Genomic DNA, 251160 nt, shown 5'->3' with positions numbered 1-251160 from the left:
GGTTTAAAGGGCAGAGCTGGGTGTCGGCGCGGGCGGGACAGACGGACGGGAATGCACAGACACCCGGGGCTGGGCCGGGCCGGGCCGGTGCGCTCCCCCCTGCGGGGCTGAGCGGGCCGGGCCGGCCGTGCGCGCCTCGGTGTCCCGCACACGGCAGGGAGCGGCTTGGGAACGGGGGAATGGCGGAGCCGGCGGGCGGGGGCGTTCCACCGACTGCGGAGATCCCACGGCATGCGGGGTCCTGAAAGGTGGGGAAAACCTCGTCTGGAACTGTGGGAGGTGCTAGGGAACCTGGGGTGACAGGCACTGAGCGTGGCGTGCAGTGAGGGATTGTGTCACTATATATGTGTGCGTGTGTGTGTGTCTGTGTGTGTATGTGAGAGCTGTGCTGGGAGCTCCTCCGTTTGTGTGTGCCCCGTGAGTCTGACCCCGGAGTTTCTAGGAAGCGGGAGACAGAGATGACACCAGAGACATGGAGACGGTGCTGTGCGTGCTGTGTGTGCCGCGGGGCAGGCAGGGGGCACAGGGGCTGCGGCAGGCTGGGGCTGAGCCTGGGCTGGGGCTGGGGCAGGCACTGGGGGTCCTGCGGACTCTCCCTGCCCCCAGAGCTGCCCGTGCCTCCCTGCCCCCTTCCTGAGTCCTCCGGCGCTGCCCAGGACAGTGAACCTCCTCCTCCTCCTCCTCCTCCTCCTCCCCAGCTGGGGCAGCCCTGGCCTCGCTCACCGCTTGCCCGCCCTGCAGCAGCGGCCCCTCCTGCCCTGCCCTGCTCCTGCTCCTGGGAATGCCCCACTGTGGGCCTGCTCGTCTGTGCTCGTGTTGCCCGCCCGCCCTCCTGCTCCTGTGCTGGGCAAGCTGGGCTTCTGTTCACACCCTGCCTGAGCACCTGGAGTGTCTCAGGAAAGAGCCCGCTGTGTCCCACAAACTGTCCTTCCGTCCCTAAAAATCAAAGGGAAGCGTTCCATGGAGTTGTGATTTCTGTGTGGGGCAGCATTTACTCGGGCAAGAGAGAAGCCCCGCAGGTGGAGCCCTTTTGTGTGTGTGGGGTCTGCTGGGGCTCCCGGGGCAGCTGGAGGAGGGTCCCTCATCCCGCAGGGAAAAGCAGAGTTTGGGTAACACCCGTGGCAGGAGGCACACGGGTTCTCAGTGGCCCACGGTGGCTCTGTCTGGGGCACAGGGCTGTGCTGCAGGCCGAGGGTGCAGGGCTGGTGTGTCGGCAGAGCTGTGTGTGCGTGAGGCTCCTGCAGCGCCGTGCAGAGAGCCGGGGACGCCCCGTCAGGGGAAGCGGGAATTCGGGAATCTCTGCGGGGGGCTCGGGAGCAGGGCTGGCAGCAGGGATGGCCCCGTGGCAGTGGCGCCAGGGCAGTGCTGCCGGAGCCCTGCTGAGCTGCGGCTGCCGAGCTGTGCCCGCTGGCCTGGGCGGGCGGGGCAGCCCTCGGGAACCGGGGGCTCTGGCTGGGGTGTCACGGGCCGGGGAGCGCTCCGTGCCCTGGGCCGCCCGCTGACCCGCTGTGTTCCCCGCACAGGCTGCAAGATCAAGGCGCTGCGGGCCAAGACCAACACGTACATCAAGACGCCGGTGCGCGGCGAGGAGCCGGTGTTCGTGGTGACGGGGCGCAGGGAGGACGTGGCCGCGGCCAAGCGCGAGATCCTGTTGGCGGCCGAGCACTTCTCGCTGATCCGGGCGTTGCGCGGCAGGGCCGCGGGCGCGCGGGGGCCCGTGCTGCGCGCCCGCGCTGCCGGGGCAGACCACGGTGCAGGTGCGGGTGCCGTACCGCGTGGTGGGGCTGGTGGTGGGCCCCAAGGGCGCCACCATCAAGCGCATCCAGCAGCAGACGCACACGTACATCGTGACGCCCAGCCGCGACGAGGAGCCCGTGTTCGAGGTGACGGGCATGCCCGAGAACGTGGACCGGGCGCGCGAGGAGATCGAGATGCACATCGCCCTGCGCACCGGCGCCTTCCTGCAGCTCGGCCACGACAGCGACTTCTGCGCCAATGGCACCGACGTCGGCTTCGAGGGCGGCCCCGCCTGGCCGGGCCCCCGCGCCCGCCCCAGGATGGTCTCCAGCTACCGCAACGACAGCTCCAGCTCCCTGGGCAGCGGCTCCACCGACTCCTACTTTGGCGGCAGCCGCCTGGCCGACTTCAGCCCCACCAGCCCCTTCGGCGCCGGTGGCTTCTGGATCGGGGAGGCGCTGCCGGCCGTGGGCGCCGAGGAGCCGGCGCTGGACTCCCCCGCCTACGAGCCCCTGCCTGCACCCTCCCCGACCATTTGGGCGCCCCTCGAGCCCGCGGCCGCCCGCCGGGCCTGGGCAGCGAAGCCCGCGGGCGGCACCAGGGCCCCGCGCCGCGTCAGCCGGCCCCCACGCCCGCCTGTCGCCCACCTTCCCCGAGGGGCTGGAGCACCCGCGGGCCAGGGGGGCCCGCAGCGACCGCCCGGGCCCCCAGCCCGGGCTGCCCGTCTGCATCCCCGCCTTCTCCAACGGTACCAACAGCTACTCCTCGTCCAACGGCGGCTCCACGTCCAGCTCGCCCCCCGAGTGCCGCCGCAGGCACGACTGCGTCATCTGCTTCGACGGCGAGGCCAGCGCCGCCCTCGTGCCCTGCGGCCACAGCCTGTTCTGCCCGCAGTGCGCCAGCTGGATCTGCGCCAGGGACGCGCCCACCTGCCCCGTGTGCCAGGCCGCCGTCAGCCAGGCCGTGCAGATGCACTCCTGAGCCCGCTGTGCCAGGCCGGGCTCTGTGCCCCGTGTGCCAGGCTGCCGTCAGCCAGGCCGTGCAGATGCACTCCTGAGCCCGCTGTGCCAGGCCGGGCTCTGCCCCGTGTGCCAGGCCGCCGTCAGCCAGGCCGTGCAGATGCACTCCTGAGCCCGCTGTGCCAGGCTGGGCTCTGCCCCGTGTGCCAGGCTGCCGTCAGCCAGGCCGTGCAGATGCACTCCTGAGCCCGCTGTGCCAGGCCGGGCTCTGCCCCGTGCGGGCAGCGGGGCTCAGCGGGCACAGAGGGGTCGGGGCTGCTGTGTCGCGTGAGGGGAGCTCTCATCCATTACTCAGAGCTGAAAACACACAAGTTTGGGCGGTGCGAAGGGCCCTGTCGTGGGCAGGCCTCTGTGCTGGCAGCCGGGGCCTCGCTGCCCCACGGAGGGGCCGCCTGCCCTGGGGGCCGTGGCCCGCCAGCTACCCACACTTCAGTGCTGCCTTCTGTACACTGCCAGTGCTCAGAGCAGGTCTGGGAAACGCCTTCTGTCCCGCTCTCTGCCGCCGCCCACGCCTCACCCTCCAGCCCTGCAAACACCTGCCCTGGCCCTGGGGGCACCGGCGGAGCCACCGGCATGGACAGGCACAGGGACAGCAGCAGCCCGGAAAGGGCTCGAGGGGTTTGTGATTCCCATGGGAGCAGCCAGGCTGCGCTGGGCAGCGTGCCCCAGGAGCTGCCCCAGGATCGTGTCCCAGGATCCTGTCCCAGGATCGTGTCCCAGGAGCTGCCCCAGGATCGTGTCCCAGGATCCTGTCCCAGGATCCTGTCCCAGGAGCTGCCCCAGGATCGTGTCCCAGGATCCTGTCCCAGGATCGTGTCCCAGGAGCTGCCCCAGGATCCTGTCCCAGGATCCTGTCCCAGGATCGTGTCCCAGGAGCTGCCCCAGGATCCTGTCCCAGGATCGTGTCCCAGGAGCTGCCCCAGGATCGTGTCCCAGGATCGTGTCCCAGGATCGTGTCCCAGGAGCTGCCCCAGGATCGTGTCCCAGGATCGTGTCCCAGGAGCTGCCCCAGGATCGTGTCCCAGGATCGTGTCCCAGGATCGTGTCCCAGGAGCTGCCCCAGGATCGTGTCCCAGGATCGTGTCCCAGGAGCTGCCCCAGGATCCTGTCCCAGGGTTGTGTCCCAGGATCGTGTCCCAGGAGCTGCCCCAGGATCGTGTCCCAGGATCCTGTCCCAGGATCCTGCCCCAGGAGCTGCCCCAGGATCGTGTCCCAGGATCCTGCCCCAGGAGCTGCCCCAGGATCGTGTCCCAGGATCCTGCCCCAGGATCGTGTCCCAGGGTTGTGTCCCAGGATCGTGTCCCAGGATCCTGTCCCAGGATCGTGTCCCAGGAGCTGCCCCAGGATCCTGTCCCAGGATCGTGTCCCAGGATTCTGCCCCAGGGTTGTGTCCCAGGATCGTGTCCCAGGTCCGTGATGCCCCGGGTGAGGGTGCTGACATTCCGTTTGTCCGATCAAGCTGTTCCCACATCACCTCCTAGCGAGCCTGCAGATCAAGATGTGAAGCCTCACCATGTGCAGTCCTCGTCTTGCACACGCTGTAGATGTACGGTTTGTTTTCACTCAGGAAGAGGAAAACTGGGGAGTTGTGTGCGTGCCCCGCTCCTCAGCCACCGTGGCCCTGCATCAGTTTGCTCCATTTCAAAAATGTCTTTCCAATCACGAGTTTAAAGAAGAAAAAGGAAAAGAGAGTCTCTTGGACACTCTTCCTGCATTTCAGCCTGTGGATGTTCCAGCTCCTCCATCCTCAGCATGTTCCCAAATCTGCGCTGGCATAAGTCAAAACAAAAACAAGCAAACAGAACAATATGGAAAACCAAAACAAAAAAAGGAAGAAAGAAAGGAAAAAAAATAATACAAAATGGAGTTCTGGTGGATTTTTTCTATTTTTGTTTTGGAAGCATAATTTTCCCAAGACAAAGCTTTTTTCTCAGTATAACAGAAAAAAAAAAGGACAAAATGAAATTACACCTATGTTGAACTAGTAAATACGCAGAAAACTTTATTTTTTATTTCCACTTGAAGAGTCACATTTCGTATTACAAGTTTACAGATAACGGTTTTTATTTGGTGATTCCGAGTCTGGGAGCTGCCCTGAGGGCACGGCCGGTGTCCGAGCGGGGCAGTGTCCGAGCACAGGCAGTGTCCGAGCGGGGCAGTGTCCGAAGCGGGGCAGTGTCCGAGCACAGGCAGTGTCCGAGCGGGGCAGTGTCCGAGCGGGGCAGTGTCCGAGCACAGGCAGTGTCCGAGCACAGGCAGTGTCCGAGCGAGGGCAGTGTCCGAGCACAGGCAGTGTCCGAGCGGGGCAGTGTCCGAAGGGCAGTGTCCGCGGGGCAGTGTCCGAGCGGGGCAGTGTCCGAGCACAGGCAGTGTCCGAGCACAGGCAGTGTCCGAGCACAGGCAGTGTCCGAGCACAGGCAGTGTCCGAGCGGGGCAGTGTCCGAGCACAGGCAGTGTCCGAGCACAGGCAGTGTCCGAGCGGGGCAGTGTCCGAGCGGGGCAGTGTCCGAGCACAGGCAGTGTCCGAACGGGGCAGTGTCCGAGCACAGGCAGTGTCCGAACGGGCAGTGTCCGAGCACAGGCAGTGTCAGCGGGGGCAGTGTCCGCAGGGGCAGTGTCCGAGCACAGGCAGTGTCCGAAGGGGCAGTGTCCGAGCGGGGCAGTGTCCGAGCACAGGCAGTGTCCGAGCGGGGCAGTGTCCGAGCGGGGCAGTGTCCGAGCACAGGCAGTGTCCGGCGGGGCAGTGTCCGCGGGGCAGTGTCCGAGCACAGGCAGTGTCCGGAAGGGCAGTGTCCGAGCGGGGCAGTGTCCGAGCACAGGCAGTGTCCGAGCGGGGCAGTGTCCGAGCGGGGCAGTGTCCGAGCGGGGCAGTGTCCGAGCGGGGCAGTGTCCGAGCACAGGCAGTGTCCGAGCGGGGCAGTGTCCGGAAGGGCAGTGTCCGAGCACAGGCAGTGTCCGAGCACAGGCAGTGTCCGAAGCGGGGCAGTGTCCGAAGGGGCAGTGTCCGAGCACAGGCAGTGTCCGCAAGGGCAGTGTCCGCAGGGCAGTGTCCGAGCGGGGCAGTGTCCGAGCACAGGCAGTGTCCGCAGGGCAGTGTCCGAAGGGGCAGTGTCCGAGCACAGGCAGTGTCCGCGGGGCAGTGTCCGCGAAGGGCAGTGTCCGCGAGGGCAGTGTCCGCAGGGGCAGTGTCCGAGCACAGGCAGTGTCCGAGCGGGGCAGTGTCCGAGCGGGGCAGTGTCCGAGCGGGGCAGTGTCCGAGCACAGGCAGTGTCCGAGCACAGGCAGTGTCCGAGCGGGGCAGTGTCCGAACGGGGCAGTGTCCGGGGCTGGTTTAGCATTTGCTGATTTTGCTATATTTTTGTTATGTATCTGTAGGGATCACAGACCCGATTTGAGTACAGTTCAAAGATTCCATATATTTTCTGATAAAGGGCCTTTAACTGATGACGGCCAAAGCACTGATATTATATATTTGCTGTAAAGAGAATTATGAGAGGTTTATTTTTCTGATATTAAAAGTTGCATAATGAAGTGTTGTCTGCATTGATTGGACGTTTGTGTGTGTGTGAGGGATTTGGGTCTGGGGCCCTGGGTCACTGGCAGGATTTGGGTCTGGGGCCCTGGGGAGGGCCGCGCCTTTCCCACACGCTCGGGTCGCTGTCCCGGCTGTTCCACGCTCAGGGGCTCCGGTGCCAGCCCAGCCCGGCCAGGCGAGGGAAGCGCCCGGACCAGGCAGCGGCTTCGGGCAGCGGCTCTGTGCCCAGCAGCGGCTCTGTGCCCCGGCTCTGTGCCCCGGCTCTGTGCCCCGGCTCTGTGCCCCAGCAGCGGCTCTGTGCCCCGGCTCTGTGCCCCGGCTCTGTGCCCCAGCAGCGGCTCTGTGCCCCGGCTCTGTGCCCCGGCTCTGTGCCCCAGCAGCGGCTCTGTGCCCCGGCTCTGTGCCCCGGCTCTGTGCCCCGGCTCTGTGCCCCGGCTCTGTGCCCCAGCAGCGGCCCTCGCCGCTCTGCTGGACAGCGACATTAATGGGGTTTTTGTTACGGAAGCATTAACAATCTCAGCATTAATAAACTCAGACGTTTCCTCAGCTGCTGGAGCGCTGCGCTGCCGCCGCGGCCGGGCCCCGGCTGTCCCGGGCTGTCCCGGGCTCTGCCCAGGCCTCTCCGGACCCTCCCTCGGGAAGGCGCCCCCAGTCCCGCTCTCCTGCGGCAGCACCGGGCCGGTCCCGAGCGCTCCCTGCGCGGGGATGGGGGAGCCGGGCCGGTCCCGAGCGCTCCCTGCGCGGCGCCTCGCCGGGCTCGGGGAGCAGGGCCGGGAATCCCGGCAGGGACAGCGCATCCCGTGCCGGGCCGGGACCGCTGCCCGCTGCCCGAGCGCCAGGGCCGCAGCTCCGCCCGCTCCCGCCCGTGATGGCGGCCGGGGCTGCCCGCAGAGCGCTCGGGAGCGGAGCTCGGCCCCCGCGGGGTTTCTGCCGTTCAGCCCCGGCGGGCAGCCGGGCTCGGCGCTCCCCCTCGCGTCCGCCCGCAGAGGCGGGGGCCGTGCTGCCCTCGGCGGCGTGAGAGCGAGCCCAGCCCCAGGCGGGACCGAGCTGGCTCGGGGCTGGCACGGGGAGTTTGGGGAGCGCCCGCTCGGGAGAGCCTCGGGCTGATGTCCGGGGCAGCTCCCGATCCCCGTCCCGCAGCATTTCTGCTCTCGGGGCCGCCGACACGCCGGGAGCCGGGCCGGGCGCGGGCCGGCGCTCCCGCGCTGCCCGGGACTGCGGCGGGGCCGGGCTGGGGGAGCCCCGAGCCGCCATCGGGGGCCCTTCCCGTGCCACGGCTCTGGAAGGAGCAGAAAAAAAATAAGCAGCTTTTGTTGGCTTCTTTTTTTTACCCCCAAAATAAACCTGGCCCGATTTTTTATGAAATTGCAGAGCATTTCCAAAACCTGCTTGACCAAAGTTTGAAGTAAATGCATCCAAAAGAGCGGGGGGTGCAGGCTGTGAAGGAAAAACTGGATTTTGGACAGAGGAGGAGCTGCCCTGGGGGCTGTAGGAGATCCCACACCCCGATGGGTCTGTGCGGGCTGGGCAGGGCTGGGAGAAGGCCGGGCTTGGGGAAGGCCAGGATGGGCTTAGGCTGGGCTCAGGGATGGCCAGGCCGGGCTCAGGCCGGGCTCAGAGATGGCCCCAGGGGCTCCTCCAGCCAGGGTGGGTGAGCTCGGCACGGGGTGGAGCAGGACAAAGCCGCTGAGGGAGGGCTGCACTTCGGGCTGCACTTCGGGCTGCGCTGGCTGCACTTCTCTCCCTGACCCCGAGCACGGCGGGGGCGGCTGGGGCTGGGGCTGGGCTGGGGCTGGGCTGGGGCTGGGGCTGGGGCTGGGCTGGGGCTGGGCTGGGGCTGGGGCTGGGGCTGGGCTGGGCTGGGGCTGGGCTGGGGCTGGGGCTGGGGCTGGGGATGGGGCTGGGGCTGGGCTGGGGCTGGAGCTGGGGCTGGGGATGGGGATGGGGCTGGGGATGGGGCTGGGGCTGGGCTGGGGCTGGGGCTGGGGCTGGGGCTGGGGCTGGGGCTGGGGGCTGGGCTGGGGGCTGGGCTGGGGCTGGGGATGGGGCTGGGCTGGGGATGGGGATGGGGCTGGGGCTGGGCTGGGGATGGAGCTGGGGCTGGGGCTGGGCTGGGGCTGGGGCTGGGGCTGGGGCTGGGGCTGGGGCTGGGGCTGGGGCTGGGGCTGGGGCTGGGGCTGGGGCTGGGGCTGGGGCTGGGGCTGGGGCTGGGGCTGGGGATGGGGCTGGGCTGGGGATGGGGCTGGGGCTGGGGCTGGGGGCTGGGCTGGGGCTGGGGCTGGGGCTGGGGCTGGGGCTGGGCTGGGGGCTGGGGCTGGGGCTGGGGGCTGGGGCTGGGGCTGGGGCTGGGGCTGGGGCTGGGGATGGGGATGGGGCTGGGGCTGGGGCTGGGGCTGGGGGCTGGGCTGGGGATGGGGCTGGGGATGGGGCTGGGGATGGGGCTGGGGCTGGGGATGGGGCTGGGGCTGGGGCTGGGGCTGGGGCTGGGGCTGGGGATGGGGCTGGGGCTGGGCTGGGGATGGGGCTGGGGCTGGGGCTGGGGCTGGGGCTGGGGCTGGGGCTGGGGCTGGGGCTGGGGATGGGGATGGGGCTGGGGATGGGGCTGGGGCTGGGCTGGGGCTGGGGCTGGGGCTGGGGCTGGGGCTGGGGCTGGGGCTGGGGCTGGGGCTGGGGCTGGGGATGGGGCTGGGGCTGGGGCTGGGGCTGGGGCTGGGCTGAGCCTGGTGCTGGGGATGGGGCTGAGGTTGAGGTTGAGGTTGAGGTTGAGGTTGAGGCACCACACTCACTCGGGTCAGGCTGCCCCAAGCCAGGGAGGGAGAAAACGGGTCCAGAAATCCACGAAATGGCGTGGATCAAGGCGATCATGGCAGGGCCTGGAAGCCCCAGGAGAACCACAGAACCACGGCAGCTTTTAACCTGGAAAAGCCCTCCAAGCCACCAGCGCTGCCAGGGCCACCACCAACCCATGTCCCCAAGTGCCACATCCACGTGGCTCAGGGGATGGGGACTCACCACTGCCCTGGGAGCTGTGCCAGGGCTGGACAGCCCTTCCCATGGGGAAATTCCTGCTGCTGTCCCACCTGAGGCTGCCCTGGCCCAGCCTGAGGCCGTTCCCTCTCCTCCTGTCCCTGTTCCCGGGGTGCTCCACACCTCGGTCCCCCGGCGCCCGCACTGACCTGCGGCTGCCCCGGTGCCCGTCCCCTCCGCTGCCACTGCCACCCCCTGCCAGGTGTCCCCGGCCGCAGCAGCCGCTCTGTGCGGGGTGTCCCTGCGCGGTCTGTGCTGCCAGGGCAGCCCCAGCGCCCGGTCCTGCCGCCCTCGGGCTGCCCGCCCTGCCCCAAGCCGTGCCGGGCTGTACCGGGACAGGGGATGTCCCTGTGCAGCAAATGGCACCATGAGTGTCACTGTGAGTGTCACTGTGTCACTGTGTCACTGTGTCACTGTGAGTGTCACCATGTGTGTCACTGTGAGTGTCACTGTGTCACTGTGTCACTGTGTCACCGTGAGTGCCACTGTGTCACTGTGAATGTCACTGTGTCACTGTGTCACCGTGAGTGTCACCATGAGTGTCACTGTGTCACTGTGAATGGCACCGTGAGTGTCACCGTGAGTGTCACTGTGAGTGTCACTGCGTTGCCCGTGACAAAGCGCTGCACCCGGACTCCCCAAACGGGCACAATGGCCCCAGAGTGCCAGGCACTGTCCCGGGGTGTCCCCACGGCCGGCTGGCGTCCTGTGGGTAATGGGACAGAACGGGACGTGGCCCTGGCCACCGCAGGATGCTCTCAGGTGTCCCCACAGCCTCACCTGCCGCGGGCCCCTCGGCCCTGGGTGACACCGCGGTGGCCCTGGGGGACTTTGGCCCCTCTGGTCCCCCCCAGAGCCGCCGCTGCCGGGGCGGCAGACGGAGCGCCAAGGACACGGAGTGGCACCCGCCGCACGGCCCCAGGGGACACAGAGCCCCGGGACACGGCCCCTGCTCTGCGGCAGCACCGGGGCTGCCGGGACAGTGACCCCTGCCCAGGACAGCAGTGACTGCCCCTCGGGCCGTCCGCATGAATGAGAACGGAACAGAGGGACAGGAATGTCCCCAGCCCCTCGGGGGTGTCAGGGGTGTCCCAGCCCCTCAGGCAGGGCAGGGACCCCTTGAGCCTGACACGAGGCACACGCACAAGCCTGGACGGTGCTGTGGCACCACCGGGACACCGCCGTGGAGCTGCAGCTCCCGCCAGCCCGGGGCGGCTCTGCTGGGCCCTGTCCCCAGCCCCTGCAGGCCCGGGGAGCCCCGGGAGCCACCGGCCCCTGCCCCGCTCGGCTCCGGGGGCCGGCGTGTGGCACGGTCCCCGCTCGGCTCTGCCGCAGTGCAACCGCGGGTCAATAAAAACAAACAAAGAAAAGACATTTGAAAGACCCCAAACCACCCAAAACCACGAGGCAGCACTTTCATTCTGGCAGGATTTCAAACGCCCGCAGCTCATTGCCCAGTTTGGCACCAGCTGGTCCCCCGTGGCCCCCCGGCCCCGCAGCCCCCGGCCCGGCCATCTGCTCCTCCCGCTCCCCGGGCGCGGCTCCTTTCAGGCGCGGTCCCGGTTCCGCGGCGCTGACATGCGGCACTGCAGCCCCGCAGCGCGGCCGGGCCGGGCTGGGACAGACAATTTCCCCGGGCACGGGCTGTGCCGACAGCGGGCAGCCGGGCCGGGCTCGGCGGGGAGCGCCGGGCAGCTCGGGCCAGCTCCGTGCTCAGCCCAGCTCCATGCTCATCCCCAGCTCCGTGCTCAGCCCAGCTCCATCCTCATCCCCAGCTCCGTGCTCAGCCCAGCTCCATCCTCATCCCCAGCTCCGTGCTCAGCCCAGCTCCATCCTCATCCCCAGCTCCGTGCTCAGCCCAGCTCCATCCTCATCCCCAGCTCCGTGCTCAGCCCAGCTCCATCCTCATTCCCAGCTCCGTGCTCAGCCCAGCTCCGTGCTCAGCCCAGCTCCATCATCATCCCCAGCTCCGTGCTCATTCCCAGCTCCGTGCTCAGCCCAGCTCCGTGCTCATTCCCAGCTCCGTGCTCAGCCCAGCTCCGTCCTCATCCCCAGCTCCATCCTCATCCCCAGCTCCGTGCTCAGCCCAGCTCCGTGCTCATCCCCAGCTCCGTGCTCATCCCCAGCTCCGTCCTCATCCCCAGCTCCGTGCTCAGCCCAGCTCCGTCCTCATCCCCAGCTCCGTGCTCAGCCCAGCTCCATCATCATCCCCAGCTCCGTGCTCAGCCCAGCTCCGTCCTCATCCCCAGCTCCGTGCTCAGCCCAGCTCCATCATCATCCCCAGCTCCGTGCTCAGCCCAGCTCCATCATCATACCCAGCTCCGTGCTCATTCCCAGCTCCGTGCTCAGCCCAGCTCCGTGCTCAGCCCAGCTCCGTGCTCATCCCCAGCTCCGTGCTCAGCCCAGCTCCGTGCTCATCCCCAGCTCCGTGCTCAGCCCAGCTCCGTGCTCATCCCCAGCTCCGTGCTCATCCCCAGCTCCGTCCTCATCCCCAGCTCCGTGCTCATCCCCAGCTCCGTGCTCATCCCCAGCTCCGTCCTCATCCCCAGCTCCGTGCTCATCCCCAGCTCCGTGCTCATCCCCAGCTCCGTGCTCATTCCCAGCTCCGTGCTCAGCCCAGCTCCGTGCTCATTCCCAGCTCCGTGCTCAGCCCAGCTCCGTCCTCATCCCCAGCTCCATCCTCATCCCCAGCTCCGTGCTCAGCCCAGCTCCGTGCTCATCCCCAGCTCCGTGCTCATCCCAGCTCCGTGCTCATCCCCAGCTCCGTGCTCATCCCCAGCTCCGTCCTCATCCCCAGCTCCGTGCTCAGCCCAGCTCCGTGCTCATCCCCAGCTCCGTGCTCAGCCCAGCTCCGTGCTCATCCCCAGCTCCGTGCTCAGCCCAGCTCCGTGCTCATCCCCAGCTCCGTGCTCATCCCCAGCTCCGTGCTCAGCCCAGCTCCGTGCTCAGCCCAGCTCCATCCTCATCCCCAGCTCCGTCCTCATCCCCAGCTCCGTCCTCATCCCCAGCTCCGTCCTCATCCCCAGCTCCGTGCTCAGCCCAGCTCCATCCTCATCCCCAGCTCCGTGCTCAGCCCAGCTCCGTGCTCATCCCCAGCTCCGTGCTCAGCCCAGCTCCGTGCTCAGCCCAGCTCCGTGCTCATCCCCAGCTCCGTCCTCATCCCCAGCTCCGTGCTCAGCCCAGCTCCATGCTCATCCCCAGCTCCGTGCTCAGCCCAGCTCCGTGCTCATCCCCAGCTCCGTGCTCAGCCCAGCTCCGTCCTCATCCCCAGCTCCGTGCTCAGCCCAGCTCCATGCTCATCCCAGCTCTGTGCTCATCCCCAGCTCCGTGCTCATCCCCAGCTCCGTGCTCAGCCCAGCTCCGTGCTCATCCCCAGCTCCGTGCTCAGCCCAGCTCCGTGCTCAGCCCAGCTCCGTGCTCAGCCCAGCTCCATCCTCATCCCCAGCTCCATCCTCATCCCCAGCTCCGTCCTCATCCCCAGCTCCGTGCTCATCCCCAGCTCCGTGCTCAGCCCAGCTCCGTGCTCAGCCCAGCTCCATCCTCATCCCCAGCTCCATCCTCATCCCCAGCTCCATCCTCATCCCCAGCTCCGTCCTCATCCCCAGCTCCGTGCTCAGCCCAGCTCCGTGCTCAGCCCAGCTCCGTGCTCATCCCCAGCTCCATCCTCATCCCCAGCTCCGTGCTCAGCCCAGCTCCGTGCTCATCCCCAGCTCCGTGCTCAGCCCAGCTCCATCCTCATCCCCAGCTCCGTGCTCAGCCCAGCTCCATGCTCAGCCCAGCTCCATCCTCATCCCCAGCTCCGTGCTCCCCCAGCCCCATGTTCACCCAGCCCTGTGCTCACCCCGACCCCAAGCAGCCGCTCCGCGCCCGCTGCCAGCAGGGCCCAACACCACTGGTGTCTGAAGTGTGCGTGTGCCGGACAAGGAGAGAAAAAAGGCAGAAAAACAACCTAAAAATGGAAATGCCTCACTCCACCCGCAGGATGATGGGCGGCAGGAGATGGGCTAGGGCCGGAGCCTGGTCCTGATTTGGCTCTGGGGGTCACTCCATGGGTCACTCCGTGGGTCACTCCGTGGGTCACTCCATGGGTCACTCCATGGGTCACTCCGTGGGTCACTCCATGGGTCACTCCGTGGGTCACTCCATGGGTCATTCTGGGGGTCACTCCGTGGGTCACTCCATGGGTCACTCCATGAGTCACTCTGTGGGTCACTCCATGGGTCACTCCATGGGTCACTCCATGGGTCACTCCGTGGGTCACTCCATGGGTCACTCCATGGGTCACTCTGTGGGTCACTCCGTGGGTCACTCCGTGGGTCACTCCATGGGTCACTCCGTGGGTCACTCCATGGGTCACTCCATGGGTCACTCCATGGGTCACTCCATGGGTCACTCCATGGGTCACTCTGTGGGTCACTCCGTGGGTCACTCCATGGGTCACTCTGTGGGTCACTCCGTGGGTCACTCCATGGGTCACTCCATGGGTCACTCCGTGGGTCACTCCATGGGTCACTCCATGGGTCACTCCATGGGTCACTCTGTGGGTCACTCCGTGGGTCACTCCGTGGGTCACTCCATGGGTCACTCCATGGGTCACTCCATGGGTCACTCCGTGGGTCACTCCATGGGTCACTCCATGGGTCACTCCATGGGTCACTCTGTGGGTCACTCCGTGGGTCACTCCGTGGGTCACTCCATGGGTCACTCCAGGTCACTCCATGGGTCACCCATGGGTCACTCCATGGGTCACTCCGTGGGTCACTCCATGGGTCACTCCATGGGTCACTCCATGGGTCACTCTGTGGGTCACTCCGTGGGTCACTCCGTGGGTCATTCCATGGGTCACTCCATGAGTCACTCCCCACCCATTGCAGCCACACGGGCATGGCTGGGGCTGGACTGCAGCCGCTCGGGGATGGACGGGCCCAAGGGGGCCAGGGGCGCTGGGCAGGGCACAGAGGGCAGCGGGAACAGCTCCGGGCAGGCCGGGGTGAAGGGCTCGGGGTCGGGGTTGAGGGGCAGGCAGAGACCCCGGGCAGCCACACAGAACCTGCGGGGAGACCTCGGGGATTTGGTGTTTCTGCAGCCCCAGGATGGCGTTCCAGGGAGCTCCACCACACGTGGGGAGGTCACAGCTCTGTCTGGCATGCCAGACCCGTGGTGATGTCCCCACAGTGCCCCCGTCCTGTCACAGCCCCGGCACAGAGCAGGGGCACTCACAGCGCCCCAGATCCCGCTCTGGACCCTGGGCTGGGCTTTGGGCCGGTGCTGGTCCGAGCTCTGACCCCGGAACTGCAGCCCTGGCCCTGGGACCGCAGCCCTGGAACCGCAGCCCTGGCCCTGGAACCGCAGCCCTGGGACCACAGCCCTGCCCCTGGGACTGCAGCCCTGGAACTGCAGCCCTGCCCCTGGGACCGCAGCCCTGGAACTGCAGCCCTGGCCCTGGAACCGCAGCCCTGGCCCTGGAACCGCAGCCCTGGAACTGCAGCCCTGGAACCGCAGCCCTGGCCCTGGGACCGCAGCCCTGGCCCCAAGCTCTCGGCCCCAGCGCAGCCGGCAGCTCCAACCGCCCTCCAGAAACCGGGTAAAACTCTGCTAAATGAAACAAAGAAGCCGAGAGCTGAATCTTAACCTTTTTTAATCAAAAACATACTCTGTTACAGAATTTCAGGAAAGTTAGCTACAGTATATTATCCACAAACTAGGTCTAATGAAAAACATACAGGAAGCTACAAAGGAACTACTGGGAATTCTGTTGACCGCTTATCAAAAGGCAATGGCTGAAGAAAAGAAATGCTTAACCAGGTTTCCACACCTGAAAAACCCTCTCGGGGTGAGTTTTGGGTTATGGGTACTTCACAGCTCTCAACCCAGCTGAATCACAACTTCGGGGCGCCACCAAACCTCACCAAAAAGACAGGAACATTTACTGGAGCAAGGAAGCTCCAGCAGGGGCTGGGGTACGAGTCCCGCACATCTGGAGGGACGCGGCACCCTCAAGGCACAGCAGCAGCCTCAGAGCCCGGCCCCGGGCGCTCCCAGCGGTGTCTCTGCTCTCTGAGCCTCAGCAGGGACACTGTCACAGCAGGGCTGGCCCGGGCACCGCACCGGGAGCGGCTCGGGGTCAGCGCCTCGCACCGCGCTGAGGTTTGAGGCGTCCTACGGCCACATTCTGCGCTGCACGGACTCCACGCAAGCGTCAGCAGCTCTCCCCACAGCTCAGTCACACAAACAATCCTTCTCCAGCCCCAGAACCAAGGGCACCGCTGCAGCCTCAGCCCAAAAAGCACAAACAGGGAACGGAGGGGAGCAACCCGGGAGGGTGGGACCGCATCCCCTGGAATTGGACAATTAACCCCAGCACGGAAATGGACAAAAACTTATAAAAGTGTGAAATTTCGGGATCCATCCTGGGGGGAGCCAGGGCCGGGCAGGGACACAGGAGCGAGGCAGCCCCTCCTGAGGCGCCGTTCTCTGGGGGAGAGACCAGAGACTCTGCGGGGTGAGAGCGGCGCGGGTGTGAGCAGGGCGGGTGTGAGCAGAACGGGTGTGAGCAGGGCGGGATGTGAGCAGGGCGGGTGTGAGTGGCGCGGGGTGTGAGCAGGGCGGGATGTGAGCAGGGCGGGTGTGAGCAGGGCGGGATGTGAGCAGGGCGGGTGTGAGCAGGGCGGGTGTGAGCAGGGCGGGATGTGAGCAGGGCGGGATGTGAGCAGGGCGGGTGTGAGTGGCGCGGGGTGTGAGCAGGGCGGGATGTGAGCAGGGCGGGTGTGAGCAGGGCGGGTGTGAGCAGGGCGGGTGTGAGCAGGGCGGGATGTGAGCAGGGCGGGTGTGAGCAGGACGGGTGTGAGCAGGGCGGGTGTGAGCGGCGCGGGGTGTGAGCAGAACGGGTGTGAGCAGGGCGGGGTGTGAGCAGGGCGGGTGTGAGCAGGGCGGGTGTGAGCAGAACGGGTGTGAGCAGGGCGGGTGTGAGCAGGGCGGGGTGTGAGCAGGGCGGGTGTGAGCAGAACGGGTGTGAGTGCGAGCAGCGCGGGGTGTGTGAGCGACGCGGGTGTGAGCGGCGGGAGTGTGAGCGGCGCGGGGTGTGAGAAGCGCAGGATGTGTGAGCAGCACGGGTGCGAGCAGCGCGGGTGTGAGCAGGGCGGGGTGTGAGCAGGGCGGGTGAGAGCAGCGGGGGTGTGAGCGGCGCGGGGTGAGAGCAGCGCGGGTGCGAGCGGCGCGGGTGCGAGCGGCGCGGGTGCGAGCAGGGCGGGGTGTGAGAAGCGCAGGATGTGTGAGCGGCGCGGGTGTGAGCGGCGCGGGTGCGAGCGGCGCGGGGTGTGAGCGGCGCGGGTGCGAGCGGCGCGGGTGCGAGCAGCGCGGGTGCGAGCGGCGGGGGTGTGAGCAGCGCGGGTGTGAGCAGCGCGGGTGGGTCACACCCTCGGGCAGCGCTCCCAGGAGCCGCCCCGCCCAGCGGAGCAGGGAGCAGGAGCTCCGCGGCTCCCGGCACAAGGGAGAAGCCCTCCCGAGCTGCAGGGCTGCTGCAGCCGCAGGGCGCTCACGGCAGGCCCGGGCTCCAGGCTGCTGCTGCCCCGCGGGTGACCTGGGGACACCCCGCTCACAGCAGAGCAGCCAGGACTCGCCAGCAGGGCCAGGGCTGTCCCTGGAATGCCCATCCCAGCTCTCCAGGGCCCAGCACAGCGTCCGCACCCACAGAAGGGATGGAAGGAACGACTCTGTCTCCATCCAGAGGATTCCTGCTGGAGTTCAGCCCTTCCCAGCCCTTCCAGCGGGAAGGTTTCCTCTCTGCACCTGCAGCGGGTTCAGTGTGAATGCCCCCCTCTGCAACTAACAATGACAACGGGACAAAGCCACTAAACCTCCCAGCGCTAATCCCAGCTCCCACTCAACCTCCCGGCGCTGATCCCAGCTGGGCAGACAAAGGGAAAGCACAAAGAGCTCCAGCACAAAGGGCTCTGGGGACGAGGAACGGGGCCATGGCCTCGGGAAGGGCTGAGCAGAGCAGCAGGGAGCAGCAAGAGGTGCAAGCTGAATAAATCCTGGCTGGAGACAACTCGGCATCCTCGGCATCCCTGCCTGCACGGGACGGATCAGCTCAGCTCCAGGGAGCTGCTGCAGCCCCTCCTCAGCTCTCAGACACAAACGCAAGCCTGTCAAGAACTCAATGTCTGCTGCTGCTGCTGCTGAGCGCGTTCCAGCCCATTATGTGCTGCCTTTTATGCCTTGTCATGAAAGTACAGAAGTTAATTTAACAGCATATGAAAAACCACGAATAAGATTGTCTAATTTTTCTTTAACAGCTGCAAGTGCACCCTTTTGGGAGCTGCTTGGAGGAGAAGATGAATGCCTTCTCAGCTTTCACTGCCTCTGACTTCTCCTGCTGTAAATACAGTGACTTCTTGTAATAAAATCGTCAGATATTGTTCTGTTCTGTTCTGAACATTTCGGGCCATCCATGCATTTCGCAGGTGGAGATTTGCAAGACACCTGTACAAAACCTCGCCTTACCAAGTGAATTCTCTCAGACTGTAACCCAAGCAGCAGCAGGAGGAGCAGCAGGCTGAACCAGCCTTTCCCTGCTTTGCCCGGGTTTGGCACAAGCACAGGGCCAGCAAAACCAAACAGTTAACTTGGGGCCAAAACCCGGGATAAGAGCAAACAAACTCCGCTCTTCCCAACGACCGCGGGTGCCACCTCAGAGGGGACAAACGGTGATCTCGTTAAAAGCCAGCCTGAGGGAGGCAGCAGGGAAAACAATGAAATTAATGAAAATAAGGGGAAATGGATCCATTTCCGGCCGAGGCTCCAGAGCCTCCCGTGCCCGCTCGCCCAGCACGGAGCAGCGCCCCCGGCTGCCCCCGCAGGAATTCCAGCGTGCGGGAACAGCGACACCCAAGCGCCGCCAGAGCCGCTGGGGCCTGAACCGCTGCCGGGGGCTGGGCAGGAAGGCCCGGAGCGATCCCTGCAGGATTTCTGGGCTGCTGCAGCCGTGCCGACAGCGCCGCGGGACCCCGCAGGGGCCAGGAGCTCAGGGCAGCCCCTGCTCCCTGTGCCAGGAGCTCAGGGCAGCCCCTCTCGCTGCTCCCTGTGCCAGGAGCTCGGGGCAGCCCCTGCTCCCTGTGCCAGGAGCTCGGGGCAGCCCCTGCTCCCTGTGCCAGGAGCTCAGGGCAGCCCCTCTCCCTGTGCCAGGAGCTCAGGGCAGCCCCTGCTCCCTGCTCCCTGTGCCAGGAGCTCGGGGCAGCCCCTGCTCCCTGCTCCCTGTGCCAGGAGCTCGGGGCAGCCCCTCTCCCTGTGCCAGGAGCTCAGGGCAGCCCCTGCTCCCTGTGCCAGGAGCTCAGGGCAGCCCCTCTCCCTGTGCCAGGAGCTCAGGGCAGCCCCTGCTCCCTGTGCCAGGAGCTCAGGGCAGCCCCTGCTCCCTGTGCCAGGAGCTCAGGGCAGCCCCTGCTCCCTGCTCCCTGTGCCAGGAGCTCAGGGCAGCCCCTCTCGGTGCTCACCCCCGGTTTCCCAGGAGCAGAGGCTCTCCCTCCCAGGCAAAGCAGCAGCACAACGATGAGCTGGCCGTGTTTCCTGGTGAGCTGAAGCCAGGAGTGACCCAGCAGCGCCGGCTGCGCTGCCCTGGCTGGGGAGCAGCGGTCTCGGGCTGCAGCCACATGTCAGAACCGAACCGAACTGCTGCGGGGGGGTCCATCCTTTTATTGGTGCTGCAGGCAGGGCCAGGCAGAGCGGCTGCTGTGCCCCACAGCCCGGGGAAGCACTGCACGCTCCCTGCTGCGGGCTCTGCACGGAGCCATTGCCCCTTGGCACAGGGCTGAAATAACCGGGAGGTATAAAAACAGGTTTGCCATCTTGCCCTGAGTGGAAATGGTGAACAGAGACAAAAACCCAGTCTAAATGCCGATGGATTACCGTACACGCTTCCATGACATATGCAAGTAGGAGTCATGCAGATTTACCCATGATACATGCTAGGGGGGTTTTTTTGAGTGGAACCACAGAGGTCAGTAGTAATCATGAAAACACATTCCTGCCATCGGGCACTCACGAGTCAATTTCAGTGGCAATGCTGCAGCTGGGGTGCTCCGCCTCAAACCGAGTGCCCACACTCAAAGTATCCGTTTCCTTTAGTGTTTTAAATTCACATGGTTACATAAATAAAAATCTAGGATGTCTTTTGTTTTTTTCAAAAACTAAAGAATTTTTTGATCAATGCCAACAAGGTATGTGTCATCCCCTCACTTTTTGGCAGCTGCGAGGCTTTAACCTGGAAAAATCGTAACGTGATCATCGACAAAATAAAGAAGTCTTCTGTTAACTACTGTTCCCTAAACAGAATATCACAAATCAGCTGGAATTTTAAAGTCGCTACAAGGTAAATGTTTTTAACTACTAGAAGGAATTTTCAGATACAAATATATATATAATATATATTCTGCATACAAAAGGCTCCCGTGAGGCTGATCACCAAGACGCCACCGTAGGGAAGGAGAGTTTCAAAGGGAACAAACCCAACACTGTGAAGTCTCTATAAAGCGTTTACCTTCCACGTCAGGCCCTGTGTTACGACTACTGAGTTCTGGAAATAACTGAAATCCAAATCCTGCACGTTCAGAGGCGTTCTGCTAAGAGCAAGGCGGCAAACACATTTTTAAAACCTGTTTGAGAAGGTTAAGCAGAAGGACAGTGGAGCATCAGTGTAGGCGGCAGCAGAGGGCGCTTCACAGGCGGCTCAGTCCAGGGGCTGCGGGTCGGCGATGGGCATGGTGTGCAGCACCTCGTCCAGCAGCTGCAGCGCGCGGTGCAGGTGGATCTCGATCCAGCACGGCGTCTCCTTGATGCTCTGCCGCGGGTAGTCCGGGCCCCAGCCCTTGACAAAGCTCATCCTCAGGATGCACAGCCGCCGCAGGTCGTCCACGCCGATGCCGGCCGCCGCCGACAGGCCTGCACGGGGCACGGGGCACGGTCAGGGGCTGCGCTGGGACACAGCGGCGCCTGCTGCCCGTCCTGTCACACGTCCCTGCCTGACACACCTGTCACACCTGACACACCTGTCCTGTCACACCCGTCACACCTGTCCTGTCACACGTCCCTGCCTGACACACCTGTCACACCTGACACACCTGTCCCGTCACACCTCCCTGCCTGACACACCTGTCCTGTCACACCCGTCACACCTGTCCTGTCACACCTGTCCTGTCACACCTCCCTGACACACCTGTCACACCTGCCCTGTCACACCTCCCTGCCTGACACACCTGTCACACCTGACACACCTGTCCTGTCACACCCGTCACAACTGTCCTGTCATACCTCCCTGCCTGACACACCTGTCACATCTGCCACACCTGTCCCGTCACACCTGACACACCTGTCCTGTCACACCCGTCACACCTGACACACCTGTCCTGTCACACCTCCCTGCCTGACACACCTGTCACACCTGCCCTGTCACACCTGACACACCTGTCCTGTTGCACCTGTCACACCTGTCACACCTGTCCTGTCACACCTCCCTGCCTGACACACCTGTCCCGTCACACCTGCCACACCTGTCCTGTCACACCTCCCTGCCTGCCACACCTGTCCCGTCACACCTGTCCCGTCACACCTGTCCCGTCACACCTGTCCTGTCACACCCATCCCGTCACACCTCCCTGTCTGACACACCTGTCCTGTCACACCTGTCCCATCACACCTGTCCCGTCACACCTCCCTGCCTGTCACACTCGTCCCTTCAGACCCTCGCTGCCACATCCCCGCTGCATTTACTGCACCAATTCTGTTGCATGTCCTGCAGTTTCAGCTTTCACAGCGTTCTGCCACCTCCAACAGGCGCCGAGGCACAGAACGCTCCTGTCAGACCCACGGAATGGGTTTGGGTCAGAGGCACCTCAGAGCCTGCCCAGTGCCACCCCTGCCATGGGCTGGGACACCTCCCACTGTCCCAGGCTGCTCCAAGCCCCATCCAGCCTGGCCTTGGGCACTGCCAGGGATCCAGGGGCAGCCACAGCTGCTCTGGGCACCCTGGGCCAGGGCCTGCCCACCCTCCCAGCCAGCAATTCCTAATTCCCAAGATCCCACCTAACCCTGCACAAAGCCGGTGGGGTGAAACCCAAGCACTTTACAGGACACAATGTACGCAAAGCACGCTTATTTCTGAGGTTCGCCAAGGGCTGCAGTTTCACTGTGAGAACCCAGACTGGGCACCCGCAGGAGGCTGCACTGGAACAGCACCACTCCCAGCTGACAGAGCACAAAGATAAACACAGCTGGCAAATTTCAAATCACAAGTATGGCTAAGATAAAAAAGCGACAAACTTTGCCCAAAATGCCTTCAAGGATTTGCAGGGCAGCCAAAGGGAGACACAGGGCAGCACAAGGGATCCCGTGGCACACAAAGCAGCCTGGCTCACGTAAGCACTTGCGCCTCTCAAAGTACTGTGCTGGGCAGGGTCAGTGACAGCCCCGCTGTGCCCCAGCCATGGTCCCTGTCCCAGCCATGGTCCCTGTCCCAGCCATGGTCCCTGTCCCAGCCCAGTGTCACTGTCCCAGCCCAGTGTCACTGTGCCAATCCAGGGTCCCTGTCCCACCCCACAGTCCCTGTCCCAGCCCAGTGTCACTGTCCCAGCCCAGTGTCCCTGTGCCCCCGCGCCCCGCAGTGTCCCTGTGTCCCCGCAGTGTCCCTGTCCCCGCAGTGTCCCCGTGTCCCCGCAGTGTCCCTGTGCCCGCAGTGTCCCTGTGCCCACAGTGTCCCTGTGCCTGCAGTGTCCCTGTCCCCGCAGTGTCCCTGTGTCCCCGCAGTGTCCCTGTCCCCGCAGTGTCCCTGTGCCTCTCAGTGTCCCAGCCCAGTGCCCCTGTGCCTGCAGTGTCCCTGTGCCTCTCAGTGTCCCCGTGCCCCCGCAGTGTCCCTGTCCCCGCAGTGTCCCTGTGCCCGCAGTGTCCCTGTGTCCCCGCAGTGTCCCAGCCCAGTGTCCCTGTCCCCGCAGTGTCCCTGTGCCTCTCAGTGTCCCTGTGCCCCGCAGTGTCCCTGTCCCCGCAGTGTCCCTGTGCCTCTCAGTGTCCCTGTGTCCCGCAGTGTCCCTGTGCCCCGCAGTGTCCCTGTGCCCCGCAGTGTCCCAGCCCAGTGTCCCTGTGCCCCGCAGTGTCCCTGTCCCCACAGTGTCCCTGTGCCCCGCAGTGTCCCTGTGCCCCGCAGTGTCCCTGTCCCCGCAGTGTCCCTGTCCCCGCAGTGTCCCTGTGCCCCCGCAGTGTCCCAGCCCAGTGTCCCTGTCCCCGCAGTGTCCCTGTCCCCGCAGTGTCCCTGTCCCCGCAGTGTCCCTGTGCCCGCAGTGTCCCTGTGCCCCGCAGTGTCCCTGTGTCCCCGCAGTGTCCCTGTCCCCGCAGTGTCCCTGTCCCCGCAGTGTCCCTGTGTCCCCGCAGTGTCCCTGTCCCCGCAGTGTCCCTGTCCCCGCAGTGTCCCTGTGCCCCGCAGTGTCCCTGTCCCCGCAGTGTCCCTGTGCCCCGCAGTGTCCCTGTGCCTGCAGTGTCCCCGTGTCCCCGCAGTGTCCCTGTGCCTGCAGTGTCCCTGTCCCCGCAGTGTCCCTGTGTCCCCGCAGTGTCCCTGTCCCCGCAGTGTCCCTGTCCCCGCAGTGTCCCTGTGCCCGCAGTGTCCCTGTGCCCCGCAGTGTCCCTGTGCCCGCAGTGTCCCTGTGCCCTGCAGTGTCCCAGCCCAGTGTCCCTGTGCCCCCGCAGTGTCCCTGTGCCCGCAGTGTCCCTGTGCCTGCAGTGTCCCTGTCCCCGCAGTGTCCCTGTGCCCCGCAGTGTCCCTGTCCCCGCAGTGTCCCTGTCCCCGCAGTGTCCCCGTGTCCCCGCAGTGTCCCTGTCCCCGCAGTGTCCCTGTGCCCCGCAGTGTCCCTGTGCCCGCAGTGTCCCTGTGCCCGCAGTGTCCCTGTGTCCCCGCAGTGTCCCTGTGCCTGCAGTGTCCCTGTGCCCGCAGTGTCCCCGCAGCGCCCCGGCCGCGCAGCACTCACTGATGGCGGGGGCGATGCCTCCCACGGAGCCGGGCCCCGGGATGTTGCCGGCCACGGCTGCAGCCTGCGCGGCGGCGGCGGCCTGCGCGGTGGCCGCCTGCTGCTGCATCTGGCGGTGGCACTGCCGCAGGTCGAACACCTGCAACACAAACACGCACAGCTCAGCACGGCTGCTCTCCAGCGCAGCCCCGCTGCCCCTGGGGGCACCAAACCTTCCCCCAGCCCGTCATTTCCCACACCGATCCGATTCCTACGGACTCCTCTCCTGGCGCCACCAGCACTGCCCAAAGCAGGACCTCGTGCAGACCACGGGGTGCCACTGGCGGATGAAACCCCCGCTTCTCTGTTAAATCCCAGACTTCCAGAAAAATGGGCACATGAATTAAAAAAGCCAGCGAGTCCCACGGTATCTCACTGAAGTACGGTGGTCTGTCTGAGAGAAACACCAATAACTGACAGTCCAGGGCCGAGGGTCTCACGCCGGGGGCATTTTGTACCTCTGTGGTCACTATGTGCCACCAACATCCGTGCACAATGTTAGAAAGCTCCGGCACAGAGCTCACGGGGCTCCTGTCACCTTCACAGCTGCCTCCAGAACTGACGGTGAGAGCACCAAGCACTGGGAACTCCAAGCAGGTGAGCACAAGGTTTGTTTTTTCATGACTGTGGCTCGTCTGCGTCAGTTCACAGCCTGTCAGAGGCACGTCCATGTAAGAGCCTCCGCAAAATGATCTGTCCTGTGCAGCTTTCTCTGACCTCACTTCGCGTTCACGGCGCTTTAACACACGCCCTAAACTCCTGCTGCATTTATATTTACTTTCACAACTCTGCTTTTTTTGGAGAAAAGAAACAGCTTGTGTTCTTTTCTAAGAAACACAGGGCTAAAAATTTTAGCTGCAGTTAATTTAAACCTGCTAGGCTAAAAATACAGAGCTGCCATCAATGCTGCTCGTGGAGAAGTACAAAATTCACTTTCATAGCACCCAGATGACACTTTCAGTTCAGAGTAATTTCTGAAGTCACCTTTAGGTGAATGACAAACAGAACTTGTTAGGGATTCTGAAGGCAAGGTTGGCTTTATTTCAGTATTTATTTATTATAATTGCCTCCTGTCGGGGTCTCCGGCTGCTCAGAGTGACCCCGAGATGCATTAGAAAGTCTGTTCCCAGCCCAGTGGTCGAAGAAGGAGTCTTCAGTTCTCGGTCTCAAGGTTGTTTTTTGTATCTTATCTATAAAATTCTTTCTCCTGGCCTGCCGAGGTCCACTCAGCAGGACAGACAGAGACACTCTGCCTGCCCCTGGGGCGATGTTATCTTTTTATATAAAAACTACATGTACAATATTTACAATTACTTTCCAATACCTATCACCTATGTTAGACAGTGAGCTTCTACTCTAAACCAATCTAAAAGTGCCACCATCACAGCAGAAGATGGAGGCCAAGAAGAAGAAGGAGAAAGGCTGGACATGCCCAGATTCCTCCATCTTGACCCCTGAACCCCCATTCTAAAAACCCCAAAATCTATTTTTTCACCTTGTGATAAATTCACTATCATTCTACTCAGACTGTCGTGGCTTGCAGATGTTCCTCTGAGGCTGGTAACTTGCTCTACGGGTCATAACCAAACCCCCAGGGGCATTCTGGGCTCTGTGGCAGGGTCCCTGGGCCCCGCGGCAGGAGGGATGGACAGACAGAGGGACGGGCTGGCTCCCGGCAGCCTCCCTGCCGCGCCTGGCCCGGCCAAGGGGTGCCCACGGGGCAGCAGCAGCAGCAGCAGCAGCAGCAGCAGCAGCAGCAGCAGCAGCAGCAGCACACCCACCTTGATGTAAGCGCTGGGGTAGATCTTGTGCACGGCGTCGCCCGGGGCTCGGCCCGCCTCCCGGTCCAGGTAGTAGCTCTGCACGAACACGGCGTGGTCGCTCAGGCAGCGCACCCACACGTCGCCCTCGCCCTTGCACTCCAGCTGCACGCCCTTGCCGATGTGCAACCTGCCGGGGAACGGGCTGTCAGCACCACTGCAGGCATGCACACGCTGCAGCAGCCCCTGCACGGGGCGGCAGCACGGGCTGCGGCCACAGCCACGCCTGGTCACACACAGCACAGGCACACCTGGTCACACACAGCACGGGCTGCGGCCACAGCCACACCTGGTCACACACAGCACAGGCACACCTGGTCACACACAGCACAGGCACACCTGGTCACACACAGCACGGGCTGCGGCCACAGGCACACCTGGTCACACACAGCACAGGCACGCCTGGTCACACACAGCACAGAGTGCAGCCACAGGCACACCTGGTCACACAGCAGGCACAGGCACACCTGCTCACACAGCAGCCACAGGCACACCTGGTCACACAGCAGCACCTGGGACACCACCACGGGCACCTCTGCAAGCCCCACGAGCGCTCTGTGTCTCACAGAGTCACTCTGCAACACCCACAAAGCCACCTTTCACTGTTTGTTTGGCTTTGACTGTCACCGCGTGACATTTCTGGAGACAAGGCACCGTTTTCTTCCATCTCCTTCCAAAGAGAAGGAAACACAAGCTGCAGGATTGCTTCAGTTCTGTGCGCTTGCACTGCACGGGGCAGCACAGGCACGGCGAGAGGCACGAGAGCCGAGAGCTCCGTGCCAGCCTGCCCTGCTGCTCGGGCACACGCGCAGGCTGCAGCTGTTCGCACAAACCCTGCGGTGTGTGCAGAGCTCAAACCGCCCTGCGCAGCCCAGGGCAGCAGTTATGGCCGCACAGGCGGGGCACAGCTGAGCTCAGCCCTGCCCCACCGCAGCAGGGCCCAGAGGGCACTCTGGGTAGCTCACAGCCACACGCACGCACGCCCGTGGGGCAGCGCCGGGCGCCAGAGGCAGGGAAGCAGGGCCGGGGTACCTCGCTCTCTCGATGGCCTCTGTTCTGTGCACGTTGGACAGCTGGCCCAGGCAGAAGCGGTCCCCTCCGGAGGGATCCACGTACCCGTCCACGGTGACAATGGGGCAGCTGGAGGGCACCTTGAACGTCTCCCCGACCTGCACGTCCATCTCAAAGTAGGCGATGGAGCACCAGTACTCTGGAGCTGGACAACAACAGACACGGTGAGACACCTGCGAGGCGCGAGGCAGCTGCGGAACCCCACAGACCGCCGCACCTGCGGCAGCAAACGCGGCTTGCCTTCGTGCCAGCACACAGCGGGGCCTGGCGCTGCTGCACCTCGGCCCTACAGCTCTGTGCGTGCTTCACCACCCCAGGCAGGCTTGGGAAGCACCCCTGCAGCCCAGCAGTAACGCCTGCGTGCCCAGGTGACCCCTCTGCACCTGTGCTGCTGCTCACTGGGCTCCCAGATGAGGCAAGAGATGGCAATCCTGACTCCACCTCTCAGAGGGCTGATTTTATTATATTATTTTATTATATATTATGAGTATTATGATAATTATTATGATATTATATCAAGTATATAAAATATTATATATAAATATTAATTATATAATTATGATAGTTATTATGATATTATACCAAGTATATAAAATATTATATATAAATATTAATTATATAATTGTAAAATATATAATTATAGTATTGTATTATATAATACAGAGATTATATAAATATATAACATATAATTATAGTATCTATTACATAGACATTATATTAAATATATTAAATATTATGATATATTATGATAATTAATATATTGTTTTATTATACGTTAAAAGAAAATTATATTTGCACTAAACATAATTTAATTCTATTAAATTTAAAAAATAAAATATCTATAAATCTTTAAAATATCTTTTTAAATTAAAAAAAAATCTATTATATTAAAAGAAAATAATATATTAAAACTATGCTAAAGAACAGAAGGAAGGATTTGATCAGAAGGCTGGCAAAGAAAGGAATGATAATAAAATCTTGTGCCTGTGTGCGCACAGCCAGAGATGCCTGTCACCCCTGTGGCTGTGCGTGTGTGCTCAGTGCCTGTGTGTGCACAGCCAGAGATGCCTGTCACCCCTGTGGCTGTGCGTGTGTGCTCAGTGCCTGTGTGCGCACAGCCAGAGATGCCTGTCACCCCTGTGGCTGTGTGTGTGTGCTGTGGTTCCTGTGTGCGCACAGCCAGAGATGCCTGTCACCCCTGTGGCTGTGCGTGTGTGCTCAGTGCCTGTGTGTGCACAGCCAGAGATGCCTGTCACCCCTGTGGCTGTGCGTGTGTGCTCAGTGCCTGTGTGCGCACAGCCAGAGATGCCTGTCACCCCTGTGGCTGTGCGTGTGTGCTCAGTGCCTGTGTGTGCACAGCCAGAGATGCCTGTCACCCCTGTGGCTGTGTGTGTGTGCTGTGGTTCCTGTGTGCGCACAGCCAGAGATGCCTGTCACCCCTGTGGCTGTGCGTGTGTGCTGTGGTTCCTGTGTGTGCACAGCCAGAGATGCCTGTCACCCCTGTGGCTGTGCGTGTGTGCTCAGTGCCTGTGTGTGCACAGCCAGAGATGCCTGTCACCCCTGTGGCTGTGTGTGTGTGCTCAGTGCCTGTGTGTGCACAGCCAGAGATGCCTGTCACCCCTGTGGCTGTGTGTGTGTGCTCAGTGCCTGTGTGCGCACAGCCAGAGATGCCTGTCACCCCTGTGGCTGTGTGTGTGTGCTGTGGTTCCTGTGTGTGCACAGCCAGAGATGCCTGTCACCCCTGTGGCTGTGCGTGTGTGCTCAGTGCCTGTGTGTGCACAGCCAGAGATGCCTGTCACCCCTGTGGCTGTGCGTGTGTGCTCAGTGCCTGTGTGTGCACAGCCAGAGATGCCTGTCACCCCTGTGGCTGTGTGTGTTCTCAGGTCCTGGAGGGGCCTGGCACAGCCCCAGCCACACCTGGGCACAGCCCCAGCCACACCTGGGCACAGCCCCAGCCCAGGGCTGCACAGCTCACCTGGGCACAGACCCAGCCACACCTGGGCACAGCCTCAGCCACACCTGGGCACCGCCCCAGCCACACCTGGGCACAGCCAGCCCAGCCCAGGGCTGCACAGCCCACCTGGGCACAGCCCCAGCCACACCTGGGCACAGCCCCAGCCACACCTGGGCACAGCCAGCCGCCCAGGGCGCTGCACAGCCCCAGCCACACCTGGGCACCGCCCCAGCCACACCTGGACACAGCCCCAGCCACACCTGGGCACCGCCCCAGCCACACCCGGGCACAGCCAGCCCCGCCCAGGGCTGCACAGCCCCAGCCACACCTGGGCACAGCCCCAGCCACACCCGGGCACAGCCAGCCCAGCCCAGGGCTGCACAGCCCACCTGGGCACAGCCCCAGCCACACCTGGGCACAGCCAGCCCAGCCCAGGGCTGCACAGCTCACCTGGGGCACAGCCCCAGCCACACCTGGGCACAGCCAGCCCAGCCCAGGGCTGCACAGCTCACCTGGGCACAGCCCCAGCCACACCTGGGCACCGCCCCAGCCACACCTGGGCACAGCCAGCCCAGCCCAGGGCTGCACAGCCCACCTGGGCACAGCCCCAGCCACACCTGGGCACAGCCAGCCCAGCCCAGGGCTGCTCTCAGGGCCGCACAGCTCAGCCTGGCACCTGAAGCAAGCCCTGCTCACAGCTCCTGTCCCCAGTCTGGAACAGGATTTACGGAAACAAGGGTCCCTCCTCCTCTCAGCACCAGGAACATCTCTCACAAGCTGCACTTCACGGCTGTCAGGCTTTACTCACCAGGATGGTTTGATATAGGAGGCTGGAATGCGAGTTCATTGTGAACTGGCCCTTGAAGAGAAAACAAACAGTTCGTTTCACAGCAGCAAGAACAAGGTTCTCTCCCCTCAACCGCTTTCCTGTGAAACCACCCCCCGGTGCCCTCATCAACCACAGAACAAGCTGTCCAGCAGGCTGTGGACTTGATCGCCAGAAACAACCACTCAGGACGGAGAAAAAGCCCCGGAGAACACATTTTCTAAGGAACAGAAACTGCGCACAGCGGCGGAGTCAGATTACTGAGTGCCCTCCAGGAATGGGCGGGCAGCAGGAGCGGCAGGAAAGGCTCAAACATGGTATTACAACAACAGCAGCTTCTGCAACAAGGTGTCAGGGCAGGGACCGTGCCAGGTGACAAACACAAGGGACAGGCGAGAAACCAGGGACAGCTCAGTGTGGCACCCCCAGGCACAGGTATGCATTCCGGAGAGACACAGGTGCTGAAAGCATTTACAGCCCATCCACAGCAGCACCAGGGAGAGCTCGGTGTGGCATCACCCCCAGGTGGGCACAGGTATGCATTCTGGACAGACACAGGTGCTGAAAGCATTTACAGCCTGTCCGCAGCAGCACCAGGGACAGCTCGGTGTGGCATCCCCAGGTGGGCACAGGTATGCACTCTGGAGAGACACAGGTGCTGAAAGCATTTACAGCCTGTCTGCAGCAGCACCAGTGCCCCTCACATGCTGCTATCCCTGACAAATAACACCATGAATGAAGTGGGATCCCACTGAAGGAAGGAATTAATCTCAGTAACTGTGTCCAAACCATGGCTTCACTGACACACACAGGCTGAAAAGGTTAATTTGCAGTGTATGCTCCCCTCCACCAACAACACCTGCTGCATACAGGTGAGCTATACCAGAATGTGTGTTCCATCTCCCAATATACAATATATATTATATATTCTAATACTGGGGAACATTCTAACAAAAACTGCATTAGAAAATAAAGAACTGTTCAAGCTTTTTGCTACAAAATTTAGAAATCTTTCATTTGTGTGGGAGTTTTTTATCTACTGGGTGTCACAGGGTCACTGTGTGTGAGTGTGCCACACAGAGCTGTGCTGGGTGTCACAGGGTCACTGTGTGTGTGTGTGTGCCACACAGAGCTGTGCTGGGTGTCACAGGGTCACTGTGTGTGTGTGTGTGCCACACAGAGCTGTGCTGGGTGTCACAGGGTCACTGTGTGTGTGTGTGTGCCACACAGAGCTGTGCTGGGTGTCACAGGGTCACTGTGTGTGCCACACAGAGCTCTGCTGGGTGTCACCGAGCAATTTGAGGTGACACACTGAGGCTGCTGCAGGGGCGAGAGCCCCTGGGGCTGGCTCTGAGCTGCCAGCACAGCTGGGACAGTGCACAGGCAGGTGTGAGGGCAGGGCACAGGCAGGTGTGAGGGCAGGGTACAGGCAGGTGTGAGGGCAGGGTACAGGCAGGTGTGAGGGCAGGGCACAGACAGGTGTGAGGGCAGGGTACAGGCAGGTGTGAGGGCAGGGCACAGACAGGTGTGAGGGCAGGGTACAGACAGGTGTGAGGGCAGGGTACAGGTAGGTGTGAGGGCAGGGCACAGACAGGTGTGAGGGCAGGGTACAGACAGGTGTGAGGGCAGGGTACAGGCAGGTGTGAGGGCAGGGCACAGACAGGTGTGAGGGCAGGGTACAGGCAGGTGTGAGGGCAGAGCACAGGCAGGTGTGAGGGCAGAGCACGGGCAGGTGTGAGGGCAGGGCACAGACAGGTGTGAGGTGCTGAGGGGGCAGAGCACAGACAGGTGTGAGGGCAGGGCACAGACAGGTGTGAGGTGCTGAGGGGGCAGAGCACAGACAGGTGTGAGGGCAGGGCACAGACAGGTGTGAGGTGCTGAGGGGGCAGGGCACGGGCAGGTGCTGAGGGGGCAGGGCACAGGCAGGTGTGAGGTGCTGAGGGGGCAGGGCACAGACAGGTGTGAGGGCAGGGCACAGGGCAGGCGTGAGGGCAGGGCACAGCCAGGTGTGAGGGCAGGGCACAGGGCAGGCGTGAGGGCAGGGCACAGGGCAGGCGTGAGGGCAGGGCACAGCCAGGTGTGAGGGCAGGGCACAGGCAGGTGTGAGGGCAGGGCACAGGCAGGTGTGAGGGCAGGGCACAGACAGGTGTGAGGGCAGGGCACAGGCAGATGTGAGGGCAGGGCACAGACAGGTGTGAGGCCGTCAGCGCAGCTCCCAGCTGGCACAGACACGGCGACAGGAGGACAGGGGCGCCCCGGGGGCTCTTACAGTAGTGTCCGGGGTGCATGGGCGGGTGGTGCTGCAGGTGGCCGTTCTGGTGGTGCGGGATGCTGGGCGTGTAGGCGGCCGTCCGGCTCCCCGTCCAGCTGGTGGTACTGTCTGCAAAGACAAACCCGCTGGGTGTCCGCGCCAGCCTCCCACGTCCCTGCTCGTCCCCTGCTGCTCCTGGGCGTTTGCAAACCGGGCTGAGGAAGCTGAGAGGCGCAGGAGCGGGGCGATACTCACTGTGGTGGTAAGTGGCTGGCTGGGCTGTGAACCCATTCTGCCGAGCTCCTGGCTGGGGCCCTGAAGCAATCTGTAAGAGGCCATCACTATGGCTACCTGTCAATATACTGGGAGGTTGACCTGGTGAAAGAACACACTGCCTATTCGTGAGCGTTCCAAGATGCCGGTTAAGAAGAGCTCAGCACTACCGGGCAGGAAGGTACACCCCGCTCAGGGCGCTGCAGGGACAGCTGCCACGGCCTCGGCCCTGTCCTTTTTCTCCACCTGCCGGGAAGCTCGAGGCAGAACGCTCTGCAGCAGCTAACTCTGACTGCGACACCCTGCACGTTTCAGGAGCAGGAGAATGCACACAACTCTGGTCATCACCCACATCTTGTCCTGGCCAATCTCATTTTTCAGGGCGAAAGGGAAGAGGAGATGTCACAATTTTACTGGATAACAGGGCTGGAAAGGTTTGGTGTGAATCCAAACAGGCCCAGTGAGCTGCCTGTTTTCAGCATGTTTTAACTACTGCTCCCAAGGAGGACACTGGCTCACAGTTACGCTCCTCCAAAGCACTCTGGGCAGCATTTCATTTTGATAAACACTGCTTCAATAAAGCTGCACACAACACTGGACTCAGAAAGACCCTGCAGGTTTTTTTTCCTCCTCTCAAATAAATATTTCAAGAATTATCTAGGATTAAAACTACAGGTATTTTAGAACAGGTTAACAGAATTTGCCTGCAAAAGGCTTCAGTTCAGCCATTAACACTAAATTTATCAACACTTTCACAATTGCACTCTCAATGGTGTGGCTAGCACAATTTAACACATTGAGAACTTGCAGTAAAACATAACAATTAGCTTTTTTCTCTACATCCACTCGCCTCCAACAATTATGGCACCGATGAGAAAAGGTTACTGACTATAAAGTGCGGTGCAAAGGCAGCACAGTTAACTACCCATGCCCTTCTTATCTCTGCTGCAGACAAATAAAGGCAGAGTGAAGTTACCAACATCAGTACTTTCAGCCAAAATCTCGTCAGCTGAAATTAACGAGCACCATCACAACACCGCGTCACCACAATTCAGATCTGTAATGAGATCAGCGATGCTCTCTCATGTTTTGTGTGAAACCTCTCAAACTCGGGGTGCTCTGAGTGCTCTGCTGTCCTGCTGGACTGAAGGGCGGCTCTGGTGTGCGACACCAACTCTTCCACTTGCGCCAGACACAGCGAAAAGTGTCAGAAGCTCCATGGCAGCACTCCATCCAACACTCTTGTGGGAACACTAACTGGGGCTGTCCCTGGGGGAGCACAGCGGGCCACCACTACAGAAGCAATGGTGTTAAAGCTGGAGCAGTAGGGGGCTGCCTGAAGACCCCTTGGGACTGCCACCTTTCAGCACACGCACCTGCTGTCCCGCTGCTGCGGCAGCAAGGCAATGAAAGGTGTGATTTCTCTCTGGCAGTGCCCGGATGCCAGCCACGCTGCCCTGTCACAGGGCGCTGCTGCGGCGCTCTGCGCTGCCCTCTGGCACACACAGCGCCACGCTGGCGCAGTGCCACTCTGGGTGGCACGGGAAGGCCACCAGGCCACAGCACCGCAGGGCTGCAACGCCAGCAGCTGGCCTGCAGCCGCAGCGGCACACGCAGGGCGCCCTGCAGCCCCGGCCCTGCGCCCGGCCCACCCTGGAGCTTACTTGTGGAGGCCACGGGAATGTTGGGGAAGTTGGTGGTGCTGGTGGTGCTGGCCTCGGCGGGGGCCAGCATGGCCGGGGCGCTGAAGGGCTCCGAGCTGGCCCTGTTGCTGGGCGGGTGCTGGATGGTCTGCACGGAGTGGCCCTCGGCCGACGACAGCGACGGCTGCGCCTCGTAGTCGTGCACGTACTCGTCCTTCACCAGCATGCTGGGCGGGGCTGCGGGGACAGCGCGGTCACACACGGGGACAGCGCCATCACACACGGGAACAGCGCGGTCACACATGGGGACAGCGCCGTCACACACGGGGACAGCGCGGTCACACACAGGAACAGCGCGGTCACACATGGGGACAGCGCCGTCACACACGGGGACAGCGCGGTCACACACGGGAACAGCGCCGTCACACACAGGGACAGCGCCGTCACACACGGGGTACAGACACACAGCATGCGGCACACACGGGGACAGCGCCGTCACACACGGGGACAGCGCCGTCACACACGGGGACAGCGCGGTCACACACAGGGTATGGACACACAGCATCCGGCACACACGGGGACAGCGCGGTCACACACAGGGTATGGACACACAGCATGTGGCACACACGGGGACAGCGCGGTCACACACAGGGTATGGACACACAGCATGCGGCACACACGGGGACAGTGCGGTCACACACAGGGCATGGACACACAGCATGCGGCACACACGGGGACAGTGCGGTCACACACAGGGCATGGACACACAGCATGTGGCACACACGGGGACAGTGCGGTCACACACGGGGCAGCGCGGTCACACACAGGGTACGGACAGGGGACACACAGGGACAGCACAGTCACTCATGGGGACACACACAGGGCACACACGGGGACAGCGCGGTCACACACAGGGCAGACAGGGGACACACGGGGCACGGACACACAGCATGCGGCACACACGGGGACAGCACAGCCACAAGCCACAAGCAGGCACACACACAGAGCTCCCATGAGAAATACAGACTTGTGAACATGGCACATAAACTCCATACAGCCCTGGGCTCATCGCCAGCAACCCCCATTCACACTGACTGGAAAACCAAATTCACATTCAAAGACCATGGGAAACCACTCAGCGCTCAGCAGCGTAGCCAGTAATTCAGATTATTCCACACACAGCGCTAGGGAACTGCCACTGCCACTACAACAACTTATTTCTGTGTATGGCACTGACTCCTGCACCGCATCACCTCCCACGCTCCTTTTTAAAGCACATTAAATATGTCAAAACCTGCTGCAAGAGCAGGGCAAGGGAATGCTCGTGATGTATTTGGCTGCTGGTGTTAAATACTGAAATAATTTCATTAAACAATGGGAAATCCTGCTTTGATTCTGTACTGAAGGACAATTTTTCAGAAGGCACAGGTAACAATGCAAGTTAGCAGAGATGAGCTACATGCATTACAGTTTGTCGAGTTTGTTGGGATGGTTGGTGGGGCTTTTTCTAGTTAATTTTTGATTGGATATTTTAAATAATGTGCTAAAATCACTGGATCACACAAATTTCTTCCTCCATGAATTTCCTCTGGGAGGAGAATAAAACAAGCTTTGAAATAAAGCAGTTACCAGCAGTGGAATCTCAGATTTCCGAATAACGCCCATGCGAGATTTCACATCCAATTTCTCTCAAGCTTCAGGGAAAGCAAGGATATCAGACTCCTCCATCCAACCGCAGAATTAATCACAGAATTTCCATCCTTTCCTTCCTATTAAATCACATGTAGCATTCCCACTCCAATTAATCAGCATATCGTGCAGGTGCACGCAGTTCTGGGCGTCTTGTTTGACCAGTGAGCAGCACTGAGCCGTGGGGTTTTTGGCTTTGTGCGGGTGTCACAGGTGGGAAGCAGCGAGCGCAGGGCACAGGGGTCAATGGGTCCTTGCCCCTGACAGGGCTGTGGGGCGGATTTTGGGAGCCCTGGCAGCGAGGCAGAGCGATGTCAGGGCCCGGCCCAGCCCGTGCCCACAGGAAGGCAGCAGCAAACACAGGCACTCACCTGAGCTCTGCAGCGTCAGTCCCGAGAGATCTGCAAAGGGAAAACAGGGAAAACGCAGAGGAATGCGTTCAGAGAGCTCACAACACGTTCGCACACTTATCAGCCCTTAAAACCCAGCACTGCAGACCCCAGCCATCAGAGCCCTTGCACTGCAGGCCAGCCTGCGCTAGCTGCTCCTAGAGGCACAGCAACGCAAGAGCTGCGCGCCAGCAAACCCCACAGACCGGCTCACACAAAAGCCAAACTCGCCCTCCGCATCCGCAACACAGGCCAAACCGTAACTGCACTAAGAAACACAAGCGCATTTGGGGGTGGTTCACAACCAGACCACTAGAAGTTACTGTTCCTGACTCGGGGCTGTGCTTTGTGCAGCCAGGAGCGTTTCCCATTCCCCCAGTGCTGCACTGTGACTCCAGGGATACTCACCGATGCCAGGCGACACCACACGCTCATAATGGTAAGGGTTCACACAGACACTGTCACACTTCAGGTCAAAAGCATACTGACAGTATTTAACGTGCTTGAGCTCATTTTTGTGCAGGTCGGGCCACCTCCAAAGCCGGGCGTAAATCACATGGGGGAATCCCTTGCGGCCAGCCACCTGCAACGGCAGAGACAGGAGCTGGGGCAGCAGCGCGGTGACAAGCACACAGGGGAGGGCACGAACAGCACCGCGCCCTCTCTCCATCACCAAAATACAGTCAAAAACACAAAAGGTGGTGTACAGCTCCCGCACACCTCACCCAAGCTCTGTGCCCAGCAGAAACACGTTTCTGTTAGGGTTTTGCCACAGTTTAGTCAATGCTGTGTGATTTTTAGGTAAAAAACAGTGGGTACAAAATGGCAGAAGCAGAACTGGTGCTCCGAGTACTGGGTACGGTCACCTTCCCCGCCGTGGATGTGAAGGAGCTTTGCCCCGCAAGAAGAGGAACAAGGTGCTAAGCTACACCATCAAATTCACAAGCAGGAGATGCCAATCCTTTAAAAAAACAAATTAAATCTCTCTGTCTAGGGCAGACAGAGAGCCATCGAGCAGCATGCCATCCGCCCTGGGAGCAGGAGATCACAGCCCCGGCGGGACAGGGACTGAGTCCTGACCAAGCACAGCCAGGGCCGGCGCTCAGCACAGCCCCGCAGCGAGGGCTCAGCCAGGGACCACGGGGCTGTCACTGTGGGCAGCGCTGAGCTGACAGGGACAGGGACAGCACAGGGGTCACCAGGGACAGCACTGAGCTAACCAGGGACAGCACTGAGCTAACAGGGACAGGGACAGCACTGAGCTAACCAGGGACAGGGACAGCACTGAGCTAACCAGGGACAGCACTGAGCTAACAGGGACAGGGACAGCACTGAGCTAACCAGGGACAGGGACAGCACTGAGCTAACCAGGGACAGCACTGAGCTAACCAGGGACAGCACTGAGCTAACAGCGACAGGGACAGCACTGAGCTAACCAGGGACAGCACTGAGCTAACCAGGGACAGGGACAGCACTGAGCTAACCAGGGACAGCACTGAGCTAACCAGGGACAGGGACAGCACTGAGCTAACCAGGGACAGCACTGAGCTAACAGGGACAGCACTGAGCTAACCAGGGACAGGGACAGCACTGAGCTAACCAGGGACAGCACTGAGCTAACCAGGGACAGGGACAGCACTGAGCTAACCAGGGACAGGGACAGCACTGAGCTAACAGCGACAGGGACAGCACTGAGCTAACCAGGGACAGGGACAGCACTGAGCTAACAGCGACAGGGACAGCACTGAGCTAACCAGGGACAGGGACAGCACTGAGCTAACCAGGGACAGGGACAGCACTGAGCTAACAGCGACAGGGACAGCACAGGGGTCACCAGGGACAGCACAGGGGTCACCAGGGACAGCACTGAGCTAACCAGGGACAGCACAGGGGTCACCAGGGACAGCACTGAGCTAACAGCGACAGGGACAGCACTGAGCTAACCAGGGACAGCACTGAGCTAACCAGGGACAGGGACAGCACTGAGCTAACCAGGGACAGGGACAGCACTGAGCTAACCAGGGACAGCACTGAGCTAACCAGGGACAGGGACAGCACTGAGCTAACCAGGGACAGCACTGAGCTAACAGGGACAGCACTGAGCTAACCAGGGACAGGGTCAGCACTGAGCTAACAGGGACAGCACTGAGCTAACCAGGGACAGGAACAGCACTGAGCTAACCAGGGACAGGAACAGCACTGAGCTAACCAGGAACAGCACAGGGGTGTCCAGCACACACAGCACCAGGGCTGGGCTTGTGAGGGTTGCTGCTCTGCACTGCCGCACGCGTGCTGTCGGGGGGAGGGAGGGAGGGGAGGGAGGGAGGGAGGGGAGGGGAGGGAGGGGAGGGGAGGGGAGGGAGGGGGAGGGGAGGGAGGGGAGGGAGGGGAGGGGAGGGAGGGGAGGGAGGGGAGGGGAGGGGAGGGAAGGGGAGGGGAGGGGAGGGGAGGGAGGGAGGGGAGGGGAGGGGAGGGGAGAGGAGAGGAGAGGAGAGGAGAGGAGAGGAGAGGAGGAGAGAGAGGAGAGGAGAGGAGAGGAGAGGAGAGGAGAGGAGAGGAGAGGAGAGGAGAGGAGAGGAGAGGAGAGGAGAGGAGAGGAGAGGAGAGGAGAGGAGAGGAGAGAGAGGAGAGGAGAGGAGAGGAGAGGAGAGGAGAGGAGAGGAGAGGAGAGGAGAGGAGAGGAGAGGAGAGGAGAGGAGAGGGAGAGGAGAGGAGAGGAGAGGAGAGGAGAGGAGAGGAGAGGAGAGGAGAGGAGAGGAGAGGAGAGGAGAGGAGAGGAGAGGAGAGGAGAGGAGAGGAGAGGAGAGGACGTGTGACCCACGCACACAGGCCTCGTGGCCCTGCGCAGGAGGAGGGAGGCAGAGCCCCAGCAGAGCTGGGCAGGGCAGGGCTCAGGCCCGGTCCCTCAGCACCCAGCAGCCGCTGGCAGCTCTCCAGCAGGAACACACAGCCTGGGTTGCACTGGTACCAACCTGCAGCCTCCCGTCCAGCGTCCTCTGTATTGTAACACACTTGCTAGGGTGAGCTCCGTTTGTGGTTATAGCTGTAATCAGAGAATCCAATTCATCTTTTTTCTCCTTTAGCTTTTTAACTAAACTCTCAATTGCGCGCTTTGCGAAAGTTTCGCTCTCTCCACCTTGTCGATGGCACATCAAGCTGTGAACAATGCTCAGACAAGCATCATTACTTGTTGGTGTGTTAGTAATAGACATATTGTCCATCTGTCACAGCTTTTTCTTTCAGATCAAATGTCAGTTTTGGGGGCTGTTATGATTTTCAAGCTGATGAACAAGAGATGATCCAAGTTAAGTGTTAGATGTACTGTCCCTTGGTAAAACCTAGGAGGAAAAAATATCTACATTAGAATTGTTTTTAACAAATCGCAGATCATGTTTCTAAGGAAGACTGTGGTTTTTTTTCTCCTTTTATTTTCAAGCTAAGTGCAGGATATTAAAAGCACATGAAAAAACTGCGTTACTTGTCCCACGATAGCTAAAACATGCCTAGGGGCGGCCTGCACCGTTCCAGACGTAGGATTTATCCCTCCCCTAGTAACGATATTTAAATAAAGGTTTATGCGCATACAGAAAGGCAGGGCTCCTCAGATGGATCAGGAGAAGGCCACCGTGATTTCCCGGTTCCATCCCAGCAGGGTGAAAGGCAGTGGGAGCACAGGTGGGAGTGCAGGGCGCTGATGGGAACAAGCCCTGGGCAGTGGGAAGCACCGAGGCAGCCAGGCTCCCCTCTCGCCCTGCCTCGACAGCCCTGCCCACAGCTCAGCCGCCTCGCGCCAGCTCTGCTTCTCCTGCTGACCACAAGGGCTGGCAAGAGCTGCGCCTGGCCCTTCCCTCAGTGCACAGCCAGGTGCCTCAGGACCACCTTTGCATATGGAACCCCCAGCATTTGTCTTTGCTGGGTCAACACATTCCACCCAGAGCCACGCAGAAAACCCCTTCCCACGTGTGTCCTCCGAGAAGGAGCCTGACGCTGCCACAGAGCTGCTCTGGCTCTTCAGGCTTCATGTAATCACCAACCACGGCATTTCCACGGGCTCTGGCCTCCTTAAAGCACGGCCAGCCAACACACGGAAGTGATTTTACCGCGTTTGCTGAGCCAGCTTAAAACCCCAGCCTTTCTGAGAACTACCGCCTCATTCCCGACCACGTAAATAAAATATATGTGATCTCAAAAACAAGCCCGTCACTTCATCTGAGGAGGAACACATCCACCCAGAGACCGGTTACTGCGCTGGAATTGTCCATGTTATCAGAGGCACTGAAGTGGCAGCCATTTATTGGAAACAAATGTGTTGCACAAAAATAAGAGTGTGATGTTAATTTAGATAGTTATGGCATCACACATGTGAACACAGTGGCTCCCCTCCTTGTAAAACGAATGCTGGTAGACAAATCCAGCACAATTTTAAGAGGAAACGGATTCTTCCTTATTTGATATTTTCTACAGTTTTAACTGGAATACATCACACTTGGGTATATTTCGGTGAAAATCCTTCCCTCCATATTCCAGCCTTTCTTCTTTTGCAAAGATGCTTCTGCACTTAATTTTTCCCAAAGGAAAGCAATTATCTCTAGATTGGAGTAGGATCACGGGTTTTATCTAGCTATTAAAATTTCTCCCTCTGTGCTGGGGTCTTTGTGTGCCTCGAGTCAAAAAGCGCCTTTCCAAAGCCAAGTCAAACTGCCAGTCATTCTCTGTGGCAACTCACACTGATGCGTGAAAGCCTGTCAGCTGAAACAGAGCAGAACATCATTCTCCTCAAATACAGAACACCGCCCCAGACAGATATGCACAAGTGATCACAAATCAATGCCCTGATAAAGCCGTTAGCTACAGGAGCTTTAAATGAAGAGACGATTAAAATTAGACACGCAGCTTTGTCTCCCACAGCCCTGAAACCACGAATGAGGGTTCTGCTTGCGGACTTTCAGAAGGCTCAGATGGAGCAAACCAGACCTTAGGGGGAACGATCTCCAGAAATGCCGAGTCACCCCTCAGCTGCCCCTGGGACAACACAGGGGCGAGGGCAGCGGGCACCAGCTCAGGGCAGCAATGGTGCCAGGGCACACAGGGCACTCAGGGCACACAGGGCACACAGGGCACACAGGGCACCAGCTCAGGGCAGCAATGGTGCCAGGGCACACAGGGCACACAGGGCACACAGGGCACTCAGGGCACACAGGGCAGCAGGCACCAGCTCAGGGCAGCAATGGTGCCAGGGCACACAGGGCACACAGGGCACACAGGGCACCAGCTCAGGGCAGCAATGGTGCCAGGGCACACAGGGCACACAGGGCACACAGGGCACACAGGGCACCAGCTCAGGGCAGCAATGGTGCCAGAGCACACAGGGCACTCAGGGCACACAGGGCAGCGGGCACCAGCTCAGGGCAGCAATGGTGCCAGGGCACACAGGGCACACAGGGCACACAGGGCACACAGGGCACCAGCTCAGGGCAGCAATGGTGCCAGGGCACACAGGGCACACAGGGCACACAGGGCACACAGGGCACACAGGGCACAGAGGGCACCAGCTCAGGGCAGCAATGGTGCCAGGGCACACAGGGCACACAGGGCACACAGGGCACACAGGGCACACAGGGCACCAGCTCAGGGCAGCAATGGTGCCAGGGCACACAGGGCACACAGGGCACACAGGGCACACAGGGCACCAGCTCAGGGCAGCAATGGTGCCAGGGCACTCAGGGCACACAGGGCACACAGGGCACTCAGGGCACACAGGGCACACAGGGCACACAGGGCACCAGCTCAGGGCAGCAATGGTGCCAGGGCACACAGGGCACTCAGGGCACACAGGGCACACAGGGCACTCAGGGCACACAGGGCACACAGGGCACACAGGGCACACAGGGCACCAGCTCAGGGCAGCAATGGTGCCAGAGCACACAGGGCACACAGGGCACTCAGGGCACACAGGGCACTCAGGGCACACAGGGCACACAGGGCACACAGGGCACACAGGGCACCAGCTCAGGGCAGCAATGGTGCCAGGGCACACAGGGCACTCAGGGCACACAGGGCACTCAGGGCACACAGGGCAGCGGGCACCAGCTCAGGGCAGCAATGGTGCCAGGGCACACAGGGCACACAGGGCACACAGGGCAGCGGGCACCAGCTCAGGGCAGCAATGGTGCCAGGGCACACAGGGCACACAGGGCACACAGGGCACACAGGGCACACAGGGCACCAGCTCAGGGCAGCAATGGTGCCAGGGCACACAGGGCACTCAGGGCACACAGGGCAGCGGGCACCAGCTCAGGGCAGCAATGGTGCCAGGGCACACAGGGCACTCAGGGCACACAGGGCACTCAGGGCACACAGGGCAGCGGGCACCAGCGCTGTGACACGTTTCTCCAGAAGCAGCAGTGTGCTGTGAGGCCAGGCCAGGTTGCCAGAGTGCACAGATTTGGCTCCTCACATGTAGCTCAGGGAGCCCATCTCTAGCTCAGCCACACGTTGCAGAGGTGTCTCGGCACCTCCTTACTACGGAGGAGGCAGCACACAGAAAAGGACGTGCTAATGTAAAGCACTAACAAGCAGGAGATGCCAATCCTTTAAAAAACAAACAAAAACCTGTCTCTAGGGCAGACAGAGAGCCATCGAGCAGCATGCCATCCGCCCTGGGAGCAGGACATCACAGCCCCGGCGGGACAGGGACTGAGTCCTGACCAAGCACAGCCAGGGCCAGCGCTCAGCACAGCCCCGCAGCGAGGGCTCAGCCGAAGTAAAGCACTAACAAGTGCTTCACAAAGCCACAGAGAAGCGCCGGATAGCAGCCAGGGTCAACGGTTCTAAAGGGCTTTTCCAGCCTTAACAAGTCTATGATCCTGTGCTACACAAAGGAATTTGTTGCATTAACTGAGCAATAAGGAGTAAATCACAAAACAAGCAAACGACAACTAGAGTTCGAGGTAACCTAAGCGCCAGAACAAGAACCTCCCAAGGGGAGGTAAACTGGAAACACAACCGAAGTTTGGACTGCCAGGTAAATACAGTCGCCTTTGCCAACGTGCAGCAAACTTCTCTCTCCCGGTGAGGAGGATAACCAGCTGCTAAGGGGAGCTGCTCCCGGCCTGCAGGCACATGCAGACTCCAACAAACACCGTCACTCCTGCACTGCACACGCTGCCTCGCTGCAGCGCAGCAATGCAGCCTGTGCAATGAAACGCAAGACATGAACCCTGCACTGTGTGACACCGGCAATGCAGCGCTGTGGCACACACACCCTGCTCTGTGTGACACTGGCAATGCACCGCTGTGGCACACACACCCTGCTCTGTGTGACACTGGCAGTGCAGCACTGTGGCACACACACCCTCACAGCTGTGTGACACTGGCAATGCAGCGCTGTGGCACACACACCCTGCTCTGTGTGACACTGGCAATGCACCGCTGTGGCACACACACCCTGCTCTGTGTGACACTGGCAGTGCAGCACTGTGGCACACACACCCTCACAGCTGTGTGACACTGGCAATGCAGCGCTGTGGCACACACACCCTGCTCTGTGTGACACTGGCAATGCAGCGCTGTGGCACACACACCCTGCTCTGTGTGACACTGGCAATGCAGCGCTGTGGCACACACACCCTGCTCTGTGTGACACTGGCAATGCAGCGCTGTGGCACACACACCCTGCTCTGTGTGACACTGGCAATGCAGCGCTGTGGCACACACACCCCTGCTCTGTGTGACACTGGCAGTGCAGCGCTGTGGCACACACACCCTGCTCTGTGTGACACTGGCAATGCAGCGCTGTGGCACACACACCCTGCTCTGTGTGACACTGGCAATGCAGCGCTGTGGCACACACACCCTCACAGCTGTGTGACACTGGCAATGCAGCGCTGTGGCACACACACCCTGCACTGTGTGACACTGGCAATGCAGCGCTGTGGCACACACACCCTGCTCTGTGTGACACTGGCAATGCAGCGCTGTGGCACACACACCCTGCTCTGTGTGACACTGGCAATGCAGCGCTGTGGCACACACACCCTGCTCTGTGTGACACTGGCAATGCAGCGCTGTGGCACACACACCCTGCTCTGTGTGACACTGGCAGTGCAGCGCTGTGGCACACACACCCTGCTCTGTGTGACACTGGCAATGCAGCGCTGTGGCACACACACCCTGCTCTGTGTGACACTGGCAATGCAGCGCTGTGGCACACACACCCTGCTCTGTGTGACACTGGCAGTGCAGCGCTGTGGCACACACACCCTGCTCTGTGTGACACTGGCAATGCAGCGTTGGCACACACACCCCTGCTCTGTGTGACACTGGCAATGCAGCGCTGTGGCACACACACCCTGCTCTGTGTGACACTGGCAGTGCAGCGCTGTGGCACACACACCCCTGCTCTGTGTGACACTGGCAATGCAGCGCTGTGGCACACACACCCTGCACTGTGTGACACTGGCAATGCAGCGCTGTGGCACACACACCCTGCTCTGTGTGACACTGGCAATGCAGCGCTGTGGCACACACACCCTGCTCTGTGTGACACTGGCAATGCAGCGCTGTGGCACACACACCCTCACAGCTGTGTGACACTGGCAATGCAGCGCTGTGGCACACACACCCTGCTCTGTGTGACACTGGCAGTGCAGCTCGAGTCACTCAGCCGTGCTAATTTTCAAACTTGGCTGAAGAATCAATGCAAGGCCGGTGAATACCTCTGCCAGAAAGGGTTACCTGAGCCACCCCACAGCTCCCTGCAGAAAGGGTTACCTGAGCCACCCCAGAGATCCCAAAAGGGCCAGCTGCTCCCAGCACCCGCCTCACAGAACCGGAACCACCCCGTCTGACTTACCCACGGGGGACAGGAGCCCTGCCGAGGTGCCTGGAGCCTGCCCTCGCCCTACTTATACGGCTCTGAGGGGCAGGAATGCCAAACAGGCCCCACGCGGACCCAGACTGTGCCACTGTTTGGGATCAGCTGGGACACGCTCTCTCCAAACAGCGATTATCCTGCTGGTGTGCCCAGATAACACACACAAGGTTTCACACTCAGCACGCTCTGCACGGGCCCCAGGAGGGCATTCCCTGCTGCGGAGGATCATCCAAAGCAGATGAAGGGATAAACATTGCATTTATGGAACAGAAACTCAACATTCCACCCCGGGCACCTGTACCTCCTCAGCCACACCAGCAAGGCAGCATTGCAGGCTAGCACAGCCCAGGAACAAGAGTGCCAGAAAAACATGGGTAAGAAAACACGGCTCCCGAACATTCCCAGCAACTCTTCAGGCAGCCAATGAAGTGTTAAAGAGATAGGATCACTTGGATGGCCTGGCTTGAGGCCCACGAGTCGCTGAGGTACGTTTCAGTTCCATGCCCTACAGAGCAGCAGGCGGTTAAGAAACAGAAAAAGTCTTCCTGATTTTCATGGTTAGGAAGAAAAACTCACATGGATTTCACTTCCTTGCCTTCATGGAAGTGTTACTACAGCTGAGGCATAAAGGGCAGGGGCTGCTAGAAGTCCCCAAAACTTACTAAACCCCAGCCAAAGTGCTCCAGTCATTCAGCCACGCAAATTTTTAAACTTAGCTGAAAAATCCCTTCATCCAAACAACTCCCATTTTCAACACTGTGATCTGGTTGAGATCTGAAGCTGCAAACCCAGACCCTTACAAAACACTCACATCCTTTCCTACACGTTAAAGGCAACCTTAAAGGAACACTTCTAGCACCGAGGAGTGGTTTCTCTTCCCCCTCGCCCCCCGCAGAAGCCACACTCTGCAATGTGGGAGAAGCACCAGCCCCCAGGAGAACGCAGCAGCCACAGCAGCGGCTGGGACGGAGCTGGGGTCAGGAACACGATCCAGCCCCACTCTGCAATGTGGGGAGAAGCACCAGCCCCCAGGCAGACAGCAGCCACAGCAGCGGCTGGGACGGAGCTGGGGTCAGGAACATGACCCAGGCAACCTGTGCATGCACAGAGGGGTCCAGGCCAGGCGCAGCTGTGCGGGGATCGGGCTCACCAAGAAGCTCAGTCTAAAAGCACAGCAGCACAAACCCACTGGGAACTGCCTGGAGGTACAGGCAGGAGGGCAAGGCCCCTCCACGCCGCCTCCCAGCACATGGGCCTCATTCCTGCACTTCCTACAGCAAACCAGGGATTCCCAAACACGGGAGCCGTCACTGTTCAGAGGGGAAACTGCGAGAGAAGTAGCGTGACCTGCAGGGACCACGTAACACTTTGTTCGTAAGAGCCAAGATGCTAATGCTGTGCTTAAGAAAAAAATAATAAAAAATAAAGTTAAAATACATAGCACAGCCTTGTATCACCTGGAAAAACAGCTCCTGCAGGCGTCAGGGCCGCAGCGCCCCTCAGGAAAGGTTTGATGGAGCAGAGAGGGAAGCAGGGCAGGGATCAGCTCAGAGAGGCCCCAGGTGCACGCGGGGTGCTGCAGGTGCACAGGTGCTGCCCTGGTGGGCACGGGTGCTGAGCAAACGGGGCAGCACACACGGCACACACGGCACACACGGCACACACGGCACACACGGCACACACGGCACAGCACGCACGGCACACACGGCACACACGGCACACACACACGGCATACACACACAGCACACACGGCACACACGGCACAGCACACACGGCACACACGGCACACACGGCACACACACACGGCACACACAGCACACACGGCACACACGGCACACACGGCACACACACACGGCACACACAGCACACACGGCACACACACACAGCACACACGGCACACACAGCACAGCACACACAGCACAGCACACACGGCACACACGCACACACACACACGGCACACACAGCACACACGGCACACACACACAGCACACACGGCACACACAGCACAGCACACACGCGGCACACACAGCACAGCACACACAGCACAGCACACACAGCACACACGGCACACACACACGGCACACACAGCACACACAGCACACACGGCACACACGGCACACACAGCACACACACACGGCACACACAGCACACACAGCACACACGGCACACACACACAGCACACACGGCACACACAGCACAGCACACACAGCACAGCACACATGGCACACACGGCACACACACACGGCACACACGGCACACACAGCACACACACACACACGGCACACACGGCACACACACACGGCACACACAGCACACACGGCACACACACACAGCACACACGGCACACACACACACAGCACACACGGACACACACAGCACAGCACACACAGCACAGCACACACGGCACACACGGCACACACACACACGGCACACACACACAGTACACACGGCACACACGCACACACACAGCACAGCACACACCACAGCACAGCACACACGACCACACGCACACACACACGGCACACACAGCACACACGGCACACACGGCACACACGGCACACACACACGGCACACACAGCACACACACACGGCACACACAGCACACACGGCACACACACACAGCACACACGGCACACACACACAGCACACACGGCACACACAGCACAGCACACACAGCACAGCACACACGGCACACACGGCACACACACACGGCACACACAGCACACACGGCACACACGGCACACACGGCACACACACACACAGCACACACACACACACCATGGATCCGTGACTGCCACTGCTGAGTAACAAACCCCACACACTCTCCAGAAGGCTGGCTGGCACCAAGCCTGGTCTCACTCCAGACCCTCTTGTACACACGGTTCCAATACAGGTAGACCTGGCTGGCCAATTAATCAATGTATTTCACCTGACTGGCTAATTAGCAAGGTGCCTTCCTTATAAACAATCTTCGAGAAAAACAAGGAAACAGAGAGCAGGAAAACAACACCTGTAGGTTGTTGATGATAAGAAGCTATCACTGTTTATCTTCAACTCTCTAAATCTCTCAGGCGGATTCTGACAACACTTTTCTCGTTGTCTCGCTCTCTGACCAGGCTGTCACACCCACAGAGCCCGAGTGCACCCTTGTCACCGAAATCCAACCGGCCTGTGGAGTTACAATCAAAGACAAAGGGTTCTACAGGTGCTGCCGTGCACACCTGGGGCTCAGGAAGCCCTCGAGCAGCGAGGCAGAGAGGGAACTGCCCTCTTTTTGCACAGCAGTCTGCTCAGCAGGCAGCCCAGCGTGCCCCGAGCAGCTGAAATGGCCATCAGCAGGGGACGGGCACAGGGACACAGGGACACAGGGACACAGGGACACCAGCCCTGGCCAGGCACAAATGGCCATCAGCTGGGGACGGGCACAGGGACACAGGGACACAGGGACACAGGGACACCAGCCCTGGCCAGGCACAAATGGCCATCAGCTGGGGACAGGCACAGGGACACAGGGACACAGGGACACCAGCCCTGCCCCGGCACAAATGGCCATCAGCTGGGGACAGGCACAGGGACACAGGGACACAGGGACACAGGGACACCAGCCCTGGCCAGGCACAAATGGCCATCAGCTGGGGACGGGCACAGGGACACAGGGACACAGGGACACAGGGACACAGGGACACCAGCCCTGCCCCGGCACAAATGGCCATCAGCAGGGGACGGGCACAGGGACACAGGGACACAGGGACACAGGGACACCAGCCCTGGCCAGGCACAAATGGCCATCAGCAGGGGACGGGCACAGGGACACAGGGACACAGGGACACAGGGACACCAGCCCTGCCCCGGCACAAATGGCCATCAGCTGGGGATGGACACTGTGACACAGGGACACGGGGACACAGGGACACCAGCCCTGCCCCGGCACAGCGCTGCACTCCTGCCACGCTGCAGACCCGGGCACACCTTGGCAGGCCACGGTGCCTGTCCCCAGCTGCAGAGGCCTGAGCCACTGTGCCCACGTGCAGCAAACTCCCTTCAGCAGGAGCCACGCCCGGAGGGAACATTGCTGCCCTGACCTTAACAAAACCACTTCCGAGGGAACAAGGAAACACAGCCATGGACAGCGCAGCAAAGTGACAAGGACAGGCGCAGCCAGACCAAGGCTGGTGGTGCCACACGCAAGGCCAAAGGGAAGGGTGTGGGGGTCTAATTCTGGGGGGTGAGCAGGGAAACGAGTTCATGCAAAACACACCTGAAAGAACTAAACTGCATCTCCAAGTCGCAACCACAAAAGCAATTTTTGGGAAAATGTATCTAAGAAAAACCAAGAATTGCCTGCTTAAAGCTGCCAGTGATGGTCTGGGAGCATGATTCATGGGTAACAGCCATCCCAGACAGATCTCCAGCATTATTCTGATACCAGGCAGTAAGGCGACACTAACGAACTGGCTAATTAGAGCAGCGTGCAAACTGACGTCCTGCTAGAACATTTCACACGAGAAAGGCCCCTGCCTCAGCTGCTGCCTCCAGAATCAGACAGACACAAAGATGTCAGGAATACACTTGATGGCTTTTAACCACCAGAACATTACTATGGAGTTTTGCTGTTTAATAATGCAAAGGCAGAAGTTTTATCATAAACACGACAGCGGAAAATCCATAAACCAACAAAACAAAAAGCAGCTTGTGATTTGATGAAGATAAGAGCAAGTGATTAAACTGCAGATACTTTACAGCACATTAGATTATTATCTACTTGCCCCACGGGTGAACAGCAGCAAAATGTCTCATTGTAGACATGAGAACGATTAGCACTAAAGAGCAGGGAGGAGCTCTGAGGAGGCGCCCACCACGCTGCCCTGCGCCGTGCAGCAGAGCTAACAGTCCCCAGAACACTATTTTTGTGCACGCATCTGAATCATCAGTATCAATTCCCCCCATCTCTCTGGCAGCAGCTACCGAAATTTAAGACACACGGCAGCATAAAGCTGGAGAGCTGGAGAAGAGCTTGAAGGAAACTCTGAGTGGCACCAGCTTTGTGTTGACAGTTTGAGAGGCTGGAGCAGCCATGTCTCCGCGGGAGAGGCTGGGGTGGCGCGGGTCCCCAGAGCTGCTCTGGGCACGTTTCTCCTGCCAGCTCCCACCTGTGCATCCAGCCCTGCCCAGAAGCACTTCCCGAGTGCCCAGAGTGAGGGTGCAGGGAGAGCACAGCTCCCTCGGGGCTCTCACCCCTTCCCGAGTGCCCAGAGTGAGGGTGCAGAGAGGGCACAGCTCCCTCGGGGCTCTCACCCCTTCCCGAGTGCCCAGAGTGAGGGTGCAGAGAGGGCACAGCTCCCTCGGGGCTCTCACCCCTTCCCGAGTGCCCAGCCTGAGGGTGCAGAGAGGGCACAGCTCCCTTGAGGTTCCAACTCTTGTTTGAGGAGCCGACCCCGTGGTAACCGCACTCCAAAGCCCACCTTCCCTCTCAGGGCACAGGAGGGAAAAGCTAACCCTGCTGTAATGACCTGACTGTACCATGTGCTTTAAAACCCCAGCAAGTTCATTTTACACATTTCTCCGTTCTTTCTCATTTTCACTTTTTGAGAAAGCACACAGCTGAAAACCAATTCCTCCTTTCAGTACAGGCCTCTGTGTGGTCAGAGAGAGAAGATAAGCACAGCGCAGCACACGACCTCCTCTGCCACTTGAGCCACACTGGGGACAGCCCCGTGTGCCACCCTGCACAGGCTGGGGACAGCCCCGTGTGCCACCCTGCACAGCACAGCCTGGGGACAGCCCCGTGTGCCACCCTGCACAGCACAGCCTGGGGACAGCCCCGTGTGCCACCCTGCACAGCACAGCCTGGGGACAGCCCCGTGTGCCACCCTGCACACAGCACAGCCTGGGGACAGCCCCGTGTGCCACCCTGCACAGCCTGGGGACAGCCCCGTGTGCCACCCTGCACAGCACAGCCTGGGGACAGCCCCGTGTGCCACCCTGCACAGCCTGGGGACAGCCCCGTGTGCCACCCTGCACAGGCTGGGGACAGCTCCGTGTGCCACCCTGCACACAGCACAGCCTGGGGACAGCCCCGTGTGCCACCCTGCACAGGCTGGGGACAGCTCCGTGTGCCACCCTGCACAGGCTGGGGACAGCCCCGTGTGCCACCCTGCACAGCACAGCCTGGGGACAGCCCCGTGTGCCACCCTGCACAGCCTGGGGACAGCCCCGTGTGCCACCCTGCACAGGCTGGGGACAGCTCCGTGTGCCACCCTGCACACAGCACAGCCTGGGGACAGCCCCGTGTGCCACCCTGCACAGCCTGGGGACAGCTCCGTGTGCCACCCTGCACAGGCTGGGGACAGCCCCGTGTGCCACCCTGCACAGCACAGCCTGGGGACAGTCCCGTGTGCCACCCTGCACAGGCTGGGGACAGCCCCGTGTGCCACCCTGCACAGCCTGGGGACAGCCCCGTGTGCCACCCTGCACACAGCACAGCCTGGGGACAGCCCCGTGTGCCACCCTGCACAGCACAGCCTGGGGACAGCCCCGTGTGCCACCCTGCACAGCCTGGGGACAGCTCCGTGTGCCACCCTGCACAGCACAGCCTGGGGACAGTCCCGTGTGCCACCCTGCACACAGCACAGCCTGGGGACAGCCCCGTGTGCCACCCTGCACAGCCTGGGGACAGCCCCGTGTGCCACCCTGCACAGCCTGGGGACAGCCCCGTGTGCCACCCTGCACAGGCTGGGGACAGTCCCGTGTGCCACCCTGCACACAGCACAGCCTGGGGACAGCCCCGTGTGCCACCCTGCACAGCCTGGGGACAGCCCCGTGTGCCACCCTGCACAGCCTGGGGACAGCCCCTTGTGCCACCCTGCACAGCACAGCCTGGGGACAGCCCCGTGTGCCACCCTGCACAGCACAGCCTGGGGACAGTCCCGTGTGCCACCCTGCACAGCACAGCCTGGGGACAGCCCCGTGTGCCACCCTGCACAGCCTGGGGACAGCTCCGTGTGCCACCCTGCACAGCACAGCCTGGGGACAGTCCCGTGTGCCACCCTGCACACAGCACAGCCTGGGGACAGCCCCGTGTGCCACCCTGCACAGCCTGGGGACAGCCCCGTGTGCCACCCTGCACAGGCTGGGGACAGCCCCGTGTGCCACCCTGCACAGCCTGGGGACAGCCCTGGGGATAGAGTTCTCTGCGTTTGCTAGAGCTTAACAAAAACTCACCTCTGGGCACACATGGAAAATCCCAGCCCTGACCAAAATATGGTTTTTCAGGAGGTTAAGAGCAGAGAGAACAGAGCCCTAAAATCCCTGCAGGACCCTGCCAGCAGCTCCTCACCAGGATCTGCTCTGAGCACCTTTGTTCCCACCAAGCCAGTGGATTCCTGCCAGAGCTCCCATCCCCACTGTGCCAGCCCAGCCTGAATGCATTATGTAAAGAGCTATCTGCTTAAAAACGGAATCCTAATCAGCGTGAGGCACTCGGTGCTTCTCCCTGGGCCTCAGCTCTTTGAAATAAAGTTCCTGAATCAATATTAAACACGCGTGCTTATGCAACAAGCAAATCCAGAGAGGTTCGTGAAGAAACTCAGGAAAGGGCAGGGAGCGGGGAGGACAAGCTGCCACCTCCAGAGTGCCTGGGGCAGGACAGGTGAGGCTGAAGGGCTGTGCCCCGGGTCGGGGTCCTGGAGGGGCTGGGGCAGAGCTGAGCTCAGGAGCCTCAGCCTCTGGCAGGGGACAGGAGCCCTGAGCTGGGACAGGAGCCCTGAGCTGGGACAGGAGCCCTGAGCTGGGACAGGAGCCCTGAGCTGGGACAGGAGCCCTGAGCAGCTGGGACAGGAGCTCTGAGCTGGGACAGGAGCTCTGAGCAGCTGGGACAGGAGCCCTGAGCTGGGACAGGAGCCCTGAGCAGCTGGGACAGGAGCTCTGAGCTGGGACAGGAGCTCTGAGCAGCTGGGACAGGAGCCCTGAGCTGGGACAGGAGCTCTGAGCTGGGACAGGAGCTCTGAGCTGGGACAGGAGCCCTGAGCTGGGACAGGAGCCCTGAGCAGCTGGGACAGGAGCTCTGAGCTGGGACAGGAGCTCTGAGCAGCTGGGACAGGAGCTCTGAGCTGGGACAGGAGCCCTGAGCTGGGACAGGAGCCCTGAGCAGCTGGGACAGGAGCTCTGAGCTGGGACAGGAGCTCTGAGCAGCTGGGACAGGAGCTCTGAGCTGGGACAGGAGCCCTGAGCAGCTGGGACAGGAGCCCTGAGCAGCTGGGACAGGAGCCCTGAGCAGCTGGGACAGGAGCTCTGAGCTGGGACAGGAGCCCTGAGCTGGGACAGGAGCCCTGAGCAGCTGGGACAGGAGCCCTGAGCTGGGACAGGAGCCCTGAGCTGGGACAGGAGCCCTGAGCAGCTGGGACAGGAGCCCTGAGCTGGGACAGGAGCTCTGAGCTGGGACAGGAGCCCTGAGCAGCTGGGACAGGAGCCCTGAGCAGCTGGGACAGGAGCTCTGAGCTGGGACAGGAGCCCTGAGCTGGGACAGGAGCCCTGAGCTGGGACAGGAGCCCTGAGCAGCTGGGACAGGAGCCCTGAGCTGGGACAGGAGCCCTGAGCAGCTGGGACAGGAGCCCTGAGCTGGGACAGGAGCCCTGAGCTGGGACAGGAGCTCTGAGCTGGGACAGGAGCCCTGAGCTGGGACAGGAGCTCTGAGCTGGGACAGGAGCCCTGAGCTGGGACAGGAGCTCTGAGCTGGGACAGGAGCCCTGAGCAGCTGGGACAGGAGCCCTGAGCAGCTGGGACAGGAGCCCTGAGCAGCTGGGACAGGAGCTCTGAGCAGCTGGGACAGGAGCCCTGAGCAGCTGGGACAGGAGCCCTGAGTTGGGACAGGAGCCCTGAGCTGGGACAGGAGCTCTGAGCTGGGACAGGAGCCCTGAGCAGCTGGGACAGGAGCCCTGAGCAGCTGGGACAGGAGCCCTGAGCTGGGACAGGAGCCCTGAGCTGGGACAGGAGCTCTGAGCTGGGACAGGAGCCCTGAGCAGCTGGGACAGGAGCCCTGAGCAGCTGGGACAGGAGCCCTGAGCAGCTGGGACAGGAGCTCTGAGCAGCTGGGACAGGAGCCCTGAGCTGGGACAGGAGCTCTGAGCAGCTGGGACAGGAGCCCTGAGCTGGGACAGGAGCTCTGAGCAGCTGGGACAGGAGCCGGCTGGGCAGCTGGGACAGGAGCTCTGAGCTGGGACAGGAGCCCTGAGCAGCTGGGACAGGAGCCCTGAGCAGCTGGGACAGGAGCCCTGAGCAGCTGGGACAGGAGCTCTGAGCTGGGACAGGAGCTCTGAGCAGCTGGGACAGGAGCTCTGAGCTGGGACAGGAGCTCTGAGCAGCTGGGACAGGAGCTCTGAGCTGGGACAGGAGCTCTGAGCAGCTGGGACAGGAGCCCTAAACAGCTGGGACAGGAGCCCTGAGCTGGGACAGGAGCCCTGAGCTGGGACAGGAGCTCTGAGCTGGGACAGGAGCCCTGAGCTGGGACAGGAGCCCTGAGCTGGGACAGGAGCCCTGAGCAGCTGGGACAGGAGCCCTGAGCAGCTGGGACAGGAGCCCTGAGCTGGGACAGGAGCCCTGAGCTGGGACAGGAGCTCTGAGCAGCTGGGACAGGAGCCCTGAGCAGCTGGGACAGGAGCCCTGAGCTGGGACAGGAGCCCTGAGCTGGGACAGGAGCCCTGAGCAGGGACAGGAGCCCTGAGCAGCTGGGACAGGAGCTCTGAGCAGCTGGGACAGGAGCTCTGAGCTGGGACAGGAGCCCTGAGCTGGGACAGGAGCCCTGAGCAGGGACAGGAGCCCTGAGCTGGGACAGGAGCCCTGAGCAGGGACAGGAGCCCTGAGCAGCTGGGACAGGAGCCCTGAGCAGCTGGGACAGGAGCTCTGAGCAGCTGGGACAGGAGCCCTGAGCAGGGACAGGAGCCCTGAGCTGGGACAGGCGCCCTGAGCTGGGACAGGAGCCCTGAGCAGCTGGGACAGGAGCCCTGAGCTGGGACAGGCGCCCTGAAGAGCTGAGACTGGAGCTCCCACCCGACCCAGCTGTGAGCGCTGGTGAGCCATCCCGGCGCTGCCGGGCGCCCGCAGCCGTCGCTCTGGGCTCTCACACCGCCCCGTTCCCCGCGGGGTCAGCCCTGCACCATGCACCGGCCGCAGCACCGCCTCCGAGCCGCACGGGTCAGCGAGTGCCCCGAGCTGGCAGCCGCGGGTTTGGTCTGTGATAACACACGCTGCGAGCCCCGCTGGCCCGAACCCGCAGCCAGCACGGCTCTGGGCACCCACAGTCGATAGCAGAGGCCAAGGCACCAGGGAGCGCCCACAAAACCACCGGGGCGCTCCCGCAGCGGGGCGGCGCTCGGCCGGGGGCACGGCGGCTGCCCAGCGTTCGAAACCTCAGAGTAAAAAGTTTGGGAGCGGGAGGGGGGGCTCCCGTGTTTTTCTCGCCGGGGAAAAGCGAGGAGGTGGTGGGAAGGGGGCAGGAAGGAGGTGATGAAGGGGCGGCAGGGAGGTGGGGATGAGGCCGGGGCCAGGGGGCCGTAGAGGGGAGGTGGGGGAGGGAGCCCGGGCAGGAGGGCAAGGCAGCGGGGAGGAGCCCGCCGAGGCCGGGGAAGGCGCCCGGGAAGGTGGGGAAGTGCTCGGGGAAGCGGCCGGGCAGGGGCGGAAGGAGCGCGGGAGGGGAGCCCAGCGCGGCGGGCGCGGGCAGCGGATGGAGCGGGTGTTACCTGGGCCGCCGTCCGGGCGCGGCCCGAGGCCGCCGTGAGGGGCGGCGGCGGCGGCGGGGGAAGGCCCGGGCCTCCGCCCCTCCCCTCCGCGCGGCGGGGCGGGGCGGGGCGGCGCTCGCGGCGCCGGGGGCAGCGGCCGCCCGCTGCCGGCCCCCCGCCGCCTGCTGCCCGCGCTGCCCGCGCCGCCCGCGCCGCTCGCGGTTTGTTTGTTGTCGCTGTCGCTCTCGCGGCCGCCGCCGACACGTCCGGGCCGCCGCCGCCGCCGCCGCGCATGCGCCACATCCGGGTCCCGCGGCGCCTGCGCGGCGCCGAGAGGGGCGCGGGCGGGCGCGTTGTGTTTGTGGTTGGCGGGCGGCGCTCCAGCGGCGCGGGGAGCGGCCGGGCGCGGGATCCGTGACGTGCGGAGCCCCGGGAGCGGGAGCCCGGGATAGGCCGGGCCCTGCCTGCCCGCCTGGCCCTTCATTCCCTTCCCGCCGGACCGGGCTCTTCATTGCCGCCGGGCCACCCGCTCTGAGCTCCGGGTGCCACGTCCGGGCCTCCTTGGGCCTGGCCTGGGCACTCCAACCCTCCCTGGGCGGTTCCAGTTCCTGACCTCCCTTCCCATGGGGAAATTCCTGCTGCTGTCCAAGCTGACCCTCCCCTGGCCCAGCCTGAGGCCGTTCCCTCTCCTCCTGTCCCTGTTCCCTGGGAGCACAGCCCGACCCCCCCGGTGTCCCCTCCTGTCAGGAGCTGTGCAGAGCCACAAGGTCCCCCCTGAGCCTCCTTTGCTCCAGGCTCAGCCCCTTCCCAGCTCCCTCAGCCTCTCCTGGGGCTCCAGCCCCTTCCCAGCTCCGTTCCCTGCCCTGGACACGCTCCAGCCCCTCAGTGTCCGTTCCCAGTGGCGGCTCCAGAGCAGGACAAGGCTGGAGCTGCCAGCACAGGGGGAGCACCCGGGGCTGTGAGGGTGAGCCCGTAAATGTGGCCATGGGAACAAAACCCCAACAAAAGTGAAATATCTCTCAAATCAGAGAATGCTGAGATGGTTTGGATTGAAAGGAACCTTAAAGCTCATCCAGCCCCACCCCTGCCATGGGCAGGGACACCTCCCACTGTCCCAGGCTGCTCCAAGCCCCATCCAGCCTGGCCTTGGGCACTCCCAGGGATTCAGGGGCAGCCACAGCTGCTCTGGGCACCCTGGGCCAGGGCCTGCCCACCCTCCCAGCCAGCAATTCCTAATTCCCAATAGCCCAAAATCTGTCCCTGCCCTCTGGCCCTGGGAAGCCATTGCCTGGCTGCTGTCCCTGCATGCCTTGTCCCCAGTGGCTGTGCAGCTCTCCTGGAGCCCCTGGAGGCCCTGGCAGGGGCTCTGAGGTGTCCCTGGAGCCTTCTCTTGTGCAGCTGAGCAGCCCCAGCTGTGCCAGGCTGGCTCCAGAGCAGAGGGGCTCCAGCCCTGGCAGCATCTCCGTGGCCTCCTCTGCACTGGCTGCAGCAGCTCCAGCTCCTTGTGCTGTTGGAGCCAGGGCTGGGGCAGCTCTGCAGGTGGGCTCTCACCTGAGCCCAGGGGCACAGGGGCAGGATCCCCCTGCCCTGCTGCCCACGCTGGGGCTCAGCCCGGGCCGGGCCGTGCTCCTGCAGCGCTGCGAGCCCGGCAGCCCCAGCAGTGCCAGCCCTGCGCTCAGCGCTGCTGCCCCTCCACACCTCCTCACCGGCACAAGCAAACTCCCCAAAAAGGGGAGTTTGAGAAGGAAAAGGTGTGAAATACAAAGCTGTGTTTCGTGTCAGGTACAAACAGGCGATGTGTGTATTTGTGAGTGCACCGACAGTGGGAGAGCTGTGAATTTTAATAAAAACTGAGGAAAGTGAAGCATGGAGAAAGGCCTTTGAAATTAACCCTAGTTGATTAGGAGCATTGGAATGAAAGCGTTAAAGATGTTGCTTTTTGCTTATAGTTAATCCATAAAGAGCTCTGCAACAATAACCTTTTGAGGTATAATTTTAGAATATTACTCATATCCTTGAAACCATAGCTTTGGAATATATGTAAAGGAAATATGCTTATCTCACACCCTATTGAAGCAAAGAAAAACAGCTTGAGAGAGGAAGATCACCACCACCTCCAGGGTTTATGGTTTCGACCAAGGGTAGCTGGACATCACTGTTATTAGATTTATAGTCTCTGCAATTAAAAGGGTGGACCTACATCTGGGGAGCTGCACTGCACCAGATGGGATTCGTCTTCTTCGGTCGGAAACTGGACCACCACCATCTGGGGATACTCCTTTAAAAACACATCCTGAGAAAAACTAAATCACAATAGTGTATAGAATTGTGATGTAATAATTTGGAATAAATATTGCTGATGAATAAAAAATTGGAAATAGAAACTGCTGAAAAAGCTGATGAGTACCCCTATAAATACCTGTAATCCTCAATTATCAGTGTGCAGTTGGAGGGAAACTTCCCCCACTGTACCCAGCGCTGCATTGCTCAAACTTTCCCATATTAGATAATAAATTGATTGCTGCTTGAATATTGGCCTAGTCAAGCTTCTCATTCATAACAAAGGTATTTCAGAACTAGAATGTTGCACCTTCCTGCCTTCCTGGTGTTGAGCTGCCGTTTGAATTCAAAACAGGATGGAAAAAGGTGTGCAAAGTACCTCGTCCCCTGGAAAACGCAATGTATTTTTGCTAATACCAGGGGATTTTGGCAAGGTGTTGTGTTGTCACAACCACTCCAACAAGAACCAAGAATAATGGGAATTTTACAAATTTGTTATATTGCCCTATCAAAATTTGCTGCTCAGGCCGTTCAGTTGTTTATAGTCAGTTCCACATCCTGAGGGCCTTATGTTGAAAAGCAGTATATAACGCTCCTGTATTTGTCATCTCCTCCGGGGCGGACATAACTGAAGTCTCTGCACGGCAGGATTTGCCGAGTGTGGTGCAAATCACCCATTTCTGCAGCTCCGGAGGCGTTCTGGGCGGGAGAGGAGAGCTCCAGCCCCGAGGGCAGTGTCCCACCAGACTCGGGCCATGGCACTGCCACCTCGGACAGGCCCCGCAGCCGCACCTCCCTCTGCAGGGGCGATTAACGAGCCTTAATTAAGCACTTAATGAGCACAGCCTCTCCCGCAGCCCTCCAGCTGGGGCTGCAGCGGCACCCTCGGATCAAATTCCTGCCGCCCGCTCTGCCTCAAGCTGCCAATTGCTGTGTTCGCAGCAGCAGCAGCAGCAGCAGCAGCAGCAGCAGCAGCAGCAGCAGCAGCAGCAGCAGCAACAACAACAACAACAACAATAATAATAATAATAATAATAATAATAATAATAATAATAATAATAATAATAATAATAATAATAATAAAGCCAACAACTTATAATATATTTTTATAATTAATCTATAATATATTTATTATATATCTATAATATTATACTATATTAATTATTATATTATTATTATATATTATAATATTTATTATTATAAATAATAAATAATAAAAATCAATTTATAATATATTTTTATAATTAATTTAGAATATATATTTATTATATATATCTATAATATTATACTATATTAATTATTATATAGTATTATAATAATATATTATAATATTTGTTAAAAATAATAAATAATAAATTAATTTATAATATATATTTTTATAATTCATTCATAATATATATTTATTATATATCTATAACATTATACTATATTAATTATTATATAGTATTATATTATAATATTTATTATTATTAATAATAATAATATATAATAAATTAATTTATAATGTATGTTTTTATAATTAATTTATAATGTATATTTATTATATATATCTATAATAGTATACTATATAATAATAATAATAATAATAATAATAATAATAATAATAATAATAATAATAATAATAATAATAATAATAATTATTATTATTATTATTATTATTATTATTATTATTATTATTATTATTATTATTATTATTATTATTATTATTATTTCAAATCAATAATAAAATTGCACAAAGCTGCCCCCTGTGCCAAACCTGGGGTTTCAGGGAGACCTGGGCCAGTCCTGCCCCCTGGCCAGAACACACATTTCTGGAACCAAACCACCCCGGGTAAATAATCAATCATTAATAAATGCGCTGTTCCTTACAAACAAACGCAACTCAGTCAGAGACAACTCTTTTTATAGTCTGTTAAAAAAAAACAAACCAAAGCCAAACAAAAATACAACAAAAACAACAACAAAAAACCAAACCAAACCAAAAACCCCAAAACAAAGCTAAAAACCCTCCCAAATCCCACCAAAACCAACCAAACAAAAAACACAAAAAAACCCAAAACAAAACCCAAAACCAACAAAAACCCCAAAACCAAACCCCCCCAAAAACCCAAACAAAACAAAAAAACACCCAAAAACCCCACCAAACAAACAACAACAAAAGAAGAAAGTCATGTTTATTTTTTCGCATGGGCAGCTGCAGGGCCCCACCTGGGCCATGGGGAGCACCTGACAGCAAGGCTGGGACGCCCACAGCTGGACTTCCCAGCTGGATTTAGCACCCACAGCTGGATTTCCCTGCTGGATTTAGCACCCACAGCTGGATTTAGCACCCACAGCTGGATTTCCCATCTGCATTTCCCTTCCCAGCTGGATTTAGCACCCACAGCTGGATTTCCCATCTGCATTTCCCTTCCCAGCTGGATTTAGCACCCACAGCTGGATTTAGCACCCACAGCTGGATTTCCCTTCCCATCTGGATTTCCCAGCTGGATTTCCCTTCCCATCTGGATTTAGCACACACGGCTGGATTTCCCAGCTGGATTTCCCTTCCCTGCTGGATTTCCCTTCCCATCTGGATTTAGCACCCACAGCTGCATTTCCCATCTGGATTTCCCTTCCCATCTGGATTTCCCATCTGGATTTCCCATCTGGATTTCCCATCTGGATTTCCCTTCCCAGCTGGATTTAGCACCTGGGCCAGGCTCGGGCTGTCCGTGCTGCCCTCGGAGCGCACCCCGAGCACACCCCGAGCACAGCTGCTGCCTTTCTGTGCTGCGGGGACCCCTCTCCACATCCCCCCAGCTCCTGCTGCCCTCGGCAGAGGGATGTGCAGCTCCCTGCCCTGCCCGGGCTCATCCTGCCCCAGGAACATCCCTGCTCTCACCAATCTCTCCACGTCTCGCTTCCTCCCCTTCCTTCCCCTTCCCCACAGCACGGAAAGCTCCTTCTGCAGTTTTAACCGGTCCTTCTGCTGGTAACAGCTGAAAAAGGGGAACTAAACTAGAGGAACTCTTCCAGGAAGGCAGAAGGATGTTTAAAATGAGTTATTCGGAGCCTAAAAATGATTTTAGAAACTCTTCTTTTACACCCCCAGCAGTTGTTAGAACGGCTGCGTGGTGCAGAGCAGAGTCCTTGCCTGCTGTCGGGGGGAACCCTCCGGCACATCTGCTGGAATGCAGAGGAATTCTGCTCTCTGGTAACCCACAGATGATGAATGGACAGATAAACTCATCGAGAACACAGACAACTGATAGTCCAAACCTCTCCTGACCGGCACACATGCTCCCGTTAATTTAATTCAGGTTTCATTAGCAGTCAGGATCACGAGGTAATTTGTATGCAGACTTTGAGGCGAGAGGAGCAGGCTAAGCAAGGACACAGGGGTGTGCTAGAAAAGAGGCAGCTGTAACTCCTTCTCAAATGCTCACATGCACTCAATGGAAAGTACAGCAGCTCTGCATAACCCAGCACTGGCCGTGCTCGCTTCACTGACGTGCCCAAAACCAACCAGTGCTTAAACCCACAGCAATGACCTGGCCTTGAGCAGCCTTCAGCTCTTCTTCCCGGGTCAGGGAAAGGAGCATTCCCTCCCTTGGCTCTCCCTATGGAATAAATGGCATTAGTAAATAAATTGCACCAATATTTAAACTGTGCAGCCGATGCCCAGGCCCATTACCTGGAGAGGCCCCGGCCTGACGCTGCAGTGTGATACTCCCTTCCATGCTGCCCTTTACCCAAAATCACCCGTTCTGAGCCAGGATTCACACCCTAAATCAAAGGCCTGGGGCCGTGCCCTGAGCTGCCTGTCACAGCTGTGGATAAACAGGTGTAAAAACAGGGTTTGGCTATTCCAGCGAGCAGCAGGCGCAGCAGAGCGGGTCAGGACAAAATGTTGGTCTGTCCCTCCCTGTGTGAAATCCAGCACAGCCGGAGCGTGCTCGGCTCCTGACCACCCAAAATTGGGTGTGGCACCACGGACAGTGTTTCTGTCAAAGAGAAGAAAGTGCAGCTTGAGGGGAGATAAAACACATCCACAGAGCCTGCCTGTTTTACACGGCACTTCTGAGAGAAAAACACAGAGATCGGCCGGTTTCGGGTTCTTCACACCTGGCACTCCTCCCAGCATTATTGTTTTAAGAAATCAAAGAATCCCGCGGGAATCTATAAAATCAGAGGGTTTTGGGAAAGCTGCAAAAGGCAGGCCTCAGAGACAGCAGAGCTGTGACTGGAGCTAAGCAGCAGCCAGGAGATGGGTTAGCAAAACAATTATGTCAGAAGTAAAAAAGTAACGACAAATGGAACAATGGTTCGTGTATTAACGCTTGATTAGAATAACTCTTTAAGTTGCAGAAAAGTGTATTTAGTGAGGTATTAGAAAGTTTTAAGCTTAATAATGGAGCTTTGGGCATTGTGTTTTAAGGCTTACAAGCAGGTATTGTGTTTGGAATAAGCAAGCATTGTTTCAACTGAAAGTACCTGTGCTTATAGTGGTTGGATAGAACTACTGTCAATGTGCTTTTGCTTTGTGTGATTAGTCAAAAAACTTTTAAAATTGTAGCATTTTTAGTTTGCTACCTAAAATGTAAGCTAATAGCATATTTTCGTTGTTGTAACTATGTGATGAGACCGATGCTAGAAACTAAAACAGCTCGAGAGGCGTTTCTAGTAATTCAGTCTCTTTTGTAATTTGCACACAGCCCCCAGCCAGCAATAAATCCCTCCACATCTGCAGCACGTTTGAACCAAAACGTGGACGTTGGTATGATTCCATTCAGATTTACTGTCAGCACAGGCAAGACAGAGGCTGTGCAGGGCGAGGATAGCCCGTGGAACTCACCTGGCTCCATGTGGCCAGACACCGGGGAATGTCACCCTGCTGCTCTCTCTGGCGGTGCTGCATTTCAGCCCAGCAGCACTGCACTGCACTGCACTGCACTGCACTGCACAGCACTGCACTGCACTGCACAGCACTGCACAGCACAGCACTGCACAGCGCAGCTCAGCGCAGCACTGCTCTGCATAGCACAGCACAGCACAGCACACACAGCACAGCACAGCACAGCACTGCACAGCACTGCACAGCACAGCACAGCGCAGCGCAGCACAGCACAGCACACACAGCACAGCACAGCACAGCACAGCACAGCACTGCACACACAGCACAGCACAGCACTGCACAGCACAGCACAGCACAGCACAGCACAGCACAGCACACACAGCACAGCACAGCACTGCACAGCACAGCACAGCACAGCACAGCACAGCACTGCACACACAGCACAGCACAGCACTGCACAGCACTGCACAGCACAGCACTGCACAGCACTGCACAGCACTGCACAGCACAGCACAGCACAGCACAGCACAGCACAGCACAGCACAGCACTGCACACACAGCACAGCACAGCACAGCACAGCACAGCACAGCACAGCACAGCACAGCACAGCACTGCACAGCACAGCACACACAGCACAGCACAGCACAGCACAGCACTGCACAGCACAGCACAGCACACACAGCACAGCACAGCACAGCACTGCACAGCACTGCACAGCACAGCACAGCACAGCACAGCACACACAGCACAGCACAGCACAGCACAGCACAGCACTGCACAGCACTGCACAGCACAGCACTGCACAGCACAGCACAGCACTGCACAGCACAGCACAGCACTGCACAGCACAGCACAGCACAGCACACACAGCACTGCACAGCACAGCACAGCACTGCACAGCACACACTGCACAGCACAGCGCAGCACAGCACAGCGCAGCACTGCACAGCACAGCACTGCACTGCACTGCACTGCACTGCACAGCACAGCACTGCACAGCACACACAGCACAGCGCAGCACTGCACAGCACAGCACACACAGCACTGCACAGCACAGCACAGCACACACAGCACTGCACAGCACAGCACAGCACACACAGCACAGCACAGCACAGCACTGCGCTGCACAGCACAGCACAGCACTGCACACACAGCACTGCACACACAGCACACACAGCACAGCACAGCACAGCACACACAGCACTGCACAGCACAGCACAGCACAGCACACACAGCACAGCACAGCACTGCACAGCACAGCACAGCACAGCACACACAGCACACACAGCCCAGCCCAGCCCAGCCCAGCCCTGCACTGCACTGCACAGCACAGCACAGCACAGCACAGCACACACAGCACTGCACAGCCCAGCCCAGCCCAGCCCAGCCCAGCCCTGCACTGCACTGCACAGCACAGCACACACAGCACTGCACAGCACAGCACAGCACACACAGCACTGCACAGCACAGCACAGCACACACAGCACTGCACAGCACAGCACTGCACACACAGCACAGCACACACAGCACTGCACAGCACAGCACTGCACACACAGCACAGCACAGCACAGCACAGCACTGCACAGCACACACACAGCACACACACAGCACACACAGCACTGCACACACAGCACAGCACAGCGCAGCACTGCACAGCACACACAGCCCAGCCCAGCCCAGCCCAGCCCTGCACTGCACTGCACAGCACAGCACAGCACAGCACAGCACAGCACACACAGCACAGCACAGCACAGCACAGCACAGCACACACAGCACTGCACAGCACAGCACAGCACAGCACACACAGCACTGCACACACAGCACAGCACACACAGCACAGCACAGCACAGCACAGCACAGCTCAGCACAGCACACACAGCACTGCACAGCACAGCACAGCACACACAGCACACACACAGCACAGCACAGCACAGCACACACAGCACAGCACACACAGCACTGCACACACAGCACACACAGCACAGCACAGCGCAGCACTGCACAGCACACACAGCCCAGCCCAGCCCAGCCCAGCCCTGCACTGCATTGCACTGCACAGCACAGCACAGCACAGCACAGCACTGCACAGCACAGCACAGCACTGCACTGCACTGCACTGCACTGCACAGCACAGCACTGCACTCACACCTGGCTTTGGGCATTTCCATCTCCCAGGCGAAACTCAGGGCAGGCTCCTCAAGAGCACTGGTTCTGCTTCGTGTTGGAATTTGAAATGTAGGAAATTTTTAGGATTTGGGGCTTGTTAAAGTTTGGAATTTTTAATAAAGTCTAGAAATTTTTAGAATTTTTGGGTAAATTAAAGTTTAGAATTAAACACAGGATTTAATTTGAGATTTTGGAAAAGGTTTCTAAACTTAAGTGTTTAGAACTTAACTTTAGAAACTCACTTAACTTAGAAGTGAGAATGTGGATTTATAGTTTAAAGCAGACACATGTTAAGCTAAGTAAAGGAAACTTTAGAGTTTTAAAACTTAAGATATAGGAAAAAATAGTTATAAAAGTAATTAAGAAGTTTAAAATACAGTGCTGTAAGTTTGTGTGTTATAATATAATTAACTAAAAAAACTTACACTGTATCATGAATCTATAAGATAAAATATTTAAAGATGAAGTGCTTGTTGACAGTATTTTATTAGCTAAAAATTTATTAGCTTTACAAGGTTTTGCAACCAGAAGTCTTGTGACCTTCTGAGCTATGCTATGAAGATATGAGCTGAACTCACCTTTCCTACTTACGTAAAAGATAAAAAAATAAACCACATCATCAAAAATAATTCCTGTCTCAATTCAGAATTCCTCACAGCTTCAGGTCAGCAAATTCAGCCACCATTTGGGAAACCCCAGCTTCTAGTGTGAGGTGGGGAGGACAGGAGATAGCAGCAGGCTCTGTGTGTGCCTTCAAGGGAGGAATAAAGTCACTGCAGGAACAGGCTGAGCACGTGCAGGTGACGTTTCCCCACACAGGGGCATTTCTGCAGACACAAGTGTGCCTCTATCAGGGTAATTCATCCTTTAAGTGCATTTGGAGGGACAGTTTAATGAGGAGTACTTGCCACTGCCTGGAGACTTCCAGAGCGTGCTTCTCAAACGTTACTGGCTGTGAAAACGCAGCGCTGATGCTCCAGAGCTTTGAATGGATCAAACTGCAAACTCCCCTCTGACAGGAATCTAAACTCTATTTATTTATGAGGAAACTTCATCTGCAGGTGTGGAATGAGAAGGGCTCCTGCACCTGAGCCCAGCAATGCCCCCAGTCACACCCACTCTGTGGTCACAAAGTCCTCATGTTTCACTGTTTAAATGGCATCTCTATAGTCACAAAGTCCTCGGTTTTCACTGTTTCATTGGGATTTCCGTGGTCACAAATCCTGAGTTTTCACTTTTTAATCTGGATCTCTATTGTCACAAAGCCTTTTCTTTTCACTTTTTCATTGGAATATTGTCTTGAAGTCCTGAGTTTTCACTTTTTCACTGAGATTTCTGTGGTCATGAAGCCCTTGTTTTTCACTGTTTCATTGGGACCTCATGATGATGTCCTTGTTTTTCAGTTTTTCATTGGGATCTCATGATGAAATCTTCGTTTTTCACTGTTTCATTGAGATCTCTGTGGTCACAAAGTCCTTGGTTTTCACTCTTTCATTGGGATCTCACGGTGAAGTCCTTGTTTTTCTGTTTTTCATTGGGATCTCATGATGAAGCCCTTGTTTTTCACTGTTTCATTGGGATCTCATAACGAAGTCCTTGGTTTTTGCTGTTTCATTGGGATCTCATTATTAAGTCCTCATTTTTCACTCTTTCATTGAGATCTCTGTGGTCACAAAGTCCTCGTTTTTCACTGTTTCATTGGGATCTCATGATGAAGTCCTTGTTTTTCACTGTTTCATTGGGATCTCATGATGAAGTCCTTGTTTTTCACTGTTTCATTGGGATCTCATGATGAAGTCCTTGGTTTTCACTGTTTCATTGGGATCTCATGATGAAGTCCTTGTTTTTCAGTTTTTCACTGGGATCTCATGATGAAGTCCTTGTTTTTCAGTTTTTCATTGGGATCTCATGATGAAGTCCTTGGTTTTCAGTTTTTCATTGGGATCTCATGATGAAGTCCTTGTTTTTCAGTTTTTCACTAGGATGTCATGAAGTCCTCAGTTCTCACTGTTTCATCGGGACCTCTGTGGTCACCAAGCCCTCGTTTTGGTTTTTCATGGGGACCTCGATGGTCATGAAGTCCTCGGCCAGCGTCACCTCCCGGCCCCCCATCGCCGCCTCGGCCTCCGTCCTGAGGGTGCCGATGTCACAGCGGCCGTCGCCGTCGGGCCGGTACCGCTGGCTGAAGTGGGTCAGCACCAGCCTCGCGGCGCGGCAGTCCAGGGCGAAGCGCGCGGCCTGGCCGGGCGTGCTGTGCCCGCGCTGGCGCGCCGTGTCCTGCTGGCCGTCCTCCAGCGTGGCCTCGTGCACCAGCAGGTCAGCCTGCCCGCAGAGCTGCCGGGCGCCCGGCCCCACGGGCCCCGAGCAGTCGCCCAGCACGCAGACCTTCCTGCCGGGCACGGGCAGGGACAGCACGTCCCGGGGCTGCACCCGCACGCCGCTGCTCAGCTCCACGGCACGGCCGCGCTTCAGCTCCCCGTACAAGGGGCCGGGCGGGACTCCTGGCGGGGAAAGGCAGAACGGCCTGAGTGCTACACCCATCACACTGTTACAGCTGTGTTAGCTTTAAAACACACCCCTTGAGGTGTGCTAGACAGAAAGCTGGCTCACCGGGAAAAAAACACAACCTCAGTATGAAAATTGATTGATGTTTCAGATTTTTGGTACAAATTAAGAGCTTGTAACCTTAGCAGGAAGTGTGTTTGAATAAAATAATGGAATCCTAGAACAGCTTGAGCTGGAAGGCACCTCCAAGTTCATCCTGCTATGGGCAGGGACACCTTCCACTGTCCCAGGGTGCTCCAACCTGGGCTTGGACACTTCCAGGGATGGGGCAGCCACAGGGAAACTGCTCAGGGAAACTATATCAAAAAAGCCCAGTTATATTGCTCGTATTAAAGTCAAGAAAATAATGCAAATACACTGGCCATATGTTTTCCTGAAAGGCACACTGAGCTGTTTAAACTCTGGCACCTGAACTTGTCAGCTGTTGCCAGCATAAAAGTGGTGTGTGGCATTCCCGGGCACCAGTGTCACACACCGGCTCAGAGCGCAGCCTGGAGGTCAGGTGCCAGACAGAAAACGGAAAATTGAGTTAAAACAGGCTATGGAGAGAGACAGCTGTTTAGGTTTGCTAGAACACATAGGAAGGTGGTCATAAAAGAAGCGAAAAGAGGAAAAATAAGTCAAAGTAGCTACCAAGCTCTTGCAGTATGTGCACTTTGAGCTTCCCAGGCCGGGGCTTCTCTTCCAGCACGAAGCCGAAGGAGGGCACGCGGTGGAAGAGGCGGAACGCCCTCACAGACAGCTCCTCATCCTCCAGCAGCAAGTACGAGTCTGTTTCTGCATCCAGGTGCAGAACTGTCCCTGGAGGCGCCTGGGCAAGCGCCTCGCCTCGGTCCAGGCCAGAAAAGTCCCGGAATTCACCTGCGGGGCACTGGTCCTGCGTGGGCACCAGCTCGTGCACGGCGTAGGGCAGCAGGGGCTGGGAGTGGGACAGCTCCAGGCTCCTCCAGAGGAAGCTCCGCAGTCCCAGGGGCCCGTAAATATCAATGGGTACCACGCTGGCATCAGGGCTCCTCTGCAGGCTGAGCGTGCACAGCAGCCCAGGAAGTCCAAAAATGTGGTCGCCGTGAAGGTGAGTGATGAAAATCTTGGTAATTTTGGCTGTTGAATGGAACAGGAAAAGAAAAAGACAGGAAAATAAACAGTGTAACATCTCAGAAATGATCACTGTTTGGCGAGATGTCTGAAACAAGCGAGAAGTTAAAACCAGCGCTTAAGAGACAAATCCCAACCCAAAAGGTGTTTCTTTCCCCATCCCTCCGCACAAGGAAGATTTTGGCCTGATAGAGCAAGAAGAGGCTGCAGAGATGCAAGGTTTAGCTCCTTCTAAGCCAAGCATTCCACAGGCATGGAATGGGCCTGGCTGGTGACATCTGCCATGTGAAATGCAAGGAAGTGCTGGGAAGCATCTGAGCTTCAATCTTACAGAAAATCTGCAGACTAATGAGGAACACAATGAGGAATTTGTGCTGCTCCTTCTAGCCCATAAAATTACCAAAATCAAAAATAACCAAAACCAAACCAGCATGCAGTTTTGATTTCAGAGTTTTTTAAGTGGTAAGAACCGCACCGTTGCTGACTGGTTTGTTTAAAACAAGAGAAAAAAATTGCTCTGTAAATGTGTGGGCTTTCTTTGGTGCCTGGGCTGTCTGGCCCTGGCTGGGTCCTGCCCGTGCTGGGTCAGAAGGGCCAGAACTCTCTCGTTGCAGACACATGTCCTTTAACCAGGCTGCCTCTGTCTCTGCTGAACTCCCATTTCCACACAGCCAGGCATTTCCTCCGGCACCTGCTGGGACTGAGCCCCAGGAATGACAGAATCTCCTTCTTTTGTTTGAAGGTGATTTCAGTAAACAATTTCATAGAAGCTACTCCATCTACCCGACATTAAATTCCCTGATAGGTTTTGGAGGAGCAGGAGCTGGTATTTCTGTTTGTAACTGACAATTCATCTCCATTCTTTGGGGGAGAGAAGTCAGCTCTGGCCACTGAGGACTGTGGAAGCACAGCGCTGCGACAGGGAGGTGAGCTTTATTCTGATTCATTTGCCAAAAGGTGAAAGTTACCCCCAATACACACAGCCTCGCTCGAAAAGAGACATTTACCCGCAGGAAGGCTCACCGCAGGTTTGTCTGGAGCTGCCTCCAGACAAACAACAACCAAACCGTTCCTGTTTAAAGCCGCTCAACATTGCCAAGCGTGATGAATTAATTAATTCCGATTGTCTGTGGGAGGCAGCTCTGTGCCCAGTGTGGCCAGAGATGGCTGCGGAGCAGCTCTGTGCCCAGGGATGGCTGCGGAGCAGCTCTGTGCCCGGGGCAGCCAGAGATGGCTGCGGAGCAGCTCTGTGCCCAGGGATGGCTGCGGAGCAGCTCTGTGCCCGGGGCAGCCAGAGATGGCTGCGGAGCAGCTCTGTGCCCAGGGATGGCTGCGGAGCAGCTCTGTGCCCGGGCAGCCAGAGATGGCTGCGGAGCAGCTCTGTGCCCAGGGATGGCTGCGGAGCAGCTCTGTGCCCGGGCAGCCAGAGATGGCTGGGAGCAGCTCTGTGCCCAGGGATGGCTGCGGAGCAGCTCTGTGCCCGGGGCGGCCAGAGATGGCTGCGGAGCAGCTCTGTGCCCAGGGATGGCTGCGGAGCAGCTCTGTGCCCGGTGCAGCCAGAGATGGCTGCGGAGCAGCTCTGTGCCCCGTGCGGAGCAGCTCTGTGCCCGGGGCGGCCAGAGATGGCTGCGGCAGCGCTCTGTGCCCCGTCGGAGCAGCTCTGTGCCCGGGGCGGCCAGAGATGGCTGCGGAGCAGCTCTGTGCCCAGTGCGGAGCAGCTCTGTGCCCGGGGCGGCCAGAGATGGCTGCGGAGCAGCTCTGTGCCCAGTGCGGAGCAGCTCTGTGCCCGGGGCGGCCAGAGATGGCTGCAGCAGCTCTGTGCCCGTGCGAGCAGCTCTGTGCCCGGGGCGGCCAGAGATGGCTGCGGAGCAGCTCTGTGCCCAGTGCGGAGCAGCTCTGTGCCCGGGGCGGCCAGAGATGGCTGCGGAGCAGCTCTGTGCCCAGTGCGGAGCAGCTCTGTGCCCGGGGCGGCCAGAGATGGCTGCGGAGCAGCTCTGTGCCCAGGGATGGCTGCGGAGCAGCTCTGTGCCCGGTGCAGCCAGAGATGGCTGCGGAGCAGCTCTGTGCCCAGTGCGGAGCAGCTCTGTGCCCGGGGCGGCCAGAGATGGCTGCGGAGCAGCTCTGTGCCCAGGGCGGCCAGAGATGGCTCCGGAGCAGCTCTGTGCCCAGTGCGGAGCAGCTCTGTGCCCGGGGCGGCCAGAGATGGCTGCGGAGCAGGTCGGGCAGTCCCGCCCAAGGCAGCCCCACTGGCACTCCCTGCCCTGCCCTGCCCTGCCCTGCCCTGCCGGCACCTCCCGAAGCTGCCCCTGCCCTCAGCCGAAGGGCACAGACCTGCTCGCAGGTGGCTCTTCATGAGCTGTGTCTGCGTCCCCTCGCCGCAGTCGAAGAGCCAGCACTGCCCTGCCCTGCGCAGCACCAGCGCCGAGGCCCCGCGGGACGGGCACGGGAAGCCCGCGCCCGTGCCCAGGAAGGTGACATCCAGGGACATCCCGGGAGGGCGGCACCGGGAACACCGAGCGGCTGCCGGCGGGGACACGGAGCACGGAGTCACTGAGCACACACCAGGTGCCTGCTGGAACACAGAACACAGAGCAGTTACCTGCTGGAACACAGAACATGGGTGCCAGGCTCTGGGACAGGAACAGCTCCCAGGGAATGGCTGGAGCTGTGTCAGGGAGGGTTAGTTTGGATATCAGGGAAAGGCTCTCCCCCAGAGGGTGCTGGCACTGCCCAGGCTCCCCAGGGATGGGCACAGCCCCGAGGCTGCCAGAGCTCCAGGAGCCTTTGGACAGCGCTGCCAGGGATGCACAGGGTGGGATTGTTGGGGGTCTGTGCAGGGCAGGAGCTGGGCTGGGTGATCCTGGTGGGTCCCTTCCAGCTTGGGATATTCTGTGATTTGATGTATTTGTGCAGGGAAACCAACAAATATTTTTGTTTGAAGTGAAGGCATCCTCCACAGTTCAGTGTGAGGATAAAATTCCCTTTCCCTTAAAACATAAAAGTAAAACCTGCCTAGAGCAGGATATGACTTTCAGACAAGACATTATTTAAAAGCAGAGATTTCCTTCTTATGTCCTGGAAAATTGCAAACACACAGCCCAAGCAAAGACCTGTGTGGATTCCCAGAAAAAACAGCCCCATCCAGTTGGAACAGCTCTAAGATCTAACCCCACCCAATAAATGAATACATAATTTATTTCCTCTGAGCTCTGTTTAAATGTTGAGTTTTCCTGGGCGAGCCTTCCCCCTAGGAGTGTTTCAGGCTGAGTTTCACCGAGCAGTCTCTGCTGACATTTAAACACCATTCCCGGATTTCAGGAGCGGGCAGCCCGGAGGTGCAGAGGGGGAAGGGTCACTTCCCCCTGAGCAACTTCAGAGAGGCAGGGGTGACCCGAGGGCACAGGCAGGGAACACCAGCTTCACCCCAAGTACTGTGCCCAGCTGTGTCTGGGTCTGCATGAGGAGCCTGGCAGGTCGGCAGGGCCCACATGGACATCCTCACGGAGTGGGATTCCTCCAGCCCTAGTCCTCCCAGAATTTGCTCCTGCCTTCTTTTCAGCAGGATTTAAAATTTCAGGCTCCTTAATATCTTCAGATAGCTTTCAAAATAATTTCTCAAGATCAGTTGTTTTTAGATGAGTTGCCACAACCTCCCAGTCTTCCTTCCCTGACAGGGTGGGCAGGCCCTGGCCCAGGGTGCCCAGAGCAGCTGTGGCTGCCCCTGGATCCCTGGCAGTGCCCAAGGCCAGGCTGGATGGGGCTTGGAGCAGCCTGGCACAGTGGGAGGTGTCCCTGCCCATGGCAGGAGTGGCACTGGATGGGCTTTGAGGACCCTCTAAGCCAAAGCAATCCAGGAGTCTGGAATTCCAGAAGAAAGCACTCTCCTCCCAGGGGGCTTGCAGGGTCCCCCCAAGCACGCCAAGGCACAACCTGACCGGGGGGCTCGGGGGGAGCCATGATTCATGTCCATCTCAAACCAAATACAGAAATAAACACTTTGCAAATATTTGTATTTTCCTTTTCCTCAGTGTAAAATCATGGAATCATACAAGAATTGAATGGTTTGGGTTGGAAGGAAACACTTGAAACTACTTGTATTGAAAATACTTGTACTCCAACCCCGTGCCATGGGCAGGGACACCTCCCACTGTCCCAGGCTGCTCCAAGCCCCATCCAGCCTGGCCTTGGGCACTGCCAGGGATCCAGGGGCAGCCACAGCTGCTCTGGGCACCCTGGGCCAGGGCCTGCCCACCCTCCCAGCCAGCAATTCCTAATTCCCAACAGCCCAAAATCTGTCCCTGCCCTCTGGCCCTGGGAAGCCATTGCCTGGCTGCTGTCCCTGCATGCCTTGTCCCCAGTGGCTGTGCAGCTCTCCTGGAGCCCCTGGAGGCCCTGGCAGGGCTCCGAGCTCTCCTTTCGGCACGGCCGGGCCGAGCTCCCCTCACCGCCCCCGGCTCCGCCCGCGCTCCCGGCCCGCGCTCGGGGCACGCGGTGGGGCCGGGGCGGACACGGGGACACCGGGATGGGCTGGGGGGCCCGGCCCCGCTCCCGACCCGCCCCAGCCCCCGGCCCACTCCCGTTCCAGCCCGGGCCCGGTCTCGGCCCGGTCCCGGCCTTACCTCGCGGGCGGCGCCAGGCGGGGCGGGCGGGCCGTGAGGAGAGCCCGCCCTGCGGCTGAGGGAGCGCGGGGCGGGCCGCGCCCTCGGACCGAGTGCGCCGGAAAGAACGAGTGCGGGAGCTGCCCGGGGCCAGGGCAATCCCGGGATCAACCCCGGCTGGGGTGAGCAGAGCGAGCAGCCCTGGGAGAAGGAGCTGGGGGGGCTGTGGGTGAGAGCTGGGCCTGCCCCAGCCTGAACCCCCCTGCTCTGTTGCCCTCGCTGAGGGATAAGCACAGGCAATATAACAAATTTGTAAAATTCCCATTATTCTTGGTTCTTGTTGGACTGGTTGTGACAGCACCTTGCCAAAATCCCCTGGTATTAGCAAAAATACATTGCATTTTCCAGGGGACGAGGTACTTTGCACACCTTTTTCCATCCTGTTTTGAATTCAAACGGCAGCTCAACACCAGGAAGGCAGGAAGGTGCAACATTCTAGTTCTGAAATACCTTTTCCTTCTCAAACTCCCCTTTTTGGGGAGTTTGCTTGTGCCGGTGAGGAGGTGTGGAGGGGCAGCAGCGCTGAGCGCAGGGCTGGCACTGCTGGGGCTGCCGGGCTGCAGGCGTGCAGGAGCACGCCCCGGCCCGGGCTGAGCCCAGCGTGGGCAGCAGGGCAGGGGATCCTGCCCCTGTGCCCCTGGGCTCAGGTGAGAGCCCACCTGCAGAGCTGCCCCAGCCCTGGCTCCAACTGCACAAGGAGCTGGAGCTGCTGCAGCCAGTGCAGAGGAGGCCACGGAGATGCTGCCAGGGCTGGAGCCCCTCTGCTCTGGAGCCAGCCTGGCACAGCTGGGGCTGCTCAGCTGCACAAGAGAAGGCTCCAGGGACACCTCAGAGCCCCTGCCAGGGCCTCCAGGGGCTCCAGGAGAGCTGCACAGCCACTGGGGACAAGGCATGCAGGGACAGCAGCCAGGCAATGGCTTCCCAGGGCCAGAGGGCAGGGACAGATTTTGGGCTATTGGGAATTAGGAATTGCTGGCTGGGAGGGTGGGCAGGCCCTGGCCCAGGGTGCCCAGAGCAGCTGTGGCTGCCCCTGGATCCCTGGCAGTGCCCAAGGCCAGGCTGGATGGGGCTTGGAGCAGCCTGGGACAGTGGGAGGTGTCCCTGCCCATGGCACGGGGTGGGACTGGATGGGCTTTGAGGTTCCCTTCCAACTCAAACCATCTTGTGATTGCATGGTTCTAGAAAAAGACCTTAAAGATCATGACATGCAACCATTTACAGAGCCCTTTGGCAAAGGGACTTTTCCCAGTCCTGAAGAGATCCAGCATTTTTGGATTTTTTCTCAGAATAAAAAACATCAGGTACGACTTAGGCAAAGGGAATGCATTTTACTAAGAAAATAGAAGACTAGAACACACATTTCAATAGAGTTACAACGTTATAAAGTAGGAAGAAACCCCAACCACTTCACATTTTACGTACAGTTTTAGTTTCAGCTGAGCAATGACCCTCCCAGGCACAGCCAACCCCGCACAGATCAGGCTGGAACTGTTCTCACAAGCACCCCAGCAGGCTCACATTGATTTGCATAAGGTAGATATGTTTAAGACAGAAATAAATGCAGGTTATTTCGCTGTTTTGTTGACGAGGCAGCCATCTTTAGTCCCAAGAGTATTTTTATTCCTGTTAGGAAGGATCTGGCTGAGGAACGGATGAGCCGAAGCCGATGGCAGGTGGAGAGCTGAGCTCAGTCTGGCAGCACCACCAGCCAGCTCGGGGCTGCTGCAGCACCAGCAGGACACGGTGACAGAACCTGCTCCTCCAGCTGCAGCCACGGCCGGGGGTGAGTCCTGCCATCCCCACGGAGAGCGGGAGGCACTGGGGAAGGCTGGGAGCCGTGCTGGATCGTCCCACGGGAGCAGCAGGGCAGGCAGGCCCACACACAGTGAGTCAGAAGTGCCTTCAGCAGCAGCAGCTGAGCGGCTTTGCCCAAATTCAGCTGGCAGGCCAGTGCAGCAGAGCTTTGCTCTGGATTTCCTCCTCCTGTGTTACGCCAGTCCCTGCCCGCCGCCCGTGGCTGCAACGGAGCGGGACAGCACTTGGATCATCCAGAGAGCAGAAACAACAGTGGCTTATCCAGCTGGAAGCACTGCAGAGAGACTGCAGGCCTGGCTGCTCTCACGCTGATCTGAGAGCCGCAGAGGGGCTCAGCGCTGTGGGACTGCAGAGGAGCGCAGCTGTGCCCCTCTGCAGCCAAACAAAACCGGCCGGCACTGCTGGGGCCGGAGTCAGCTGAACTGAATCCTGGGTGGGAGCTGTACAATAGTGATCCCCACTCTCCCACAGGAACAGTCACCACGCAGGGGAGGGCTGCTAACGAGAAACTAAAAGGCGTATCGTTCATCTTGGCAGGTACTACCAGAGGAGTGTGACAGAGTTACTTTATCCCCGTAAAACAGCGTGCTGGAAACAACAGTACAAGAGGAAGACACGCACCGACCACAGGAAACCACTCTGCAGGTAAAGTGTCACTTGGCTTGAAGCTTGGAAAACAAACACAACAGATCAGGATGCATCACTGTCCACAAATGTAACTGAGCGTCACACTGGGGGTTTAAAATGTATCAGACACAGCATTTTAATCGTCTCCTTCTACATGTCAGGTTGGCAGCTGGGGAGAGGCTTCAGGAACACACAAACCTTTGCAACAGCTTTGAACAAACCCACAGCTATTTTATGAAGAAAGGCTGTGCTTCATCAGACACCTTTACTCTCCCCTAAACATTCCTACAGGTTGCTGCCAAGAGGCTGAGTCCTGCTCCTGCTGATTTTAAGGAAGCAAGGATTGGACAAATCCTGGAACACCGACCTCAGCCAGGCTCCTGATCCTCTCAGAAGGGTTCTGCATACTCCAAGGAGACATGGAAGACAGTCTTTTACAAAATCATTTGGAGGGCAAGTCACAGGGGCTGTGTGACAAGCTACAACACTGGTGGTCCTTCTGGTGACGTATTTTTTTAACTTACACTATGTAACATGACAAAATGCATCCTGGTGACACCTGTTTCCCTTTGCATACTGTCTAAGAATTTTCTGTACAGATAAAGACCAGTAAATATTTTGAATAAACCAGCAAACAGAAAAAAATCGTGTTAAGTAGAATATGAAAAAGGAAACTGGTTCCTTACTAGCCAGCAAGATTAGCAGTTGCAATTACTTCAAGGATTAATTGTACCTGAAAGAAAACTGAACACGAATCTATGTGTCTTAAAATCCTATGTATGAAAAAAAATTAATTCTGGAGAAGATGAAAGAGAGAGTGAAATGGACTTTAAACTCTGTGAGCTGACGGGCTACCTGTTGCCAGCAGGAAACAATGGCTGCACATGGAAGGGAAACCTCACCGTGTCCACACTGCAAGCCGCAGGGGATGCTCAGGGCCTGGCGGACAGGGCCCAGGAGGCTGCGCTGGCTCACGTCTGGCTGGCACCTCCCAGCTGGGCAGCTGGGACAGGGGACAGAGCCACCCACACCTCCAGCACAGCCCAGGCTGCTCCTGCTCCTGACGGGCCCGCAGCTCTGCAGCGGGATTTCCAGCGGAATTCCTGTGCGGGACCGCTTGTGCTTGGGGAAATCCCGCTGCCAGCCAGGACAGCGCGGTGGCAGTGCCAGGACGGGCAGGGGCTGCTCAGAGCAGCGTCCTCCTGAGCCTGGCCGGGGCAGGGGCTCTCTCTGGGAACGGGATCTCCCTCTGGGAACGGGATCTCCCTCCCTCTGGGAACGGGATCTCCCTCCCTCTGGGAACAGGACCGCTCCTGCCCAAAGCAGGGCCCTGCTGCCTCCCCAAGCCACAGCTTTTCCCGAGCCACTGGCTACGCACAACAGCTGCAATCCTTGGGAACAAACAATCAGGCTGAAGGGACATGAGATCAGTGCATTTTGGGTGTTTTTGTCACTCATCTGCCTAACTGGCGGCTGGCAGGAGGGAGGAAGCTGTGTGTTCCCAGCACTCCGGAATCCAGTGATGCAGAACTCCACTGGCACAATACAACAGGCTTCAGATAGAGCTGGATTTTCAGAAGGCAAAAATAATTCATACACTGAATAAATAATTTCTTTCTCAGTAAGATCACTAATTTAAATACAATACAAACAAGGCATAGCAAAAATAGATGAAAAAAGCACTCTTTGTAAAAACATCCTCTGTGTGTGTGTTGGTGTCTTTTGTACATTCACTTGCGAGTGCAAGGTCCTGTGCATCTCAGCACTCAGCCGTGAAGCACTTTGAGCCCCACCACACAACACTTTACCACAGCTTGAACACCACAGTTTTTTCCCCACGTCACTCTTTTCTGCGTTTATATAATCAGTCTCCTTTGCCCACACAGGCAGCACCTTCCCAAAGTTTACTGTTCTTTGTGTGAATACAATTTTAGAGCCAGAGATCAGGCTGTAGGTGCCTGAGCGGGTACTGAGACCATTCTCCCTGCTCTGTTCTGGCCTGTTCTGTGCAGATTACATTTTCCTGTGCAACTGAGGATACGGCAGCAGTGCTTGCCATGAGTAAATCACGAGCAAGCTCTGCTTTATCTCTTTGGATGATGTCTGCCAGTGCAGCACTGCTGGCACGTCCATCTGTGCTGCCCTTCTCCTGCCTTGCTGCAGCAAACTGGAGCAGCCTGGTATCTTTGACACGGCTGTTCCTGGGGCAGGGAGCACAGGCTGTGGCTGTCCCTGCCTGTCCCTGCGCAGTGACCAGGGCCCTGCGGCCTCGCTCCGAGGGAACTGGGGCAGTGTACACTGTGGCATCTGCAGCAAACGTGCAGCGCTACCCCTGGCAAGGAAAAACTCAGCTGGGAACTCCTGCTGTCACACAAGGACCCTGACAAGCCAGGCCTGTAAGGGCAGTAACTGGAGTGATCAGTGCAGGGCGTGTAGCGCTGCACCTTTTGGGTCCAGTACTCCCAGTGACAGAGTGAGGGAGCGAGGCCTCAGGGAACGTCCAGCAGACTCGCTGGTGTGAGCAGCTGCCTGACAGCACTCCTGCTCCAGCCCCGCCAGCACCTGGAACCAGCACTGCCTACGGGGTGCTGCCTCCAGCTGAGTCCACTCTGGAGCTTTCGAGTCAGCGGCGTCATAAAACATCACACGCGAGTCTTGTTGTGAGAACAAAGGGAGAAAACAACCTGGCTTAAATAAAACAGAAACTTGAAAAAATTAAAAAATTAAGTAAAGATCCTTTGGTAAATCATTTTGCAGTCCATTGCTTAAAATCTCCTAGTAAAATCTCTAAAAAGATTTCCATAAATTACTTCAGGTCCTACCTCTACCCAATAAAATTTATTCTGTGACAGCACGGCTCTGTTTTTAAAAGCTATTAAGTGATCAGGATTATTTTCAGGCTTCCCAAGGACAATTTGAACCAGCTCACATTTTTCCTGAGAACAGATTTCACGGAGTGATGAAAACAAAACTACAAACTTGCTGCAGACCCCACACGTGTACATCTCGCTGCTCCTCAAGGAAACAGCAGCCAATGCCACAAGGATGTCTGGACATGGGCATCTTTAAACATTAAACAAAACAGAAGGCCCATCAGACTCTCTAAGTTGTCTTTAACTGCCCTTTTGTTTTTCCTAGACAAGTGGTCTCCCTTGATGTCACAGCTAATGCAGTGTGACAACACTAGGACAATTAGAAGACTGATTATTAAAGGCAGAAATAAGTAATTCTGGATATTAGCAGTGATGAGAGAGCTACAGTTTATCACCAAATGCAGGTAGCTAAAATACCATTAATGGAATTCTTCGGTGTGGTGCTGGCTCTAAGCTAGAAATGCAATGTTATTGTTTAAATTAATTTTGGAGGGCTCTCTCATCCCTGTGGCAGATGCCACCATCCACACAGTTTATCAGGTACTTGGGAGAAATCAGGTGAAAAACAGGGCGTAAGGGGGGGAAAAACAACAAAAAAAAAGGCAACGAAATGAGCGCAAATAAATTAGAGGAGTCAAAGATCATGATTAGAGTTGGTCTGAGGAGGGAGGGAGGGGATCCCTGCAGAGCGGCGGCGCTGCCTGAGGCGCGGGCGCGGGGCTGGTCAGTGCACCTTGGACTCGGGCCAGTCGTACACGTCCGGCATGAAGGACTCGTACTCGTAGCTCCACACCTTGGAGCGGATGTAGCGGTTCTTGTCGGCCGGCTCGGGGTAGTGGAAGGCCATGTTGTTGGCGTACAGGAACTCCATCACCTGGGGAGGGGGGACAGCACGGCTCGGAGCCCGCAGCGCTGCACACGCCGCGCGGCACGGCCGGGAAATGCACGCTGCAAGGAACAGCCTCTGGCCAGAGACGGGGCAGCCTGGGCATGAAAAGGTGATTGGCAAGCAGAGAGGAGAGGCAAAAAGCTGCTGACAGACAAAGGGGTGCCAACCTGAGCAAATGACCCTCACAGCTTCTACCCATTAGATTAATAAAAGGATGCCTGCTTGCCTCGTGGGCAAACAGAACTACCAGCCAAGAGATGCATGGACAAACAGAGCTACCCATCCAACAGTGCATGGACAAACAGAGCTACCAACCAAACCATGCATGGACAAACAGAGCTACCAACCAAGAGATGCATGGACAAACAGAGCTACCCACCCAACAGTGCATGGACAAACAGAGCTACCAACCAAGAGATGCATGGACAAACAGAGCTACCAACCAAGAGATGCATGGACAAACAGAGCTACCCACCCAACAGTGCATGGACAAACAGAGCTACCCATCCAACAGTGCATGGACAAACAGAGCTACCCATCCAACAGTGCATGGACAAACAGAGCTACCAACCAAGAGATGCATGGACAAACAGAGCTACCAACCAAGAGATGCATGGACAAACAGAGCTACCCATCCAACAGTGCATGGACAAACAGAGCTACCCATCCAACAGTGCATGGACAAACAGAGCTACCCATCCAACAGTGCATGGACAAACAGAGCTACCCATCCAACCGTGCATGGACAAACAGAGCTACCCATCCAACAGTGCATGGACAAACAGAGCTACCAACCAAGAGATGCATGGACAAACAGAGCTACCAACCAAACCATGCATGGACAAACAGAGCTACCAACCAAGAGATGCATGGACAAACAGAGCTACTAACCAAACCATGCATGGACAAACAGAGCTACCCACCCAACCATGCATGGACAAACAGAGCTACCAACCAAGAGATGCATGGACAAACAGAGCTACCCACCAACAGTGCATGGACAAACAGAGCTACCCATCAAACCATGCATGGACAAACAGAGCTACCCACCAACAGTGCATGGACAAACAGAGCTACCCACCAACAGTGCATGGACAAACAGAGCTACCCATCAAACCATGCATGGACAAACAGAGCTACCCACCAACAGTGCATGGACAAACAGAGCTATCCATCAAACCATGCATGGACAAACAGAGCTACCCATCAAACCATGCATGGACAAACAGAGCTACTAACCAAACCATGCATGGACAAACAGAGCTACCCATCCAACAGTGCATGGACAAACAGAGCTACCCATCCAACAGTGCATGGACAAACAGAGCTACCCATCCAACAGTGCATGGACAAACAGAGCTACCCATCCAACAGTGCATGGACAAACAGAGCTACCAACCAAGAGATGCATGGACAAACAGAGCTACTAACCAAACCATGCATGGACAAACAGAGCTACCAACCAAGAGATGCATGGACAAACAGAGCTACCAACCAAACCATGCATGGACAAACAGAGCTACCCATCCAACAGTGCATGGACAAACAGAGCTACCAACCAAACCATGCATGGACAAACAGAGCTACCAACCAAGAGATGCATGGACAAACAGAGCTACTAACCAAACCATGCATGGACAAACAGAGCTACCAACCAAGAGATGCATGGACAAACAGAGCTACCCACCAACAGTGCATGGACAAACAGAGCTATCCATCAAACCATGCATGGACAAACAGAGCTACCCATCAAACCATGCATGGACAAACAGAGCTACCAACCAAGAGATGCATGGACAAACAGAGCTACTAACCAAACCATGCATGGACAAACAGAGCTACCAACCAAGAGATGCATGGACAAACAGAGCTACCCACCAACAGTGCATGGACAAACAGAGCTATCCATCAAACCATGCATGGACAAACAGAGCTACCCATCAAACCATGCATGGACAAACAGAGCTACTAACCAAACCATGCATGGACAAACAGAGCTACTAACCAAACCATGCATGGACAAACAGAGCTACCCATGAAACAAATTCTCATCTTGTGTAGACCAAGATGAGAAGTAAATATAAAAAATGTTTAGAAGCACAATAAACTGCTTTTGCTGAATTCACAGTGAATCATGCAGAGTCCTTTGTCTTCCCTCCTCAGCACCTCAGTGTCTTTACATCCCCACACGCTTTAGCTGGGATCTCAATATTGAATTTCAGGAATCAGAGGGGTGTAATTTTGGCCCATTGTGGCTGCCAAGCTGAAGCATCCAACAAAGGGAACATTTTTATACATTTCTCTTATTGCAGGCACAACTACCCAGGTGTTGCCCAAGCACCTCATACTCAAGGGTCACACTCTGTGCAACTCAGCAGGTTAATGTACACATAAACCACTTTTACTGCAGTGCAATTTTATATTTCATACTCACCTTGACAGCAATATAAATAGAAACTTCCCTGATATTGGACAGTGGAGGATAAAGTCTTCCTTGTGCAAGCTCCTCATCTGTCAACTGTTCTGCCAATGCCTGAGGCAGAGAAACAGACACTTTTTATTTACTAATGTGACTTTATTTACCAAATATGACTAATAATTCTCTAATGAGAGAATCAAGCTGCAGTGCTCTTAGCACCAGAGTGCTCCCAAAGCACTGGAGTGAGGCACTGAGGATCTGAGAACCAGCACACTGACTGCGAGGGTTTAGCAAAATGAGCTCTGGTACTTTGGGGGATGAATCCCCCAGAGGCACAGAAACCCCTGGGCACAGAGCCAGCTGCAGAACCCAGGGCAGGGCTGGGCAGGGCAGGGGACAGCCCTGCTGGCACAGCAATTCACACACGGACACATTTCCTACTTCATCACAACTGCAACGGAACCTGATTCTTGGCACAACTTTGGTCAAAACACAACTTTTTTTTCCCACTGTGGAGGGACAAGCCAAGATAAACCAAACAGGAAACCACTGTGCTTCACCAGGATTTGAGAGGAGTGCCCATCAAGCCATCCCTGCCGCGTCAGAAGCCACAGCCTGCTCTGCTCCCAGACTTACCTTGGCAGCCTCCAGGAAAACCTTATCACTGATGTGCCTGACGCTGCTGAGGATCACAGCCAGAGCCACGCCTACAAGAAATCACTGCCAGTTAGGGACACCTCACTTCACACGCGCACTTCAAATGCGCAGCCTGCTGCAAGGAGCTGCCAGTCATCTTTCTGCACACACTGGCAGAGCCATGGGGTGGCTTGGGTTAAGGATCACCTTGTCCCACCCCCTGCCTCGGCAGGGACACCCTCCACACTCACAGCACTGCTACCACCCATGGGCGCAGCCACGGCCACAGCAGGTGGCTTCTGGAAGGGTTGGAGCTTTGCAGCTCAGGGAGGGAAGGGCAAGGCACGGGAACATCCTCAGTGCTACTTTTCTACCCCCTTTGTGCAGACACAACTTCAAGAACTATTAACTCGCAGAGTTATTAACGTAACTCCAAGCGCATATTAACATTTATTTTCTCCATTTCTCCCCAAACAGGAGCAGAACCATAATGCAGCAGCTCCCAAAGCCTTTAATAACACCTTTCTGTTTTCTCAGCCACATCCAGCTGGGTTTGCTCACTGTGGATGCATGTGCCCCACATTCAGCCTGGACTGACTGTCATCCAGCCTCTCATTCCTCCAAGCTCTCAAACGCTGGCACCACCTCTGCATGCTGCTTCACTGACAGTGCCTCTGCAGCAAGGGAGCCCAAGGAAAGGTGCAGGCAGCCCAATCTTAGAGATTAAAGGGTGACAGTTCCATTTATTACCTGGGAAGATGTAAGCGTTGTTTCCTTGGCCTGGTTTGAAGATCCTCCCATCCTTCAGAGTGACCAGCTCGAAGGGGCTGCCGCTGGCAAACAGGCACCGGCCCTGCCGGGAGGAAGGGAGCGAGGGAGGGTTGGTGAGCAGCTGGGCACGGACAGAGCCTGGAGCCACCGAGAGCTGGGCAGGGACAGAGCCTGGAGCCACCGAGAGCTGGGCACGGACAGAGCCTGGAGCCACCGAGAGCTGGGCACGGACAGAGCCTGGAGCCAGTGAGAGCTGGGCAGGGACAGAGCCTGGAGCCAGCGAGAGCTGGGCACGGACAGAGCCTGGAGCCAGTGAGAGCTGGGCACGGACAGAGCCTGGAGCCAGTGAGAGCTGGGCAGGGACAGAGCCTGGAGCCAGCGAGAGCTGGGCACGGACAGAGCCTGGAGCCACCGAGAGCTGGGCACGGACAGAGCCTGGAGCCAGCGAGAGCTGGGCACGGACAGAGCCTGGAGCCAGCGAGAGCTGGGCACGGACAGAGCCTGGAGCCACCGAGAGCTGGGCACGGACAGAGCCTGGAGCCACCGAGAGCTGGGCACGGACAGAGCCTGGAGCCAGCGAGAGCTGGGCACGGACAGAGCCTGGAGCCAGCGAGAGCTGGGCACGGACAGAGCCTGGAGCCAGCGAGGCTGGGCACGGACAGAGCCTGGAGCCACCGAGAGCTGGGCAGGGACAGAGCCTGGAGCCAGCGAGAGCTGGGCACGGACAGAGCCTGGAGCCACCGAGAGCTGGGCACGGACAGAGCCTGGAGCCAGCGAGAGCTGGGCACGGACAGAGCCTGGAGCCAGCGAGAGCTGGGCACGGACAGAGCCTGGAGCCACCGAGAGCTGGGCAGGGACAGAGCCTGGAGCCACCGAGAGCTGGGCAGGGACAGAGCCTGGAGCCACCGAGAGCTGGGCACGGACAGAGCCTGGAGCCAGCGAGAGCTGGGCACGGACAGAGCCTGGAGCCAGCGAGGCTGGGCACGGACAGAGCCTGGAGCCAGCGAGAGCTGGGCACGGACAGAGCCTGGAGCCAGCGAGAGCTGGGCACGGACAGAGCCTGGAGCCAGCGAGGCTGGGCACGGACAGAGCCTGGAGCCACCGAGAGCTGGGCAGGGACAGAGCCTGGAGCCACCGAGAGCTGGGCAGGGACAGAGCCTGGAGCCACTGAGAGTTGGGCAGGGACAGAGCCTGGAGCCACCGAGAGTTGGGCAGGGACAGAGCCTGGAGCCACCGAGAGCTGGGCAGGGACAGAGCCTGGAGCCACCGAGAGCTGGGCACGGACAGAGCCTGGAGCCAGCGAGAGCTGGGCACGGACAGAGCCTGGAGCCAGCGAGAGCTGGGCACGGACAGAGCCTGGAGCCAGCGAGAGCTGGGCACGGACAGAGCCTGGAGCCACCGAGAGCTGGGCACGGACAGAGCCTGGAGCCAGCGAGAGCTGGGCACGGACAGAGCCTGGAGCCAGCGAGAGCTGGGCACGGACAGAGCCTGGAGCCACCGAGAGCTGGGCACGGACAGAGCCTGGAGCCAGCGAGAGCTGGGCACGGACAGAGCCTGGAGCCACCGAGAGCTGGGCACGGACAGAGCCTGGAGCCACCGAGAGCTGGGCAGGGACAGAGCCTGGAGCCACCGAGAGCTGGGCACGGACAGAGCCTGGAGCCACCGAGAGCCAGGGGCCAGCAGGGGACATGGGGCACTGATCACCCAGCTGTGAGCACAGACATGGGGCACATCCCACCTCCTTGGAGGGACTGACACACGCAGCCCTGCTGTGTTAACCCTTTCCAGCACCACTGCAGCTCTGCTGTGTTAACCCTTTCCAGCACCACTGCAGCTCTGCTGTGTTAACCCTTTCCAGCACCACTGCAGCTCTGCTGTGTTAACCCTTTCCAGCACCACAGCCACAGGGACCCTGCAGACTCACGAGCAATGGCCACTGCCAGAGCAGGCTGGAGCACAATAAAAGGTCACTTTCCTGCTGGATGGTGTGGGGGTAGAGGGAGGAACTGCTGTGTCAGACTGCTGCTGCTGCTGAGAGCAATCAGAGCAGTGAATAATGAAGTTTGCTTATCCTTCCTTTGGAAAGGATTTCAATTTGCACTAAATATCAAAACATATCTGAGTGTGAACCACACCCTCTAGATAAATGACCCTCTTCTCAAGCAGTAAAGCCACTGAAAGCAAAAAAGTCTTGACTTTCTTTTCAGTAACATGTTTAGGAACATGAGTTTAAAACCTTTAGGGCTCCCCAGGACTAACGTGTTTGAAAACAAATTACCAAAGAGGCTGGAGGCTCTGGAACTGTGTTTGGGTGTCCTTTTTGTGCAGGGAGCAAAGCAGATGGGTGCAGGAAGGGACAGGACCAAAAGGCAAAGCACATTAAAAGGCAGCAGAAGCCCTCAGAACACACAGGGGCATCGACAGCCTTTTACAGGTGCCATCTAGCGGGGAAAAAAATGAGGAAGGAAAGGTTAGGATGGTGTCTTTGTTTCTTTGTTGCCGCAGGTGTAGCCTGAGACATCACCGGGCAGGATCAGGCTGTCCCCGAGGCCTGGGGACACACGGGGTGACAGCTCTGATCCCTAACAGCCTGACAAACTGCATTAGCTGCGTGACACAGCCAGTGGAGCTGGAGATTTCCAGAGAACCATGCAACCGTCAGGGCTCTGCAGTCCATCTCCCAGGTAATTACTGCATCTCCTAGGGAAAATACATGCTGAAGGGCAAGCTAGTGTCCAGCTGAGGACATTTCAGAGAACCACAGAGCACCGTGAAACAGACAGCTGGGCTGCAGGAAAGTCTAGAGACATAAACATTGCAGAATTTATGAGCAAGGACTGGAACAAAACCACACCAGTTCATTTACTGACCAGCAGCGCTCAACTGTCCAAATAACCCACACGTACAAGTAACTGGAACATGGAGAATCATTAATAAAAGAACACATGGATCCAAAACAGGAAAAAACCCAAAGATCTCCTCTCCACTGGGCTCAAACTTTGCAAACAGCACTGTGCTCTTCCAGCTCCTGACCCCAGGGAGCCTGTGCCCCTGACAGGGACAGCCACGCTGAGGGCCAGCTCCTCGGGCTCAGCACTCAGCATGGCAAACTCTGCCTCCTGCCCCAAAACATCTCTTCATCTGCTGCTATTCCGTAACAAGTGCAAGCAAAAACCAGGCTGGTTCCTCTAACTGTGCTCCTGGCCTCCTTCAGCGAGAGATGGCAGCAGTTGTTACATTTATTTATGCCAACTGAAGTCTTGCTTGCACAACTAACTCCTGTTTACCTTCTATCCAAGACACTGGAATTTATAAACTGAAACACTGCCCAGCTCACTGCTCTGGTTAATGCAAGGTATCTGAGAGATGTTAAACCACCTTAATTTACAAGCGTGTCCAGGGCAGGGAACGGAGCTGGGAAGGGGCTGGAGCCCCAGGAGAGGCTGAGGGAGCTGGGAAGGGGCTGAGCCTGGAGCAAAGGAGGCTCAGGGGGGACCTTGTGGCTCTGCACAGCTCCTGACAGGAGGGGACACCGGGGGGGGTCGGGCTGTGCTCCCAGGGAACAGGGACAGGAGGAGAGGGAACGGCCTCAGGCTGGGCATGGGGAGGGTCAGCTTGGACAGCAGGGAAAATTTCTTTACATAAAGCTCTGTCAATCCCTGTCACAGCTACTCAGGGCAGCGATAGAGTCCCCATCCCTGTAGGGATTTAAAAGCCACATGCATGCGGCACTTGGGGACATGGGACAGTGGTGGCCTTGGCCGAGCTGGGGAATGGTTGGACTTGATGGCCTTGGAGGGCTTTTCCAACCCGGATGATAAGAGATAAGATCCAGACTTTGTCCAGAGGCTGTTACTGCAGCGCTCCTCAGGGCTGCAGATCTCTGGAGCAGCAGCTCCCTGAGCTGACAGCCCCAGGAACGTGGGACAGATGGGGACAGTGGAGGGCCACCCTGGCAGGGTGACACCGCCACTGCTGCGGCTGTCACGCTGAGCCCCGTGGGCAGTGCAAGGGAGGAGTTCAGTCTGCAGCAGCAGACAAGGAAAGCTCTCCACCCACCCATTTTCACACACCAGTCACTTGATTTGGGACTGTATTAAAAGAAGAGAAATAGAACACAATGAATCCCCTCAAGAGCTGCAGCCCTGGAGCCTGCAGGCAGGGGCTCAGACCAGCACAGAGATGCCAGCAGCTGCAGGACAGCACCAGCACAGAGATGCCAGCAGCTGCAGGACAGCACCAGCACCAGCACGGAGATGCCAGCAGCTGCAGGACAGCACCAGCACCAGCACGGAGATGCCAGCACCAGCACCAGCCCCAGCACGGAGATGCCAGCAGCTGCAGGACAGCACCAGCACCAGCACGGAGATGCCAGCACCAGCCCCAGCACGGAGATGCCAGCAGCTGCAGGACAGCACCAGCCCCAGCACGGAGATGTCAGCACCAGCACCAGCCCCAGCACGGAGATGCCAGCAGCTGCAGGACAGCACCAGCCCCAGCACGGAGATGTCAGCACCAGCACCAGCCCCAGCACGGAGATGCCAGCAGCTGCAGGACAGCACCAGCCCCAGCACGGAGATGCCAGCAGCTGCAGGACAGCACCAGCCCCAGCACGGAGATGCCAGCACCAGCCCCAGCACGGAGATGCCAGCAGCTGCAGGACAGCACCAGCACCAGCACGGAGATGTCAGCACCAGCACCAGCCCCAGCACAGAGATGCCAGCAGCTGCAGGACAGCCCCAGCACAGAGATGCCAGCAGCTGCAGGACAGCACCAGCACAGAGATGCCAGCAGCTGCAGGACAGCCCCAGCACAGAGATGCCAGCAGCTGCAGGACAGCACCAGCACAGAGATGCCAGCAGCTGCAGGACAGCACCAGCACCAGCACGGAGATGCCAGCAGTGGTTCTGAGTCCCAGGGCCCTGCTGTGTCTGCCCCACCTCCCTCCCCGTGGGCTCCCTGCAGAGGCAACCAGCCTGGCACAAAAACCTACACAGAGCCACAAAAGACTGGCCAAAAGCCTGGCTTCATAAAGGCAACACCTTTATGGGATAATGGGGATAATGGTAGAGCTATTAAGGAAAAGCCATCCCAAACCCCAGTGCCTGCCCTGCAGGGTGCAGTGGTCCCAGGGGAGGGTGCAGAGCCAGGAGTGTTTGCTCCTGGCTGACTCATTACAACACCTGGTGGTGCCAGGGTGCCAGACACAGCCGCTGTGGTGGGGATAGGGGCCAGCCCTGCCCAGGGAGCACAGGGCCCCAGGGGTCACTGCTGGTGGCACCTGCAGGACAGAGCAGCCCCAGCAGGGCAGTCCCAGCAGAGCAGCCCCAGCAGGGCAGCCCAAGCAGTCCCAGCAGGGCAGCCCAAGCAGTCCCAGCAGGGCAGCCCCAGCAGAGCAGCCCCAGCAGTCCCAGCAGTCCCAGCAGGGCAGGGCAGCCCCGGCTCACCCACCTCTGTCAGCGTGTAGGCCTCCTCTGCTGTGCACTCGGCCTTGGCCGTGGGGTTGCTCAGGGCAAATATGATGGGCTGCTCGTTGATGGAAGCCATGGCTTTGAGCACGTCCTGGGTGAAGAGACGCCCAGCCCCAGCCACTCCTGGGGGAGAGGGGAACACACAAAACCACAATCAAGGCTGGCTGCCTTGGGACAGCCACCCCACCCCGAGCTCGTGGCAGCCCTACAGCCTCCCCGCAGGGCACAGCTCCTCTGGCAGCTGGAGATGGAGCCAGGCACTGCTCCTGGCCGGCTGGCACTCACAATTTCCACAGCAACATCTCCTGAGTGAGCTCCAGAAGCCTACTTCACACTATTTTTTGGTATTGATGAGTACAAGGAACACGGTCCTGGATAAGCAAGAGGGAATTCTAGGCACTCTGTGGATGATTCATCCCTGATGGGTGTTAGCTGTGCAATGCACACTTGACACTGGTGCTCCTGACCACACCCAAACCCAGGGGTACAAACACTCAGCTATGATGCATTTGTGCAGTGCCTACAAGCTCCAGGGTACTCAGCCAAAAAAACCTCTCCTTTTCTAAATAAATCACGTGCCAAGGGAACTGCAGTCACAGCAGGAAATACCTGTAATCCTATCTGCTCCCTGCAGATGGCCACAGCTGTAATAAGTACCTACAGATGTCAGTGACCCCAGAGGTGCTGGTGATCTGCAGCACAGAACTGCCGCTTCCAGCTGTGCTGCTGGCACAGTCTGACCACGGGGGGACTGCAGAGGGTCAGAAAACAGCCAAACAACTCGAGTGAGGGAGCTCCTGTAGGAAACACGATGGTTGTGGCTGCTCTCCATCACTAAGGACACAAGGCTCAGAAGGAGCACCACAGCCCAGTGTATTCTCAAGGAGAAAACTGACCTCACATTTCCATGTTTTTTACAGCAGCAGAAATGCAGCTGGCTGTCACCAAGCTGCCCAGAACCCTGACAACAAATTAAAGGCAGTAAAAAGCCAGATTACAGAAAAATAAGCTCACTCACCGATGATAGCTGAAGGCCGAAGTACATTCACTGCCTCTACAAATGTCTTTGGTATGTCCTCTGGAGCCTTGTGGGCAAATGGCTCCTGGTGGGGATCCACCTTCTGCTCCCGGCCCTGCGGGTAAAGCAGTGGTTCCTCCTGTGAGGGGAGGGCAAGGCAGGGCTCCCCTGTGCTGGGGGGCTCCCGGGCATGCTGCAGCCCTACCTGGACCAGCAGGCCGTGCTTGTCAAACATCCACACTCTCCTGGAGGCCTCCTCGTGGGAAACACCGCTCTCCATCATGGCCATGACAATGAGGTTGGCGATTCCCAGGGCGGCCTGGCGGGTGACAGGACGCGGGTTGGTGACAGGGCACAGAAGAGGCCTGCCATCAGACCCCACAGAACCCCTCAGGGAGCCCGCTCTGAGACACGGCAAGTGTTTCGCTGTGTGGGGCAGCCCCCTGGCACAGCAGCGGCACCCCTGCAGGCAGGGACAGCTCCCCCAGGGGCTGTGAGCTGTGCCTGTTCAGCAGCCACACCAGCGCAGCCCAGCCTGGCAGCTGGGCTCAGCCCTCCTGCCACCAAACCTGCATGCCCCACACTCCCAGCCTGGCTCCGGCCCCAGGCAGGGCTGGCAGAGGGCAGCAGGAGGCTCTGCTGGCCCCCCCCTGGCAGGAGAAATGAGGCAGAGCAGGCCAATTACTGCCACCAGCGCCTTTCCCCAGATGGAGAACTTCTCAGATAATTAAGTCATTTTGTCAGCACCACAGGAGCAATTGTGCTGATGCACCGAGCAGCACAGGGCTGCTCCTGGCACTGCAGCACCAGTAACTGGTGCCTGCTGCAAACTGGATCAATCACCTTGCTGAGAAGAACTCCCTGTACTTCCCTCCGGTGCTATAAAAGTCAACAAGATGGTCTCACTACACCATGATTTTATGGTGAGTTTCCCTTCAAATACACACAAGTCCCTGGTGCTTTCTTCAAGGCTGTGCAGGGAAATGAAGAATGTGAGTGCCTGCAAATGTTAAACACCTTTCACACAGTCATGTTTAGGCAGGCACCTTTCTGCTAATGCATTTCAGCTGGCCTTATATGAGAAGTTCTTCAATGGAGTTCAGAGAAGGAAAACCTCTTCAATGAGAAAATACACATTTTAAATATCTCTTGCTGCTCTGGGCCCTCAAGAGGACTCACCTCTCCTGCTCCAAGGAACAGCACTTTCTGGTCTGTGAGTGGTTTCCCAGTGGCTTTCTGGGCTGCCAGCAGTCCTGCCAAGGCCACTGAGGCTGTCCCTGTGAGAGCAGAGCAAATCTGAGGGCAGCTGAACACGTCTCCATGGCAGGCTGTGGCTTTGGGAAGAGTTCCTGCAGGGATGTTCAGGAACACAGACAAAGGGTGTACCTTGGATGTCGTCGTTGAAGGTACAGTACTTCTCCCGGTACTTCCTCAGGAACCGGAAAGCATTGTGGTTTCCAAAGTCCTCAAACTGGATGAGTGTGTTCTGGCCATACCTACAGGGGATGGCAAACACCGCCATCACCCCCAGAGGCAGGGGGGAGCAGCAGAGCCTGCGCCCCATCCCTTATCTGTGCAGCAGGCTGTCCTCGGGCAGAGCCCAGAGCGCTGTCTCCGTTCTGTGCCTCGCACAGATAACCACAGGCAGCGTGCTCTGGGTCACCGAGGAGCTCGCTGCAGGGACAGACAGACAGGAGGGACAGACACAGCCCGCCCCAGCCTCTGGCGCTCTCCTCACGCCCTGGACAGCTGCGAGGGCTGCTCTGTGCCCTACCTGTCCGTGATGGCTTCCATGAACTCATCGATCAGGTCATCGTAGACCTGCGAGCGATCCCTCTTCTGGTACAGCCCCATGTAGAAGGGATCCTTCAGCAGGGTCTGCAGGGAACAGGCCAGGCAGAGAGCAGGGTGAATCCCTCCCCAGGGCACACCCAGCACAGCTCACGCCCGAGGTGCTGCAGGCACACAGCCCCAGCTTTTGAAACAGAACAAATCAATACTGCCAACAATAAACTGCCTCAATAAATCTAATTCCCATTCCCAGCTTCTTAAAAGTCAGGTCAAAACTGACTGCCCATTTTGCAGTGTTCCAGCATTCCAATTACTTCCAGATGCACCCTTTCATGGACAAATCAATGGGCACTTTTAATCCCTATATAGTGAACCCCAAACCTTTTACCCTTTGCATAAAATACTCAGGTTTATCTTAAATAACAGTGCTCAAAAAAAGAAAAAAAAAAAAAAAAAAAACCCTAGAATCCTATAACTCCCTTTTCTAGGAACTCTTCCACTGCACCCTTTGCTCCAGGCAGGGTTGGGGTGTGTTTGCCTCTCCTGGGGTTCTCCTCACTTTTTGGGGGTATTCCTTTTGACCACAGCTTGCCCACATTCCCCACATTTAGCCTGGAATGCTTTTTAAAAACCCCCACTTTTATAGTGGTGACTCACTGGGTTATCAGTCCCAACGTCGATGCACACAGGCAGGCATTTATCTGGGTGTATCCCTGCACAGGCTGTGTACAAACACAGCTTTCCCACTGGAATTCCCATCCCGTACACCCCCAGGTCTCCAAGACCCAATATTCTTTCTCCATCAGTGACCACAACAGCCTGATGGAAAAAAAAAGGGGAGAAAAAAAAAGCAGGTCAAATCATACACAATCACTGAAATTTATAAAGATTAGCTCAATATCAGCTGTGGTTTTTTCCCAGGTGAAAACTGAGGTATGTTTGCACAGTCAGACGAAGAGCAGCTCATGAGGAATATTTTCCTCAACCCATGAACCCATTAGGAACCCATTTAGGGTGAAACACTGATCTTCAAGATGTGCATCACCTCAATGAGCTGCATTCTGCCAGCATCACTAAAGAGCCAGAATGCATTACTTAATACTCATGTTTCCACCAAATACTAGTAAATCTCAAAAGACTCAGCTGAGATGGAATAACAACTAAAAATTAAAATCACACCATGACAGTACCTTAACATCGTTCTCTGGCCAGTTGTTCACAATTGACCTTATGTGGCCTCTGTCTGAGATGGAAATAAATAATCCCCTGAAAGAAAAAAAAAACAAATCACAAACCAGAAATATTTTGTGAGCGACAATTAGAAATTTCACCTTGCTTTTGTAAAACTGAACGCCAAATAGGACAATTTAAAATTCAAATTTTTATAGCTGCTGACATAAATTGCTCAAAGGAAAATATCGGTTCCTCCCCTGGGGCAGGGACCTGAGGAACCCCTGAACAGCCCTGCTGTGCAGGGTGACACAGGGATGGGTGAGGAACCCCTGAACAGCCCTGCTGTGCAGGGTGACACAGGGATGGGTGAGGAACCCCTGAACAGCCCTGCTGTGCAGGGTGACACAGGGATGGGTGAGGAACCCCTGAACAGCCCTGCTGTGCAGGGTGACACAGGGATGGGTGAGGAACCCCTGAACAGCCCTGCTGTGCAGGGTGACACAGGGATGGGTGAGGAACCCTGAACAGCCCCTGCTGTGCAGGGTGACACAGGGATGGGTGAGGAACCCCTGAACAGCCCTGCTGTGCAGGGTGACACAGGGATGGGTGAGGAACCCCTGAACAGCCCTCCTGTGCAGGGTGACACAGGGATGGGTGAGGAACCCCCTGAACACCCCTCCTGTGCAGGGACCTAAGGAACCCACCTGAAGCACCCCTCTGCAGCAGGGTGAGGGTGATGTCCATAAATCCCATCCAATCTACACTCCCTTCCAGAGGCCCTGCCCCGACACAGACCCTCAGAGCCACAGAAGGGACTCTGATAGCTGAGGAAATCCCCCCTGGAACTGCAGAGCTGTGTGGTACCTGGGAAGAGCTGGAAATGGGGCTGAAGCCCTGCACTTGGGGATATTTACGTGACCCATCTCCACGTCTGCTTCCAAACGTTTTCTTTCTCAATACACACTGTGTCATGAGATATATCCTAACAAACTTTTACTGCCCTGACGTGGCACAAGCTGCACCAGGATGAAAATGACAGAAAACACTTGCAAATCTCAGGTGCGAATGCAGAGGAAAGGACAATAAAAGCAGCAGCAAGGTGTGTGTGTCCTTACTTTGGTCTCCTGAAGATGTGTCCGTACTGGGAGCAGGCCAGCCCCACGGTGGGGGTGTACACGATGGGCATGAGCCGCTCAATGTCGTCCTGCAGCACCCTGTAGAACAGCTTCTCGTTCCTCTCCTGGATGCCCATGATGTAGATGTACCTGTAATCAACCAGCACAAGGAAAAACACCCCTGGCTGTCTCCCACTCGTGCTGCTCCCTCGGGAAAGCCCCCTCTCCCTGAGTCAGGCTGGGAGCACCAAAGGGAAGCTGGGAAGGGAGCAGCAGTGAGATGGAAATGCTGGGTGGACACACTGTGCGTGCTGGCAAGGGAATAATGACAAATGTGACTAAACAAAGCCCAGGGATTTACTGCAGGGAGTCTCAGCACCCTTGCAAACAAAATTTCACTGAAATAATTTTCCACCCAGAAGATGTGTCCTGTGAATCTCAGCACCAACACACACGTGCAGCAAACTGAGCCCCACCAGAAGGCTCATTCTGACGGGCTTAAGTGGGTGTGTAAATCAAATCTGAATTTCTGCAAATTTACCCACCAATCTGCTGTGTATCAACCCATACCCTGTCCTGCTGACCCAACAACATAAAGATAATGAATTAGCAATCTGCCTCAGGCCACGGCAGCTGGTCACTTGGCCAATACGCGACAGGACCGCTTTGGACCAGCAAGTGACATGCTGTGGATTTAAGAGCCATCCTTCACTTCTGATGAGAACAAAAGAGCTTTGATGTGGTCCAAAAGCCATTCCAGTTCTCCTCCTGCCTGTGGGAGACTGTGTATTTTCACAGGCAGAGATACACAAAGATTATGTGAAAACAGTAATGGGATGCTAAAAACACGGCATTCTAAAAATAAAACACAGAAAAATCCTTTGCAGCTCACCAAACCAGTGTGTTAAGTAATAAAAGATATAAAAAAATTAACCTTATGGGACTTAAAATTCTACTCTCTTAGTCTTTTTTAGCAGTAACTACTGTCTATGTTGAACACTGGTTTTGGCATCTCAAACGCTCAGTTTACCTTCATTATCACACATTTTTACAGACTGGGCTGAATGCCACCTGCTGTGCTCTAACAACCTGCCACTCCATCTTACATACCACAGAAATACGTGTGACGGGCTGCAGGCAGGTTTGCAGCTCCGTTACTGATTTTCACACGCTCTCTTCTGCTGTTTTATGAACATGGAATATTAAAAAAAAAAGAAAAAGGAATAGAAAAAGAAAAAAAGCTTCCCAACCTCATCTGACCGCGGGATGAAAGCAGTGCTCTGTGCCAAAATGAAAACAACACCCAAGAACTGAAATACCCAGCAGAGGAACTGGAAACTCTGGTTACCCCCAGACAGTATTTTCCCATCTCCATCTTATTTCCAGCCCCGATGCTCCCGCTCACTCGCACCACGGGACAAGGCCGGAGCAGCGCTTACTTCTCCAAGGGGTCAGTCATTTTTGCCAGATTCTTGTGGAAGCGTAAGGCTTGGATGTCCTGTGTCTCTATTTTGGGAGGCAGGAGTCCCTGCAGCCCCAGCATCTGTCGCTCGTGTAAGGTGAAGGCCATGCCCTGAGAACGAGAGGTGAGCAGCAATCATCAGTCCCTGCCCCGGGAATTCCCTCTCCCAGGAACTCTGCCACTGCACCCTGTGCTGCAGGCAGGCTCGGGGGGTGTTTGCCCCTCCTGGGGTTCTCCTCACCTTTTGGGGGCCATTCCTTTCCACCCACACTGCCCAGACCTTGCCACATCTGACTGTCCTCTGTGGAGCTGGAGAGCAGCAGAGAGGTGCTGCTGCAAAGGGGTTAAAAGTGAAATAACAGCTGCCTTTGCCATTGTTCTACTGTCACCCAGGCTCGTCCCTACAGTCACAGACAGTAACTGTAGCTCAGATTTTTATCTCAGTTGCTCCATTTGCTGCTTTTTTCAGTAATACAGCCTGATGCCCAAGTTACTGAATTGCTTTAATGCTTCTATTAAGATCACAGTCCAACCCAAATACTTAATTTTCACTTAGGGATGGATCTAATCCATTTGTCTACTACCAAAAAGCCTCGCTGGTAGCAAATTAGAATAGTTCACCCGCAAAAACTTCCCCCTCTTCTCCATTTGGGAGAGTGGACAGAGTTTAAATTTATTGTTATTTAAATACTAATTTGAACCATTTCTCAACCTTCGGATTCTTATTGCTAAGCTAAAAAAAAAAAAAAAAGCTTTCTAAAGTTTGCCTTATGCCTTGTAATTACACTCCAAATTCCTCCTGCCATCAGAAAGGTCAGAGAATCAGATGATCCTTGTGGAGGTGACCCACAAAGATCATCCATGTTCAGCTCCTCAGCTGACGAGAAATAAAAATCGGTACTTTTCCACTGACAGTAAAGGCATCAATTCAGATTAGAATACAAAGATTTTCACCTCTGCTTGTGTGAGAACACACTCTTCACAGGTATCTGTAGAACACACAACCATTAACAAAAATTTCTAAAAAGAGTCCAGTTGTAGTGTAATTCATCATACCTGAATGGTTTCTAAACAATAGTCCTTAAAGAAAAAAATCCCATCGTTAAATAATTACTATTTTAACATTATTTTTCTCTTTCCTATTTAGGTTATATTTAATATCAGTTGTTTTGACTACACTGACTAAAGCAGTCCACCTGCTTTCCTGTACTGATTCTACACTATGCTCTACAGTAATAAAATACTTGAAGAGCTAGAAAGCAAGAAAAAACAACAACCCATACCCAAAACCTTCACTGTTTTGCCCTCTTACAGAAAACTCCAAGTGTTTAACCCTAAAATGAATCTGTTTTTCTCTGTATTTATTTTCATGTCTGCCAACCTTTCACGTAATAGATTTGACACTAAACACTGACTTCAATTTAACCTTTCCCTACTAGGACAGTAGAGCTTTTCTACAAGTACTCAGGAGTCATTTGCAAACCACTCTTTTCTTTCCCAGTCTAATTGCTAGTCTCCAGTATTCTTCCAATAGTAAATACAAATACATTTCAGATGACAGTTTAGTCTTCAAGTTTTTAACTTTGCTGCTGGTTTTTTGGGAGTTGATTTCTAAGTTTTTTTTGGGTTTTTTTTTGTGGGGCTTAACAGTCCCACTTTAGCCACTGTAGTGGTATTTTTTTCCAAACACTGATCTGAATAACCCAACAGTTCCACGAAGAACACAGCCATGTAAACAGAGAGAAACTGACACGAAAGAAGAAGAACCCACAGGATCATGCTCTGGGTGCCACAGAGGTTTTTCCTGTGTTGCAAAGGATTAGTTCCACTTCTGCATACTTCACTAGAAATATTATTCTCTGCGAGCAGAAATGCAAGCTCCACACAAACTCCTCTCGGCTATCTTCCCTTTTCCTCGACGCCCCTGGCCTGCTGCCATCAGCAGTTTAATACCTTTAAATGCAGTTAAATCGCCCCAAAAGCAGCCCTTTCCCACACAAACTGCTGGCAGTGCCAGTGGCTCGGGCCCCAAGGCTGAGCATGGCTGGCAAGCATTTGTAGTATGTTGACTTTTACCCTAGACACCACAGAAACAAAAACGGTGCCAAAATATTTACAGCGTTTAGAGGAAGAAGAAGAGGAAGGCAAGAAGAAGTTTAGTCTCTGGTCAGCAAGGCCACTGGAGTTTGCAGCCTGGGGAAGGCCAGGGTCCCCTCAGAGGAGCCATAATGCTACACTGACATCTCACTGTAACCCCAGAGGAACACCTCACTACCAAAACCTGCATCCTCCCCTCCAGAAAGCCTCAAGTCCTCCAAAAACCACAACTACCAAATCTATAATCGCTGCTATTACCATGACACCAGAATGTGGCTTTTCCCACTTCCCTGTAGAGTGGAACCTGCGTCCTTACAACACCTGGGCCCACAATAGCGTCCAGGAGCCCTGAGCTTAGCTCCAAGCAGAACAGAGGCCCATCTTTATTCAGTTTATTCACACTCCCTCTGTCTGTAGGGAATCTAGCTGTTCAATGCCTCTGGAGTCACAATAACATCAAACAGGATGAATTTTTAAGTGACACTAAGTACTTTCAGCTGTTGATTTACATGACAATTACATCTTAGTGTATTCAAAGAGGCTTTAATTTCTGCCTAGGCCTAAATCAGGAATCAGAACTACATCAGCCTTCACACAGAAATTCATCCCTTGCTCCAACTGGAACAGAGCAAGCTTAGTCCAGAGCACTGAGATAGAACTCCTGAGTCCTTCCAACACTCGCAGTATCTTTGTCCATGACCATGAGCTTCTTTTGGATTTGGATGTGGATTTGGGACTGCCCTGCAGTCTCGGGTCCGGCTGTCTGGTCTCTGTCCCAAGATGAGCTGGGTGGTCCTGGAGTGGCCCCAGGCTCTGAAGAACAAAACTGGACTCTCTGGAGTTCGATCTTCGGATTGTTTATTATTTCTCATCTATAAAGTTTTCTCCCTGACGAGCAGAGGTCTGTTCAGCAAGGCAGCCACAGCACTCTCCAACCGCCCCCGAGGCAGCATCGTCTTTTATACTACAAACTACGTACATCATATTTACCTTTAATTTCCAATACCTATCACCTATGTTAGACAGTGCACTTCTATGCTAAACCAATCCCCAAGTGCCAACATCACAGCAGAAGATGGAGAACAAGAAGAAGAAAGAAGAAGGACGAGACACGCCCTGTTCCCCCCATCTTGTCCCCATTACCCTCATACCAAAAATCTCAAAACTTGTATTTTCGCCCTGTGTGCACCCTGTGAACACACCCATTAAACTCGTGACCTTCCAACTCTCATACAAAGCTGCCAATTCATTTGCAGGATCAAAGTCAAGCCACCAAGTGTTCCAGGTATCATGCCAAGATCTCCAAGACCCCCGGTGGGGTCTTGGGAGACTCCGCACATCCAAAGTGATGTGCTGAGTTCCCACACTGCAGTATCTCCCAGGATGGAGCTGCAGTATCACACACCTAGCACCCTTCCAGCCAGCCCCAAAAGATCAGGGGCAGAGGCAGAGCCAGGGGATCAGGGGCAGAGGCAGAGCCAGGGGATCAGGGGCACAGCCAGACACAGGGTATCAGGGGGCACAGCCAGAGCCAGGGGATCAGGGGCACAGCCAGACACAGGGGACCAGGGGCACAGCCAGACACAGGGGATCAGGGACACAGCCAGACACAGGGGATCAGGGGCACAGCCAGACACAGGGGATCAGGGGCACAGCCAGACACAGGGGACCAGGGGCACAGCCAGACACAGGGGACCAGGGGCACAGCCAGACACAGGGGATCAGGGGGCAGAGGCAGAGCCAGGGGATGAGGGGCACAGCCAGACACAGGGGATCAGGGGGCAGAGGCAGAGCCAGGGGATGAGGGGCACAGCCAGACACAGGGGATCAGGGGGCAGAGGCAGACACAGGGGATCAGGGGCACAGCCAGACACAGGGGATCAGGGGCACAGGCAGAGCCAGGGGATCAGGGGCACAGCCAGACACAGGGGATCAGGGGGCACAGCCAGACACAGGGGATCAGGGGGCACTGGCAGAGCCAGGGGATCAGGGGGCACAGCCAGACACAGGGGATCAGGGGGCACTGGCAGAGCCAGGGGATCAGGGGGCACAGCCAGACACAGGGGATCAGGGGGCAGAGGCAGACACAGGGGATCAGGGGCACAGCCAGACACAGGGGATCAGGGGGCACAGCCAGACACAGGGGATCAGGGGGCACAGCCAGACACAGGGGATCAGGGGGCACTGGCAGAGCCAGGGGATGAGGGGCACAGCCAGACACAGGGGATCAGGGGGCACAGCCAGACACAGGGGATCAGGGGGCAGAGGCAGAGCCAGGGGATCAGGGGCACAGCCAGACACAGGGGATCAGGGGGCAGAGGCAGAGCCAGGGGATCAGGGGCACAGCCAGACACAGGGGATCAGGGGCACAGCCAGACACAGGGGATCAGGGGGCAGAGGCAGACACAGGGGATCACGGGCACAGCCAGACACAGGGGATCAGGGGCACAGCCAGACACAGGGGATCAGGGGGCACTGGCAGAGCCAGGGGATCAGGGGCACAGCCAGAGCCAGGGGATGAGGGGCACAGCCAGACACAGGGGATCAGGGGGCACAGCCAGACACAGGGGATCAGGGGGCACTGGCAGAGCCAGGGGATCAGGGGCACAGCCAGACACAGGGGATCAGGGGGCAGAGGCAGACACAGGGGATCAGGGGCACAGCCAGACACAGGGGATCAGGGGCACAGCCAGACACAGGGGATCAGGGGGCAGAGGCAGACACAGGGGATCAGGGGCACAGCCAGACACAGGGGATCAGGGGGCACTGGCAGAGCCAGGGGATCAGGGGGCACTGGCAGAGCCAGGGGATCAGGGGCACAGCCAGACACAGGGGATGAGGGAGATCACTCAGCCCACGCAGCTGGCACCGATTGCTCAAATCACACAAGAACCCACGCCTAAGGCCCAAGCTCACCCCAGCTTTCCCTGGGATTAAGAGCTTAAGTACTCCCACAGTCTGGGTGTAAGCAGTAGGGATCACTGTTTGCAGGCCGGGTGTCCTCTCCCCAGGTGCTGTGTGCTGACTTTCACTGCCATCAGCCTCCTTAATCCTCTTCTCAGCTCAGGACAAGCAGGGGTTGTCCCCAGGCCAGCACAGCCAAGCAGGGCGCGCATCCAGGAGGGAGCCCAGCACACCTCAAAGACCACTGATTAATTAATTAACACTCCACAACGGACAAATTCACTGCCACAAAACCAACCTTCTGCTGGGAGGGGGAACGAAAAAAGCTGCTGGAGTGAAACGCTGATGCTATTTTAGTTCAGACAAGCTCACGCTGAGCCACCATGAACTTCAATCCACATGCTCTGGCACTGGGACTTCGCAGCAACTGGGCTCCATTGCACAAAGCCCCTGCTGCTATAAATACCAGCACACACAAATTCTAGCTGTGTGCCTTGCGTGGAGCAGCCTGGATGCTGCAAGCAGGACTTTTATAGCGCCACTGAGTAAGTAATTCTCAGAGGTTTCCAAGCAGAGAAGTAGTAGTGGTGGTAAGTCTTCCCCGCCTGCAGTCTCGCAGCCACGTATATGAGAGTGTACTTTTAACCAACCATAAATGCTCTCATATACAGCAAAACCCCCATCCAGGGCTCCTGACAAAGATGTACACACAGTTTATATCCAAACACGCCACTGTCTGAAAAATTAGTTACTCATGAGACTTAAAAAATGCTTTCCTTGTAACTCCTAGTAATTGCTAGAACAGATTCAGCAGGGAGCACAGCCTTTGAAGCAGCATCATAAACATCTTGGAAACAAAGTAGATTTTATGTCGGATTGCGGGCTGCTTCCCTTGACTTTGCTCCCTTGGGCTAAACACAAAGTTCACTATTGCACAAGATGCCTCCACTGGAAATTAATAAAGTTCATTCATAAAGTTCATTACATAAGATTCAAAGGTGTCTTCACTATCTCTAGCAGAGAATAAAAGTTTATGAGAACAGAAAACTCCTGCTTTCTTTCCTCCTTCAGTTTTAAACTGGATTCTCTCCCTGTGTTCTCCCAGAGCAGCAGTCTGTACCCCGGTGGGTGTGGCTGACACAGCAGGGCAATGCTCTGTGACACAGCACAGATCCCATGGGATCTCCAAGCCGTTTCACACTCCCTCTCTCCCAGGCATAGGTGCCCCCAGGCAATGCTCTGTGACACAGCACAGATCCCATGGGATCTCCAAGCCGTTTCACACTCCCTCTCTCCCAGGCATAGGTGCCCCCAGGCAATGCTCTGTGACACAGCACAGATCCCATGGGATCTCCAAGCCGTTTCACACTCCCTCTCTCCCAGGCAAAGGTGCCCCCAGCTCCTGGACCCCTCTGCAAGGCAGAACACTGCACCACTCTGCCTGACAACCCACGCTCAGCCAGCCCACAGCTGTCTGGGGCAGCTGGAAGCACTCTCCTGCAGACGAGGGGAAAGCCAGGAGCAGAAAGGCTCCACTCCCTGCCAAGGAAGTGTCCCAGCCCCTCGTGGTACATTTTCATGGACACCAACGGCAGAGTCCTGAGCCCCGTGATTGCAATGGCATCCCTGGGGATGTGGCTGCTCCTGCTCTCCTCAAGGGCATTAATGCCACAATGGTGTAACAGCCCCAGGCAGTGCCCTTCCTGCACCCCCCACCCCCAGCCCAGAGGTGCTGAGCAGAACACCTGGGCCAAGGTAAATGAGGCTCGATACCCTCCCACCACCTTTGGCACCGGGTTACAGATTAAACAGCTCCATGTGCCCAGGTGTAATTCCTTCTGAAAGCACACGGATCTCAGGGAAGCTGATAAAACCTGCAGGTACGTGGCCATGCCAGCTCCATCCAAGAGCCCCACCATGTCCAAACCATTGGGCAGCACACAGACCTGCGGTGGGACTTTTGGGCTGGGGGTGTGCGCTCAGTTTCTGTCATTTTCCTGCCTTCTGGGGTCTTTCCTCCTTACTGATCACAAACTGATAGCAATGTCCCGAGCACTGCACTTCTTAGCAACGATCACCATCTGCATTCCCTCCCCACATCCTGTTTATCCTGGCTTCCCCAGGAAGGCACAGGGGCACTGCGTATTCCATGCCCTGGCTGCTCAACACAGCTGGCTAAGCCTAAATCTAAAATGTATTTAAAAAAATGAAACATGTCAAAACCAGCATGGTGAGAAAGGGCAGTGCAAGGGAGCATCTGCTTTTACATCTTCAAGCTCATACAATCCTTTCTTTGCACTCTCTTGGGCAATCCCTTTTATTTTGTCAAAATAGCTTTAACTTTGGCTGTGTTTTTTCTGTTTATTTTTTTATTCTGAATTGGAAATGTACTGTTAGGGTATTTCCTACAAGTCAGTGAGGTGATGTTTACAAGTTTGCTAAAAAAATTGTCTCTATGCAAAGGTAAATTTATCACAGTTTCTGGAAGCATTCTGGAAGCCATGCATGAAAATAAATTGGGCTGAAAAAGCTGCGAATGAACACAGATGAAACTGTGAGCAAAATATAACATATGAGAAGATGACCACCTGCATGAAAGATAATACACTGGTAAAATTCCTCAGGATCAGCCTGGGATTATTAACCTGCCACCAGTGAATGTTTCTTTAACATTTATCACATATTTCCATGCACATATCTATTGCCATTCCAGGCAGATACATGCACACAAATATATGCATACATAAATCCTAAAGGTACCTGCTGAATCCAAAATTGTGAGAGGCACTGTCAGTGCAGGAGAAGTTTTTGGACATCGGAAGGGATTTCCCCATGGAAAGGGAGGTCAGGAATTGTAACTGCCCAGGGAGGTTTGGGCCTGGACGTGGCACTGAGAGCTCTGGGCTGGGTGACAAGGTGGGGATCGGGTGACAGCTTGGACTCGATGGCTGGGAGGGCTTTTCCAACCCCAGGGATTCTGTGATAGCCTAACAACCCTGAGGAAGAGCCACGGAAAATGGGGTAATGGAACCCACAGTACAAAATACCATCACCCTTCTTCACCAAAATAACCAACTGAAGTACAGGGAGCGTGGCCAACTATGCAGTGACAAATTTTCTGCAAGCCACAGAAAACAAACACACAGATAACATTACAGGTCATGTATTTCCAGTGGAGACAAGAACACTCTGATGGCCCTCCACGTGGCAGAGCAGACATCCCCAGTCAGGGATCCTGTCCTCCTGCTCTGTGCTGGATGAACAAACCCTGCCCCATCTGAAGCCCGGCACCATATCAGTAACAATTTAATTGCCAGCACTAAACCACGGAGATTGTTCTCAGTGTTCCAAGCAAGCTGAAAATGCTGGGGACCCCCAGCAGAACTGAAGGTGCTGGAGCCAATGAACTGCACTGGGAGCTCCATCAGGGAGCAGCAGTCCCACAGCATGCAGGGCTCTGATGGAGAAGCATGCCACAGCAGCTGCTGGCTGCAGCACTGAGGCGGCCCAGAGAGCTCACTGCCTCTTTGAGCCATCCTGACAATGAACACCTCCAATCTGCCCCTCAAACACCAAAACCCAAACCAGGTGGGGTGACTGTGTGCTCACCTGCAACACACAGCTCGGGGTGGGCAAGAAAAGAAACACACACACAGGGTGGGAAGAAAAGAAACGCAAACAGCTCGACACACAGCTCAGGGTGGGCAAGAAAGGAAAAACACACAGCTCAACACACAGCTCAGGGTGGGCAAGAAAGGAAAAACACACAGCTCAACACACAGCTCAGGGTGGGCAAGAAAAGAAACACACACAGCTCAACACACAGCTCAGGGTGGGCAAGAAAAGAAACACACACAGCTCAACACACAGCTCAGGGTGGGCAAGAAACAAAATGCAACTGTAAGAGAAAAACCTACTCGAGTGGCAAAGAGCAACAGATAAGTTCGCACAAGGGCAAGGGCGAGGTCCTGCCCCTGATGCTGTCCTTCTGCAGCTCTTGTTTTAGGGACGTGCGCCTTAGGGGAGACCAAATGTTCTGCAGGGTTGATAGAGGATGTAAAAATTAAATCTAATCAAGAAAAACATGATAACCTCAACAAGCTGACAGCAAGAAATAACACCCTTTATCTGTTTCTGTACATAGATAATATATATATATCTCTATACACAAGTGAGGCACAAGGGGTAAAGTACTCAGTGTGTTTAATAAATCATTTATGTCTTTGCTGAATATCCAAAATGCATTTCCATACAGATACTGCATCCAGCAGTATCACTCAGTGAGCTTTCTGATCCATTCCAACAGGCGTCAGCAGGAAGGACAGGCGGATACAGGAGAGACAAACTAATGCAGAATGGGGTTCCCTCTCACCAGTGTAACTTCTTGGAGGCATTAAAATATTCACAAAATCAATTGCCATTAACCAGAAGGTCCCTACTCCCTTCTACTCCTCGAATAAAATTGCATTGTGCTCAGTCCAGCTGAGAATTCCAGGGTTAAAAAAAATGGAAGGATATTACCACTAGAAAAACAGTAAGAAATGACCTATTGTTCTTGTTTCAGAATACTATTGCATAATCAGCATTTGGAAAAGCTTACAGGGGTTGAAGTAATTTCCATGGCCATGTCAAAGTCTTTAGAACTCAGAGTCTCAAGACAATCTGATCTTGACAAATCACACCAATCTACTCTTTTCTCTTTCCCTGACACAGCAATCTCAACTTCAGTTTTGCAGTCAGCCAGTCTCTACCTTCCACAGCTCTCTCTCCCTGTCTAGGCAGCCTGGATTCATGCAGGATTGAGGCATCTTGCACTCTGCTGTCCAGGGTGGAAGGGAAGGGTAGAATAACCCAGCCCCACTGCTCAGGAAATGCCCTGAGCAGAGAGATAGGGCAAATGTCAGAGACAGGCAGACTTGCCGCCTTTCTTGACCACTTCAGACATCTTGGACCAGCCCCCAAAAGCTCTCATCTGATTTCTGACCAGTTTTAATTTACACATTAATGGCTGCAAGATTCCTGAAGGCCACTACAACCCCAGTGTGGGGGGGGGGAAAAAAAGGAGGTTGAGGATGGGCTTGTGCAAACAGGAACAGTTTTGTGAAGGGAATAAAATGCTACTTTCTTAGGAGTCTGCCTCAAAGCATGGAATTAACATGATATTCGTACCTCCCAGTCAGCTCCCACCAAGGTTTGTTTTTAGATGCTCTTTCAGACTCTGCAGAGGGGTATTTCTTAGGTGATGTGGCTCAGCCCCAGCTGTCGGTGTCCCAGGAAAGGGCCAGGGCTAGGACAGAGAGGCTAACGCTTCCTATGGTTAGCGAATTCAGAGTTAACTCTTGCAAACTCTCAGGTCAGACCCTCTCCCTGCTAAAGCTGTCCCTGGGCTCAGCAGTGCCAGCAGCCCCTCGTGTGCCCAGGGCAGCAGTGGCAGCGAGGACAGAGCCGGGCTGGCTGGGGCAGCCGGGGCAGGAACTGCTGCCAGCCTCGCCGCCCCGCTCTGGCTGTGTCAGAGCACAGGGGGCACAGGACTATCAGCAGACACAGGTGACACAGACAGACAGGACACAGACCCACCTTGTTGGTGCGCGGGTTCAGCATGAGCGGCTTGCCCTTCTCCTTGGTGTGCAGGCTGCGCCGCGCCATCGCGCAGGGCGCCGCGGCCACGCGCAGTCGGGACAGCATCCTCCTCCTCCTCCGGAGCACCTGGAGAGGCAAAGGCAGCACTCGGGCACCCACAGAGCCTGCAGAGCCCCTGGCACGAGCAAAGGCAGCACTCGGGCACCCACAGAGCCCCTGGCACACCCAAAGGCAGCACTCGGGCACCCACAGAGCCCCCGGCACACCCAAAGGCAGCACTCGGGCACCCACAGAGCCTGCAGAGCCCCCGGCACACCCAAAGGCAGCACTCAGGCACCCACAGAGCCTGCAGAGCCCCCGGCACACCCAAAGGCAGCACTCAGGCACCCACAGAGCCTGCAGAGCCCCTGGCACGCCCAAAGGCAGCACTCAGGCACCCACAGAGCCTGCAGAGCCCCTGGCACGCCCAAAGGCAGCACTCGGGCACCCACAGAGCCTGCAGAGACCCCGGCACGGGCAAAGGCAGCACTCGGGCACCCACAGAGCCTGCAGAGCCCCTGGCACGCCCAAAGGCAGCACTCAGGCACCCACAGAGCCTGCAGAGCCCCTGGCACGCCCAAAGGCAGCACTCAGGCACCCACAGAGCCCCTGGCACACCCAAAGGCAGCACTCGGGCACCCACAGAGCCTGCAGAGCCCCTGGCACGGGCAAAGGCAGCACTCAGGCACCCACAGAGCCCCTGGCACACCCACAGGCAGCACTCAGGCACCCACAGAGCCTGCAGAGCCCCCAGCACGGGCAAAGGCAGCACTCGGGCACCCACAGAGCCTGCAGAGCCCCTGGCACGCCCAAAGGCAGCACTCAGGCACCCACAGAGCCCCTGGCACACCCACAGGCAGCACTCGGGCACCCACAGAGCCTGCAGAGCCCCCGGCACACCCACAGCGGGCTCCTGCTGCCACAGGGAAGCACCTGCAGTGTGAGACCCCTTTTAACACCATGAAGCAACAGCCCAAAACTGCCAGGAGGAAGGAAAGGAAGGAAGGGAGGGCTTGGAGTGATGAGAGCACAGAGCGGAGGGAAGGCAGGGATCCTCCCGGCAGAGCAGAAATGCCAGCAGGGACTTTAGCTGTCCCTGGTGACCCATGGAACCGGCAGTGCCGCAAATGCCAGCCAGGACAGCACAGCCTGGGCAGGTGCAGCCACAAAATCCCCACTGGGATCCCCTGGAGCTCTCCAACAACAAAACCTCCTGGCCTGGACAACACCGGGGAGAAACTGTGTCAGTCAGCATATTGAAACCCTGCTACAACAAAATGTGGAATTAAAATGGCCAAAAACTCCACTGATCTGTGAATTCCAGACTTAGATTTTCACAATTCCAAACTTCAAAAATAGTTTAAAAAAAGTTTATTTTCAGAGAGACTATATCATTTAAAGTAAAGGATGTTCCCCTATAAGAATTAAAAAGTGTTAGTACAACTCAAGTTCTAATTCTGACAGGTGTTAGCAACTCTTGAATTCTTTTTACTCCATTATGGATCACAAGCTATTCGGAGAAGAAATCACCATTTATCACATGCTCATATATGGCAGGACCAGCAGGGAATGTGCAGTGGACTCATGTCCCACAGATGATTTCACTGAGACAGAGAGACAATGGGAAGCAGGGCAGGACCTCACCAGGACCATGGTCTGTGTGGTGACACACGGAGGGGACACGCCAGCCAGGCCAGCGGGGCACCAGGAGAGGGGACCTGTCACCCCCAGCCCAGCCACACACTCACAGCCCAGACAGGCAGGGACAGTGAAGCAGGGCATGAGATATTTTTAAGGAATGAAACCATGCATGGCTTGCATTTTTAATTTCTTCCAGATGGGAGACAAAATTGAATTAAGGAACAAAACTTCATTATCTTAAATATCGCCTGAATACTTTAGAAGACCTGCTCTAATCAAATTTGCACATAATAAGCTTTTAAGATGGCAGACTGGTCTTACAAGTTACAGTCTGAGGATTTTCTTGAGTATCTTTCCAAGCATTAAAAAAATACACAAACATTTAACATTTTTCATGAAAATTCCTCTTCTACCCACTACAAAGCGTAGAGGGAAGCTGCTCTGCGTCCAGAAGCATCCTTTCCCCTCAACCTTCACTTGTTTGTTGAGGCCTGTGAATGACAAAAGTTCCACTCAAACCCCCTCTGTTGATTTGTTTTGGGGTAAAGATCATAAATTTGCTGCGTGGGAGGAAGCCTTGCCAGCAGCACAAACAAATGTAGCCTCTAACGTGCTTGTTCCTCCCCAAACCTGCTAGTGGTGGAGTCAGCACTCGGGAAATCAGGATCAGACTCGGGAAATTAACTCTGTGCTGCGAAACAGATTAATTCCGTGCTGCCCTTAGGATCACCAGATTCAGTTTTAGCTGGTTTTAGTTCTGGCTGCTCACTTGCCGTCCCCCCCTGGCTGCAGGTCCATCTCCCCATGCAGGGTAGCCCAAAAAGGGTCTGTGACTCCAGTGTCACAGCAAACCCCATCCCAGAGTGCCATCAGCCTGCTGCCACCATGGCGTCAACCCGTCACCAGCAAAGCCCGAAAACAAGGAATTAAAAAGTAGGACAAGCACCACACCCTACCAAACTCTAATTAAATTTAAATTACTTTGGGGCAATTAATGAGCATTTAAAAACCAAATAAGATTGTGGCCCAGATTCACCTGAACTTGATCAATTAACTCTAATCAACGAGGCAGAGGGGAAAAGGCTTTTCAGGGGTGATACAAATCTTGCTTTCTTCCCTGACGTGTGAGAGAGGAGACTTGTTCCTCTCCGAGGTGTCACACCAGCGCCTAAAATTATGCTCTTGATGGAGGTATCTCAGATTCATAAAGGGGGAGAATCAAGTTTCATTTTCCACTGAGCCCTGTGCTTAGATCCAAGAGATGTGATCCCAGTTAAGTTATATCCGTCACAAAACCTGACTGGCCACTCAGCCCTGAGCTCTCCCTCCCTTGCTCTTCTCATTGTTCCCTGTTTGTTTCCTCTCCCATCCTGCACACCTCCCTCAACTCCTTTTGTCACAGACTTTTTAATGTGGTTTAGCAAGGGCTTGCCTCCCAAACCCGCCTGAACATGACCTGCCCTGATCCCACGAAGCAGGAAATCCTCTCCCATGCCCACCCACATTGCTTGGCGGGGCTGCCAGCAGCTCTGCCCGCATGGCCGTGGCCCTCTGCACCCACCCCAGCTCTGCTGGCACCAGCCCTGTCCCCTACACCTGCAGGGAAGGACAAAGGGACACGGAGCCTCACGCTCTGCGGCTCACATCTGCTGGGGAGCCACAGGAACAGGTCTGGGGAAAGGTCCCCAAAAGGTCCCCAAGCCACCACCCGGTTACAAGGAGATGGAGGGGTGGGACTGTGCTGCTGTCTGGGGAGGCTTTAACGTGGTTTGTGATGGGTTTGTGGGAGAGAGGCCAGGCCTGAGAGGGTGGTAGCTAAACCATAAGAACAGGAGAGCTCATTTTGTGAGTAGAGGCTGACAGAGAATCCCAGAGTGGTTTGGATGGGAACACACCTCAAAGCCCATCCAGCCCCACCCCGTGCCATGGGCAGGGACACCTCCCACTGTCCCACGCTGCTCCAAGCCCCATCCAGCCTGGCCTTGGGCACTGCCAGGGATCCAGGGGCAGCCACAGCTGCTCTGGGCACCCTGGGCCAGGGCCTGCCCACCCTCCCAGCCAGCAATTCCTAATTCCCAATAGCCCAAAATCTGTCCCTGCCCTCTGGCCCTGGGAAGCCATTGCCTGGCTGCTGTCCCTGCATGCCTTGTCCCCAGTGGCTGTGCAGCTCTCCTGGAGCCCCTGGAGGCCCTGGCAGGGGCTCTGAGGTGTCCCTGGAGCCTTCTCTTGTGCAGCTGAGCAGCCCCAGCTGTGCCAGGCTGGCTCCAGAGCAGAGGGGCTCCAGCCCTGGCAGCATCTCCGTGGGGGAGGGATGAGAACTGGGGGAAAGATCAGCACCTGCCATGATGTGAGAAAACACAGAGAGGATGAGGATGTGCAACGTCCTGTGAGGAGGAATTAGGAGGAAAGCAGCAGAACTGAACGAGGAAAAAATTCCTGCCCAAACCTGTGTCAGCATAACCAGGATCTCTGCTCTCCCTTCAGTGCCTGACAGTGGTGAGAAGTACACAAGACTGTGGAGCACCTCCAGACTGAGTCCAGCACAGATGGGAATTTTTGAGTGGCTGTGTCACAAATTAGGGGGATTAAATCCTTCAGCACAGCAGAGGACAGCTCCCTGCTGTGCCTTATCAGGAGGCATCTGCCCAGGTCAAACTAATTACCAATAGCACAAGCGCCCTTATCTGGGAGCAAATGTTCTGCTGCTCCAATTATGGATTTGTTAAATGGCAAAACCTACTTTTAAGGGAAAGTTTCATCACGCTCTTAAAAGGCAGAATTAGGTTGGCCAGAGAGTCGGGAAGCTGAGAGTCAATTAAAGCAAGGTCAGCTTCAATTAGTGCCCAGGCTGCCTGACCTGTGGGTCTCCCCTCAGTGCCAAGGAGTGTCTGTCCCTGCACAGCAGCTCCTGCTGCGTGACTCTGCAGCCTGCCTTCACTTTGAGGGCTGGGGAAACACAAATGCATTTCCAGCGCTCCCGAAATCCTGTGTCAGTGATTTGTTCCAGCCCGTCGTTCCTGTACAGAAACTGACCCGTGTTGAGGAGCTTTTTTGTATTGCCAAGCTGAAATCGTTAATTCCAGGCCATGGAGGCCCCACAGAATTTTCAGTCTTTAGGGCCCCAGCCATTTCTAAGCCAACAGACATTGTCTCCTACATGCCCACAGCCATCCCTCTGTGAGCCTGCACCACCTCAGGTCTGGAGCGGATGCACCACGCACTCTGTTCTCTTTTATTTTATTTTTTTTTTCAGTAATAAACAGCCCAGCCTGGCCCACCCAAGCATGACACAAACCAGGCACACAGTAGCTGGCTTCATCACTTCAGTAATGATAAAGCAGTCTAAAATTATTACATTAGGCGAGCACGGGCTGTGAGTGCGCCTCCCCATGAGACTTCCACCTAAAGAAAGCAGCTCTCCCTGCACCCACCAGCCTTCAGCAGGGCAAGGAGGCACTTTTGTTCCAGAACAGGGGCATCCCACAAGGAAGGAGCACATGGTTCTGCACAGCAGCTCGGCGCCTCTGGCTCCCTGAGCTGACCAGATGCAGGAAACAGTGGCAAAACTACTTCAGGCTCCCTCCAGCAAAGTCCTGGGCCACCACTTTAAAGGACATTTCTAAGGCACCTTGAGATCTGCAGATTAAAAGGAACAGTCATGGGCAGAAATTACTAACGAAGTGTTTGGCAGAGGCAGGCGGGTTATTTTGGAAGCAGATTTTAGCATATTGGAATTACTTTTCTTCCCTTTTATTCTGAGGCAGCCAGTTGAACAGGAGGAAAAGTTAGGTGTGGAGCACTCAGGCAGAGCAAGCAAGCTCACCACTAGAGGCTGGAAACGTTCACTAAACAAAGCACACCTAGGTGAACTCGGATGAGAATTATCTCAGAACTTTCCTAAGAAGTGTATTTGTTAATTACTGTAATTTACAGTACTATCAGCCTTCTTGCAGCACGAGCAGAAAGCAGGGCTGAACTGTTTGGTATTGGAGTCTTGGTTGGTAGCAGCTCTTACCAGACAACATCAGAGAGCTGTATTTTTATACATTTACTGACCTAAATATTTGGATTCTTAAGCACCAGAAAGTCCATTATCTTTTACTGTGGAAACTGCAGCAGCAGTATTTTTGGCCAAGTCTGACAAGATGTATTGAAATTCTTGATTTATTTTGATTTGTGCAACTAGGAGGGCTACTGGTGGTAAAGGTAAGGACAAAGACCTCATCCTAAAATCCCTCAGAAATACTCCAGGACTAGCAGAAAGGTACTCATGCTCTGTTCTGGAGAGATGGCACGCCCCTGTGCTGGAGCCGTTCAACTGAGAAACACTGATTTCTTCTGGATACAGGTTGAGGGGTGAACAAGGATGTTCCCAGCAACTGCTGCACTTACAGATGGGAGTTCTTCGTGGGAAAGCAGCTCAGCACTGAGCACAGAGAAGCTGAGCTGCTGGTAGCTCAGTGCAGGTGAAGTGCACATCTGCCAACCTCCTACAAACCTCGGCGTGTGCCGGCTTTAAAAATAAATACCCCACCTAAATTACAGAAAAACCTGAGAACCTATCCATGCACCAAGAGCTACCAGTGCTGCTTCAGCTGCAGGGAAGCTGCTGGCACCACCCGTAAAGATGAGCATTCAATTAGTACTCACTCAACCACGGCGTGTGCTACCACGCACTTTGACAGCCTCTGCCTCAGTTTGCAGAGCAAAAAGCTCCAAATCTTGCCTGCACTCAAGCTGCTGACTCACAAGCCACCGCACAGGATTATCAGAACTTCCCTCCCGTGACTGTAACACACAGTTTCTTCTAAAATACAGGCTCGGGTTAAATTTCTACAGATGTTATAGCGTCTAATAAGGCATTAGACACTGCTGGCTGCACACACACGGGCCACCTGCAGAGCTGCACATTCTGCCCAGCTCTTTCATTTGCCCATATGTAAATTACAAGTACACAGAAAACCTCCCTTTGATGTTCACCACTTTTTGGAATTACCAACACAAACACACCAAATAATCGACATTTGGTGGTTTTGATCTTGCTTGGCTGCAAGACCGTCCTTTTCCACCAACCCTTTATCAATGTGCTGGAAGTTTGGTTTGGTTTTTCTCCTGTTAATTATGAGATTCTTGCCATGACACAACACGCCGAGTTGCTCAGACAACACCCCTTAGTCAGTATTTTTTAGTGGAGCGTGGAGCCAGGGACGGCGGCGTGTCAGCCACGGCCGCTCCGCGGAAGGAGCAGCCAGGAGGCCAAACCCAAACAGCAACTCCGGAGTGCCGGGCGGCGCTTCCTGCTCCAAGGCCGCGCCAGCTGCTCCGCTCCTTCCCAACTTTCACTCTCCAGGGCCACGGGGAAGTTGAGGGCAGGTCGGGCCCGGCGCGGGGGGGAGGCAGGAGCGGCTGGGCCCCCTGGGTGGGCGCTCGCCGCGGCCTCGGGCAGCTCCCGGCGGGCGGGCTGGCAGCTCCATTTGTCACCGCCCTGACAGGGGTAAACACGCACGGGCGCAGCCGGGGCTGCTTCCCCCGGCTCCTCGCGGGCACCTCCGCACCTGCCGCAGGGCCCGGCGCTGCTTCCGCCGCAGGCCGAGCCGCGGGGCCTCGCACCGCCGTGCTGCTGCTTCGGCACTACCCTCCGCGGGGCCGGGCCGGGGACACGGAGCATCCCGGGCGGGCTCCATTCCCTCCCCGCGCCCGGGCGGCCTCCAGCCCCTCAGAACGCCCCGTAGACACGGGTTTATAAGAGAGAGAGAGAGGCCTGTGGTGCGCCGCCGCAGTTGTATAATTGTTACCAGAACGGGATCTACCTCCTCCTGCGGCTGCTGCCCGCTGAGCGATGCCGGCCGAGGACCTGTTCCTACTGAGCGAGCACAGCGCCCGCCCGCCGGAGCTCCGTCCACCGCAGAACCCGCCACTGAATGGAGCCTCCACCAAGGCGCTGGGGAGGGACACCCCGGGAGGCGGGTGTTGGCCGTGAATGACAACTCACGCAGCCAATAGAAGGGAAGAGAGCTCGCCGGCGGCGGTGGCGTTTGGCCAATGAACGTTTTATCCCGCCCCCGCAGAGGGGAAAGGGGGCAGGCACGGCGGGGTGGGATCTGTCACAGGTTAATTGGACTGGCGAGACAGCCAATCAGCGCGGAGGGGCAGGGCGAGGGGCGGGACTGGGGAATGGGAGTGCGAGGGAATGGGTAACGTGAGGGGAACGTGAGGGGACAGGAATGGCAATGGGGCACGGGAAACGTGAGGGGAACGTGAGGGGACGGCAATGGCAATGGGGCACGGGAAACGTGAGGGGAACGTGAGGGGACGGCAATGGCAATGGGAACGTGAGGGGAACGTGAGGGGACGGCAATGGCAATGGGGAATGGGGAACGTGAGGGGAGAGGAATGGCAACGGGGAACATGAGGGGAACGTGAGGGGATGGCAATGGCAATGTGGAACGGGGAACATGAGGGAAACGGGGAACATGAGGGGAACGTGAGGGGACAGGAATGGCAACAGGGAACGGGGAACATGAGGGGAATGTGTGGGGATGGCAAAGGCAATGGAAAACGGGGAAGGTGAGGGGATGGCAATGGCAATGGGGAATGGGGCACGTGAGGGGACGGGATTGGCAACCGGGAACAGGGAACGTGAGGGGATGGCAATGGCAATGAGGGACGGGAATGGCAATGGGGAATGGGGAACATGAGGGGATGGGAATGGCAATGAGGGATGGGAATGGCAATGGGGAACGTGAAACGTGAGGGGAACATGAGGGGACAGGAGTGGGAATGGGGAATGGGGAACGTGAGGGGGTGGCAAAGGCAATGGGGAACATGAGGGGAATGTGAGGGAATAGGAATGGGGAACGGGGAATGTGAGGGGACAGCTATGGCAATGGGGAACGGGGAATGTGAGTGGAACGTGAGGGGACAGGAATGGTAATGGGGAACGGGGAACATGAGGGGATGGGAATGGTAATGGGGAATGTGAGGAGATGGGAATGGGGAACATGAGGCGATGGCAAGGGAATGAGGAATGTGAGGGGATGGGGAATGGGGAACGTGAGGGGACGGGATCCATGAGGGGTTGGAAGCCTTAATAAGATGGAGACCTGTGAGGGGATGGGGCTGTGAGGGCATGGGGCTGTGAGGAGCTGGGGTCTATGAGGAATCTGGGTGCATAAGGGGACAGGGCTGTGAGGAGCCGGGGTGCATGCAGAGCCTGGGTCCATGAGCAGACAGAGCTGTGAGAAGCAGGGGTCCATGACGACCCTGGGTCCATAACGGGACAGGGCTGTGAGCGTCGTGTGGCATCCAGGACGCTGGGGACTGAGGCTCTACAGCGACATCCTGCTGTGGAGGAGCCTGAGGGGGAAAGGCAAAGCAGGAGGAAAGAGCAGAGAGCAGTAGCAAGGAATGTGATCACTCCACTCAGAGTTCCTTGTGGCTACACGTAAGCTGCTCCCCGTGGCCAGGGCCACCGTGCCGGATGCCCTGCATTCAACAGGGCTCCTCAAAACATGCAGGGCCGCAGCGATGAGGTAAGCCCTGCCTGGTCTGCTGCTGGCGTGCAAATCCCAAAGCTCCGGCTAGCTCCCAATATGCAAGCAGCCCGGCTGGGGAAGCGGCGTCACGGGGGAGCGACGGCTCCAGGCAGGACACAGGACACAGGCTCCAGCTTGCCACTTCCGAGGGTGACTTCTCTATGGCTACGATAGAGGAGCTTCACCCTTGGCCGCAGAGCAGGAGAAGCTTCCAGTGAGCGCGCAGGAATGAAGGAAAAGCGACAGCTCCCAGCAGCACAAGAACTCCATCAATAAGTGAGAACAGCCGCCGGGAACGGCCGCGAGCGGCAGGGTCAACTATAAAGAGTTCCCGAGGGGCGGAGAAACCCGCCCCCAGGCAAATGAGAACACAGACTGAAATGATTGACACAACATAACATCGAATGGGAGACATGTTGGGGAGGGGAAACAACTTCTGCTCCAATCACCCTCTGCCCAGAGTGGAAGGTTCTAGGGGGAGGGCGTGGGCAGAGAGTGATGGACAGGGAGGTTGTCGGGGAAACATAGGAGGGGTTTTCAAAGAAACCATGGCAACTAAGGAGGGGATTAAGGACTGACATAAAAACCGATACAAAACGGCGGGAGTTCCCTAGACAACCGGGGGATTGACATATAACTGAACATGGGGGGAAGCAGGGAGGGAGCCCCGAGGCAGAGCCATTGTAACAGAAACATGGGGGGAATGGAACAAACCAACCATAAGTAATCTGAACATTAAAATATAATTTGAACATCAAACTCATGTAAAACATAACCGTAAACAGAAAAGCGGTCACACGGCAACAGTCTGCTGCCTCACGGGGCCTGGAGGGCTGGCATACGCTTGGACTCAAACAGAGGGCTTGGCAGAAGTCATTGAGGCAGCTAATACTGCAGGTCAGCACTGAAATTGCAGGAGAAAAGAGCAAAACCATCACTTTTCACAATAACACTCGGCTGTTTGTCCTCACAGCGGTCAGTGGAAGTGATACCCATCCCCAGCTCAGCCTCCACAGAGTTTGGAGAGAGAAAGTACAGGGGTGTGAAACACAACAGCTCGGCCCATCCCAGCCTTTGTCTGCCTCCTCTCCAGCCCAAACTCAGATGTTTTCCAGTGCTGCAGATTTTGAAACTGTTAATCACAATCCTGGAATGGTTTGGTTGGAAAAGAGCTTCAATCTCATCCATAGGCAGGGACACCTCTCACTGTCCCAGGCTGCTCCAAGCCCCATCCAGCCTGGCCTTGGGCACTGCCAGGGATCCAGGGGCAGCCACAGCTGCTCTGGGCACCCTGGGCCAGGGCCTGCCCACCCTCCCAGCCAGCAATTCCTTCCCAATACCCCATCTCATGCTCCCCACTTTCAGTTAAAAAGATAAATTTTTCTTTTAACTAGAACTTTTATTAAGTAAGAATTTTAATTCTCTGCCACCAACACCGAACACGATTTAAATAGTTTGATGTACGAAGGAGCACGGCGCAGTTAAAAGAAGCAGAGTCACTATAGTAACAGTATCAGATATGTAAACCTACTTAATCAAAACCCCCTCTCCTAATTATGATTTTGAGGCCTGTCATGAAGAGCACATTCAGCTGCTTTCCCTCTCCCCTCCCTGTCAGCATGACTGTGGCTGGCTTGAGACGTTTCTGAATAATGCTGCTCTGCACCTATAAACAAAGAGATTGCGAAAATAACCTGCAAGGTCATGCCTTTGTGCCAGGCTAAAAATAGCCCAAATTGGAGGCATTTAAAACTGCCTGGCTTCCTACCCAAATTGCATAAATCACTTCTGCTGTAAACCCGTGTCACTCCAGGCCTGTGGAGGATATTCCCCAGGATCACCTAATGAGCAGCTGGGGTCTTGCTGAAACATGCTGTGCAGCACTTTGTTGTGGAAGAATGGCTGCCTGGAGAGCTGGGCTGTGATTAGTCACTCAGAGGAAAAGCTGCACCCCGGGGGCTGCACTCTGGGCTGCGGGGCCCCAGAGCTCCCAGCAGCGGGTTGGATGGAGGAAAGCTGTCACTTCCAGGGAGCACCCGCTGCCTTCCAGCCCCATGGCACTGCTTTGGTTCGCTCCCAAATCCTGGCTCCAAGCCTTTCCCAAGGCACAGGTCACTGTGCAGAGGAGGCCTGGCCCATGCTCTGTGCCCCAGCACGGCCCCAGCTGCCTCGGGGGACAGCAGGACATGGAATCACAGAAGCATTTGCGTTAGAAAAGCCCTCACACCCTCAGTCCAACCACTTCCCCAGCGCTGCCAGGGCCACCACCAACCCATGTCCCCAAGTGCCACATCCACGTGGCTCATGGGATGGGGACTCACCACTGCCCTGGGAGCTGTGCCAGGGCTGGACAGCCCTTCCCATGGGGAAATTCCTGCTGCTGTCCCACCTGAGCCTGTCCTGTCCCAGCCTGAGGCCGTTCCCTCTCCTCCTGTCCCTGTTCCCTGGGAGCACAGCCCGACCCCCCCGGCTGTCCCCTCCTGTCAGGAGCTGTGCAGAGCCACAAGGTCCCCCCTGAGCCTCCTTTGCTCCAGGCTCAGCCCCTTCCCAGCTCCCTCAGCCTCTCCGGGGGCTCCAACCCCTTCCCAGCGCAAGCCCCCCTGTGTCTCTCTCTGTGAGTCTCAGAACCAGAGGAGCAGCTGCTCCTCCCTCCTCCGCAGGGCTTTTATCACCCTATTTGGTGCTCTCTCGGAAGTTTCCTCTGCACACGCACTCTGCTGCTCTGCTGCTGCCCAGAGAAGAGCCGTGAGCCCTGGAGCTCCTGGGCTCTGTAAATCCAGACAACTCAGAGCTGCCACCCCGCCGGGCTGGGCTGGAGCAGCCTCCACGAGGGTCTCAGCTCGCCCGCTGCAGGGTGGCAGTTCATTCAGAAATTTCTAATGCAGCAGATGGCTATTTCATGATCACTCCACATTTCCTCTTTGCACAGGCCGTTGCATTTTACAGGGGTTCCCTTCCAGAGGGGGCCAGTGGTTTGTGCTAAATTAAAACTCCCCAAAACCATCACTGTTTGAAGGTAGTTCTCTTAAATCACACCAAGGTGGTTTCTCAAGTCACTTCCACCATCCTAAAACTGTATTCTATTTCTCTTTGTGGTCTTCCTAGACTTCTGGTCATCTTCTGTTTGCTTTTTGTCTCTTTGCTGAAGAGAATTTCCTTTTTTTCTCAATTTTTCTTGTGACAAACCACAGTGGTTTTAACCACTTAATGCCTGATAAAGTACACAGAAGACTTTTGTTCCCCATCCTTGAGATAGTTTTGACTCTCCTTTCCATAACGTTTTCAGTTTTTCAAGCATCTTATTTAAAGTGTCATCACCAGCGCTGGACCCTGTGTTCTTGTTTTTCCTGTCACTGATCCTTGAAGCAAATAACTAAACTAAAATAATCTCTGTTCTAGTTGCCTAGATCTGTCCTTTCATTCCTTCCACGGTGCCTCACTGTCACTCCCATAAACTCACTGATAATGTAGCTGTGTGTGTGCAGCTAATACTGAACAAATAATTATTTAAGCAGTGATACTGGCTTTTATCTCACGCCAGTCTCAGAAGGTTTTGCAGCATGGGTAGCAGTACAAGCCATCCCTCAGAAGGCTCCTGTGGTTTGATGGAAACTGGCCTCTTGGCCTTCTGCTCTTTATTTATGTTAAAAAGTGATGTTGGTTGTTGACTCTGACACACCTGATACAGAGGGATGACCCTGCTGACTCTTCACATTTACATGAGGCTGAAGCAGGAAAGAGGCAGTAAAGATGATGGCTGCCCCGAGGCAAGGTTTGTGAAGAAAAATAATGTCTTTTATTACACCAATTCCACTAAAAGCTATGACTGCTCTCCACCAGCCTTGCCCCTTTCACTTCTTTAGAGCAACAACAGGGCTAAGTATGTTTGCACTGTTTCCGTTCTTTGCATTCAGTTTCTGACTGGTAATTTCATTTTGTTTTAAAGCATTTCTGTGTAAAATTTCTCATTTAGCCTTTTTGGGTGTGCAGAAGAGTGTCAGGCCTTGAGACCAGCTCACATAGGAACAGCCCACAGTGGTGCTGAGTGACAAATTCCTTTGTCAGTGACTCTCACTGTAAGTTAACAGGTTTGTCTTTTGCTGCTTTTAAAGTTATGTTTTACTTTCTCTTCTTGTGATCTGCAGCCTCTTTTTAGGCCAGTCTAACCTCAGGTCAGGTCTAATCTGCTGAACTGCTGGACAGCCAGGGGCACGGTGAGAAATCCTGAGATGGGCTGGCCAGGTGACATTCGGGCTGGATTGAAGGAAGTAGCTCTGTATGGTGAGGATGGTGAATTTACTGAGGTAAATGATAATGAGGGCAACAAGGTTGGCCCGGGTTGCCCAGAGAGGTGACAGATGTGCAGTCCCTGGAAGCATTCAGGGGCTCTGGAGGCACCACAGCGAGCGGCAGCGGGAGGCTGGGCCATTTTGGTGCTTTCATCCCTAACAGCCCTGCTTTTCTGCCGGGAATGGCGGTGAGCCCCTGCCCCGTGTGCTGCTGGCTGTACCCGCTGCTCTGAGGGCAGGTGTGTTTATGTACAGGTGCTTTCATCCCTAACAGCCCTGCTTTTCTGCCGGGAATGGCGGTGAGCCCCTGCCCCGTGTGCTGCTGGCTGCTCTGAGGGCAGGTGTGTTTATGTACAGGTGCTTTCATCCCTAACAACCCTGCTTTTCTGCCGGGAATGGCGGTGAGCCCCTGCCCCGTGTGCTGCTGGCTGTACCCGCTGCTCTGAGGGCAGGTGTGTTCATGTACAGGCGCTGTGCCCTAACAGCCCTGCTTTTCTGCTGGGAATGGCGGTGAGCCCCTTCCCCGGCTGCTGCTGGCTGTACCCGCTGCTCTGAGGGCAGGTGTGTTTATTTATCGGCGCTGTGCCACCGCTCCCGGCTCTGCCGCAGACACACGGGGACCTCTCCCTGCACCGCCCTCATCACCGGGAGCCTTCCTCCATGAATCACCCCGCAGCAGCCCCTCTGACCCATCTCCCCGGGCTCCGTGCGCTCCGTCTGGGCTGATGAGGGCACAGGAGCGGCGTCCTTCCCGTCCCGACCGGCGTACGCGGCTCTGCGGCGCCGGCTCGCGTCCCGGACACGGAGCGGAGCACAAAGCCGAGCGGAGCAGAGGGACAGGGCTGCCCTCTTCTGATCGCTCCGGAGACGCCGAGCCGCGACTGGCAGCCTTTGTCCGACCGCAGCGGGCTTAAAAAGCACCGAACAGCGAATTTCACCGCGGGTTTGCAAGTCCTCAAGTCTCGCTGAGCTCAGTTGAGCTGGAAAGAGGCGTCCCTCAGACACGTCGGGAGGGAGTCTAACCCCATCGGCAGGTCTGGTGACGCTGCACTCGGGTTTACAATCTTGAAATCAGCGCTTTTTGGTCTCTCTCACCTCGCAGGCTGTGGATCTTGCTGCAGGATGAGGATGGAGCTTCCAGAGACTGCTCAGAGCCAGAATGAACTTGGGGGTGAAAGAATCGGTCCTGTCAGCCTATGCAAACTCGAGGAGTTGTTTCTGCCCTTACCTGATGGACGCCTCACTCTCAGCCTGGGCTCCCCGGCACCCAGTTCTCTGCTGAGAACACTCTGCTTTTGTCTCCATGCGGCAGAAACGGACAAAAATAACAGAGGAACCTGCCAGAAAAGACCCATTAACCTTCACAGGTCTCAAATTGCACTGGCTGGAGACGCTATAAAATGCATTTTCTGTACTTGTTAGCGTGGTGTTGTAGAGTCAGCCCTGACTTTTCTGTGTCTAGCGAAGGATGGCATCCCAACCACTGCAAAACAACTTAATTTCCTACAAAGTGAGGAGAGAGCTGATAGGCAGAGTGCCATCCCAGCAGTAAGGAGAGTCTTTGAGTCATCATTCCCCTGCTGGGCTGCTGGCCATCCATGGGACTCTGCTGAAGCAGCGTTACAGCTGCTGGCCCACAGTGCTCCCTCTGTGTCCTGCTTGAACTCCTCTGCATTTCATCCTACGTGTGCTCTCACAGGATGTGTGCTGCTAGCCGAACCTTAAAATCCAGCTTCTTCTGCGGGAAAGGGCTATACTAAAACACTGAAACATTTAGGCTTTAGGAAAATACCTGATAAGGGTATATATCATGGTGAGTTTTGCACCTCACACAAAGAGTAGAGGACAGAAATCCCTTACATCAATTGTGCATTTTGTCACTTCACAGAAAGCACAGATTTGGGACAGATCTGGGTTTGGGACAGTGTCAGAGGTCTCAGTTATGAGGCATCTGGGTAGGGAGATATGAGAGTTACAAAAGCTCTGTTATAAGGTGAGCTTTGGCACTTATTCAGAAGCCCTTCTGTAGTTTAAATTACAGAGAACCTAACTCAGTCAAGAGTTCATCAACAATGTTGTGAAATGAAGTCTCCGATTCTCGACAGCTTCACAAACAGGATTTTTCCCTTTTCTGAGAGCAAGGGAACTCGAGCCTCTTAGAAATCCAGCCCTACTTAGCTAACACATTTTGTTTCTTTTTTCTCTCCTGGTTGAAGCTTGTTTTCCTCACTGCGAGGATCAGGTGGGCTGAGGCTGAAGGGAATCAACACCTAAAGGTACATGAGGATTGAAGGAGAGCTGCAGGAGGACCTATGGCCCTGCTCTGAGGTCTAAGGCAGGAAGCAAGCCACCAGACAGTGAATATTAGGAACAACTTACCCTCCCGTGCCTGCTCCTGACCCCTTCATGTTCCCCAAAGTGTCTCCCAGGAAGATTTGCTGCCCCCTCTCCTTGGCAGGCCCTCAGTGGGGCTGTGTGCCCGGCAGGGTCGATCACCCCTGCTGTCCCCAGGCGGGTTCTGGGCACACCTGGCATCTCTGCTGCGATTGAACAGTGCTGGGCTCCCTGTGGGACACTGCCAGCAGAGCCTGCTGGGGGCTGCCACCACCCCCGAGCCCCCGGTGTGGCCAGGCCCTGCTGGAATCCAAAATGCAGGAGCTCTCCAAAGCCCAGAATTAAACGCAGGATTCGATCTGACACCTCGGAAAAGGCTCCCAAACTGAGGTGCTAGAGGTGAGAATGTGGATTTATGGTTTAAAGCAGAGACACGTTGAGCTAAGTGGAGGAAAGTTTAGAGTTTTAGAGTTTAAGATATAGAAAAAATAAAAGTGGCTACAGAGGGGTGAACAAGGAGTTTAGAATGCAGTGCTGTAGGTAAGATACAGAAAAAATAAAAGTGGTTACAGAGATGAACAAGAAGTTTAGAATGCAGTGCTGTAGGTTTGTGTGTCATAACATGGTTGGCTAAGAAAGCTTATACTGTAACATGGGTCCATAAGACAAAATATTTAAAGATTAGGTCAAAAACATAAATATCCTTGTTGGCAAGTGTTTTATGGGTGAATAAATCCTTTAAAGGTCTCATAACTGAGGGTCTTGTGGCCTTCTGAGCCACAAGAAGATGTGAGCTGAACTCCCCTTCCTGCCCCTGTAGAAGATTAGAAAAATAAACCACATCATCAAAAACAACTCCGAAGCCCCATCTCGAATTCCCTCCAAAATTCCCCACAGGTGAATTCTCGCAGGGCTGGAGCAGGACTGCAGTCAGGGTGTGTTTCCAGAGTCACCGAGCTCAGGAGGGTCAGCATTGCTGCTCCTCAGCCCCAGGGCAGCCCTCACAGCATGCTCAGGGAACGGCAGCTGCCGTTGGGATATTCCCTTCACACAGTGCTTACAGAGGCCAAACAACCAGGCACTGTGCTTTTTCAGCTCTGATAAACTGGTGTGGATGAGACCTGCCCATCATCCCTGCCCCAAATATCTGGGGAGATGCAGAGCTCCGAGAGCTACAGCACCAGGTAACTGCTCAGAAAAACTCCGACTTCTCATTTTGAGCTCCTCCAAGAGATCTTATGCTGCTCTCTGTAGGACCAAAAGCAGCTTGCAACATAAATTTTTGAATATTGTTACAAACGATGAGTGGTTTTAAAGGATGGTTTAGCAGGCCCCCCTATCAGCTCAGGGCTGCCTGGGGAGAGGAAGGTGGTTCATCCCCGTGGTGTTTGTGAGGGTCCCCAGGACAAAGGAAGAGATGAGAATCTGACTCCATGTTCTCAGAAGGCTGATTTATTATTTTATGATACATATTATATTAAAGAATGCTATACTAAAACTATACTAAAGAAAGAGAAAGGATGCATCAGAAGGTTTAACAAGAATGATAATGAAAGCTCGTGACTGACTCCTCAGAGTCCACCACAGCTGATGGTGAATGGCCATTAAGTTAAAACAATTCACATGGAACCAATCAAAGAGGGATCTCTTGGTAAATGATCTCCAGACCACATTCCAAAGCAATCAGATAGTTATTGTTTGCATTTCTTTTCTGAGGCTTCTCAGCTTCCTAGGAGAAGAAACCCTGGCAAAGGGATTTTTCAGAAAATACGACAGTGACACATCCCTTCTGCCACCCTTGTCAGAGGGGACACTGAACGTGCTGTCTAAGCTGAGGATGGGAGCCTTTGTGTTTCAGCCCTGCTGACACAACCCAGGAGGCCTGGCCACTGTGGGCTTGGGTCTCCAGAAACAGCAAAATTTCCTTTTCTATTCTAACATCTGCTGCCAAAACACCAACCCAAGCAAGCACAGTGCACAGCCACTCGCATGCAGGCAACAAGTCTGGCTCAAATGGCTTTGCTGACCTTCCTGGGGATGGTGTGCTGAAATGCTTGGCTGCAGAAAACCTGCCAGACACAATTCAGCAGGACTAAACACCTCCTGGCTTTCTTCACAGGAGCAGGGAGCCCTGCAAACCCAGACCTGTGCCTGCTCCTCGTGGCTCACATGTATCCCAGCAGCTGTGATCCCATTATTTTTCCCAGCAGGGGGAAAACCTTGGTGTGAAACCGTGGACAGCCCGGTGTACCTCGCTCCAAATCTTCTGTGTGTCACAGGCACTGGAAATGGAGATCTGCTGGAGGAGGAAAGGTGAGAGCAGGGCTCTGGCCCTGGGGTGGCACCGGTTTGGGGTCGATCTGTGGGGGCTAGCCCAGGCAGGGGATAGGGAAAGCCAGAACCCAAGTTTGATGAATTTCCCTGCAGAGGGCGGCCTGTCCTTGCCTAAGACTGCTCGCGGGCCCAAGAGCTGCACGACTCTGAAATTAAAATCAAACAGTTTTAGGCAGGAAACACAGCTGTTCCCACCTGCCAGCAGAAGAGCTGCCTTGCAGAGTGCCAGCCCTGGTTCGAGGGCATCGCCCAAAAGGAGACCTTTGTCTGGCTGCAGTTCTGCACCTGACACTTCAGCTGGAGATAGGCTCCTGCTGGCACTCCTTGAGTCCACCACTCTGCTCTGCCACGGCTTCCCCTCTCAGGATTTCTCCCTTCCCTCGCTCTTTCCTCTGCCCCCAGAGAGCAGACCTGGCTGTTCTATGGGGGCGCTGAGCAGGGAGCTCGGTGTGTCCAGAGGAACCTCAGCCAGCGGTGAGCCGGAGCAGCCGGGATGTCCCTTCCCCGGGCCGGCTGCTGCGGGAGGCGGGCTCCCCTCAGGCTGCCACTCCTTCTACCTCAGCGCCTTGAGCCAGGTGGCCTGTAAAGGTACCTTCCCACCCAAACTGTTCCATCATTCTATGAAAGCTTCACTGTTGGAAAAGAAAACCAGCTCACACCTCACTCTTTTCATCAGTCAGCCTCAAAGCATTTTTTTTCACCCCCTCCCTCCGATTTTGAAAGTGAGATCGAGGACACGCACACAGAGCTCAGCACACCTCAGGGAGGAGAGCAGGCTGCAGAGCAAGTCCCAGGGCAGCTCTGCCTGGCTCCAAATCACAGGTTTGGAGCACCAGGGCTGGCTGACAGAAGCTGGGTGTGAACACAGTGATGCTCCTGTGAAAATGCACCAGCACAGAGAGACCCTGTCACTCCTGGGGGAGAGGCTCAAAGTGGCAGATGAGAGGAGGGAGCAGCTTAGCCTTTACTGACAGCTCCTGTGTTCCAGGGCTGTAATTTGGAGTGACACAGGACCTGCTGTGGGAGCAGCCCCTTGCCTGGTGCGGAGGTGACAAACAGGTCTGCCCACGTCTGGCTCAGTCGGTGTGAAATGTCACTCAGTGCCTCTGGAGACACGGGGTCACAGCCAAAGGAAGACACTGGGCTCCTGCTGGTCAGCTCCTCTGCCAGTGCCTCCCTGGTTAAATATTTCAGCGTGTTGCTCAGCAGCTCACAGGCTGGCATTTCTGCCACCGTGGCCTTTGGTTCCCCGTTTGTTTGTCCATCAGAGGCTGAGGGACGGCACAGCCTGTCTGAGGATGAAGGGGTGACACAGGGACTGCCACCCAGACACCACTGCCACATCCCTGTCCCCAGCAGGCCTGTCCCGCTGCCAGGGCCGTGGGGCAGCTCCCTCAGAGCACTTAGGGGGTGCTGGGGCACAGCTCTGGGGTGAGATGGACGTGGCTCAGAAATGGCATGGGCCATGCACAGGCAGCGTGAGCCCCTGATCTGCTGCTAATTTTGGGCAGAAAAGCTGATTCCTCTGCATCCTTTTGTAGGAAGGCAGCGAGCTCTCTGGGCTGGGGGACACAGAGCAGGCTGAGTTAGTGGCAGGAGCACCCCAATGTGTGGCCTTGTTTTGCTGCAGTGACAAGAGTTTTGAGCCCGTAATGAATAAACATCGCACACCATCTTCTCTGGAGAGAGAGGATTTTCTTCTTCCTTCCTTTCACAGAGGACACTTCCATGGGACACACAAGGAAAATCTGGAGGCCCCTCCAGTTCGTGTTTAACTGTTCCCAGGAGGGTTCTCTCTGGTTTATGGACCTCCCTGAGGACTGTGTGCCTACGTTGGACAGACAGCAGCAGTACACGTGTCCCTCCCGCCTTGCCAGCCTTCCCCGCACCCAGCTGTGCCCAAGGGTTGACTCTGGAGCCCGAGGAGATGCCCTCAGGTGAGGCTGTGCTGCGCCCCTGCAGGGGCTGCTCTGAGGACTGTTCCTTGGTAGGACACTGTGCTGCACATCCACACACACCCCGTACATCCAGCTCCTATAAAAACGGGGCTACTTGCTCGGGGATGGAATAACTCCACTATCAACCACCTCCAGCAAGCTGGAAAAGCTGATGTCACGTATGAGGACAGCTGGGATCCTCTCTGCATTTCACCTGCGGTCTGCTGACCTCTGTCGGTTTTACCCCTACAGCAGCACAGAGAAGTTCTAAGGGAGAACTTAGGAGAACCCCTGCTTGTCTGCGCTGGTGTAGGGGTAAAACTCCACCTCCTCGGGGGAAGGAGGGTGAGAAGGTGTGCCTGACCTTTGTCATGAGAGGGCAAGATGGAGATGTGAGGTTGGAAACAAACCTTCCCAGTCTGGAGTGCTGATCCAGGGCTGGCCAGGTGGGCCAGGTGCTCAGCACAGGAAACACATGTGTTTATGTGCACACGAAACACGTGTGTTTATGTGCACACACACAGAGGTGAGCCCTGCTGTGCCTGGCTGGGTCCAGGCCTGCACACGCCGAGTCTCCTCTCCCCTTTCTCCTCCTAAACCGCAGAGTGCTTCAGTTCCACTGGCCGCCTCTCCCCTCCTGAAACACCTGACGGACCAGCAGGAATGTCCCAGGAGGTGGAAACCTCTGGTAGACACAAATGCTTCATGCAGCGTTGACATACGCAGGAATTAACTCTGTTTTCCAGAGTTTAATTCCTGCGTATGTCAACAGGAATTATTTTAATTAATAATATTAATTTAATTAATAAAATTAATTCTAATTTTCAGAGTAATTCCTGTGTATGTCAACAGGAATTTTTATGAAGTTTTGGAGAGAATATACCCAAGGCCATCTTTGATAGTGCAGATGGCCTTGGGTATATTCTCAAAGATGGCTATCAAACATGGCCTTGGGGATATTCTCTCCAAAGCTTCATAAAAATTCATATAAACGTCCTAAAACACCTAATTTTCACTGCAACATTAATGAAAGCAACCATTCATAGATCCTTTTGTTACACTTTATTCCATCACAACCCAAGAGCAGGTAGGGTAAGACTGTGTGAAAAGGTTGTGTTTTTTTAAGACAGAATCTTTTTATTTTAACAAATAAAAACCTACTCTGAATTTAGCAGTATGGTTGTTATAAACCAGCTTCCCCAGTGCCTAGATGGCAGCTTAAAATACTGGGATGAGCACAGCTTCAGAAAGTGAAGATGCTGTTTGAGAGGACTCCATTCACCCAAATATTGTACAGAATCAAACTCTGCCTTTCAAAATGTCAAAGGCAACAATTCACAAGCAAACACCATATGGTCTATTTGTTCTCTTCAATTCCTCTTAGAATCAGCTGAAAAAGAAAGAACACTTCAGAGCTGAAATGTCTGTGTGCCACACTGTACAGTGTTCTCACTGCAAGCTCTCAAAAACTGTGGCATGAAATTGCTCCAAGGGACAGAATTGATCATTTGCAGTCCAGTCTCCAAAAAGCCCACTTGTAAAATGCACTGACACTATGTTGTGGTTTTGCTCTGGGATCTGGGAGGGATTTGCACAGGACAAAGCTCCCAGGATGTCCCCAAAGCCCCTTTAAAAGGCAGCTGAAGTGGGTATTTTTGTTACTGCCATGGTGAAGCTCTGAAGGCCTGGTTAGTGCAGCTCTGCGGCGGTGTAACAGCTGCTGAGCCCCAGCACGATTAAAAATAAACTGCAGCAAAAATAGTCACAGATTTGTGACTGAGGAAGAACAATCACTGGGGCAGCAGCAGAACCGATGGAGGCATCTCTCTGACGTTTAAGGGAGTTTTTAAATCACCTTCCTGGTGGGTTCCCAGGCTCCAGCCCATGGCCAGTGTGCGGAAGGGCAGATCCTGGTGAGAGGCCACCAGGAGCAGCTCCTGCAGCTTCAGGGAGGGATTTTCTGCTCCCCCTGCTGCTCTTTAATTTAAACCTGTAACAGCTGGGGCTCACATCTCTGAGCCCAGGGTGTGCACCCATCCAGGGCCACGTGGGCTCGGGGGCCACCACAGTGTCACCAGCAACAGCAGCGCTCTGTCTCTTTCAATGAATGCCCTCTGCAAATTCACTGAAATACCTGGAGGGTGATCTTGCACCCAGCAAGGAATGATTCTTCAAACTGCATGAGACACAGATGGTGACCAAGCCTAAATTCCCTCCCTGTGACCCTGAGTGCTCAGACAGCCTGAACCTGCCAAAGCAAAGCTGGGTGAGAAGCGGCCCAACACCAAGAATGAAAATATTCCTGTGATGCTGGTCTTCATGGTCACTTTTAAGCATGGTCACTCCCTTTTCCAACATGAGTGAATCCTATGATTTGCGGAATTCTGCGGATTTTTACTCCAGTACTGGAGTAAACACTTCAGAATAAACATAATAATAATTTATAAAATAATTACACTCTGCCACGCAAAGAAAGCTCAGGCCTTACATTTTATTTCTGCAAATGAGAGACAGATCTGGCTTGTGATCAGCTAAGCACACTCAGGTAACAAATTAAAGCCATCCCTCTTATCCCCTTTTCCCAGCATGTGATGCTGAGGTTTTAGAACAACATTAAATAAGAGCTCACAAAGTGAGATGGAAAATCCAGAGTGGCGGCAACACGCTCCGTTTCCTTGCTACCGAGTCTGTTTTACACCTTAATTGTGGGCCCACAAGACAATACTCAAAAGTAAAACTGTTTCTTTCATGGCCACAATAAATAGTCCTGCAGGCCTCTGGAGAAGAAGTGACAGTCCATGGAAATGGCTTCTGGTTTCAGGGGACGTGGCCACCGCTGCCCGGCCGGCAGAGCGTGTTTTGTGCGGGCCGAGGTCTTGTGTTCAGCCCCATGGCAGCACGGGCTGCTCCATCTCCAGAGGAGTTTCCAGGGTCACCGAGCTGCTCTCCTCCTGTGGCCTGGCTCTGCTGGCCCCGGGTGCTGACCCCAGCTGGCCGCCCCGCTGCAGCTCCGTGCCTGTCCCACTGGGATGGGCTCGGGGACACAGCCGGCCCCAGGTGCTGACCCCAGCTGGCCGCCCCGCTGCAGCTCCGTGCCTGTCCCACCGGGATGGGCTCCGGCCAGAGCCCCGGGTGCTGACCCCAGCTGGCCGCCCCGCTGCAGCTCCGTGCCTGTCCCACTGGGATGGGCTCCGGCCAGAGCCCCGGGACACAGCCAGGCCCTGCTGCCTGCTCCTCCCCTGGCACCGCTCCCAAGCCCAGCAGGCCAGCTCCAAACTCAGCTGGCTGCTGCCAGTGGGGCGCCACAGGGCTCAGCGGGACCGTGGGCAGTGGGATACGGGCAGTGGGACTGTGGGCAGTGGGATATGGGCAGTGGGACTGTGGGCAGTGGGATACAGGCAGTGGGACTGTGGGCAGTGGGATATGGGCAGTGGGACTGTGGGCAGTGGGATACAGGCAGTGGGACCATGGGCGGTTGGACTGAGGGCAGCAGGACATGGGGAGCAGGACCATGGGCAGTGGGGTACGGGCAGTGGGACCATGGGCAGTGGGACATGGGGAACGGGACCATGGGCAGTGGGGCCGTGGGCAGTGGGACCGTGGGCAGTGGGGTACGGGCAGTGGGACCATGGGCAGTGGGACATGGGGAACGGGACCATGGGCAGTGGGGCCGTGGGCAGTGGGACATGGGGAACGGGACCATGGGCAGTGGGGCCGTGGGCAGTGGGACCGTGGGCAGTGGGGTACGGGCAGTGGGACCATGGGCAGTGGGACATGGGGAGCAGGACCATGGGCAGTGGGGCCGTGGGCAGTGGGACCGTGGGCAGTGGGGTACAGGCAGTGGGACCATGGGCAGTGGGGTACAGGCAGTGGGACCATGGGCAGCAGGACATGGGGAGCAGGACTGTGGGCAGCGGGACCGTGGGCAGCCTGGCTTGGGCAGCAGGACCATGGGCAGCCAGCTGTGGCCAGTGGGATACGAGCAGTGGGACCCTGGCCAGTGGGAAATGGGGAACGGGACCATGGGCAGTGGGGTACAGGCAGTGGGACCATGGGCAGTGGGACATGGGGAACGGGACCATGGGCAGTGGGGCCGTGGGCAGTGGGACCGTGGGCAGTGGGACCGTGGGGAGCAGGAGCATGGTCAGCCAGCCATGGGCCACCGGGCTGGTTGGATCTGCTCCAGCGCGGGGGCGGCTGCTCCTGGCACTGGAGTGTCCCCCGCCAGCAGTGAAAGTGCTGAGCTTTAGTTGAGGTATATCAATCATCTGCAACACACCAGAAACCAAACCTCTGTCTCTGACCTGTTTCCCCTTTCTAAACCACTCTGGGGGACATCCAAACGCTCAAAGCAAAGACCAGAGACGAATGGCTTTGCCTTTCTGAGCCCTTCTCCATCAGCTTCACCTTTCAAATGCCTTCCCCACCCCTGCACCCGGGCTGGCAGCCCATCCCATCCTGGCAGCTGGCTGCCTTCACACCAGTGCTGCTGACTGGCTGGAGCAGTGGCGTTTCCATCACCCAGTGTGAGATCTTCACAGTAGGAACACGTTTTTGGGCTTGTCAGGCCTGCTGCAGCTAAACCCGCACCTGGCCGCAGCAAGGACAGAACCCAGGGCTAATACAGTAAACACTGCTGTTAGTTATCTGAGCCTCACACCAGCTTCTTCACAACTCAGAGCATTTAGCGGATTGCTTGTTAAAAGGGTAGAAATAACGAATATGGGAGTAGTTAAATATGGGCCTTGCAGCACTAAATACAGCAGTTTCTGTTGTACAAATGTGAGCAGCACCGCTGTGCCGGGCAGCACAGCAGCAGGATGCTGAGGAAAGCAGAGGCTGTCTTGTGTGGCACTATTTACACATCTCCATTTAAAAAGCTGCCGAGTTGGGTTAAATATAAGTATAGAACATTTCTTCCATATACAAACTCTTGTTAGCTGATTAACTATTAAGGTGCTCAGAAGTGTGGATGAAAACAGAAGGTACAGTAGATCAGTTGTGTCTTCATCTATGTACACACAGTTGCCTGCTGGCACCAGCCTCTCCCACAGAAGCTGGGAGCCAAGTGGCCAGTCACGGATCTCGTGCCACAGGAGCTGTTGTTTTCCTCACGAGATCTTTGTCAGGAGGAAAGCCAGTGGTCCTGTGATTCCTTTTGCAGCAGCAGAGTGGCTGGGAGCCCTTGCTGGGTCCGTGCGGCTGGTGGTGCTGGGCAGCGTCGCTCCGTGGGACACGCTGCTCCCAGCCCTCCCTGCTGGAATTCTGCTGGTCTCGTGGCAGCTCTCCGAGGCAGCACTCGCAGCAGCAGCACCAGGGTGCATCCCGTGGGCCCTCCCGAGTGCTCGGAAAGCTCAGATCCCCGTGCATCCCCTGCTGCACCCCATGCAGCCAAAGGGGAGATTTTGGTGTGAGAAACCACAAACCAGCAAAATGCACTTAGCAAAAATTTTGTCTTCTCCTCAGAAAAAAAAAAACCCAACAAATCCCCAACGGCTCATCCTTTGTAGGTCAAATTTCTTCCCCATTAACATTCTCAGAGAGTTTTATTTTTTTGTCTGATGGCCAAACTCTAGTTCTGTTCTGTGCTGACTGATGGCTGGCATCACTTTATTCCATACCTGTACTCACACAGGCGTCTCAGAGGGGCTCAGAGTTCGGCGTTTTGGGAACCTGTCCAACCAGGAGGGTATCTGACCACACTGAAAATGTTAATTTTTGTCCTTGTCACTTCAAGTTGCTATAGAAAAAGAGAGGAAAAGGAGTCTATTTGACTACTGTTTGCAAACCTACCATGTACTGTCGTTTTCCCCCTCATACATTTAAGTTTCAAACAGGTCCCAGAGATCGCAAGGCAAGATTGTTAAGGCAGTGTAAGGAACTCAGTATTTCATTCGCACCTCTCGATCCCCTTAGAAGCACTTCTAAGGCATCAAGGGGGGCGTGTGGTTTGTGCTTGCCTTTCCTGGAAAAGGCGTTTGGTACAGCGTGGGAAGGGGGCGCCCAGGGGAGGGAGGCGCAGCGGGGCTGGGGCCCTCACCACCGCTCCTTCTGGAACACCTCTGCCTGCACCATGTCCCCGGGGTGCTCTGAGATGCAGGCCCCGTTGATCTCGTTGAGCTTGTTGTCCGGGAGGTCCTCGGGCTTTGTGCAAAGTTTCAGCGCCCTGGAGATGAAGACGTCCAGGTCGAACTCGGGGTCGGTCTCCCCGCTGACCGCGGCGGGTTCCTTTCGGAGGCGGTGAGGAGAGGAGGGCAGGCTCTGCTCCTGCATCTCCGGCAGAGAGCCGGGGCACTCCAGCCCCACCTGCGTGCTCTTCACCCACTGGGCAATCTCCAGGAACAGGTTGGAGGGCTCCTCTTCCAGCGACAGCTCAGCTGCGGGCGCTATGGTTGCCCTTTTCCAGTGGGATAAATCCAGGATGAGCTTGGGCTCTGAGTAGTGGTGGGGCTTGCTGTCCCTCCACAGCAACTTGTCCAAGTAGGAGGGCGATCCCACTTTGTAATCACATGACTTCCCGCAGTCGGCATCGAACACTCGGTCCATGGAGGAGTGGGAGAGCTCCAGGAAGCGCTCCGAGCTGCTCTGCGAGTATTTCCGCGGGTCCACCTGTGCCTCCTCCGCCGCGGGCTCCGAGCCCGCCCGGGGGTCCCGCTGCACCTCGTCCATGTCGTGGTGCTTGTCGTGCCTCCAGTCCAGGTCGGAGGAGAGGCTGATGTGGTACCTGCCAAAGACATGCTGCTGTGAGACACGGGCAGCAGCACGGCCTCGCTGCCAGCAGCGCTGCCCGAGCCACCCGAGCGCTGCTGCGGCTCGCTTGGCCTTCTGCCTGCTGAGTTAACCTCTTACTGACAGCACACAGAGCCTTCTTCTGCCTTAAAATGTCAGGGGGACAATAATTTTTATTTATCAAGAGCCTGAGATGCAGGAATGCGAGGCCAACAACCAAACTGAGTGGTCCCTTCCTTTAGGTGTTGATCACCTCCCCTCCACTCGGGACTAAAACTTGATTAACAGCAATAATTACCAATCTGCCCCTCAGCCCACAGACAGGGACCTCGGCTGAGCCCTTCCTGTTTGGTGACAGAACAGTAAAAGACATGAACTTAAAACTGACGGAACAGAGCTCATGGTCTCAAGCTGTGCCAAGGGAAATTTAGGTTGGATATTAGGAGAAAGATTTTCACAGAGAGAGTAATAAAGTTCTGGAATGGCTGTCCAGGAAGGCGGTGGAGTCCCCATCCCTGGGTGTGTTTAACAAAGCCTGGATGTGGCACTGGGGGCCAGGGTTTAGTTGAGGGGTTGGGGCTGGGCTGGACTCGATGGTCTTGAAAGTCTCTCCCAACCTGGTCATTCTGGGAATTCTGTGAATTCTGTGAACACTGAGTGAGGCTGGGTGTCACCAGTTTGTTCTGACGTCAAGGACCCAGAGGATTCCCGGAGGGTCACCTTGCTCAGTGACAGCTTCTCCAGCCAGCTGAAGTCCCTGCCAGCACCCACAGCTCTGCCAGTGACCCCTGATTCACTGGCTGCTAACTCAGCTGCCTGTGGAAAGTGTTATCCCAGCTACTGGGGCCCTGCCACAGCAATCAGCTGCCCTTCAGGTGTCCCCCAGCACACAGCCAAAGTCACCTGCTGTCCCCAAGGCAGCTGGCTCGTGCTGCAGAGCCCACAGCCCGCCATGGATGTCCCAGGCCGGGGGCCAGGACAGCCCCAGCCCCTTGTGTCACAGCAAGGAGAAGGTGACAGGGTGCCTCCAGCAGCTGAGCTGCTGCTCTGGGGCAGGGGTGCTGGGGCTGTGGGTGTAAGAGCTGAAATGAGAGATGTGGGACTCCAGGGGCTCTCCAAAATGCAGTTTATAACATCCAGGATGTTCCAGCAGCCCAGGGTGGTGGGTGACAGAGCTGTGCCTACAGCTGTCAGCTCCAGCTGCAGGCAGCCCTGGAGACCCTTTGGTTTTGGTTACAATGCATTATAGACTTTTCTTTGCTGAGCATCTTCATACAGCAGAACCAATCTACACCTTAACTATTATCTATAGACTATCATAACAACTATAATTACCATATTCATGTTACTTCTCCAATCACTAAAAGTCAGTACATTACAGTTTAAACTAGAAGTTGTTTTTCAGTTTTCTTGCAGTGGAAAATTCTGAGATCTTTTTTCTACTTGCAGCTTTGCTGACTTGTTTGCCTGTGCTATCTTTCTGCTTGCTAAAAACATCTTGTTTGAGGTGGGTCTGATGGTGTTCACAGGGGCTCTTGGATGAGGGAAGAGACTAGGATTTGACTCCATGTTTCAGAAGGCTTGATTTATTGTTTTATTATATATATTACATTAAAACTATACTAAAAGAATAGAAGAAAAGGTTTCATCAGAAGGCTAGCTAACTATGAATAGAAAAAGAAAGAATGATAACAAAGGTTTGTGTCTCGGTTCTCTGTCTGAGCCAGCTGTGCTGTGATTGGCCATTAATTACAAACAAGCACACGAGACTAATCACAGATCTACTTGTTGCATTCTACAGCAGCAGATAATCATTGTTTACATTTTGTTCTTGAGGCTTCTCAGCTTTTCAAAAGGAAAAATCTTAAAAAAAAGATTTTTCATAAAAAGATGTCTGCGACAGGTGGGTTTATCCTTTGCTGTAAGTCATAAAAACCCCTTCTGACTAACACACCCTTTGCCTCCTTGGTTATCCAGTGAGGCTGGCTCAGCAATTCTTTTCTTCTATATCAAAACTTCCTTCCATCTCTATTCCTTCATCTGACTCTACATTTAAAAATCTTTCTGCTGAGCATACATATCTGTGAGACTTTCTTGCCAAACTTCCATCCTTCCCAACATGTGGGGATGCACTGAGGGGAGGTGTGCTGCTTCCAGCCTTCCTCCCCGCCTGAGCGAGCCCCCAGACCCCACCTGGATGACCTTGCCACGGCTGTGCCCCACATCTGCTCACCCAGGCAGAGGCAGGGCAGGCAAGGGGAGGGAGGGCTGCCTCTAGGTAATTTTTTCAGTGCTGGTGAAACCCAGTGGATCAGGAAGGCGAGGAGATTTAACTGCTCTGCAGAGGGGAACAATGCTGCCAGCATCCTCAGCCAGTTCATCCCCCACAGCCTGAAGGAGCTGTACAGAAACCTGAACCTGGTTAATTCTCACCTGCTTATTTTGTCCTGCCTGCCCCAGTGCTGGGACTGGCCAGTGACTGGGGTAAATCATCTGCAATGTGAGAGACCTCAGCTCAAGGCCTGGGGCTGTTCTAAACTTCCAGTGCAGCTTCCAGCAAACCATTGAAATGTCAGCTCAACTCAGGATTTTTTACAAGGTCCCCAGATCTGCGGCCTCTGGGGTGATGCACCTTGAAAAGTGTGAAAATAGCACTCCAAATCAGGCCCTGTCCCCAAAAGGTACAAGAATCACATTATTTTGCACCTGTACTACAGGGACAGAGGGCAGAGGGAGGGGCTGCAGAGCCACTTAGACCACATGAAGACAACCTGGGCTGTGAGTAAAACCAAGAGCAGAAAGGTACTCAGCGATGTACTGGGACGTGCAGGCTCAGCTTCTGATCCCTGTGGAATCCAGGAGGAGCCTCTGGGCAGCTTCAGCAAGGAGCCAGCTTGGGCTGGAATTACAGCATGGCACAGAGAGGGAAAAGCAGGCATCTTTCAGGGGTCTGAACAGGCGTGGTGGGACCAGCCACATCAGAGGCGTTGCCTCTACAAGAAAAGCCTTATAAATATGATTGCCTGGCAAAAAGTTTTTAGAATATGGAAACGATAAGCGAGATTGAAATGAAAGCAAGCTTTGAGATCCCTTAGTTACTGAACAACTGGGAAACAATGGTGTGGCCAGCTGAAGGCGATCCCCTTTTGATGGAACAACACCCTCTGCTTGCAGACAGCTCCAAGGGTCAGAGCTGACCCTGCAGCTTGGCAGAGGGGGCCCAAAGAGGAGTTTTTAGGGTTTAAAATGTAACACAGTGTGGTAATGTAATGATTCTTATAGGCTGTATGGAAATGCTGTAGGATTTGTATCTTGTACTAGATTGGTTAGTGAAAACTAGAAAATTCAACACAGAGGAAGATTTATTGTATTGTAACGGGAACCTTACTCTCTTATCCTCTCATCCTCTCTCTCTCTTGATCCTCTTTATCACTCTTTTTACTTCTCTGGGGCCTGCTCCGAGCTGTGGCTGGCAGCTCCCAGCAGGGCCCTGCACCCAGGCCCTTTGCAATAAACCCCAAATCCCAGCAGGGCGCTGCACCCAGGCCCTGTGCAATAAACCCCAAATCCCAGCAGGGCCCTGCACCCAGGCCCTGTGCGAACCCAAATGCAACAAACCCCAAATCCCAGCAGGGCCCTGCACCCAGGCCCTGTGCAATAAACCCCAAATCCCAAAAGCCCCTGCACCCAGGCCCTTTGCAATAAACCCCAAATCCCAGCAGGGCCCTGCCCCCAGGCCCTTTGCAATAAACCCCAAATCCCAAAGGCCCCTGCACCCAGGCCCTGTGCAATAAACCCCAAATCCCAGCAGGGCCCTGCACCCAGGCCCTGTGCAATAAACCCCAAATCCCAGCAGGGCCCTGCACCCAGGCCCTGTGCAATAAACCCCAAATCCCAAAAGCCCCTGCACCCAGGCCCTTTGCAATAAACCCCAAATCCCAGCAGGGCCCTGCCCCCAGGCCCTTTGCAATGAACCCCAAATCCCAGCAGGGCCCTGCACCCAGGCCCTGTGCAATAAACCCCAAATCCCAGCAGGGCCCTGCACCCAGGCCCTGTGCAATAAACCCCAAATTCCACGACCTGGCTTCAGCGATCTCCGCTCTCTGTCCATCCCAACCATGCTACCCCCATCGCTCCTACAAGAGGCTCACCAGCACAGCTCTGCCTACAGCCCTGCAGGCCGGGCCCTGCAGGCTCTGCAGCCCAGCCCAGCCCTGGTACCTGTCCCAGTTGGACATCTGGCTCTGGTTGGCCTCCATCAGCAGGATGTCATCGATCTCGTCCTCGATGCGGAACGGGTGCTGCGACACCGGCTCGTCCTCGGGGCAGGAGTAGGGGCTCATGTAGGGGTGCTGCAGGCCCATCTCGGCCGTCAGCCGGTCCATGGGGTTAAACGTCAGAATTTTCTCCAGAAAATCAATGGCTGCGAGGCAGAGACACACAAGCTCACCATTCCTCAAAAGCAGAACCAGCTCCCTTGCCCAGATGAGCCTCGCAGAGCCCCCCCGGCAAATCCCTCTGGAGCAAGGGATGAGTTAAAGGCCACCCAGGTGGACCCAAACCAGGCACCTCGGTCCTTGCTGGGGTCCCCTGCCCCTCAGGGAGCTGTGAGCTTGCAGGGGAGCAGCCCTGCAGCCCCCAGGCGTCACCTCCTGTCACCTCCTGCAGCATGGCTGGGGACAACAGCGAGAGCACCCCCACAGCTGCACAGGACATCACAGGGGTCACAGAGAGACAGTTACAGATGCCACATCTTAGCACAGAGCTGGCATCCTACCCCAGCACACCGCTGGAATCTCAGAGCTGCACAGAGCTGGCATCCCAGCCCAGCACAGAGCACAGATCCCAGCCCAGCACAGAGCACAGAGCACAGATCCCAGCCCAGCACAGAGCACAGCCCAGCACAGATCCCAGCCCAGCACAGAGCACAGATCCCAGCCCAGCACAGATCCCAGCCCAGCACAGAGCACAGATCCCAGCCCAGCACAGAGCACAGCCCAGCACAGAGCACAGATCCCAGCCCAGCACAGAGCTGAGATCCCAGCACAGAGCACACATCCCAGCCTAGCACAGATCCCAGCACAGATCCCAGCCCAGCACAGAGCACAGATCCCAGCCCAGCACAGAGCACAGCCCAGCACAGAGCACAGATCCCAGCCCAGCACAGAGCACAGCCCAGCACAGAGCACAGATCCCAGCCCAGCACAGAGCACAGATCCCAGCCTAGCACAGATCCCAGCCCAGCACAGATCCCAGCCCAGCACAGAGCACACATCCCAGCCTAGCACAGATCCCAGCCCAGCACAGAGCACAGATCCCAGCCCAGCACAGATCCCAGCCCAGCACAGATCCCAGCCCAGCACAGAGCACAGATCCCAGCCCAGCACAGAGCACAGCCCAGCACAGATCCCAGCCCAGCACAGAGCACAGATCCCAGCCCAGCACAGAGCACAGAGCACAGATCCCAGCCCAGCACAGAGCACAGCCCAGCACAGATCCCAGCCCAGCACAGAGCACAGATCCCAGCCCAGCACAGATCCCAGCCCAGCACAGAGCACAGATCCCAGCCCAGCACAGAGCACAGCCCAGCACAGATCCCAGCCCAGCACAGAGCACAGATCCCAGCCCAGCACAGAGCTGAGATCCCAGCACAGAGCACACATCCCAGCCTAGCACAGATCCCAGCCCAGCACAGATCCCAGCCCAGCACAGATCCCAGCCCAGCACAGATCCCAGCCCAGCACAGAGCACAGATTCCAGCACAGAGCACAGATTCCAGCACAGAGCACAGCCCAGCACAGATCCCAGCCCAGCACAGAGCACAGCCCAGCACAGATCCCAGCCCAGCACAGAGCACTGATCCCAGCACAGAGCTGAGATCCCAGCCCAGCACAGAGCACAGATCCCAGCCCAGCACAGAGCTGAGATCCCAGCACAGAGCACAGATCCCAGCCCAGCACAGAGCTGAGATCCCAGCCCAGCACAGATCCCAGCCCAGCACAGAGCACAGATCCCAGCCCAGCACAGAGCTGAGATCCCAGCACAGAGCACAGATCCCAGCCCAGCACAGAGCACTGATCCCAGCACAGAGCTGAGATCCCAGCCCAGCACAGAGCTGAGATCCCAGCACAGAGCACAGATCCCAGCCCAGCACAGAGCACTGATCCCAGCACAGAGCTGAGATCCCAGCCCAGCACAGAGCACAGATCCCAGCACAGAGCACTGATCCCAGCACAGAGCTGAGATCCCAGCCCAGCACAGAGCACAGATCCCAGCCCAGCACAGAGCTGGAATCCCACCCTACAAAGGCCTCTGGAAGGCACTGTGATCTGACTCCACAGCCTCAGATCCATTTGACAAGCGTACTGTGTTTCAGACAGCTGATTTCACCTTTTAGGCCCCACTGGGGCTGATTAGATTAACTGCAATTTTTAAATGCTTTTGGCGTGACCGATGCCATGAAATTATTTTACCCATTAATGTTTGAAGAATTCTGAGTGGGTAAAATAATTTTAGAAGGACTGTGGTGCATGAACTCTTTTTGTGATGACAGGGAATTTAGGTGCAATTAAACCTAAATGTAGAGGGCTGGCTGTGATTGCTTTGATGATTCAGTTTACTGAGGTTACGTGAAAAGGTAAAATCCTACCACTGAAGCTGTTGCTTATCCAGTTGATCCTTTCATGGGAAAGTGCCTTTGAGTTCAGGCAACAAAAATAGGAATAATGCCTTTCTTCAGACACAGCTTCGTACTGAAACCTCCAGGATCATCCCCACTGAAGGTGCAATTGTGTGAATGGGACGGTTTCTGTAGGGGCAGAACCCCTCTGCAGGAAGGACAGCCACATGTGCTGCCCCAGAGCTCACACATTAACCCATTTCTGACTGTCTCCTGTGAGATTAACTCATGGCTCAGACTAATTAAGCAGGAAGGAGTCAATTGCTCCGTAAGGTCACAACAACCCATTATGGGTTATATATTGTGATGCAGCATGGGTCAGGGAGGCAGGGAAATGACAGTGAATAATGTAAGGGGCAGGGGTGACCTTTCCTCCTGCAGCCACGGCAGGGAATAAATCTGCTGCTGCTTGCTGGAGGCTGACACAGCCCTGGGCCCATGGCGTCACCAAGGCCAGGCACGGCACCTCTCACATGAAGAGTCACTCCAGAGCATGAGCTGAGCCTGCTCCTGGCCTCTTCCCAAAAGCAGGCCTGGTTTAGCCCTCAGAAGGAGCTCAGGAGAGCCCTGGTCAGTTCCTGTCTGTAACACCCCAGGAGCGGGGTGTTTGTGAGGAAGGGCCTGTCCTGCAGTGCTGCACAGCTGTGCTCAGGCCAGAGGCGCAGCGAGGGAGCAGACTTGGAAAGAGCCTCTGGGCTGAGCCCTCGCTCACAGCTCAGGGAGACACACGGGGAGCCAGGGGTGCACCTCCAAAGGGCCCTGGAAGTGTGTCTCACCCTTAGGAGCCACCTGTGAGCGAGCCACAGCATGACGAGTGCTCGGCCGGGGGCTCCATCACCTGAGCTACAGCCGGGAGCCCCAGGGATGTGCATCCCCTTCCCCAGCGCTCAGGCCCTGGGCCTTGCAGGACAGCTCCTATGGCACTCCCAGAAGCAGCTCCGAGGACATGGCTGTTGCAGTGTGTTATTTAATTTGGCATGTTTACTGTTTCATTTGTGGTTTTGTAATCCCTCTGTATTTTTCTCCCCCTGTCTTTAGAGCAGCACAGACTTGCTTTTTTGTTATTCAGTTTAGTTAAGTGGGGTTTCTCTGTCTGTTATCTACTTACTCCCTGCCAAGTTTCAAACCCCCTCCCATACCCGGGTGTTAACCCCTCCTGTCCCAAGCTGTTCCTGTCCCTTGAAATCCTTCATTGGTTTACACATTGTATTCCCTGCCTTGTGTTCCACCCCCAGCTCTCCCGATTAGCTAGAGATTGTATCCTCCCCTGAGACCTCCCCCAGTTTATAAGCTGTTGTTTGCCCCCAGTTCAGGGCCTGGGACCCTGGAATTGGGGAGTTTTACCATCAAATAAAGTTACCCCAGTTCCACCCCAGGCCCGTGCTGCACCCTTTGTTCCTGTGCCGGTTTCTGTGAACCTCCACTGGCAGCTGGGATTCTGTGGAGCTCAAAAGGGGGGTCTGTCATGTCCCTTTATCATCCAGCCGGGACTAACGCACACCGTGACAGTTTTGGGACACACAGCAGCTGGGGAAGCCGCGGGGCCGCCACGGTACCTTCACTGTCCACCTCGGGCAGCAGCTTGCGCAGCGGCTTCCGCACCTCCCACGTGCTGTTGATGAACATGGGCATCACCTTCAGCAGCTCCTCCTTGTCCTCCTGGTGGATCACGGGGATGGTCTCTAGGATCAGCTGCATCTGCTCCAGCTCGTGGCCCCCTGAGCGGGAGGAAGAGAGCAGTGAGACCAGACACAGAGGTTAAACGGGGGCGGGCGTGGGGTACTGCCAGCCCCAGGGGTCCCCAGGCTCCACCTTTAAGGGAATGGAGGCGTCCAGCCCCAAGAGGAAAGGTGTTTTCTGACCATCTCCCAGCAGCTGCTGGGCACCAAGTCATGGCTCTGGTGGTGACAGTCCCCAGGGCTGCCCTGTGCCGTTTTGTGTTTTCAGTGCTTTCCCTTCAGGACATATTTATCCGTACACCGCCGAGCCCCGCGCAGGGCTGGCTGCCCGTCACTGAGAGGAGAGCAGCAGCAGAGCCAAGCAGAGAGCCCTGCCAGTGAGCACCATTCCCACTCTCCAGACTCTGCTGGATGTCACCAAGAGTGACATCCCTGGGGATTTCCAGCCTCTCGTGGGCAGAGGAGCCTGGCAGGAATGTGGAGCTGCTCCGCTGGATTTCTGCCTGCCAGGAATAGTTAGAAAATGGCAATGGTTAGGAATGGTTAGAAATGCCCTGTCCTCAGAGGCAGGACCAGCACGGAGCAGCCTGGGGCAGCCAAAACAACGGGGATTGCCGGGCTACCGAGCCCCTGCTGGCCCAGCCATGGATTTCAGGCTGCTTCAATGAGCAGTGCCCATCCCATCCATGACAAGGAGAGTCAGCCCCATGGACGGGCAGCACTGCTGATCAGCCAGCAGAGAGGGAGGGGAGGCCCCTCACAGGACATGGGACCGCTTGCCCTGAGGCAGCCCTGTTCCTGTGGGGGTCCCTGGCGTTTGCAGAGGCTCCCCTCCACAGCCCCGAGATCCTGTGGGTCAGCACGAGTTCTCCAGACTCACACCATGGAGCCTGCTGGGACCCAGGGCACTGGGAGAGTTTCTCTGCCTGCTCCGAGGGGTCCTGACCCCCAGGAAAGCACTGCTTTTGGAGAAGGCTTCCAAGGCTTTGGGATGGATTGGAGTCAACAAGTGTGTGAAACACACAATAGAGAACAGTGCAGTTTGTCACAGGGTGAGAAATTTAGAGTTTTGGGGTTTTAGTATAGAGGGAGATAGGAGGCAAGATGGAGGATCTTGGGTGTTGCCTGGGCTGCTTCTTGTTCTTGTTCTTGTTCTTGTTCTTTTCTCATTCTTCTTCTTCTCCTTCTCCTTCTCCTTCTCCTTCTCCTTCTCCTTCTCCTTCTCCTTCTCCTTCTCCTTCTCCTTCTCCTTCTCCTTCTCCTTCTCCTTCTCCTTCTCCTTCTCCTTCTCCTTCTCCTTCATCCACTCCATTTCTGCAGCGTTGGTGGCACAGGGTGATTGGGTGAGGGAAGCCTTAGTGCAGAGGCTATGTGGCCAGACAAAGGATTAGTAATGGTAGAAAGGTAGAAAGAAAGCACATTTTACGAGTTAATTGGATTAAACAGCTTTAGAAGACCTTGAAACTGCACACCTTGTGACCATTTTTGCTGTACTTTCTTGTGCTAAGTCTGCTGCAGACAGCGTGACAGACTTCTGACAAGATAACTAACAGCAACCTGAAGACCGAAAAAGGTCTCTCAATCCTGGCACAGGAGGTTTTCCCCCATCAGGGGAGCCCCGGGGGCCCAGCGAGAGCAGCACACACAGAGCTGACCCCAGCACAGCCCCCTTGGGCACAGTCAGCGATGTTGGCAAACTCCCATCCAGCCAAGAGCGGTGGCCACGGCCACTCCCAGGCCACAGGGCACAGCTCAGTGGCACAGCAGCGACCTCAGGCAGCCCCAAAGCGATGCTGACAGAGCCCAGCTGGTCACCACCACCACACACACATAGCCGCTCAGTCAGCGAGGCAGAGCAACGGGCAAAGCAAAGGAGCCAAAGGGAGGGATGCCCTTGCCGTGTCAGTCCCGGGTAGACTAATCCACTTTCCTACACAAGAACTAATTTTAGGTTGCTCAGAGATTCGCAGCGTGACTCCAGGGGAAAACTAAAGATATCTGCCAGGAAATGAGCACCTTGTTAGCCAGGCTAATTCCCCAGCTGTGATCCAAATTACAGGGTGATAAAAGTCACAAAGCCTCTGTGGCTTTTCCCTCAGTGCAGCCCCAGCCGCTGCTCACTGAAGATACCTGGCAGCCAAGAGACACCGTGTTTAGTCACACAAAGGAGCTGGTAATGCAGTGCTGGACCTGGCAGCCAAGAGACACCGTGTTTAGTCACACAAAGGAGCTGGTAATGCAGTGCTGGAAGCCTTGAATTATGGCTCCCAAGAAACCCCACTCTCTTCCATTATCCTCTATTTATGGAATTCCCAGTGACCTTTTCCTGAAGGTATTAACTCCTGAAAAGGAGAACACGAACCAGTGGCAGAATAAACGCAGCAGGCTGCTGTTACCCAGGGGGAGAACAAGGAGCTCTGCACCACGAGGAGCTCTGCACCACGTCTTGGAGAAGAGAGCCTTCCCCAGGCCTGCAGCCAAGCCCTGGGAGCACCCAAGCCCTGGGAGCAAGCGCTGATCCCACGGGAAAAGCCCCGGTGCTGTCTCTGGCTCTTGGCCGCAGGCACAGGTGAACCGCACGGAGATCTGCAAGGACAGATCTCTTTTCCTATTTTCTCTTCTCCTTTTTCTCCTTTTTTCACCCTTTTTCTCCTCTTTTCTCCTTTTTTCACCCTTTTTCTCCTCTTTTCTCCTTTTGCCCCATTTACTCCTGCTTCCCCTGCTGCTGCTTTTGGTGGAAAAGACGCTGTAGGGAGCTGCAGCTGCTCAGCCAGGAACACTCTTCCCTGTTTTCTGCGCTGCTGCTGCTGCTGCTGCTGCTGCAGGGGAGCTCTGCCAAGGCCTGCAAGCCAGGTTCCAGCTGCTGGGGACGTGCTGCCCTCCGTGAGCTGTGGGACAGCCAGGTCTGCTGGGGTCCCCAGGGCTCTGCCAAACCCAGAGCACCCAGGCAAGGGGCCCTGCGAGGGGCTGGGGTCCCTTTTTGCTGCGCATCCAAAAAATCCGTGTGGGAGAATGGAAGCAGTGAGTGGCATCTACTCCAAATCACCAACCACCTTCATTTACCTGCCTTGCTCAAGCACCCCAGATAGACTGCCGAGTTAATTATATTGATTTATGCTAAGCACTCAATTTAAACTGCCCTCTCTAGAAACCATTTACCCAGGGCAAGGTGCTGCTGCAGGATGGAGCTTCCTCTGAACCACACTGCTCTCATTTCTCTCATTTCTCTCATTTCTGCCCACCCAGGGCTCTGTGCAGAGCTCACCCTGCAGGGAGTGTGAAAAGTGCATATTGTACGGCTCTACACAGATATTTACCATATGTATTTTGAAGTATTGATTAGTAGTGCTGTATCAACATTTTAATAATATGATAAATGTAGTCTCGTAGTTAAAAGGTAACTTATGCAGTTAAAATAAGAACTATGTAAATGGGATTTTTTTTTTTAGAAAGGAATGAGGCACTCGCACCAGATAGCAGCCCCAGGACACCTGACTCTTTCAGAGAAAAAGAATCTATTGCTCTCTTATCAGAAGAAACGGACTTCTTCCTGCCTCGAAGGTGCTGTTAGGATTAGGAGGAAGAAGTTGACACTGACCAGATGAAATCCTGTGTTTGAATGGAATTTATGCATCATGTATGAAGTGTATGAATATTGTTTTTAAGCGTTAATCCTTTGTTAACAGGGGTCCTTTTTTGGGCTCATGCTGCCCAGAAAAAGGTACCTGGATATCTGTAACTCTTTGTTTCTATTGTCTCATATTGCCCTAATTCAATTTGTCCAAATAATTATTACTCTAATTGTATTATTATTTTTATAACCATTTCATTACTTTTAAAATTTTAAAAACAAGTGATTGGCGTTTTTCACAGGGACAGCGGCTGCAGCTCTGGGAATGTGTCACCCTGCAGGGACAGAGGCTGCAGCTCTGGGACCTCTCACCCTGCAGGGACAGAGGCTGCAGCTCTGGGAATGTGTCACCCTGCAGGGACAGAGGCTGCAGCTCTGGGAATGTGTCACCCTGCAGGGACAGCGGCTGCAGCTCTGGGAATGTGTCACCCTGCAGGGACAGAGGCTGCAGCTCTGGGAATGTCTCACCCTGCAGGGACAGCGGCTGCAGCTTGGGACCTCTCACCCTGCAGGGCAGCGGCTGCGCTTGGGAATGTGTCACCCTGCAGGGACAGCGGCTGCAGCTCTGGGACCTCTCACCCTGCAGGGACAGCGGCTGCAGCTCTGGGAATGTGTCACCCTGCAGGGACAGAGGCTGCAGCTCTGGGAATGTGTCACCCTGCAGGGACAGAGGCTGCAGCTCTGGGAATGTGTCACCCTGCAGGGACAGCGGCTGCAGCTCTGGGATGTCTCACCCTGCAGGGACAGCGGCTGCAGCTCTGGGAATGTGTCACCCTGCAGGGACAGCGGCTGCAGCTCTGGGACCTCTCACCCTGCAGGGACAGAGGCTGCAGCTCTGGGAATGTGTCACCCTGCAGGGACAGCGGCTGCAGCTCTGGGACCTCTCACCCTGCAGGGACAGAGGCTGCAGCTCTGGGAATGTCTCACCCTGCAGGGACAGAGGCTGCAGCTCTGGGAATGTGTCACCCTGCAGGGACAGAGGCTGCAGCTCTGGGAATGTGTCACCCTGCAGGGACAGCGGCTGCAGCTCTGGGAATGTGTCACCCTGCAGGGACAGAGGCTGCAGCTCTGGGAATGTGTCACCCTGCAGGGACAGCGGCTGCAGCTCTGGGAATGTGTCACCCTGCAGGGACAGAGGCTGCAGCTCTGGGAATGTCTCACCCTGCAGGGACAGTGGCTGCAGTGGGCTGGGCTGAGCTCCTTTCCCCAGCCAAGAGGAGAAGAGCTGCAGCCAAGGCAAATCCTTTCGGTGTTTGTGAGTTTTAGCTGCTCTGGGGGCTGGCTTTGCTCTCCTGCAGCAGATAAAGGACCCCAGGGCGCCCTGCCTGTGCCAGCCCTGCCCGGGCCCTGCTCTGCCTGCTGGTGCAGGAGGAGGCCAGGAAAAAGGGGCAGGGGGCCAGAACCTCCCAGCACAATGACACATTTTCAAAGCCACCCAAAAGGAGCTGATATTTTGAGCTTGGTTTTGATCCCCACCCGCTAACCAAGCACCCTGCCAGCACCTGGGGATCATTAAGAGATTTCACTGGGCTGGGAGGCAGAGCACAAGGGGTGCTCACAGCGTGTGCCTGGCTGAGCCCAGCCTGTGGTGTGCCAAACCCCACCTCTGGTCACCAAACACCTCAAATCACCTCAAATTAACCACTTCTGGTCTCCACCTGCTGGGGGCTCTCAGGATCCAGCCTGGGGAGGTTCCTGTGTGGCTGCTCTGGGGCAGCTCGCCCAGGCAGAGGACACATCAATCCCATCCCAGGGCTACTTCTGCCCCTGCCTTACCACAAAACGAGCTCAAAGCACCACCTTGGAGACCTCAGTGGTGCCAGCCAACGTCACTTATACCCTGGGATCCACAAAGAGCAGAAAGAAACCCAAGCTGGGGCTGAGAGAGGGGTCAAGCACAGCGTGAAAAGCCAGAAATGCTCGGGAGCTGTGCTGGGTGGCCGGGGGAGCTCAACAGGCAGCTCTTGTTTTCCTCTTTGACCTGAGGAATGAGAGGCTGCAGCACCTCCCAGCAAGATCAGACAGTGCCCTGCCCCTAGAACGTATCCCAAGGAAATACCAGGAGCAGACAGGTTAAGGGCACAATTTTCACAGCTGAAACCCCAGGACTGGAAAGCTTTGGTGAAACTGAGGATGAAAATAAAGAAGGAAAGAGAGGCAATTTAAATGATCTCTTCCTAAGGGTGCTGACTGCTTATTTTTAAGCTTCCACAAAAGAATTATGGAAGCTGCGAGCAGGAGTGGGGAGGCAGCAGCAGAGCAGCTGCAGCCGAGGCTGTGGAGCTCAGTGGTGCCGAGATACCCGCGAGGGAAACCTCCTCCTCCTCCTCCATCATTAACGGGGCTGGTTATTTATTTACACAACTCTGCAGGCAGCTGCTCACCAAACGCGTCAAAGCTTGTCACTCAGGGCACAGACAGGCGGGAGAGACAGCCCAGGGGAGCTGTGCTGCGCTGTGCTGTGCTGCGCGCAGTGCTGTGCTGTGCTGTGCTGTGCAGTGCTGTGCTGTGCTGTGCTGTGCTGTGCTGTGCTGTGCTGTGCAGAGCAGTGCTGTGCAGTGTTGTGCAGTGCTGTGCAGTGCTGTGCTGTGCTGTGCTGTGCAGAGCAGTGCTGTGCTGTGCAGTGCGGTGCTGTGCAGTGCTGTGTGTGCAGTGCAGTGCTGTGCTGCGCAGTGCTGTGCTGTGTGTGCTGTGCAGTGCTGTGCTGTGTTGTGCTGTGCTGTGCAGTGTAGTGCAGTGTAGTGCAGTGCTGTGCAGTGCTGTGCTGCGCAGTGCTGTGCTGTGCTGTGCTGTGCTGTGCTGTGCAGTGCTGTGCTGTGCAGTGCTGTGCTGCGCAGTGCTGTGCTGCGCAGTGCAGTGCTGTGCTGTGCTGTGCAGTGCTGTGCTGCGCAGTGCTGTGCTGTGCTGTGCTGTGCAGTGCAGTGCAGTGCTGTGCTGTGCTGTGCAGTGCTGTGCTGTGCTGTGCTGTGCTGTGCAGTGCAGTGCTGTGCTGTGCTGTGCTGTGCTGTGCAGTGCTGTGCTGCGCTACCAGGGGAGCAGCTCCTGCAGCAGCCGCAGGGCAGCTGCTCTTCCTGCAGGGAATGGCTCCATGTCCCAGCTCAGCTTTGCTCCCCACACAGCATTTTGGGGACTCTATTAAATACATATTTTCTTCTCAATAACGTCAGGGCTGAGCTTCAAATGCTGCACTGATAACTCCTTGCTGTGCTTTTGTTGTCTTCTCTTCTTGCACCTCACCTTTGCAGCGGCAATTTGTGCTTACAGGTAAATCCTAAAAACGGGTGGTGGCATTCATGTCCTCCCTCAAAGGAAAGAAACAGCTTGGAGACAGCAATCACGATGCAAATCCACGGCATGGAGCACAAACCTCCTGGGACAGGGCACCAGCACAGGGGAATTCCCTCTGCCGCGCTAGAAAGCCTGGGAACTGGGTAGCAAGGAAGGGGGGAGGAGCAAAGGGAATCAACAGGAGACAGAAACCTACCAGCAAAGAGCATCCTCCCGGTCAGCATCTCGGCCAGGATGCAGCCGGCTGCCCACATGTCGATGGCTTTGGTGTAGTTGTTGGGTGACAGGAGGAGGCGCGGGGAGCGGTACCACTTGGTCACCAAGCCTTCGGAGAGGTAGCCCTGGAACAGCAGGGACAGGGATCAGGACAGGAACAGGCAGCAGAGAGGGCTCAGGACATGGAACAGGCAGCAGAGAGGGCTCACGACATGGAACGGGCAGCAGAGCTCCTCCAGCCTGAGCAAAAAGGGCTCCGGACACGAGTGGGCAGCACAGCTCCTCCAGCCTGAGCAGGGACAGGGCTCAGGAGGAGGAACAGACAGCAGGGGCAGGGAGGGTTCAGGAGGGAGTTCAGGCAGCAGAGCTCCTCAGCCTGAGCACAGGGAGGGCTCAGGACAGGAACCGGCAGCAGAGCGCCTCCACCCTAAGCACAGGGAGGGCTTGGGCCGGCAGCAGAGCTCCTCCGCCCATCCCGGTCCCTCCCCGCTGCAGGCCCACCCCAGGCAATGCTACCCCCCATTTCTGTGCTGCTGCTGTGGCTGGCTGGCGCTGCCTGCCCTGCGGGAAACAGGGACCTGGGGCACACCAGGGGGACAGAGGCACCGCAGGGCTCCGCCAGGCAGGGCGCTCGCTGTTTGTCGCCATGGTACGGCAGCACCGCCTGCCAGGGACAGATGGCTCCGGCAGCACAGACCTGCGGAGCACACCTGCCCGAGTCATTCCAGGTCACCGCTGGAGGGCTTGGATGTATCCCGCAAATCCCAATCCCCCTGCACGTGAGACCTTGTCCAGGAAAACAATAGCGTCAGGGAGGATTGCTGGCACGGCGCGGACCAGCGGCTGTGTGTTTGGGGAGCAGAGCTGCCAAGGGCTCTCAGCCAAGGCTCCTAAAACAGGATCCCATGGGAAACGTGGGAAAGCCCTTCTGGGAACACCTAGCTGAGGCAGGGATGGGAAACCCTGCTCTTCCTGCATGAGCCTGAGCCTTCCCAACAAATCACCTGTGTCCCTTGTCACAGGGTGCTGGGGGGCTGGCATGGCGAGGGCAGCTCCTCACCCCATCCCACTGTGCTGGCAGCGAGGATGATGAGGGGCAGCTCCTCACCCCAGTGCCGCTGTGCTGGCAGCGAGGATGATGAGGGGCAGCTCCTCAGCCCATCCCACCGTGCTGGCAGCGAGGATGATGAGGGGCAGCTCCTCACCCCAGTGCCGCTGTGCTGGCAGCGAGGATGATGAGGGGCAGCTCCTCAGCCCATCCCACTGTGCTGGCAGCGAGGATGATGAGGGGCAGCTCCTCAGCCCATCCCACTGTGCTGGCACTGAGGATGATGAGGGGCAGCTCCTCAGCCCATCCCACTGTGCTGGCACTGAGGATGATGAGGGGCAGCTCCTCAGCCCATCCCACTGTGCTGGCAGCGAGGATGATGAGGGGCAGCTCCTCAGCCCATCCCACCGTGCTGGCAGCGAGGATGATGAGGGGCAGCTCCTCAGCCCATCCCACCGTGCTGGCAGCGAGGATGATGAGGGGCAGCTCCTCAGCCCATCCCACCGTGCTGGCAGTGAGGATGATGAGGGGCAGCTCCTCACCCCAGTGCCACTGTGCTCACACTGAGGACAATGAGGGGCAGCTCCTCACCCCAGTGCCACTGTGCTCACACTGAGGACAATGAGGGGCAGCTCCTCACCCCAGTCCCACCATGGTGGGGAGGATGTCATTTGGGATGCTTTACCCCGTTCCACAGGAGAAGCTCTCAGCAGCACCGTGGGACAAAGGCCATCACCTCTCTGAAGCAGGCCCCTCCTGCTCCCGAGCCCACCAGGAGATCTGTCACCAGAGCCAGGTGCTCACAGCTCTGCTGTGTCCCAGCAGCTTGGGAGTAACCCTGGCACCTCCAGGGAGCCCTCACTGCCACACCGGGGCCGGGCATGGGTGGTTATTGCACCGGGATAACGTTGGAATATTCATAAGCAGCCCTTTCTGTATTAAATATAACACATTAACAGAAGGAGGTAGATTGAAATGCAGCAGGAGCAGCAAAATAAAATTAAATTATAAAGCCGAATTGCATTTAAATGCCACAAAGAATTTGGAGAATGTAAAAATGCAATGACAGCGTGAACACAGTTCACATAAAAGCTTATTTGAGAGCTCCATCCCTGCTGGTTTAGTTCCACAGACTGTTTTCAGCTGCACGGTGCCTGGGGTTGTGCTGTGCAGCATCTCCTGGGGTGCTGCAGGACGCATCTCTCCACCTAAACGCGGGCGCAGCGCATCACCACCAACACCACGAGGCTGATCACACTCCTCTTCCCCCGGTGCAGGGTTTTGTGCCAGCTCCCAAATGTGCGAGTCACCAAGCTTTTAATCATAAAGGGCTTGCTTTTAAAAGAGCGTTTTAATTTTGGCCCTCTCACGATGAGTTGTAGCGGAGACTGATTAGCTAAGAAGTTTCCTTTAATGCTGTTATATTTTTGCTAATGCTGCTCAATCAGAGCCAGCACAAAAAGACCCCAGGCATTATCCCATCAAACCAACACTTCTCAGCTACTGCAGTTATTCCCAACAATGGAGACACTGGTGTTTATTGGAGAATCTCAGGAAAATAAACTCTGAGGGTAGCGATCCAGGGCAGTTCTTAGCTGGAGCCATCTCTTCCCTCTCCTGGGGAAGGAGTGCCACCCTCCTTATGGATTTAACGCTGCTCATGCGTTTCTGCTCTCTGACAGCAAGGAGGATCCCAGTTCCCGGGGGTGTCTGCACCATGCAGGCTGCATGAGCAATACCCTGCAAATATCTCAGAGTCACAACAAGACAAACATATTCCTCCCCTCACGTCTTGGAGAAAATTCCCTGCAAAACCTCAACAAATGGACACATCTGTGACCTTCCTGCTGCCATGTGAGGCTCCAGGTGGTGGTTAATCCCCACCGTGCTCCCCTCTCCTGCTGCCCCTCACCCCGGGTCTGAGTGCCATCTCTCTGCTTCCATCTGCTGGGAAACCTTGGATCGCCCCCGGCACGCCCAGGAGGGACCCACGGAGAGGAGCAGCCTGCAGCTGCTCTGCATCCCCCACTCGTGGTCCTTGGAGCTGGACCCCAGCACTGAGGTCCCCACCTCGTGGACCCCAGCTGATGGACCCCACCATGGAGGTCCCCACCTCATGGACCCCAACACTGAGATTCCCATCTCGTGGACCCCACCATGGAGGTCCCCAGTCATGCACCCCACCACTGAGGTCCCCACCTCACAGACTCCACCACTGAGGTCCCCACCTGATGGACCCCAACACTGAGGTCCCCACCTTGTGGACCCCACCATGGAGGCCCTCACCTGATGGACCCCACCATGGAGGTCCCAACTTCGTGGACCCCACCAATGAGGTCCCCATCTCATGGACCCCAGCACTGAGATTCCCATCTCATGGACCCCACCACTGAGGTCCCCATCTCATGGACCCCAGCACCGAGACTCCCATCTCATGGACCCCACCATGGAGGTCCCCAGTCATGCGCCCCACCACTGAGGTCCCCATCTCAAGGACCCCACCCCTGAGGTCCCCATCTCAAGGACCCCACCACTGCCTCCCAGGGCATTCCACACCGGGCTCTGCGTTATCCCTCCCCTTCCTTGGGGTGGGGAATACAGGGAGGAGCAACTGGAGGTTTGGAAATCGAGACTTTTCCGACCAGGCTGGAGGTCCTGCCATGGGCAGCACAGCCTGGAGCAGCTGATACAGCCCCAGCACCTTCCCCTGGCTAAAACCTGGGCTAGATCCCTCGGTATTTCAGGGAATGCCCGAGCTCCTGCCCTGCTGCCTGGAGGAAGGGACTGCAGTGCCGTGGACTAAGAGGTTCCAGGGAGAAATGGCCCGGCAGCTTTGGGATCCAGGACCATGAGATCACTGCAAGGGACCTCTCCTGAGCAAGGCAGGGCTCCGGCACAAGGATCTCAGTGTTTATGCAGATTCAACCAGACAGAAAGACCGAGAGCCGAAGCGTATTAATTAGTTCTAATTAAGATAGAGCGTACATCTTTGTGACAATATTCTGTGGATTCAGCACGGCCCTTTCTGAGCTGAAGAATCTCTTTAAGAAACAACATAATGGAGTTAAGTGAAAAATAGAAGTTTCAAGTCTAAGCCCTTCCGTGCTATTTTTTTTTTCCCTTCTGATTTTCAAGTATCTTTTTCCTGCTTCTCCTCTTTTCCTCCCATGTGTGTGGCAACAGCTCAGGCAATCTGTAAAGGTGATGAATTCACTACAGGTAGGATAAGCGTCAAGTGATGTCTAACAGCACAGCAAGGGAACTGGAAAGCAAAGAGAAATGGATGTTTTCTCAAATTCTCTACACAGCACATATTTTGCGTTTCGCTTGTAAACACCAGAAGGAGAAAGGATTCCGGGCAGGGGCGGCTGCATCCCGGTGTGCCTGGTGACAGCACACTGAACCTGCCCTCCAGGGGCACTGGGGGAGCCTGGCACACCAGAGCAGCACCCGGGGAACACAGAACTGCTGGTGCTCCTCAACCACCTCCATCCAACCCTGGGGCTCCACAGCCACCTCCACCCAACCCCGGGGCTCCACAGCCACCTCCATCCAACCCCAGGGCTCCACAACCACCTCCACCCAACCCCAGGGCTCCACAACCACCTCCATCCAACCCCGGGGCTCCACAGCCACCTCCATCCAACCCCAGGGCTCCACAACCACCTCCACCCAACCCCAGGGCTCCACAACCACCTCCATCCAACCCCGGGGCTCCACAACCATCTCCATCCTACCCCGGGGCTCCACAACCACCTCCATCCAACCCCGGGGCTCCACAACCACCTCCACCCAACCCCGATGCTCCTCAACCACCTCCATCCAACCCCGGGGCTCCTCAACACCTGCACCCAACCCCAGAGCTCCACAGCCACCTCCATCCAACCCCGGGGCTCCACAACCACCTCCACCCAACCCCAGAGCTCCACAACCACCTCCATCCAACCCCGGGGCTCCACAACCACCTCCATCCAACCCCGGGGCTCCACAGCCACCTCCACCCAACCCCGGGGCTCCACAACCACCTCCATCCAACCCCGGGGCTCCACAACCACCTCCACCCAACCCCAGGGCTCCACAACCACCTCCATCCAACCCCAGGGCTCCACAACCACCTCCACCCAACCCTGGGGCTCCACAGCCATCTCCATCCAACCCCGGGGCTCCACAACCACCTCCACCCAACCCCAGGGCTCCACAACCACCTCCATCCAACCCCGGGGCTCCTCCTGGAGCCAGAGGGATCCAGGGGCCCTGGGAGTTCAGGATCCAGCTGCAAACCCCACGCCACAGCCCAGGGCTTCTCCAGGTGTGTTCCACACCAGAATCCACCTTCCTGCAGCCAAAAATCCGCAGAGGTGCAGACCAGGTGCTCTCAAGCTGGAGATCCGTCAGGATCCATGCGCAACCTGTGCCTCCAGCCGCAAACACCGTCAGGATTTCTGCTGCTGCACCCGTGGGAGCCGGATCAGCTCCTGGTGCAGATGGGGGGCTCAAAATAGCAACAAGCCCAAGCTTTTGCAATAACCCTGGAGCAGCAGCAAGCTTCTGCCTCCTCACAGCGGGGTTTTTAACCTCATTTTATAAAATGCAGGTCAGGCAGCTCTAGGAGGGGCCGTGGGAGACGCAGGGTTTGCGGGAACGCTGCCCCACAGGAGGACGGCAGATGGGCTGCTGCAAGGTGACAGCTCTGGTTTTGGGAAGGCAGAGGGCGTTCATCCAGGAGCACGGGGCTCCTCGGAGGCCAGGGCAGGACAAACGAGCCGGGGTCACAGCAGGGAGGTCAGCAGGGTGGCTGCCGTGGGCTGGACACGAGGGTGGTCCTGGCCACAGGAGCACACAGCCCCACAGCCTCAGCTCCTGTGAACTCCTCCCCACCACCCCCAGCTGGGAATTCTGTCCTTTCACTGGACGGACTGGAAGCCATCGTGCCTGGGCTGAACAGCAAGAACGGAACTAAAGGAGGACTTCAAAGCTTTGAGGGTGGTCTGTGAAGTATTTCCCACAGGAACTCCCCCTAAAAGGGCTGACACACCTCCATGGGGTGGGGTTTCTGCCAGTTAATGGTGTATGAGTGCTGCCAGCAGGCAAAGGGAGAGCAGGTCCTCTGGGACGTCCCAAGGTGCTTTGGAGCACTCAGAAGGGACAATCTCTCTTGCACAGCACAGGGAGGGTGAGGATCGTTTTGGTTCATGGCCATGTCACCCAGGGATGACATTCAGCGAGTCTCTGTGTCCCTGTCAGCAGGAATCTCCTGTCCTTCCCAGACAGGACCACCCCAGTGCTGGGGATCTGACTCCCCACGTGGGATGCACAGCTGGGGACGAGCCTGCCCTACAAAACATGGATTATTTTACAGCCCTGACCTCCACTGGTGTTCGTGCCAACATTTAATGCGTGACTCTGCTGTGTCCCTGCTCTGCCACAAGGCGAGGGAGCTCGGGGGGGCAGCAGAGCAAGAGCACTTCCCTTGTACAGCTCTGTCCTGCCAGACCGGGCACAGAGGGATCTGAGCTCTCCTGGGGAGCCCAGGGCGATTATCCGGGCAGGAGTGGGGGGGATGGACAGATGGATGGATGATGGATGGATGGATGGATGGATGGATGGATGGATGGATGGATGGATGGATGGATGGATGGATGGATGATGGATGATGGATGATGGATGGATGGATGGATGGATGGATGGATGGATGGAGGATGGATGGATGATGGATGATGGATGATGGATGGTGGATGGATGGATGGATGGATGGATGGATGGATGGATGGATTATGGATGATGGATGGATGGATGGATGGATGGATGGATGGATGGATGGAGGATGGATGGATGGATGATGGATGATGGATGATGGATGGATGGATGGATGGATGGATGGATGGATGGATGGATGGATGGAGGATGGATGGATGGATGATGGATGGATGGATGGATGGATGGATGGATGGATGGATGGTGGATGGTGGATGGATGGATGGATGGATGGATGGATGGATTATGGATGATGGATGGATGGATGGATGGATGGATGGATGGATGGATGGATGGATGGATGGATGGATGGATGGATGGATGGATGGATGGTGGATGGATGGATGGATGGATGGATGGATGGATGGATGGATGATGGATGGATGGATGGATGGATGGATGGATGGATGGATGGATGATGGATGGATGGATGGATGGATGGTGGATGGATGGATGGATGGATGGATGGATGGATGATGGATGGATGGATGGATGGATGGATGGATGGATGGTGGATGGATGGATGGATGATGGATGGATGGATGGATGGATGGTGGATGGATGGATGGATGATGGATGGATGGATGGATGGATGGATGGTGGATGGATGGATGGATGGATGGATGGATGGATGGATGGATGGATGGATGATGGATGGATGGATGGATGGATGGATGGATGGATGGATGGATGGTGGATGGATGGATGGATGATGGATGGATGGATGGATGGATGGATGGATGGATGGATGGATGGATGGATGATGGATGGATGGATGGATGGATGGATGATGGATGATGGATGGATGGAGGGATGGATGGATGGATGGATGGATGGATGGATGGATGGATGGATGATGGATGGATGGAGGGATGATGGATGGATGGAGGATGGATGGATGGAGGATGGATGGATGGATGATGGAGGGATGATGGATGATGGATGGATGGATGGATGATGGATGGATGGATGGATGGATGGATGGATGGATGGATGGATGGATGGATGGATGGATGATGGATGGATGGAGGGATGATGGATGGATGGAGGATGGATGGATGGAGGATGGATGGATGGATGATGGAGGGATGATGGATGATGGATGGATGGATGGATGATGGATGGATGGATGGATGATGGATGGATGGAGGGATGATGGATGGATGGAGGGATGATGGATGGATGGAGGATGGATGGATGGATGGATGGATGGATGATGGATGGATGGAGGGATGATGGATGGATGGGAGGTGGGCAGCAGGCCCAGAGCCTCTGCAGACACACAGGCAGGGACAGGAGCCTGGGGGCAGGCAGGGCCCCACAGCTGCAGACAGAGGGAGCATCGCAGAGGATTCCAGTGCGGAAGGTGGGATGAATGCATTCCCCAAGGGGAGGAACAGTTGGGAGCAGGAGATGCCCAGCTGTGCCTGTCCTGCACAAGGATAAGGACCTCGTGGAGGCTGGGAATGCTCCTTCCTTCACCTCCCACCCCCCTTTGCTCACCATTAGGGCACCGAGGTGCAGGGCCAAGTGTTCACACCACAGACAGCAGCAGCAGGAGCAAGGCAATATTGTGGAGACGTTCCAGAGGGAGAAACTCCCAGGGGTAAAGAGCAGCGTGGTGGAAGAGAGAGGAGCCTGCACAGCTGGGTGGTGAGAGCTTTGGGGAAGGGAGAGGATGGGAGAGACACATGGATGAACAGGATCAGCTCCTGCGGGTTCTCTCCTGCTGCACCTGCTACCCTGTCCCCTAAAGAGATGTCTGCAGGTGCCTGAGCCCAGAAACTCACCTGTCTGAGACAGGGCAATACTTGTCAGGCCTGAGCAGCCTGAGAAGGTGCAGACCGAGGTCTGGATGCAAGCTTGGCAGCTGGAAATCTCTTTTGTTCGCTCTGGAGAAGTTTCAGATGAAGAGATGCCCCCATGCTGCTCTTACTACATGGAGAAAGGTGTGAGCAGCAAAAACAGACAAATGGTGGGAGAGACAGAGCCAAAGCTGCTCTGCTTTGCTGCTGCAGAGGCCAGCCCCTCACCGTGCCTCAGAGACCCACCAGGGCTGGGGAGCTCTCCCCTTCCACAACGTTATCCCATCTCAGCATCCCCAGGGCTGGGGAGCTCTCCCCACCACGTTATCCCAGCTCAGCATCCCCAGGGCTGGGGAGCTCTCCCCTTCCACCACGTTATCCCATCTCAGCATCCCCAGGGCTGGGGAGCTCTCCCCTTCCACCACGTTATCCCAGCTCAGCATCCCCAGGGCTGGGGAGCTCTCCCCTTCCACCATGTTATCCCATCTCAGCATCCCCAGGGCTGGGGAGCTCTCCCCTTCCACCACGTTATCCCAGCTCAGCATCCCCAGGGCTGGGGAGCTCTCCCCTTCCACCACGTTATCCCATCTCAGCATCCCCAGGGCTGGGGAGCTCTCCCCTTCCACCACGTTATCCCATCTCAGCATCCCCAGGGCTGGGGAGCTCTCCCCACCACGTTATCGCATCTCAGCATCCCCAGGGATGGGGAGCTCTCCCCTTCCACCACGTTATCCCAGCTCAGCATCCCCAGGGCTGGGGAGCTCTCCCCTTCCACCACGTTATCCCAGCTCAGCATCCCCAGGGCTGGGGAGCTCTCCCCTTCCACCACGTTATCCCATCTCAGCATCCCCAGGGCTGGGGAGCTCTCCCCTTCCACCACGTTATCCCAGCTCAGCATCCCCAGGGCTGGGGAGCTCTCCCCTTCCACCACGTTATCCCATCTCAGCATCCCCAGGGCTGGGGAGCTCTCCCCTTCCACCACGTTATCCCATCTCAGCATCCCCAGGGCTGGGGAGCTCTCCCCTTCCATGTTATCGCATCTCAGCATCCCCAGGGATGGGGAGCTCTCCCCTTCCACCACGTTATCCCAACTCAACGTTTGGCTGAACAAAGTCACATAAACAAGACATCCTGCCAGGCAAGGGCTCTTTGTCAGTGGTATGTGTATTCCAAGCTGTGTTTAAAATTCTGCTCACAATCCAGCGTGGCTCATATTTGCCATTTTAACACTCAGCAGGATGGTTTGGGGTTTGAGAAGCATCAGGTCAGAAGAGATGTGACCTTTGAGACAAATAACACCACAACCTGCAATTGTTTGTGTTAGCAGTGCCCTGCCATTAGTGAAAGCATATTCCACACACACAAAACATGCCAAGAGGAAAAAAATCCACATGCTCAAGATGACAAAGAGCTCTCAGGAAAGGCTCTCAGGAAACCACGAGGACAGAGCTGCAGCTGGTTTAGACAGAGGTTTGGGGTGGTTAATTTCCCAAAGGGTGCAGGATTGCCCTCAGGCTGGGCTGTGAGGGTCCTGCTCTGCTCAGGCGGATGCCTTGGAGTGGCTGCCTGGGACAGAGGCTAGGCAAGACTGAGAGAATAAAGTGGGTGTTTATTAAAGGCCCTCAATAGCTACACCTTGGGCAGCCAAAGCCTCCCAGAGGCCTCACCCAAGGTGGATGATGGTCACGAGTTTTTCCCACAATTATAAGTTTTGTCTATTTCCATATCAGGGGTTAATCCTCCAATTACAGCTTCAGGTAATGAAGTCACACACCCCCAGTTTGCTCGCCTCCCCCAGTTTACTTTTGTTTGTACTTTTCAGGCCCTGAGCCAGTAGGGTATCCTTGGATCTCAGGCCCAGAGGGATTGTTCTGCCTGCCCAAAATGTGAAGCCAGCACCTGACACTGTATGGAGTTTAGAGCAATGCACTAAAGCAGTACAGGATTTGAAAAATATAAAAGATAAAATCCTAGGGCATCAGGGGGCCCCAGGGTGGAGACCCCAGAGCCTCAGACTCGGGATGCTCCCCTGCTCTGCCTCCTGCTGCTGCCTCCTGCCAGAGCGAGTCTTGAAAGAGGAACAGCGAAGGAATTGATTTCCCTGAGCCATCTCTGAAGGGCTGGACATCAAAGGCAGGGCTGACCCACACCCCGTCCTGCTGCAGCCCTGCCTCTGTGGGCCCTGGCACCAGCCCTGGCAAACCCAACCCTGCCACGGCCGGGGATGCCCGAGAGCTGACATTATCGCTGCTTCCCGAGCAGCATCCAGCTTTCTCTGCACACTCAGATGGGCTTCTCTGCACTCATGCTCCAGCTCCCACCCGTGAGGAGCTGGAGATGCAGTGGCATCTGGCACAGTTAAACACCAACACGGAGCTGCAGCCCTTGACAGCTCCTTCCACTGCACTGGCTGCTATTGAGGCAACAGGGAATTGCCTAGAAATAACAATAATTCTGCAGCAGACACGAACAGATGACTCCTACCCTGATCCCACAGTCCTTGACAGCACGATGTTCCTTAAATCAGACACTTTCTGTGTTCTTGTAGCCTGCCTCATTTGCAGGGGTTTTCTCTGGGAGTTACCTGATTTTAAACGAACAAATCACACGTTTGAAGAGCTGGGAGCCTCTTCCTGAGCTGGGCCATAAATAATGAGTGAGGAAGGGAGCACAGAAAGGGCAGGCAGAGTGACAGGGACCCGGTGCTGCTTCCTGCAGCCTCATTCCTTCTCCCCAGGCTCTGTTTCTCCCCACAACCCAGACTGATATCTAGAACAAATCAGCTCAGGATCACGAGATTGTCCTTTCGCCACCCTCTGCTGTCTCCCCTTCCACACTTCCCCTCCCAGAGCGACGGGCAGAAGCCCACTGGAAAATGCAAAGTGCATTTAAACCTGTTAAATCTGCTGTACAACAACAGATCCATGGGGCCCACGGACACATCCAGCTCTAGAAAACAGATTCTATCTCATCTCACCACACCACACAGTGGCTTTAACCAGAAGCCAGCTGCAGACCACACCGTGGCTTTGTGTTCTCCCAGGAACACATGGAGCCGTGGGCTGATGGAGCCTCCTCCATGTTCCTGCACTGCTCAGGAGCTCCAGCCTGGAAGGCTGGACTGCACTTCACATCTGCAGCTCTGTTCAGGATCCAATGGCACCAGGGCTGTGTGTCACAGAGCCTTCTCACCCATTACCGCTCCCTCCCTCGCACGCTGTCAGCACTGCGGGCTGCCCCGGCCGCTCACGTTATCGTTCCTCCGTGATACACTGAGTGCCAAACAGCAGAGAACTCCATGTGTAATTTGGATCTGGACCTCAGGTAAAGGATTTGGCTGAGCCTCAAAGACCCACTCCTCTCCCTCTATGTTAAATGAATGCAATTCAAACGAAATCAGGTTTTTAAGAAGCTGGTTGGCACCGAAGTGAGGACAGAGCCCAGCAGAGTGGGGGTGGACAGGCCAGGTCCCCTCTCCATGTGCTCCCAGCAGCTTGTGCTTTTTAGCAGCAGCAGAGCAAGAAACACAGAGCTTAGTCACTTGGGTAAAGCAAGCGAACACACGCCTCCCCACAGTCCACTGCTGAGACACAGCAAAATACCTGAGTGTGTGTGTGGTACACACAGTATAAAGCAATGCGAGGCAGCTGAGGGGCACTCAAACCCTTCCCGTGCCCTCTTTGCAGAGCCCTGGGGACTCTGGCAGAGCTCAGCACATGGGCTGTGCCCAGAAAACATGGAAGGCCAGGCTGGACAGGGCTCTGAGCAACCCCTTCCAGTGGAAGGTGTCCCTGCTCGTTGCTACAGGGTTGGACTGAACGAGTTTTAAACGTCCCTTCCCACCCAAACCGTGACTGCCTGGACACGTGTCACGGCTCGGGGCAGAGCGGCCACCAGCAGTGGTCACCCAGCAGGGCTCACAGCTGCCCAAGGAGGCTCCAGGACCAGTTCCCCTGGAGGATCCACCACGGCCCAGCCACCTCATCCCACAAGTGCTGCCCCCCTGCACCGCCAGCCCCGCACTGCCCACCTTGTGTGAGTAGTGCTGATCCACGATCCTGGCCAGGCCGAAGTCGCCGATTTTCAGCACCAGGTCCTCGGTGCTGATGAAGATGTTGGCCGGCTTGAGGTCGCGGTGCAGCACGTTGGCCGAGTGGATGTACTTGAGCCCGCGCAGCAGCTGGTACATGAAGAGCTTGGCGTGCTCCTCGGCCAGCTTGCCCTGCTCCAGCAGCCGTGCCAGGTCCGTCTCCATGTACTCCTGCACGATGTACACCACGTTGAACTTGAAGAAGTCGCCGCGCAGGCGGGCGCCCTTGGGGCCCAGCACCTCGTAGACCTTGACGATGTTGTCGTGCTCGAGGCGGCGGATGATCTTGATCTCGCGGAAGGCGTGCTTCACGCTGCGCGCGTCACCCAGCGTCAGCTTCTTGACGGCCACCTTGCGGCAGCTGCGGCTGTCCAGCGCCGACAGCACCAGCCCGTTGGCCCCGAAGCCCAGCGGGCGGAAGTTGACGAAGCGGCAGCCCAGGTCGTAGCCGTACATGCTGGCCAGGCAGTCGCACTTCTCGGCCATCGCGCTCTTCCCGCTCCTCCCGCTCCTCCGCCCCCGTCACTGGAAAAGCCGGGAATGCGCCAGGGCCTCCAGGTTGGAAATGCGGCTGGAGATCGGGCGCCTCATGGTTACTGATGGGTGACTGGGGAGGGGGCTCGCCCTGAGCCCGGCGCTTCAGCACGACACAAGGTGGAAATAAATCTGAGGACAGAGAGAGAAATAAAATGTTTTAAACGGGGTGAGAAATCAATGGACTTTCCAAGAGGGCTCCTTCTGAGCCCAGCGCTTCAGCATGACCCAGGATGTGGAAATAAATCTGAGGACAGAGAGAGAAACAAAATATTTTAAACGGGGTGAGAAATCAATGGACTTTCCAAGGGGGCTCCTTCTGAGCCCGGCGCTTCAGCACGACCCAGGGTGTGGAAATAAATCTGAGGACACACAGAGAAATAAAATGTTTTAAACGGGGTGAGAAGTCAATGGACTTTCCAAGGGGGTGAGAAATCAATGGACTTTCCAAGGGGGCTCCCTCTGAGCCCGATGCTTCAACATGACACAGGGTGGAAATAAACCTGAGGACACACGCAGTCGGAGAAATAAAATGTCTTAAACTGGGTGAGAAATCAATGGACTTTCCAAGGGGGCTTGCTGTGAGCCCAGCACTTCAGCACAACACAGGGCGGAAATACACCTGAGGAGACACACAGATGAAGAAATAAAATTGTGGATGCCATGGGACAGAGAGAGAGAAAAGGCAAGCATTTCTCACAGCAGCTTGTGAGAAAGATGTGATAACCTGTTGACTATAAACAATTTGCAGGTGGTGTTTTTCTACTTTATTTTTCTGTTCCTCTCAAGGATAGTGTGCGAGAAAGATGTTTCTCTTAGACAATGGAATAGAATCTATTGTACCACTGTAAAAAAACCATGCGTTTTTTTTGAATAAAGCTTTTCTTTGCCTTTGCTACGATCCTGCCTCTCGCCTGTTCCTGCCCCAACCCCGGTGCACGAGTGACATAAAATGTTTTAAACTGGGTGAGAAATCAATGGACTTTCCAAGGGGGCTCCCTCTGAGCCCAGCACTTCAGCACGACACAGGGTGAAAATAAACCTGAGGACACACACACATACACAGACAGAGAAATAAAATTTTTTAAACGGCGTGAGAAATCAATGGACTTTCCAAGGGGGTGAGAAATCAATGGACTTTCCAAGGGGGCTCCCTCTGAGCCCGATGCTTCAACATGACACAGGGTGAAAATAAACCTGAGGACACACACACAGAGACAGAGAAATAAAATGTTTCAGACTGGGTGAGAAGTCAATGGACTTTCCAAGCAGCATAGAGAAACACAGCCCGGAGACGTCTATCAAAGCAGAAGGGTTCTTTTTCTTGAGATTAAAAAATTTTCACTGCTACATTTTCAGCCCCTGCCTCGCTTCCCTTCCGTGGTGTCCTGAGACAATGCTGAAGGGCAGGGCTGGTGGCACTGCCCCGTGTCCCCTGTCCCCTGCTGTCCCAGCACCAGGACAGGCTGTGGGGCAGAGCCAGAGCACCCCATGGCCCTGCCCTGCCCCACACCTGCCAGAGGAGAGGAGAGGAGAGGAGAGGAGAGGAGAGGAGAGGAGAGGAGAGGAGAGGAGGAGAGGAGAGGAGAGGAGAGGAGAGGAGAGGAGAGGAGAGGAGAGGAGAGGAGAGGAGAGGAGAGGAGAGGAGGGGAGAGGAGAGGAGAGGAGAGGAGAGAGGAGAGGAGAGGAGAGGAGAGGAGAGAGAAGGATCCATTTGATGCCGGTGCTGCCTGTGCCTTGCCCACGTAACAGCTCGCTGAGGGCTGACCATGAGTAAACCGTGACCTTTCAGAGGATCATCAGTTATCCCCTCCCAAGGCACGCAGCACCACCAGCATTTTTCAGCTGCTTAATACTCCCTTTTCCATTTGTAAGATGCAGAGAGCTGTAACCCTTCTTTTCCCCTTTGCTGCCCTTTTTTTTCTTTTTTAAAATTTTCTTGAAAACATTACAGAACAATTCGCAGTGGCTGCACAGCGTGTCGGGTCAGCGACTGCCCAGGTGAACCACACAGCAAAACCAGCACAGAAACGAGGGTGCAAACCCTCCCTGCCAGGCAGCTGAGAGAGCCACGGAGCTTTCCAGGGTGTAACAACCAGACCTGCTCAGGCAAACAAGGAGATTTTTGCAGAAAGCCTTCAGAAGTGTCTGTGAGGATGTGGCATCCCCCGAACTCAGGTCCCACAGCAAATTCTGGCAGCAGCCCCAGGATGCCATCCTGGGCTCTCTGAAATTACAGCTGAATTGTATGAAGGATATAAAGTTTGTTTTCTCCCCCACTAAGGCGTTAAGAAGCTCTGACTGGTGTGTGTGGACCCAAGAGCAGCTGGGTGAGCAGTGGCAGCCGGCTGAGCCATCTCTGGAGCCCAGTCCCAGATCCTGGAGCTCTCTGGAGCCCAGTCCCAGATCCCAGAGCTCTCTGGGCTCAGTCCCAGATCCCAGAGCTCTCTGGAGCCCAGGCCCAGATCCCAGAGCTCTCTGGAGCCCAGGCCCAGATCCCGCAGCTCTCTGGAGCCCAGGCCCAGATCCCAGAGCTCTCTGGAGCCCAGTCCCAGATCCCAGAGCTCTCTGGAGTCAGTCCCAGATCCCAGAGCTCTCTGGAGCTCAGTCCCAGACCCCAGAGCTCTCTGGAGTCAGTCCCAGGCCCAGAGCCCCAGATCAGAGTTCGGAGTAACCGAGTTCTGGAGTCAGCCAGGCCCGATTTCAGCCCCAGGTCTTGGAGCCCAGGCCCAGATCCCAGAGCTCTCTGGAGCCCAGTCCCAGACCCCAGAGCTCAGTCCCAGATCTCTGGAGCAGTCCAGATCCCAGAGCTCTTGGAGATCCCCAGTCTCTGGGCTCAGTCCCAGATCCCCCCCTCTCTCTAGAGCCGTCCCATAATTTGAGTCAGTCCCTCCCAGCTGCCAACGGTGCCGTCTGGCGCCCGGTACCGGCACCAGATGCCCCACCTCTGGAGCCCAGGCCCAGATCCCAGAGCTCTCTGGAGCCCAGGCCCAGATCCCAGAGCTCTCTGTCTCTCAGCTGTGCCAGCAGCTGCCCCGAGCAGCCTCAGAGGAGTCTCTCAGGAGCTGCAGAGGCTCAGGAAGGAGCTGCTGGCAGCACAGAGGGGCAGAGCCTCGCCTCTGTGGGCCCAGGGTGTGCCCCAGCCAAGGATCCCAGCGCTGGGTGTCTCCCTGACAAATTGTCCTTGTCTGGCGGCAGGTGGCCGTGCAGAGGTGGCCATGGCCAAGGGACCATTTCTCACAGCTGCTCCAGCTGGGGAAAGACCCTCCAGCTCAGGGCCCTCAGAGCACTTCGGTTTCCCACCATGGTTTTCGCCTCATCTGGGAGCAGAACGGAACAAAGGGTCTGAAGCAGGAGGGAGCAGCTGGGCTGACCCTCCCAGATGATCAGCACAGGGTTCTCAGCCCACCACCTCGTCTCCCTGAGGCTGTTGGTGAGTCTAGAGGAGCAAGGACACCTCTCCTGCCTGAGCCTGGCCCCCATCCTGCTCCCAAACACCCCTGACCCCCTGCTGCACCCTGTTTTCACCCTCGTGCCACCCCCTGAGGGTCCTTCTGGGCCAGGGGGACCTGTGGGACCACTCAGCTGCACAGGAGCTGTGACCTTGCACAGGGGGGTCCAAGGTTACCTGCTGGGCCCAGCGCTGCCCAGAGGAGGAACACTGAAATAAAATAAAATAAAATAAAATAAAATAAAATAAAATAAAATAAAATAAAATAAAATAAAATAAAATAAAATAAAATAAAATAAAATAATATAAAACAAAACAAGTAAAAATAAAATAAAATAATAATTAAAATGCAATAATAGTATAAAATAATAATTAAAATAAAATAAAAAATAAATTAAATTAAAATAAAATAAATTAAAACAAAAAAATAAAATAACATAATAATTACAATGAAAAAATAAAATAAACCAAAACAAAATAAAATAAAATAAAGTAATAATTACAACAAAACAAATTAAAATAATTAAAATGAAATAATAAAGCAAAATAAAATAAAGTAAAATAAAATAAAATAAAAATTAAAACAAAACCAAAACCAAAATAGAAATAAAATAAAATAAAATAATCATCAAAATGAAATAATAGTATAAAATAATAATTAAAACAAAATAAAAAATAAAGTAAATTAAAATAAAATGAATTAAAACAAAAGAATTAAAATAACATAATTAAAATGAAAAATAAAATAAAATAAAATAAAATAAAATAAAATAAAATAAAATAAAATAAAATAAAATAAAATAAAAATAAAATAAATAAAGTAATAATTAAAACAAAACAAATTAAAATAATTAAAATGAAATAATAAAGTAAAATAAAATAAAATGAAAATTAAAACAAAACCAAAATCAAAATAGAAATAAAAATAAAATAAAATAATAATTAAAATGAAATAATAGTATAAAATAATAATTAAAATAAAATATAATAAAGAAAATAATGTAAATTCAAATAAAATAAATTTAAACAAAATAAATTAACATAAGATAATAATTAAAATGAAACAGTAAAATAAAAAATTAAAACAAAATAAATAAATACAAATTAAAAAGAATTTAAAATTAAATAATAGTACAAAATAATAATTAAAATAAAAATAAAGTAACATAAAATAACTGTGGATCTGCTCCTGTTGTGTTCTTCATGCCAGAACGATGTTTCTGTTAGAGCCCCTGATCACCAGAGCTGCTCCACTGACCTGGCAGAGGGTTCACAGGTCCTGTGCCCTGCGCTCCCCAGGCAGTGCTGCTGGGACCCTCCAGCTCCCTAGCAGAAGTCACCAGGAATAACAAAATACCAGGGAAAAGACTGAATGACAAACTAGCAGGGAAAAGATGGCAGGCTGAGCAATACCCACTGCCGAGGGTGGAGGAGAAAGGCTCAGCAGGGCAGCAGCGCTGGGGGGAGGGAGCCAGCTCCCAGCTGAAGGCACCCGAGAGGGAGGATGTGGGCAGGGCAGGGATACCCTCCGAGAGCATCTGCCAGCAGCTACCGAGCCGCTTGGCAAGCGCCGCCTGCTCCTCCAGTCGGGAAACAAAAATAATTACAGCCTCTGTGCAACCCAGCAATTATCCAATGCCGGCTTTGGCACGCAAGCACTGAGCAGGGAGAGCTGCTGGCACTGTCAGGGAGCGGGGCAGGCACCAGAGGGGCAAACCAGGGGCAGAACCAGGTGGGGAGCAAGGGGACAGGGAGGTGGATAAATCCTGAGGATCTGCAAGGAAGGAACAGGAAAGTGCCTCAGCTGCAAGGCCACGGAAAGGGAGAAGGTGCTGCCATGGAAAGGGAGAAGGTAAAAGTAACCAAAACAAATAAACTTAACCAAAATCTCCTGCTGGCAAGGGGAACTCTGTGCAATAGGGCTGGGATTGGTGTGCTTTAACATGGTGCCATGGTGGCTGTGAGACCCACCTCGGCATCTCACGGTGGTACAGCCCCCAGCCCCAAAACCCAGGCCCAAAACCCAGCCCCAGCCCCAGCCCCAAAATCCAGCCCCAGCACCTAGCCCCAGCCCCAACCCCAAAACTCAGCCCCAGCCCCAAAACCCAGCCCCAGCCCCAAAACCCAGCCCCGGCCCCAAAACCCAGCCCCAAAACCCAGCCCCAGCCCCGAAACTCAACCCCAGCCCCCCTGCTCAGCTCTCTGCCACTCTGGGCTCGTGGGCAGAGGGACTGGAATATCCCAGGGGACCCTTCCCACCCAACCCTCCTGCTCAGCTCTCTGCCACCCCAGGCTCGTGGGAAGTGGGACTGGATGGTCCCAAGGGCCCTTCCCACCAACCCTGCTGCGGTTCTGTCAGCAGAACCCCCAGGGGTGCTGAGCCCAGGTAGGGCTGGGCAGGACCCAGGGCGAGCTCCCACGCCGAGCTCCTTGGCTCACTGCAGACGCAGTGGAAAGAAACCAAGTTCTGCCTCGTCAGCCTAATTATTAATAATTACTAGAGCTCTCGAAGCGCTGGAAGGGAAAGTGCAGCATATGAGGGGGAAAAAAGGGAAGAAAGAGCCCTGTTTTTCCTCACAAGCAGAGCGAGGGCCTTTGTGGTCCTCTGGGCTGTGCCTCACGCCCCAGCGGAGCCAGGATGCCACAGGATCCCACGGGATGGGAGAGAGGCAGCCCAAGGGAAGGGATCCTGCCCCTGTGCCCCTGGGCTCAGGTGAGAGCCCACCTGCAGAGCTGCCCCAGCCCTGGCTCCAACAGCACAAGGAGCTGGAGCTGCTGCAGCCAGTGCAGAGGAGGCCACGGAGATGCTGCCAGGGCTGGAGCCCCTCTGCTCTGGAGCCAGCCTGGCACAGCTGGGGCTGCTCAGCTGCACAAGAGAAGGCTCCAGGGACACCTCAGAGCCCCTGCCAGGGCCTCCAGGGGCTCCAGGAGAGCTGCACAGCCACTGGGGACAAGGCATGCAGGGACAGCAGCCAGGCAATGGCTTCCCAGGGCCAGAGGGCAGGGACAGATTTTGGGATATTGGGAATTAGGAATTGCTGGCTGGGAGGGTGGGCAGGCCCTGGCCCAGGGTGCCCAGAGCAGCTGTGGCTGCCCCTGGATCCCTGGGAGTGTCCAAGGCCAGGCTGGATGGGGCTTGGAGCAGCCTGGGACAGTGGGAGGTGTCCCTGCACATGGCAGGGGTGGAATGAGATGACCCTAAAGTCCCTTCCCACCCAGTCCTGGGACTCAGTGACGATCTCTGCCTGTATCTGTTCTTATCTCTACCTCATCCCCTGAGACAGCAGCACACCCCTTGGACCAGGCTGAGCAGCCCCCCAGGGAAGGCCACAGAGGTGCCTTCCCTGCCTTCCCCCTTGTCCAGAGCACACCTGGCTCCTGACAGTCCCCAGCAGCCCCAGGGAAATGCCACCAGCAGCCCCATCTCTGCTGCGCTGGCCCTGGCTGCTCTAATGAACAAGTGTTAATTTCCTAATGAGCGCTGCTGCCAGCAGTGCCCAGTGCCGCACAGGGAAGGAGCTCAGCTGCTGTGGGGTTGCAGAGCAGGGCCCAGGGAAGGAGCTCAGCTGCTGTGGAGCTGCAGAGCAGGGCCCAGGGAAGGAGCTCAGCTGCTGTGGAGCTGCAGAGCAGAGCCCAACAGCTGTCAGGCTGCTCAGCCCGGGCTCTGGTATCCACCCAGGGAGCCAAATCCAGCGGGAGCCTCCGGGGAGCTGCAGCAGGGCAGGGCCAGCAGCTCCTGCAGCACAGCGGGCAGGGAGACAGCCCTGACAGAGTGTGGGAGCACCAGAGGGATGTGCAGGGAGCAAACCCGGCCTGCTGACACCAACCCGGCCTGCTGACACCAACCCAGCCTGCTCTGTGTGCTCCACACAGGGACAGCAGAACAAAGAGACACCAGGGATCAAACCCACGCTGCTGACACCAACCCAGCCTGCTCTGTGTGCCCCAGAGGGACAGCAGAGCACAGGGACAGCAGTTCCGAGGGCTCTGTGGGAGTGCTAACTTCACTCCCAGCCCCTGTCCCAGCTGCTGTCAGCCCCAGCTGGAAGAGAGGAAGGTTCTGGGTGCCCCCAGGAGGCTCACACCAACGCTGTGGGCCGTGGATACCCTAATCAATGAACTAATTATTATATAGATATCTGTGATGGCCACCACCAAGCCCACAGCTGAGGGAACAGAGCCCCGTGGTGCCAGCACCTGCCCTGCGGGGGGACACGGGAGGGACCAGGAGAGGATGGGGGAGAGTGAAACCACCCAATTTAAACCAAACCACTCTGCACTTGAGAATAATGCAGAGATATGGAGCTGTTCCCCCCGATGAGCACCGGGTGCATTTCACAGATTCAATCCAGCCCTCACTCGCTTTTTCACTGGGGCAGCTCCAGCAGCTGCCTCAGAGGCAGAGATTTTATGATGGGCACCCTTATTTCCATATAATACAGAGATGGGGGAAGAACTTAGAACTTTTCTTTCATTTTTCCATCCTTCCCATCTCTCTCCTGTGTGCCAGGGCAGCGTTTGCCCTGATGGTGCTGCAGGGATTTGTGCTGGGATTTGTGCTGCCTCCATCCTCTGAGGGTTTGGGGAGCCCTCACAGGGCTCTGGGGCTGTGTGACAGCCAGCTGGGAGCTCTGGGAGCTCTGGGGCTGTGTCAGAGCCAGCTGTGCCCTGGAAACAGCCCCCAAGGCTGCCCAGTGGGGATGGTGTTCCTGCTCCCCTCAAAACACCACTTATCAAAGTGCCTTTGCTGCCAGGAGCCACGCAGAAACTCATCAGCAAGATGAGCTGCCAGCCAAAAGCCAGAAAGATCAAGCAGCACTGTCACAGGAGGGGGAAAAGGGATGCTCCCAAACCCAAGGGAAACAGCACAAAATGACCCCAAATCCTGGCGTGACCAGCAGTGAAACACACGTGGGAAAACCCGTGCACTGGGAACAAGCATCACCCAGCTCTGCAAAGCCAGCTCTGCTGCCCAAACCTGACTCAGGGAAACAGGAATTCTCCCGCTCCTGAACAGCCAGGGCAATTGTGGACAGGCCAAAATACACTGAGAGGAAAAAAAAACAAAAGGAGAAAGGAAAATCAGAGAACGCTCGTTAGCTCAGAGAAAGAACAGAAAACAAAGGAGAACTTGCTGACCCTCGCAAGGGCTCGGGGCAGTGTGGGAGAGCCAGCCCTGTGTCCTGAGCAGGGGCCAGCCTGGCCACTGAGCCGTGCAGAGCCAGACAGGGGACAGGCCCCACTCCCCGTGGGACACAGCACTGAGACTGCCCTGCCTGCAGCCACACAGACACACAGACAGACAGACAGACAGAGCCTGAACAAACGCGGCCAGGCCTGCCCGGGGCCAGCAGGGCAGCCCCACTGCCGGCCCCTGCCCCTGGCACTGCCCCTGGCCATGGGACACCCACCGTGCCACGCACACACGGCTCCATGGCCCAGCAGCCTGCTGGCCCTGTGGCTCAGACACAGAGCCTGGTCAGCACCAGGCTCTGGTCAGTCTCAGTCCCTGGTCAACCCCAGCCGCAGTCCCTGGTCAGTCCCTGTCCCTGGTCAGTCCTGGTCAGCCCCAGTCCCAGTCCCAGTCCCAGTCCCAGTCCCTGATCATCCCTGTCCCTGGTCAGCCCCAGTCCCTGGTGATCCCCAGCACCAGTCCCTGATCATCCCTGTCCCTGGTCAGTCCCAGTCCCAGCCCCAGTTCCTGTCCCTGGTCAGTCTCAGCTCCAATCCCCAGTCATCCCCAGCCCCAGCCCCAATCCCTGATCATCCCAGTCCCTGGTCAGTCCCAGCCCTGCCAGCTGTGGTTCCCATCCCACACCTTTGCTGACTGACACCACATCGATTTAAAACCAGCAGAATTATCTCCGTTACCAAAAGAAAGCAGTTCCTGGAACAGATGACTCAGAAGCCTCTCCCCTCGCCATAAATCAGAGCAGAAACATGATACCTCATGGGGGCAAATCACTTTGCCCTTTTGGTTTGGCACCTACAGCCTTTCCTTCTAGAAAAAAAGAGATTAAAATCCACTCAGAGCCGGCGCTGTGTCAGAGAGCTGAGCCTTTCCTCCCTGGGACGCCACGGTCAGGGCTTTGCCTGTGTTATCACTGGAGGGGCTGGACGAAGATAAGCAAAAGCAGGATGGATATTAAAAAAATAATTTTTTGAAAAACACACAGAAACAGCCCTAGAGGGTTTTCTTACTGTCTCCGAGAAGCCTGCGCGAGGAATTTGCCCCAAAGGAGGTATGTGCAGCATGTGCCAGCAAGGCAGAGCGATGGCAGAGCGGCTCCTCCAACCCTCCACGGGCCCCAGAGATCAGTATCGCTGCAGAGAGCCCTGTCCTCTCCAAACACTGCTCTGGGATCGCACAGGAGCGCCTGCACCGCCGGGCTGTGCCTCCCCTCTAATCCTGCTGCTGGCTGACAGGTCTCACCCAGCTCGCTCGGGGCCATCCCTCACAGATCCGCACGCCCAGCGTGGGCAAACAGCAAACAGGGGCTTCATGGGCAGGGGGAAAACCCACATTTGTCTGCTCAAGCTGCCTGGAAAAGGGTTCCACCCTGGCTGCTTGTTGTGGTGTGATTGCAAGGTTTATCCCAGAACCAGGGTCCCGCCCCGATGATCCCTCCCAGGTGTGTCAGTCACCTCTCCTTTCCCCTCCCAGCACTGTCTGTCAGTCCTAGAATTCCAGAAGGGCATCGAGTGATTGGCAGATTCCAAGGATGCCCTCTACCCCTGGGGGGCATTGGCCCATCCAGGTGTCCTTTGTCCCTTAAGACTTCCCCTCCTGTACCTGCTTGGTGGCTCCCTGCCCCTTCCCTGCCCCTCTCCCCGGGGTTCAGAGGAACAGCAACCATGCAGTGAGGGAGTTTTGTTGGAGCTGGTGCTGCATTCAGAGGCCTGTGGGCCAGAATAAAGCTCTGGATCCAAACCCTCCATCAGAACCGACTCCTTTCCTTCACCATCGCCTTAAAGCTTCTGCACAGAGGGAAACCTGAGGAGCAGCCCCTGGTATGGGGGAAGCCGCTCCATCGCTCCAGCAGGCACTTGTCTGCAGCCAGAGCGCTCCCAGCCACCAAAAGTTCCTGCAGGCCTGGACTTGTGTGAGTCCCAGCTGCAAGCCACCCACCCAGCCAAAAGTGTCTGTGGGGTGAAACACCACACACCAGCCAGCCCAAAGTGTCTGTGGGGTGAAACACCACACACCCAGCCAGCCCAAAGTGTCTGTGGGGTGAAACACCACACACCCATAGAGCCAAAAGTGTCTGTGGGGTGAAACACCACACACCAGCCAGCCAAAGTGTCTGTGGGGTGAAACACCACACACCAGAGCAAACTACACCCAGCCAGCCAAAAAAAAGTGTCTGTGGGGTGAAACACCACACACCCATAGAGCCAAAAGTGTCTGTGGGGTGAAACACCACAGTGCCACTATTTGGTTCAGCAGCAGGGCCAGACAAGCCCAGGCACATCCCATCAGCCATACTGGTAAATTCCAATAGCTGCTCACACTGCTGTGCCCCCCAGGAGCACCCCGTGCCCTCTGCTCTCCTGCCCCGTGGCTCGGCAGAGCTGCAGCCCCACACTGGCGCATCCCAGGACAGCAGAGACACCTCTGCAGCCAGCCCTCTGGCCAGCTGTGCCCAAAGGGACCCTCCACCGCGGCCACAGAACACTGCTGGGCAGCAGGGCTGTGGAAAGGGACCTGCTGGTGGCCAGCTGGATCTCAGCCAGCGAGCCCTGAGCCAGGGGGACAGCCCTGTCCTGTCCTGGGGACATCGGGGACACCAGCGAGGAGGGGCATGGTGCCACTGCTCTGCACTGGGGCTGCCACAGCGTGAGGGGATCTAAAGCTGTCAGAGAGGGTCCAAGGGTGGGACACGGGGATGGGGAAGGGTCTGGAGGGGCCACGTGAGGAGCGGCTGAGGGCACCTGGCCTGTTCGGGTGGAGGAGACTGAGGGGAGAGCCCGCTGCAGGTACAGCTCCCTTGTGAGGGGCAGACACTGATCAGCCCTCAGGGGTGACAGGGACAGCTCCCAGGGAATGGCTGGAGCTGTGCCAGGGAGGGTTAGGTTGGATATCAGGGAAAGGCTCTCCCCAGAGGGTGCTGGCACTGCCCAGGCTCCCCAGGGATGGGCACAGCCCCGAGGCTGCCAGAGCTCCAGGAGCCTTTGGACAGCACTGCCAGGGATGCACAGGGTGGGATTGCTGGGGTCTGTGTGGGGCAGGAGCTGGGCCTCCTGTCCAGCTGGTGATCCAGCTCATTGTTCCTCCACAGGGAGCAGTGAGCTTCCCAAACTTTGGGATGGGCACAAGGACCAGCCCAGGCTCCTCCACAGGGAAAAATGAGCTTCCCAAATTTTGGGATGAGCGCAAGCACCAACCCAGACTCCTCCACAGGGAGCAGCAAGCTTCCCAAACTTTTCTGTGGCGTTCTCCTCCCTGTCTGCTCAGCCACGGCTCTGATCCACCCCAAGGGTGATCCTGGTGGGTCCCTTCCAGCTCGGGATATTCTGTGATTTGATGATGATGGGGCAAGGTCACCAGGCACAGCCAGAACCGAGCAGAGCCAGGACCAAGCAGAGCCAGAACCGAGCAGAGCCAGCACCAAGCACAGCCAGAACCGAGCAGAGCCAGAACCGAGCAGAGCCAGGACCGAGCAGAGCCGGCACTGAGCAGAGCCAGAACTGAGCACAGCAAGAACCGAGCAGAGCCAGAACTGAGCAGAGCCAGAACCGAGCACAGCAAGAACCGAGCAGAGCCAGAACTGAGCACAGCAAGAACCGAGCAGAGCCGAACTGAGCAGAGACAGAACCGAGCAGAGCCAGAACCGAGCAGAGCCAGCACCGAGCAGAGCCAGAACCGAGCAGAGCCAGAACCGAGCAGAGCCAGAACCGAGCAGAGCCAGAACCGAGCAGAGCCGGAACCGAGCACAGCCAGAACTGAGCAGAGCCGAACCGAGCACAGCCAGAACCGAGCACAGCCAGAACCGAGCAGAGGCAGAACCAAGCACATGGAGCCCCGTGCCCCACGCTGCCCAGCCAAGGCTGCCCAGGCCCTAGGAAGGACCAGCATGACCCCAGCACTGCCCAGGTGCAGCAGGGCACAGGAACCACAGCAAGGCTCGGCCACTTCAGCCCGCCCTTGACCCGAGCACAGGGGAGCTCACGGAGCCTGTCCTGGGATGTGCTCTCTCCCTGGAGCCGCCTTCCCAGCCCAAACTCCTGCTGCTCCTCGCTCAGCCAGCTTCCCACACATCCAGCCTGCCCCACAAAGCTGGGCAGGTCCTTTCAGCACGGGGAGGCATCACTCAGCACCCCAAAATCCACCTTTTCCTCGGGCTGACTCCCTAGGGAGAGGGGCTGCACACAGGGACAGCGGGAATCCCACAGGACACGTGGCAAAGCTCCCCTTCATCTACTCTGCTGCAAGAAACCATCCCTGCTGCTTTAATGCTGCCCAGTGATTTTGGGAAACCCTGCTGCACGGCCATGGGGCGCCAGTGGCCAGCAAGGCTGAGGGACAGGGGCAAAAACGTGCGCTGGGACCTCCACAAACAGTGCAGGGCATCTCCTAGGGAATCAAAACAAAAATATTGTAGGTCCTGCCCCTAAAACACACCGAGCAAACCCAAAATGTGCTCCCAGCGACTTTTAGCCACCCACATAACAGACAGGGAATAAAAGGCTTTGCTGGAGGACTGCTAAAGCTTGCTGTCAGTATAATCACCTACTACTATAATGAGATTACATGGATTAGCTGCATTTTAAGGAAACATCAATGAGCCAGGCTGCCTTTCTAGGCAGGATCTTGGGGCTGCACAGGATAATACCGGAAAAACCAGGGGCTGGCTATTTTTAGAAAGCTTTTCTCCAAATAACCTGTGAGGGGGGATCACAAGGCAGCAGAGGTGTGTCAATGTGGGCAGGAGCTGCATGAATGGATTCTGCAGAGGGAAACAGACTCACCCCTGGTCTCCCCCCGCCAAACTGCACCAGGAATTCATTGAGGCCTGCGTTCCCCCCGGGCTGAGCTGTGCGATGGGCTCAGGGATGGAGGGGAGCAGGAGCACAGGACACGCCGTGGAAGGGATGCCAAAACCAGGCTGACCCGGGATAAACAGCTTGTGCCAGGTCCCCTCGGGGCACCTGCATTCCCACAGAGCTGACAGGCCCCAAGCCCTCCCTCTGCCTGCACACAGGGAGCTCCCAGGAAAATGTCCTCAAAAACAAGTCTGGAATTAGACTTCCTGGCACCCATCACTGGGTGGGACCTGCATCTCTGTCCCACACAGGGCAGGGGTGCCAGCCTGCGCCTGGAGGGACAAGGCTGCTCTGCAGGCATCACATCCTCACCCAGGAAATCCCCACACCCTCACACCCACCCTCATCTGCTCCCAGCAGCCCTCAGGATTTGAGGGGAACTCTCAGGCAATCAGGTTGTTGCATTGCTTTTTGTCCTTGGAGCTCCCTCCTACAAAATGCCCATTGACCATCCAAAACAAACCGTGTGCTTCATTTTCCAAAGTCCTGTGCTCTTCCTTTCCAGGATGGATCCAGCCTGGAAGCCTTGGGGAGCTGCAGCCTGGATATTTTGCTCCCCATGTTCCATCCAGACGTAACCCTGCACCTTCTCCCTCTCGTTGTGACTCAGCCAGGGCTGGTGAATAAAACCCAATTAGGGATCAAACATCAGAGCAGCACAGCAAAGGGACGGCCCCTACCCCAGGCAGCTCACAGCCTGGGATCTTCAGCTCCCCCCATGGTGAAGCGACAAAAATAACCCATTAAAAATTCACTTTAATTGCCTTGCCAGCGGTTTGCACAAACTCCAGCTAAAGCTGGAGGTAAAAATGAATTAAAAGCCTTAAATAGAAAATTCTCTTTCACTACTCCCACTTTAACCCTTAAATTTTAATGGGGTCGTGGTGAGGGAGGAAGCACACCCAGCCAGTCCTGCAGCTCCCCTGCAACAGGGACCCAGCTGGGCTCTGCTGGGTTGGCTCCACCATGGGCTCCTGTGCAGGCACACAGGCCAGGCTGCCCTGGGACACCCAGGCTGCCCTGGGACACCCAGGCTGCTGCCAGGCACAGCTCAGGCCGCCCTCAAGCTCACATTCCTCAGGCCAAGAGAGCCTTAACCAGGACAACAAAATGTAGGGGGTGACCCCTGCACCAGAGTCCCCCGGAGCCCTGGAATTCTGTCCCACTGTGGTTTGTGCTCCTCAGCCACTGCCCAGGGCAGAATCCCAGCAGGTAAGGAGCTAAAGTGCATGTCCCAAACACCAATAGCTGCGTGGTGTGGAGCCAGCCAAGGGTTTTTAGGAATAACAAGCAAGGACTTGGTAGAAACACAGCAGAGTAAGACCAGGATGTGGCTGGAGAAGGGGCCATATGGAGGCAGGGCAGCGTTTTAGGGACAAACCTCCTGGCTGTGGCTCCTGCAGGAGAGCACAGCCCGGCACAGGGGCAGGGACAGGGCCAGAAGGGCCCAGCACTGCAGGGGGGAACTCTGAGCCCATCCAAGACCCTAAAGCCTCCAACCCATTTCCAGAAAGGCCTGAAGGAACCACTGTGAATGAAAACTGACTTGCACAAAAAGTGGGAAACTTCTCCTCAGGAGTGGAAGATTTAAATGTGCCCCACAAAGCCCAGGGCCCCAGGACATCCCATCAGCTGGATCTACACTGGAGTAACGACTGGCGATCTCTCTCTTTTTTCTGTCTCACTCTCTCTCTTTTCTTCTTTAATCCATCTGTTTCTCTCTTCCCTTTGCCCAAACCCCTCTGCGGTGTGCTTGCACTGGAGATCAAGCCCTAACACACTGATTCCCACGCCAAGGGTGCAATCCACCAAAAATCTCTGCCAGCTTTTGCTGCTCCTTTCAGCCTGTCAGTCCTGGGTGCTCCCTCATCCCTGCACACACAGCACTGTGTGTCCCGGCTGGCTCAGGAGAAGAAATGCTCCACCACCACTGTTTTGGTGAGGAGCAGGAGCCAAGCAGGAGGTGGGCAGAGGTCTCAGAGCCCAGAGATCCCCCAGGGAATCACAGCCCAGTGTTGGGGAAGATGAAACAGGAAAGCCTTATAAATATGATTGCCTGGAAAAAGATTTTGAGAATATGGAAACTGTAAGCGAGATTGAAATGAAAGCAGCTTTGAGATACCTCAGTTACTGAACAACTGGAAAACAATGGTGTGGCCAGCTGAAGGTAATCCCCTTTTGATGGAACAACACCCTCTGCTTGCAGACAGGCCCCAGGGTCAGAGCAGACCCTGCAGCTTGGCAGAGGGGCCCAAAGAGGAGCTTTTAGGGTTTAAAATGTAACACAGTGTGGTAATGTAATGATTCTTATAGGCTGTATGTAAATGCTGTAGGATTTGTATCTTGTACCAGATTGGTTAGTGAGAATCAGAATATTCCACACAGAAGATGATTTATTGTATTGTAACGGGAACTTCACTCTCACTTTTCTATGCTCTTATCTCTTACCTCTTGTCTCTTAGCTCTTGCCTTTTACTGTCTTACCCCTTTTACTCTCATCCTCTCACCCTCTCTCCCCCTCTCTTCTCTCGGGGCTGCTCTGAGCTGTGGCTGGCAGCTCCCAGCAGGGCCCTGCACCCAGGCCCTGTGCAATAAACCCCAAATCCCAGCAGGTCCGTGCACCCAGGCCCTGTGCAATAAACCCCAAATCCCAGCCGGGCCCTGCACCCAGGCCCTGTGCAATAAACCCCAAATCCCAGCAGGGCCCTGCACCCAGGCCCTGTGCAATAAACCCCAAATCCCAGCAGGGCCCTGCACCCAGGCCCTGTGCAATAAACCCCAAATCCCAGCAGGGCCCTGCACCCAGGCCCTTTGCAATAAACCCCAAATCCCAGCAGGGCCCTGCACCCAGGCCCTGTGCAATAAACCCCAAATCCCAGCTGGGCCCTGCACCCAGGCCCTGTGCAATAAACCCCAAATCCCAGCAGGGCCCTGCACCCAGGCCCTGTGCAATAAACCCCAAATCCCAGCAGGGCCCTGCACCCAGGCCCTGTGCAATAAACCCCAAATCCCAGCAGGGCCCTGCACCCAGGCCCTGTGCAATAAACCCCAAATCCCAAAAGCCCCTGCACCCAGGCCCTGTGCAATAAACCCCAAGTCGGCCCGCACCCAGGCCCGTGCAAAAACCCCCTCCCAGAGCACCCAGCGTCACCCCTCCAACATCATACTAGTGACCAAAACTACATAAAAATACATACAATACAATCCAAGGCCCCACTTGCAAACCACCAAAAGGCCCCTGCACCCAGACCCTTTGCAATAAACCCCGAGTTCCAAGCCCTGGCTGCAGAGATACCTTGTCTCCATCCGTCCCGACCCTGCTCCCCAGCCAGACTGCCGCCCAGCAGGAGGAGGGAGGGGGCAGCGCTCACAGCACAGCTGGGAGGGAGCCTGCTGCTGGTTTTTGGGTGATCTGCTCTGCTCCCAAACCTGGCAGTTTAAATACAGGCTCAGAGCACGGCCTCACTGAGAGCAACGCAACGGGGCTCCAGAGCCCATGGTGCCCAGCATTTATTTAGCTAAATATTGCTCTGAAATGTCCCTTCTGCTCTGCCCAGACTGTGAAAGAGCCATCAGGACGGAGCAGATTCACAGCTTTAATCCCTTCCTTCCCATTTGGCTCCAGTGGGCAGCAGCAAGACCGTTTTGCAAAAGGAATCGTGCCAGGGAAACCTGGCTGAGGGGTTTGGTTTCTAAGTCCCAGAAACTCACTTTTTTCCCCTCCCCTTTCAATCCCTGTTGCTCAAAAAATCCTCAAGTTTCCGAAGCATTTTGCAGCTCTTACAGCACTTTGCTGGGATGAAGAAAAGCGGACACACATATCACGGCAGCAGCAAAGATTATTTCTGCTGTCAGAGTAGAAGCAGGCACGTGAGGTTTATTCAGACAGAGGAGGTCAGAGTCAGAAATGAGCTTGGATTCCAGGCTGTGAGACCAAACCCTTGGGAGATTTGGGGTCTCCAGGGGGAGCCCAAGGTGGTGTCCTGTGTCAGCATCACCCCACAGCCTCCCCGGGGTCAGTGGGGCTGCCTGGCCCCTCAGCCTCAGGAGAAGGGAGAGATGGGCACAGGCGCCCACCCAGGCTTCCCCATAGGGAAAAAGGAACTTCCCAAACTTTGGGATGAGCACAAGGACCAGCCCAGGCTCCTCCACAGGGAGCAGTGAGCTTCCCAAACTTTGGGATGAGCACAGGCACCGACCCAGGCTTCTCCACAGGGAAAAATGATCTTCCCAAATTTGGGATGGGCACCAGCACCAGCCCAGGCTCCTCCACAGGGAAAAATGATCTTCCCAAATTTGGGATGGGCACAAGCGACAACCCAGGCTCCTCCATAGGGAGCAATGAGCTTCCCAAACTTTGGGATGGGCACAGGCAGCAAGCCAGGCTCCTCCACAGGGAAAAATGAGCTTCCCAAATTTGGGATGGGCACAAGCACCAGCCCAGGCTTCTCCACAGGAAGCATTGAGCAACGTTTGGGAAGCAATGAGGTTCCCAAACTTTGAGATGAGCTGCAGCACCAGCCCAGGCTCCTCCACAGGGAGCAGTGAGCTTCCTAAACTTTGGGATGAGCACAAACACACCAGCCCAGGCTCCTCCACAGGGAAAAATCTTCCCAAATTTAGGGATGAGCACAAGCACCATGCTGGGCTACTCCACAGCGAGCAGTGAGCTTCCCAAACTTTGCTGTGGCATTCTCCTGTCTGCTCAGGCAGGGCAGATCCTGGGATCTGCTGGGACACACAGCACCCTCGTGTCCTGAGAAGATCCTGCGAGTGTTATTACAATTGGGATTTCCTCCCAGCTGCTTCTCTTTTCCACAACACACCCTGTGTTTGAAGCAGACAGCAATTTGCTTTCCAGCTCAGAGATTTGTGGTTTTTTTTTTAACCTTAGACCCATCTTTAACAGAAGAGATCGGGGAGGATGCTGCTAATGACTCAAAGACCCTAAATGCCTTTCTGGGGAGCAGGATAACACAGGAGATAAGGAACTGCCGGAGCACGGTGATCCAGCAGGGATTTTGGGAGCAGGTGTGGCCAGCAGGGATTTTGGGAGCAGGGATTTTTTGGAGCAGGTGTGACCAGCAGGGATTTTGGGAGCAGGTTGGCCAGCAGGAATTTTGGGAGCAGGTGTGACCCGCAGGGATTTTGGGGCCAGCAGGGATTTTGGGAGCAGATATGGCCAGCAGGGATTTTGGGAGCAGATATGGCCAGCAGGGATTTTGGGGTAGGTGTGGCCAGCAGGGATTTTGGGAGCGGGGATTTTGGGAGCAGGTGCAGCCACCTCATCACCCTTGTCGGTTTTGTGTCCTTTTCAAACAGACAGGACAAGCCCCTGCCTGACAAGGCTTGGAATCCCTCATTCAGGAATATCAAAAATGGCATTTTCTGGCAAATATAACGCGCATCAAGATGCCCTTTGTGACTTCCCTGCCCCTTGCTCAAGCAGAAAGGGGATGACCCAGAGATGGCACCGTGCTCATCTCGACCCCTTCACGGCCACCTCCAACCACTCCAACTTCGTTTTCCCAAAGGAATCCCACCCAATTTCACATTTCCTTGCCTCTCCCACCAAAGCACCCAAAGCTGGCATCAGCTGTGGAGTGAGCCCGGGAGGGGAAAAAGGAGAAACGACAATTTTGCACTGAAATGTAGCTCAATGAAGTTTAGGATTTGGTGGCAGAGGTGTGAGGGAGACAGGAGCACACCCCAGCCCTGTGCTAGCACAGCTGGACACACAGCTGGACGCACAGCTGGCCCCAGAGCTGCAGCACAGCTGGACACACAGCTGGACACACAGCCCCTTTCAGCCCAGCAGTGACTCCAGGAGCTACAAGACCCCTCCCCATCCCACAGGCATTCCTGCTTCCCAGGAGTTCCCTCTCTGGCTCCCCCAGGAACAGCTCCCTGGCCACCATTCCTGGCTCCCAGCTCTCCTGGGCACGAGGACAGGCCCTGCCTGCTCGCTGCCTCGCTCGGAACACGTCATTATTTCTAATTGATGGTGTTTCTGCACTTGGCCACGCTCGGCCCGGGAGGTTGTGTGGAAGGGAGCTAAGCCTGGGCTCTGGATAAAGCCTTTCTCAAATTGATACAACTTTGCACTGGAAAAAAAAAAAAAAAAGCCAAACAAAAAACTACGGAGAAAGGAGAATTCCCAGAGAGCAAAAGAACTGCAGTTCTAAAATTATCTGAAATAGTCTCCTGGGTACAGGTGCCTGAATACAGGTCAGATCCAATGCTTGTAAGAGAAATGCAAATCAGTGACAGAATTCCGGAATGGCTTAGGGTGGAACAGACCTCAAAGCCCATCCAGCCCCATCCACTGCCATGTGCAGGGACACTTCCCACTGTCCCAGGCTGCTCCAAGCCCCATCCAGCCTGGCCTTGGACACTGCCAGGGATTCAGGGGCAGCCACAGCTGCTCTGGGCACCCTGGGCCAGGGCCTGCCCACCCTCCCAGCCAGCAATTCCTAATTCCCAATATCCCAAAATCTGTCCCTGCCCTCTGGCCCTGGGAAGCCATTGCCTGGCTGCTGTCCCTGCATGCCTTGTCCCCAGTGGCTGTGCAGCTCTCCTGGAGCCCCTGGAGGCCCTGGCAGGGGCTCTGAGGTGTCCCTGGAGCCTTCTCTTGTGCAGCTGAACAGCCCCAGCTCTCCCAGCCATCCTCTGGCCAGGATTTCCCTGGGTTCAGACCTGAGGAGCTCCAGCACATCCATGACCTGGTGAATTTCCAGGCCCAGGGGCCCGGCTCAGGTCCCAGGACCACAGCTCTGACCCCCAGAGGTGCAGCCCCCTCCCCGTGGGTGCAGCCCCTTCCTCACCCGCCCATCCCAGCACCCCTCCTGGGATGCAGGGTGGGAATTACAGCAACCTGGGACAAAGCCAGGGGCCCACCAACCTTTCTGGGCACCATGGGCAGTGGGAGAGGAGCCCAGCACTGAGCCCAGCCCAAGGCTTCACGCTGCAATCCCCACAGAAATGCAGAGATATCTGCCTGTTTTTTACCTTGTCCCATTCTCCTTGATCTCATTTTAACTGGAAGCGGTCCCAGATGGATCCCATCCCGAGAAGCCCAGCACCTGCCCTCTGTCCTTGCAGTCATTTTGAGCCGGGACCCGTTTCCACGCCGGCACTCCCAGCCCTGCCCCCTCGCAGCAGGGAGAGGCTTTAATTTACCTTTAATTTACCTTTACCCGAAGGCGCTTTGCGATGGCTCAGAGCTGCCCGTGCCCACTCAGTGGAGCACACAGCCCGCACAGCACGGGGGCATTTCCAGCCTGGCTCCAACCTGGCCCTGCCCCCAGAGCTGCCCTGGGAACCCCCCCGGGCATCATCCCAGAGCCAGAGGTGGGCAGGGGGAGCAGCCTTGTCCCCAAGGCTCAGCCTCCCTGAACATTGCTGCGTTCCCCAGCCCCATTTCGCTCATTTCACAGAGGAACAAACCTCGCTGGGGCTGGGGATGACCTGCAGAAGCCTCCTCTGGGGATGGATTTCAGAAGGGCTCAGGAAGCCTCCAGCTGGAAGCAGCCTGCACTCCAAACCATGAAATTTGATTGGCCTTTTATCTCGGTTTACACAGCTAATTGTTGCAGGTGTATCAGTTGCCATGAAATTAATCCCGTTGTAAAACCAGGTGTAGCCAAGAATTAAATTGTGCAAATAACCCAGACAGCTGGGACAGATGGACACCAACACAGGGCTCAGCTCGGGGATGGGGGGGGGGGGATGGTTTGCTGCTCCCCAAATCCAGAGGGGCTGTAAGGTGATGCTGAGACACGGCCAAACCACTCCCATGGGAGATCACAGGGACCTGGAGTGCCCGTGGCTGGCCGGGAGCAGAGCCAGGCTGGGGGCAGCAGGGGCTGGGTGCTCACCTGGCGGGGCAGGGCAGGTGAGGGGAGGCAGAGCCAGGCTGGGGCAGCAGGGGCTGGGTGCTCGCCTGGCGGGGCAGGGCAGGTGAGGGGAGGCAGAGCCAGGCTGGGGCAGCAGGGGCTGGGTGCTCACCTGGCGGGGCAGGGCAGGTGAGGCGGGGCAGCCTCAGGACACAAGGGCAGGGTGTGTGACACAAGGTGGCCGGTCCCCGGGAGGGGACGCTGCCCCGAGGAGCATGGGGCACACACGAGGCACTGTACAGAGCTCCCTGCTCCTTCCCTGCCTGCGGGAACGCCCCGAGGAGCCGGGGAGAGCCGGGAAGAGCTCCGGGCTGCGGCAGCGGCGTGGGCTGCCCGGCCTCCTACGGAGATGAGCGCTGTGTATAATATAGAAACCGAGCTGCCTGTTCCAAGCACAACCACGCCGGCTGCTTTTTAAAGACAGGCTGGGCTCGGGTGGAAAGTGCTGCAGGAAGAAGCGGCGTTAGTTCCCCCCGCAGCCTCCTAGCCAGGGGAAGCTTTCAGTGGGAAGAGATGCGGGAGCTGGTCCTGCTCCTGATGCAGCCCCGGGGACAGGGAGTGATGGCAAGGTCACCCTGGCACCTTTCAGCCGGGCTGAAATCGGCTCCTGTAAATCCTCACAGGCAATCCTGCCTGGAAAGCTCTTGAAGGAGATCAGTTTTTAATCTGAGCCTGGCACTGGGCAGGGGGAGGCCTCAGGGAGCCCAGTTCGGGCTGCACCGCCGGCACCACTGCCTGGCAGCGCCTGGCCAGGTCTGAGGGGTGCTGCGCTCACCTGGGAGAGCAGCAGGAGGCACAAATGAAGAGTTCAGTGTGCCAAAATAACTCTAGCACGTGGAGGATGTGATTTCCCTCCTCAGCGGTGTCAGGCACTCAAACACCACAATCACCGAATTTCACTCTTCTCCTTGCACAGGGACACCTTGCCACCATCCATCACATCCACACACCCGGGGGGCAAACAAAAATGCCACCATGCGAACAACTCATGAGTAACCGCTACCAGACCCAGGGAGCTCACAAATCTTTGGGATGAGAAGTGGCTGCTGGCACAAGGAGCGGGTCACGTTCCAGCGTTAATTGCCCATGGAGTGGCAGCAGGTCTGACAGGGACGAGGCCAAAATGAACTGCCATGCCTAATGCAAGTCTTCTTCTATTATAGTTTCTTTCTGCTTCTCTGCTGCTCACGGGAACAACGAGCCCAAAATAACGGCGGCAGCGTATGACTTTAAAAGGGCAAATTTTAAAAAGCCCAGAGCAGTCACTGGCATCAGTGAAAGAAAGGAACACGCTTAAAGCTTCTACCAAAAACCCCAAAAGTCACAAACCTGGAAAAGCAGCAGGATTTAAGTAATGAAAAAGTCATTCTGGCAAAAATGAGACGTGGAAAATGCGTGGGAACGTGATCTTTCTAGGCACAGGGAAGGAGAGAGGAACGGCACTGGAAAAGAAATGTCCGGTGTCGGTGACTGATGGGGACCTCTAAAGGAATCCATTAAATCTGTACAGCTAACAGAATTAATTGAAAAATAAGGCACTTTTTAAGCATGCCAAGAATAGAGAATCAGATATCTGCCAGATTCCCTATTAGGTACCGTCAGTAAAACTGATGGAACAGTTGCCAAAGAGGACGAGGGGAGCCCACAGACCAAGCACCATGCGCAACCAAGGCAGAGCTTTTCCCACCAACCCCCTGGGCAACCTCTTTAAAACCCCTCAATGACCCCTTAAGGCCCCTTGACACAGAAATTTCAGTATTGCCAGACATCTGCCAAAACAAAGCATTTTCAGACCAACTGGTGGAACTCGGAAACTTTGTGCAGTCAGAGTATTTGGGTAAAAGGCAGGAGCAGCAGGCAACCCGGGGTCAGCTCCAGCTAGAACAGCAGGACAGAAATTTCAGGTAAATACACGAACCGGAGACTAAAAATACAATTCCAATCAGCCAGCTGAGTTTCCTGGAATTAGATCTATTTAGGAGACTTATTATCTACCTAAAGGCATTATTGTTGCCTCGACGCAGTGTTTGCCCACATTTCTCCAGAGCACAGGATACCCCGAGGATGGATCTCACAGCAGGTGCAACCAACTCCACACAGCATCAGGTGTGGCTGCTCCCGGGCAGAAACAGCATCCCAGCACCTTCCTCGGGGATTTTTGTCACTGCCCAGTCCCATCCCTGACTCCTTCCCGGGATTACATTAAATGTAAATCTCTAACACGGAAAAGCCGCAGTAACTCATGGATGGTTGGTTGGTTGGATGGTTGGTTGGATGGTAGGTTGGATGGTTGGTTGGATGGTTGGTTGGTTGGATGGTTGGTTGGTTGGCTGGATGGTTGGTTGGTTGGTTGGATGGTTGGTTGGTTGGCTGGATGGTTGGTTGGATGGTTGGTTGGTTGGTTGGCTGCTTGGCTGGATGGTTGGTTGGATGGTTGGCTGGATGGTAGGTTGGATGGTTGGTTGGATGGTTGGCTGGTTGGATGGTTGGTTGGTTGGCTGGATGGTTGGTTGGTTGGTTGGCTGGTTGGTTGGCTGGTTGGTGGCCCAAATCACCTCAGAGAGGCCACAGTCGGACAGAGCATGGGGTTGTGTGGCAGGGAGATGTATGGGGCCAGGACAGAGAGCTCTGCCAGGGCCAGGAAAGGTTTGGGGTGAGCACGGAGCGTCTCCCGCCTAAGGCACCGGCACAAAGTGTGTGTTCCCTGAGGGGACAGTGGGAACACGTCCCTAAGGAGTCAGAAAAGCGAGCTCACACCCACGGCTGCACCCAGGCGGGCAGCTGGGCACAGGGGCACGGCCCGAGGGTGCCACATGAGAGGGGACAGCACCCTCGGGCTCCCGAGCAGCGGCGGCGCAGGGGACAAGGAGCAGGCAGTGACGAGCGACCTCCGTGACAAGGACACGGCAACATCCCCCCCCTTGCAAGTCAAAACTAGATAAGTTCAACCTTGAAATGAGATAGCATGTCTCCAGAGTGAGAGCAATTAAACGTTGGCACAAGGTAGGGAGGAAGGGGGTGGCGGAGGCGGGGGACTCGGCGTTGCTCGGAGCCATTAACACAAAATTAACAGGCTGCTTGTTTAACCCGGGCTTCTGCAAGGAGGATGAGCTGCAAATGCTTCCCTGCAGTTGCATTTCTGCAACACCTCCCACCTGGGGGGGGTGGAAAGTTTCAGAAGCATTTTCTATGCCTGGGAAGAGTCCTGAGCGGTAGGAGAACAGCAGGGTCGTGCTAAAAAAAGCAAAGATCAAGGCGAAAAGTCTGAAAAGCAAGGTTTGCAAGCACCGGGTGAGATTCATCTCGCTTAAATTTAGACCTCTCAAGCTCAGCTACCCAAATCAGAACCAGCATCCTGAAAGGCATTTGCCTGGCCTGCATGTGAGGCTTTCCGAAGAGGGAAACGAGCCTCATTTGGAGGTGCCTGTCCCCCCTGTTTGGTGGGGGACAGCTCGGAACAGACCCTTTTAGACCCCTCAGCAAGGGCAAACAAACAGCATCCACTAGATCAGCTCCAAGTGCAAGCGAGTTGCCTCCCGCAGCCTGGAAATCTGAGGGGTAATTCCAGCCCAGAATGCCCGCTCTGGAGATTTTGGCAGCCCAGGGGGCAGGAGCAGGGCAGGAGCTAATCCAGCTCCTTCACGACTCTGTTCTAGGCGTACAGAAGGGACAAACACGATTGGAGGACTCGGCCTGGGGAGCGGGATGTTCCCAGATCAGTGTCGTTCTTTCCAAACACGGGTCATTGGATTGCGATTGCGGGTTTTATCAGTCCTTGCTAACAGCCCGGGCTCAGCTGCAGGAGGGAAAGGACTGCAATGAATCACAGCCAGAGGCTCGTTTAGGTTGGAAAGGCCCTCCAAGATCACCGACCATTAACCCTGCGCTGATAAACCCACCTCTGAGTCATATCCTCGAGTGAGCCCGACTCCACTCTGCTGCGGCTCCAAGGCCAGAGCAGGGCACACACTGACGGCTCTCCCAAGCACAAGGGCATCAGTGCAACAGGGATTATCGTGTCCCGTTGCGTCCTCCTCTTTTGTAGGGATGGGGAATGCTGATGCTCACTGGCTGGGTGTGACATTTATCCCCAAAAGTCCAGCTCTGGCCCTTATTCCCGCAATATCCTCATTACAGTCCTGACCTCCCTCTCCCTGCAATCCTTCACCCACAAACCTGCACGGGGCTTGTCACCTTCCCCCTGACGGACACCTGTCCAGCCACTGCAAGGTCAGGGCACTGCAGGTCTGAGCTGCCCCCCCGATCGTGTCCAAGGGGCCCAAAACGATGTCCCTGTCCCCAGGCCCCGCTCTGCACGAGGCTGGGATCCTGCTCAGACCAGGAGAGGGAAAAGCACTCTGGTTTGCTGGGAAGTTCCCAGCGCCAGACAGGATTAGTCGTGTCTAATTAACTGTGAGGAGCCAGCAGCACAGAGCTGACTGCAGACATGAGACTCCGTCCCTCGGCAGCAGCCAAGCTCTGTGTGTCCACTACCGAGCCAGCTGCTTGGACAAGGGGACCCTGCACATGCCCTCCTGTGGCCACCATGTCCCCAGGCATGCAGCCAGGCGGGCAGAGGCACCCCAGCACCTGCAACACCCCGCAAAGGCCGAGCTCTGAGCTCTGCAACCCGGGGAGCCTCTCCCCTGCCCAGCCCCACGCCTCAGAGAGGAGGGATCCTCTGTGTGGGGACAGCCCAGCTGAGCCACTGCCACAGCGGGGTCAGGTCTGCCTCCCCCTTTGTGCTCCTCACACCACAGCAGCCCGGGATGGATGTCCCCAGCCAAACTCACCTTCCCCACACCCGGTGCCATTAAACCTGGACTGTCACCACCTGCCACCTCCCCCCGAGGCTCTGGCCCAGGGGAGAGGAAATAAACTTGACCGTGAGCAAACGCAGCCTGCCTTGGAGCCGGGCAGAGGGAGAGGAGCCACCTTCTCTCTCTGGGCACGGGGAAGGGCTCTGGGGACCCACCAGGCATTGACACCGGGCTTGCCTGGGTGAACGCACGAGTGTGCACAGAGGGACACACATGGCACGAGTGGGACACACACGGGACCTGCACGGCCATGGGCACACACAGGACCTGCACGGAGGGACACACATGGCACGAGTGGCACACACATGGGACCTGCACAGCAATGGGGCATGGGTGGGCACACAGAGCCCGTTCACAGGGCATGTGTGGGCTCACAGGGCAGGTACAGCCCATCACTGCACCCATGGATGGATGGCTACAGCTCATGGGGACACCCCGGGGCACGCACGGGCTCACAGGGCAGGTACGGACCCATGGGGACCGCGGGCACACACAGCACGCGCGGGCTCGTGGGGCACGAACGGACACAGAGGGAGCGTGTGGGCAAATGGGGCACGTACGGACACACACTGCCCAGACAGACATACAAACAGGGCACATACAGAGACACACCACCCGGACAGACAGACAGGGCACATACAGACACACGCCGCCCGGACTGACAGACAGACAGACAGGGCACATACAGACACACACAGCCCGGACGGATAGACAGGCGCATACACGAGCACGGACAGACCCGCGGGCACGGACAGACAGACCGACAGGGCACACAGAGACACACACAGCCCGGACAGACAGACACAGACAGACAAGGCACACAGAGACACTCGGGCACGGACAGAGCCGCGAGGCACGGACACACAGACAGGGCACGGCGCCCGAACGAGCCCACAGGGCACACAAAGACGCACCGAGCCCGTGTGGAACGGCGGAGCAGCAATGCCGGTGTCTCCGCTCGCCCTCGCAGGCAGCCCGCCGGCGCTCGCGGCGGTTCGAACCCCTCCGTTCCGGGCGAGGAGCTCCGGGGCACGGGAAGGACGAGGCGACACCGGCACCGCTCCCAGGGACGCTCCCGCGGGCGGTCCCGCACGGGCACGGACACGGACACACGCACGGGCACGGACACACACACGGGCACGGACACAGACACGGGCACGGACCCGCTCCCGCCCGGCCCCGCTCAGCGGCAGCGCCCGCCGGGGCGCGGGGGCAGCGCCGGGGCCGCCGCACTCACCGGGGCCGCCGCGCTCGGCTCCGCCATGGCCCGACCGGCACCGGCACCGCGCCCGCCCCGCCTGACGTCACCCCCCGGCCCCGCCGCGCCGGCACCTGCGGGGGGCGGGGCCGCCGCCGCCAGCCCCCCAGCCCCGGAGGCACCGCCGCGCTCCGGGCATCCCTCGCCGTGCCCGGGAAACGACGCTGCAGAGCTCGGCCCCCCCCGCGCCATCCGCGGGAGGAGCCGCCCGGGGGTCCCCTCCTCCCGCGCTGTGCCTGGGAAAAGCAGCCCCCGCATCGGGTCCCCCCCCAGCCGTTCCGGGGAGGGTCCGCCCGGGCTCCGGCCATCCCTCGCCATGCACAGGAAAAGCCGCCGGAGGGGTGCGGACCCCTCTCGCCATCCCCGGGGGGAACCACCCTGGGGTCCGTCCGGTCATCCCTCGCCATCCCCGGGAAAAGCCGCCGCAGGGGTCCGCTCCCCCCTCGCCATTCCCGGAGGGAGCGGCACGGAGAGGTCCGGCCCCCCTCGCTGCGGTTGGGGGGAGCCCCGAAGGCGATCCAGCCCCTCCGTCCCCTCCCTTGCCATCCCCGGGAGGACCCCCGTGAGCCCGAGCATCCCTCGCCATGCCCGGGAGGAGCCCGGTGAGCCCGATGATCTCTTCCCATGCCCGGGAGGAACCCGGTGAGCCCGGTGATCCCTTTCCATCCCCGGGAGGACCCCCGTGAGCCCGAGCATCCCTCGCCATGCCCGGGAGGAGCCCGGTGAGCCCGATGATCTCTTCCCATGCCCGGGAGGAACCCGGTGAGCCCGGTGATCCCTTTCCATCCCCGGGAGGAGCTCGGTGAGCCCGAGCATCCCTCGCCATGCCCGGGAGGAACCCGGTGAGCCCGAGCATCCCTTCCCATTCCCGAGAGGAGCCCAGTGAGCCCGGTGATCCCTGCCCATCCCCGACAGGAGCCGCCCAGGGGATCCGCTCCCCGTTCCCTGGAGGCGCTGTCGGTGCGGATCTGGTTCTTCCCTTCTGCCCCAGCCCCTGCGAGGAGCCGAGGGAGGGGGATCCCGCCTGGCCCCCTCCTCGGGGCATACCTCGCAGCGGAGGGTGCTGAGCAGCCGGACCCTCCTAGCTGGGCGTTCTGCCCAGCGTGCACTCGCTTATCAGTTTTAACCTGCGGGTTTGCGGGTCTGCCCCGAGCCATCGTCCCCGTGGGACCGTTCTGGGGCCGCTTTGGCCCCGGGGGCTTGGCAGCGTCCCCTCGTGTCCCTGCGCTCCGGGGGTGTTCCCAGCGGAGGAGGTGTGATGGATCACAGGTGAGGCAGCTGAGCTCTTCCTACCCGCGGGTGCCTTCACCCACTGAGCGGCCTCAAAGGGAAAAAAAATTCACCGTACGCTGTATTTACAGTGTGAAAGAGCAATTAAAGGAAGCTGCTTCAACAGTCTAAGTGGAGGAAGCGTGATAGCTCAATAGTTATTGATCCCCTCCAGACAGGCATGCTGCTTTGTTGGAGCTGAAGGAACCCTGCCTGATGCAAGGGAAGTGGCGAGAAAAAATAAAAAATGGTCCCGTAAATTAAAACTCCCAGGGAATTACATGGGAGGAAACGAAGGTGTATAGGCAATTTCTGGTGGCATAGTAATCTGTAACTCTACTGTTTTGCTGTCTAGGATTAAAATGAATGTTCCCATCCAGTTTCCTCGTGAGCAGGAAGGTATTTAACAGAAGCTTGTGCCCGTGGAAGGGCGGAAACAGAGAGCAGAAAGAGGAATAGGAGCATGAACAGGGAAACTGCCCCCGTGTGCTGTCTGTGCAAAGTGTGGAGGTTATTTGGCCCCAGGTGACAAACACACAGCCAGGGACACTTAAGGGCATCCTGGCCCCCCCTGGCAAAGCCCAGTGCTGAAATATAGGGGTGTTTGGGTGAGGGTGATGATCTCAGATGGGGCTGTTGTGTGGCAGCATGCTCCAGGATGTCACTGCAGCAAACACACGGTGACATGCCTAGCTCCAGCACCGTGATCCTGGTCTGGCCCTCAGCACGGGGTTCCCAGCCCTGGAGTGGCCAGCAAAGGGCAGAGTGGGAGCAGGGGGTAATAACTGGCCACCCCAGGCTCAGGCTGAGGCCAAAGCTCACAAACCTTGTGCTGTGGGAGCGCTCCTGGCACCTGCCCTGCTGGGTGGAGGCAGGATCTGAGGGGTCTCCCTCCAAAGATCCAGCCTTTTGGCTTGTGGCATGGCCACAGCCAGTCTCTGAACACCTGGGCCAGTGAGCTCTGGAATCACAGAATCACAGAATCAAAGAATAATGAGGTTGGAAGAGACCTCTAAGATCACAGAGCCCAACCTATGTCCTAACACCTCAACTAGACCATAGCACCAGGTGTCATGTCCAGTCTTTTTAAACACATCCAGAGATGGTGATTCTACCACCTCCCTGGGAAGAGCATTCCAGTACTTTATTATTCTTCCGGTGAAAAATTTTTTTCCTAATATACAACCTGTACCTTCCCTGACATAGAGGAGGCCACAAAGAGGGCTGGAGCACTCCTCCCATGAGGAAAGGCTGAGACAATTGGGATTGCTCAGCCTGGAGAGGAGAAGATTTGGGATGACCTAATTGTGGCCCTCCAGGACCTGAAGGGTCTGACAAGAATGGAGAGAGACCATTTACAAGGCATGGAGTGACAGGACAAGGGGAATGGGTTCAAACTGAAAGAGAGCAGGGACAGATTTTGGGCTATTGGGAATTAGGAATTGCTGGCTGGGAGGGTGGGCAGGCCCTGGCCCAGGGTGCCCAGAGCAGCTGTGGCTGCCCCTGGATCCCTGGCAGTGCCCAAGGCCAGGCTGGATGGATCACCCTGGGACAGTGGCAGGTGTCCCTGCCCATGGCAGGGGCTGGAAGAAGGTTCATGCTCTTCAAGGTGCATTCTGTGACTCCATGATTCCCTCGCACAATTAGTAATAGCACAGAAACCCATTCATATTTTCTTCTCAGGGGATAGGCATTGGTTTGGTTGTTAGGAGCTTGCTTTGGGTGAAGAGCCGGGGAATTTGGATGTTTGTCACCGGCGCTGCAGGAAACCAGGGCAGCACCTCGCGGGACCTTGGCAGCCGTCCCCAGAGCGGGGAACAACAAGCCCTGGCAGTGCCCCGGGCTCTCACACCGCCCCGGCAACAGCACAGAGGCTTGGCAGGGTCAGCGCCCAGCACAAAGGGGCTCTGTGCGGAGCGGAGGTTAACCCCTCATTCCCGCGGAGCGGAGATTAACCCCTCATCCCCGCGGAGCATCCTGTGCGGGGTCGTGATTAACCCCTCATCCCAGGGAGCATCCTCCCGCCGGCTCCGGCACCCCGGAGCCCCTCCGGAGCGGTGATTAACCCCTCATCCCAGGGAGCATCCTCCCGCAGGCTCGGGCACCCCGGAGCCCCTTCGGAGCGGTGATTAACCCCTCATCCCAGGGAGCATCCTCCCGCAGGCTCCGGCACCCCGGAGCCCCTCCGCAGGCAGGAGCCGCCGCTCCGGCCCGCGCTGGGTGCCGGGGCGCGTTTCCAGGCGGGATGGAGACCGACAGCACCATAAACAGCTTAATTAAACACCGCGGAGCCTGACGAGATAATCGCGGCCCCTGACTGGATAATCTGTGAGGCATCCTCAAGCACGAGGGATGGTGTGCATCTCTTTTCGAGCAGGGGAAGGAAAGCTCTCAGAAAGCCGCCGGAGTGTTTACATCAATTTCCCGGTGATTGGTGAGGAGGGCTCTGGCACGCTCGATCAAAGCCGGCGGTGCCTGGGTGCGTGTCGCTAGCGGGAGCCGTGACCATCTCTTTTTCTCACCCTGGCGCTGTGGTTTTCAGTCCAGGCTCTCTCTCTCCGCGGTGTGAGACAGCCACAAGCACAGGTAAGGCAAACGCAGCAAGGCGTGGCTTTGGTCCTGCCTCGCCAGGCGTGGGCTGTCGGATGCTGCCTCCAGGGAGAGGATGCTTATCTCCATCTCCAACACTTGTCGTGGGCAGAGGGAGCACTTTCGTCACCCAGCCACAGCCCGTGCAGCCCGAGATCCACCCCTGTCACAGGCAGAGGGGCCGCAAGGCACAGGGGGGACGCTCAGACTGCTCTGGGGGGCCCGTGCCCTGTCCGGGGCTGGATTTCACCGCGCTTGTATGAAAAAGGCTGTCACACTCACTGCAAAGTGCTTGTCTTGCACAATATCCCTCTGTCTCCCGTCACAGGATGCATTCAACCTCTTTCAGGGTTTAAATCGCTGGCTGCTAAAATAAAAGGGACTGGAGTGTCTCGTCAGGAGCAAGTTTCAGACATCCCCTGCCAGATCCGGGCGTGCTGACATCGGTGAAGTGACACCAGTCAGGCTGGCACTGTCGCTCCCCGCTGGGTACAGCACACTCAGCACATCCTCCTCGGCAGCCGTGGCACCACCTTTTCCAGACACATCCCTGGTGCTCCACCAGCCCTGGGAGCACCGTGCAGAGCTGGTCCTGCCTGCAGCAGCACACCCTGGGGTGAATCTTTAACACCTTCACAGGCCCAGGCACAACAGGCAGAGAGCAAAGACTCTTTTTTCCGGAACAAATCCTATAAAATGAAGAGCTGGTGTAAAACCAGCCACATTTCCGGAGGTGCTAAAGCCTGTCTGCTGGGCAGCATCTCAGCTCCCTTGGGGGAAAAACCACATTATAAATCAACACTGAGAGGGTTGCCTTCTCTCTGCGTGGATGGAAAACCCTTAGGAATTGCTCTCCTTGGATCAGTTTCCTAACAGCCTTCTCCAGTGGAGTGCTGACCATCTCCAAGCACGGCAGGGTAGGGGGAAGGGGATTTGTGAGTCAGGGTTTGTGTGTGAGGCAGCTAAAAAAGCAAACAGTGTTTCTGGCCTCGGCAGCCTCCTCTGCCAGCTGCAGGCTGCCTACCCCACATCCACACACTGCTCACTAAATTTTAGCTTTCCTCAGCACTTCGAGCTCGCAGCCCAATTTTGTTCTGTCAGCTGTATTATTAATCAGCAGGCTGCAAATTATGTTGCTGTAACCCACGTACTTTTTATATTTTAAATTGAAAATGAAATAAATTGGTGCGTAGTAAACAAATCCCAGCTCTCTGGGAGCAGCAGGCGGCTGAGCTGGGGAGCTGTGGGGGATCTGGGGCCAGGACAGGTGGGAGCCCTGGGAGAGCCACCCCATCCAGGCTGGAAAGGCACTGAGGGGCTGGAGCGTGTCCAGGGCAGGGAATGGAGCTGGGGAAGGGGCTGGAGCCCCAGGAGAGGCTGAGGGAGCTGGGAAGGGGCTGAGCCTGGAGCAAAGGAGGCTCAGGGGGGACCTTGTGGCTCTGCACAGCTCCTGACAGGAGGGGACAGCCGGGGGGTCGGGCTGTGCTCCCAGGGAACAGGGACAGGAGGAGAGGGAACGGCCTCAGGCTGGGCCAGGGGAGGTTTAGATCAAATATTGGGAAAAATCCTTTCATGGAAAGGGCTGTCCAGCCTTGGCCCAGCTGCCCAGGGCAGTGGTGGAGTGCCCATCCCTGGAGGGGTTTAAAAGCTGTGTGGATGTGGCACTTGGGGACAGGGGTCAGTGGTGGCCTTGGCAGTGCTGGGGATAGTTGGACTCCATGGCCTTGGAGGGCTTTTCCAACCTAAAAGGATTCTGTGATCCTTTGATTTCAGCCCAGCTGCCCCACAGAGAGCTGGGTGCAGCGCTTGCCTGAGTCACTGCCTCAGCCTCACACTGCTCTGAGTGAGCAGCTCTCCAAACAGGGAGAAAAGGACAACATGAAACATTTAAAAAGCTCTTTTGGCTTCCTAACCTTTCGTACAGGAGCACCAAAGGAGAGGCTGATTGATGGTGGGGCCAGAGCGAGCCTCCCATGCCCATGTTTCATATTCAGGCCCTCCTAAAGGTCAGTTTGTATTTCCAGCACACAGAACAGAAATGCCATTTAATAATGCATGCACCTTTTTTGCCCTGCCTGTTGCTCAGAGGTGCCTTGCTTGGCAGGGCTCTGGCACAGCCTTGGTGTGGTTTGCACATTGGTGTAAAGCTCCACTGGAGTGGTCCAGGTGCCCTAACCCTGGGTTACTCACACCTCTGAAACTGCTCTGCCTTCCCACTGCTGCCACCAGGAAAAGATTAATTCCCCAGGGAAATGTGTGACAGCAACGTGTGATGGACTGCCCCAGAGCAGTATTAATGTAAAAGAATAAAGTGGAAATTAAAAACAGCAGGACAGAAAAGTGCTGTGAGTGTCAATCTGGGGAAATAAAACTGCTGTGACTTGCCGTGTGCTCTGCTCAATCCTTCTCACGCGCTCTCATTTCTCCCCTGGGTGTTATAAATCAGATTGATACTCAAATATCAGTGCTGAGGAAGCAGCTGTGCAGGTGGGGAGCTGTGCATGGAGTGCAGCAGCCCCACCCTGCACCCATGCTGGTGCAGCTCTAGGTCAGTTTAATGGAACAGAAGGAAAAGGAAACCTCCCAGGAAGCTGATGCTAAACTGGTGACAGTCTGGGAAGTCAAAGGTTGGCTCTTGGCTAGTTCTACTGCCTGTGAGGTGGAAGGAGCAGGCTGGGGAGGGGTCTGGGGTCCCACTGGGACTGAGGACATCATCACTAGCTTTTGGGGCAGGCAATCCCTCCCTCTGCCTCCTCACCTTTAGGGCAGCTCAGGGGCTGAGTCTGAGCCTCTCAGAAGGGATCAACTGCTGCGGCAGGCCTGGCTCACGGTGCTGGTGGGGCAAAGCTGGCAGCGTGTCAGGGCTCCCTGCCCTGCCCAGAGCTCTGTGCTCAGACCGCTGCTGGACACCAGGACATGAGCCAAGGCACTCCCAGGGGTGTCCTCTGGGGACAGGGCTCCTAACAGAGTCTGCCTCTTGGAGACGGGAATGCTTTGAAGGAGGAGATGTCAGAGCACAGGACCCACCAGGCAGAGGTGAAGAACTGCCCTCAGCCCTGCCAGCTCCTCCAGGGCTCCGTGAGGGATGCAGAACTGCATGGAGGAGCAGGAGGGGTGGGAGATGCTTCGGAGCGGCTCTGGATCCAGGGCTGGGTGGTGTGGCAGAGCACAGCACGGAGCAGCTGGTGGGAGAATGATGGAGTGGTGAAAAGAGGTGATGTCCAGGCATGGAGCTCCTGGGGTGGGTCTGTGTGGAGAAAGTGATATCACAGCACAACCCATCTACTTCATTTTTATTGCAAGTTCTTGTTCATGCTCTGTGCCCGCACCGTCTGTCCCTGCTGCCCTCCTTCCTGCCCCACAGCTGCACCCAGGCCCCCTGGCATCCTGAAATGACAGTTTATTCACTCCTCCCTCCATTTTCTCACATCACATTTGATTTAATGCTGGTACTGGGGCACCCACCCAGCCCCAGGCCAGGGTGGTGAGCATTGCCCCTCACCAGCTGCGAGGGATCCCAACCTGCTCCTTCCACCTCACAGGCAGCAGAACCAGTCAAGAGCCAAGCTTCTGATTTCCCAAACTGTCACCAGTTTAGCATCAGCTTCCTGGAAGATTTCCTTTTCCTTCTGTTCCACTAAACTGACCTAAAAGTGCCAAGGCAGAGAAAACAGATGAAGCCTCTCTCACGTCGCAGGCAGGATTTGCCTTTGTAAATCCTTGGGATTGTCACAACTTCCTGGCACCCGGGGAGCTCTTCTCTGCCCACCCACATCCCCACCACTTCTCACCTCCTGCTGCTGTTTTTTAGGTGCTCTGTGAGCACCCAGAGCACGCTGGAGAGGAGGCAGGACACAGGACACCCCTGAGGTGACAGCTCCCAGCTCCAGGTGCTCCATCCAAGGATGGATAGCCACCACCCCTGTCCCAGCCGAGAGAGTGCCAGGAGCATTTTGTGCCAGGCAGGAGGAACTCCCTCACACCACAGCACCCCCTGCCTCGCCCAGTATCCTTCCTGCTGGCCACACAACCCATTTACCCTGGCACTTTGCTCATTAATAAAGACTCTAATTGAAAGCACAGCCTCTGCCTGCTCATAGCCCCACGGCTCCTGGACGCCGAAGCCATTGTGGGCAGGGAGAGCCCAGGCACAGCAGGAAGGTGCCACACGGATTGTGGGTGCAGATTTAGAGTTCTGGGAGAGCCCAGGCACAGCAGGAAGGTGCCACACGGATTGTGGGGTGCAGATTTAGAGTTCTGGGAGAGCCCAGGCACAGCAGGAAGGCCCCACACGGATTGTGGGTGCAGATTTAGAGTTCTGGGAGAGCCCAGGCACAGCAGGAAGGCCCCACACGGATTGTGGGGCGCAGATTTACAGCTCTGGGAGAGCCCAGGCACAGCAGGAAGGTGCCACACGGATTGTGGGTGCAGATTTACAGCTCTGGGAGAGCCCAGGCACCACAGGAAAGCCCACACGGATTGTGGGGTGCAGATTTACAGCCCTGTGTGCTTGGATCAGCTGCATTCCTGACCGTGCCCACAGCAGAAATCCAGCCACAAGAAGGAAAATGGATGGCACTATTTCAAAAATGGTGTTTTTCCTTCTGAAAGCAGAGGCTTTCCTTTTGCCGTGGCTGTCCCCAGTGTGTCAGACGCAGATGATGGCCAGGTCAAACAGCACCACATCAAATTTTCTATTCCCCACCCTTTGGAATAAATCCCTTCCAATACCCGGATCCCAGCTGAGCTTTAACAGAGGAGCTGTCCCAGGAACACCTCACCTTCCCACCTGGTTATCCCTGTGCTTTGCCAGCTCCCAGTATTCGCATTCCTGGCTGTTTGCAGGACTGAGCCTGCAGAAAACAAGCAGCCAGGTTATCCATTGCATGGACTTTCACCAGGCATTGCTCCAAAGTGTCTGGGAGAAGCATGGGAAGCAGAGGAGAAATCAAAATGGGACTTAGTCATGGTCTTCCTATTTATTCACAGATTATTTTACCTGCTAATTAGAACAGAGCATACTTCAGAAAGGGAGCTGCCTCCCCGAGGTGCCAATTAAGCAGGATGGCTTTGCAGCAGCCCCGGTGGTGTCTGAGGGGCTGGGGCAGGGGGCTGAGGGATGGCACTGCTGCAGGAGCTGTCTGAGCCCTGTGAGCAGGGCTCTCCAGTGACCTGTGTGAGAAACGCATGTATTTTATGATTGGTTTTTTGCAAATATTAAAATGAATATTATATGTGTTGTGTTAGAAAGTAAAGCTGTATTAATTCTCTTAAGTACTGTGTTAAATATAGTTTTAGGTTTTAGAAATTGTTAAAATAGAAACTATGCTATGTAAGATGCTTTGTTTAAAAGAAAGGACTCGCAGCGAGATAGCAGCCACAGGACACCTAAATCTTTCAGAGAAAAAGAATTGATTGCCTTCTTATCAGAAGAAACGAACTTCTTTCTGCCTTGAAGGTGCTGTTAGGATTAGAAGGAAGAAGTTGATGAAGACCAGACAGAATCCTGTGTTTGAACGGAATTTATGCATCATGTGTGAAGTGTATGAATATGCAACAGGCTATTGTTCTTAAGGGTTAATCCTCTGTTAACTTTGGTCCTTTTTCGGCTCATGCTGCCCAGAAAAAGGTACCCAGATGTCTGTAACTCTTTGTTTTTATTATCTCATATTGCCCTAATTAAAATTGTCCAAATTATTATTATTATAATTGTATTACTATTTTAATAACCATTTTATTACTATTAAACTTCTTTTAAAAATTTTGAAAACAAGTGATTGGCGTTTTTCACACCTGTTTGCCAGGGGATGCTCTCTCCTGCGGGGACAGCCCAGATGAGGCACTGCTGAAGGAGCTGTCTGAACCCTGTGAGCAGGGCTCCCCAGTGGTCTGGGGGCCAGGAGATGCCATCTCCTGCAGGGACAGCCCAGATGAGGCATCCTCCAGCCCCCTCTGCTCCAGATCCAGCACCCTGGGAGTGTTCCAGCCTCAGAATCCACCATGCCAAGTGCACACCAAGGTAACGTGGTTTTTTTTTAAACTCCCCCAAGACTGGCCATTTTCCTGCACTGCTGTTCTCATTGCAAATAGTGGTTTAGAAGCTTAAGAACCTGTTTTGGAGGTGATGGAAGCTGCCCAGCCTCCCAGCCTCTCTGATCCCAAGACACACTGAAACTGAGCAGTGTCCAACTGCATTACCCTTTCCATAGGGGGAATTCACAACTGAACCCCAAACGCTCCACATCTGGATATGCAAAGGGCTCCAGGAGCTGGCACTGACCTCCCTGTAGAAAAACTTCCCAGCCAGCACTGCCAGCAGCATCTGAGAGTCTGACGGGGAGAACACTTGAGATAATGCCCAAGGCAGCTTTTAATTAACACTGCTGTGCCTTTTCCAGAGGTTCTTATCTGAGAGTTCACAAGGCCAAGGCAGGCAGCGAGGCAGAGCTGCTCTCCTCCACCCCAAGCTGAGCCCATGGAAACACCCTACATGCAGCCCTATCCCTTTATCCAAGCCACACTGCTGTCTGCTTGCCCTGGGAGACTAACAACAATTTCCATGCCAAGTGTGTAATTTACTAGTAAAACTTCGGGAGTTCTTGTGGACATTCTGATTCTGCAAGTCCTTGCAACCGCAAGCATTTACAAGCCTTGGGTGTTCCCTTCCAGCAGCTCGCCCTTCCAGGAGGTCCAGCAGCTCCAGGATGGGATGCAGGTGGCGATGCTGTGGATTGCTGGCACATGTGGCAGCATCCCCAGCAGCACAGGAAAATTTGGCTGCTGCTGAGATGGTAATGATGGCAGAGCTGGGAGCCTGCCCTTCCCCAGCAGCTGGGGCTCACCCGCAACATGGGCCTGGGCAAGGCTGGCAAGGTCATCCCTGGGGGGCTTGAGCCCCAAAATCAGGCACAGCACAAGGGGCAGGGCTGGGCTGAGGGTTCCCAGCTGTCCCAGCCATCTCCTCACAGGTCCCTGGAGCTGGATTGCGCTGGAGGAGTTGTCCAAAAGGCACAGGAGGCAACTGCTCACCCCTCCTGGCTGTCTTCTCCTGCTGGGGGCAACTGCTCACCCCTCCTGGCTGTCTTCTCCTGCTGGGGGCAACTGCTCACACCTCCTGGCTGTCTTCTTCTGGAGGCAACTGCTCACCCCTCCTGGCTGTCCTCTCCTGGAGGCAACTGCTCACACTTCCTGGCTGTCCTCTCCTGCTGGGGGCAACTGCTCACTCCTCCTGGCTGTCCTCTCCTGGTGGCTCAGGCACTGCTGTTGTGCCTGGAGCAAGCCAGCAAGCCTCATGTGTCCCCACTGGTCCTTGCAGGAGAGCTCTGCTGTGTGGGACACGTGGGCTGCTCCTCCCAGCCTCTCCTTTCCTGGTGTCTGCAGCAAAGTGTCACTGTCCTGGGGCACAGCTGATGTTGGGCTGTGCCCCTCAGCCTGTGGCTCCCACTTGTCCTCTCTGTGCCCCCAAGAACAGGCAAGCACTGTCCCGTTTCACCATGGAAAGGGCGTGGTTTGTCCCTGGGAAAGGGTCTGGATCAGCCAGAGCCGCTTTTGTGAGGGCTGAGGGCAGCATCTGTCCCGGCTCACACGGACACACAGAGCCCTGCACGCTTTTGCAGCGCTGGTTTCACCTCTCTGGTCCTTCCCAGATGCTTCCAGCTGAAGAACAAACCAGAATTACCAGCTGGGCCACTGGTGCCAGGCAGAGCCTTTGGTCTGGAGGAGGCTCCAGCTGCCAGAACCAGTCCTTGGACAGCCAGGGGAGCCCGGCCAGGCTGCTGTGGAAGAGGCAGGACGGCCTGCAGAGGCCCCTGAGCACATCAGAGTGGCTGTCACCAAAGGCCAGCGACAGCACCAGTGACAAGGCCTGAGGAGCAGGAAAGCACTCCAGGATTTTTTGTGTGCAACAGATTAATCCGTAACTTCAGTCAGGGAAATCCTACCTCATCTGAGGAACTCTATTTTTATATTCTCTGTGTGTTTGTGGGCTGCTGCTCCCACCAGCTGAGGCTAAAGCTTGGCATCAGCAGAGGAGAATAAGAGGCTGGAAAAGCTCCCATGAAAAGCACAAGCAGGCTGAGGAGCTTTGTGTCTGGGTGCTGCCATTAATCAAGCTAATTCACATAAGTGAGCCATTCAAGTGATATTAGGCCCAGCAAGATCAGACAGAGAAAATTAATTAAGGCTTTGGGAGAATAAAGGAGACTCCTGAAAACACAGATCAGATTTCTGATGGTTTCTGTGGGCTCATGTAGGAAGCCAGAAAACCAGAGGGACCCAGGGCCTGGACGCCCAGGATGCACTTGGGGGTCAGAGCACAGAGGATTTGGTGGCCACACCAAGCAGGAGGGACCCACCACTGGCTGGATCTGAGTGCAGCTTGGTGCATTTTTTAAAAAGAAGTGGTTCAGCTGGAGATTTCTAAGCACCCTTTTGTGGTTTTGGGGTCAGAGGTAGGAATAAATTAGAATTCACCATCTTTGCAAGAACCCCCCCTGCAGCCACCAGTGCCACCACTGCCCAGGTCCCCTCCCAGGCATCATCCCCTAGATGTCAGCACAGAGAGGAGCCAGAGCTTCAGCCCCTTTCCTCACTGCTTTTGGGGTGAAAAGATGTTTGGTAGACCACTTGTATCACCCCACATCAGGGTTAGGTGGTAGGGAATCAAACCAGGGCAAAGCAAAGGATAAAAAGTGAAGATAAAGGGTGGCTGCTCAGCCCACCTTATCATTCCTTTGCCACCTCCCTCTGTGCTCTTTGTGCCTTACAGTGGCACTTTGTAGAGGTGGAAAAACCAGGAATTGTCTTCCCCAGGCACCAGGACAAGAACTCCTTGCCTGGGCTCCCCATCCATCATGGGAGACAGCCTGGCCTCTTCCCATGCTGCAGGAAAGGCAGGACCTCAGCTCTGACTGGGTGAAAACATCCCTGCTGAAGGCAGATGAATGGAAACACCAAATCCAGCATCAGAACAGCTTGTGGCAGTTCTGAGCTGAGCCTTCCAAAGCCTGCACCTTAAGCTTGATCTGCTCCTAAAGCTGAGCCTTCCAAAGCCTGTGCCTTAAGCTTGATCTGCTCCTAAAGCTGAGCCTTCCAAAGCCAGTGCCTTAAGTTTGATCTGCTCCAAAAGCTGAGCCTTCCAAAGCCAATGCCTTACGCCTGATCTGCTCCAAAAGCTGAGCCTTCCAAAGCCAGTGCCTTAAGTTTGATCTGCTCCAAAAGCTGAGCCTTCCAAAGCCTGCACCTTAAGCTTGACCTGCTCCAAAAGCTGAGCCTTCCAAGCCTTAAGCTTGACCTGCTCCAAAAGCTGGCTCTGCAAAGCTCTGCAGGTTTGTGTCCCACCCCCACCTCTGCACTGAGTGCTTCCAGCTTCCAAAAGAAAGGCTGGTTTGCTGTTCCCTGATGCTCCTGATATCATTCTGCAGAGCGTCTCTCCCCTGCTCTGTTTCCAGGAGATCTTCCCAAGGCTTGTAAAAAATCCAACTGTGGAGCTGCAAAGCAACATCCAAGGGTGCAGATCTGAAGCTTGGGTGGGAGAGGTGGAGAGGCACACAGCTGCACATGGGGAAGAGCTCCTGCTGCAGCACCTGCGCGGGATTTGGAGGCAAGGAGCCCCAGAGATGGTGGAATTTCCCATTTTTCACCTGCTTCCCATTTCTTCCCCACTCCTGGGCACAGACACCTCAAAACCACAGTCAAGAAGAACCAGAGGAACAGTGCAAACATGGGGAAAAACCCCTAAATCATAGAAGATGCACATCCTGCGTGCTCAGGTGAGGACCCAAATTAAAAGTTGCAAACCATTAGTAAGGGAACGATGCTGGTGGGAAATTCACCCCTTTCAGCCTGGTGTCCATGGCCATGAGTGGGGTTTGCAATGCTTGGCCCCACAAATGGTGGCACCAAATTCCCAAAGCGGGAAGGGACATTCCTGCAAATCCTGGCAGCAGCATCCCTGGCTGGGGAGACACCAGGGCAAGGAGGGAGAGCAGGTCTGGCTTAGAGAAGAGGGAGAGGTGCAGGGCCAGAGCTTGCACTAAGCAGCCTCCAAGGCCAAGCACAGGGGTGAGAGGTTTTTCTCAGCCATGGCTGGATTTAAGTTGAATATAGGGAGAGGTTTTTCGCTGTTAAGGCAGGAACATCAGGGCTTCCCGTGCTGAAGGGGCAAAGGTGCAGTCAAGTGGTTTTAACGCGGAGCTCGTCAAGTTCATGAGCAAAAATCATCACTCCTCAGGCAGGGATTTGCAAGGCTGGAGCTCGGGGGAACGTGGGGTGGTGGCAGCCAGGGACAAAAGACTCTGTGTGCAGCCTCAACCACCTGCTCACAGTGTGGCCTTGGGAAGTACTTAAATGCCTTAACAACTCGTCTTCCTTTTGCACAACAGGGATTCTCCCAGGGCTGCTGAGAGGATAGCTAGGATAGTTAAGAGCGTAGGGTTTAGTGAGGGTGAGGTTATGTAGAGTAGCGTGATTGGGGGGAGTTTTATGACGGTGGATAGGAGGGCGCCAATGGTGAGAGGAGAGCCTTGGAGTACTTCTGGGAATCAGAAGTGGAATGGCACTAGTCCCAGTTTTATTGTGATTGCTGAAGTGAGGATCAGGCAGGATGTTGGGTGGGTAAGTTTGTGATGTCCCACTGCCTGGTATGTCATGCGTTGGTTAGGCTGGAGAACAAGACAAGGGCAGAAGCAGCTGCTTGGGTCAGGAAGTATTTAGTGGCAGCTTCAATGGCTCGTGAGCAACTCATCTTCCTTTTGCACAACGCCTAGGAACCACCAGGGACATTGAGGCATAGTCACAAGGGAACCTCTCCTGCTTCCCACCGCAGCACAAAACATCACCGACCCGGACTGAGCCAAGCAATTTGTGACAGTTTGGGGGTGGGACCTGCAGGGTGTCTGGCACAGGTGCTCGGCAGAGAGCTCAGCTCACACCCGCACAGGCAGAAGCCCCAGGAGCGCATCCCGGCGGGCGATGGAGCTGCCAGAGCGCCTCAATCCTCCAGGAGGGAAGGACGAGCGGCCGCAGGGCAGGCAGGGCCCAGCAGCACAGACACCCCTTCAACACCCCTCAGTTTTATACACAAACAAGGGTCCCGCCCTGTCGGGATCTCTAGCTGGTCAGAGTGACCCCGAGATGCGTTAGAAAGTCTCTTTTTCCAGCCCGGCGCTTGAAGAAGGAGTCAGGGCTCTTCATTTCTCGGTCTCAAGGTTGTTTATTGTATCTTATCTATGAAAGATTTTCTCCTGCCCTGCCGAGGTCCATCCAGCAGGACAGTTCCAGGCACTCTGCCTGCCCCTGGGGTGGTGTTATGTCTTTATACTAAAAACTACGTATACAATGTTTGCAATTACTTTCCAATACCTATCATCTATGTTAGACAGTGAGCTTCTCCTCTAAACCAATCTAAAAGTGCCACCATCACAGCAGAAGATGGAGGCCAAGAAGAAGAAGGAGAAAGGCTGGACAGACCCAGTTCCCTCTTATCTTGCCTCCTGAACCCCCATACCAAAAACCTTAAAATCTACTTTTCTACCTCGTGATAACTTCACTAATATCCTACTTGAACTCTTGTGGCCTGCTGATCTTCATACAAGGTTGGTAACTTGCTCCACGGGTCATAATCAAAGCCACAGGCATTTTGGGCTCTGTGCCAGGGTCTCTGAGCCCCCTGGCAGGGGTCTTGGCTGCTCAGGACAGCCAGAGGGGTGTCCTGGGTTCTGACATGTCCCCCCTCTCTTTGCGGGGCTCGCTCCCGGCACCTGAGGCTGTTAAGTGTCGATGGGCGTGTGCTGGCACCCACCGCGCTCCTGCCCGCGGTGCTGCCGTGGCACAGCGCAGGATAGAACAGGATGTGATTGTGCTCCCCGGGCTTGCAGCACTCCCTGGAACCGCTGCTCTCCGGCCTGATTGCCCGCTTCATTATCAGCAGCGTGTGATAAATGATCGAATCGTGAGCCAAACTTATAAGAAAATTTAGCAAATATTTATTAATTTGTGCGCGAGACTGAAGTTCGGTCGTCGAAACCACCACAGCCAAAGAGTCAGTGTCGAGCCCGGGATTGGCGCCGGGTGAACACGGATCTGACCTCCGAGTGTCAGAGTCTCCCCTGTTCACACTCGTGCTTCAAGCAGCGAGGTTTTATACAGTTTATTCTGCCCGAGGCAGAGATGACCAAATGTTCTTTGTGTCTCTTCACATGCATCGTTGTTGATTTCCATGTGCAGAGGTGGACAAAGGCCCCGTCCAGGCGTCTCGATGTTGTCAGTTGACTTCGGGGAAGCCATGTATTCACATGTATCAGGGTGGTGCCGTTGGTTATCTCAACAGATGTAATCGCCAGGGTGATAATCGCTTTCCGGTGGACCCAACAACTCGGGGAAGCCAACGATTATCATCCTGGAAGCCTCTATTCTTACGTTAAAGCGTCGATGTTTATCTCAACGTGCATCCGGGAACAAGGTGTATATGAACAAGACAGCTGCTCCTGGTCAGGATAATCAAAAGGCATGGTTTGGCTTTTGCAATATTTTATACATTAATAGCATGAATTATCTGTATCATATACTACAAGGGGAAAGCTGTCGGAACTCAGGACATCCCTCTGGGTGTCCAGAGTTGCCGGGACCCCTACCAGGGGGCTCAGAGACCCTGGCACAGAGCCCAGAACACCTGTGGGTTTGATTACGACCTGTGGAGCAAATTACCAGCTTTGCATGAAGACCTGAAAGCCACAGAAGTTTAAGTAGTGTAATAATAAAATTATCACTAGGAGAAAAAGTAGATTTTGGGGTTTTTGGAATGGGGGTTTTGGGGACAGGATGGAGGGACTTGGGTGTGTCCAGCCTTTCTTCTTCTTCTCTGCCTCCATCTTCTGCTGTGATGTTGGCACTTTTGGATTGGTTTGGAGTGGAAGCTCACTGTTTGGCATAGGTGGTGGGTATTGGAAAGTAATTGTAAACATATTATATATAGTTTGTAGCATAAAGAGATGGCACCGACCTGGGAGCAGACAGAGTGCCTGGAACTGTCCTGCTGGATGGACCTTGGCAGGGCAGGAGAAAAATTTTTATGGATAAGATACAATAAACAACTCTGAGACCGAGAACTGAAGAACTCCGACACATTCTTCGAACGTGCGGGCCGAAACAGAGACTTTTCATGTGTCTCAGGGCTGCAATAAACCGCAACCTTCCGAGAGAAAGCTGCGCTGAATCCCCAGCCGTTCCCAAATTTCCCGGCTGCCGGGAGAGCCCCGGCGCTGGGCTGGGACGGATCCGTGACAGGAGCCGCCGGGAAGTCACCGCAGGGCCAGCACCTGCCCAGCTGCTCACATGAGCATTTCCATCTCCCATCCTCGACGTGCAGCCTGTGGGCAGCTCCCGGGCCTTTTTCCCAGCAGGGAGAAATTCCCGAGCCTTTCTCTCCTCAGGCAACCCAGTGACAACCAGAAGGAAACGCTGCTGCAAAGAATAAACACAAAACACAAAGTATTTCCAGCTTGTAACAGTCAGCATATTATTTAATTAAAAACCTCTATTAAGATCAGTGTGATTTCCCAGAGGGAAAACATATCTAAATTGTTTCAGCAGCTGATGCTCGCTGCTGTTACTGTGAGGCAGGGAGGCAGCTCTGCCCCAGACACCCTCTGCACCAAGCAGTGATGGGAGGAGGAATATTTTTAATGCCATTTCTTTGTGCAGTCAGGTTACAGGGCCACCTTCGTGTTCCTGAGTCTTCCCAAGCAGCAGCACGGGCTGAGAATTCACAACCCATTTATTCAGACATGCTTAAACAAGCAACCTCAACCCAAGGGGGTTTTTTTTGGGTTTAGAAGGATATTGCAGGAATACATTACTGGGCATTGCTAAAGAGTTAGAAAAATGTAATTTTGATTTAAGCTCATCTAAATGCAGATAACTCAGCATCTAGAAGAGCAGTTTTCCTTACAAGCTTTCCTGAAGCTCTGACCAGGCAGGACACACCATCCCAAATTATTCTAATTAAATAAACCTGCTTTATCCACCATAAAAGATGCAGATCTTGAGCAAAGTATTATACAGAAATGAGAAACTCCTATGGCAGCAGGAGGGGATTGAGGGGTCCCATTAATGCATTAATTTCATTTATTTCCTTCCTCTTTAGCAGGGGTGAAGAACGGGCTCATTAGACCTTCGATCCGGGCTGCCAAGACGCGGCACAACCACACTCTCCCCAGATGGAAGCAGACAAGAGACTAGCAACAAACCTGCTCTTAATTAAACATTTGTCTTGCAATTACATACTTCTGTGTAATTATCGCCATCAAGACAAACACCAACTGGATTACAGCAAGAAAAGACAGACAGTAAAGGTTAATGGGCCTTTTTCTCCCTTTGCAGTTATTCCCCAGGTCTGGCAGAGGGAAGGGCAGGACGTCCGGGGTGCCGCTGCTGCCGCTTCAAGGGAGGAACAAGCCCGTTCCAGGAGCAATTAGCCTGAGCTAGCAGACTCTGAAATTACACGTCTGAGAGGATGGATGATGAATTCTTTGAGGTCTTGCTGCAGGCTTGGTGTAACTGAGAGCGTGGCCAGCTGCAGTGCTCCTGCATCATTCCCCTGCACTCACACCTTCCCGTGTTTCACCACCCTCCAGGACACACCACGCAGGGTTCTGCATCTCTCTCTACACCAAGTGAGCCCAATTCCTTGCTTTTCACTTTCATCCCTCCTAGACATCACGTCCATCTCACCACTCCTCTTGAATTTCTATTACCAAGCAGCCAGGACATCACAGAGAGAGTCCAAGCCCAGTCCTCGCTGTAATTGGGATGTTGACTGACTGCTTTCCATTTCTAACAGCTTGGTAGACCAGATCCTATCTGTATTTACTGGCTCACTTTGCCATAGCCACACCAATGGATTCCTGCTTTAATTGTGGTCTGCTGTGGCCATCAGGTCTCCTCTGACCTACCACTGCTGGCCAGCTCATTCCCAGCCTCTGGAGTGACTCATTCCCAACCTGCAAAGCTTCTCTTTCCCATGGGTATCTCCACCTGCCATCACCCCAGGATGTGGCACCAGGAGAAGGGGAGGCAGCATTCGATGAGGTAGGGAAGCAGGGATGTCTGGATACTAGATTTTAACAAATTTCACCAACGCAGCACCTTGAACAACCGGATAATTCATCGCACCTGCTTGTAGCTGAGAACAAGAGGATGCCCAGATAAATCCCAGGAGTAACTAGACTGGGATTTAGCACTCTGATGCTCCCACAGGGAATCCTGTAGCAACTCTCAGCCTTCCTGACATCCCTGCATACTTGTGACACAGCTGAAAGCACCACAGAAAACCAGACTACTAAAACAACGAGGATAATGTGGATTATTAAACCAAACATCTGACTAGTCTGAATAAATCTCAGACTTGCACAACAACCAAGTCTCACTTAGTTGGGGCCGTTGCTGCGAAATGAACCCCCCAGATGGACGGTGCAGGTCTCTTCCCTGCTCAGAAAGAAGGATTTTGCTGCTGTAAGAACAAAGGTTTGCACATAGCTGCAGCCTTGTTGTGCTCCCAAAGGTTAACCCCTCGTGCTGAGCCACAGCTGAATTATTTATGGGCAGGGGGGCAGTTTGTGCTGAGGAAGGAGCACACAGGTAGCGACCACCAGGCCAGCAAATCCTGCTGGCAGCACAGCTCACATCCACAAGGCTGCTCCTCCAGCTCCTGCTCGGGCCACAGGGAAATTTAATTATTTAGGTTTCTCAGCTGCTGCATAAATATCAGACATAAGGCATTAGCTCATAACTGGAGCGCTGCTGCTCAGCACAGGGCAGGAGGAGCTGCATCAGCAGGGATGAGCGAGCTGAGGCTGGCCAGCACAAAAAAGGAGGTGGGAGCAGGAGCTGGGCTTCTCCTGGGAATGAATTCCCCCTGAAATCTGGGAAAAAAGGGGAAATAAAAAGAGGGAAGAAAGGGCAAACCTTGGAACAGGACCAATCCATAAAACTTGCATGAAACAGCCTTAAAATAATGCCAGGAGAGTCCAAGCAGGTTTGGTTCAGGAATTGATGAAAAGGCCTGGACTCCTCATTGCTACCAGCCTCACATTAATTAAATAAGACACACTACTCAACTGAAACAGACAAAAAATTGGGCTGCTATTCAGCACTATGATATTCCACTGATTTTACTGCATTTGGTAAATTCATGATGAATAGAGGAAGGGGGAAAACCCATTTTCCTCGTGCAATTCTCCATCCATGGAAACTGAGACTACCACCTGATACACCAAAATACAAATACACCTAATTGGTTTTGATCCCAACTTTCCAAAATACTGAGTTTTATTCAGCTTTGAAAACAACACATGCAGGAATAAACTTTTTCCATGTTTCTATGTTTCTGTCTGTACATAAAATGTTAAAGTACCTCTGCCTGCACATAAACCCCAGTGTGTTTAAAGCTGTTTTGTTTAAACAAGTTTTTCTGCATTTTAACTGTGTCTGAATTCCCAGGAAATTCTGTGTGACAAAAAAGTTAGATAAAAAAAAAAAAAAGACAGCCACTTAATAAGGAAGCACCATTTTAATGTGGAAAATGATTAGCCTAATTATAAGGTATTAAGCTTTGCAAGTGCTTAACTGTATATTACCCTGGTTGTGACACATATAGATCCCAAATTCAACATGCAGAGCAAGGCAAACAGATCTTTGATGGCAACCACTGTGGTTCGTCTGGATTATTCAGTCCCACGAGGCACAGCACGCCCATCCTGGACAACTGGTTCTGTACTTTTTAATTTATTACATTTTTTTTTTCAAATTAAGAGAAAAATTTGATAAAACCTTGTATGTGGGATAAACCTTTTCCAGCTCAGAGACTGCTCTGTGATATTCCTCAGTATCCACGAGCTTCTTTACCCAGCTCCCTCACGCAGCTCTTGCCAGCTCTGCTCAGTATGAGCTCCCTGCTAGCAGAGATCCATGAATGACATGAAGTGCTCCTTTTCCCTTCCTCCTCACGGGCTCAGTGAAAGAGAACATGTGCTCTCGCAGATGGAAATCACTGCCTCCTGAAACAACGCGCGGCACTAAATACTCAGGGGTACGAGCTGCTCCCAGCATTGATTTCTGCGGATAATTATTTCCATTAGTGCCTCCTCAGAAGAGGAGTTAAGGAGAACAAAAAGATTATTTATTTATTTATTTATTTTTCCTGAACAGACAAAACAACAAAGCAGCAGGAACAAAGAGCATTTTATAAACCAGCTTGGTTTTGTCTCAACTTTTTGGAGGCGTGCATGGGTTTCTGACTCCCCTGGGCTGTGTGGTGTCTTTTTTGCCGCAAGCAGCCCAGCCTGGCAGCTCCTGAGCCCTGCTCCTGCTGGGCAATGCTGCTCCCTCCCTCCTCACAGCATCCCTGCCTTCCTCCGGCCCCTCCTCACACCGCACTCCGACTGTGAAAACTGCCTATTTTATGATTGGCTTTTTCCAAATATTAAAATGAACATTATATGTGTTGTGTCAGAAAGTTATGCTGTATTAATTTTCTTAGGTAGTGTGTAAAATATAGTTTTAGGTTATAACAAAATGTTAAAATAGAAACTATTTTATGCTATGTAGGATACTTTTTTTTAAAGGAAGGACTCACAGTGAGATAGCAGCTGCAGGACACCTGAATCTTTCAGAAAAAAAGAATTTATTGCTCTCATCAGAAGAAACAAGCGTCATCCTGCCTCGGTCAGGTCTGAACACGCCATCGGGATTCAGAGGAAGAAGTTGACACTGACCAGACAGAATCCTTTGTTTGAATGGAATTTATGCATAATGTATGAGGTGTATGAATATGCAACAGGCTGTTGTTTTTAAGGGTTAATCCTCTGTTAACATAGGTCCTTTTTTGGGCTTTTGCTGCCCAGAAAAATGTACCCAGACTGTCCATAACTCTTTATTTCTATTGTCTCATATTGTCCTAATACAAATTGTCCATATTTTTATCACTCTAATTATATTGCTATTTTCATAACCATTTTATTACTGTTAAACTTTTAAAATTCCAAAAACAAGTGATGGGCGTTTTTCACACCGACAGTCCTGGTGGGATTCAGCAGCCACTTCTGTCATCTCTGCCGGCACACTCACCACATCAGCTTGTCACCAGCACTGTCACCCTGTTTACCTAGGCCAGCCCAGGAGGCAACTTTGCTCCCCAAATGCATATTCAACGACTTTGCTCCCCAAATGTATATGCAATGACTTTGCTCCCCAAATGTATGTGCAATGACTTTGCTCCCCAAATGCATATTCGATGACTTTTTGCTCCCCAAATGCATATTCAATGACTTTGCTCCCCAAATGTATATCCAATGACTAGGCTCCCCAAATGCATATGCAATGACTTGGCTCCCCAAATGCATATGCAATGACTTTGCTCCCCAAATGCATATTCGATGACTTTGCTCCCCAAATGTATGTGCAATGACTTTGCTCCCCAAATGCATATTCGATGACTTTGCTCCCCAAATGTATGTGCAATGACTTTGCTCCTCAAATGCATATTCGACAACTTTGCTCCCCAAATGCATATTCGATGACTTTGCTCCCCAAATGCATATGCAATGACTTGGCTCCCCAAATGCATGTTCAATATTCATCACCCCCGCTCCCTCTCCTGCTGTCCGAGGGGCGCAGAGCCGCGGGGGTGAAATCACGAGGAGGGCAGAGGGGATTAAGGCTGTGGGATGATCACAGCTCCCTGCTCGTTGGTGCACCAGGCAATTAAATCGGTGTTGCCTCTGCTCCGTTCCCTTGTTTTCAGCAGCTGCCACCAGCAGTGTGAGGGAGCACACGGGCTGTGCTTTCAGGGGTTTTAAATTAAACCATCTGGCAGGCTGGTACAGAGCGCTGTGGCTTCTGTCGGCTGGTGAGTGACTCAGGGAGCACCGGACAGGCAGGAATCAGTGCACACCCTGCAGAACACAGCAGGTTTTAAGGCGAGCTTGAGGCCACTCACCCCGGTAGACAGTGGGGTGCCAAGCTAGAAATTGGCAAACTTTGCTGGATTTCTCCAATACTAAAGCTGCCAGCAACGAGGAACCTGCAAGTCCTTAGTGTCCCAAAAGCCACCTCTGTGCTGATACCCAGCCCCAGGCAGCTCCTGGAGGTGAAGGTTTTGTCCCCAAAACGCCTTGGACGCAGCAAAAAGCTCACCCAAGACAGGGCTCACCGAGCCCCTGGACACCAGGGAATTGCTCTTTTCCAGCTCCCCGGCCAGCAGCGTGAGCTTTTGGAGGAAGAAAAGTGGAAGGGCACAGTAGGTGACCACAATCCATGGGCACAGCTCCTTGGGAGAAGGAAAACACAGTGTTAGGACAGGGAATTAAAATAATGAGCACATTTGTGAGAATCTGCCCGAGGGAAAATTGTTCAGAAAATTAAAAACTCCATAGTAACAGACCAAAAGCAGTTAACCAACATCTAATTAAGCAAAAACTGCAATCCCCACAACAAAACAAGAAAAGGAGGAAAAAAAAAATAAAACCCATGCAGCAACCAAGCTTATCCAGACCAAAACAAGTACTAAGGAAATAAAAATTAAAAAACCCTGTTCAGTGATATCTGAAGAGAAAAAAACCTGACAGGACTTTAAAGCAAGTAGGCAAAACCAGGGTAAAGTTGTAAAATATCTTGCTTTTTAATACCCATTAGAAGCCAAGGACAATCTGTAGGGTCCTCAAATATATTCCAATAAAATGCAGAGTAGAGACCACAGCTTGGATCTCTACATTCCGGAGCAAAAGACCAAAAAGCAAACCCCCAAAATGCAACACTCACAAAGGGAGTCTAGAAACTCAGCAGAATCTCTTTATCGACAAAGTTCAAAGATCATTTGGGGTATTTTGCACATTAAATTTCATGTTAATGCTGACAGGGGACAAGAGGAGGCGTTTTAGATGAGATGTTAGGATAACAGCAGAAATGGGCTCATGAAAGAAAAAGAACACAGCTTTTCTTATCAAAACAGTTTTTATTACTTGCAGAGTTTATATTTATCACAATAGATCTACTCTGAACCTTACCACACTAATAAGTAATTTGAAAGCAACGAAAGCTGTAATAAAGACTTCTATAACAAAAACAAGACAAGTTTGACCTGAATTTTCATGATTAATGTGAATATTTTCACTTCAAACCCCAACTGTTTCAGGCCAGTCTGGGTATCTGAGGGGAAAATCTGTCTGCATGATGAAGGTGGAAAAGCACAGGACTAACAGAATCACCAATCAGTCTAGAAGTCTTTGGACCATCTTGGATCTTCCTGTTCAAGTGATGTAGAAAACTCCAAAATGTACAATTAGTATAAAAAGAAAGATTAAGAAAAGGAAATCTGGAAATTGGTTTGAGGCATTGGAAAAAAAATAATCAGATGCTTCCTTTGAGTAGCTACGGAATCTTAAACACAGCCTCCAACTCATTGTATAGTTTTAAAAGATAGGTGTTGATGCCTTGAGAGGCTGCCTGGGACAGAGGCTTGACAGTGTCAAAGGAATTAAATAGGGATTTATTAAAAGGCCTTCAAAGGATGCACCTTGGGCACTACAAGAGCCTGGCCATGGCTCCTCCCAGGATGGATCCTGGTCCCAAATTTTCATCGTTTTATAAGTTTTGCTCCATTTCCATATTGGGATTAATTGTCCAATTACAGCTCCAGGCGATGCAATCCCATCCTCCCAGATTGCTCTCCTCACTTTGCTGTTGTTTGCACTTTTTGGGCCCAAAGCTGTAGTGGTGCCCTTGGTTCTCAGGCTGGAAAGGGATTGTTTTGTCTGACTAAACTGTGAGGAGAACTTGAGGAGAAGAATTTATATGAAGTTCATAGTCACACACTAATGCAGTACAAATCTGGAAAATGTGAAAGCTAAAACTTAAGGCATCAGTGCCTGCCAAGGAAGTTGAGAAATACAACCCTCTTCTCTCTGAATATTTATAACTTTGGAATTACGGGGCTCTGAGGCAAAGAGATGGGTGGAAGAAGAAAATATATATAAATATAAATCTATGTTTACTAGAACACAGGAAGGTAAACAAACAAACAAAAACGACACAAGAAGAACACATACCTAGGCCCAGCCTTTTCCCACCGCTGCAGTTCCACTCACTGCCAGCAGGGGCGATGCTGGCTGCTGGCTGGTCAGGGCACAGTGATTCCTCCGCGGCGGCAGGGGGCGCTGTGCGGGGGCGGATTGCGCAGTGGCTGCAGCGGGAGCCCCTGAGCGGCGCCGGCGGCCACAGCAGAGACGGCACCGCTGGGGTGGTGAACAAAGCACAGCAACGACCCCAGAGCCTGCCCAGAGCCTGCCCGGATCCACAGGGCTCCAGCACTCACAGGGTATCAGGTCAGGTGAAAGTGGAGCAAAAAGCCGGAAGCAGTGGGGGAGAAGAGCAGGACTGGGCAATGGCAGCTGGGCTCCTGTGAGCAGCCAGGAGATGATATCTCCTTCTGGAGGGGGTCAGGGTCCCAGGATTGCCCTGGGCAGCAGCAGCCTGGCTCCTGTGAGCAGCCAGGAGATGATCTCTCCTTCTGAAGGGGGACAGGGTTGCGGGTTTCCCCTGGGCAGCAGCAGCCTGGCTCCTGTGAGCAGCCAGGAGATGCATCTCTCCTTCTGGAGGGGGTCAGGGTCCTGGGTGGCCCCTGGGCAATGGCAGCCTGGCTCCTGTGAGCAGCCAGGAGATAATGTCTCCCTCCAGAGAGGGTCAGAGTCCTGGGTTTCCCCTGAGGCACCCGAGCAGATGGGAGGAGTCCCTCCCAGTGAGCCTGGGGTTTGGAAAGGTGCCAGTTTGATAGCTGCTGTCACAAGCAAAGGCTCACTCACGGTAAGGAGGAGAGCAGGACAGTAGCAGTGCAGTGCAGTGCAGTAGTAGTGAATTCTCTGTGCAGCAAAACCCAAAACCCCACCTGTCTCCCCTCTGATCCCGAGAGCACTGAAGGCCAAGCCCAGCCCCTGACCTCTAGCCCAGGCTCATGGTATCTCTGCATTTCCCAAGAGAAATCCCCCAGCTAAGGGACAGTAGTAAACTGCACCCCTTTTCCTCCCCATCCCACAGTCCCCTCCCTCCCCTGCCACATCTTTTGTCTCAAATATCCATTGTTCTCATCTCTTAGGCAACAAACGGAAGAAAAATTCTTGGAGAGAAAGGGAAAAAAATAAAAAACCACTCAGAAACACAAAAGGACTAAAGGAGCACGGTTAACCTGCATGAGTTAACCATGCAGAGGAACTTTATGTTTTTTCCTTTACTGACCAGAAAATGTGCCCAGCTGACTTTCTGGTTCAGGTTCGTAGTTCCCCATAACTTCGCAAAGCCAAACTAAAATACTTGGAACACCACTCCTAATTTAGCGTAGATGCCTGAAAACCCCTCCCTGTGTGTCCCTGCTGCTGTCTGGAGAGCAGGGCAGGGTGTCAGGTCAGGCACGGGGAGCTGTTAGCAGATGACGTAGCGGATGAGCCCCAAGCCACGAATCTCTCTCAATCTGTGGCAGTGCCTCAGGATGCTGAGGATGCTGTGGAACCTCTTGTCCAATTTCAGGTGAGTGAACTCCTTGATATCATCCTCCACAATAAAAAATAATCCTGGAAAAGAAACAACAGTTTTGTTACAGAAATGACTATGCTGTGGGATACACTCAGCATTCCACAAGTGACAGCACAGCCTCTTCTTCATCATTCCACAATCTACAATTCATAATTCTGCAGTCAGTAGGATGGCTTCGCACTATATCGGGAACTTTGTTCTACTTTTAAAACCTGTCATCAGAAAGGGAATTTTCAGCCTTCCCCTGAAGTTCAGACACTCTGCATCATCCACAGGCCCCGCTCCATGAGCTCTGTCTCCCAGCAGGCACTCACTTTCTGGAATTAGATCTCTGCCATAAGGACAGAGCCCTGCATGCATCAGAGCTATGCAGCCCACCATTCCCTTGACTTACATCAGATCTGGAAAAGAACAATCCATCATTACTTCAGAAAATCACAGGAAAAGACTCATCACTTGCAACAGCATCGTCCCTGTGTCTCCAAGAAAATGGCACAGTGAAGGCCTGCATCAAAGCTGAGAGCTCCCCCCTTCTTGTAGTTAACTACTTCTATAAGCAAATTGTCATTAAATTTCAGGCTGCCCAGCGCAGTGGTGGAGTTAACATCCCTGGAAGTGCTCAAAAAACCATATGAATGTGCCCCTGGATGACATGGTGAACATGGTGCTCGGTTGACAGTTGGAATTTGTGATCCTAAAGACCTTTTCCAACCTAAATATTCCTGAATTATGTGTAGTATTACGCTTCCAAGTCTAATGGGAAGGACACAAGGGAAGGGGTGCTTCAGCTTAGAAAAAGAAGACAGCATTCTCCCTCCTTGTTTTATCCTTATCACTGAGGCAGTGACATCTTAGAAAAAAATTGAGCATCTCTTCCTCCTGTTAAGTCCTTCCAGTTTCACTGGGATATAGCTGATACAAGCTGGAAAGCCGATGCTGCTAGAAAAGAACTGAGGTCCAAGAATTATGTTTGTATGTGCAATGTCCCCCCAAAATCTTGCTCAGACAGAGCTGAGAAATAACAGATCATATTTTCTCACAGCCTGGGCCTCTCATGAGAGTTAGTGACACACTTGTCTCACAGGGGGTAGAATCTTCCAGAGACAATAACTGTCAAAATCTAGAGATATTCCCCCAGAGAGGAACTCTGCTGGAATCTCAGAGCTTGTAACGCCACCAAATCCACATACAGATGAGAAGTAGGAAGTTTGTTTACTAGAAAAAGAAAGAAGAACTGCATTACTGCTCAAAATAGGAAATAGTCTCAAATAGAGACCATTAACAACTTCCAGGGACACCAACACACCCAAACAGTGCTGGGAAGGCAGGCATAACCTGCCTGCTGCCTTCACAGTCTATTGCATCTGGGGGAGCATCAGAACGTCCTGAATTTTTATAAAACAAGATTCCTTCTTATATTTGCTCACTATCCAGAGTGGCAACATTCAGCAGAGCAGGATCTTTTTTGTGAAGAAATCAGAGCTGGGTGAAGGGCAGTGGGTTGGCCCACGTGCTAAACAACCAGCTAAACACACTGAACCACCTGAGTGGCTGGAAGTGACCCTGATAAACCCGGCAGCATCTTCTCTCATCTTGAAATCAGAGAAGAGGTCAGCTGGCAATCAGCCCAGGATGAGAACCAGTGGGAATCCTAAGCAGAGAGACAATCACTGGAGAGATTTAAACAAACAAATCAATGAATACAGAACGTCATCCTGAAAAATGGAATGGATAAAGACATTCAATCATTTTGTGCTGGCCAGATAAGAACCGTCTGACAGGCTGCCAGGACTTTTCTCTAGGCTTTCTAAATGATTAATCACAAAAAAAACCTAAACAAAACCATCTACCACACAACTACACTTGCTCTATCAGATGCTGAATGTCCTAGTTTCCTAACTGAGCTTCCCAAGATAAACAAGAAATAAAGACCATCTCTCAGGTACTTAGAGCAATTAAGCACTTCAGTTTTTCAGACTTAAGGCCCCCAGCTGACAGAAAATTCTCTGACTAGCTGTAGCTTTCTCAAGTGGCTGGAATGGCTTCCTCACTGCAGCCAAGACTGCTGTGGATCACAGTGCAGACTGAGCAGCAGTCCAGGCCCAGGAGGGCCCTTCTAGTGTCAGCCTCTCTTCTACAACTGTGGGCTCAAACTCTTTACTACTAAGGATAGGAACAGTGGCACCAAAAATCTGCTGTAAATTAAATTGATGAAGCCAGTGTTTTAAGAAATCCAGATTAATGTAAGCTGCTGTTCAACTGAGGCAAAAACTGCTTAGAGAGAAGCCAAACCCTCACAGCTCAAACCAAAAGTCAGTCACACGAATTTATTTAGCTGCATTAGAATGAATTTACCTAGCTGCATTCTGTGCTTAGATTGTTTTTCATAAAACCCTTTAAACAATGACCTTTGTATGGCAACTGAGATCTCATCTGCAGTCCTGTGACTACAGCATGAGAAGGACGCGGAGCTGCTGCAGCCAGTGCAGAGGAGGCCACGGAGATGCTGCCAGGGCTGGAGCCCCTCTGCTCTGGAGCCAGCCTGGCACAGCTGGGGCTGCTCAGCTGCACAAGAGAAGGCTCCAGGGACACCTCAGAGCCCCTGCCAGGGCCTCCAGGGGCTCCAGGAGAGCTGCACAGCCACTGGGGACAAGGCATGCAGGGACAGCAGCCAGGCAATGGCTTCCCAGGGCCAGAGGGCAGGGACAGATTTTGGGCTATTGGGAATTAGGAATTGCTGGCTGGCAGGGTGGGCAGGCCCTGGCCCAGGGTGCCCAGAGCAGCTGTGGCTGTCCCTGAATCCCTGGGAGTGCCCAAGGCCAGGCTGGATGGGGCTTGGAGCAGCCTGGGACAGTGGGAGGTGTCCCTGCCCGTGGTATGGGGTAGAAGTGGCTAATATTGAAGGCCACTTCCAACCCAAACCATTCTGTGATTCTGTGTTTCTCTTACAGGTCTCAGAACAAAGTGCCAGCATGTCCATCTGTCCTAGGGTGACATTATGATGCTTGTATCCCCATTCATGTGTTCTGTTTATGCTGGATATTATGTTCTGTGCCTTTAAAACTGGCTCTGAAGAGTGAAAGTTTTGTTTGGGCTTTTCTTATCAGCCTGGTGGGACACAGAAATGGGCAGTACTTAGTGCTGTTTTTGCTTTTTGCTTTGCTCTCTCTCTCACTCTTGCTTCTGCTTGCTTTTGCTTCTGCTCATTAGCTAGTTTAGCTAAACAGTCCAAATTTCTTCCTGGACTGTTTCTCCTTTCCTTTTTATCGACCATCACGAGCCTGCTCTGGACTGGGACCTGGGAACACTGAGAGTTTGCACCTTGTGGCCTGCAGCAGCAGCCCCAGCACAGGATGGACTGATAGCAGAGCGACCACCCCCAAGGGAGACTTTCTGAATTTGTCATCTGTTTCAGAGTGGTGTCATCCGGTATTGTTCATTCTGTGTGCTGGGGAGTGCTGTGCCTGTTAAATAAACAGGTTCTTTCCACTTCTCCGAGGAATTCTTCCTGAACCGGTTGCGGGGACGGGCCATGTGGATTTGCTTTCTGGAGGGGCCCTCCTTTGGAAATTCTCTACCAAATTTGCCCTAAACCAGGACACCATCAGATCAGAACTCCCTCCCTACAGAAAAGCTGCATTTAGAACCCAGAAGTCACTGATGTTTTCATCATACTATAATATCCAGAGCCTTGAAGAGCAACAAAACTGAAGGAAGGAAGAAAAAGTTGCCGTTTATCTTCAGGGCACTCCTGAGTACCCAGTGAATGCTCAGGGCAGAAGTTCTAGCTTTCTGTCCAGGGCTAAAACAGAAGGTGGGTGCCATGGTGTTGTCAGAGACAGCTCTTTTTATGTGAGACAGAAGACAGTTTGCTCCACTCTTTATGCCTGAACTTGGAAACATGAGGGCACTCTAAGGACATCCCCAAGCTTGACATGAGCACTATGCTCCCAGGAATAATTATGTACCTGTTCTCAAGAGGAAAGGCATGCCAAAAAGGAGATTTTTATATCAGAGACTTACTGTGCCACATGTTTTTGGAAAAGCTAGCCTGTAAGTGCAACTTTCTTTTCAATTGAAAGAAAGGTATTTTGGTTTTCACTCCTGCTATGCTTTTAAGAGGAGAAAACTTCTTAAGATTATCAGATGGACTTACCTCTTCCACAAAGCCACTGCAGCACAATTAATTAGCCAAATTTCCCAACTTCAGAACAAATTTTTAATAGTTTATGTCCAACCAAGTTTAACACCTAAGAACACATTTCTATGGTTTGGTTATCAAACTAAGAGTTTCCAGAACTTGTAGTGATTCCAAACGAAATCTTTGTGCACTCAGACTTTCTGCCATGACACACCATCAAAGGGACATATTTTTCAAGGAAAACATTCAAAAAGTGAGCCAGTAACTATGGGAAACTCTTCAGTCAAAACTACTGAGAAAAAGACCAGTATTTTTATACTTCTCCTGCAACATCCAAGTGTTCTGAGTTTGGTACTAACAAAGGAAAAACAAAATACCTTTTGTATCCTTAGTTTCTTCTTCTATGAACCTGTGGTAGAGGTTTCTGACTGGTGCACTCATAGACTTCAAAGGCTGATACAAGATCTTGTACTTGCCCAGCACAGCCTTGTTAATCTCTTGAACAACTGCATTAATCTGATCATATGTTATACGGCCTTTCAAATACCTACAAATAAAAATAAGAAAAATAAGAATCAGTTACCAGAAAGTCACAAAGTTCTGTGTTTATTCTTCTCTTTCATCTGCCTTAACTGAAGAAGCCATTCCTAGTTAGAGGCAGTTTCTCCTGTTTTGTATTACTGAATACATCTAGTAGTTAATTCTGTTCATTTCCTTGATTGCTTAACAATCCTGAAGGTAAAAAGGCCGTGACAGAACCTAAAGCAGAAAGATAAAATATTAGAAAGCTAAATTAAGAAGCAGAATGCATTCAGCGCTTAAGCTGTAAAAAGCTTTTCAAAATGGAATAAAGGTTGCTTTTATAGCATACCACTTAAACACAGAAAAATAAAGCAACTTTGCAGAAAACAGCATGAAATGAAATGTCTGCGTAGGAGCACACCTTGGCTCATATTATCACCACAAATGAGCTGTGTTTGATGTTACAGCCATTTATTGTTTGGCCAGGGCACCAAACAATCCGGCAGCGGGCATGGAGCGGGGCTGGAGTGCAGCGGCCCCATGCCCACCATGGGCCCTTTTTAAAATTTGTGTGTTGGTTTGTTATGTCTGTTTGGTTGGTTTTTGCTTTGTTTTTGGTTTTTTTTTTTTGATGTGGCACTAAGTGCCTTGGTTTAGTTGAGATCTTAGTGCATGGGTTGGACATGATGATCTTGAAAGTCTCTTCCAAGCCAGTGATTCTGTGATTATTTGGTGTCTTTTGATGAGCTACTAGTTGTGTGTTGCCTTCTGTATTTGACTGTGCAGTTTACTGAGCTGTGAAGATAAGGTTCTGCACCACCAGAATCCATTTCTGAACTCTCAGAGCTTTTCATAATACTAGTACTAGAAGAATAAGGTCTGTTGATAACAGCCTAGAGGTACAGGAAGCACAGAAGATAAAGAACAAAGTGATGTGGAAATACTAGAACATTGGAAGATTTGCAAGTAAGGCTATTCAGTATTTATAGATGTAAAGCCATGCCTTCAAGGAAAAGGAGCTGTGCTGCACACTGAGAAACCATTATATAAAAATGAAATCTGAAACTCAAATGACAAGCAGTAAGCTAAATACAATACAACCTTCCTCTCTCCCCAAAAATGGCAGTAAAAGTCGGGCCAGCCCTGTAACCTGCATTGTCTTGTGGCCTTCATTCAGTTGCTACAACAAACCCAACCTGGCTGTTTCTGGACTGAAAAAATCAATGAACAGCAAGTTCCTCCCTCGTATTAATCTGAGCAGACAGGCTCAATCTTTGGAGAACACACAAAGAATTCAAAGCAGAAGTAGATAATCAATTACAAGTTCCGTATTCCAAACCAGAAGTCAGACAGGCATTCTGCAATTGCCAGCTCAAAATAAGTGCTGTAGATTTCAACAGCAGCCAGTCCCTGCCAGGCAGACAGGCCTGCGAGTTGTGTAAAACTGAATTCAAAGCCATTGCTCTGCCTCCAAACCAAGTTTGAAACTTAGTAGCCACTCAGTTACACGCAACCGGTTTTCATACCTCGATTAATTCAGCATTGGAGGTGCAGCCATCTCGTAGCTATAAAATCGCTCTACTTTGCCCAGTAATAAAGCAGCACTAGCCCCCCTGCCCCCGACACGCAGCCACAGCAGGAGCACAGCCTGTAACCACAGCAGGGCTCTGCCTGCGTGTACTAACTGCTGTTTATTGCTCTCTTTGCCTCCCTGCGCCACAGGGGAGTGTGTGGAGAGAGGAAAGCTCAGCCCAGAGGTATAAAACACCTTTATTTAAGTTCCTGTGCTCCCACTGTCAACACACAGACAGTGAGCCCACTTAATAAAGCCAAGGCAGCACCTCAGCTCATCCTGAAACTGAAACAGAGAGGCAGGACTGGGTTGCCTAAACCTAAACACAAATGTTCTTTGAGAGGCCCTCAGGCATCCAAGATGCTTTAATCTGAAATTAAACCCTGTCAAAACCAAATGGAATTTTTATTCTGTGCACAACTAAGGATCATAAAAACTCCAGCTGTCCCACAGCCCTCTCATGTTTCTACCCAACCACGGCTGGCAAACACGTTAATGCTGACATTTATTTCAGTCCATACGTACGCTAATATAAAAATACAAAGTTGAGAAGTTCCGAATTCAGGCATTTAATTTAGATTTAAAATAACTTTAAAATCTGCTTCACTATTCCAAATGCAGTAAAATTCAAAACTCTTCTAAAAAAGATCCAGTCAGTTTCTTTTTTTAATCCACAGAAGCCCTTTTTCAAAGCATTTTTTCTATAGGTATGAAAACCAGAGCACAGTGCCGTGTTCCTCAGAGAAAAGAATAACATCAATATAACGCATATATACCACTCTAAAAGAGATAAAGCTTGTAATGGCCACCCCTGCTCTCTCAAAAATGGTTGGGCTAAAATAGCCATGTATTCTCCCAAGCCACCATCTTTTGAGACTTGAGAGTTATAATGAATGCACAGAATCTAAAACGCTTTCAGCACTAAGATTTTTAGAAAGCAGTAAGAACTCTAGACAAATAATAGAGCAAACATTTTCCTCTGCCTCAAAGTCAAAAGTTAACAAAGACAGGTATTGTGAAATGTCCTTTATCTTCCTCCAAAAAGCACCTTCCTGCAACAGATTTGAAGGGTAAGATAATTTGCAGGTTTTTTATTGTGCAAAGTGCTCTGCTTGATCAGGGTGCTCCACATCTGCCCCTTAACGCAGCGTGTACCTTTGCTAAATGCCAGCTGCCCAGTCCTAGGACTATGAAGTCACTGAAGCCTGTGTCCCTTTCAGTGGCCTGATGGTGTTAGGAATAGATTTTCTTCCATGTTCAGCATAAGGCAAGTGAAAACAGCCTCCATTTTTCAGTGACCACCCCCACCTCCATCGCTCACCTGAGGAAATGGGCCATGAACCAAATTCTCATTCTTCCAAGAGAATACATTCAGTGTAAGAGAATTTGTATTACAAGTATTTACTGCTTAGATTTGGTCAATCAGTATGTGAAATTGCAAGTACTCCCTCAATCTTGTACTACAACATTGCCAGGCAACAGGAATACTGGTAGATTAATAGAGCTATGTAAATTCATGTAAATTTTCCTCCACAGAACAAACATGCTTCTCACATCTGAATAAAATTAAATTATTTCTAGAGCTCTACCAGCACAGTCTAAGCTGCAACCTTTCCATAATGGGTACCTTCCAACACAGCTGCAACATTCCCACCAGGAGTGCCTTCCAACTCTGCTTATTCTGTGGTTTTGTGAATCTTTAATGGACAGGAAGAGGATCATCTGGCCTCTGTCCACATCCTCCATGCCCATGAACAGCAGAGGAAAACCTTCCACTTTCAAGGGTTATCATAAACTCCTTTAGGTGGGAAAAGCCCTCTGAGATCACCGGGTCCAAGCTTTCCCCCAGTATGGCCAAGGCCACCACTAAACCATGCCCCCAGGTGTCCTTCCACCTGTCTTGTGATGTGGAAGACCATAGTCTTAACTGGAAGTTAAAACAATATTTGTCTGGAATGGTCTGTGTCTATTTTTCTTACCACAGCAGAGATAAAGACCAAAAATTCCCAGGCTCCAGCTTTATCCTCTCATAATTTTATCAGGAGAGAACTACTTAAGGGAGTAAATCCACAAAATACCTGAGGTCTTCAGCAGAATAAAAATACCAGGTGCATGCTCTTCTAAGAAGTCCTTTATCATTAGCGCAATATTCAGGATAAGGAAGAAAATGGGCATTACTCACCTGAAAATTTTGAAGGCTATAGATAAAAATTATTGGAAAGCCTTAAGTAAAGTACAGACTCAAAACCATATTTCTTACTGAAACAGGTATTGTCAGGGAACACAATAAATCTAGAATCTCAATAACAATTTAGCCTTAGGCATCAAGAGAAATTTCTTCTTCTTGCAGAAATATTTACCCATGCCACCCAAATGCCCTTTAACAGTTATTCCTATATATCAGACTTTAGACAAGGATATCCATTAATCAGGTCCTGATGTTAGGGGAAAACACCCACAGCTTTCTATTCCAGAAATTTGGGAATTTTAGTGCAAAGTGGTTTTTTTGCTTTTAACAAGTCTGATTCCTTTTCCTGTCTCAAAATGGATTGGTAAGTCAAGACTTGAAGTTTCCAGAAACCAATATTTGGGTCAAATAAAACCAGCATTTATCACTGGTTTTCCTTCTATATGTAAACAAACCCTCCATGTTATGAGATGATGGCTCTTTTTTTCAATGTCAGTTCTCAAAACAAGATGAGGATTCACCTGTTAGCTAATAAATCTCTGTTCATACAATTACAGTGACTTTTGAGATAAGAGGTTTGGGTTTTAACTGATCAGTTTTCATCTTCCCAATACCAGCATAAGAGGAGCCCAATTAATTAATTCAATTTTCAAGTTTGCTAGCAATGCATTTTAACCATTTGGAGCTGTTGTCATGTTTCATCCCATGAAGTATTTCATCTCTGTCAGTCCCAGTTCTGCAAGAGGTCACTCTCCCAAACCTATGTGTGCCACCCAAATTGATATGCCAGAGTGCAAGGGAAGCCATGCTTACTTACGCAGGAACACTTGCAAACTCCTCTGTGGTTATTAATGCTGCTTCTTTAATGACTTTTTTCTCTTTTGCAGGTTTCTTCTCAGTGTTGGGTTCTACAGACTTTGTTTGTCCTTTGTGTTTCACAGTTGGCACGGTGTTGCTGTAAAATGAAGGAATATTCAGTGCACAAACAGCAGGTAAGTAGGAAGGAGAATTCTACTACACTGCTTAGTCAGAGACCTAAGCTCCAACCTGTTAGGCTGGATGAACACAATTAGTGATATTTCACAAAAGAAACATCAGTAAAGCAAGCCTACGCTGTTTCAAATCATATCCTTCAGCTGACTTCAGCACAGTTCTTGGTTTCTGTGCTATAGAGGCTGCTAGCAGGTGAGCTGGAAGCAGTCCAAGTGCACCATGGCACAGCTCAGAATTCAATGTACCATTACATTTCACACAACGCAAGGCCTGGCTTTTTATCAAATAAAACAGCCCAGAGCTGCAGCCTTCACAGGCAGATTTGAAATACTTCATAGCTCTTTGAAACAGGTTCAGATCTTGGGAAGCCTGACTCATCCATTAAACTTTTGAAGCAAGAAATTCTACACCACTTTGCAGACACTTTAAAATATTTTTAGGCAAGATCCAAAAGGTCAAAAAATTCTCTGATTTCTTCCTGATTATTAGAACATTATTTTTATAAATTCATCCTTCCTCTAAACCCTTAGCTTAGAGCCTCAAACCCCAAGGGATTTGCCAGCCACCCACCCAGCTGCTCCTCAGCAGGACAGCAAAGAGGATGCATATGGCCAAATCCACTGTTGTCAGAACATGGGCATTACTGAGATGTGCAGCAGAATTACATAAAGCAGTACAGAGCTGACCTGGACAGGGAAATAATCCTCTGCTTGGATCCCACTGTCCCACAAGAGATCATTGCTGCACATGGGGTCCCACGGCAGTGAACGGCAGGGCAGTGCCCCATCTGTTCCCCCCAGGGCCAGGATTTGAGGTGTCACTCGCTGTGTTCCCCGAGGAAAAGGACAGGACAGCGCCGTGGAGAGGACAGTGAGTGCCACCTGCTGGGCTCCCACAGCGCCTGCTCGCTGACACGGGGACGGGAGCGGCTCTGCTCTGTGCTGTGACACCGCACAGAGCCCTTCTGAAACCAGCACATCTGCAGCCAAACTATCGCAGATGTCATCATCTGGAGAACATCTGTTTGCATCTGAACAACAACGACAGAACGAATCCTGGCACCCTGCAGCTAGCAGGGAATGTCAGCAAACTGGAGGGACAGGAGAGGGGGGTGCATTTTGGGTGGTGGTGGTGGAGGTGGGTTTGGAATGAAAGGATAAACACAACAACGAAGGGAAGGAAGTTCACATCTTGCAACTTCATTCCTCCCACACTCCAGTCTCCTGCTGTCTATCACACTGCAACAAACCTTTTCTAGATGATTCCCCTATCCAGGCACCCTTCCTTTGTGTTCCCACCCACTCCTTTGTTCCTGCACTGCTGCAGTGAGGTGGAACAGACACAGTTCACCACTGACCTGAACCATGAAAAGGAAATACTTATGCTTGTTTACAAAATCTGTCTCTGGTGGAACGAGAAACTGAATCTCAACAAACACAGGGGATACAAAGAGCTTGAGAGATATTGAACTTGCTTTTTATTTCAGCGAGATTCCTCTGGTAAACGAGAATAGCAAACCCAAGGATATAGGAGAGAAACAGTAGCTAAAGCCATGAATCGCTGAGTTTCTCTGTGTGGGTGTTTTCTTTTTCCCTGGGACTTCCAGGCCTGTCTCACCAGCATTCAAGTGCTCCTCTGCTTTCTGCATTATCTCACAAAAATCACTCAACATTAATATTCAGAGCCCCACACATCCGGGAAAAGAAAGGAGAGGAAGGTTTGGGGAAGAGGCCTGAAAACATATTTACACTGATACAGTGGGTTTTGAACAATAATGTCCCTTCTTACACTTCCTTGACCCTCCACTGCACAACAGAGTGAATATCAAGAAGTGACAAAACAAGAAAAAAAGAAGAGTGTTTTGACAAATGGCATCATCACACAATGTATTGTTACTCAAGAAAAACCAGCAACAAACTGACACTGACAGAACAGCGGCTGTGAGCTGGCTGAGCACAATGTGTAGAAAATTATCAGAAAAGCTTAGTTGGTTTTACATACTGTGGTTCTCTCTAGAAAGGGAAGAACTGGCTAAAGTCACATCACAATTAACTTCCTAATCACAAGCAGGAAAAGATTGTAAGGAAAACGAACATCCCAAAAAATCTTTTGGTGTCAGAGGTGACACAATCACTGAACAAGCCTCATTTACATCTAAACAATTCCCGGGAGCTAACACAAAGTTAAGACAAAGGATTTCCCACAAAAAGAAAGTAAGTTATGGCGGAAAGGCAGAACCCAAGCGGTAATTTCTGAAAAACTTCAATTTTTACACACACACAGACAAAAAAAGCAACATCTAAATTGAAAAGGAACACGTCAACCCTAGAGACATTTTGAGAGGCTGTTTCCTAAACCGAGGGGTTCATCTCTAAAGGGTGAGAATAAGGATAGTTATCCCCTCACCAGCTAAGAACGATTTCAATACAATACCTACACCAATGACCATACTGCTACACACCAACAAAAATTACCATTCACTTTTCTCTTTTAGAACACTCTTTCCACACATTTAACCTTTTACTTTGCTAGAATACATCTGTCGTGTTTTGAGACAGGTTTCTCTGGCATGAGGAGCCAGAGCAAGTGAAGTTGGTTGATTCAGGGCACATACTGGAAGCAGTGAGTTCAAACTAATGCATTGCTTCCTGACAACCTACAAGGTGGGAAGGAAACTCTGAGATCCCCAGATAATGAGGGTCACTCTGCAAGTGACCCCACCTGACACACACTAACAACACTCCATAAAAAAAAATAGCTCCAACAGGATGGAGAAAGAGATGAGAAACTCAGAGTTGAAATGTCTTAGAAGCCTTCCGAATAACATTAATTCTGTTAATTAAGTAAAATTAATTCTGTTAAAACTGTTAATTCACATACTTGTCATTTTCACACACTTGAGCTACTTGACTCTGAAAAGCTTCTTACCTCAGCCCTCTCCAAGGCAAGGGGATGTCATAGCTAGCTGAAATAAATGCAGGATTGCTGCAGGAAAAAAGAACAAAACCACCACAAACACAATTCAAAGTCCTGCAGAAAGACAACTGAGTTAGAGGATTTTTGGTTTTTAAATGTATTTAGAAGGGCAGTGGTGAACTTCAGTTCTAGTGACCCAGCATTTGGGTCACTAACCCTTTAATGAGTAGGCATTGCAGTTACAAAATTGGTGTGTTTGTGATTCTAAAGGAAGGGATGCCCAGACTCAGAGAAGCACTTGCTTTCTACTACATCACACCTACCCCTGGAAGCTCCCATTGGAACAACCTGGGGGTTTATAGACTTGACCTGACAGATTTGTTGTGATGCTAGCACAAGCCTGGACAAGAGCCAGCTCCAGAACCTACAGACACAACAACTTTGGCTCCCAGAGTTCCCCAGTTAATGTGGAGTGAAAGGAGCACAGCTGTGCAGTGCTGCAGCTGGACAGTGCCAGGAGCAGCCCAGATCCCCTGGGCTCAGGTACGACATACCAGCTCTGGGGTTTAGGCAGATAGCGTGGAATGTGTTCAAGGAGGTGCTGTGCTTCCTTCTGCTCTCTCTCAGCAGCCTTCTGCATCTCCTGAAATTGATACCAGACTATATCAGAAATCTCATCCTACTAACATCAAGCAAGTAAAATTAGGGCAAGAGTAAATTAATTTTCAGCTTTTTTAAGAGGTGTCTTTTATTTCTCCCCATCATCTTACCTCCTTATCCCATAATTTCCCCAGGAAAACTAGTAAAGATACAAAGGAAGGAGTGTCTATCCTTGCTCCCAGAATGTCAGAGAAATTTGAGCAGGCAAAAGGAACTTTAGCAATATGCCCTGAGCAAGGTCTGGCTGGGGAATGGTGGTGGTGAAGATGAGATACTGTGGTAAACTCACCTCCATTCCCCACATTCCCTCCATTTCCACAAACGACTTAACAAAAGCGCCACAAATATACAGTAGAAAATCAGACAAATATTCTAATGGAATACTTTGTGCAGCTCTTGTAAAGATGCATAGGTAGAATTGCTTTTTAGATCACTGTATCTGTTATGATAAAGACGTTTTCAAGGCCAGTGACAAAGACATGATTTTAATGTCCTTAGGATGAAGGAAGGTAGACTTAGATTAGATATTAAGAAAAATTCTTCCCTGTGAGGGTGGGCAGGCCCTGGCCCAGGGTGCCCAGAGCAGCTGTGGCTGCCCCTGGATCCCTGGAGGTGTCCAAGGCCAGGTTGGACAGGGCTTGGAGCAACCTGGGACAGTGGGAGGTGTCCCTGCCCATGGCAGGGGTTGGGACTGGAGGAGCTTTAAGTCCCTTCCAATTCAAACCATTCTACAATTCTATGATTCTGTGTACAAGCCTTGAAAAATACAATTTTTAATGTTCATTGCTCTGGAGAACTGCTTGACAAACTACCAGCAAGCCTGTTTCAAGCCCCAGTTTCTCTTGTAAGCACATGCATCCAAACATCACTAAGAATCTAGGAAAAAAAGTGACATATGTATCAAAGATTTCTTTGAATCTTTCAGTATTTTATGAATGGGAAAAAAAATTACTTTGAGAGAATCTTTCTGTTTTTCTTGCTGTTTAACTTCATTTTCCATTTTATTCAGGAGATCATGTACAAGGATCACGTCATTCTGTATTTTACGGAGCACAGGCTTGCGGGGATCATCCTTACCTGTAAAAGAGAACATTAAGCTACAAAGTCTCCAAGAAAAAAACAAAATGCAATATTTCTCCCCTTCACAAACAGGGATTATCTAACTCCCTGCTCCCCAGCCACCATTTCCATCCAGGAGAAGCAGCAAGCCAAACTGTCAGCCTTGTACTCCACACAGCCAACAGAGTCCATGGAATCACTTAGTTTGGAAAAGCCCTCTAAGACCAGGTCCAACTATTCCCCCAGAACACTGTCAAGGCCACCACTAACCGGTGTCCCAAGTGTCACAGCCACATGGCTTTTAAATCCCTTCAGGAATCAGGATTCCACCACATCCCTGGGTGGATTCCTGACCTCCCTTTCCATGGGGAAATTCCTGCTGCTGTCCAAGCTGACCCTCCCCATGCCCAGCCTGAGGCCGTTCCCTCTCCTCCTGTCCCTGTTCCCTGGGAGCACAGCCCGACCCCCCCGGTGTCCCCTCCTGTCAGGAGCTGTGCAGAGCCACAAGGTCCCCCCTGAACCTCCTTTGCTCCAGGCTCAGCCCCTTCCCAGCTCCCTCAGCCTCTCCTGGGGCTCCAGCCCCTCAGTGTCTTTCCTGGAGTGAAGTGCAAGCCAAACCCCACTGTTGTTTTGGTTACCTATGTCTCTCAATAGAAGGCACTTTTTAATATTTGAAATCTTCATATTGATGTGGAGGCATAAATCCTCCAGGCTTGAGGATGCCATATCCTTCATCATCACACTGAGGGGGAACAAAAATGAAGGTAGGAATTTAACAAAGACCCGAGTTGCAAACATTGCCTACGAAAGCAGAATTTTTAGAAAGACATTGATCTGTCACAGAAACAAACAGAACATAAATGAAACAGTAAATGGAGTAATTATTTTTTATCTTTTTTATCTAAATTGAAGGCAGGAAAGGAAGCATAAAGTGGCACTAGACAAGGCAATAAGTTTCCCAGAACTTTGGAGATAAATGCAGTGTGATATCAGTGCAGCAATTCCTCATGAGACCGGGAGCACCCTTATTACACTGATGTGTGCAGTAATAAAGGAGTTGGAATTTACTGCAAAAACCAAGAAATACCTGGCTTATATGAGCAGTTTTAGAAGACTCTCTCAGGGAGACCACATCAGATGATTGATGTTTAAAATGGTGTGTTTTTTTAAAAACGTAATTAAGAAAAAAAAAAAGCAGAGTTATTAGTGAAGTCTGGAGGAATAAAAAAGAGCATTATATATCTATTACTATATTGTCTATAACAATAGAATTATTAACCCTATTATAGACAGGAATTGATTTTAAAAAATTATACAATGTGACAAACACCCACATTTAACACTGTGGCCCGGCACTGAGCGCTCACACAGCTTCCTCCGGCGGCTCACACTTGGAAACTTTTAAAACGTCTTTATTTCGCTTTTGGCTTAAAATACTATCAACTACCGCGCTTATTAAACCCGTTCTTAGAGACCTGCCGCCTCCCCCACCCTCCGTACCTGCGTGGAACCAGGGCCCTCCAAGGCGGATCGGGATGCCCTGAGGGGATCGAGCTCACCCCTGCGCCCTGAGGGGTTTCTCCTCAGGTTTCAGCAGGCCCAGCGCCGGCGTTTCCCGACCTTCGTCCCGGTCCCACTCCCTCAGGAGGAGGAGGAGGACGCTCGGCCGGGGTTGGAGGACGCTCGGCAGGGGTTGGAGGGCGCTCGGCCGGGGTTGGAGGACGCTCGGCAGGGGTTGGAGGGCGCTCAGGCGCGGCTGCCGCGGCCAGGGTGGAGCCCCGGTTTGAATCCGGCGCGCTCGGGCGGGCGTTGGGGAGGCGCGGAGGGCGCGTGCGCGCTGAGGGCGGCGCTCGGGGTGGGCGGAAAGGGCGGAGCGGGGGCAGCGCTGAGGGAAAGCCGGGCGGGAAGGGCGGGAGCGCTGAGGGGGAAACAGGGGACAATGCCGGGTACTAAAGGAGGTTGTGGGCCAGGTGAGGGTCGGTGTCTTCTCCCAGGCAGCCAGTGATAGGACAAGGGGATATGGTCTCAAGCTGTGCCGTGGGAAGCTCAGATTGGACTTCAAGAGGAATTTCTTCATGGAAAGGGCGTTCTGGCGTTGGAAGCGGCTGCTCAGGGAGGTTTGGAGTCCTCATCTCTAGAGGTGTTCAAGGAACGCCTGGACAAGGCGCTCAGTGCTGTGGTCTGGGTGACAAACGGTTGGGCACGATCTAAGAGGTCTTTTCCAACCTTTGACTATAGTTCTGTGAGTCTAGAGGGACTAGGAGGAAGGGCGTGAGGCGGGAACTCTGGGGGGAGCGGAAGTGTGGAAGGTGTTGCCATTTTTGGGAGCTCTGTGAACAAAGACACAGAGTTCACCTTAGAAGCAGGACATTGTTTATTCAGCGCAGCGTGCGAGGAGGACGTTCCCACTCATCAGCTTGCCAAGGGGTAAAAAGTTACATCTGTTATACAGTAAAATTCACATGAACACGCTTGCTGCATATTCTCCGCCCACCTAATGCACATTTATTTGGGTGATGTAATCTTAACGCACGGCTTGAAACAGGCTCTTTCCTTCACTAGGCAAACTCCTCTCGTACAGGTAATTTCACGTAAGTTACGTTAACAAAAAGCGAGAAAAAACCTGAAAGTCATAAAGGAGAGCGGGAGGGGAATGACAGGGAAGGAGGGAACGGTGACAGGGAAGAAGGGAAGGGAAGCTGGAAGGCCAGGAGCGGGGACAGGAAGCAGGATCACTGAGGAGAGCGGCAAGGAAGGGTGGAAGGCGGGGGCTGCTGAGGGAAGCAGAGCAGGAAGGCCAGGACGGGGGAAGGGAGGCGGGATCACCGGGGAGAGCGGCAAGGAAGGGCGGAAGGCGGGATCGCTGAGTGGAGCCGGGGTTGCTTAGGGGAACGGAAGGAAGGCGGAATTGCTGAGGGAAATGGGAAGGAAGGCGGGATTGCTGAGGAGAACGGCCAGGGAACTGGGCGGGAAGGGAAACCGGGTCGCTGAGGGGAGCCGGGCGCGAAGGGAGGCGGGATCGCTGAGGGGAGCGGCAAAGAAGGCGGGATTGCTGAGGGGAACGGGAAGGAAGGGCGGGATTGCTGAGGGGATCGGTCAGGGAACCGGGCGGGAAGGGAAAGCGGGCCTCCTGAGGGAGGCCGGGTCGCTGAGGAGAGCCGGGGTCGCTGAGGGGAGCGGGAACGAAAGGCGGAATTGCTGAGCGGAGCCGGGTGAGAAGGAGCCAGGATCGCTGAAGGCAGCGGGAAGGAAGGCAGGACCGCTGAGCGGAGCGGGAAAGGAGGGCGGAAGGCGGAATTGCTGAGGGAGCCGGGCGGGATCTCTGAGGCAGCGCCCCCAGCCCCCCCGCTCTGGTTCCGCCCCTGAGGACTTTACTCCCTCCAGAGAATTGTGATAGCATCGACCAACAACCGCTCCACTATTTATTACTTGGTTGTATAAATTCAGTTTATTTCAGTATTTATCAGAAGACAAAGCCCTCAATAAAAATTCAGTTTTCTACATACACATGCTCATGCTGGTGTGTGTTCTATTGGACACCCATTGCTGCTTTTTTCCTCTTGGGGTACGGATGGAGATAATTAAACAGTTTACACTGATCCCAAGCTTTTTTTTTTTTCTTTTTAGCCACAAATATAAAGGTTTATTTTACTGAGGACAGGCTGCTTATCTCTCCAAGGAAGGAATCAGCAGAATGTCTTGCTTTTCCACAATTCCCTGATACATAAAAGCTCACAGTTCCCTCTGTTCTCTATCCCCAAAATTCTAAAGAGCTTATATACAGATTAACATACAAACGAGTTAAAGAAGGACTGTGTTAAAGCAGGGATACAATCCAATCTGTGTCCAGCAGAACTAAGGAGAACAGAAATGTACAAAAGCAGCGCTACAGCATATTATTGAAATTGCTTAGTACGACAATGTATCTTTTTAGCATTTTAGCAGAAAAGCATGGTCAGGGCGGAAACGTGGCACTAATTCCCCAAGCAAACCATGGAAAAAGGAGGAAGAAAATGTTCAAAAGTCCTGCTTCATAAGGAATTTTTAATGTCAATAATTAAGAGATTAAAAACAAACCAAAGAGAGACAGTTCTGAGCCCAAAAGCTCAAAACCTGCTCCAAACAACCACACAAATGCTTGTTCTAGACTTTAAGTGTGGGGCTGTCTTGCCTAACAACCTCTGCAGTAAACAGAATTACAACATGTGACATAAGAAAGGGGAAAAAACCTGAAACTGCACAATCAGACAGAGAAAAAAACATACTACCAATCCCCATGCCTATGAAGAGTATTTAAACCTGGCGCTGAGCACTTTCTTTTGTTGTTTAAAGTGGGAATGATCTGAGGTTTGTGCAGGCATCTGAAACCCCTCCTGAGGTCTCTACCAGTTTATTGATTAAAAGATAAAGTTTCTGCTGCATGTTTTGGGGGCAGGGGAAAGAAGGTCAGAAGAGAGTTTCTTTCTGGAGCCTACTACACCACCCAGTGCTACCTGTAGCCACAGGTCCAAACTTAGCATAATGTTTCAGAAAGGTGTGGGATGATCACAAGTCAGTTTCATCATCAGGAAGCAAGGTTGTTCTTCTCAGTTTATTAAGCAAACACGCCTGAGTAAAGAGGCTGATATCCACTTTCTTCTTTCTTGCAAGTAAGCACACAGACGCTCAGCATGCCGAAGAACTGGAAAAGAGGAAGTGCACAAGGGACTTAGTCCTGCTGTGTTTCTGCTTAGTTGTCAGACTAAACACCTACACAGCAGATGACTTCATCATATGAAAAAAACTCATTTAAAAATACATCTGCATAAAGTGCTATTTTTGCAAACCAATTCCCAGTAATAGGTCCGGCTGGAGTGTTTCCTCTCTGGTTTGTAACATTAATTAATACAGACACATTAATTACTAATTATCTTGCCATGGGGAAAATTTCAGTGAAAGGCTAGGATTGTTCTGGGATAAAATAAGTTCTCCAAACTATTTAAGCACACCTTTGGACAAGGAGTGACAGGATGGCTTTCCACTAGGAAGGGCAGGGATGGATGGGATATTGGGAATTAGGAATTGCTGGCTGGGAGGGTGGGCAGGCCCTGGCGCAGGGTGCCCAGAGCAGCTGTGGCTGCCCCTGGATCCCTGGCAGTGCCCAAGGCCAGGCTGGATGGGGCTTGGAGCAGCCTGGGACAGTGGGAGGTGTCCCTGCCTATGACAGGGGTGGCACTGGATGGACATTAAGGTCCCTTAACACCCAAATCAGTCCAGGATTCTGTGACTATGATAAAATGGATTCCACATTGAATTTCCATCCCAAATCCCTTACTATCTTTTGAATCCCTCCCATCATTGTGAGGCAGATGAAACGGAGACAGTGGGAAAAACACAAGTGAGGAACAGAGGATTGAGTCTCCTCCAGAGGCAGAAGAAAACTGCAGGCTGTTAGGACCGTGAAGATGAAAAAGACCTGAGATCCAAGGGCAAACAGTACTATTTTCCATGAGGGAAGAGACAGGAGCATTTACCTTTACGATGGCAAACCCCAGGATTACAAGCATGGCATAGCTGATAACGCTCTGCAGCCCAGACTCCAGCTCCAGTGCACAGCCCTGCCATGAAAGAGAGAGGTAAAAACATGTTAAAAGGTGTTCATCCAGCTGGAAGTTTTTATTATTTCCCCCCAGCTCTTCCAAGGAAGCAGGGCCTGGTAAGGCCTGTCTAATCAGCACTGCAAGTCTGAGGAACTCCATTCCTGTCTTCCAGACCTGATGGCTTATTTCCTCCTGCCTGAGGAGAGGCACTGACAAACTGCAATTTACTGACATTTCTGCATCTTAATTTCCTCTAGCTCTGGTCATTTAAACAAGAGCCCAAAACTCAGAGCCAGAATGGCCATCAATAGTATCTATAAAAGTCAGCTTAGGGCTTATGCCTCAGACTGGAGAACCTGGTATGGACTTTGGAATCACAAAGTGGTTTGGGTTGGAAGGGACTTTAAAGATCATTCAGCTCCACCCCGTGCCATGGCAGGGACACCTTCCACTGTCCCAGGCTGCTCCAAGCCCCATCCAGCCTGGCCTTGGGCACTGCCAGGGATCCAGGGGCAGCCACAGCTGCTCTGGGCATCCCGTGCCAGGGCCTGCCCCACCCTCATATCTGATCTATACTGATCCTCTTCTAGCTTCAAACCATTACACCTTGTCCTGCTGGAACAGGCCCTGCTAAAATGTTTGACCTCATCTTCCTTATAGGGCAACCTTTGGGCCCTGGCAGGGGCTCTGAGGTGTCCCGGGCAGCTGAACAGCCCCAGCTGTGTCAGGCTGGCTCCAGGGCAGAGAGGCTCCAGCCCTCAGAGCACTGTCATCCTCCAGGTTCAGCATGGTCAGTCCGAGATGAGTTGTTTCCCTGCCCCAGATCTGTTTAAACAGCTACAGCTATATCCCTAAACTCTGCCTGGCGTGCTTCCCTCCACGGTTCCACCTGGCTGAAAATGAACACGGCCCGGCTGTGACACCGAGCCCCTCATCCTCACCTGTGTGTTGAGTTCCTGCGGCTGATCCAGATGCCCGGTGCAGTTCTTGGCCTCTTGCTGGCAGCAGCTCTGAGGAACACTGTTGTTCCCAGTGGAATTAAACCACTGCGTGGTTGTCCAGTCGCTGTAGTTCTTAACCCCGCAGCAGTGAAGCTACCAAACACACGACAGTGACACAGCAGTTACTGTTACATAGCATTATACATATGTATTACTAGCTGCATTATATATGTATATAATATATGTTCATATATATGAATGCTCGTGGTGAGTTAAACCTCTCTTAGGCACAGCCAGAGCTGCCAGTAGTTTGCAGCAGATTTACAAGTAGTGGTGCTTCAGGAAAACAATCTCAGATGTAATAAATCAATCTCCACACATTATTACATCCCTCTTAGTTTATTCTCTGTGAAAGCTCCAACAGGAAGGTGACAAGTCGCAGGGTAGAGTCTTCCATCATCTCACGATTTTATGGTGTGGTGTTCTCAGCAGCAGCTATGCCTATGCACTTATTTGCTGTGATGCAAATGTCACTCACTTCAGCCACATCCCTGACTACATGAATGTCACACCAGCAGCCTCAACACAACAGCTCTGCAAAGTGAAGAGCAGCTCAGCTGCTTTGGAGAATTGGATGCTAAACACAGAGCCAAGCTCCAGGATACTGCCCCACTCATCCTCTCATGCCTTTCCCAGCTTAAATTCCTTGTTTAGGACCCAACTGTTCTTTTCCAAATAATGCCTAAATATTTTCTTACCTGTTCTTGCAAGTAATCCACAACCCTAGACTCTGGGTTTTTGCCATCATACTTTTCAAAGACGGAGCGCATTGTACTTTGCACATCAGTTTTTACCTGTTCAGACAGAGAAAAACAATGCAGATGGTTTTACTGTGAGAGCTGAACATTTTATCTGCAGGTAGAAACTGCAAAAGATCTGTATCTCAAATAAGTCAAGGGGGAAAATAAGAAATAAGAAAAATCAAGCAATGTTTTAGACAAAATTCCGGTGGCACTTAGCCAGAATCATGTTCCTGGATAGAAGCTTGCTGCCCTTGAGGGAAAAGCCCTCCTTTGGGAGCATGAACAACTGTTTAATCCAACTCAGAGACCACTGTGATATCTGCCAGGTACTTTATATATTCACTGTGTTCCCAGCAAAGACATCCCCATTCCCATTTGTTCTGCAGATTGTAAGACAGGGGATGAAGTAAAAAAAAAACCAAACCAACAGATAAATTGGAATGATCAGACAATGTGAGATCTGTTCTTTACTTTTATATTGGGACACAGATGCTAAAAATTCTTAACTTACCTTTTCCCTGTAAACAAATCCCAAGACAAAAGCGGACACTTCTGCAATGAAGATAACCAGGATAATGGCCAAGAACTGAAAAGAAAAAGAAAGTTAAGAGAGAATCCCACAGCACTTGAATTCAACTGCACAATACATATTAATTTACAGCAGTAAGTGATCGTTATCTCTTATTGCCTCTCCAATTAAAATAGTTCCCAGAAGATAACTTAGAATAGAAGAAGCTGTGGCTGCCTCACCCCGGGAATTGTTCAAGGCCAGGTTGGACAGGGTTTGGAGCAATCTGGTTATATTGGTTGGTCTAGTGGAAGCTCTCCCTGCCTATGGAAAAGGGGTTGGAACTGGATGAGCTTTAAGGTCCTGTCCAACCCAAGCCTTTCGATGATTGCTGTGCATGGCTGGGACAATGACTGAGGCTCCACAGCCTCTGTGCCTGATCCTGAACACTGCCACGGCGTGTGAAGAGCCTGTGGCACACTTCACAAGGTGGATGTCAAAGGGGAGAGCACACAGATAAACTAGCAGCTGAGTCAGGCACATTGTGCACTCCCTGTTGGGCTCATGTTGCCTTCAGGGCATGAAGCTACTCTAAGTGAACCTTTCTGGATTTTTAAAAGTAATTCCATGAGCAGTCAAGGCACGAGGACTAAAGTCTGCAGAAAAACTGATACACATCTGGTTTGCTTGCTTAGAAACTCGTATTTCCTCCTGTTCCTTCACCACCTCACTCCTCAAAACTTGCTGCTCCCGCACTCCTCTTCCCTGAGCCAGCTGGGGCAGATCAGAGCATCCCAGCTGTAGGTGACTCGCCCAAACCAACAGTTCTTCAGCAGCGCGTTATCACCACGACCTTTCCCTCCGTTCAGCTCCCGAGGTCCGGCCGAGCACCTCCCCTGCCGGTGGGAGGCGGGCGACACCCGCGGACGGTGGCGGTGACACTCACCAGCCCCAGGCCGACCCGAGACTCGCGGAAGGTGGCGCAGCAGCCGATCAGCCCGATGATGAACATCACCACGGCCACGCAAATTATGATCACGGCTGGCAGCAGGGCGTACTTGTCTTGCAGAAAGTTGTCGTAGCTCTTGTAGGTGTTGATGACGTACGCCCCAACATAGCTGAGGCCCGCTGCTGCCGCCTGAAATGCAGTAAGGAAAAGTGATTAGCAGCTATTTATTAAGACTCTGACCTGGAAACTAATCATGGATTGTTTTCTAACAGTGATTTTAGAAATAATGGCTACCGTGTGCAAAGAACTAGATGGAAAAAATGCTGAATCTGAAACTATTACCTAATCTAGGCATTAAAACTTGAACACAGAGAAGGCAAAATTCACTGTATCACTCCCTTGCTAATAGGGCACCACAGGAGCTTAAATGAAAGGCTGGTGTCTGTAGACTTGCATCAGTGTCTTTGCAGAATGCCAAGCTCACACTACATCCCACCCAAGGCTGCATTAACAAGAATTAGATCACCACATTGTTGGGTTTTTGTTGTTTTGTTTTTTTTTTTTTTTTAAGAAAAACTCATCCTTTGCATTCTCATTAACCACTAAGGCAGGCACAAATGTACTTAGTCTCAGCAAAACAGTCCCTCCTTTTCCTGCAGGAAACAGATTTCTGCAACCTCTAAAATAATCTCTCTCCCAGAAGGATGTTTTGCTGATTGAGGCCAAGGTAAAGTGCACCAGTGGCAGCTGCCCTGGAGACTAAAGACTTTTACCCACTGGACTGGGTATAGCCCTGGAAACAACACCAAAAGGCTCAGCCAGGCCCTTACTGATGGCACAAGAAAATTCTCTCAAGAGTCAGGATGGCTCATCCACCCTCTGTAATCATGCAGCACAAGGAAAATGCAGCACCCCCTGTATTCACATTCTGGAAACCTGAAACTGTTGAAAACCAGACAGATTGTTTTCAACAGGTCACAGCAGGATTTTGTCACGCAGCCTTGGAGCAGTTTGTTACCTCCCCAGCGCTCTACGTTTTAATTAATCAAACACTCCTCATGCTGGAGCTGGGACTTGCTAATTCCTTGACCTTGTTTGGCTCTTTCCCCTCTGGCCAGGTCTGCTGCCTGCCCTTCAATTACCTCCAAGTGCAGGAACATCCTTTGTTTCAGACAGCTCCCATCCCACAATCCTGCATTCCTGGATGCTGTCTGTACTCCAGAATTACTGGGGTCAGATGCACCAAGTGATGAAGCCACACATTTAGTACAGGACCTGCAAGGTCCTGCTGCACTGGGGCTCAGATATAGCAGGTCCTCTGCAAAGTGGGATATCAGAAAAAGGAATGGGATTGCCAATTCTCAATTCTCAGGTTGTTTGTTTTTCTTCTGTACATGCACTGGGTTTTCAAATATGCTAATGATGAAAGTGGTTGCTAAAGCTTCCTTTCATTTTTCCTCTCTTTGAGGGAAATCTCTTTCCTATTTCCCTGTCTACAGGTGTAGGGTGACCATGACTTTTTCCTGTCACCCCTTTTTAGGGATGCAGGGAAAGGATGAGACCACTTTATCTCAAAAGGCACCACTGACTTCTCACTTCACCACAGGGTGAGGAGTTGAGGAGGAGCAACCTCACCTTCTCCCTCAACACTCTGTTCCTGAACTGAAAGTGGGACAGGAAAAGTCCTTGGAATGGCAGCAGTAAAGTGTCACAGCAACAGGCCCCCGGCTGGGAAATAATCAATATAGACTCCATGTATTCACAAAAGGCTGATCATTTAATTTATTAATAAACCCATTGCTTTTTTATACCCTAGTTTGCTACAGGTGGAATTGATTGCTCCTCCAATCCAAACACCATCACCATTGGCTAATTAAGAAACCACCCTTTGGTAAACAAATCTCCATAACACATTGCACATGTTTCAACAACAGATGCAGCAAGTGAAGGTAAGAATTGTTTCTCATTCTTTTCTCTGATCTTCTCACAGCCTTTCCCAGGCATGGTTCTGGGAAAGTTGTTTGTTCCTCTCTGTGGCCAGAGAGCTGCTGCCACAGTAAAGGTGGAGGTGGGGACACGACACCTCCATCCTCCTTTGCCTTCAGTTGCACAAAAAGAATGAAGGTGCATGACTAAAAAAGTGTATCCTGTATTTCTGGTCTGGAAGGCTGGATGCACGTGTCTGTCCACCTATTCTCTGCTCTGAAACAGCATCATCTGGGCAAGGACAGTCACAGAGGGGCAAGCAAAATTGTGCCTCACCATCACCACAGGGAATGATTCCTTCCCAATATCCCATCTCACGCCACCCTCTGGCAGTGGGAAGCCATTCCCCCTTGTCCTGTCACTTCAGTGTCTTTTCCAAAGTCCCTCTCCACCATGGCGGAGAAACATTCTTCATTTTTAACTCATCCTTCATTTTCCATCCACTTCCAGTGTGCTCAAAAGGCAATGCAAAGGAAGCAGCACAGGACATGCTAAAGAACAAAGCTCCCCAAGCCGTTTACTTGCTGCCAGTAAAAGGCTGCCAAGAATTAAGAAAAAAATAAAAATTATGAAGCCAACTCACAAAGGCCCTTAAAGCCAGGACCAGCAAAGCTCCATGACTGCAAGACAAAACCAGAAGGTCTAGTGTTAAGTTCAAGGACCTCAGATATAAAGCACTTTCACAGCGGGTTTTATTGCAATACTCAGGATTGCCCTGTTTCTGGTCAGAGACAAAGCACAACCAGCAAGAAGTGTACTAAAATTTCCAAACTTCTGCTCCCAAGCAGAAAAAGGAAGCGTAATGAGGCAAAACCAGAAGTCTTTGGGAAAAGACTTAAAGGAAGATGACCACAGATACTTCCACAACTTCACCCGTGGTTTTTAATTCAGTGGGAAGGATCCTGAAGCCTTGAAGAGCAGGGTCACTTAGGAATAGAAGGCATCACAGCCAATGACCTCTTCCCTGATTTTTGCAGGTGAGTTCCAGAGACAAGTTTTGAAAGCAAAGAGGAAAAATACTTCAGAGCTTAAATCAGAACTCTTCCCTTAAGCCTTTCCAGAATTTAAGGCAAATTCAAAATCTGATGGAAGGATTTTTTCACCCCAACATCACAAAACCTGTAGCCTATTCCTAGATCTAAGATGAAGATGTACTCAGATGTACTTCTCTAGAAGGACAAGTCCTTTGCATTGCAAAAGATGGATCTCAAAGTATGTCTGATTAGGTTTCTGTTGGGTCTCAAGAAACAAACAATCCCACAAACACACAGGCCAGTTTGAGCAATTACTTATGAGGAGGAATAGATGAAATACCTCCTTTTCCACGATCAGTCAGCCACCTCCTCAAACCCATCTAAAATGACAGAAAGGATGCTAGGATTATGCCAAGAAATACACTTTTTGTCACACTTTTTGCTGCTCTCCTGCTTGTCAGCGTGCTTGCAGCCAGGCCCGATGCCCAGCAGGCTCTCACAATGTGGGCACAAGCCCTGGCACGGGCAGCCCAGGGTGACTCAAGGTGGAACCTCCCCGGGGCCACCCACAGTCAGCACAACACCCACCCCTGACCCTGCCCTGCCCTCACAGCCCCCGCTGACTCACCAGCCTCCAGGAAACTGCTCCTGTTTCTTTACGGGGCTGGTGACTTCCTTAGGACAAGATGACGAGATGAGGCAAAAGGAAATTTTGCAAGAAAACCCCTTTCCACAGCTGGGCAACAGAGCTGCAGCAGCTCAGCTGCCTCGCCCCCATGGCTTGCACCCTTCAAGGACCTAGCATCAGAATCACTCAATTTTTCATATCCCACACCCTTGACAGAAAGCAGAAAAACTATTCGAGCGTGAAAAAGTGAACTCCTTGGGGCTGAGTGAGAAGAAAGCCGAGCTGAGACAGTCAGCAGATTTTCCCAGGCTGAGGTTTGGGCAGGGCCTGGGCTCACCAAGCCCTTCCAGGCTCAGCTGAGCCAGGGAAGCAGGTGCACAGAGGAACAACACAACACGGGGGGACTCTGAGTCACACAACACACACAGAGCACAGTGAATATTCACTCCTGCCCATGAAACAGAACCCTGCACTGTCTCACTGACGCAGAACAGGACAGCTGCTGGAAATGCTAATTTTATGTATTTTTTAAAATGCAAGAAGACTCCTTGTGTTCCCCTCTTTTTATATGCTGATGACCAAAAGTCCCTACCCTGTTCAGGAGGCTTTTAGCCATGCAAATACTTCATGCCACTTAATCACAGACACAGAAGGGGCTGCTTAAAGTTTCCTCTATACCACTGCTCTGAAATACATGCAAATGTTTTATATATATATATATAGTTTTTTTCTTTTCTTCTATCAGTCAGGCAGAAAAGGTGCTTTTCCACCTTTACTTCTCTGTTTTCATAAGCCAACCTTATGTGATGGCTGAGAACAGAGGTTATTGTTCGTTCACAGTTATCTGCACAGGCTTCTTTGTCCCCTTCCAAACCCAGATAAGCTACAGCAAAGGAGCCAAACTACCAACTGTGATGTTAAAAGGCAATGTCTGCTGCTTGAAGGATTTGGGGTACATTTTAAAAGGTTTCTGCCACCATCCTCCCATTTCAGAGTGTTGATTCTATGACTTGATCTGTTACTGCAAACTGGTATAAGACTTTATTTTGAAAAGGCTGGAAAATTAAAAATACACAGTAATAAAGCTGTAGCGTTCAAAGGAGAAGTTTAACAACAGGGTGAATTCTGAATTCACCCCGTGTGTCCAGCAAGATGCAGCCTCTATACAGTAAAAAATTGAGGCTATGAGACATACAGACATTTCTCCTTTGTCCAATGGGACTTTCCCAGGGCCAGCACTAATATCCACCACAGCACAAAACTCAGGCTGGCTGGATTTTTCCTATATCATTAACTTTCTATGGGCAAAGACAGGTGAGAGAAATAATACCATTTTTCATGACACAGTAAGAGATGCTGTCTTCCACAGCAAACTACTGCAAATACAAACTGGAAGAACTATGAATATCCCCACAAACCCTTTCTGAACCACTGCCATCTAATTCATCATTAGACAGTCAGCTCACAGAGCTGCCTGAGTTAATTTTAAGGTTCCAATCCCACCTTTTTTACCAGTATCTTTGCATAGTCAGATGAAAATTATTACTTCAATTATTCTTTAATTATTACTTTGCCAATTACAATTATTACTACTGTGCTGCCCCCATGTCTTTCATATGTAGAATCAGCTCCCAGCAACACTGGCCTCAGTTACAGCTGCCCATCCTCTCCTTAATACAGAAGACACTCAATGTCTTTGTTTCTTGGCTTTTTTTCTGTGTACAAAAAGTGGTTTTGATTTACCTTGACAGGTAAATCTTCTGCTCAAAAGATTTTGCACATATCCTCCATAAATAATGTATTTTATTACCCAACAGCCAGCTTGCCTGGCAAAGAGAATTACTATCTGGCTCCCTTGCTGATTTATTGTACTACAAGATTTATTCTTCCCATTCACTGCCACAGTTTCAAGTCCTCTCTGGCTGCTGCACTACTCCATTTTCAGGGAGGCAAAAGGTTTTCTAAGGATTTTAGAGGAAAAGAAAGACACTGAGCACTTTTGAGAAAGCTTTTCCCACTTTATCCTCATTTTAACCAGTTTAAAACTCCCCTTGGCCCACATGGACCAGGCACTTCCCAGAACTGAGGGTCTCTTGGCCCGAGGCAAAGCTGGTTTCTCCCAGCAATGAGACTGACCCCAGCTCAGCACCTCCCATCCCACATGCACAAATTTCTCTCCCTTTTCAATCCTGGATTTAGAACTCTGCCAGCTTGAAGGGACCTCCTGGCTCCAGCTGCCATTTCCTACCCTGCTTACGGTATTAATTTCTCTAAATGATAAATCAGGTACTGCCACATTTGTGTTCTCTGGCTTCACCCAGGACAGTGTGTGACCGTGCTTAGTCACTCTTGCAGTGAAAATGGTTTCCGATGTTCAGAGGGACCATCCTGTGCTTCAGCTTGTGCTCAGTGGCCCTGTCACTGGGCACTGACAGCATCATCTGGGCAAGCACAGGCGCAGAGGAGCAAGCAAAGCTGCTGAGCCAGGATACCTGTGCCAGGATACTTGTGCCAGGGCCTGCCCACCCTCCCAGCCAGCAATTCCTAATTCCCAATAGCCCAAAGTCTGTCCCTGCCCTCTGGCCCTGGGAAGCCATTGCCTGGCTGCTGTCCCTGCATGCCTTGTCCCCAGTGGCTGTGCAGCTCTCCTGGAGCCCCTGGAGGCCCTGGCAGGGGCTCTGAGGTGTCCCTGGAGCCTTCTCTTGTGCAGCTGAGCAGCCCCAGCTGTGCCAGGCTGGCTCCAGAGCAGAGGGGCTCCAGCCCTGGCAGCATCTCCGTGGCCTCCTCTGCACTGGCTGCAGCAGCTCCAGCTCCTTGTGCTGTTGGAGCCAGGGCTGGGGCAGGATGGGGTCTCCTGTTAGTGCAGAAACTTGCTGTGTTCCCTCAGATCTTCATGTTATGAAAACACTGATTTACAAAATAGTAAAAAATACTGAACTCAGCAAGATGGCTTTGGATTGGAGTAAAAAGCACCAAAGCTGTGAGCTCCTACCAGGCTGCCCTCAATTCCAGCAGCACCAACAGCCCCAGGAGAGAACTCCTGCTAATCTCATGCCAGTCATTACCCTCAAACTAAAACCTTCAAATCAGTTTCCTCAGGTGAGCTACAGAGGTGGGACAGAACCCAGACAACTGTTCTGAGCCAAGCTACACCAAGCCACAGCAGACTCATCAAGGTCTGTTACACCCAAATATTCAGCTGGGATGTACAGCTGTGGGGCATGTTTCAGCCTGCCCTCAAAACACACCTCAGGGCTGCTTGCTGGGTATGGTGGGAAGTGCTTGCTTTTTCCTTTTCTTCCTCAAATGAAAACAATGTGCAGCTGCCAAAAGGCTCTGAAAACCTATGCCTCTCTTTCAGGAGAAAAAATCCCCAAACATAAACCAACATTTTCTTGTGGTTTACCTGCTGCAAAACCACACACTCAGAGGGGATTCTGGGTGTAGTGGGCTTGTTTTCAAGCTATATTAAGTAAATGTCCACCTTGAGAGTTGTTTTAACACACTGCCTTCTGTTCCCCAAGCCTAATTCCAAGGTTATTTTTCCATCCCTAAAAAGCAGCATGTACCTACAAAGCACAAATGGTGGGATGTCCTCATGGAGACACTGTACAGCAGTGCAAAGCCAGGAATCCTGCCCCAACTCCTAATGCTTAATCCCCTGCCCTGGGGCTATGGTGCTGCTGGTAATCACAATCACATAGGCAACTGGACCAGGAGGAGGAGAAACCCATTTTCACTTGTCAGAACCCCCATTTTCACTTGTATTCTCTCCAAATACACAAACCTCAAGGCATGAGTTGCATGGAGCGTAATTTCGGCTGAGCACAGATTGATTTATCAGCCAGTGCCAGGCTGTTTTGGATCTGAGCAGCCTGTCTGGACACAAAACACCCTGTAGTTCAATATTTGCCTTCCGAACCACCCCAATTTCTCAATCAGCTCCTCCAGGCTCAGGCACCAGACACTGCAACTAAACCAAGGTGCACCTAAATCGCAGCAGAGCTAATCCTAAATCTTGCTACAGAGGTACCAAAATGGGACCTCTTGAGCCCTTGTAATTACCACATGCACTTCCACAACATGGAACCACAGAATCCCAGAAGGATTTGGGTGGGAAGGACCTGTAAAGCTTACCCAGCTCCACCCCCCTGCCATGGGCAGGGACTCCTTCCCCTGTCCCAGGGTGCTCCAAGCCCTGTCCAGCCTGGTCTGGAACACTTCTGCTCTCTGGGCAACCTATGCCAGTGCCTCAGCACCCTCACAGGAACAATTCCTTCCCAACATCTACCCTGAATTTCCCCTCTTTTCAGCGTGAAGCCATTCTCCCATCAGTACAGCTCTTGATGAAGAATCCCTCTATGGTTTCTTTGCAGCCCCTGTCAGACACTGGATGGCTGATTTCCACATGGTCTTCACACAACTTCCTCATCTCCAGGCTGACCACCCCCACCTTCTCAGCCTGTCAAACTGTGGTTTTGGTGACCTTTGAAGAGACCGAAGTGCCTTTAGAGATGGACACACAGCCTGGCCATCCAGGGGTCCCTTCACAGCCGCAGGGACCCTCTGGCTGAGGTTGTTCCCTGGAATCTGCATCACTGTCCCAACATCTCCCCTGTGCTGACCACACAGCACCAGCACCTTCGTTTTAATTTAGTCTGTGAGGCCCTATGCAATACAGCAAAGGCCGTTTTCCTGAACACTGGTTCAGTTCTGCTTCCTGATTTTGGGGAGAATAATTTTAAACAAGGAGCAACTTCACCCTTTCAAGGCACACTCAAAAGGATCAAGATCACACTCAAAGTGCCCAGGCATCTGCCCCATCCTGTGGCCACTGCATCATGTGGCTGCTCTGCTCTCACCATTCAGAAACGAGCTAGAAATCATAGAATGGCTGGGGCTGGAAGGGACCTTAAAAATCACCATGGTTCCAACTCCCAAGGAACCCTTCCATCACCTTCCCCTTCCCTTCCTCAATGTAACCTTTGCTATTCAATACATTGTTAATTAAAAGTATCCAGTACATTGTTAATTAGAAGTATCCAGTACATTGTTAATTAGAAGTATCCAGATTTCTCTCTGACTGAAGCTCCAGAGCAAGCATTCCCAAAGAACTCATTATTGGCATGAGTGATTTTGAACCATTCACACATGCAGGAATTTTTCTTGAGGGTAAGTTTATACCTCCAAATCACTAAAAATTATTTATAGTGAACCACAGCAATAGAGTGATTCCTTGAGCCACCTGGTCTAGTGGAAGAAGTTTCTGCCCATGGCAGGGGGCTGCACTTCTTGCCTGCAGATCAAAGGCTGCCCTCTCAAATCCCCTGGTCCTGCTGAAGTGCCCTGGGCAGGAACTTGTCCTTATGCTTCTCCCTGCTGTGTTGGGCAAGTCAAGCAAGGAGGGAAACCTGGGGAAACAGGATTTTCACTGCAGGAGCACCTAAGACAGCCCTCTGGTGATTAATCGGAATATCTTGCATTGGAGGGGACCCACAAGGATGGTGGAAGTCCAGCTCCTCACCCTCAGGACCACCAGTGAATATCAAATCCCCTCTGAAGGCAGAGACCTGCTCAGTGACAATGAAGCTGAAGGTGACCAGGGGCAAGGTGCTGGATGCTTTGAGGTTAAAAGCCACTGGAAGGTGCTTACTGCATGTTATACAGAAACACTGGAGCACGAAGCTTCCATCTAGTTTTAACATTCTCAGTTTATTCCCTTGGACCAGGAAGTGAATCTCAGCATTCCACCTCTCTCCTTCAAAAGGAGCATCATCACATCTCACCCAGCGAAGTCCCCTCAAAAGACATTGCCAAGAACATCAGGGTCTGCTCTGACCCTTCCTCTCCCTCTTTTAGGACCCGTGAGACAAACCTGCATCCCCAGCCTTCACCTGGAGCAGGCCAGCACCCACTTACCAAAACTACCCCTCACTTGCACCTAATTGGTAGGTGGTCAAGAGCAGAAGAGGAGGTGGGAAGAACTCCCACAGCCTGAAGCACCACCCGTGGTAACCTTATAATTAAATTATCTTTAATCACTGAGTTTTTGGGGGGAGTTATGCATAAATCCCTGACCCACAGAATGACCTGCACATACAATGCTGAGCCTAGTGCTTAGGAGAAAAGCTGTTTTTTCACCTCATTTAGGAAGCCCGATTTGTCATCGTGGAAGATCTGACTTCCTTCACTCTGCATGATAACAATCAGATATCCAAAAGAGGATTTTTTGCCTTTTTAGGATATTCTTAAGCAATAACTTCTGTCAAAGAGCCACATCTGCACCATCTGCTGACTACGCAGGTGGTGAATTATTTTCCATAATCACTTCTGAGCTGGGAAAGATCTGCAGCATGCAATGTCTGGACATGAATTAGTCCTTGGAGAAGGGCTCTGATGTTCTTGGCAAATCCTGTTTTCACAGTCATCTGGAGCCTTGTACTTACAGAGCCCTGACTGTTAGAAACGTTCTGCAGGAGCATAAAAGAATCAGTCCCTCCATCTCCACCCTCCTAAACCAGAATTCCAGGTTCCGCAGTTCTGCTGCTGGAATGTGATTACCACACATAATGGTGGCAGCAGCATCTAAATGCCACAGGTACCGGGCTGCACTGCTCCTACTGGGGTGGAAAACAACCCAAGGGGCTGCTCTGGGTCACCTCAAATTCAGAGGCCAGAGACGTGCACAAGGATCATTACGGACAGTCCATGGAAGAAGATGACCAATCACTAGAGGGTGCTCCTACAGCAGAAGGAAAAGCACCAGAGACATTTCTAGGAGGATATAAGGCTTTTTCATTTCCAAAAAGCCAAGCAATGATGCTAAGCTGAGGTACCACCTGTTCTGAGGCTCAGGGGCTTTCCACATGCAAACAGAGGGACGCTGCGATGTTTCTCTGTGGCTACTTAAAAAAAAAAAACAAAAGAAAATCGCCACAAACCATTGAGACACAGTGAGATCATGTCACCTGGTGTGCAGCAGTGACTCGACTGCAGCTCCTTTTGTGCCAGCGGCTCAGGAGCTACATGGAGCACATGCAGCAATAAACTGTGCTGGGCCTCATAAAGGAGGCACAGGATGGAGGGGACGAGCTCCTCACCACAGCCAGCAGCAAGTCATGTTTTTACAAAATGGCACCACACCCCACGAGGCCCCAGAGATTAATTAGAGCAGGATTCCTTCTTTTGCCTTATTTTTTCTCTCCTCATGTAGCCTCTCTCTTTGGAAAACTCTGGTTCTTCCCTTCAGGAAGAGCCCCTGCTTCACCCAGAGCAAGGGGCACTGCCACACTGAGCCCAGCCCGGCCGAGCAGCTCCAGGCCATGGCTGTCTCCGGCAGGTTGGGGCATCCCTGGGAAAGCCCCGTCTGGAAAACACCCGGGTGCTACAGAGCAGCCGTGAGCCCCCAGCCCACGGCCCGACACACCTGAGCGCTGACATGGCCCTTCCCTACAGCGGCACACAAGTCCCAGGGCGGTCCATGGTGATGGTGGGGGTTTTCCAAACTTCCCCATGCAGGGGAAATGCCCCAGCCGGGTTTACCAGAACAACCCCCAGCTCTTCTGAACAGCCACCAGCCCCCGGCCCCGCTGTCACGATCATGAGGCAGCCGTGCCACGAGCCTCCGGTGCCGACACCCCCAAACCAACGCGGGTTAGGCTAAAAAGTACACAAACCGCCCTCATTTTCTCACTTGCTTGTAAATAATTATCGCGGAAGGGATTTGGAAAGCCGTAACTGTGCCAAGGACACAGCTGGAACAAAGTTCTCAGCAGTTTTCCTCCCCAAAAGTCTCCTCGCCCCAAATACGGAGCAGAGCCCGCGTACAATGCCCTCGCCTTGCGGCTTCGTTTCCTTCCGACCACAAAACGTGGCTGTAGACTGCTTTAACTAAAAACACTACTAAAAAACCGGGTACATTAAAAACACGCCGCGAAGAAAAAAAAACGAACAAAAAAAGTAAAAAGCTCTGACCTTATTTCTTTTTTCTTAGGAACTTAACCCCCTAAATCTCCTTGTTCTTTAAAAACACGTAATTAGGCGTTGCTACAGAAATGTACGAGCACACACAGCTAAGCTCACTGCGGGATGGCGGGCACGTCCCGCAGCAGCGTGTCCCCCTGCCAGACCCCGTTCCCCCGGCCCGGGACAGCCCCGCGGTACCCAGAAGGCGAGGCTCAGCAGCAGCAGCACGCTCTTGGAGGTGATGACTCCGCAGTCCATGTCCGCGCAGCTCTGGGGCTGTGCCGCCGCCGCACCGGGCCCGGCTCGCCGCGGGGCCGCCCCCGGCCCGCCCCAGCCCTGCCCTGCCCTGCCCTGCCCTGCCCACCCACGGGACGCGTTTCCCCGTGGCCGAGCCGGCAGATTTCCAAGCAGGGGGTGGGGAGTGCCGGGAACAAATGTCAAAGCAGATTACTGGTGACTTCAGCGTGGTTTGGGATTTTTGGCGCTTTTTGTTTTTCCCAAAACTTCAGCAGCTTTACAGCGAAGTTACACTAAGCCCTGTGAAAAGCTCTCACTGCAGCACAAAGGTTTACACCAGATTTGCCTTCCAGGGTTGCTAACCCGCAGCTATCTCCCCTTCATCCACCCTGTCTGTTTTGGTCTATCTGAAGCCAATCTTCCCAATCACATGCTCCACTGAACAGCAGGAATATGTGGATCAGTGGTGGGAATATGTGGATCCGTGCTGAGTTAACAACTGGACTCTGTGCCCTGGGCTGAGCCCCAGCGTGGGCAGCAGGGCAGGGGGATCCTGCCCCTGTGCCCCTGGGCTCAGGTGAGAGCCCACCTGCAGAGCTGCCCCAGCCCTGGCTCCAGCAGCACAAGGAGCTGGAGCTGCTGCAGCCAGTGCAGAGGAGGCCACGGAGATGCTGCCAGGGCTGGAGCCCCTCTGCTCTGGAGCCAGCCTGGCACAGCTGGGGCTGCTCAGCTGCACAAGAGAAGGCTCCAGGGACACCTCAGAGCCCCTGCCAGGGCCTCCAGGGGCTCCAGGAGAGCTGCACAGCCACTGGGGACAAGGCATGCAGGGACAGCACCCAGGGAATGGCTTCCCAGGGCCAGAGGGCAGGGACAGATTTTGGGATCTTGGGAATTAGGAATTGCTGGCTGGGAGGGTGGGCAGGCCCTGGCCCAGGGTGCCCAGAGCAGCTGTGGCTGCCCCTGGATCCCTGGCAGTGCCCAAGGCCAGGCTGGATGGGGCTTGGAGCGGCCTGGGACAGTGGGAGGTGTTCCTGCCCATGGCAAGGGTGGAATGAGATGGTGTTGAAGGTTCCTTTCAACCGGAACCATTCTGTGACTCCACAACACAGGTTTGGACACAGAATACATCCCAAATGCTGGAATGTGAGGCTGAGCAGGTATAGGGAGAGGTATTGGAATTCAGCAACTGCAGAGAGCTGCAAATGTTGCTTTATTCTCATCAGCCAAGCCTCGTGCTTTCACAAACAAGCTGGAGGTGCAGGACTGGCAGCCAGGGGTTTGTTTTTCAGAGCAGACCTTTGGCAGCCCGAACTGAGCTGAGCCCACCCCTCCGCAGGGCTGCAGGATGCATCACTAACAAGTTTCCTGCCATTGCCCCTTCCTGGCAAAAATTGCTTTGATGCAGCATCTTCTGGGGGAGATGGATTTTGGAGGGGATGTGCTGAACCAGCTCTCCAGCAGGAAAGCAGGAAAGGGAGATTATGGACAGCCTCTGCTCGCAGCCCATGAATTTAAGCTGCAGCTGCTTTGAAAGGCAGCAGACTGTGCTGGCTGCTGAAAAGAGAAACCTGTGTGCAGAAAGTGGGGTGAAGCTGATATCCAGAATTAAATTCCTTGGAGAGCAAAGATCAGCACAAAGTCAGAACTTGAGGACTGCTCACAGAGCTCCTCCTACCAGCAAGGTTCTCTTTGCCATCATAATTTCTGTTACAGCACTAAATATTAATAAAGTGTGTAATTTTTTAATATTTTTAAATTTAAAAAAATCAGCATTTTCACTTTTCCTTGTAGTGTGACAGGCAGACAAAGCAAAAAAAAAATCATCACATTTCTCCTAGTTTTATAGGAATGATTGGCAATCTGGGGAAAATAGTTCGAAGAAAAATGGGAAGGCAAAATCTAATGTTTGATTTAAAATGAAATAAAAAGGAATTAAAAAACCAAACCCAACCAAAATGCCAACCAA

General features: G+C 54.5%; 7 protein-coding genes across 12 annotated transcripts; 1 reads left to right on the top strand and 6 right to left on the bottom strand.

The window, feature by feature from the left end:
• Window positions 1-179: 179 nt before the first annotated feature.
• On the top strand, window positions 180-3031 carry MEX3C (mex-3 RNA binding family member C). The gene is given in 5 exon segments (XM_030969479.1): window positions 180-233; window positions 950-1719; window positions 1721-2372; window positions 2374-2808; window positions 2957-3031. Coding segments are annotated over 4 exon segments (1821 nt in total). The 3' UTR covers window positions 2719-2808; window positions 2957-3031.
• Window positions 3032-18729: 15698 nt separating this feature from the next.
• On the bottom strand, window positions 18730-54948 carry SMAD4 (SMAD family member 4). 2 transcript variants are annotated; one of them, XM_030968844.1, is made up of 12 exons: window positions 54885-54948; window positions 38249-38614; window positions 35685-35859; window positions 35259-35288; window positions 33220-33435; window positions 31538-31657; window positions 31301-31411; window positions 29014-29064; window positions 26213-26396; window positions 25142-25310; window positions 23322-23460; window positions 18730-20253 (listed from the first exon to the last, which is right to left on the bottom strand). In XM_030968844.1, the coding sequence occupies exons 2-12, from the start codon at window positions 38495-38497 to the stop codon at window positions 20042-20044; spliced, it is 1656 nt and encodes a 551-aa protein (XP_030824704.1). In that variant the 5' UTR covers window positions 38498-38614; window positions 54885-54948; the 3' UTR covers window positions 18730-20041. The 2 variants fall into 2 exon arrangements, with proteins under 2 accessions (XP_030824704.1, XP_030824703.1); XM_030968843.1 differs by lacking the exon at window positions 31538-31657.
• Window positions 54949-64621: 9673 nt separating this feature from the next.
• Window positions 64622-72464, bottom strand: ELAC1 (elaC ribonuclease Z 1). Of its 3 annotated transcripts, XM_030968620.1 has the most exons (5): window positions 72427-72464; window positions 70139-70379; window positions 67346-67813; window positions 66144-66648; window positions 64622-66106 (listed from the first exon to the last, which is right to left on the bottom strand). In XM_030968620.1, the coding sequence occupies exons 2-4, from the start codon at window positions 70293-70295 to the stop codon at window positions 66152-66154; spliced, it is 1122 nt and encodes a 373-aa protein (XP_030824480.1). In that variant the 5' UTR covers window positions 70296-70379; window positions 72427-72464; the 3' UTR covers window positions 64622-66106; window positions 66144-66151. The 3 variants fall into 3 exon arrangements, with proteins under 3 accessions (XP_030824480.1, XP_030824478.1, XP_030824479.1); XM_030968618.1 differs by having other exon boundaries at window positions 64622-66648; XM_030968619.1 differs by having other exon boundaries at window positions 64622-66648; window positions 70139-70376; window positions 72427-72448.
• Window positions 72465-73783: 1319 nt separating this feature from the next.
• Window positions 73784-112707, bottom strand: ME2 (malic enzyme 2). The gene is made up of 16 exons (XM_030968956.1): window positions 112597-112707; window positions 105104-105232; window positions 94503-94636; window positions 93064-93213; window positions 91966-92041; window positions 91433-91594; window positions 90759-90862; window positions 90371-90480; window positions 90164-90261; window positions 89190-89303; window positions 88985-89099; window positions 87947-88089; window positions 82475-82577; window positions 81725-81795; window positions 81104-81202; window positions 73784-78654 (listed from the first exon to the last, which is right to left on the bottom strand). The coding sequence occupies exons 2-16, from the start codon at window positions 105209-105211 to the stop codon at window positions 78505-78507; spliced, it is 1737 nt and encodes a 578-aa protein (XP_030824816.1). The 5' UTR covers window positions 105212-105232; window positions 112597-112707; the 3' UTR covers window positions 73784-78504.
• A 16193-nt stretch (window positions 112708-128900) lies between these two features.
• Window positions 128901-188165, bottom strand: MAPK4 (mitogen-activated protein kinase 4). 2 transcript variants are annotated; one of them, XM_030968693.1, is made up of 6 exons: window positions 188116-188165; window positions 160075-160800; window positions 147418-147562; window positions 140180-140341; window positions 136166-136367; window positions 128901-131939 (listed from the first exon to the last, which is right to left on the bottom strand). In XM_030968693.1, exons 2-6 carry the CDS (start codon window positions 160618-160620, stop codon window positions 131252-131254), a joined length of 1743 nt encoding a protein of 580 aa, XP_030824553.1. In that variant the 5' UTR covers window positions 160621-160800; window positions 188116-188165; the 3' UTR covers window positions 128901-131251. The 2 variants fall into 2 exon arrangements, with proteins under 2 accessions (XP_030824553.1, XP_030824554.1); XM_030968694.1 differs by lacking the exon at window positions 188116-188165 and adding an exon at window positions 170321-170402.
• A 25936-nt stretch (window positions 188166-214101) lies between these two features.
• Window positions 214102-230471, bottom strand: SKA1 (spindle and kinetochore associated complex subunit 1). 2 transcript variants are annotated; one of them, XM_030969306.1, is made up of 8 exons: window positions 230125-230471; window positions 229263-229366; window positions 228518-228642; window positions 227460-227548; window positions 226918-226974; window positions 223814-223951; window positions 219091-219260; window positions 214102-214610 (listed from the first exon to the last, which is right to left on the bottom strand). In XM_030969306.1, exons 2-8 carry the CDS (start codon window positions 229360-229362, stop codon window positions 214462-214464), a joined length of 828 nt encoding a protein of 275 aa, XP_030825166.1. In that variant the 5' UTR covers window positions 229363-229366; window positions 230125-230471; the 3' UTR covers window positions 214102-214461. The 2 variants fall into 2 exon arrangements, with proteins under 2 accessions (XP_030825166.1, XP_030825167.1); XM_030969307.1 differs by lacking the exon at window positions 226918-226974.
• Window positions 230472-231718: 1247 nt separating this feature from the next.
• Window positions 231719-249281, bottom strand: LOC115915302 (tetraspanin-36-like). Its single transcript, XM_030968635.1, has 7 exons — window positions 249156-249281; window positions 237402-237593; window positions 236459-236533; window positions 235903-235998; window positions 235145-235297; window positions 234138-234221; window positions 231719-233305 (listed from the first exon to the last, which is right to left on the bottom strand). Exons 1-7 carry the CDS (start codon window positions 249213-249215, stop codon window positions 233219-233221), a joined length of 747 nt encoding a protein of 248 aa, XP_030824495.1. The 5' UTR covers window positions 249216-249281; the 3' UTR covers window positions 231719-233218.
• Window positions 249282-251160: the final 1879 nt, after the last annotated feature.

The sequence above is a fragment of the Camarhynchus parvulus genome, chromosome Z, assembly GCF_901933205.1.
Source record: "Camarhynchus parvulus chromosome Z, STF_HiC, whole genome shotgun sequence".
Taxonomy (NCBI): domain Eukaryota; kingdom Metazoa; phylum Chordata; class Aves; order Passeriformes; family Thraupidae; genus Camarhynchus; species Camarhynchus parvulus.
This window is presented reverse-complemented; position numbering and strand designations above follow the sequence as displayed.

Coding starts and splice junctions, on each gene's coding strand:
- SMAD4 (XM_030968844.1), bottom strand. CDS start 38,497: ATGGACAATATGTCTATTACTAACACACCAACAAGTAATGATGCTTGT. Junction 29,065..31,300: donor CATGCACCCCGGACACTACT/GTAAGAGCCCCC, acceptor TTTCTCTTCAAG/GGCCAGTTCACAATGAACTC. Junction 20,254..23,321: donor AGGCATCGCCCCCGCCATCA/GTGAGTGCTGCG, acceptor TGCCCCGTGCAG/GCCTGTCGGCGGCGGCCGGC.
- ELAC1 (XM_030968618.1), bottom strand. CDS start 70,295: ATGTCCCTGGATGTCACCTTCCTGGGCACGGGCGCGGGCTTCCCGTGC. Junction 67,814..70,138: donor GAAGAGCCACCTGCGAGCAG/GTCTGTGCCCTT, acceptor TCCATTCAACAG/CCAAAATTACCAAGATTTTC. Junction 66,649..67,345: donor GCACATACTGCAAGAGCTTG/GTAGCTACTTTG, acceptor TTTCCCCGCCAG/GAGTCCCGCCCGGCCCCTTG.
- ME2 (XM_030968956.1), bottom strand. CDS start 105,211: ATGCTGTCCCGACTGCGCGTGGCCGCGGCGCCCTGCGCGATGGCGCGG. Junction 94,637..105,103: donor TGAACCCGCGCACCAACAAG/GTGGGTCTGTGT, acceptor TCTCGTTCTCAG/GGCATGGCCTTCACCTTACA. Junction 89,100..89,189: donor AGCACGGCCTGCTGGTCCAG/GTAGGGCTGCAG, acceptor CTTTACCCGCAG/GGCCGGGAGCAGAAGGTGGA.
- MAPK4 (XM_030968693.1), bottom strand. CDS start 160,620: ATGGCCGAGAAGTGCGACTGCCTGGCCAGCATGTACGGCTACGACCTG. Junction 147,563..160,074: donor ATCAGCACTACTCACACAAG/GTGGGCAGTGCG, acceptor CTGCTGTTCCAG/GGCTACCTCTCCGAAGGCTT. Junction 140,342..147,417: donor CGGGAGGATGCTCTTTGCTG/GTAGGTTTCTGT, acceptor CCTCCCGCTCAG/GGGGCCACGAGCTGGAGCAG.
- SKA1 (XM_030969306.1), bottom strand. CDS start 229,362: ATGATGAAGGATATGGCATCCTCAAGCCTGGAGGATTTATGCCTCCAC. Junction 227,549..228,517: donor AACAGAAAGATTCTCTCAAA/GTAATTTTTTTT, acceptor TATCAATTTCAG/GAGATGCAGAAGGCTGCTGA. Junction 223,952..226,917: donor TTGCCTTGGAGAGGGCTGAG/GTAAGAAGCTTT, acceptor TTCATTTTACAG/CAACACCGTGCCAACTGTGA.
- LOC115915302 (XM_030968635.1), bottom strand. CDS start 249,215: ATGGACTGCGGAGTCATCACCTCCAAGAGCGTGCTGCTGCTGCTGAGC. Junction 235,999..236,458: donor GATTTGTTTACAGGGAAAAG/GTAAGTTAAGAA, acceptor CTGTCTGAACAG/GTAAAAACTGATGTGCAAAG. Junction 233,306..234,137: donor TGGGGTTTGCCATCGTAAAG/GTAAATGCTCCT, acceptor CCTCTTTTCCAG/TTCTTCGGCATGCTGAGCGT.